General features: G+C 40.6%; 2 protein-coding genes across 13 annotated transcripts in view; one reads left to right on the top strand and one right to left on the bottom strand.

Annotated features, from left to right (window-relative positions):
• Positions 1-80,475, bottom strand: part of LOC149313811 (sodium channel protein type 3 subunit alpha) — a 94,256-nt gene extending 13,781 nt beyond the window's left edge. Inside the window, exons 1-22 of one of the 9 annotated variants that reach the window (XM_089519843.1) lie at positions 80,410-80,475; positions 58,556-58,786; positions 54,890-55,207; positions 52,589-52,706; positions 50,876-50,966; positions 48,486-48,614; positions 47,745-48,028; positions 46,489-46,761; positions 44,292-44,355; positions 41,855-41,996; positions 41,425-41,631; positions 39,946-40,218; positions 34,907-35,257; positions 32,415-32,547; positions 30,318-30,556; positions 28,711-28,884; positions 25,448-25,804; positions 23,214-23,699; positions 10,830-10,950; positions 9,228-9,382; positions 8,713-8,886; positions 1,744-1,866 (exon numbers count right to left, since the gene is read on the bottom strand). In XM_089519843.1, coding sequence (XP_089375969.1) covers positions 1,744-1,866; positions 8,713-8,886; positions 9,228-9,382; positions 10,830-10,950; positions 23,214-23,699; positions 25,448-25,804; positions 28,711-28,884; positions 30,318-30,556; positions 32,415-32,547; positions 34,907-35,257; positions 39,946-40,218; positions 41,425-41,631; positions 41,855-41,996; positions 44,292-44,355; positions 46,489-46,761; positions 47,745-48,028; positions 48,486-48,614; positions 50,876-50,966; positions 52,589-52,706; positions 54,890-55,156 — 4,161 coding nt within the window. In that variant the 5' untranslated portion in view covers positions 55,157-55,207; positions 58,556-58,786; positions 80,410-80,475. Of the gene's footprint in view, positions 1-1,743; positions 1,867-8,712; positions 8,887-9,227; positions 9,383-10,829; positions 10,951-23,213; positions 23,700-25,447; positions 25,805-28,710; positions 28,885-30,317; positions 30,557-32,414; positions 32,548-34,906; positions 35,258-39,945; positions 40,219-41,424; positions 41,632-41,854; positions 41,997-44,291; positions 44,356-46,488; positions 46,762-47,744; positions 48,029-48,485; positions 48,615-50,875; positions 50,967-52,588; positions 52,707-54,889; positions 55,208-55,445; positions 55,474-58,555; positions 58,787-59,578; positions 59,662-80,409 lie in introns of those variants that run through there. The other 8 variants (XM_089519848.1, XM_089519850.1, XM_089519849.1 and 5 more) reach the window with 8 other exon arrangements.
• Positions 80,476-107,610: 27,135 nt separating this feature from the next.
• Positions 107,611-261,415, top strand: SCN2A (sodium voltage-gated channel alpha subunit 2). 4 transcript variants are annotated; one of them, XM_089519840.1, is made up of 28 exons: positions 107,611-107,860; positions 131,484-131,637; positions 175,756-176,077; positions 185,547-185,667; positions 190,086-190,173; positions 191,824-191,952; positions 192,427-192,710; positions 193,665-193,937; positions 196,392-196,455; positions 196,840-196,981; positions 199,784-199,990; positions 201,258-201,551; positions 203,760-204,107; positions 205,965-206,097; positions 210,136-210,374; positions 210,929-211,102; positions 211,660-212,016; positions 212,829-213,308; positions 238,829-238,949; positions 242,403-242,557; positions 245,998-246,171; positions 248,467-248,589; positions 252,254-252,535; positions 254,341-254,394; positions 255,688-255,825; positions 257,752-257,856; positions 258,925-259,195; positions 259,697-261,415. In XM_089519840.1, the coding sequence occupies exons 3-28, from the start codon at positions 175,808-175,810 to the stop codon at positions 260,890-260,892; spliced, it is 6,222 nt and encodes a 2,073-aa protein (XP_089375966.1). In that variant the 5' UTR covers positions 107,611-107,860; positions 131,484-131,637; positions 175,756-175,807; the 3' UTR covers positions 260,893-261,415. The 4 variants fall into 4 exon arrangements, with proteins under 4 accessions (XP_089375966.1, XP_089375967.1, XP_089375968.1 ...); XM_089519841.1 differs by lacking the exon at positions 131,484-131,637 and having other exon boundaries at positions 192,619-192,710; XM_089519842.1 differs by lacking the exon at positions 131,484-131,637 and having other exon boundaries at positions 192,427-192,518.
• The last annotated feature ends 26,943 nt before the right edge of the window (positions 261,416-288,358 follow it).

Raw genomic sequence — 288,358 nt, 5'->3', positions numbered from 1 at the left:
TTGAGAGAGAGAGAGAGAGAGAGATCTTACGACTAACAAAAATTCCTGCTAAAATTATTCTAAAAATGCCTTCTGAAAATAACTTTTCAGAGCAAGTAGAAGCCATCACCTTTTTTCATCAGTAAAGGAGCTTCATTCTTCCTAAGAACAATACTTTTGAAATATAACATTTTCGCTAACAGGTAACTACATTATTTGCTACTTCCAAGTTCTGCCTTTTAATGTTTTTGTGTTATGTGGCTTGACGTATCAGAACCCTGATATGTTTTTGTAGTCAATTTTATTCAGAGGAAGTTTGCCACTCCCTTCCTCCAAGGCTGAGAAAGTGACTTGGCCAAAGTAACTCTGTGAGTTTCCATAGGCGAATGGGGATTTGAACCCTGGTCTCCTGGAGTCCTAGTCTAACTACTACACTATACTGTCTCTCTCCTTTTATTGACTCATCAGGATTTTTTTTTGTTTAGAAAAAAAAGCTGCTAAAGATTAGTTAGATCCTAAAGGTTAAAATTAGAGATTAATCAGTTCTACAAACACGTTTTAATCCCCATATTGTTCATAAACCATAGGGAAATTAGGCAAATCTGAATAGTGGAAACTCAAAGGTCCAATATATATCAGACCTCCATACTACAAATTTCAATAGAACCAAATAACTCTTGTATTTGGATTTTAAGACAAAAATCATCTGAAATTCTGAGGGCCTCAAAGTTAAATTTCTGTCTTTATCATTCATATTTTTGGGTCTCCAGTTTCAAGCTTTCAAGTATTCTGAACAGTACAAACTAAAATATTGTACTGTTCAAAGAACAGTTTGATTTTGGGGTATTTTTTTTAAAAAAATTAGAGACTGATAAAGAAACAGACATGCATAACATCATGGATCTCTGTGATGGCAGTGCCCTAATGCTCCATGGTCTATTGTCACACACACTCACCTTTGCTCCACTGCAAAAACCAGTAGTGAATGATTTCCACTGAGGCCTCTACTATTTTCAGCTGATGTTCATACCGAACATATGCATCATGTAACACTTGTAGCTAAGCCAGAAATATATATACAGGGCTGTGTGTATTTTGTAATTCTGTGGGGGTGCAGAATGTGATGTTTGCTACTGAATTTCTCTGCCTATGAAGATGTTCTTGAAAACACGTGGGTGATGCCTGCCAAAATTTCAGAAATTACACAGGGTGGCCAACCTAAGGTTTCTAATAGGGCTTCTTCTGTGATGCTTCATTGATCTTCCCATGGCTCTCAAAATAAAATAAATTAGGCCAAATGGTAACAAATACAGAACAAAGTAAGCAAAATAAAAAACATGGAAAAATTATTGCATTTCCAAAGTCAGTCTCTCCTGATACAAAATATGGATTGATTGGTCACATGATTTTAATACTTGGGGATACATAGTACACCCAGCCCTGTACACTCTCTCTCTCCCTCTCCCTCTCTCACACACACACTCACACCTAATTTTTGTGCCATGTCTAGATACTACCAGTGTAATCCCCAAACTATGTAAACAGGCCACATGCAAGGGACCAAGATGGATTAAATGCTTTACTGATTGGGAACCATCTACGAAGATCATAGAATTGATTGTCCTTTGCAAATGCTGATGACTGCAGCATGTCGTAGAAAGGCAAACACTGTAACATTTCAGCATGGATTTATCATTCCTTATTCTGCGTGAATAACCTCAAATCATGCACATATCATTTCAGGTTCATTCATTGCTGTCTCACCCTCATGCCTTCAAATCGTGACAGGGCTCTTAAAGGCCTCAGAGCTCTCAATGTTCGGAGGGATTTAATGGCACCAAGTTCAGAATAACCCAGAGCATTGGCTACTAAGCTAACCAATGAAACCTGCAGGAGAAGAGGTACAAGATGTTACCAGCATTTCATAGACATAAAAGGATCTAAGTTTTGCTGTGTGCTGACCTTATTTTGAGTCAGCAGAGTTCAGACCCAGGATATATCTCCCAACTAAGGCTTAGGACAAAGGGCAAACAGAAAGAGAGAGAGAGAAAGGAAAAAAGAAAGAACTTTACACAATTTGTAACCCACCAAATACAAAACATGACTTGTGGCCCTGCTAAGAGCATGACAAGTCTCCCATTGTTAATTTTGTTTAAATACTTTCAGGTCTAGTTAGCAGAGCAGAACTTCTTATCAGATTCTCCGCTCTGACTCACACTGCAACTCCAGCTCATGTTTTCAGCTCAAGTGACTATATGTAAAGACTTTATGTTCAAGTAGTACTTTACACAGCAGTACTTAGAAAATTAATTTCATCAGACCAGTAAACACCATTTAATATTCCCTGCCACAGCAGGCAACAGCTTTCCAGGATCACATACCGGGATCCTTCTCAGCCTTATTTGGAGCCTGAATATGTACCCTACTGGGTAGGAATTGTGTGCTTTGCTATTACTCTTTCTGTTGAGAGAAAACATATATATTCAGGCTTGGTTCCTGATACAGCTATGGATGCAACTCTTTAACAACTCCCAACTGTTGCCTGGCAACTGCTGATCACTACGGTTTCCTATCAATTCCAGGGCATCTGTTGCCAGGAAAGAGACTGAGTAACTGGGGAAGGGGGGGATCTAACTCATTGACTATCATGCCCTCATGGATCTCTACAGGGATTCCTTTTTTCCTCTCCAGGAAAAAAATGCTCACAGGAAAATTCAGCAGAATGAAAAGAGCCTGAAGTGCTTTCCTGAACTAAAACTGAGATGATCAGGAAGGCATAGAGCCATTCAGAAAAGGCGCTGTCAGAATGAACAGTGAAGGTAGAGGTCCAATTCACTCAACACAACTGGCAGCACCTCTGCAGCTAGAGAAATTGGAAGTCTACACATCTCTTTGACTAACAGTAGTTGCAGGTTGAAGATGTGGGGCCTTTTCATATTACAGAATTATAGTTGATTCTTCTCGCTCGGCCATTAAACCCACTGGGTGGCCTTGGGCAAGTCACATGCTCTCAGCCCGAGAGGAAGGCAATGGCAAGCCTCCTTTGAACAAATCTTGCCAAGAAAACTCCATAGGTCGCCATAAGTCAGAAATGACTTGTAGGCACACAACAGCACCAATTCCACTTCAACCGCCATATTTCCCCCATTCTATGGAATTTGTAGTTTGGTCAGAGGCACTGGACTGCTCTTCCTCAGGACACTAAATGCCCCCCTCCTTGACTGTCAACTCCAGGATTCCACAGAATGGAACCATGGCAACGAAGTGGAATAATAGCACTATAATTTGGTAGTGTGAATGCGCCCCGACAGCCAGTTTGTGTTAACTTACAGAAAAGATTTGTTCACCACCAGTGTAATGCAAATCATGCCCACTAGTTACAATGAATTACATTGGTCTTACCTTTATATTTTATTATTCTTCTCTGTTCTTCATAGCCATTTCTCATTCCCTCAAGCATTTATTCTCTCTATCATCTTAATCCTTCCTATTGAAGCTAAAAGGACAGCATCTCTCTCTCTCCCTCTCTCTCTGAGAGAGAGAAAAAGAGAAATGCTGTCCTATTAGCTTAAAGAGGAAGGACTAGAATGGTAAAGGAAGATCTCTGGTTCTAGGGATAGACAAACTAATCTGTTGTGATTTTACTTGTTTCCAGCAGTTTGTTTGGAAACAGGCAGGAGACACCATGTGTGCTAGTTCAGTGCTCTGCCATTATCTCTCCACCCGTTCTACTTCATCTATGAACCAAAGTCCCATAGCAGCAAGAATCAGTTGGAGGGAACTAGTGGTTACAGAAGCAAGCTACCTCACATCCCCATCCATGTACTTATGAAGCCAAGTCCTGGTTAGAAAGCGAGATTCAACTAGACTGTGGTGACATGATTAATGGAGAAATAGCAGGGTATTCTCAAGGGAGAGAAAGAAAGAATTACTCCAGGCTCTTCTAAAACATGCTGACAGGAACCTGGTAATTTCATTGTATGATTTTATGATACACTCTCCAAATTATAGATGTGGTAGTTCTTCCCTGTCTCATAAATTGCACTTGCACTTTCATGCTTGCTCTTTCCAGGCAACAGAGGTGAAACATAAAAAGGAGGAAGTAATGCTGGGGGGAAAGATACAAGGCATTGGAGGCAGATGACCTACCTGCATTTGGTAGCAAACATGTTAACTGACATGCGAGTTACAAGGTACACTCAGAACTATTCATTCTTCTTCCTGTCTTTTTGCACAAAGGGCAGAAAGGAAATGTGTGTTTTCTCATCCTGCTTCGGATAAAGCAGGATGAAAGCTAAGCCTGGCTTCTGAACTTTAATGGTTTCATTGTAGGTAGAAACTTTCATCTGATAAGCAAAAACTGGGACACTGACAGAAGTTAAAGGCTGATTCATCTCAAAATGACAAGCAGATACTATTGTTTAGCTGAACAAATTAATCTAACTAAAAGAAGTTTACTTATTTGTTCAGTCAGCCACCCTGCACTTATCAGGTGAGCAGCAGCGATAGGGGGGGAAATAAATTTTTACTCACAAAAAATAACACTGCCTCAGATAATATACAAGACTTAAGATTATTTTGTGCCATAATCGTTTAAGATGAAAATCCTACAGCCAACTCTTCTGTAATTTGATAAAGTATTATTATTGCTCAGTTTATAGAGTGGATTTAAATGTGTGAAAAATATTTCTATGGTATATAGCTAATACCAGATTATAGGTGTGATTTGTGAAACGTTCCAGTCTAATTCTCTTGGCAAATACTATCAGGAAATTATGAGAAACAGCACAGTTCTTTTGACAAAGAACTTTAAACTGATTAAAAACATTAACAGAGCAATCCTTTACATATCTGCTCAGATGTAAGCCTAATTCCATTTAACAGAACGTATTCCCAAGTACATGAATGTAGAATTGCAGCCTAAAAGGATGATTTCACCAGCAATTTGAAGCATACCTTTCCAACTTTAAAGAGAGAGCTAAACCAAAGGAACTTTCAAGTAGCTGAGTACTCTCCTAGTCTTCAGATAGGGAAAATGTTCCATGGGCACCTGTTTACAGCCTGCAGAGCTTACCTGGGGACCACCTAAAGCAGTAGATCCCCATTAAAAAAAATAGCCTCAGAATATCTGAAAAAAAGTGTTAACTTTTTAAAGAAGCATTCAAACTACCATAAAAATATGAAGGTTTTATTCCCCTCCTCCCACAAATATTCTCTATGCTGCCCCCCAAGCTGTTGAAAATAAAGTACTTGTTGGCCAGTTCCTGGACCTGGACAGGGACGTAGCCAAGATTTTGGGAAGGGGGGGTCCAGACTAAGTGCCACCATTATAATGGGGCTTGGGCGTGGCGGCACAGCCATGCACGCCATTCATTGTATCTAACAGAAGGGGAGGTCCAGACTCCATGGACCCACGCTATTTTCAATGGGGTATGTGCCTGGTGTGCACACCCAGCGCGCACACACAAAAGCACACCCCATTCAAGCCTATGGGGCCGGAATATGCATGAGCCTCTGTTTTCACGTGTGTGTGTGTGTGTGTGTCTGGAACAGATCCCCTGCAATAATAGGGAGCCAACTGTACTTGTATAAGAAGTTTGACTCCCCTCCCCTCCCCTCCCCTCCCCTCCCCTCAAGTAGCTGAAATTTAGGGTTTGGTTTTTTCGTTTGTTTAACATCTGCTTGTGATAATGATGTAGAATATGCCAATGCTGCAGGCCCCTTGCTAAGACTAAACTTTCAAGAACACTCCACAACTCTATAGGCTTAAAATATTATGCCTTGGTCATAAAGGTTCCGTAGCTTCATATTTTAAATCACTTATGCCCATTTTTAAAACTATACCAGGGGGAGGGGGGGGGGGAGAAAATTACTAAAACAATTTACAATTTTTTGGCCTCTAAAGTTCCTCCCAATTTTGTTTCTTTCTCTCAACTGCAAAATAGTTTCAGAAGTATTCTCGAGGTCAATGAAGCCGAGGCACTAGCATGTCTGGAGCTACAAGCCCACAGCCTGTAACTGCAATAACAGCCATCTTGACCACACCTGCATGACTGCTGCTTCTTTCTACACCTTTTCTTGGAAGCAGGTGCCTTATTCTATAAATACTAGTCCTCTGTGGAGTTCCCAGGTGAGGCTGGATCATAAGTAGTCTTATTGACACTAGTCCACATTGCTCTCCATGCAGAATCTACTTTCATATACTCAGCTCCTAGCTATAATTTAGATTCCACACTACTCACAGCAGTCTCCAAGCCACCAAAGGTAACATGGAGAATTATATCTAGACTGCTATATAGCCTTCTGTTTTATAGACATTTGAAAGCCAGGCAAAATTAATGCTAAGAATGTGTATAAGAGTCCTAAAATTGCAAATTGCAAAAGAAGGGTCCCTGTTGAAATGCAAATGGATTTTAAATTTCCCGGACTTTGAAAATCTCCCTATTGCCACATAGCCAGAAGGAGGAGGAGCCTGCCTGCAAAAGATATCCTCCTCAGCATAACATCTTTACTAAGGACTGAAACAACATGCAGGCATCTGACTAACATCTCCAATTGTTTCCTCCCCTCCCTCCTATTTGGTTTGTAACATCTTGTCTGATGAAGAAGCCCATAGAGCTTCGAAAACTTGCAACACGTATATTGTGCATTTCCGTTAGCCAATAAAGGTATCACTGATGGATTTTTGTTTGTAATAATAATAATGTTTAGTGAAATACTACTACTACTACTGCTACTACTACTACTACTACTACTACTAATTTCTTTAAATCTTTGAATTAGCCAGGTGTCTCTCCATCAATCGTGAACGTTCTCGGAATCATCAAAAACTTCTTTCAGTGTGGTAACAAAGGAAGAAAGTATCTAGCCAAAATATTGGCAAAAGAAAGGGAACCATTTACAATAATTTGTATGAAAAAGCCAATGGGCAATATATACATGTAAGGATGAAATTATGATGGAACACACACACACTCCAAATTTATTGGAGAATTCAGTCCCCTACATTCAGATTTTTGGCCCTAATAAATCACCTATGAACAAAATAAGTGAATAAAGGTGACTATGTACACACAATGTACATAGAGCTTAATATACAACTTCTACCATTCCTCAGTTTATTGAAGAAAATTGAAGAAATATCCAAGTATCTATAATAATGGAAGATAATTTTTTTAAAAAAACCTTAAAAGAGGTACTTTTTTGTATAGTTAAGCAAGTTATTACAGACTGGAAATTAAATAAGAGACCAGGACCTGATGGGCTTAAAGCTAAATTTAATCAGATATTTAAGAGAGAACTTGAATCACTACTAACATACATATATTGTAGCTGGAAAATTGAAGAATCTTGGATTTATCATGAAAAGTGGTTCTGTGGCAAGAAAAAAAAATCAGTATTACTACCCCATTGGAAAGAATGACAAAAGTGCTAATTTTACATATAGGGAAAAGCAGAGAAATCTTCTCTTATCCTCTGAACTGCTTAGTATATGTATGAGAGACATGGAGCCGATGATCATAAATCCAGCTGATACTCCCACCTAGACTAGAATCAGTGGGGTTAACATAAGTCGGGTTGACACCGATTAGCACTTGATTCAATTGTTGAATCCATATTCAGATGATGTTTTAATTTAAAATTATATTGTTAGTGTTTTATTATCTGTATTTTTATACTTGTATTTTACTATTTTATTGATGTAATCCCGCCTCAATCCACAGGGAGAGGTGGGAAATATAAATAAAAATTATTATATAAACAACTGGAATTAGGCCAGAAATTTCAATTTCCAGTGATTGCTCTACCTAAACACTACATAGAAATATTAGAAGGTGTTTCTCTTTATGATTCTGCAATGTAAATTCCATATGTCCAGAATTAGGAGATATTAATATTATAGCTGTAGTCACATTTACTGTCTATAGTAGAGATTGAAAAGACTACAGTACTCTGGAATACACAAGGATGCAATACCAACGGTATCTTATCACCTCCCCCCACCTCTCTGTATCACACACAAACACAAAATATATAAATGTGCAGTATTATTCTGGAATCTAAAATTTTGTTTAATTCCAAGACAATCCCCCAAATTAGAATTAGTGCACAACAACACTGTATCCATACCTATTCTTCTGTAATCTTGAAGTGTACGCAGATGACCTTCATCAGATAAAACTGTCCACATATATAAAACACCAATAGTATTATATCCAGAGATTTATTTATCCAACAGCAGTTTCCTATTCTGATTGAAATTATGTAGCCTTATTGTATAACCCTGTTCTCATAACAAAGAGTGTACAGGTTAAGTCTCCCTTACCTGAAATGTTAGGGACCAGAAGTGTTTTGGGTTTTGGATTTTGGGTTCCCCCCTCCCCCAGATTTTGGAATATCTGTGTATGCATAATGAGATAACTTGGAGATGGGGCCCAACTCTAACATGAAATTCATGTATGTTTGTGTACACCTTACACACATAGCCTGAAGGTAACTATACACCATTTTTTAAATAACTGTGTACATTAAACAATATTTGTGTACATTGAACTATCAGAAAGTAAAGTGTCACTATGTCCACCACCCATGTGGACAATTTTGGATTTTGGAGTATTTCAGATGTTGGAAATCTAGTTAAGGGAGACTCAATTTGTATGTAAAATCAACATTTCTTCACTGTATGCAGGAATAAAAGAGGAGCAAAGGAACCCATGGGTTGCAAGTACTTACATCCACAATGAGGAAGTCCAGCCAGCACCAGGCATTAGTGAAATACATCTGGAAGCCATAAGCCACCCACTTTAGAAGCATTTCCAGGATGAAGATGTATGTGAAAACCTTGTCAGCATATTCCAACATGGTCTTGATGGTTTTGCGCTGTTCAATATATATGTCTTCAAAGGCCTATGTGGGGTGAAATCATTGTTTTATCATCCATGAAGGCAAGCCCAGGTTTTAAAAAAATCTGTGCATGTGTGCATAAGAATCTCCTGCCGCATCATTTTTTACTAACACATTATCGAAGAATTAGCAAGTACGAATACAGTTTCATTTCTTTTTATTTTCTTTCAGTGCATTACATATTACAACAACTTCTGTTACAGACTATTATTTATCAAACATTTTCACATCTGAAAATGTAATACATGCTGGCCACTACAAATAGTGCAATATACAACTTAAATTGGGAGAGGGTGGGAGAGAAATATTTTAAAATAAATGATAATGTTATTTCATTTGCTCACCAGAGCACCACTGCTGAGGAGAATCATAAATACAATGAACGTCTCAAACCAGTTGTGTTCTACTATGCTGTAGCAGGTTTTCCTAAAATTCCACCAGATTTTTCCTTTGCCATCTTCTATACTCACTTGACAGCATGGGAACTTCTTGATGCAGCCTGTGTGCAACAACATTACACAGTTAAACACTGAAAAAAATTGTTTTACTTGTGTTCTGATGACTTCTTGACCCCCCAAGCTGTGTTTGTGGACTTACTCCCATTTTCCCTCAAATGCTCCCCCATGTCTCCAGGGGTTGTGGAGAGGAATTCTGCTACATTTGGGGGACCCTCGCAGTTATTTTAGAGATTTTTTTTTTCAAAACCAGAACTATCTTCCTGGTTCATGAGAGGTGTCTGAGGCTCCCAACCCCCAGACATCTGCCCACCTCTGCTGTAAGCCATTTCTCCTGAGATGCCTCTGTGCCAAAGAACTTCTCCTCTCTGTGACCAAATTCATGCATTCAGGAAACATGAAGCCAGCAGCCTTCTCCTGCAGCAGCAGTGATTCCTTCCACAAGCATGACAAAGTGCAACCACATACATAGCACTATGCCAACTAGATTCTGGCCTTTATTCTCATAATAACCTTTTAGGAGGAGAGGATAGCTGTTTTTTGCCATAGTTTTGAAAGCCATATCTACAACTATTGGATGGAGTAGGAAATTTAAGCCCAAAGAATTCTGCTGCAACAGCAAGTAAAGCAGTTTGAAGCAAACTTGTATTCAGCTATGGAAGGAAAATAACTAGTGGCAGCTGTCTTTCATCTGTGCATTTGTCATATGTGATAAGCAGCATGCAGCAAGATGCATGCAATCTCCTGCCAGAAGTGATTCCCATGCAGTACATTTCAGCCAGGATTGAAAGAAATCCATAATTAGTTTCAGACTGAAGGGTTTTGGTACTTGATACTGAGGGGCCTTTCAAAAGCAGCCTGTGACATGACATGGGGTGCTGCTCAAAGGGGGAGGGAGTAGTTCTTTGGATCCGAGTCTTCAACTTGCATGGGGGGCAGCCCTAAGAGACAAATTACATACTTTTACATGCTTCTTTCCTTCAAGTTTTGGGGAATGCCACCACGAGTAGAAGCACAACAAGGAGGAAAGAGGGCAGTTATTTAACATTATCTCTCTATGGCAAATAGCCATCAGGAAAACGCTAGACACTTGTTAGTTTAGAAATGCTAGAAAGAGAAATTGTTATGTAGTCTTTCCTATCCTCCCACATCTTCTACTTTTGTCTATAGCAGTTTCCTAAACTGGATTTCTGTTGTTAGAGCTGTTGCTTTACCATCAAAGTTAGGGAGCGGAGGCATATAACTATATTACCTAAATTAATGCACCCCTCTACATCTAAAAACCCCCCACACAATATATATATACAAGCACTACTGAGAAAGAAGCCCATATAAGCATGATGATAGTGTTTCTAGTCTTCTGAACATAGCACAACATTTATGGGAACCCTGACTAACAAAACCAGGGGAGTTGTTATATCCTGGGAAGCAGGGTTAAGTGAATCTTTGATTCTTCAGCTACAAGTTACTGTTGTTTTCTGCCCCTGTTACCTTCAGTAAAACAGGCTTCAGGTTCAAGAGCTTCTTCAGGTTCAATCTCTGCCTGTTCACCCTCTCCAGGTGGGGCAATATCAACTGTGCTGCCTTCAGATGAGCTGGTTGCATTTATCTTCTGAAAATAAAATCCCATAAAAAAGGTTTTTTCTTCTCACAAGTCTACACCGCACTCTCATGGGGAGACCAATGATACATGTCAGCTTTCTTCAACTTTATATTGGTAACATAGAGCAGTAAGTTGTTTAATGTGAATAAATGTTCACATTAATTAATAACATTAAAATGACCATTGTATTTTTGTTTGCTTTCAAGAAACATGAACATTTCCCTTTAAAAATGCAACAGAAAAACATCTGTGTACAGCAATCCTGAAATATATGGTTAAAGATGCTGGATATACTGTTTCGAAGATCTTTCATTCTATTATGTTACATGTAACAGTATCTATTATTTCAAATTAAAAATGGATACCTTCATAACTGCTAATGATTATAAGGGAATATGGACAGGAAAAATAGTATAGAATTGCTGTTGTCGAAATGTGTCTTATAAATTTCAGGTGATAAAACAGGCAGTTCAGCCAAAGGAAATCAGGTAACCCAATCTGAATTTGACCCTGAGAATTGCATGTGTGTATATGCTGAGGAGAGCTTAGCAGTTACACAGTGCTGCCATGTAGTGATCTATTCGATTAGTCTTAAACTGAGAGGGTCCCATAATGCTTATCACACATGGTCCAAAGTGTCATGGTTTTCTAAAACACTGGCAACTGTAACTTAACAGTTTTATAATCTTTAGGAAGAAGATATTTTGCCATTTGTGAACCGATCCTACCAGTGATTATTCTGGCAAGTGTATATTCCCCCCCCCCCCCCCCCCGGTAAAGCAATATTCATTTTTCAAATTATGAAAGGTGAAAAGTTCTCTTGCAAAGTTTGTAAAGCAGCATATTAAATGCTAAACATTTTACTTATGTTCTGAAACTCTTTCATAAGTAATTCACTTTTCAGTCTTATAAAAGATGTTATATTAAACTTAAAAAGGTAAAAGATAAAGGTAGTCCTGTTATTAAGCTGAAGAGCCAATGCTGTCTGATGACTGCTCTGGTAGCCATGTGGCCAGCATGACTGCACCAAATGCTGTTACCTTCCCACCAAAGTGGTACCTATTTATCACATGCGTTTGCATACTTTAGAACTGCTAGGTTGGCAGAAGCTGGGACTAATGATGGGAGCTCACCCCATCATGCAGCATTTTGGTCTCGAACTGCCAACTTTCCGATTGTTAGAATTGGCATCTTAACCACTAAGCACTGCTCTTACTGCTTACTAAAACAATGTTATGCAAGTCCATGCAAAAAATAAAATTAGTGACTATAATTGCAAGCTGTTCATATTACTTGCCATAAAGTTTGTGTTAGTGCTAGTAACCCTGGCATATATGATAATTAGGCAATATTAGTCAATGAAACAGAGGCTGATATAATGCATTATTTTGGGTAATTATGCTGATGGAGAGAATGATGTATAAATATTTCTGTATGTTATTAACTTTTAACTAGAACCAGAAACCTATACAATCATACCTTTAGTCTCAAACAGCACTTACAGGCTAATGGCCCATCTCCTCTGGTAGCAGAAGAAGAAAGTGTGGTTCTATTCTTTCGTGTGTGTGTGTGTGTGTGTGTGTGTGTGTGTTATAGAAAAACTAATGAAAATCTGAACCTTTGCAAAATTACATCACCTGAGAATTTGAGCTTGACATTTTTACTGACACAGTTGCTGTTAGGCTAATAGAAATAACAGACAGAGCTCTCCAACAGTTAGCTGGCTGCAGTGAATAGATATAAAACATCAGCATTAATAACACAAGGATCATGATGAGGAGTTAAAGATTAAAATGAACATCTGAATGAGCCAATCTGCATGCATGTAGATACCCCAAATGTCTTAAATTCAGGCCTAGGGCTTGGGGATTACAGACCAAAGTCTTTTTCAGGCATCATAGGAAGGAGTGGGAAAAAGAGATTGGCTGCTGGTGCCAGCCTCCAGGGCATTCAGTATAAGCTCTGAAATAATTGGAGTAACAAGAAGATCTTCAGATTGCCATATAATGGGGGTGAGCAACTTTGGCAGGTCTGGGGGCCACCTCTATGCCAACAAACTCCCCCAGAGGCCACATGCACTACTGAAAAATAAAAACAAACCCCACAATGTGCCCAAAAGCCCACTTCTGGTTTTCAGAAAATGGGTGTATTTTGATATTAAACAGTATATGGAAGCCTTGCAAACCATTAAAAACATAAATGGATGCTCCTAGAGTCTTCCATGAGCAACAATTCAACCTCCTTTATGGCCAGGAAAAGGTCAATTGAGGGATTCCGGGGGTGCTGAGAGCCACAAAAATATGATTGAGGGTTTCCTTTGCCCACCACATCTTATATCTTGTGCTGCTGCGCTGAAAATGTGGATCATGGTCATAAATCTTGTATTAAACAATAGGATAAGCAGAATTAAACTTTAGACAATTGAGAATGCATCTTGATGGGATTACATGGACTGGGGGCATTTCATCTATCAGTTTAGTGGCAGACTATTTTCAACAGACTAATATGGAAAGTTTAATGCAAGGCTGCCTTCACACTGCCTTTGGTTACTTTAGTATTAGCACATCACCAGCTGTTTATTTTGATCAAGAGATGGAGAAATGGGCGCTAAAGTTCCCTGCTCCTCCACATTCTAGAATACATCTGATTTCTGTAACTACAATTCCTTGAAAGAAAATCTAAACTAGCAAGAGCATATATGCTTAATTTTAAATACACTAGCATATGTCATAAATTATGTTTCCAACAGCAGTACATCAGTACAATCTTTATAATCTAATATTTTGTAATCAATAAATATTTTGCTGCCATTGATTTACTTTTGGGAGAAAATTTTATTGGCCCAATCCATCCTCTAGCCTCTGCAGGACAGAGATATGGGTGAAAGAAGATATGGCTCAGGACTCAATAGAGACCTAGTTCTTCCTTTCTCCTCCTCAGCCACATAGTACTCCATGCAATTCATATCATTTTAAAGTTAACTGCAGCAGCAACAGCAGGCACTATTTCCTTACAGGTAAAAGAAAGTGGACTTTGACTACAGGTGTACTGATCCTAGTTTTATATAAGTCTTATTTTCTTATTTTGCTGTATTTCTTAACCAGTTAATATATCAAAAATTCCACCTTTTTGGCACTGTAATTCTGAGGAAGATGCTATGTATTTCATTGATCTGGTTAAAGTTTCATCAAATGCCTCCAAAGTCAAATAGATATGTTTATGTACTTCCATGTATTTTGTTTTGTGTGACATAGTTAAGATAAATCAAAATTTAGGACCATGGACTAAGAGCAATATTTACAGCTATTAAAATTGAATCAACAGGCTGAAATTTGCCAGGAAATCAGGATTAGACACTACTCCTTTCTCTCTTTCATGAAATTGCTTCCAATTTTAAATTACAGATCTCAATGGCATGCATACTTTTCCAAAATGTGATTAGTGAGAGTGTTCAAACTGTAGTTAGTGAGAACAAATCATGATATTCTGCTTTGGTCAGGCCCCACCTAGAATATTGTGTCCAGTTCTGGGTGCCACAATTCAGAAAGGACATTGAGAAACTGGAGCGTGTCCAAAGGAGGGCGACAAAAATGGTGAAGGGTCTGGAAACCATGCCCTATGAGGAACGACTTAGGGAGCTGGGGATGTTTAGCCTGGAGAAAAGAAGGTTAAGAGGTGATATGATAGCCCTGTTTAAATATTTGAAAGGATGTCATATTGAGGAGGGAGCAAGCTTGTTTTCTGCTGCTCCAGAGAACAGGACCCGGAACAATGGATGCAAGCTACAGGAAAAGAGATTCCACCTGAACATTAGGAGGAACTTCCTGACAGTAAGGGCTGTTCGACAGTGGAATGCACTTCCTCGGAAGGTGATAGAGTCTCCTTCCTTGGAGGTCTTTAAACAGAGGCTGGATGGCCATCTGTCAGGGATGCTTTGATTTGGATTTCCTGCATGGCAGGGGGTTGGACTGGATGGCCCTAGTGGTCCCTTCCAACTCTACGATTCTATGATTCTATGATTCTATGATCAGCTCTTGCTTTCAGACTCTGGCTTGTTCTAAGACAGCTGAAACAAGCAATGCATGGTTCCTTGAGTTTGTTGCCACTGGAAACTGATTAGTTTAAAATTGGAAAAGGGCACATTTGTTCCCTTCAACAGAGTGAAATAGAAATGTGGGAAATGTGTCAGTATTAAACCTGCTGCCATTCCTTCATATAATGGGAAAAATGATTCTGTTCTATGTCTGACCAGGGCTAATGTGAGTATTGTTTTTTGCCCAAGTGGGTACATCCTTCAGTTAGAATTAGGCTCAAAGTTTCAATGTACAGTACTGAGTTATTCTGACTAATTCTATAATTCTTACTACCTTAAAAAAAATTAAGGCAGGATAATGTGGTTGTTAACAGTTAAATAGAAAGAGAAAACAATTATTTTTAAGCCACAGAATATAACTAGAGTCAACTTTTTTACACTATTTTACATTTAAAAAGTGAATAGTTTAACAAAATTTGTCAGACAATATTTTTGAGATTGTGCACTCATGGAGAGGGAACGTCTGCGAGGAACACACTGGAAAGCATTTGTTGATGATGCAGCATTCCCAAGGCCTGAATCAGCAAAACAACATGCTTGACTAGAGCAGAAGCCTGTGCAATACCAGTGAAATTGCATCAAGAAAAGAAGAAGAAAAGAAACCCAACTTCTTTTTTTAACAAGATGATCTGAAAAAAGAATTTGGATTATAGCCATCAGATAGTAAATTGTTACCTTCTAAATTGGCATAGATGGAAAAGGGACAACAGCTTTAGCAGTCTCTTCTGGATTTTAGCATCTCTTGAATTTTTTTGTCCAGATAATCATAATCAACACAAGCTTTGCCCAACAGCATGTTAATGGGGCCCATTTCCACTATTAAAGCATTCATCTAAGACCTAGTCTTGCTCTCATTTGATTTTTGCCCTTTGTTATTTCAATGGGAGCAGGAGCAGGCCACTTACACAAATGTTAAAGCTTTACCAACCACTTCAAGATTCAGGTGACATTAAAATAAACAAAGGGATTCAGCCATTATAAATTATCAGGAATAAGTCAGCTTCAAATACTGTTTAAGCATTCTCAATTAGTTTATGACATGACAGACTCTTGGATAAACAATCACCATTTTCCTTCCCACTTCATCCACATCTCCAATTTTTGTAAAAAGTTTTAATTATACACAGCAAAACACAAAAATTGTTGTTCACTCCTGTTAAAGCCTTTTGGACTAGCCAAAGCATTTCTCAGTTTTCAGCCTGATGATATTTAGGTTCAAATACAATAGCTCTGACCCCTGAACATACTTAAATAGAAATAGCAGCTAACAATGTGCCTAGAATCTAAATTTCCTAAAGGCATCTAATCTATCTGATCTTAGAAGCTAAGGGGGGTCAGCTCTGGTTAGTAGTTGGATCGGAGACTGCCAATGAATACCAGGTGGTGAGGCTGTATTTCAGAGGCAGGAACAGGCAAAACCACCTCTGAGTACAGTCGGCCCTTCTTATACACTGATTTTTTATACATGGATGTAAGCATCCACAGTTTGAAAATGTTCAAAAAAGTATAAATTTCAAATATCAAACCTTGATTTTCCAATTTTTGTAAGGGGCACCATTTTGTTATGTCATTGTATTTAATGAGACTTGAGCATCCACAAATTTTGTTATCCACGGGGGATCTTGGAACCAAGCCTCAGCGTATAACAAGGGTCCACTGTACTATTTGCCTTAGGAAACCCTATGAAATTCACAGTGTCACTATAAGATGACTGGCAATTTGCACGCAACATAACACACATGCACATACAATGTCTTTCTGAAGTTTGCCAGTTTTGCTTGAAGAACTCTCTATGTATTACATCAATGCAGGCCATGTCTAAGGTGAAATCTTACAACTTGTGCTGTATCATCTATTGTTTCAATGAGGAACCTCATGAACACAATTTCTGAACTGATTTTCTCATTAATGATAGGCTGAAAGAAAGCCACTAAACAATGGTCAACTTAACTGTAGTGGATATAGGTAAGGGATACAGACTGCTGTAGCAAATCGAATATCTAGACCTAAACTGGTAGCCCCAATTAGAGCAGACTTACTGAAACAACTGAAACTACCAATGTGTTCAGTTATCAAGGTGTCCAGATTTAGGACATAGATTAGTACAGATGTTTGAAGCGCAAGACAGACATTATGAATCCTGCTGTATTCTTGCTCAGAATTATTACCAAACTATTTTAAATGTTGGTTTAAATATTTAAACTATTTATATGATGTGGCTGTTTCTGAATAGCATTTAACCATTAGGAAATTTAACTATTCTATTTTGATTAAATATTTTAAATTAGGCATTCTTCACTCCAAGCTATTGGGATGAGACAGGAATAAAATCTGACCCAACCAAGGTTTGTCTTTAGACACGTACTTAGAAAAGCTTGGAGTTGCATAGTACAGTGGACCCTTGCCTTACACAGGAGATCCGTTCCGGACCCCATGCGTAAGGCTAATTCCGCGTATGCTTGAGCCCCATTCATTTGAATAAGCTTGTGCATGCGGCTGAATGGGACAGGCCGCCCCTTGCGCCCTGTGCGCTCCCCGCGACTTGAGCGCGTACATTCAAGTCCGCGTAAAGTGCACTCGCGTTATAACACGGGCGCACTATATCTACTATAAATTATCAGTTACTAGAAATTGCAGCAGCAATTTCCTTACCACAATATTTAGTTCTTTATTGTTAAAAGTTGCAAACAAACAAAAAAAAAACAAACCCCAAAACATTTACCTGTGTGAGAGAAAAATGCATGTAGCTATTTCTTCACTTGCTATTTCTGTAATGATTGGCACTCTCAAAGAGGAACGCTAATTGAAAAAAATATATTGCACAATGTCTCTTTTTTAGCAGTGAAAAAATAAGAGACAACAGCAAATGTCAATCAAGCTGTACCAATATCATTTCTTTAGATAAATGAAAATTGGAATATTTTACATCATAAAATTGACACCAGCATATTTTTTAAAAAAGAACAATTCTTGACTGGAATATGATTGACATTACATTTGTATCCATGCTAAAATCAACTGATTCGTGAGAAATATCTTTTCAGTGTTTTGCTTTGTTTTGAGCACATATATTCAATGAAGTATTCAATTATACTTTTTTAAAAATAACATCTTTCTTTTTGTTGTAATATATATAATCAATTTTCACATGAATGAAAATCTAACACACCCAGTCCTCAGACAAATACTGGAAAAATGTTATCAGTTGACCAGAAACTAGTTGAACAACGAACACCTTGAAAGAACATTCAACAGGTTATAATACCTTCAGAAACAGAGAAACCGAGGAAACAGTTAAAATTTGAAATGACATTCCCTCTAAGTTTTCCCCAGAAAAAGACAATATTAAGAAACAAATGCTACATTTATAAGGGCTGAATCAAAAAGGGGTTGTTTTTATTGTTTTTAAAAATGATGCATGCTCCCTCCCCCCCCCCCCCCCGGTTTTTGAAAAGATCAACATTCTCATCAGTTTATGATCCAACTTACAAAACCTATAGGTCATGCAATAGCTGTTCAAAGTAGCTGATAATCAAATACATCTGTAAAAATCATTAGCAGAATCAAAATATATGTTGAGGGTTGCCAGTCTTGCCTGACCATGCTGTGATGTGTGAGTCACAGGACTCAGCAGAGAGCAGCTGTGCATGTCTGGACTATCTTGCAATGGACAGGGAAGGAAACATAGCTCAGTAGCATGCAGGCCAGTCAAAATTCACCAGAAAGTGATTATATAAGTATAACTTGCTTAGGTAACCTGTGTAAGGGTGGTGATATGTTGAATCTACCTGGTTAAAAAGCACCAGAGCTGCATTCTTGATTGCTCCAGCTTGGTTTTACCCCTGTGAGAAGTAAGAATGGCAGGCAATGAAGTTCATGACATAGTACCTCCAATCTTTTGCTCTTTCCAACACAGTTTCAAAACATTTTCAAGGGGAAAAAAGAGATCGAATTACCAAGCTAGTAAAAAGGGAGAAACACACAGAGGTTTACAGAATTCTACTGACATCCCCATCAACCTTCTAGCCACTCTGTATCCACATAAGATCCATCAGCAAACAATCACTGGGGACATGTTATACAGTAACTTTCATTTTTCCTGTTTACTGATGATAGAATGCCACCAGTTCCCCAAACAGGGTTATGCAGTGATAACTGTGGCAGTGGTAGATGACTACTCCATGTCAGGCTGGTGGTGAAAGTAGCAGTGGTGGTGATCCAAACTTTAAAGAAGTCATCCTATTGCTAAATCAGATCTGGCATCTTGGATGACTCTTTCAAAGTTCATAATAATTCATTACCTCACTGACATGGAAGACTGCCCCATCAATGGATGATGCTCTCCTATCTTCACATCCTCCTCCTGAAGCATGAACCTGAGCCAACTTCACTTAGGCCCCATACAGACTGCCAAAATAAAGCTGCTTCGGGTCACTTTGGAGGTATCCTGTTTAAATGATGCAAACGTCCTAAGAGTCTGGAAGCCATGCCAAAGCCACATTCCATTCCGTAGGACTGGATTGTGGCTTTGGTGCGGCTTTGAGACTCTTAGGACGCATGCAACATTTAAACAGCATACCTCCAAAGTGACCTGAAGCAGCATTATTTTGGCCTGTCTGTATGGGGCCTTAGTATGTTTGGGATCTGCCCCACAACTGGCCTGTAACCCATTCCAACTGGAGTCTCAGCAACAAAAATGACCATTGGATCTGCATATCCTCCATGAAGCTAGTTGTCCTTAAGATTCACTCTGACGCTCCTCTCCTCTGCTGTCACGAAGGTTGAAGAGCCCCAGGATAGCCAGCCCAGTAGCATCAGGAATGACATCAGGGAAGTTTCATTGCAGGGAAGGCTCCCTGGCTCACAATCCTCAGCCCCACCCTAAAAACACACACCAACTCACCCAACAAAAACCACAAATGTTGCTCCCAACACCACCACTAATTACATGTTCCACACATACATTCAGAAATTAATCATACTGACTTAAACGGGATTTACTCCCAGGTAAGCATGCATAAGACTACAGCTATTAAAATGAACCTCTTTATTTTAGAAAAGCATGTGGGCACATCTGGGCACAATTTTCCCATTGTGGGACATAATGGACCCTATAAAGAAACTGAAAGTGGAAAGAAGTCAATTTCTGGTTTTGTAATAAAATCATTTTTGATTAATTATTTCTAAATTATCATTTAAAGTAAATTAATTAGTGCTTAGAGTCTATATTACACAGTGTACAAATGTGGAGAAAAAGTTCAGATGTGTCTTTTTTGGAGGAGAAAATTCTGTTTTAAACAAAAAATTGTATTTCCTTATTAACCCTACATAAACATTGCTACTGAAAAGTGATAGATCAGAAGACAGTTGTTGCAGCTAGGCTTTATTCATGTCCCCATTTCAAGAATATCCCCTCCTGAATTTGTGATAACTCTACGTTAGTCACATCTTTAACCATTCTGAATCATGGAAGAATATCAAAAGACAGATTTTCATATCAACATGACCGATTGAGTACAGTAACACTTAACTCATTAAAATAAATACTTGACAGTAAGTGTGTGCCTCACTGATGAATTTAACATGTAATCACATAATAGCTAAAATAAAATCCATAGGTATTTCACATAACAAAACCAAGAAAATATAATGGCAAATAGATGGGAGGTCTGTATCGCGCCTAAGGCACTGCAGATCAGAATATGGGAACCTGCAGATCAGAATGTGGGCCATATAATCTGCCCTGTACACTCAGTTCTCCTGGGAGATATTTACTTCAACTGTCCAGGATTAGACTGACAATTGTCACCCAGAGGACATTTTCATCGATCACCCATAGTCTGGGGAATGACCTGCCTGGAGACATTTGACAGCTAAACATGCTGTTTGAATTTAAAACAGTATTAAAGACCTATTTCTTTTGACAGACCTACTTAATCAATTTTAAACTATGAATTTTAAATTGGTATATTTTAAATTTTATGTTGGATGATCTGAATGTATCCTCTGTTCATATATTTTAACTTATGCGTTCAAATGATTTTATGTGTTTTAATCTATGTTGTGCCCTGCCTTGAGTCTCGGGGAGAGATAAGTAAAAAAATCATTCATAATAATAATAATAATAATAATAATAATAATAGACTGTCTCAGTTGCAGGGCACCCTAAGACAAGCAGTTGGACCAGGAGTTTATTCAGCTGCCAGTTCTCCATGCCCCTCATGACCAGGAGAGCACCGCAGTCATCACATCCCAGTGTCCTTTTTCAGAAGAAAATACCACCTACAGGTACATGTACACATACACAGAGAGAGACAGAGCTGATCAGACATACTTTCCATTCACAGTCAAAAGGGATTGGAAACTAGCCATTATGTTTCAAATAGTCACTGTCTTGGGTTGTTGTTGTTGTTGTTGTTGTTGTTGTTGTTGTTGTTTTTGGTAAAAACATCCTACATTTCCTTTTTATGTTTCAATTATAGTTCAATCTTTGTCCTTTAGCTGCAGTGCCTATTTGAGGAAAGCAGGGCAGAATGCTCTCTCTCTCTCTCTCTCTCTCTCTCTCTCTATCACGCACACACATTTACTTAAGCATTATTATTTTTTTTTTGGTAGCTGCTTCCAGTCCCTAGAAATTTTAGAATATAGAGGAATGCTCTAAATGGCTCCAATTCCCCTCCTCTCATATCATCCATGCAAAAGAAATTCTTGATCTCATTCACTGCTCACTGCAGCATTGGCATCACTAGAAAGTTGCAAGGATGTCCACTGCACCAGGTGACACCATCAGAGAGGGTGACACTGAAATGACTGTCCAGAAAAATGAAATTTTCAGGGTTCAAGAATTCCTTTGCAACCAATATCAAGGCAGGATCAAAACATCCCTGAGTAACAGAGGGGATGAATGGCAAGTCATGTGCCCAGAGACCATTTGTGCCTCCCTCCTATTCAGCACTATCAAGGCCCTTCCCTTTTGTGGATGGAAAAACAAAAAAGTGCAATGCCATTCCTACCCAGCACAGTGGCTGCCAGTGCAGTAATACAGTTGAATAGAAAGACTGCAATGTAGCTGTCAGAGCCATGAAGGAGATGGAGCCGGAGACCCATGGAAATCTATGGGAGTGACACCATGAGATACTGCACTGGATGACACCAATTCTAGTGATGCCACTACAATGCAGTGTAGTAAAAGTGGCATAGTCAATCCCCAGCCATAAATAATATATATGAAACAAGTCCTTCTACCACCGGGCAAGGTTTTCCACACATCCCAACATGATATTTTACTGCCACTGCATAGCAGAACATAAGGATGGGCTATAAGAGCTGTGTGTTTGGAAAGGAAGATTTTATACCAAGCACCAGTCCTTACACCTATAGTGAGTGTGGTGATAGTAGATCTCTCAGACTTTACACCCATTTCTTTCCCATTTTTTCGTAGATGTAGGAGATTGAATTTGTTTGTAAAGCATGCATTCTACCACTATGTAAATTCTGAACATTCTCACCACACACACCATTGCAAAATACCACAAAGTGAAATACCACAGATTTTTTTTTTAAAAAAAACCATGCTTATTAGAAAGAAACTAATGCAGACCAAAGTAGTGTTACTCCCTTTGGTGTCACATGATGTGGGTGCCCAGAAAGGGTTGCAGGAGAAGGGGACAGCAGACACTGTTCTGCTGACACCTCCTATTTCCTAGGTCGCCTACCCACCGGCTGGATGCCCACTACCCAGCCAGGGGGGTGCCATGGCCTCTGGCGGTCTTGTTCAGAGTCTGGTGCATATGCCATGCCAGACTCTTAAACAGAAAGCACTGCATTCCAAGAGGCAGCCAATGCTGAGGGGTGATGGTGCTCAGGCCTTCGAAGAGACCATTCAGGGTCTGGTGTAGTTGCTGGGTGAGCAAGAAAGGGCATCACATTCCTTTCTCACTCACCCAGCACCCACACTAGTCCCACTGGGTGTTCCACCCCATTGGGTATACATCCTCCTCTGGGGTGTCATCACATGCAGTCCGCACCCTCCACACCCTTCGAAGACCCTTCTGATAAAAACCAGTAAAGGCGCAATAAAAACCAACTGTGTAATTTCCCAGGACCATTACCTGTGCAAAAGCAAAAGAAGACAATGTCAATGTAATACATTAATATATATACAAATATAAAGTCCTACCTCTTTGCTTGCTCCAAGGTCAGATTCACTGCTAAATTCCTCTGTGTTTATATTTTCAAAATCTGATTCTCCAGCTGCAATTGGTACAGTCACAGTAAGGCCCGGATTATTAATAAATGACATATAATCATTTTCATCAATAATATATTTTTCCACACTGCTGCCTGTGCCTACACCACTTGTGGTTCCATTCCCATCTCTCAGATAATGAACATCTTTAGTTATTTCCACCATGGTATGGTTGGAAATGTAGATGTCTTTCTTGTTGTTTAGCTCTTCAAGTGCTTTGATATCCTCAGTGGCTTTCTGCTTTCTAATAACACTTTTCTGAACCACTTCTTGCATTTTTTTCTTAATGTAATCAATTCCTCTCTGAATCCTCCCCACAGCAATCTGGAGATTGTTCATTTCATTATCATCATCTGTAGCAGCAAGGTTGTCTGAACTGAAGGAGCTCAGCAGTAAGGCTAGAAAGAGGTTCAGTACCTAGAACATGGAGAAAGAAAGAAAGAAAAAATGTGGAATATATTTATATAGGAAATTAAAAATAAAATAAAATAAAATAAAATAAGGATCAGGCACATTATAAGAAGAAGCCTGCTATATCTCCAAGCAGCCCATTTCATCCATCAAATGACACACCTTGATCATCAGACCCCACATGCAGCCACGTGAGGTGATAAAATCCTGAAGTGGTAATCTATCATTTTAGATTGCAAATTTTTGAATATGCAGCCATATACACAACAATAATTCCACTGAATAAATGCATAGAGAATAATCTATGATTATGAAGGGCTGGTGGGGATTACAGCTACCTGTTAAACATCAGTATCAGAGACAGTGTGCTAAAAACTACAAACATGAAGGTACTATTGACCTCTTGTCCTGCTTGTGGCCAACTTACAAGGATCTGGCTGGCCACTGTGGAAACACAATGTTGGACTAGATAGGCCTTTGGTTTGACACAGCAGTGTTGTTAACTGCATTTGAGTCTAACTTCACTGCTTATCTTTATTCTTTAGGATCTTGTCTAGTTCTTTCATCACTGCTCTTCATATTCCTAGTCTTTTTCTGATTTCTTGACTACAGAATCCGTTCTGATCTATGTTTGATCCAAGGTATGAGAAATCTTTAACTGTTTTGAATTCCTCATTGTCTAGTTTGAATCTATATAGCTCCTCTGTGGTCATTATTTTTGTTTTCTTTATGTTCAGCAGCAAGCCTGCCTTTGTACTTTCTTCCTTGACCCTTTTTAGCAATTTTCCCAATTGAATCAGCTGGGCTTTCCCCATATATATATGTCTTGTTTTAAAATAAAAGCTTCTCAGTCCCACAACACTGGATAGATCTTATCTAAAATAATATGCAGATTATGTTTTAGCAGGTGCAAACCTGATTTCCAAACAAGCAAGTTTTTTTAAATACTGAATGATGGCTTGCTTGTTAGTAGCAGGCACTGCCTTTTGAGAAAATAATTAAACAGTGCTCTTTCTGCATGTACAGGGACTGCTCCTGTGCCCAGATGACTTATTTGGGTTGCAGGTTATATCTACTAAATAAGAGTTTGCTTACCTAACTCACAAGATGGAGAGAAAAGCTGGGTTGAGGCAGATTTATTGAGGTTGCTGTTAACTGCTCTCAAGTTAACTGACTCACGAAAACCCTGCGAAAGAGGCAGCTCTAAGTCACCCTATCCTCAACCACTCTGCTCAGGTCTTGCAGGTTCAGGCTGGTGACCTCTCAGCTTGAGTCTAATCATATGGCATGTGGCCACCCTCTCTTTCTGCCTTCCACCTTTCTAAGCATTATTGTCCTTTCTAATGAGTTATGTCTTCTCATGATGTGGCCGAAGTATGACAGCCTCAATTTAGTCAAGTGACAGACAAGAGGCTTTTCTCCCAAATAATAAACACATTTATTGTACTTTATAATAATGTCATATAGGCCTCGGGGTGGCACGCCCACACACCCCTCAACCCTATCACATGACAAGGATGTAACAATGGCGGCGCCCTGTATACACTTATGTAACCAGTGCACCAGTGGCACATTTGTTATGCTGCTGTCACGGCATAAAAAGAACCCGCTTTTCGAAGGATTTTTCTGCCAGCAGAAAGCCATGCGGTTTGGTGGCTGCGGCTTCCCTCCGGCAGAAAAACAGGTGCCGGCAGGCCACCATTTTTGGGTGGTCTGTACTGGGCCATAGTTTGAGGAAAAGGCTGATAACATACCACTAAGTTTCCAATCACCATGACCAGCATAAAAACAATAAGGCACATGGTTTGGCCTGCAACCTCCATACAGTCCCACATGGTTTCTATCCATTCTCCACAAAGTACTCGGAACACAATTAAGAAAGAGTGGAAAAAGTCATTCATGTGCCAACGTGGAAGTTCACAGTCTTCTGCAATCTTGCAGACACATTCCTTGTAGCTTTTACCAAACAGCTGCATTCCAACCACGGCAAAAATGAAGACAATGATGGCCAGGACCAAGGTCAGATTTCCCAAAGCACCCACAGAATTGCCAATAATTTTGATCAGCATATTTAGCGTTGGCCAGGATTTTGCTAACTTGAAAACCCGGAGCTGAAAAACAGTTTCAAACAGACAGCATCATAATTAAAATTTATTTTGACTATTGCCATTTTAAAAATGAAAACAAAACACAATCTGTTGAAATTTAGAGGGAGGAAGGTATGGACTACTTTCATATATTTCATTTAAAAGTGTGTACAGGTTGAGCATCTCTCATCCAAAATGCTTGGTTCCAGAAATGTTTTGGATTTTAAAAAATATTTATATATAACTAGTGAGATACCTTGGAGATGAGACCCAAGTCTAAACATGACATTCATTTATGTTTTGTATATATCTTATACACATTGCCTGAAGGTAATTTTGTATACAATATTTTTCATAATTTTGTGCATGAAACAAAGTTTGTGAACCATTAGAAAATAAAGCTGTTACTATCATATTTACATAGCGTATTTCAGATTTTGGAATTCCAGATAAGGGAAACTCAACCTTTTCATTCATTTGTAGTGTAACTACAGTGGTGTAGGTACTATTAATATTAAATCTGGAATATAACAATGTCCTCTGTGTTGTGCTGTACATAAGGATGGTCCAGAAACTCCTGCAGATGCAGAATGCTTTGGCTAAGCTTTAAGGGGGAGCAACTTACTACACCTCTGCTAAAATAAATGCACTGATTACCTATTTGCTACTGGGCCAGGTTCAAGATTTTGTTATTAGTTAACAAAGCCCTAAGCAATACAACTAGGGGTATTGCTACCTGAGGGACTGCATTCTGCCTTATACACCCATTTGGTCTTTGTGGTAATCTGGAAACACCTTTCAGATAGTGCAACATGTTCTGCAGCTGTTTAAAGCTAGACATCTATCCTCGTGACAGCCGCTATATGGAATGCTATTCTCACAGAAACAAGACATGCTCTAATTACTCTAAGCTTTAGATGAATGTTAAATACACAAGTAGTTAAGCAAGCATTTCCTGTTTAGTCTGACCTAATGTCTTTTGCATGGTCCACATAAAAGCTGTAATTTTATTTTGTGTGCTGTTAGTATTTCATGTTTTATTCATGTACCACTTTGAAATTTTCAGATCAAAGGGGTATATAAATATTTGCAAACAAAAATATATTCAGTAGAATGTAGATCAGGAAAATGAATTTATTGAATTCTGGGAGCTACATTTTTATTTACACAAAATCATATAGTGAACATAATTCACATATTATTTCCACTACAATTAATGGTAGTCACCAGACCATATCTATATTGAATATTTTAAAATCACATTTGCAGTAAGGAAGTATATGAAAATAAATTCTCAGAACACTGTGGAAGTACTAATTACTAAGTTAAATTCTCAAGTAACACTTATTAAATTTAAAGCTATGAAAATATTTGTTCTGGATTTCATATATTCTTTATTTAACCACATAGTCATCCACAAATGCTGATTTCATGTTTCTTGTGCCAATTGTTATTCTGACAATGCTGAGCCACTATGAACACAATCTAAGGTCGAAAAATGGGAAATTGATCATGAATGAATTAAATATATTTATTTCAATAACTGTGCCCCAGATTTTCCTTTCCATAATGCTAAGTGCAAGAAGTTTGTTATTTTAGAAATTTTTCTAGGGTATTTCCTAAACAGATGCAGATTTGGCTCAGGAGTACTACACCTCCACCACATAACATCATCATCACATCTCTATGCACCTCTATGCATGCTAGGCATATAAGCCCATTAAAATAGTTTGTTTACTATCTTCAGTTCATTGAGCAATTTAGATTTGCAAAAACTAAAAATATAAATCGACACAAAACCCCCCCACTATTAAGCCATGGTTCCCTAACTTTTTAAACTTGTGACCCTCTTTACATCTTCATGCAGATGTCACATCCCCCTCTTAACATAGTATGCGAATCAAAATATTTTATTTGTTTAGTGTGCGTATTTCATTCACACAGTCATAGATATTCATATTTGAACATTTTATAAAGAAATAACATTGTTCAAATTAGGACAGTTTTACTGAAATAAATTCAGTATGTAACTCATATCAATTTTACATATACTGTCTCACACATACAGCCAGACATATATGCGCCAATTCTCACAGATATGTATGCACCCTGGCGGAATCGGCACTTCCGAAACAATGCAGTTTGATACCACTTTAAAACTGTCATCCTATGGAATCCTGGGATTTGTAGTTTGTTGTGGGACAAGAACTCTCTGTCAGAGAAGGCTGAATAGCTCACAAAATTACAAATCTCAGAATTTCATAGTATTGAGCATTGGCAGTTAAACTGGTGTCAAACTGCATTATTTCTGCAGTGCAGATTTAGCAGATTCACTCTTTCTTTCACTCATATACACACATACTAATTAACTCTCTCACACACAGATTAACACAGAAAACTCAATTTTCAAGGCAGTGATGGGATGGGAGAAGGAAGAAGAAGCAGTGGCTTGGGAAGGGCTCCACCAGAGGCCATGATCCAGTGAACCTCCTTGCTCTCCTCCTCCTTCTCATTCTCTGTCAGGCCGAGTCAGCTGATCCAAGCACCCTCCTTTCTTCCCCTCCAGATCAGAAAAAGTTTGGGAAGGGGGAGAGGAGAAGGAGGAAAGATAAAGGGCTTCACCTCTCATGTCCTCCTTGAGCAATTCTCACTCCCCCACCAGGGGTCTTGCCCCCCCTGTTTTAAGAACCACTGCTATTAAGAATACTATTCTTATTTTATTTTAAATGGTGCTTAAATTAAATTGTTTTTTTTTTACAGTTTTCTTCCATGAACTGCCTTGGTAAGGTTTTTCTTGCAGAGATAAAATATTTTAAATGAATAATAAGTAGTGCTCAAAAGTCCCCCTATAGATCCTCTTGAATACGATGCTGCTGCATTCCACATATGAATCGTGTGAACATAAGTGCTGTATTTATTAAAATATGTACCAATCTGAAGGATCTTAGCACTGATAGGCCTTCCACATTTGCAAGACCCAGCTCCATCAAACTTAAGCTGACAATGATGCCATCAAATATATTCCAGCCTTCTTGGAAATAATAATAAGGATCCATGGCTATGATTTTCAAGACCATTTCTGCAGTGAAGATGCCAGTGAAGACCTAAGGGCAAGTATAATAAAGAAGTTCATTATTTTATTTAAGGTGTCAATGAAAACATGTGTGGAAGGCTGACCCTACTTAGCTTATAAGATCAGATGGAATCTTATAACTTTTGAGTATTTAGGCCCACTCCATCTTGATGAAAATGCAACAATTTAGTCGTACAGTTATTAGCAAACAGAGAACTAAAGACAGGCTGTCCTATCTCAACCCTGTGCATGTGTATTTTATTTTATTTGCCACTGCGGTCTGTTGCACCTCAAATGACAGTATGAGTCAAAATAGGACCCCTAGGTAATCTGAAAAGGGTAATCTGAAAAGTAAGAAAAGTCTATATTCTCTTCATCCTGGACCCAAGAAACACCTCTGTACCTCCATGATTTAGGTTTAGTGTACTTGCCACCTTCCACACTATCTTTGCTTCCATGTACCTAACCAACACTTGTGAAGCTTCTCCTGATGCAAATAGAATTGAGTGATGGAGCATGCTGATGACCTTGTTCCTCAGCAATCTCAATGTCAGATAGTAGCAGTTTCATATACATGCTGAACAGGATAAAAGATAGAATGGAACCCTAACATATTACTATCTTCTATCTGGACTCATCTTTCATATTAAAAGCAGATATGGTAATGTTTTCTAGGAATATAGAAAAAGGTACAAAACAGGCAAGAGTTCTATCTATAGAGACTGGGGTGTCAATGGGGCTTTCAAAGTGATCTGTTGCTATCTATGTTTATTATAATTAATATGGAGTAGCAAAATGGTTGTATTTAACAATTTAAAACCCATTACGTTGATGTTTTAATTAATGTTCGGCAAGTCTGACAATGAAAATATTGTGTTGAACACCATCTTTTTTAAACAAACAAACCAGCATGTTGGTTTTTGAGTAAACTGGAGGAAAGATAATTCAAACCTCAGTTGAGATGATAATGTGGAATTGTAACTTTTTAGTATTACAGACAATTCTGCACGGCAACAAAGAAGGTACTATTAAATCAGCTTCTATACCTTTATATAGGCTAAGCCTGTAAGTGTTGCTCCAAGTGATGACTATTAAGCAGCTTAGCTATATTTAAGATCCTATATTGTTATGAAATAATATCTGTAATTGCATTTCTAATAATGAGAGCTTAAAGAAATGAAGGTTAACTGTAACACTAATGCAACAAAAATTGTCTGTTTAAGAGCTTTGTGCAGTTATTATCCAGAGGTCCTTTATTAAGGAGCTTTACTAAAGAGACTCAACAATGAAACTAGGATTCCAACTGTAGGTTTGCTTTTGTGGAGAAAATGATTCCATCTGAAGTTTTGACTATACTGCTACATTCTCCTTAAGAACATACTTGTACTTTGTCTTAACAATTCCTATTAAAATGATTAATACATTCAATAAAATAGAGAAATTTTCATTTGTCCATATACATACCAGGTTTCCCACCAAAAGCACATGGTTGAAATAGTGAGTCATTGGATAGTGCTCCATGGCCATAAATAGGGTATTCAAAACGATGCAGATGGTAATAGCAAGGTCAACAAATGGGTCCATCACTATCAGATTCACAATGTGCTTTACATTTAACCAAGGACTCCAACAATCCCAGATCAAGAAGGTATTTGCAAATCTATACCAGCATGGTGGGCACTTCTGTCTGGATTCTTCAAGTTCTGTGGAGGGGGGGAGATAGAAGATGTAATGTGCATTATCTTTATTGAAAATTCACAAACCATTAAAAACACTTATACAGTTGTTCTGTAGTGAGTGGGAGAAGTATATACTACATCCTGTGCATAAGTGTATACACCAAATTTAGAAAACCAAGAATTTATACATAAACATATAATGTTCTTCACTGCTGGATATGTTTATTATTTTTCATTATCATAGCTAATAGAAATATCTTTGCTACCTTTATCGAATATGCTGTTCATATAGGATGAAATGCAGTATTTATTCTGTCATGAAAATTTTTTGTCAGAACAGCTGAGCCAGGGCTGACCTACAGTCCAATTGCTCCTACCACCCCCTTTAGTCCTCATGATAGTTTACATTGCTTCCAATATCAACACTTAAGTGTGGCAAGTAAATTCCACTCTAGATCTAACACACTGATCTCATGGACTGTCCCTAATTGCCTGACCTAGACCTATTTATTTTTAATTATGAAACTATATTCAGGTTTTTGAAAATATAGTTTTAACAGAACAATTCCACTTTAGTATAAATAAAATTGGTTCAGTAACATATCTTAAATGGGTTATAGGTCCTCAGCTTAAGGTTTAGCCTAATGTCACATACCTTTTGGTTAGTTCTGTGTCCAGCTGTTCTAGGGCACAGTCATTTTGGGTACCTAGAATTTTTATCTCGTCATACCAGATCATGCATTTATCATCAATGTGAGGATTGCCCAAGACCCTCATTACTACATCACTTACTCCAATGGATGCCTCCTTTGTTTCACTCTCCATTTGGAAATCATCCTGAGCACTTTTGTTAGGACAGCAAGAGCATGTTCCCATTACATTATTTAGGGGTCCTGGTACTGTAACCCACAGAAATGATGTAGAATAATCTGGTCTAGTTAAGACTTCTAATTTATTTGACACTCAGTTTTCTTTGATGTACACAACAACATCACTTCTACTATCCCTTTCTCTGTCCTCTTCATAGTTTGTGTGCAGAGATGACCATACCCAGTGCCTCTCTTCCCTCCACTAGGTTACAGTTACAATTACAATATCTATATTTACTCTCAAAATCAAACTCTCCAACTGCTGACATCTTGAGGAATTAGTATTCAATGTACACACCCATTATGAATTATACTTGTGCCTCCATATTCGTTAGGGTTAGGGGCACAAGACCCCGGGAATATGGAAAAACCGCAAATAACAAAAACACCATGTTTTTATCTGAGAGGACACCTCTCTAGGAATCTCTAGGTCCTCCAGTGCAATTCTGTGGTTAATGTCGGACAGACACTGACCATAGAAGTGCGCTAGAAGTGCTATGAAGGCCTAGTGGAGTATTCTCTCTAGGAATCTCTAGGTCTTTCAGAGAAGCTTTTAGTTAAAGTGGACCACAGAGTTACACTGGAGGACCTAGATATTCCTAGAGAGAACATATTATTCAAATCTGTGAATAATCAAATCCGCAAATATCAAAGCTGCAAATATGGAGGGATGAGCGTAGTTACGTATTTCCCTTGCAGGAAGAAGCATTTTCCCTTAGTACATCTGAAACACCCACTATTCAGTAGGGTCAGGAATGTCATCAGTCACAAAGACCCACAGATTGACCTGAAATCCCTTAACAGCAATGAAAAATTAGACAGTTTTACAAGATTTGGAAATCTTTTACTGGGGATGGTTGTGTGTGTGGAAATTTCAGAAAAAAATAGCAATGCTCAACCACTCCCATAGGTTTCATCAGTATGAGTGCTACTTTCCACTGAAAATAAAATAACCATGTTTTACCTTGTGTGTAATTAAAGTACAGCATGGGGTCAAACTTGTCTTACTGTACCTTCCATAGTATTAGTGAGTATGCTGGCTATACTCATAGCTCTTTGTCTTGCTGCCGATTCTTCCATCAATTCCATAGAAATCTGATAAGAGCTCAATCTCCTTTTCTTTATTTCTGTTTCTGTAGTGGTACCCTGAAAATAGAACCTATGCGAAATCATTCCTGGAAGTCAAGCAAAAACTCCGTACATGAAAACTGAAAGAAAATATTGCAGTGTACAGGTTTCCAGCCATTTCTGCCTAGTTCATTCCAGCTGCTCTACACCCGTGGAAACACAGCCATACACCCACACCACACCAATGATCACTGAGCATTCAGTGGTCACTGAGAATGCTCAGTGATCATGAAATGAACAGTTTACATTTTTCGGCTCCTTTAGAAGTTCCCACCCTAGAATTTATTTGAACAAACACTGGGGCTCCCCCAAACCTGCTAACACATCCCATTTGTGTACCACCAGTGTCCTTTTGGCTACATAAAGATCAGCACTCAGACAATGAGTATGTAGAGAGCTCCTGTAGCACCTTTGAGACTAACTGAAAGAAAGAAGTTGGCAGCATGAGCTTTCATAGACTTAAGTCTATTTCCTTAGAGAGTGAGTTTGCTATTAGCAATGGGAGGGTTTTCTAAGAATCTGTTAATCTTACAGGTAATGAGTTGATGCTTTTGAGTGCCCTTGCAGTTTCAAAGGTAGATTGTTAACTGTAACTTTGTATTTTTTAAGTTTTGTATTTGTAATTTTTTATATTTTTACAATTTTAATTGTTGTGTTTTATGTATGTTAGCTGCCTTGGGTCCCATTTTGGGAGAAAGGCGGGATAAAAATAAAATAAAATAAATGAATGAATAAATAAATAAATAAATAAATACTATTTGAAAAACTACTAGCAGAGTTCTTTGGAACATGGGCAATGACTGTTGGAGAGAAATAAGAGGCAATCCGACAACAGTCTCTTGATAGCAAATCATTCTTCAAAACAGAAAACCTACGAGGACAGTGCTAATTAGCCAAAGTAAGCAAGGGGCATCTGAGCTAGCACTAAGCCAACTGAAGCTGTGCAGAATCTAAACCACTTTGAAGCCTAGCCAGTTGGAAATTATTCATGGCTATCCTTGCCCTGCCCTAATTTTGTCCCAGCGCAGTGGATTTTGCATAATTCAACTGCTCTGACCCCTTGTTTGGGTCTTCTGCTGGCTGGTCTCAGTGGCCACAGCAGTTGTGCCAGCAGATCCCACTCCCAGCTCATCACTGAGATCACCTGGCAGAAGGGGTTAAAGTTCAGCAGAAAAGCATTTTTCTTGTGAAAAATGATCCTGGCACAGGGCTCATAAATGGTTTTGGGGGGCTTTGTGTATCTTACAGTTAAGTTTGCCCACCACTGACATGAAACATGCACACCACCAGAATCTGTAAGCAGCAATAACTTTATGACAAGTGCACATCACAGATTTTGCTATATTGATAATTTTTGCAAAGCATCTTAATTGTAACCCCCAAATGTAAGAAATGTAATGACTTTGCAGCAACAAAATGGGGTGATTTGTTGTTTTAAACATTCTTACTTAAAACAACAGAGGCTAGACCTCAATTATATTTCAAAAGATGGAATGTATTTATTTTTTTTGAAGACACAAATAATGTTCAGAAGGGCACTTCCTAACTGGAAAGGTTTTAGCACTGTGTTACAAAGTTAGATGAAACTACTTGTCTAGATATAGCTAGCTGTAGTCTGCCCTGTTTGTTAAATTTGCTGATCTTAATTTTATTTAATGAGTTTACTGCATTTAAATTACCTGCTTTGCATTGTAAATCATGTTACAAACCTATTTCAGAGCCTCAACAAATGGGTAATAAACACTAGAATAAAATTATGTAAGGTGAATTAGCATGGCTGGCAACTATGTAGCTTAACCACAGGTTGGAAAGCATGATAGAGGAGCCAAAATAGTGTTCAAGACTGGGCAGCCTTGATGCAACTGTACAACCAGTTGGGCATAATAAATATTATTTTTATGTTGTGTCATACTAATGCAGAGAAGGACATTTCTGTGTTAGTAAAACAGCATCTCTCCCCATGCAAAGAACTCCACAAAAACCATCTATAACACTTATGATCACAAGATTGCTTTGATATTTGCATGTATTTGTGCATTTGTGTGTATGCTTTTGTAATATGCAGAACTATATATGTGTATTTATAGGAAGAATCTTGGGAAATCATGAATTAAAAGTTTGCTGATCTAACAATCAGAGCACTTGACCAAAACAGCCATTTTGACTCTGATTTCCCATATACCCCTTGTCCAAAATGCTAGGCCCTTTCTGAGGATTCCCCAGACCTTAATGAAGGATTTTTAGTGGTTCAGAGTTCTGTAGCAAGGCAGAGGATTTAGGACATCTTGTGTGATACTCACACGAATACTACAGTCTTACATTATTATCCATGTCCACCTATAACAGATATGCTAAAATGAAAGAGAGAAGTTATCACCTCAGGCAGAAGCTGTCCAGTAGGTGAGGGAAGTGCTGCAGGTCCACCCACCAAAGAAACCACTCCATTGCAATCCACCGTGCTGTGCATCTTCCCATTTAGTGGAAGTGCTGGCACCATCTTTGATGACAGGCTTGCTAGACTGGTGTTACTGTTGCGCCGTTCACTGTTGTGTCTGTTTGGCACAAAGAGAGAATCTCTTCTACTCTCATTGTCTTCAAGGGTGCTGTGCTCATCATCTGCAAAGTCATTCTCCGATCCTACATCCTTTGCTCTCCCTCGGAAGCTGAAAATACTTGCTCTGCTGTTGCGCCTTGGGGAAAACAGGGAGCCACGAAGGCTCAGCAAAGACTGGAGGTGGGGATGGGGAGATAAAAAACAAAGAGGAACAGTGTCAGTGTTTAGGACTAAAGGAATTATGGCAATGGACTTTGGTTCACGTTATTGAAAATTCTAGGAGGGGTATCTGTGTCAGCAAAAAGCATTAGCCACCAAAACACCAGGTGGTGACTCTGCAGCTCGACAGGAGACATAGGGCAGAGGGTCCACCATCTTCCTTCACCTGTTTCATGTCTTTTTTCATTCCAGAAGCCTGAGCGGTTTGTGCAAGCTTCTGGACAAACAACCAATGACTATGCATGGCAAGGGGGGGTTACTCATGATGGGAAAGAGAATATAGGTTTCCCTGAAGCCTCCCTTGCATATATAAATTAAGCCACTCTGCCACTCCCATTTCAGTATTGTTCCTGTTGCCTTCCCACTCTACACCTGTCTTGGCATTTATTTGTTTCATTTCCTTGTATTTTAGCAAATTTTTGGAGATGTGGCACGAAGACTGGATCCAAGTGTACAGGAAGTACCTTGTGAATCCATGTCTTTTGAGGGTCCCATTAAGGAGCCTTGGGTGGAGTAGTACAGCTGACATCCAGTTTGGGGCCTGAAGTGTATGCCCCACCACTTAATGGCAAGGAACCACACAGAGGCTGCATATCTATGTGGATTCCACAGCGATCACTCCAGTTTTCCTCCAGCAATCAAGCTGGAGGCAGTTGGGTTGTCCAATTCCAGATTCAGACTTCATGCCAAGCAAACACTTTATAGCTGTTTCAAATAAAGTTTATGCCTTGTTATACACAAGAAAAGCACTGTGGTGTGTTTTGTATCTCTGGCTCCCCTCTCTCCATGACAACCTTGGCGCTACAGCTGCAACAAGCGTTTTAAAGACACTGGGGCAAAGCAGATGGGCATGAAGGAGAATTGGCCTGCAATCAGCCAGGGACCACGGTGACCGCACAGCCCACTCTCAAAGCAGGCTGCCACTGTGATCCCAAACAGGCTGCTGGCAAGGAGCAGTTTTTCACCTCTTCTTTTTCTAGTAGCTTTGGACTGCCTTTGGCAACCTCAGAGCAGCTTCAAGCCACTTGATGATGCAGTGGTTAAATGCTAGTACTGCAGCCAGTATTGCAGCCACAAGGTTATGAGTTTGATCCCAGGGCTCCAGTGTTCACTCTGCCTTGCATCCTTCCATAGGTAACTAAAATGAGTACCCAACTTGTTGGGGACAATTAGCTTACATGTTGTCAACTGCTTAGGGACTACTGTGTTCTACATGAAGTGGTATAGAAATGTGACTGCTATTGCTATTGCTAATGCTATTGCTTCGAGGCATGTATCATCTAAATGCCCTGAAGTGGCCGGAAGCTGTTCCTTTTGGCTTGTCTGTTTTGTGCCTATCAAGTTTTAACTGAGTGAAAGCTCTCATGGAGAGCAGCATGCTTTGTGTATCTGATGAAGTGGGATGGAGCCTATGAAACCATCTGCCATATTGTTGCTCTTTCAGGTGAGACTCTATTTACTCAAGCCGTTTTATCCTACACCACCAGTTTTGTAAATCAAATTATGGGTTAGAAATGTTCTACAAGTCTTCTGTACCATTGTGTATAAACTTGTGATATCTTGAATAGCATATTAACTTGGTTTCTGTTACAGACCCAGGCCCACTCTAAGCTGGGAATGAGCCCAAACCCAGTGGTAGAGGCAAAGAACCTTACTGCACAGGGCTCCAGGGACGGCTTGAGAACAGAACGGAAGAGAACAGAACAAGTGGGGGATGCATTTTACCACACAAAAGGAAGTCCCTCACTCACTCTGTTCTCTATTCTGTTCCCAATCCATTCCAGAGGGGGCGATTTTTGAGAACTGTTCTGAACAGTTCTCAAAAATCGCCCCTTCTGGAATGGATTGGGAACGGAAGAGAGGGGAATGGAACAAGTAAAGGACTTTTGTGTGCGGTAAAATGCGTCCCCCGCTCGTTCCACACTCATTCCTGGCCCCTTCCGTTCCATTCTCAGGCCGTACCGCTGAGGTCCTGTGCAGTAAGGTCCCAGGTTTCACATGCAGGTTTTAGGTTCAAACTCCGGCATAACCAGCTAAAAAGATTGGATAGCAGGAAATGGGAAAGACCTTAAACTGAGACTCTGCTTGCAATCACAGTAGATGATACTAAGCCTAAATCCCAGGCATAGTAATACAAGATAGTACTAAGCCTGGCATCATCTGGTGGACAAATATTCTGACTTGATGTATGAGACATTTTCCTTGTGGGCTTAAAATGCTGCTACTAATGACAGCTTCTATTGGGAAAGGAAGGCAGGATAGAAATTGAAGCAATAAATATTATTATCCTGCATGCTCCTTGCTTGAAATTTGACACAGATTCTCACAACCTGGGATGACTCACTTTTCTTTCACTGTCGGGCAATAAATCATCCTTTGACAAATTTCCCTCAACCACTCACATATCTATGACAACTCACTTACATATCCATAGTCATGACCCACCCCGCACTGTCTTCCAGTGAGAAATTCCAAACACAAGCAGATGTTTCCTAAAACGAAATAATGCAAATTAACTAGCCAGCTGTTGCTTATGGTTATGGGGAAAGCCCAATGGCTGGATCCACTTAATTAGAGCTCTACTATTAATCCACCATTGATTAATCATACTGTCTCACCAATTAATAATTTCAGCAATGTTCAGCAGCCACAGGAGACCTGGAGATGGTGACTCTGCCATCAAAAACAGGAAGAATCAATTTTTGCTGGTCGTTCATTTATTAATTGCACTACAAGTAACTCCTTAATGGAATCTCCTGCTCCTTCCTTGCATATCTCATTAGCACTACTCATGAATAAATAAAACCATCACTACTGCTAGCGGGAGAAATCCTTACATGGAGACTTATTATTTCAGCCTTAGGCCTGTTACAGACAGGCCAAAATAAAGCTGCTTCGAGTCACTTTGGAGGTATAGTATTTCAATGATGCATGAGTCCTAAGAGTCTGGAAGCTGCACCAAAGCTGCACTCCAGTCCTTAGGACTGGAGCATGGCTTTGGTGTGGCTTTTGGACACTTAGGATGCATGCATCATTGAAATACTATACCTCCAAAGTGACTCGAAGCAGCTTTATTTTGGCCTGTCTGTAACAGGCCCTAGAATCTGTTTTCTAATCTGGCTACTTTAAATTTCTAATATTCTCTGGACTACTGTAGTTTGAAAAAATACTCTGAAATATATAGTTAAAAATCATAACTTAACTTTGATGCGCTGATAACTTGTTCAATATGGCACATTTGCATTTAACTCTTGAGCACTGTTTTAAAGGAGAATCAGGATATAAACTGCATAGTTAAGTAAATAATGGTTCGTAAGGAGAGGCAGTTTTTATTCTAGTTGTCATTATAACAAATTCTGACAAATTTTTCTAGCAACTGTCTCATAGTCTTCACCTACTCTCATTGCTTTTACGCCTTAATACACTGTTTACACTTTAAATTATTTAGGTAATTATTTAAATGTTAACTTTAAAAAAATCACTGTGATGGAATTTGCAGCTATTAGGCAGTTAGATCCATTTTGACTGTGCTTTGACTTAAGCACATGTCACATCAATGATATTTTATGTACATCTCAAAATTTCTGTGCCACTTACTAAAGATAATTTATTTCAAAATATAATGTTTAATCCATTAAGTAACAAATGGACTCTGTTTCACTGAGGTTAACTCACCATCTTTAATCTTCCTCTGTGGCAAAGTCTTTCTACAATTCTAATATTAGCTTTCTGTTCTTACATTTTTATTATACATTGGGTGTGCCTTTTTGGACTTTATTGTTTTTAATTACGGTATTGTTGTTTTCACCTTAAAAACTGAATTCTTGCAAAAGGCTGCTTCAAATGGCAATTTTGGGGGAAATGGCAGAGCGCAAATAACTGTTACGATTGTGAATTATTATGATGATCATGCTAGTAGGGGGAAATATTTATACAAATAAGGGGCAAAATGAATGCCAGATACCTGTACCCGCAATTCTCTCTCTCTCTCTCTCTCTCTCACCTCATTCTCTCCCCCACCCCTTCTTTTCTTCAAAAATATCAGTAGAAATGCATTTTCTGTTTTCACTAAAGATTCTACCCTCTGAAGATGGGGTATTGTCAAAAGAAAATTGCCCCATCTCTGCAACCCTGGTGTTCCATTTGGAAGAGGTAGTGCTCCCTAAACAGGTCACTGGCTTTGTCTGAAAGTGATTTGACTTCACTACACAGCTGTCTGCAAAAGGTAATACTGTACTAACTTATACAAGAAGGTAAAAATGTACTCAGGAACAGAACTAGAGTAGGGCAGGATATTGATCCCAATATCTGCAAGTTTTGTCTCCTCTCAACTGTACACCAGATTGCATGGTTTTGTGGCTTTTTAGCTTTACCACAAAATTCAATGGCTGTCATTGAGAATAAAACCAGTTTCTATTTGCATACCTCGATGCAGACCAAAAAGGCCATCATTGATTTTCAAAAGAAAATACCTTAATTGAATTGTTCCAGAAGAGAGTTCTACTGATGTTCTGGTGCCACCATAAAAAAGACACTCCTCACAACAAATATTCTTTTCTTAGTAACTTTAGTAATCTGAAATATACCTGGAAAAGCTATCTTGGAAGTGGAATTACATAATTTAAAATGGATTTGACCTGTACCTGGTGAGTTGAAGTCCTCTTTTCATAGGACAAGCGAGCTCCCCTTCTGATGCTATCTTCTGATTCAGATTTGGGAAACTTATCTGCTTCTTCTCTCTCTTCCGCCTCAGCAAGCTCCTTTTGCCTTCTTTTTTTCCGTCTGTTTCTTCTTTCTTTAGCACTCTTTGTGCTTAATTTAGATGCCTCTGAAGAACTTTCTAAGAGTTCCCCCAATCCACCCACGCAGCTGAAGTCTCTTGATGCAACGGATGCTGCTGCCACAGCTGCTGTTGTCTGTTGTGTGATAGTGCCAGGTAAACAGAATTAGTTTCATTATCTCAATAGTCACAATCACAGAGAAATTCACTATTACATCCAAAGTCTCATACCCAGTGCAAAGTATTAAACTCTAATACCAACATCTAGTGCTCTCTTGCACTTGGAGTCAAATTCCTTCCTACAATTTAAGAATCCCTGGCACTATGTTGTATGTTTGCTTCCACACTGGTAGGCCCCATATCATATGGTTAGGTCATATCCAGTGACCTATGACTATGGGAAACCTTGGGACTGCAGAACTGCTCCTGCAACTGCCCAAGAGCCTGTGCTAGACAATGGACTTTATCACAAGTGAGGAATTTCTCTTAATTTGAAATGAAAAGAAAGTGGGGCAGGAATGCGTTACTTATGGTACTTTAAAAAGGTGAATGAATGGTGGCAGGTTCTTCATGCTACGTTTTTAATGGTAGACATGTGAAACTGCTACGTGTTCATGTGTGTCCAGATCTGTTTTATCTGCTATTGTTACCCACTTTCTCTGCTCCCCAAAGGAAAAGGGCAGGCAAGTGAACTGGCAGTTTCAACAGCTGCTTTTCATCCTCGCCTCCTCTCACTCCCTTTTGCCGTTCTTCTTGACCATGGAATAGGGTGGGGTGGAGGGAGAAGGCCAGTGGCAGCAATGGCAAGAAAAGATCAGCATCAGGAAATGTTGGTAGTCAGCAGTCAAGACTCTGCCCTGACCATATGCAAAATGATTGCTTGGTTATTTGGTTGGTTGGTGATTGACAGTGAATGTGGGCTTTGGCAGGTACCCAACAGACCTGATGCTTTCCTTGTCCTTTGTGCTTCATCTACTAGGAGGCCTTACAATAAAATTTGAAAAGATATTATTTATGCCACTAAAATTTGAATGATAATTGGCCAAATTGCAGCATCATGAGATCTGAACTACAACTGGCCACACTGTGTACAGTATTGTGAGATGGAAATGACGACTGCCCACATTGTTGCCTACAGGTTCCTTCATCCTGCCCAGCTCCTGCCACCTTCTACAGAGACCAAAAAAAAAAAAAAAAAAGACTTGAGAGGCTCTGAGTAGATGCAGAAGCAGCACCAAGAAGTATGAAGTGCCAATAAGTAAGGGGCTCTGTTGTGAGTGCTCTCAGTTCTTTTCACTAGACTGAAAGAGTCAATGACGTACATATTCCAAAAGAAATATACCTGAGCTTCTTCTTGTTGCTTTTTCAGCTGCTCAAGCATCTGCTGAAACTCTGCCTCTTTCTGCTCCGCTTCTTCCATTGTGGCTTGATTCTGCTCTTCATAGGCCATGGCAACAACGGCCAGGATCAAGTTGATCAGGTAGAAGGAGCCCAAGAAGATTACCAGAACAAAAAAGATCATGTATGTTTTGCCAGCCGCTCGTAAAGTCTAGATGAGGCGGGGGAAAACAGGTGTCATTGAGACTGCTGCCTTCATCATGACATTCTAAAGTAACAATGACCACATAAATATTGAAATATGTATAACAATGATTTCCTTCATGAGATCGTAGCTGGATTTTTTAAACAATCAGACAGGCAGATGATCCCTCCCTCTTAAAAAAATCCCTCTGCTTTCACACATACTAAGCATGCCTCAAGACAATTCTCACCAATTGATAGAGATTTTCCCAGTAGTCCTGAGTCATCAGCCGAAAGAGTGACAAGAAGGCCCAGCTGAATGTATCGAAACTTGTATAGCCATAGTTGGGGTTTCTACCAGCTTTTACACACATATAACCTTCAGGACATTGACTATGAAAAAAATAAATCACATTGGACATGATTTAATCTTTTTTTCACTTACATTCTGTGGTATTTTCAAAATTGTGTTTTTATTCTAATCTGAAGTGTCTGTTTTGTAAACCAATGTGGGATATTGTTGACCACTGACACCATTTGAGAAGATATTACTGAATGTGAGTAATTTGTTTATGAAGAAAATAAACATAGGTCACCACTGTCGGCCTCTATCCTGCACTATCACATGAAAAGAATAGAACAGGCTTCTGTAGCTATGATAACTAACTAGCATTAGGTAAATCCACATGATCCCAAACACCTCACGCCTATGGTTTTTCAGTTATCCCCACAATTCCATAAGAATAGAATTGACTCCAAAAGCTATCAGAGGAAAAAAAAAACACAGATTTTTCACTAAGGCTGCATCTGCATTGCAGAAATAATTCAGTTTGACACCACTTTAACTGCCATGGCTCAATGCTACAGAATTCTGGGAACTGTAGTTTACAATTAACGTGGTGTCAAACTGGATTATTTCTGCAGTGCAGATGCAGCCTATGTTAAAGAACAAGAACTGTAAAATACTACATGACAATTCTCACCTCCTTATGCTTGAGAACTATAGAGAACTTGGAATTATGAAGAAAAATATGATGATTTTGTCACCCCCAACCCCTGGACTATAAGGGTATATTTGACTCTGCTTGTTCATATAGGGTTAAGTCTTACTGAACCTGGTAAGACCTAGATTTGGTTGATTTGGTCTGGTCACTTTTGAAATGAGATTTTGTATTGACAAATAAAATAGAACTATGCTTTGTAAGGGTATTTTGGCAAATCATTACCTTGCAATGAATAAATACGGGATGCAATCTATCTGATAAAATTAGTTCAGATCTTGGAAGAATTACTAATCTGGGGTGGTAAACCCAAAAAATAACTTCTCTAATCTCTGGATTAGTTCAGTGGTATTTTTTCATCTGATCAGAAAAATATGTAGCTGTCACTGGACAATGCAAACTAAAAATAAACAATAGGGCTCTTGTTAATTTTTAATGCAACAGACTAGCACTGTTATTTATTAATTGCCTTTGGATCAACTCTGATTCATAGCCAACCCTATGAGTGAGAGACTTCCAAGTCCCCTTATCATCAACAGCCCTACTGAGATCTTGCAGACTCAAGGCCATGGCTTCCTTGACTGAATCTATCCGTATGGAATGCTGATTATCCTGTGGCCCTCCACTGAACCTGTTATATATTACTGTGTTTTCTAGTGAGGCATGTCTTCTCATGAAATGACCAAAGTATAACAGTTTCAATTTAGTCATCTTGGCTTCTAGAGATAAGATAGTTCAGGCCTTATTTGTTCCACAGCCCATTTGTTTGTCTTTTTAAGAGTCCATGGCATCCATAGAACTCGTCTCCAGTACCACATTTCATACGAACTGATCTTCTTCTTATCAGTTTTCTTCACTCTTCAGCTTTTACAACCATACATAGAAATGGGAACTATGATGGCACTGTATAGCACTGCTATACGTCTGGTGTAATGAGACATGCACAATTACTTCCAAGGCTAAATATTCACAATTATTAAACATAATGCGAATATCTCTTAGAGAGGAAATCTTGTCTATCTTAGCATAATTATTTTATTATTTCTTGAAATAATTCAATACTTCAAAGAAGTATTTCTTGAAATACATCTTTTAAAAATTATTATTTCAGGAAAGATCTCGCCATAGCAATGGCATTAAAGGATACTGTAATAAGATTCAAATTTTGTAGACATGCTTCTACAATGGACTAATTTGGTGTTTCTGTTCCTCTTTAGTGTTTGCAGTCTATATTCTTAATTACTTGTCTGCACTAGGCATATTTCTAGAATGAGAAAGTCAGAAATATCTTTTTGTCTGGTCAGCAAACAAATAATGATGAAAAGGATGGCATGGAGAAAATGTTGTCAGAATACATCTGAATGCCCTGGGTCTCTACCTGCTACTGTCAGAAGACTGAACTTGTTCAACTAATGAACTGGGAAAATGGAATACAAAATCTTATAACTAAAGCAAAAATCCTTGGGGGGAAGATTCTCAGTAAAGTGTCATTCTAGTGTGTACACTGAATTCTGATGACTACAACTCATGAAGGAGGGATCTCTGTGTTAGGCTTTCAACAGAGACTCCTTCACACTGAAGGTCCTTGTGTCCTGGCTTGTGTTCATAGAGCTCTGGATCAGAGTTTTTGAGTTCTCTAGCTTGAATGCATCTGTAGGGAAGTCAACAGATTGCGTAAAATTCTTACCCGGCATCTGAGCTGTTGCCACAAAGAAGGGCATCTCTTTGTCCTTCCAAAACATAAAAATTACCTAATTGGGAGGAGGAAAAAAGAATAAATAACAATTTTTCTCTTGTTGCTGATAACAAAAGTCTGATCATATACAAGTAGAAGCAAAGTATATGAAGGCAAAAGAAAATATTTGTATAAGTCACACAAACATCACTAAGTTTTGCTTAAAAAGTGCATGGATGAGGATCTGTCAATAGCTAGCGAGGGGGTCCAAAGTGAACACAGGATTCCCAGTGATTGGGCGGCATATAAATAAATCCTATTATTATTATTATTATTATTATTATTATTCTATGTCACATGTGGTTCCTCAAGCCCTTTTTTGTGGCCCACAAGTCCTCTCACCACAATCACATGCCCTTCCACCTTGAAAAAAAGTTCCTTTCCCAAAAAGCTGTTTTGCCATCCCCCCAGAAACAATTTCTATTTTCAGGGTTGGTGGACACAAATCCCACATCTCCAGCACACAAAACTAGATGCCAGAAATAGAATGGAAGCTACTTATTTTGAGGGTTTTTTATTCTTCTCATGGGGGAGGCTGGGTGCTACCTTCAGAGGGCCCTGAAGGTCAAACAATGTTCCCCACCCCAACCTTCCACAGTTGCTCATCCCAGGCTAAAGGTTCTGATAATAATAATAGTAGTAGTAGTAGCTTTATTTGTATCCCACTTCTCTATTACAAAGACAACCGCTTACAATTTAAAATTCAAACAATACACTATATAAACAACTCAATTTTCCCTCCCCCCAATAAAATATATTTATTAGGAATGCCACGTGATTAGAAAACATCTTAAGCAGCAATCTTGTGTCCATTTCTCCAGGAAGTAAGCCCCACTATTTAAGATAGTGGTGTTAGTTCATTAATTTCAAGTGTTCATAGGTAAATTTCCTTAAATTTGAATATGAATGTAAACAACATTTCTGATTAGGAGTAATATGTTTTGTTCTTATCAGATGAATCTAAGTGACCATCTTAGAAGAGGCATTTCCTCCTGTGAAGGAAAGAGGAGGAGGAATAATTGTCTGGTGCCATTTGCTATCCATGGCTTTTGTATGGATTTATAATAATAAAAAATTAAAAGAAGTATGTCACCTGTCTGATTTTAAAAAATAATCAAAAGTTTTAAAATCAATATCAATCTGCAGTTCCTAAACCATTCAATTCCTAAACCACATTAAACACAGACTTGCTCTTCAGATGACACTCATAGGAATGAACTGCAATCTATTACTTGGGTACATCTACACTGTAGAAAAATGGCAGTTTGACACCACTTTAAGTGCTGTAACTCTATCGAATGGAATCCTGACATTTGTAGTGTTACAAGGTCTCACAAAGAGTGGTGCCTCACAAAACTACAAATCCCAGGATTTTGTAGGATGGAGCCAGGGCAGTTAAAGGGGTGTCAAACTGCACTGTTTCAGTGTAGATGCACCCTTGATGAAATGTTGCATCCCTAATTTAGTACCTTAGGGTTTTCGTTAATTCAGTATTTTATTCAATGAAATAAATGATTTTGTTCCATTTCTCTTACAAACAGTATCCTACATCTTGTTGGTGTCATACACATGTGTAACAACTTTTTTGGAAATTGTGCAATTGCTATATTTAGGCTATGGTTGCATAAGCATGAATATGGTTGAGTAACTAATTCATATGAGCCTATGTTGTGACTAAAGTAATACTAAACCGTTTTGATCTACCTACTGTGTCTATTCATGTATAAGTCTAGAAATTTTAGTCAAAAAATTGACCCCAAAAAATCCTGAATCGACTTATCCATGGGTCAATGTAAGTACTGTACTTTAACTTATATTAAAAAATGAGCCATTCCCCAGTGAAAGGCAAAAGTGTAATCTGACCTGGATTACAGATTACTTTTTTTCCTCAATTGCACAGGGTTGTATGCAACTGTCACCCTACCAGGGGAAGGAGAAGACTACAAGGAAAAAGCAAATAATCCAAAATGGCCTCCTTCTTTTTTCCACTGACAGAGGATTTTGCTGTATCTACCAGCAAAGGAACCACCAAATGGATAGAATTCCTAATACACGTGACCTATTATTTTAATCACAATTCAAGTAACTATTATTATCATCATTAAGAACAATACAATCACCACATATTGGTTATCCTCATCATCCTTACTTTCATCCTCAACATATTGCTCCCAGTCAAAAGTGCTCACGGTTGTGTTAATAAAGGTGCCATTTTCTCCCAGTGTGCTGTTGAAATAGGAAGTTATGTTTATTTCAAAGGTAGAGTTGTCTGGTGGCCAGATCAAGCATTTGTGCCTCAAGTTGCCCATGAAGAGCTGCAGCCCTATTAGCGCAAACACACTCAGGCAGAAGACCGTCAGGATCATGACATCTGACAGCTTCTTCACAGACTGAATGAGGGCTCCCACAATGGTCTTCAGGCCTGCAGGCAGAAAAGAATGGAAAGACATATTAAGATATATCACACATTTGTCCATCACATTTATGATGCCGTGCAGAAAAAGCAAACAACGTTGTGTTTGTGAAAAAGTAAAACTTCATAAACAGCACCAGCACTTGTGAAAATGTATGAAGAGCAAAAAGCTGTCTGTTTATGAATGCTCTAGGTACATTTCATAAAAATGTAACCATCTTGTTGCAAATCAAGACATTTTTATCCGTTATGGATTGCTTGCACAAAACAAAAGCATTATATGAAAAAATGCCCCGTTCATACTAGTTTTTCTTCCCTTGAAAGGTAAATTTCCATCATTTCCAATTCTTTCTAAAAATCAGAGTACTACTTTTTTAAAAAGCAACTCTAAAGAAAGAGGGAAGACAGCAATATACCAGGCCATGTTCATCTTGACCTTCATTAATATGCTTTTAAGCATATTAAGCAAAGTCCTTTTTTGTCTATTTAAACTATTATTTTTTTAGAACCCGTCACAATATAATCCTCAAACCTGATGGGCAAAACATTTCTATCCAGATTTATTCCAAAGTAAGTAGTACTGCTTTCAGTGGAGCTTACTTTTTAATAAGTATGTTTAGGACTGCAGCCTGGAACAGTAAGTGCTAAAAAAATGGCACTACAAAAGCTAAAGCATCAGGGTTTTTGAGTGTGGGAGAAATGGAAAAAATTGTCCTCTTTAAAAGCAGCATCAGTAAGAAAAAGGCAACCCCCCAAAACAAAATAAAATGCATAGGTTGTGCATACTGTTGATGTCTCATGCAACTGTTAAACGCAAAGGCAGATTTTGCAAATTAAAATAAATGCTACTTTCAAAAGGACAAGGGATCTTCTGATTCCTGCCTTTTAGTAACATGAGCTGTGATTAATGAAACTTAATGTTAGAAAAAAAAGTGAACTCTACTTAATTGGAACTAAGAATTCAGCCTCTGTGTTTAACCTCTAGCTCTCACCTGGGATGACTGATATTGTTTTCAATGCCCGGAGAACTCTGAATGTTCTCAACGCTGAGACATTGCCCAGGTCCACAAACTCTGTCACATATCTGTAATAGGGGAGTTCACACACAAACACAATGACATCACACAAGAAACAGTTGGAGATACAAGGGGCCTGGTACTTCATCAAGCTGCTCCACTTCTTACCTGGGATTACAGAAATAGTTTTCAAAGCTCTCAATACTCTGAAAGTTCGAAGAGCTGAAACATTGCCTAGGTTTACAAATTCTGTTACATACCTGTAGAATTAAATCACAGTTATTCAGAATTGAGACAGAACGTATAGCTAATTGCTTGGGGTCTTTCAGAAAGACCAAACTGGTCATTCCACCTTTCACAGTCCTATTCCCTTAAAAAATTTACATTTACTAATTGTCATCTGCAGTTATTAAGTTTCTCTGAAAAGAAACTCACGTTTTAGTTCTAAAAAGCTAAGCTACAGTAATTTAAAACAATAGCATGAAACTAAAAGATGATTTCCATTCCAGTGCACATACAGAATACAGGACATGGAATGAGCATTCCTAAAAGGTAAGCAAAGTACAGAATACACTTTATGATATATGCATTTTAATATATAATCAATTGAAAGTATATTAATAAAGCAATTAAACTCTACATGTCTCTTGGATTGGCATAAGCTAACACTCATTTCATGCCCCTTATAAGAGGTTTAAAAATTGTTAAATCACTTACGCCATCAAAATGACGCTGAAATCGAGCCAGTTCCATGGGTCCCGAAGAAAAGTAAAACCTTCTAAACAAAAGCCCCTTGCAAGAATTTTTATGAGGGATTCAAACGTGTAAATTCCAGTGAAAGTGTACCTAAAAGCATGCAAATAAAAAAAATTAAGCAGACCTCTACCTCAGGAGAGTCAGCGCAGTTCTTTCCAACAGATTCCACAATTACATGTATTGCAGTGGTAACTGTTCACACATTATATTGAGTGTCATACTGAATTAACCAACTATCTCTATTGGCAGGACAATCTTCTGTAATGGGTGGCTGATAAAAGCACTAGTTTCAGGCATATCTAACTTCCCCGAGCAAAGCAAACAAAACAACATAAATAAATAAAAACCTCATTAGATCACATTTTCAGTTTTCAAAAAGATCTGACACTTCCTATATATGATCTAATGGACCAGATAAGATGTCGCACTGGCCTCATATAAAAGTGATATGCCAGACATTTATTGGCCTCTGAAATCACCAGGGCAGCATTCAAAGTTGTGCTACATAAAGTACTTTATCATACAGTTGCTACCACAAAAGGTAGATTGTGTTAAGTCAACCTCTCAATAAGTATGCTGGCAGCAAAGTAGATGTGTGTGTTCTTCACAGTCTTCCCACTCCACCCGATTCCTACAGTAATTTATATCCTTGTATAAAAATGATACCTGTGAAACAGCCATCAGTAAATATCTTTCACACATCACAAAATCAATCTCTTTGATGCCCAACCCACACAATATATTCACATAACAAAATCAATGCTGGATTTCTAGTTAGCCAAATCAGAATCTAGTGTTAACCAATGTATGTCTACAAATATGGGAAACAAAATGATGGCCAACAATCTGAAACAATCAATATACGTTCCCATCCACAAAAAAGGAGACACAAAAGACTGCATCAACTATAGTCGATATAGGCCTGATACAGACAGGCCAAAATAAAGCTGCTTCAAGTCACTTTGGAAGTATGCTGTTTAAATGATACATGCGTCCTAAGAGTCCAGAAGCCGCACCAAAGCCACGCTCCAGTCCTAAGGACTGGAGTGCAGCTTTGGTGCAGCTTCCGGACTCTTAGGACGCATGCATCATTGAAACACCATACTTCCAAAGTGACCTGAAGCAGCTTTATTTTGGCTGTCTGTATAGGGCCAGTGTCAATTCCCCAAGAGGAAATGAAGTAGTTATGTAAACATATGCAGTGCTGTGTGTATTCTGTTCCCACATGAACATGTGGGGATGATTGACACAGGGATGACATGCATGTTCACAAACATGCACACCCCCTTCCACAAGAAAGGCTAAAGTGGTGGCACTTAAGTAATCTTCAAAATGACCAAGAACCTTTTCTCTGAGCAAATTGTGTCAGAGAATTAAATGACATGGGACAAAACAAAAGTGAATACTTAACCAAAGGGAAGGAACATCTGAGAGAAACCAATATGAATGCCAGCAAGCTGTACATTATATTACAGAAAGGAAGAAAATCAATCAATCAATCAATTTCAATGACATCAGCGAATCTAATCCTGAAAGATAATGCCCCTGGCCACAAGCCTGTGGAAGATTTCAGTAATGAAACCAATATACTACTCCATTTATTAGGTATGAAGAAACATTTTGGAGTCCTTTAGTTCCTGAGGATTTGGCCTGAACATATATGGTACTGTATAGCAACTTTGCTGAAGCTAAGCAACTCTGATGGCCAAACTAGACAAAACACCACCCACATAATTAGCAGCTGTTATTTGCTAAAAGTAATTTGAAGGTGGAAAGATTGGGATCCAGTCATGGAAAGCCAGTGGTGGTGCGGAGACTTAACCTTTTGTTCTCTGGATTGGGCTCCCTATACCATCTGCAACAGCAAATGGTTTCCATTTGTGCAACAGAGAAGAATAGGATCAGGAGAAAAGGGTCAGTAAGACAGTACAAAGTTAAGGGCTAAACTTCCCCATCAAGTTTATGATTTGCGTTTTAAATCCATTCATGCATTTGCCAATTGATTATTAACTGATAACTAATTAATTAATTACTAATTAGTAAAATAATCTCACCTGTTAATTAGATCATATGAATTATCTTGACTAGTTAGAGCTTTAATCTAGCCAAAACCTAGAAGAATGCTGATGAAACCTAGGTATGTTGCCTAGCTTTCCATGGAAGAAAGCAAAAATGTAATGACAACACGCAAATACTCATGCAATATATGTTTTCATATATGATATTCACTGAAGAGGAGGAGGGGAAAGAGACAGAAAATACACAAACCAGCATTCAAAACAGCTGAACAAAATCCATAACTAAAATAGCATCAGGCTAAAATAGACAATAACTTTTTTAAAATGACTTACTCTACATTCTTTGTCCAATCTGGAGGGTTGCTCATGGTCATAAATACACAGTTGGTCAAAATTGTGCACATAATAAGCATGCTGAATAATGTAAAATTCAGTCAAGGAATGTTAGGCATTGAGTCAGCTACTGTGTTGTAAAACAAACGACAGCACCTATTTTAATAACCACTTTCAGTGAATCCATACAAGTTGAACATAATAACCAAAGGTTAAAATTCCAAAAGAGGAGCCATCTTAATTTGTTGCAAGAAAACAAATGTGTGTGTGTTTATTTTATACGTATAAAATATGTATAAAATAAAAAGACTCATCTATGTTTGCTTGTTTTTAAATCCTCAGATGTAGCTTCAAATACTATGGAAGCTGCCGCAGCGACTGTGTCAGTCCTCAGATCTCTATCTGCCTGCAAACTGGTGACATATGTGAGAGTGAGGACAGTATAGTATACATTATGTTTACATGTCAAATCAACTATAAAATTGTGGCATAAGTTATGTTATCAGAAGTAAATCCAGCATTTATGTTCTCTTACTATATTCTAAATTGAGACTCTTTTATTCAGTGGCTGCAGTAACACTGCAGAATGAATACAGTTTGACACCATTTTAACTGCCATGGTTCCATACTATGGAATTCTGATTTTTTTAGTATTGTGAAATATTTAGCCTTCTCTGTTAGAGAACTCTGGTGCCACAAAAACTGCAAATTCCAGGATTTCATAGGATGGAGCCATGGCAATTAAAGTGGTGTCAAACTGCATTAATTCTGCAATGTGGCAGTGGTTGGTTATCACTCAGTTGGCAACGACAGCCAGTATCTTTAATTGTATATTTTTAAAGCTAATGTTTTAGTCAAAGTTTTACCTTCTGAGATAACACATGTACTCCAGAGAAAATGTTATTCACAAGCTAAACAAAAGTATCTCCCACTAGAAATATTAAGAAGATTGAATGCCCCTTTCTATGCCTCATCAATAACTTCCTTTCCTCAGTTCCTCAAATCCCACTCCTATGTGTATTCAAATATCCCAATGCCACCATTTAGGAAATGTCCAAGTGTGTTTCAGGTTCTTCTGGGATGAAACTTCACTGACTACTGAACCTATGACTTGCAGACAATCTGGATCCAGTCCACAAAAGGTGCGGACACTTCCCACACGTCCCATAGCCCCTTCCCACAAGTTAGGGTCCCCACTATCTCCAGTTGGTTATCCACTTTCCCACCCTCAGACAGTGTACCCAGTAATTTTGAGAGCACTTTGCTCCTTTAACTCTTTCCCAGCTGGGAAAAAGGTACATCTGGTATTTTGTCCAAGAAATTATAACATCACGGAGTTTGCAGAAAGTTGTGGGTGGGCAATTTGTTCCCTCACCAAAGGTTAGTTGCTCAACCCTGATGTAAAAACAGAATTTAATTGCATTGCAGAATGGATGGGAAACTACTGATATTACTGTGGACCTTCTAACATTAAAATCAAAAGGGAGAATAAGAAATTGGCAATGCTGTGAGCTCTTCAGTAGGAACTTTCCCACCAAAACCAGGTTTATTTAGTGGGTGCTTCTGAACTGATAGTGGAGCACTAGATGTGTTTTAAAGCACAAGGAAGCAAATGTACTTGTAAATACGACTGCCATTTGTTTCAACACTGTAAAAAAGTTGCTTCAGATTTTATTTCTTGTACTTAAAGATCAGCTACTTGAAAAGGATATGAATGTACCAAAATTTTAATAGCAATTTTTCTGAGGGGGTTGAAAGGAGTTAAAATGTACAAGGCAGACGTGGCACTAAATCGGAAAATCGCCTTCCCTTTATTCAATACTATGAAGGTCTGGAAAACAAAAACAGCATAGAAATGAAAAATGCATTATTTATTGGTGCTTCCTAAATTTGGTTGTTCTACTGACTTTAATGGAAGATCTCAGTTCCTGATGTTCCACAATATGGCATCTTTAGAAAGCGGGTTCAAACACATTCCACTTGTGTTAATATAGTAACAGCCATATAATAATTACAAGGACTAAAAGAAATAATTGCTGTCAGTGTAATTCAAGCTATGTGAGTATCTCATATTTAAAAAAATCTGACAAAAACCAGAAAGATCAGTGAGAAGTATACATACCTTAGCCATTATCAGATTCAAATGATGGGACATTTTCTCCTCCTGAGCAAAGATATGACTTGGGACATGATGAAGTTTTCAATAAACAAGCTTTCAATAAACAAGCAAATCCATTTTGTGACATGCCACTATATATTTATGAATTAGGTTACTTCTCTACAAGTGACAGAGGCTGTGGCTTCTTATTAGTGTCAGTTCAAATGTCATGTCCTACCAATTCTCAGAGCCTGCCTCAGAATGGCTATCATTGTAGGAGAATGCTGATTCAGTGGGACCCATACCTTTGGCCACAGTGTCAGGGAAAGAATTCCACTGCAGAATGCAGCACCTGCAAGAGCTAGGTGGCACAGAATTTGTGATGTGAACCTTAAAGGTTCCCCCTACTGAAATTTCAATAGCAGCTGTGTGTTAATTGCTTTCTGCTTTTAACCCCCGAACAATGGCAGTAATAATCCCAAGAAAAAGCAAGCATTAGAAACAGAGGGAGTCCACCCTGTGGGGAGGGCAAGGTCTTCCTGTTGTCAGTACTACTTCCAAAGAAAGATTCTTAACAGGTTCAGCAATGCACCACCAAGAAAAGGAGCCCCAGGACCAGGTTAAAGCCCTTCAGTTGATGCCTGCCCTTGCTGGTACAACAGCCATTCTGACCAGCTCCTTAATTCTAGCCTCACACTCTAGCTACCTGGCTGACCTTGTCTTGAAACCTCCTCTTTGGCTGCCTGGACAACTCCCTTGTTTCATTAACAGAGACTGGATCCAAGTTTTGCATAACTTTGGTACTGGAGGAAAGAGTACATCAAAAGAAATCGATCAGATTGCTATGTTAAATATAAATGAGTGTAGAAATGCTAGATGCATGTAACCAAAAGATTTAATTGGTTTCTTGAAACCAAGGCATACATTTTGGCCTAGGGCTGAAGAGCAGGGTATAAATACCATAAATAAATAAATAAATAAATAAATAAATAAATAAATACTTGATCTGTCATCCTTTCCCCATATTCCTCCTCTTCTTCCCTCCATTCTCTTGGACACTCCTCTTGGAAACTTATGTCTTTTCAGCTGCTGTTCCCAGATACTACCAGAACAATACTTCTTTCCCTTACTCCTTCCATCTGCAATGCACCCATGCAGGATCTGCATGGCTCACTCAGTGGCAAGCAAAGATTGCTAAATGAAATTAGCCCAGTCAGTGATAGCCAGCAACCCGTAGGGATGAAAGCAGCTCAACCAATTGCACCAAGAAGTTTTATGATCAGCCAGATCCTCTGTCAAAGCTATGCTACTGAGGCAATCACTGCCAGAGGTATCACCAAAACAAACCACAGATGGCTGGGTGGTCAGATATTACCGTAATAAAGTGCTAGATTCAGGTTTGTGAGGGTCTCTTGGTAAGACACATGCCCTAGCTCTCTATACCTCTGTGGATTTGCCTCTCTTCATGTGTCATCGCTCCTGCCCTCACTCCTACTTGCTGCTGTTGCCAACCAGACTGCCAGGCAGAAACCTGACAGGTGAGTGAGTCAATCTACAACCAGCTCTTCCACCTCACCACTACTAATGACTCACTTTGGAAAGGAAAAATAGTGCAAACTATGAAGCTCTTTGGAGTTGGCACTTTCAGGGAACTGGACTTCAGGAGGTCCCTAGCCTCTTCAGCCATGCATGAACAGACAAGAAGAAGCTCGTGGGTTTGGTTAATAAACGAATGCTGCACAGTGAGATTTCTTTGTGAAATTCCAATTGTTACCACACTGTTTCCAAGTATAAATAGAGACCAGTTTGCTGATACCAATAAACGGTGGGAAGACAACAGAGATTAATGTAATAGTAGACATTTGCAGAAACTAACAGGGACAGCTGAAATCCAGCCAGTCTGATCAAAAACTCACTTTTTTATTGCTATAATAGGGATCGAGGTCCTCCAAAGGTTCAGATACCATTCCTGGAGGAATGTCTCCATATATAAATGGAAGTGATTTTCCTGCTTCCAAGTCACTATTTGGTTTTGGCCCATGTTCATCATCAGCATCTGAATGATCCTGCTTGGGCTTTTTTGCTTTCTCCTCTGCACAACGTTTTTCAATAGCCGCAAGAGATTCTCTAGTAAAATAGCGGAAGCTGTCAGGTCCTGGTGGTACCAGCAGTGCCTGTGCCATTTTTTCATCCTGCACATTTAAATTATGTTTTGCCTATGGCATAAGAAGGACCTGCAGGAAAAAAAGAGGGGGGGGGGTGAGGGAGGAAAGAAAACAAAAGAAAGTCAGGAAAACATTCAGATGCTACTGCATCCATCAATAACAACAAGCCTAAAATATATTTTTAAAAATTAAGTAGGACTTATCATGGGATGGATTTCTTTGCACAAAACAATCAGCTTTCCCTTCTTTAATTGCTACAAAGCAGATGTCTACTTTAGAATCAAGGAAAGTGATTCCCAGAAGTCACCATGGCAATTGTCAAGGTCAACCTCCTCTTTTAAAGGTCCAGCAAGTCAGATGCAGAACAGCCACTGACATCTATGAAGACACCTGAGGTCAGTGATGTATTCAAGTCTTTTGTTTCAAGTCTCAAGTGTAGTCTCAAATCCTGGAAAGATATTTTCAAGTCAAGTCTCATGATGAGTCTCATGTCTAGCAGCCAACTTTTAACAGGGAAAAAAAAGAAAGTGGGGCATGTTTCTCAGAGGGAACAGCAAATGCATTAGGCAATGTGCTTGAGGCGGGGTTGAGGTCTGCTTGGCAGCCTGTCCCACTGCACATCAGAGGAACTTTACAAAACCTTTTCAAAAGCTTTAGAAGGATCCTTCTACCTAAAAGCTAATTGTGTAACACATTTGCTCTTCTCCTCCAAGAAATACGCCCTGCAACAACAACAACAACAACAACAACCAGCTTCATTTATACACCACTTCATACTGAACTAACAGTGTGTAAGTGGTTTACAACTGAAAGCTAATTGCCCCCAACAATCTGGGTACTCATTCTAGCGACCTCAGAAGGATGCAAGCCTGAGTTGAGCTTGAGCCTTTTTGCTGGTATTGAACTTGCAACCTTATGGTTTTGAGTGAGTGGCTGCAGTACTGGCATTTAACCACTGTGCCAGCAGGGCTCCTAGGGGGCAGCCTGGAGGCAGGTCTTGCCTGCTGCTTGAAGTGAATGATGCCAGCCCATTTGTCACTAAAGATATGTAAGTTGTGATTCTATTCAAGTCAATGCATAATTTATTGCCAATTCATGTACAAGTTGAGCCACTGAAGTGACCTGAAGTCTACATCACTGCCTGAAGGTGCGTTCAGACTCAATGAAAAATCTTGAATTTTCTTCCTATTCTTTCCAATTTTATACTGGATTAAAATAAACCAGTCTGGGGAATTGGTATAAAAAGTGTGTGATCATACTGGGAGCTCACAGAAAACATTCCAGGATAAACAAAATGTGTTCGGCACTCCAAAATAAAATTTGAAAGAATAGGAACAAAATCTGGGGCTTTCAGGACTTTTTAATCAGTCTGAATGCACCTTAAGAAGACATATATAAACACCAAGAGTTCTGGAAACCAGAGTGATCCACACATCTCTGAGGGTGTGCCAAGCTTTTACAAAATAATACTCTAATTATGACTATTTGAAATAGAATAGAACCACAGAGTTGGAAGGGGCCTAGTGGGTCGTCAAGTCCAACTCCCTGCTCAAAGCAGTGACATCAGCTGGAGCATCCCCAGAAGGTAGATGTCCAGCATTTATTTGAAGATATCCAGAGAAGGAGACCCCACTACCTCTCTAGGCAACAGGTTCCATTGCTGAACTGCTCTCACTGTGAAGATGTTCCTTAAATCTGAAAGTTGATTTAATGAAAGGATTAGATTGCAAGACTGAAGGGTCTGAAAGATGAAAAAGGAAGATATTCTGGAGTTTATCACACGGCCCCTAAAACGGGCTCAGTGCATTCTAAATGTGAACGCGCGTGGGCGCGTACAGAACAGGATGGGGCCAAGAACCCCATTTTATTACACAATGGAATGCTGCCTTTGCCGCCGGGCATTCCATTTGCGTCCCCGTTCTGTTCCAGAGGGCACCATTTCTGGGGACACTTAGAAACAGTTCCCAGAAATGGTGCTCTCTGGAACGGAACGAGGACACAACTGGAAAGCCCTGCAGCAAAGGTGGCATTCCAGCGTGCGATAAAATGGGGTTCTTGGCCCCATCCCGTTCCCTGCGCGCCTGCACGCGTTCACGTTTAGAACACACTGGGCCCGTTTTAGGGGCTGTGCAATAAACTTCTCTGACTCATGATAAATAGTTTAAAACAGCAAATGGGAAAAATTTGGAAATGTTAATAAGAGGCAAGGAATGGATTTTGAAAAGACAGGGGAGCCATGGATTGGCTGGGTGATGTTTAAATTTAAAATGAAATTGAAAAAAATAATGTTTGGTTATGAGCTAGGATAGGTTATGAAATGGTTACAGATATGAGGCAATGATTGGATTTGGTAATGACTTGGTAACGGTAATGATTTTGAAGGGTCTTGTAATATAAAATGTGACAGAAATACTTGGATTTATACATAATATAAAACAAAAAGGGTTTATACTTTGAAGTAGTGAGGATTAATATCATTTAACAAAGTAAGTACTTCTTAGCATCAAGATTTGAAAATGGAATATTAACTATCACAATGTGACATGATGTAATGATTTATATGTTTGACAAGAATTATAAAAAGATAATTATAGGTATAGTAATGGAAGAAGAAAAGTTTTTCTTTCCTTTTTTCGGCTACTCTTTTATCTTTAACTTTTATGCTTCAACTTTTCTTCTTTCTCCTTTCATGTATTTGTAGAAGTGTTTTGAAAACTATCAATAAAACATTATTTTTAAGAAACTAAGTTCCTCCTAATGTCCAATCAAAATCTACCCTGTTGGAACTTCAGATCAATCTGCAGTCTCCTCTATGTAATCCACCTTGCAGTATCTAAAGAATGCAATCATGTCTTGTCTTCACTCAGTCTTCTCTTCAGCATCCTGAACATTCCCAGCTCTTTCAAACCTTCAACTTTCTTCATATGTTATGTCATCTATACCTCTTACCATCCTTCTTGCCCTTCTCTGAACCCACCTTTGAGTCACACCTAGAGTGCAACTGTGCTTTGGCATAGACAGTCCTGATACTATCACTAAATGTCTAATCCTTAATAGGGCAGCTCAAGGATGTGCTTCCTTTCTCAGGCCACCCTGCTGGAAGTACTTTTGTTGCTCAGGAAAGGCATGGTATGAAGGGTGGGCAGAAGACCCAAATCTGTGCTGAGACTAGTGGGGGGGGGGGATAAGCCAATTAATGGGAAAGAGAACAAAGGTGGAATCTGTGAATAAGTCAGACCAGATGTGAAGTTTAAATGGATGTAAGATGCAAATCCTCTAAAGTACTGCAGCTGGCGGCACCAGGAAATCCAGCAAGGTTTGTGTCAGTGAAAAAAGGAGAACCTGAATACAACTTCACAAAAACGATATTTAGCTGAAGACCAAAGAGTAAAAGTGCAGAGTAAAAATGCATCCTACCTTGTTATTTGGGTAATGTCAGATCTTCAAATAGTTGTGGAATATGAAATATTTTCCTCGTGAGAAAAAAGGAATCCAAGATATCTTATCATGACCACTGGGTGAAACAAGAATGCTTCTGCTGTCAATAGATTCCTCTCATTATGGTACATCCAAAAAAGATTTTAAAAAAAAAGGTTGCTAGAGTGCAGTCACATCACAACATGTTTGTCCAAAATAAGACAGACGAACCTTGAAAACATTAGGATAGAAAGGAGAAGAAGATTGATTTCCACATATGGTATCAAATGCCACAATTGCACAGATTGCTGGAAACTCTCATTAGCTTTGTGACAAACCAGTTTATTGAAATGTTGATGCAAGGATACTTTCATAGTCACAAAACTGTCCCAAGAAAAACATGTTTTGAAAAGATGTCCCCCGTGGTCTCCCTGGCAGGCTTGTTTGACCTCCCTTAACTTGTATTTTGCCCCTTGATCATGAACCTGCTATTTCAGCATTTGATCTGGAGGGTAACGGAATTGCTGTATTTGATCAATCTGTAATTTTTAAACTAATATTTCTACCAGTGATTTTTTTGGACTTTTTAATCACACTTTTACGAATTTTGCTGCTTGTATTTGTTTTATTTATCAAAATGCTTCTATCCCACCCTTCATCACAGGATATTGCAGCAGCACACAATTCAAATAATCTAAAATATTTTCAGATTAAAACCATAATTTGGACAATATAAAAACATATTAAACACAACAACAGTTAAGATCAATTTAAAACCAACAGTTAAAACTAGTTTAAAAACATGTGCACACACACTTTAAAAAAAATTGTCCTTGAAATTTTTAATAAAAAGCCATTTTTTGGCTTGGCACCAAAACAAAACCCGAGTGTTGGCTCCAGTCAGACCTCCAAGAGGAGGGCATTCAACAATCTGGTTGCCACATATAAGAATCTCTCTCCCATGTCCTCCCACTTCATATTTCCCCCACTGGAGGGGCAAAAAGAAAGATATTCCCAGCATACCTCAATTCTTGAGCAGGTATAAAAAGGGAGAGGTGCGCTTCAGATGTCAAGGTCCCAAGCTATTCAGGGCATTAAATGTCATCATGAGCTTCCTGAATTCAGCCTGGAAGTGAATTGGCAGCAAATGCAGTTCCATATTTATTTTTATAGTCACTTGTACATCTTTCAACCATCACTACACTATTTATAGACACTCATATCTTTTCAACAAATTCCCTTTTCCTTAAAATAAATAAATAAATAAATAAATAAATAAATAAATAAATAAATAAATAAATAAAAAAGATATACTGTATATCTTTCCAACATTCCCTTTACTTTCCTCAAAACCAAGCAATTATCTTCTGCTAAATTTTATATATCAAATTTCTTTCTACATATCTAATAAATCATATCTCTACCTCTTTTTGTAACTCTTCTTACTTAAATCTTATTACAGAAGTATTAAGTTTAATTAACTTAATGTTTTCAATCTATTATAATCTTATCACCCCATTTCTCTTTCCAGTATTTTATTAGTGCTTCCCATTTCTTTGTATTTATTTAATCACTGTATTTCATTTATTCATTTGTATCATAGCCAACAATTTAATAAGTCAATCATCAAATATGGGTATAAATTCAGTTTTTTAATTCTTTGCATAGACAAACATTGCCACTATAATCATGCATAATAATATTTTCTTATGTTGCCCTTCCAATGCAGGTCCTTTAATACCTGTGTTACATCTTGTCTGTCTGATAATCCAGTTAACAATCTCATTGCTACATTCTGCTCTAGCTGTAGCTTCTGAGTCATCTTCAAGGACAGCTCCATGTAATCAGAAAGTTGCCAATGCATGGGTAAAGGATTCCTATCCAGGAAAGGCCATAGCTGGCACACCTGACTGAGCTGGCCCCAAGCACTCTGTGCCATGGAGTCCACTTGGACCAATTTGATCTTAAATGTTGTGTTTCATATGTTTTTTATATTATGGTTTGCACCTAACTCTTCGGGGAGTGCAACCCTTTCCAGAGTAGGTTGCTTATCCATTCCTAGACTTGAGAACCTCCAATCCACAAAGCCTTAATCTTATTGGGATTCAGTTTCAGCTTACTGACCTATTTTTCAGAAACTTGGCACACTTGAATCCCTTGGAAGGGACAACTATTCAAGTCTACTATGGTATTTAAAAAGTAACTAGCAATTCATCCCTTTAAAAAAAAAAATGAAAAAATGTTAAGGTGCATAGAATAGATACCCTAAACTTGCAGTGGTTTCCAAACTTTGGTCTTCCAGATTTTTTGGACTTCAGCTCCCAGAATTCCTGACTGTTAGCTAAGCTACTTGGAGCTTCTGGGACTACGTGAAGTCGGGGGGGGGGGGGGGGAAGAGAGAATAGAATACTTTGTAACTATTTTTCTGAAAATGATCAGATTTCATCTCTACAGTTTTGATAAACAGAAAAAAGAATTCAGTGATATAGCCATGTTAGTCTGTAGAATCAGTACATACGAGTGATCTTGTAGCACCTTTGAGACTAACAGAAAGAAAGAAATTTGCAGCATGAGCTTTCATAGACTTCAGTCTACTTCCTCAGATCCATTTGGATCTGAGGAAGTAGACTAAATGCATTTGAGGAAGTAGACTGAAGTCTACAAAAGCTCATGCTGCCAATTTCAGTTAGTCTCAAAGGTGCTACAAGATCTATCTACGTACAGAAAAAAAGGGTTAATTGTCTTTTGTTGATGTCTAATGGCAGATATGGGCAGACAAAATGAACTGAACTTCTAAATTAAGATATGGATTTGGACCTGAGTAGAAACAAGCAGCTCCAAAATTAGTCAAGCTGAACAAACTGTGATTCAAACCAAATCTTGTGAGAGGTGCACGTGCTCTGCCTTTTCAACTCTAGTCACTTCTTTTCATGACGGCCTACTTCTGCCCAATTTAGCTGGGATCTGGAGTTTGTAATCCTCAGCTACTTTTGCAACATTACAGCTGCTTATGGTAGAAAATAGTGTGCTTACTGTATTAATTCATGTATAAGTCTAGAAAATTTTGAAAATTGACCCCAAAAAACTGAGGCTACATATCCATAGGTTAATGTAAGCACTATACTTTAATTCGTATTTAAAAAAGAACCACCCCCTGGTGTAATCTCTCCCAGAACCACTGACCCCTACTCACTCATCCATCCCAGCTTTTAGTGTGAGCACAAACAGTGATGCCTGATGGAATTTTTTGGCATTGCTTTTCTTTGCTTCATTCTTTAGCTCCTTTGTTACATGCCCCTAGGTTTTACCCTCAATGTGTCCACAGGCCCTATCAAAATCCATAATTCTGGCTCCCGAACTTACCCTTATACACGAGGTCACATTATAGTCGAGTATATACAGAGTCGAGTATATTTGTTCATTTTTATAGAAGGTTCACTCTCAGCGCCACAAAATCCTTTAGACCACAGATGGATAACAGGTAGTTCCCTTCCAGGTTTTGCACTCACCCAGATCCTATGGACCCTACTCAACAGCCAGAGAAGGAATGTGTTTTAGGAATAAACATCCTAAAACACCCTCCTCCAGAGCAACTCCCCTCTCAAGCAAAATCCCCAGTCTTTCTTTGCCAAAAAATATGCAGATGTTGCGGCCACTTCTGTTTTGTTGCCCACCTCTTTAATTTTATTTAAATAACGGGGGCCTCATTCCCAATTACAGTACATTTGGTTTCTGATCAGAATTGATGAATCGGTTCAGCAGCAGAGCGTGGTTCACACATTTGCACCGATCAAAGCAGCTCCTTTTCTCCCAGTCAAACCCCGACTCTCCCAGTACAGAGCAAGGGGCCAGGGAAGGGGCAAGAGGCTGCAGTGGCAGAGGTTCCCTCCCTGCGCCTGATCCTTCATGGTGTGGGCGAGACATATGGCTGTGGAAGGCAGGAACACAGCAGCTCGGCAAAGGGGGACCAATGGCATTCTCCTGGAGAGGGAGGCCGGACCATCGGTGCCTCGTCACCACCTGTCCCCTGGGGTTGTTCAGGGGACTCCCCAGTGAGTACAGAGTGGAACCCCTGGGAGGAAGAAATGGGGGTTAGGGAAGCGGTGGCAGCAACAGTGATGGCCATTGCAGCAGCCTCCCAGGAAGCTTGGGAATAGGTTAGGGCTCCCCAGGAAGCTTGGGAAGAGAGGCAAGCCCACCTTCACCTACATCACAGGGAGCAGATTCGACTTGGTTCACACTTGGGCTGAATTTGAGTTATTGCAAAATAAACCAATTAATCAAAAAAGAAGCAGAAAAAATGAGCATCAAAATGGCATGGTTTAAATGGGTCTAGAGCATGGCCCCCTTCTCGGAATTGCTTCAGTGATTCAAATTTAGTGGGAACCAGGGACGTTTGAACCAGTTTGAATCAATTTGAATCCGATTCAATAGATAGTGGGATTGAGGCCATGGAAGAGTGTTTTTTACAGTGATATGGTCTGCAGGAGGTACAGGTGAGGGAGTGAAAACTGATCCCTAGATCTACTGAAGTGGTCTTCCTCCTCCTTAGAGGAGGAAGTTGGAGTATGCCAAGGGATCTTGTAGCAACTTTGAGACTAACTGAAAGAAGAAAGTTGGTAGCAAGAGCTTTCATAGACTTCAGCCTACTTCCTCAGATGTTTGAATTCTAATAAAAATGGTGAGTCTTTTTTTTTAAATGACACCTGCAAGTTAACAATGTATGTTTTGCACAAGGCTTACACCAGGCATGTACCCTAGCCCCTGAGGCTCCCCAACTTGCCCTCCTGGATCCTGAGAGCATACAAAAGTTCCTGCAAAATTTTAGCAGGATGATCTCAACCAAACAACTGTGATGGAAATTTGAAGGCAAACCTCTGCAGGAGCTCACTGGGGGCTTAATGATGGGGAGAAGAGAACAAGGAGCAAGAGGAAAGGTGGGGAAAGCAATGCAGAACAGCCTCCCCATGATACAAGAGACAACAACTACATGCTGCAAAGAAGTGCCAAAATGCCCACCTAGAAAAGATACAGAAACTTCCGACTTATTAAAGACAAAGAGAAGGCTAAGGAAAAATGGAGAAAAAAAACACCTCCCAATTTGCTTCTGTTGAGGGATCTGTACCTTTTCTTGGTGCCAAGAATTGCACCCTGTTTCAGGGGGAACTAAAGCAAGGCTCAACCAGCCACCTGCAGTGGCTAGTCAAGCATGCTTCAGTTTTCTCTGAAGCAGAAAGTTGAATCATGGTGCCATGCTGAGAGAAAAGGCAAAAACCCATTCACTGGAGGACTCAACAACCGTCTAGAAAGGCATGGGAGATATTTTTAGTTTTGAACATTCCAAAAAAGTTTATTAAAAAAGTAAACAATTGAAGGTTTCGTGTGTATGTGGCTTTCTTACACAACTCCTGACAATTGTCCACTTCAGCATCTGACGATTTTCTTAAAACAATATTCAGCTCCCAATGTGCTCTATGAGCTCCAGAAAGATTGATTTAAAATATATGTTTTACGTATCAAATGCCTTGTACAGTAGACATTCTTGCCAACAATTATGGTTAGTGATCAGAGATTCTTTATCTCTACATCCAAGGAAACTCTCAGATAAATATTATTTAAATCATAAAACTGTATTACTTGCTCCATTTAGATAAGAATAATTGGTTGTTGCCAGTGGCACTGGACAGTTCCCACAATGCTTAATTTCCTATGTGAGATTTATTTCTGTTTGTTCTTTCTTTCTTTCTTTCTTTCTTTCTTTCTTTCTTTCTTTCTCCATCCTTATCTTTATTATTTTCTTTCCCATTCCTGCAGATCTAAAACTGAGGCTGCAGATCAGTGTTTCATTTCTGGATAACCTCAGTTTTATTGAACACATGAATCATGTGGTTGTGAAGCTATTAAGACTGTTGGTGCGCTATTTTTTGACAAGACCAAGCAACCTACAAGAAGAAGAACTAAATGGGTAGCAATATGACTCCCTCCAAAGTAATTTCCCCCCCAAGGAATAAAAGAGGAAGGAGGGGGGAGGCAGATATGTTTCAAATTTTGGCATGTAGACAAGGAACTATTACAAGTAAGTATTAAAATAATTATTAACAAAGTGGTTCATGAATAAATATTTGGCTACCTTCTTTTCCCTTTCACATGGAGTGCAGTTGACCTATCCACAGATTCTTTAATCATGGAGTCAAGCATCCATTGCTTGAAAATATTCAAAATATAAATAAATTCCTAAACACAACCTTGATTTTGCCATTTTATAGAAGTGACACTATTTTATTTTGCCATTGCATTTAATGGCACTCAAGCATCCACAGATTTTGGTATCCACAGATTTTGGGGTGTGTGTGTGTGTGTGTGTGTGTGTGTGTGTGAAAATCAAATCTTATCAGATACCAAGAGCCCACTGTATAACAAACTTTACCTCAGATCCCTTAAAGGATTTGAGAGCAGATTTTTGGGGGAAGTTAACCACATAACTATCCATTTCTCCAGGTACCCACCGGGAGGTCAATAACTTGGCATGCTCATACAATTTAATTTAAAAACCAGTTAAACCAGTAGCCAATACTAAACCAAAACTCCAGTGTAAAACTACTTTGGCTTAAACTGAGGAATTTAACTTCCTTTCATAATTTCCAACTGTGTTTTTATTTTCTTTAAAAAAAAATCCTAGAGAAAGGAATGGTGGTGGGTATATACCCTGAAACTTTTACATTTACTGACACTGGCTTGTCAGTGGGTTCAATGAGGCCTGAAATATATGATGCCAAAGTTCAAGTGTTAGGGTTTAACAGTATACTAAGGAGACTCAAGATCAAGTCCATAGCTTGCTGTGAAACCTCAGGGGGCAGCCAAGTTGTTAACTGCTAGGTTGGTAACCAACTTCATCACTATTAGGTTGGTCACTATTTCTCCACACAATTAATCTCACAGAATCATAAGAATAACATGGTAGAAGGAGAGGAAAGAACAATGTACAGTGGGCCCTTGGCAGGGGTTTGGTTCCTGGACCACCTTGGATACTAAAATCGATGAATGCTCAAGTCCCTTTATATACAATGGCATAGTAAAATGCTGTCCCCTTTATATCAACTGGCAAAAATCAAGATTTGCTTTTTGGAATTTACATATTTTTAAAATATTTTCAATCTGTGGATGCTAGAATCTGTGGATAAAGAGGACTGATTGTACACTGCCCAATGTACGCTGCTTTGAATTCCTTGAAGGAAATAAAATAAATAGAATGGCTGTGTATGTACAACCTCATCCCAAAGAAACCACAAGTCCCTGACAGTTAATTATATCCTCATTGGAATCCTTGACTACATATCTGAGATACATATATGCCTAATACAAGAATTTATGAAGAATCTAGCCTGACATTTTAACAGAGTTTTAGTACTAACTGTTCCAGTACTTTGCTCTTCTTCTGGTTAACTGGTAACTGCCTGCAAGGAAATGTAACTCTCTTCACTAAGGTTCTCTCCCTATTAATAATTGCAGCTCAAATCTGATTCAAAACCCACTGAGGAAGAATTGGTTGTTGTTCATTTTGGTAGTAAACCACAGGAATCCTCTCTAGAATAATTTTGGTCCTACCTCATTTAATCCGCTCAACACACAACAGCTGCTGGAACATCATGTATGCAGTTCAAGAAAATGTACATTTGGGAGAATGTGAGGAAAAGAAACCTATGGTTTACTACATGTAACAACTTAAAAGAGAATTATTGGCCCTATACAGACATCCAAAATAAAGCTGCTTCGAGTCACTTTGGAGGTATGCTGTTTCAATGACACATGCGTCCTAAGAGTCCAGAAGCCGCACCAAAGCCACACTCCAGTTCTAAGGACTGGAGTGCAGCTTTGGTGCAGCTTCCAGACTCTTAGGACGGATGCATCATTGAAACACCATGCCTCCAAAGTGACTCGAAGCAGCTTTATTTTGGCTGTCTGTATCAGGCCATTATAAACTATTTTACAGATGGTACATGACTCCAACTAGGCTTGCTAAAATAGCCAAACATGGTAATTCAATATGTTGGAAATGTAAGAAAAAAGGTGGCTCCTTCTACCATCTTTGGTGGCAGTGCAATGTTGTTAAAAAAATTTGGAAACTGATTCATAAGAATATAGTTTGTACCCTAAAGAAAAATATACCCCTGAACCCAGAATTATTCTTGCTGAATATAACTGATGGAATACAGGACAATTTGGTTCAAGACGAATTAAGTACTTTACTATATATGATAACAGCTGCTCGATTGATTTGGGCAAAAAATTGGAAATCCAGCAGAACTCCAACAATAAGGGAATGGTCTTTGAAGCTGAATGAGCTAGCAACTTCGGATATGATATCAATGTCAAAAAATAATGGCCCTATACAGACAGGCCAAAATAAAGCTGCTTCAGGTCACTTTGGAGGTATGGTGTTTCAATGATGCATGTGTCCTAAGAGTCTGGAAGCTGCACCAAAGCTGCACTCCAGTCCTTAGGACTGGACCGTGGTTTTGGTGTGGCTTCTGGACTCTTAGGACGCATGATTCATTGAAACATCATACCTCCAAAGTGACTCAAAGCAGCTTTATTTTGGCCTGTCTGTATCAGGCCAATAGAACCTTGCAACAATATGAAGAGAAATGGGGTAAGATTTCAACATTATGGGAAAACAATTATAACGATGTATGATAGATAGATTCAATTTTTTTTTCTTTCCCTCTCTTAGGTATATTTTACTAAGTGATATTTGTATATATATGTAATACTTTATTTGTCTTATAATAATTAATAAAGGCATATAATACATAAAAAAAGAAAATGAACATTTTTTAAAAAAATGCTTAGTTCCTTTTTCTCATTCTTGCTAGCCTCATACTTAAAAACCCAAAGTTTCAGAGAACTCATCACACTATCAGCAGCCTTTATAACAGCTTATTGCTCTCAAATAATAATAAAATAATAACAGAAATAAGTTTCTATTTTGGATTTCATTTGTCCAGCTTTCTGCTTTAGCTGTCTACTTTTGTTATGTCTTAGCAAATTGCAGCGTCTTTGAATGTAGTGCTTTTATCTAACGTACTGTCACACTGTGGAAGTACAGCAAAGGTACTGACACAAACCATTTCTTCTAATGAGCCTTATTTTGCCAATGAGAAATAGAATGCAATGGTATTCTTGCTATATTTAACCTCTGGATCATTCAACAGCTTTCCCTAGCCTGAGGCCCTTTCACACTTCACAGTTATAGTATTGTGATTCCACTTTAATTGCCATGACTTCATCCTATAGATTCTGGGGTTTATAGTTTGGTCAGAGGCAACAGAGGAACTTCCTCTGGCAAACTGGTGGCGGTGTGTGCTTTCAAGTCATTTCCAACTTATGGCAACCCTAATGCAAATATATCATTGGTTTTTCTTGGCAAGATTTTTTCAGAGGAGGCCCCTCCCTAGCTGAAAATCCGAAGATTCCTTAGGATGTTGGCAAGGCAATTAAAGTGGAATCAGTGTACTGTAACTGTACTGTGTGGAAGGACATCCACAGTTCATCCAGTGACCATGCTTGCCTATAAAGATGGAAATTATACTACAACACATTTAGCAGGCAACAGATTGAGAAAAACGATGTAGGGCATATCATGTAGAGGTCTTTGATCTTTTCACTCTTGAAATGCACTTCTGATTCCATTCCAAAATATGAAACCCACTTCATTACCTTTTATACCTGGTGCCTACTCCCCCCCCCTTCTCTTTCTCCTCCTTATTTTTTCATTTTCTTTGACAATGAGAATGGACAAGCACTCCCACAATATTGTGTTTTTCAAGAAGGTGCCAACTACAACAGAGAGGAAGAACTAGTAGTTCATGTGTCACTTCCAATAGCCATTACCTCTGCTAGGTCCTCTTCTTCCTGAACCTTGCTATCCTACTTCAGTTTCTTTCACTCTTGTCCATCTTTGGGCAATGAAAATGCAACCATCCAATGTCCACCAAGAACACCCCCAAAAATCAACTGTCAGCAGCTAAGTCCTACAACACAATCCGATCTGCTAAGGCTCAATGGACAGAGGCTCACAACTTAAGGATTTGCATCAGGCACTTTTCAAATTACAATATACACAATAGTGAAAAGGGAAAGCAACATGTCCACACTGGTACACATGAATCACTTACTGTACGACCAAATTAGTACAGTAAATGGCCTGACACCACTTGTTATCACCTATTGCTCCCAGCTACAGCCATTCAAATATATAATAAAGTTACAGCCCATACCCTCTTATAGGCCTTTGGTGTTAAAAGTCTGTTGTGTTTCTGTTGCTTACAAATAAACCCAAAGCCTAAAAAACTTAGTCAGGCCTAATAAGCCACACAAGAAGGATCACACCCAGGGTTGCCCAGGTGTCCCTTATTTGAGGGCCAAAAAGCTTGTTCCTTACATGGCTGGCAGGTGGTCCTTATTATAAAGGATGTCCCTTATTTGACGGTTGGGAAGCTTTTCTTTTAATACAAACTGAACAAGAGGCCAAAAACAAACAAACAAACAAAAACCTGTATTGTAATTTGAGGTGTGGGCCCTTCAGGAAAACAGAAATGTACTGTAATTTATGAGTGCAGATAATGTTAATTTTACAGAGAAATACATGGCTAAATTAACTGAAATTAGTGTTTTCCTTTGATATTTAGGTAGAACACAAACTTGTGAACACCTGCTTCCTGGTTGTTAACCCAGCATGTCATGGGTTTTGACAGTCCCTTTTTGCTATTTTGAAAGCCTAGCAATACTAATCAGACATAGGAGATTATCACACGCCAAATCTGTGCTGGAATAGACGTGGGTTATAATTGTCACCAACTGATCTTATCACACTGCCCCGTACCCAGGCAGTAGTCAGCCTATATCAAACCTTGGCTTCACCTGCAACTTTTCATGAATGAGATTTTCCCATTCTTGAAAAGCTGCTGGAGAAGTTCAGGTTGAATACAGGCTGCCTACTGCCTAGGCATAGGGCAGTGCAATAAGATCTGAACAACCCACGTCTTTTCTGGTGTGGATTTGGCATGCGATAAACTCGTAAGTGACAAATCCAGATGACCTATCCTCTGTTCACATATCTACTCTGGCAACATTATTAGTTACCTGGGCCGCCTTTGTATTGCAAAAATACAGTGGACCCTTGTTATACGCTGGGGTTTGGTTCCAAGATCCCCCATGGATAACAATATCCGTGTATGCTCAAGTCCCATTAAATACACTGGCATAGCAAAATGGTGTCTCTTATATAAAATGGGAAAATCAAGGTTTGATACTTGAAATATATACTTTTTTGAACATTTTCAAACCGTGGATGCTTGAATCCGTGTATAAAAAAATCTGTGTATAAGAAGGGCCAACTGTAATACAGTTTGTCACCACTTTACCTGCTATGGCCCAATGCTAAGGAATTATGGAATCTGGAGTTTTGTGAGATATTTAATTTTTTCTGCTCTGGTACCACAACAAACTACAAATCCCAGATTTCATAGCATTGAGCCATGGCAGTTCAAATGGTGTCAAACTGCATTAATTCTGCAGTGCAAATGATGCTCTAGTAATGCAACCTTCCCCAATTTGGTATTGGCCAGATGATTCAAACTTCAGCTCCCATGATCAGTTATGATTGGTCATGTAAGCTGGGGCTGAAATGAATTATATGATGGAATTTTATTCTCTTTCTTTTGCTCCTACACCTCCCAAAAACTAGTTTCCTAGCTAGCAGGAGAAGGTTTTTAGAATCTATGAAGCACTGCAGGAGGAAGGGGATTCTGCTGGTACAGACAAAAGGCAATCTACTGCATTGAGGCCATAAACTTTTAACCTATTCTCCATATTTTGACTCTTCCACACCAAACTGTCCCAAGTAATCTCAATAAAATTCACAACAACACTAACTTTTCCCCAAGGCCAAGCAAGTATGTGCTGAAATGATATGGTGTTTGCATAAATTTAAGATTGCAAACCTAAGCATCCTTTTTTAAAAAAAAGTTAGGTTTCATTAAATTCAATGACAGTGAAGGTCGTGCGAAGCTAGGAGTGCAGAACTGGTGGTAGAATTTCTTCATTCTTCAGCTAAGAAACGACTAAGTGTCTCATCAGCTGACCAACTTGCTTTTCTGAGGTAAGCTTACAGGTTTAGATAATAAGGAAAATCACTGATTGCAAGAATAAAAAATAAATCAATTCTAAATCCCACAGTCACTTCATTTGTTAAGCAGTGTATAATTCCTTTCCCCTGTTTCAACTGAAAAGAAGCAGCAATAATCAGTACATGTGATCAAATTCTGTACCACAGAAGGTGAAATCATTTCGTTAAAATATATAATAGTCATCTTGAGAACTGAGAAGGGAGCAATCAGTAAAACTGGTGTTGAACAGAACCATGGGGGGGGGGGATATTCATTTTAGTCCAGGGGAAAAACGTGTAACTTTCTAGATAAAACTGACTACAGCTCTCATCATCCCTCACGGTCACATATGCTGTGTAGGAGTGATAGGAGTTGTGTCCAGCATCTGGAAGGCCACAAGCTCCTTTGCACACTCAAATTCATAGCCACCATTTGCGACAAACAATTCCAAAAAAGTCAGCTTGAATCTTTTTATACCACTAATGTTAACAACACACTTCCTTCCATGAGCATGGCATAAGCAAGTCTGGATATTTACAATACAAGAGTAAAAGAGCACGTATCGTGCAAAAATCCCACTTCAGACATTACAGGAAAAGAAGGAAAATAGATGTGCAAGAAATTCACATTCCTGTAAGGCTCTGTTCTCTAAAGTATCTGAATAGTGACTCCTAAAGTTGAGAAAGTGAAAAAAAAATCTCTCACATTCCAGTTTTCATCCTATGACCTTGCATTTCCGGATATATATTTACTGCTGATCTGAAGAATAACTCTTTATCTGTTGTCAAGAGATGTGGATTGACTTTAACAATGAACAGTACAAGCAATAATATGTACCCTGGTCCCTGTTAGTAAATTCCTCTGTTTTGATCGTCAAATAATTTTGTTTACTGTTTATTTGTAATATTTTTACAAATTTCTAAGCAGATAATAAAAATATATATAACTACTAAAATTAGATGTGCACCTAATGCACACTTAAGTACATTAGTAGTGTTCAAACTAATGTTTCACTCCTCCTGCATTCTACCTATGCCAGAGGGGGAGAGTGATGGAAAGAGAAAGAAAACTTGCGCATAGAAAAATTAGCACAAAAGAGGATTTCTGATAATTATGACACAGAAAACATGCTTTTTCATTCATGTGACCATAAATGTTTGACTTTCTGAAAAAGCCATACAGGTTACAGCAGCAATCCAAAACAGCAATGCACTTCATGAGAACTCAACTCACTACCAGCAGAGTTAATGTGACTGCCAAGTATTTAATGGGTTGCTCAAGGCATGTCTCAACTGATCTTGGAACTTAAGCATGGTCAGCCCTGGTTAGTAATTGTATAGGAGACCAGATGTTATAAGCTATTTGATTTAATTTCTTTTCATTTATTTATATCTTGCTTACAACTTACAAACTGTTGGATTGCCCTGCCAATCTAAAAGAAGACATGACACAAAGGAGAAGGGGCTGGCAGTGGAAAAAGGGATCAGGTCCAGCAGATACTGCCAGTTCTTCTCTATATTCTCTGTATTTGAGAGGAAGGTACTAGTAAAACCACCTCTCAGTATTCCTTCGCTAACCCCCCCCCCCGCACTGAATTCATGATGTTGCCATAAATTGACAAGTGACTTGAAGGTACATGCGCACACACATTGGGTCTTTACCAGATGGCTATCTCTAGATATTCATAATTATTTTCTCCAAACTGGCATACTGTGTACCTCTCTGAGCATCCTGGTGGAAAGAGGAATATAAATAAGAGAAATAAATTACTCAACAGGCCAGCCTTCAAATGCTGTCTTGACTGTATGTCAATTTGGACAAAAACTGACCATTATCTACATTTTAAGATAATAAATGTGATAAAATCAACATCATAGATAATCCTGCTATGAGCTGCAAATGGAAAAGAAAATGGCATTCTCACAAAGAAGAAAGAATTATACTGGGGTAAACATGGTTAACTAGATACTGAAGCATGACAGAGCTGATTTAAACCATATTCACACCTGTCGCTGAATTCTGGGCTATATCATGATAATGCTCCAGTTTAAGCTAGGCAAGCCAGATGACTTTTTATAATTTACATCAGTTACTAGTGGCCTTTTGCAACTAGAATTTAACACTTTCTAATACAGGGGTAGGCAACCTGCGGCCCGCGGGCCGGATGCGGCCCGGCGAGGCCTTGGGACCGGCCCCAGCCCAGTCCTGCCACCGATTGCCACCAGGGCCTTTGGGGGGGCAATTGTCTATAGAAGCCTCAGAAACATGCATTTATATTAACATTTTTTTAAAAATCAGCAATTTTTTTCGCGTGTCCTCCATTTTTTTTAAAAAAGTGTCTTCCATTTGAAAATTTTGTCCTACATTTGCCCTGGTTTATTTATATATTTAATTTTTTTTTAAAAAAAATATTTAATTATTTATTTTTTGGCTTCGGCCCCCCAGTTGTCTGAGGGACAGCAACCCGGCCCCCGGCTCAAAAAGATTGCCTACCCCTGTTCTAGTACTTTTTCTTACAATGGAATAGACAAGAATCAGAACCTTTAATTTTTTTTATATTTTCCAGCATCATTTTGGTACTCTCATACTGTAGTGGACATAATCGCTGTAACTCTTTATATACTAAGATGGGCAACTTGTGGCCCTCCAGATGTTACTGAACTGGAACTCCTATCAGCCTAAACAACACAATCTAAGGCAAGGGCTGGTGGGAGTAGGGTTGCCATATCCCGGCTGGGGGTGGGACTTTCTCGGTTTGGGGCGTGGCCACACGGTCCCGCCCCAGTTTGGCCCCGCCCCCGGGACCCCCCCCCCCCCACCGACGGCAGGCAGGGAAAAGAGCCTCGCCTCAGCAAGGCTCGTTCCCTGCTTGGCCTCCTCCGCCGGCCAGGGAGGCGGCCTGGGAGGGCCAGGGGAAAGGGTCTCGCCTCGGCAAGGCCCTTTCCCCCTTCCTTGCTGCTTTCCCCGCCGGCCACGTAGGCTTGAAGGCAGGGGCGAAGGGTCTCGCCTCGGGGAGACCCTTTTCTCCCTGCCTTGAAGCTTCCTCCGCCGGCCAGGGAAGCTTGAAGGCAGGGAGGAAGGATCTCTCCGTGAGGGGAGACCCTTTTCTCCCTGCCTTGAAGCTTCCTCCGCCGGCCAGGGAAGCTTGAAGGCAGGGAGGAAGGGTCTCTCCCCGAGGGGAGACCCTTTCCTCTCTGCCTTGAAGCTTCCTCCGCCGGCCAGGGAGGCTTCAAGGCAGGAAAAAGAGCCTTTCTTCTTCTTTCTCCTCCTCCTCTTCTTCTGTCTCCTCTCCTCCTCCTCCTCTTCTTCCTCCTCTTTTTCCTCTTCTTCCTCCTCCTCCTCTTCTTCTCCACCTCATCCTTCCCCTCTTCCTCCCCTTTTTCTTCCTCTTCTTCCTCCTCCTCCTTTACCCCTCCTCCTCCTCCTCTTCCTCTTCCTCCTTTTCTTCTTCTCCGCTTCCTCCTCCTCTGCTTCTTCCACTCTTCCTCCTCCTCTGGTTTTTGGCCAGAAAGGGAAGCACATTTCTGCCATCTGTCTAGGAATAATGCCAAATGTCCTCCATTTTTATCATGCCTAAGAAACATGCATTTATATGAATTTTTTTAAAAAAACCATCAATTTTTGAGCGTCCTCCATTTTTCAAAATGTGTCCTCCATTTGAAAATGTTGTCCTACATTTGTCCTACATTTGTCCCAGTTTGGCGGTCCTGACTTATGGCAACCCTAGGTGGGAGCTGCAATCCAATAGCATCTTGAGGACCCCGTTACACATCCATGCTCAGTACCAGTACAATGAATCAGGGGTAAAAAATACAGACCATACCAGATGTTTTTGGACTTCAACTCCCAGCAGACCAATGCAGCATAACCAATGATGAAAAGTACAGGTATACCACAGTTAACAAAGTAGATGAATTCATGGGCATTACTAATTAAAAAAAAACCTGGCAGAAATAACATTGAAAAAATAGCTGTAAGTTCCTGTACCATAAAGAAGAGGAGGAGGAGGAGTTTAACACCTTTCGGCAAACTTTTTATTCAAAACTAACAATACACACATGTGAAATGAAACAGTCAGGTCTGTGAAGCCTTGCATGGGTAAAAAAAAAACCCAACACATTTTGAACCTTCTAGAGAGGCTACTTGAACGCTTTTTTCCAAAGCACATTCAGGGCTGAGTTTTTCCTTTGGCCAGTCTCCATTTTGCTTCTGATTTCCATACAGATTTTTTAAAATGAGTTTTAACATGATGGGGGGAGCCAACAAGGCAGGCAGATTTGTTTTCCCCCTTTCTCTCTGTTTTACTGCTGATGTATGCACAGTAAGGCATTCTAGAGGCAGCTGCTGTTTACCTTGCCTGTCATGGGCAGGCAGACATGGCTATAATAAAATAGATTAGAATCTAATCTCATTCTTTTCCAGCTTTTATTTTATTGTTTACTGCAGACATTCTGCTGCAACCTGACACAAAATGTCTATGTTTTTCCAACCCTTCTTCACCAACCCCACAATACTGGTGCTGCTGATGGAGAATGAGGAAGAAAATGTGATCCGACATGGCATAAAAATGCCTTTCTTAAAAGAAGCTTCTTTGTCAGAGGCTTTGTTCCCTGAGGTTTGCCTGTACTGGAAGCTAAAGTTCAACAACAGCTACAGAACTGAATAATTGCAACCAATATGTATGGATTAGAGCAATTAAATTCAGCTACACAGATTTCCAATCACACAGCCTATGAGCTCCTCCAAACATGTGTTCCCATCCATTGCACATTCAGTGACAGACTGAAAAGGAAATTCTACACAAAGAGATGGAATCCATGCATCCAGATTCCTCTGTGGAGGATACCTTACAGACTACTACACAGAGTATGGACAGCAGGTGTGGCCAGCTCATCACACAATCAGTAAATAGCACGGTGCTGTGGGAAGAGCTATGATCTATTGACAGTTCCCATTGCTATACTTTATATTTATATATTTATATTTAATTATCATGTTGTGAGCATGAGACATCCAGCAAGAAACACTAAGCCAAATCTGCCATAAATACAAGCCAACCTGATGAAAATCACAGTTCCACTGGTTTTCACACATGCACTCTTGATTCATATGGATAAACGCAAATAGAAAATTAATTACTTGTTAGCAACAGCCCAGAGAGCAAGTACTTCATCTCAAGCTCAGCCTCCCACCTTATGCCAAGAGACATTGTTCTCTGGCAAATATATGGGAAAGATTCAGGGAAACATCTGGTCCTACAAGACACAGCAAATTCTGTCCACAAACACCAAGAGACAGGACTTTTCCATTTAGAAAAAGAAAAATCAAGAAAAGCAGAGCCCGAGAAAAATCACTCTTTCAGCCTAAGAGGAAGGCAATGGCAAACCCACTGTGAAGAAATGTTGCCAAGAAAACACTATGAACTGAGCTGATTTGAAGGTATATCTTAATAACACATTTCAACTATTAAATATGGATGGGTAATAATAACAGCAGAATGATCTGACCAGAACACCATAGCTTTCAACTTGGCTTCCATTTGCAAATTTAATTTTTCAAGGCCATATGCAATCCAGTTAGAGTTACTACCTTGTACAGCTTTGAGAGGCAGGAATTCAACAGGTGGAGACATTCTAACATGGAGATGCAGTACAAGGAAAACCTTCCCCTACTGAATTTCTACTTTAGTCCATTAATGAAAACTACATGCAAACTTTGTAATAGCTGCAGAATTAATCTTTTTCAGTTCAGTGCAAGACATACTACCAGTAGTAATGTCCAGCCCAGTCACCCCTAATTGCCATAGCATCCTTATCACAGGGGAGATGGAGGCAACTAGGCCACACTACAGGGTGTCCTCTTTTCAGAGACTCCACATGGTTGCTGCTGTGTGTGTATAGCCAAGTTGCTGTCAACCCCATTAATTTCATGGGCAAGGAATACTCAGAGATGGTTTTGCCAGTTCCTTCCTCTGAAATATAACCTACAACATCTGGTATTCACTGGTGGTCTCCTAGCCAAGTGCTAACCAGGCTGACCCTGCTTAGCTTCTAAGATCAGACAGGATCTGGTGACTTTAGACCCTATAGTTACTGATACCTTTTTCTAAGCTCTGAACCAACATCAGATGTTGAGGGTCTCCCCAGTTTTATGGCAGCACGGTTGTTCTCTTTTCAGAGCCCAGATAAGGCTTTCACAATCCTGTCTGTACTCTTAATATGGAAAGAAAGTTCTCAGTTTACGTAAAGGCAAAACTCAACAATATGGATTTTAATGGAAAAGCTGCCCATTGTGCCCTGCTCCAATGGGCCACTCTGAGAACAGCTGCAGGAACAAATGAAGAACATCTTCTCTGTACAGACAGCCTCAAGGACTGAGGTTCTGTATTTGACAGACAGGGAGAATAGGATAGGGTAAGGTGTAAGCCCAGCCAGGGTAGAGGAAACTGCATACCTACAGTGTGATACGGGAACAAGTACCACTAGACCCAGTTGGACTTCTTTTGGCACACATGCAAGAGAAGGCATTTTGTCAACCAAAATACTGGTTATGAGCCATTAATCATTTTATCATAACAATATCTCACATGCCTGAGAGTTTGTTTGTGTGCTGATTTGCAAATGTGGGGAGGCTACATTCCCCCCCAAAACTGGAAGTGGGAACAAATGCTGACCTACATATACATACACACACCCAGTCCTTGGTGTGGATAGGCCTTTTCACCCCACCATCTATTTTGAGGGTGCACCCTTTCTTCCCACTGTGCAAACCAATGGAAACACTGATGTTTCCTGTAATCCCTGCCTGCCTAAAATGGCCTCATGCATCCCAAAGGCTCTGCTATCCTGGCCAAATGCCATTAAGGTGAACTGAAATGATGTTTTATTTCATATCTGTGTTTATATCTTATCATCAATTTATTATTAGCCAAATTGAGAAGTGACATGAATTGAAAAGCAAGATCAATTTTTAAATAAACAAACAGTACCTAATATTATGCACAGTTATTAAACTGGCTACTGACCCAATGCCTTTTGAAACAGATGGTTTAGCTTCATGTTAAGCAGTTATAATAATAATAATAATAATAATAATAATAACAACAACAACAACAACTTTATTACGGCCATTTGGCCAGCACAATTACAAAATTCCAGTTTAAAACACAACAGATTAGAGAATATAAACAAATTACAGTCTATAAAAAGTAAGGATAAAAAGCAATGATAGGACAGCATGATCAGGCAAACACACAACAATGAGTGTTAAGCAGTTAAGTCTACAGAAGGTTATCAGGAGAATTTTAACCATTGGACTCCTACCCTAGATTCCTGATTAGATGAAGATGGATGACCAATTCTATGGGCCACATTGCCAGCTATTGCAGATTCCTTGATATCCCATGCAGCTTCTCTGCCTTGGAACCATACAATTCCTAGTTTTGTAGGAACACACTCTTCCCAGACTAGTCCTTCAATTGTGGTCCGTGGCACTCATCACCCTCACATAACACTAACATAAGACTTTCAAAACTATATAAAAAATACATGTTAGGGCCATGCCCTAAGCTGATCATCTAGATAAACCCAAACTACTCTAATTATTCTAGGAGTAATAATCTTCATCCTGGATAAGAAGTTGACAGAGAGCAGACATAGCTAATTGGCAATGGATTCCCATTGGTGATCTATGTTGCTTATGTCACATTATCTCACTTCTGCCCTTGGCTTAAAAAAAAGCCAAGACATTTTGTAATTTAAAAGCAGCTTGTACGGTACATATGTAATGAATATTGACATATAGGCCACAATCTCTTGGCCTCTACTCCATAGTAGTGTGGAGCATAAGTCAGCTGCAGATATTTGTTTGAAGCAAGCAGCTGGATGAAGTGCAAGTATAACCTCAGGTACATTAAAAGAAGGACGAAGCAGCACAAAACAGCATCAGCTTCATAACACACAAGCAAGCTAGAAGGCAGATTGACTGAGGGGAAATAATTTACATTCCTCGGGCAGTGATTCCTCATGCTCCATAAGAAGCAGAGATCCATGTAAAGCAAAATATGCTGAAGTGTCAGCACAAACAGAAGCAGAAATCTGTAAAGACTTTAATTTTTTTAAAAAAATGGTGCCAGATCAAACAATCAAAAATCCTTTATCTGACATGATTTGTTGCAATCAGGAACAATCTGTAGGCTAGAGCTACACATCCTACCCAAGAATTGTCAGATTCTTTCCAAACATAAAATTCATTAATCCTCATGGCCATGTTATCTATGTCAATTAATCTAAGACGCTGCTTCTCAGTACCTACAATCTAGGCCACCATTCCAAAAAACTCCTGTTGCATATCCTGGATGGAGCCCCATTTTGATAGAAGTGTATCACACACAATTTATTCCAAACCTAATAGGAAATAAACTACCGGAGGGGAAAATACAAAATAAAACAAGGCACTGTAATTAGCAAGCTCACAAATTTCAATATCCACAGGCAAAATAGATTTATTAGCATCAGCTACCTGTCTCAAGCCAAACACATCTGAAAACAGTGCTTGGTTACCTAGTTACAACAAACGATTATTAACATGGTCTAAGGATGCACATCAATAGAGCCTCTCACAAACAGCACATTTAAAATACATGTGATGGTCTGCTTTCCTAACAGGCCTTGCACCCAGAGAGAGGGAGTGGGTTGTTGATATTATGGATTGAAATGGGGCCTTCATTCATCATCACTCATCTGGATGCCATGTTCCTCCCCACATGAAACCTGTCTCGGGGTGAAAGGGAGGGATCTCGCACATAATGCTGTAACGTTTACAAAAACATGAGAAACTGGATTTGTCATTTTCAGAGAGCACAGCTGAAAAAGGTATAAACAAGACGCAATACTGTACAAGCATACTCCTTGTGACCCTTGAATGTGAGCCCTTCATAACCACATCTGATTTTAATTCTTAATGCTAAGGCACCAGGTACATATTATTCCTTTTCACTTAGGAGCAAGATTATCTCTACTGGAAATCCAAAGTGCCTCCTATGCCTCCCTGTTGTTAAAAAAAAGACCACATCTTACAATTTGATTCCACAAAGGGGAGAAGGTAATATCTACAGTCCTAGGCCAGGTTTTAAGATCAGAAGCCTATGCATGTCTACTCAAAAGTAAGCCTCCCAAAATGCAATTGGGCTTACTCTCAGGTAAGCATGCACAAAGCAAGTGGAAAGCAGGAGGAGGGAGAAGAAGAGGAAGAGGATGCACCACCAAAGCAGCCACCAGCCCAGCAGCATCCCCACATTTGGACAATTTCTGAACTGAAATGGCTTTCAGTTCCTCCCCCATTTTATCTGTACCCCAAGACCAGAGACTGCAAAAACCAGATCCCCTCTTTCCCAGGGATTTCTGGTTGCTAAGATCCCATCCTCTGCCTGAAGAAATGCTTTGCCAGCTTACCTGATGAGATGGGAGGGAGAAATCACAGCCCAGCATCCAGACAGCAAGATTATGCTTTAAATAATAATAATAAAAAATATCAACCAGCAACAACAAATAAACAGCTTCCTCTGGTAATAATGGTTCAGGTTTCTGACCACAATGCTTTATAGCTACATCTTCCTTTTAATTGCAGTATTCTCAGTGGAAAAGGAGAGGAGAGAGAGAATATATATATATATACCCCCACATAGACCTTTCCAGAATCCTCTTTGCTTCTGCCTCCGCTTCCTGTTCTCTGCCTCACTCTATGGTACCCAACATATATCAGAAAACAGCACATTAGGAGGTGGGGAGAGTGGGGATGGAGAGAGAAAAAGGATGAGGGGGTGGGAGGGAGGCAGCACCTAACCTGGCACTGCCACCTACTGGCACAGAGTGCAAATAAAGGAGAAGTACCACTTTTTGGAGCTGAGGCTTGAATCAACAGCTTTACATCCTAGCTGGGTTCCTCCAGGCACAAAAAAAGCAAACACAGGCACACGCACCAACTGGGTGCAGAGAGGAGATGCTACCCATTGCCAAAGACAAGTGGTTTTCATTTCAGAGATGGCCACATAATTCCCCATCTCCTTTCTTTTTTATATATATTTTTATTTTAAAATTCAAATAATCTTTATTTTAAAAAATCACATGTAAAAACATCTCCAGATGGCCCTCCACATCCACGGATTTTTTTAAACCACGGATTCAACCTTCCACAGTTTGAAAATATTCAAAAACTATATAAATTCTAATAAACAAACCTTGGTTTTTGCAATTTTGTAGAAGAGATAACCATTTTACTATGCCATTGTATTTAACAGGACTTAAACATCCACTGATTTTAGTATCCACAGGGTCAAATATATACAAATATCATCCATCCATCCATCTGTATATAATATCATCCAACTAACATCTACAATGTATCATCAGCATTATCATAATAGGGTGTTTAGATACCACAAATGTCTTCTGGCTATTGAATAAAATACCTATTAACATTAGGATTCGTCCCAGAGTTACCCTGCTCTCTTCACCTTCTTCATCCTTCCTTTCAAGTCATCTCCTTTAATCTTCCACATCTGCATCCTTCCTATATTTTCTCTCACTTCCCCTTCTTCCTTCTTCTTCTTCTCTCTACCCTTTCCCTCTTCACCTCCATCTAAACAAACATCTTCCTACCATCTTCTCACATACTCTCACATACACCTTCAACTTTCTTTTTTTGATGCCTTGTCCAAGACAGGCACCCTGCTTTAGAAACATGCAACAAGTAGGAAAACAGGAAAGCAGGCCACAGTGTTTCAGAACTGCCTCCCTAGGGCTGCATCTGCACTGCAGAATTAATGCATTTTGACACCACATTAACTGCCATGGCTCACTCCTATTGAATTCTGGGATTCATAGTTTTGTGTGCTATTTAGCCTTCTCTGTCAGAGAGCTCTGGTGCCACAACAAACAAACCCCAGGATTCTATAACTGTGGCTCGTCAGAAGCTTTATTTCCATCATCCATTTGTGTTGTTGCTGCTGCTGTTGCTGCTGTGTGCTTTCAAGTCATTTCCAATTTATGGTGACCCTAAGGTGAATCTATCATGGGGGTTTGTTGGCAAGATTTGTCCACAGGGGGTTTGGCATTGCCATCACCTGAGACTGAGAGAGCATGATGCAGTTGGTTTCAAGGCCAAGTGGGTGATTGAACCCTGATCTCCAGAGTCACAGTTCAGCATTGAAACCACTACATCACACTGGCCCTATCACCCATACCCACCCACCAATTATTATTAACTCAATACTCCTCCTACCTGTTCTGTTTATTTGTTTCTTTATTAATATGGATACAAGCAGTTCTGTATTTAGTTCTTTAAATCGTTGCATCCTGTTTCTCTTCACAACTTGAACTCAGAAGTGGCTCACGTGATAAAACATAATTAAAATGTGCTAAACAAATCCAATATAAGATTCGACAAAAATCAAATAACCAGCAACCAGTCACAAAGGCAATGGTGCTGAGATAAAACTGAAATGGTAAGATCTAAGAAAAGTAATCAGCTAAAAGCCCTTCTGGAGCAGCCATGTGTTGGCCAGACGCCTGAAGTAATAAAATGTCAGGGCCTGGCAAATCTCCTCAGGGAGGGTGTTTGGCACCATCCATGGACTGTAAGTAGTAAGATGAGGAAGTTTTTTATGTCCCACTAGCAGCTGAGGAAATATATAAATTCAACCTAGACAGGGAAGTAATTGAAATAGTTAAAGATTTCCTGTGCCTTGGATCAAACATTGATCAGAAGGAGACTGCAGTCAAGAAATCAGAAGAAGACTAGGAATGGGAAGGGCAGCTATAATAGAAGTATATAAGATCCTAAAGGGTAAAGATATACAAATGAACCCTAAAATTAGAATTGTTCAAGCCATTATATTCCCCATCACCATATACAGATGCGAAAGCTGGACAGTGAAGAAAGCGGATGAGAATAGCAACTTATTTGAGATGTGGTGCTGGAGAAGAGTGCTGAGGATACTGTGGACAACCAAAAAGGTAAATGGGTCCTTGAACAGATCAAGCCTGAAATCTCCTTGGAAGCTGAGATGATCAAATGGATGCTGTCCTACTTTGGTCACATCATGAGAAGGAATGACTTTCCTAATGCTAGGAAAGGCAGAGGGTAGTAGAATGAGAGGAATACCACATGTCAGATGGATAGACTCAGTCAGGTCATAGGTTGTTTCCATGGTGTTCATACTTGCACTGAGTGCAGTTTATGGGGAGGCTGCCTCAAAACTTACCCGGTATATTTATTACCAAGGGCTTTTCCATGTCTTTTGAAAAGATGCAGATCACTGCAAATGAGAACGCACTGTCAATTTGATTCAGGCAATTCTGAACCAATTCTTCCAAAACAGGAAGAGAGGGTTATATGCAGAGAAACAAAACATACATATCCCACCTGGTCTTGCCAATAAAGACACCGACTCCATAAAACCAACCAGTTTTTCCACCACTGCCTCCATTTCCCTCAGCTTAGCATCAGAAGGCCTATTTATACATTTATATGCTTTTTGTATTTGGATTTGAACTACCTGTACAACAGAAGCAGAATAACATCAGCAAAAGTGAAAGCAGAAGCAGAATGACAAAAATGTGCATCACTTAATTGACAATTTAAAAAAATGAGAATGATTGAAGGCATTTTAAATTAATATGGTGTCTGTGTGAATGGCAGTAGGGTTGAAATGCCACAGAAAGATTCAATCACAGTAAATGTAGTGGGAACAATGGCGGGATACAGACGGGCAAAAAGGGGTGTATTCATGACGTCATGAAGGTAGAGCCTTCAGACGGGCCTTACCTGAATGCCGCCATGAACACGCCCCCCGCACGCCCCAAGTGGGAAGAGGCGGCATTAAAAAGGTGCTGCTTTTCTCCGCTTCTTTTCCGTTTGATGCGCAGCTGCGCAGCTCCGTCTGTAAGCTGCTGCACCGGTACGTCAGAATTGCTACGCCGCTAATTTAAGTTGCCCATTTAAAAGCTCCGTGTCTGCTGCGTCGCATAATGAGTTGGGGTCCTGGAACATGCGCAGTTTGCAGTCAGGCTTTAATTGCAGCGTCAGCTGCCATGCAGGTGTGGAAGCTGCAGCACAGCTGCAGCGCATTTTAAGACTCGTAACCCTAACCCTAACCCTAACCCTAACCCTAGAGCAACATGTACGCATGCGCTGCTTGGAAAGTTTGGACTTTAAAGTGAGCCCCTACACACATTCCTGTGCCATTTTCACCTAACAATAAAAACCCCTAAAACTGTAAATATTTACATATGTACAAGGGAGGTGATGGGGGATGGCAGGGGGACAGCGGTGGCAGCGGCGACAGCTGTGGCTGTGCATTGCAGATTCAGCAGGAGCGCGGGGACCAAAGGAGAGGAGGCATCCATGATGCTGGTGACACTGGCAAAGTGCAAGCGGGCAAGGATGCCAACACCAGCTGATCACCAGCTGGCAGGAGACCACCATTGTTCTTGGGCAGAGCGGGGGGGAAAGTTTTAAAGGGGCTTGGGCACTTTAAATGTGCCCATAGGCTTTCTGCCGCCGCTGCTTAGCGCTGCAGCTGCGCAGCTGCGCATCCGCCAGCCGGCAAAGGAAAAAAAAAAGCCCCATTTTTGGCCGCCCGTGAGGAAGCTGCCTCTCTCTTTGCAGCGTCCTCCGAGGCGGCGGTTTGGAAACTGCGGGTCAGAAACGGCCCTAGGTGAGGCGTCTTCACTGCCCCCCATGTGGAAGCCCCATCTCCTGAGCCACGCCCCCGGGGCGGGCGGTCTGGAGGCTCCGTATTCAGCAGAATACACCTCCAAGACGTCTTCCCCTGCCCGTCTGTATCCCGCCTTTGATTCAGTATTGCATCACCACAGTGATCCAGATCTCCTCAGTACAAAAACGTAAATGTGAATGAGACCTATGAAAGTCTCCCTAGAGAATGAATTCTGCCTGATGTGAGTTTCTTTTATCAGCAGTAGTACTAATTGTCTTGAGTTATTGCTTTCTTTCTTTCTTTCTTTTTATAATAATAATAATAAAATTTATTTGTATCCCGCCCCTCTGAGAACAATCGGGGCGGCTAACAAAGTTAAAAATATAGAACATATAAAATCCCTGATACCCTCCCCTCCTTAAAAAAAGTATTAAATCCAATGCAGAATTTAGGGGGGGGGGGACAAAAAACCCATACAAGTTAAAAACAAAAAAAGCCACATTTCTTTATATTTTATGGGATGGATTCAAAGTTCCCATAAGGACAACCCTACTAGAATAGGAAAATTTGGAGGGACGTACTTGCCCACCCCTGGTTTGGTAGCAGATATGCATGTGGCCAATTGTCAGAGTTAGCACCCAGAATCCCAGACAATCAACCAGTCAGCTTGATTGATATAATCAACAGCACTTTATTGATAGATCCAGAATCAGACATGTGCCTCACTCAGCTTCTTAGCTGAGACTAACCACACCCCTCCCACAGACAAAGTAACAGAATTCCCAAAAGCCAAGATCCCCTCCCATGCAGAAACCCGCCAAGCGAAGCCCCTCCTGTTTCCCACAGAACTGAAAGCACATTCCCTGCTCAGTGAGCCAGGCCCTCAAGGCCACCCGATAAGACACCTGGCCCTGCTATGCACTAAACATTACTATCTACATTTCTAACTGCAACTAAAGCCCCATCATCCCCAACTACTATACTACAACACTAACCACTATCTGGTAGAATACTAACGGGATTCTAACACCAATCTATTGTGAAAAATTCTAAGCAGTCCTGAGTGTTAAAACCCTCATAATACATGGGGGAAGGTGGGATTTTCATTTGGTGAATCACAAGGTGTATCTGCCTGCTATACACTATTCCATTTTCTGTCTACATCAATGGCAAATCACTCTTAAAATACCCAAATGCCTCCAGGATGAACTATGTGTGAAAGTTTTACATATTTTTGTTTAAGGCTCTAAAACATCTGCAGCTGAATGCAATCTCCCCTAAATTGTGTGAAAAGACCATTTGATCTGGAGGAATATCATTCTGAAGAGTGAGTGGAGTCATATGGTTTAACTGCTCCATTTGTTGTGCCTTCTACCCTGCATTAATTTGTCCATCAGAAAGAAAGAAAAGGAACAGTAGATGCATAAAACAGGGTGGAGGTCCTCCATAGGCTTTGGCAAATGAGTCAGACCAGACTTACAAGTCTTAGGCCTGTTACAGACAGCCAAAATAAAGCTGCTTCGAGTCACAGTGGAGGTATGGTGTTTCAATGATGCCTGCGTCCTAAGAGTCCAGAAGTCGCACCAAAGCCATGCTCCAGACTGGAGCGTGGCTTTGGTGTGGCTTCTGGACTCTTAGGACGCATGCATCATTGAAACACCATACCTCCACTGTGACTCGAAGCAGTTTTATTTTGGCTGTCTGTAACAGGCCCTACTCTCCTTGGTTGGTTATAGTGCCTCGGCTCTCAACCTTGGGTCGTCAGATGTTGTAGTATGGAAAGTCCCAGAAGTTCCAGCCAAGGAGTTAACATTAAATACTACCTGAAATCCCAATGTTGTGTACCACTGTACTGCAACCAACCAACAAGAGCATCTACATAGAATCATAGAGTTGGAAGAGACCACAAGGGCCATTCAGTCCAACCCCCTGCCATGCAGGAAATCTCAATCAAAGCATCCCCAACAGATGGCCAGCCAGCCTCTGTTTAAAGACCTCTAAGGAAGGAGACTCCACTACACTCCGAGGAAGTGTGTTCCACTGTCGAACAGCCCTTACTGTCAGGAAGTTCCTCCTAATGTTGAGGTGGAATCTCTTTTCCTGGAGCTTGCATCCATTGCTCTGGGTCCTAGTCTCTGGAGCAGCAGAAAACAAGATTGCTCCCTCCTCAATATGACATCCCTTCAAATATTTAAACAGGGCTATCATATCACCTCTTAACCTTCTCTTCTCCAGGCTAAACATCCCCAGCAATAGTAAGGGAATCAAGATGTTGTAGTCTAACACCATTTAGGGACTTGCGGATTGGGAACCATTGTTCTGGTGTGTCTACGAAGTAAGGTGCTCTCCACAAAAACATATTTTTATGACTCTGAATGCAGGAAAGTGAGATAAACAGACAGATGAACAGAGTACAACACAGGGAAATATGAAAAGTGGAGAGAAGGCAACAGATAGAGTCCGCAGGTACATTTTATTGTTCTCTCCCCTTCTCTTTCTCTGTTCGTTCCACTCATCTCCTTTACAGTCTGTAGACGTCCCCTTACTGCCTCATGCAAATCTTCTTTAATAATAGCATGTTTGTACTTTTCTTACCATGGAATCCTGTTTACTCTACACAATTCTTCCTCCTGCTATGTTTTCTCCCTTTACTCTTTTTAAGTTTGTCCACATTTTTTTTTAAAAAAAAGATGATGGTGATGATGATGATGATGATGCACCTATCTTAAATCCAAACTATGATCTCACCTTCTCTTTTCCATACCATGATATAGAATTATTGCACTATATACAGTAAAGGCACAAAAAAGCATACAACCACTTCAGAAACATAGAATTTCCCCAGGTTTATTTATTTACCCAGGCGGCTTACCAGTGCTTAGTAGCATATTCAGATACAAAATATACAAGTTGAGCATAAAGGGAGATAGCTTAAACAATTCTGCATACAGCTACTGTTCCAGCATCAGATCTCTGTGGAGAAAACCAGCACTCCATGATGCTGCTAGCTCACAAAACCAAAACAACCAAGCTGTTTTTGTGTCTTAACAGCACTGCATTACTCTTTTCACACTAGGCATCCTGCCCCCATCCCAGGGTCGAAGAGGGTGGGTAAATTTAGAGAATGATGTTTCTTGGGCAATCTGAGCTTCCATGGAGATACATCTACTGAATATTACAGCTGTCAACACTTTTGCCAACACTGTCCAGGTTCTGCCTGACTCCTGAGGGGAACACCTTACTGATAAATCTATTCACAGGGACCTGACAGGAAAGCTATAACAATATCTTATGCTTCAGCTTATGATGAAAATTGGTTCTTTTTAAAGGTGTCACAGTACCACCTTTTCATTCCCTTTTCAGAGGATCAACACAACTATACATCTAAAAATGGAGCAACTGCAAGCAAATAAATAAATTGTAAACTACAACTTCTTATGTAAATAAAACATGTGCTAAACATAGATGTTCGTCTTCTACAATGACGACTCTGAAGATCAGGGTTCAGTTCCCTGCTTGAGCATAAAAACCCACTAGGTGAACTTGGTCAAGGCACACTCACTCAGCCTCAGAAGATGGCAGTTGCAATTTAGCAAATCCCTTCACAAGAAACTTGCCAAAAAAAACCCCCCAAACAACCCTATGATAGGTTTGCCTTAGGGCCACCATAAGTCAAAAATGACTTGGAGGCACACAACAACCACAACAACAATAACCACAATATATAGAATCATCACTGTTATCCACAACTGACACAAATGTGGCTTGTGAAAATAATGATAAAATAAACTACATTTGGTTGTTTATATTTTTTGATATCATTAAAATGCCTTAAGACTGAAACCTGCATGTAGAATGGCCCTATTGCCCCACTAAGCGTTATAGCCAGGTAATGGGGAATCACTGGCCTTTTAGATGTTTTTGGCCTGCAATATCCATTAGCCCTATCCAGCATGACACATGATAAGGGATTATGGGAGGTTTAATCCAAAAACATCTGGAGGGCTAAATGTTCGCCACTCTTGTTCTACTAAACTGCAAAGGAATTTTCTCTACCTCTCAACATATTTTGCAAGCAATTATATAAGAAATTTACCAGAGATTTGCAATTGAAGATAGTCTCCTTCACACATTCATACATCCTTGATCACAGTTTTCTCTGACAATGCATACAATTAATTTGTACAAGATCTCAGTCCTGAGGCAGTGCAACTTCAGTATACGTAGTCACTAATAATAAAATCCCACTGAGCCATCTGTATCAGGAGTAAAAAATGTATGGCCTTTGGCTCCTATGTGGCTTCCTGCTCTTTTTTCTAGGCCCCAGGATTCTCCTGCATCACCTCACAACTGAGGGGCCAAAGCAGAATTGCCACTGTTGTGATTCCCCTTTGGTGTAAGGCACAGACACCATTTGTTGTTGTTGTGTACCTTCAAGTAGTTTCTGACTTATAGTGACCCTATCATGAGGTTTTCTTCGCAAGATTGTTCATAGCAAGTTTGCCCTTGCCTTCCCATAAGGCTGAGAGTGTGTGACTTGCCCAAGGTCACCCCCATTGGGTTTCATGGCTGAGTTGGGAATTGAACCGTGGTCCCTAGAGTCGTAGTCCAACACTCAAACCACAATGCTACGCTGGCCCATACCCTCCATCATTTCACTACTTTTACACTTTGAACACAATTTGCAGTAATGTAAGTAGGATATTTTATGAGGACAAAGGATATTTTAAAAGGAGCTGAAAAGTGGGAAGACAGAGAATTAATCTTATTATCCCTGCCAAATCAGGCCTGACAAAGGATATGAGCCACACACACCCATGCCTTAGTTCAACACCCATCTCTTAGAGCTCTTCTATGAAACCAAATGTGGGCTTTCCAGCCAATTCTAATTTTGTTTGGGGGAGGAGGATGCAGCCTATGGTGGAGAATCAGTGGATCCTGGAACCTTGGAGTTTGCTCATTTCTGGTCTAATCATTTTTGGAAAGCATTTTCTTCTCCACAACCATTAAACAGCCATAGAGTGTAGTTGTGTGCCTCCAAGTCATTTCCAATGTATGGCTCTCCCAAGGCAAACCTATCACAGGGATTTCTTATCACTGGTTCTTACAGAGTGGTACATTGGATCAAATTAAGAAGTAGCTTTTCCAGGACAGATGGCATGACAGTCAAGCAGACTTCAACTTATGAATCTGGGTACTTCCCTTAGGAATTAAACCCTCGGATTTGAACGTAGCTAGAATTACCTTTTCAAACCCCAGTGTGCATTGAAAATTAAGACATTGTTGAGAATGTCTGATGGTTTCTAAAAACATTCAGAATCATTGTGTAAGATCTCTGTATGTTCTACTGTTTGTAGTATGTCTCACTGAGATGTCATACGTCCGGTCAATGTTTCAGCAGTATCTAAACTAAATTTGTTCATCTTTGTTCATCAGTTGAATTGCACACATCTATATATGTTTCCACTGAGTATCCAAAAGCCTTTTGGAGGCACATCTACATACTTTAAAAGATGTCTTGGAATTTAGGTGAGTTTTGTCAGTAACTTGACAAGGAAGATTTCACAGTAATCCCAGTAAATGCCGGGGCGTTTTGTCAGGATTTCATGGCTTGTAACAGTTGCTTCCACCTTGCATCCAGTTTTGTCCTAAATTTACTGTTGTCTTGGCTTTGGTTTGTTGCTGATTGTAGGAGAGTTAAGTACTACCCCTGATTGAAACATTTCTTTTCCAGCACTCTTTTCTCCTCCTTGAGGTGTGGGGGTGGTTCCCCTCCATCCCCTAACATCCCCTCCATAGACTCAACATCAATACATCATGCTCTTCTTCCAGTAATCACATTCCTTGTCACACATTTAAATTTAAAAAATGTTATATCACATTATTGCAACTGCATGAGGGAATCAATTGGAAATGTAATAAGGGTACCAACCTCCATAGCACTTGCAGTGTTGTTGAGCTGGGGCGTGGGCATAGTTTTCACCTGAGTCCCAATTTTGGAAGAAAGTGTAGTTAAAGTAATTGTTTGAAATATTAATTCAGCATCTCCCCCCTCAACTCCTCCAGTATCCACCTTCCTTATTTTACTTGTTTGTTTGTTTGTTTCTTTATTGAAAATATGTTATAGTCACAGTGCTAAAGTGCTACTCCACCATACCACTTTAGCATTATAAGCACCAAACCACTTTAGCAGTATAAATCCAAAAGAAAGAAAGAAAGAAAGAACATTCAGGTTGCTGCCACTCTGCAGAATGAATGTTGTTTGACACTGCTTTAACTGCCATGGCTTAATGCTATGGAGCCCTGGGATTTGTAGTTTGTTGTGACACCAACACTCTCTTACAGAGAAGGCTAAACATCTCACAAAACTAAAAATCTCAGAATCTGTTAAAGCAGTAAACAGAAACATATACAGTAATGAAGTTATGAAGGTCAGCAGAAAAAGTCTGTGGCAAAGGTAATATTCCCATTCCAATGTCATCAGTGGGAGTGCCAAGAAGTACAATAGGAAGAAATGAGACAGTGGATACAGATGTGTAACCTTTACCTCAACCTGTACTGGAAAATCTTGGGACAGAAGAAACCCCATACTCTGCAATGGGTTTACAAAGTTGTTGCTAATACTGAAAATTCATATGAAAAATACCAGGATAAGAATATCAGAACGATATCAGTAAAAATAAGTCTGACAGCTGCAGCAGTAATTCCAACCAAATTCCAAGGCTTTTGGCCAGTCTGGAGGATCCCTGAGATTCATCAAGCCCATGAACAATTTTGAGTAATGGGAACCAATGCTTTATTTAAACAACTTTGCATAATGCCTGCTTACAAAGCACAACAGAGTCATAAAACATAATCCTTCTAAATCTGACATAGGTAGTACATGTCACCTATTCTAAAAAAAATTATCCAGCTTATCACTAGATGTAAATTAATTTGTGTATTCATTAAAGATTGTAGGGGCGGAAGGAGAGAGAGAGAGATTAACAGAACTAAAAATATATAAAAACTGAACACAATGCTTTGACTTCCACTTTCCTCAGATTAAACTGAGCAGCATCTAATGTGGCTGTTTTCAACACTCTTTTTTATCAGCTGAAGAAGGCAGAAGCTTAAATGTTTTGCTTATTTGATTTTTTGTTCTAGTTCTGTTTGCTAAATATACATATTGATTATCTCTATCCCTTTGGGATCCAGGACCACAGTGACCAGATATCCTAACCACAAAGAAGGTCAAGGCACCACAAAATGTCAGACAGTCAAGAAAAATGTAGGGCATTGCAAAATAAAAGCTAGAAACAATACGATAAATGTAAATTTAAGCTATAAACACTACTATAAACATAAATTTATGCTTCTTAGTCATGCTCAAACCAGAGGACATTTTGGAATTCCTCCTGGACATAAAGCTGAAATGTAGGACATGTCCTGGGGGTGAAAGGAGGACCTCTGGTCAACCTGTCCAGGACAAACCTGGAAGAAATGCTCTTTGCTTGCTTTTTGCTCACCTTTGTATATAGTTTATCACCTCCCCTCTGCGTGTGTGAGTGTGTGTGTTTAATTTGCATGAGAGTTTTGAGAGCTAGAATAGAAAGTTGTAGTTCAGGTCAGGACCGAGACTCCAGAAATCTTGTTCAGAGAGCTCCTAGGATTGCTACAGGCTTCAGTGCGAACACTAGAAAATTATGTAGACATCTCTGTGTCCCAGTTTTCAAGTAAGCATGATACTAATGCAGTCACATGGTAGTTTTTGTGGTAGGGAGGTTTTTTTTTCAGAGAGGGGAAATGAGTTGAGGTGTCAGAGCAAAAGAGAAATTGCAGGTTGAGAGGCAGGCCAAGGACAGACACAGTGAACAAAGAAAGATGGGTACAGTAGGTATGTGAAGACCAAAGGTTGTGTTGTAAGGAGTATTACCATAACAGAATGATACACACATTCTGTAAAATGTACAGTGACTTGTTGTTGAGAAAAGGAATTTATAATAAGGGAGGTATATCATAGAGAAAGGAAGTGTTTCGATGGAGAGACGTACATGATGGGAAGGGCTGAGCTGGAAGAGATATGTAAATCTGACAGGCAAGGGATTCCAGGTGCACTGCTAACTTGGTTATCATGGAAACACAGTCATAGAATTGGGAGAAACACCAAGGATGATCTACTCTAGTGACACTGAAAGCTGTGACCACATAGACTGGTGCTGGTCCCAGAACCATTGCCTGCCAATCCCTAGCATCCCTGACATATGGGTATCCATCTCTTGTTTAAAAATCTCCAATGTGCAGAAGTCCACCACCTTCTGATTCCATGACTTAATAATAGTGATTGCATTTCATTATAGGGAACATATAAGTCTGTTATATGTTGTTAAAACAACTCAACTATCTATTCATCCATTTCTGAGCACAGTTCCAAATCCTAATCATCAAACATATTTGTTTTTGTCTTTGATCTGGACTATCTGAAAGAGCTTATGTCCCTGTATGAGACTGCCTGAGTTCTGAGATCTTTGGAGGAGGATTTTCTCTTTGTCCCACTATCGTCCCAGGAGCACATGAAGAGGACATGAGAGAGAGTCTCTTCCATGGCTCCATGGATTTCTAGGCATTTCTGAATGTATTATACAAGCCAGCACAGCAACTTAGATAATTTGCTTTTAAAAAATTCTATAAATGTTGCAGCCACAGAAAAAGAACTGCCTTGTGTCCATAGAACCAATAGATCTTGATATACAAAATCAGGCAAATTGAAAGGCTTGGGCAGGTCTATATCAGTTCAAGTAGTTTTTCAGATAACCTTTTCCCACACAATTTACAATTTTAAAGGACAATACCAGGCAGCCAGTACAAGTGGTACCATATGATCTAACATGTTTTAAATACTAAACCTCAACAGAAGCTGCATTTAGGAGCAGATGAAGTTACAAAGTATCTTTAATTGCAGCCACATGTAAAGTGCATCACAAAACCCTACTTTGGATATAACCTGTGCATGGTAGCTTCAAGGAAGATCTGCTTTTTCTAGATTGTGTTTACCAGCCGAAACTGCTTGAAGTTACCCTGAACCACCACAGATGCTGCCAAGTTCAGGAGGACCTTTAAGCTGCAAAAGTGGTTTTTTGTTTGTTTGTTTTGTTTTGTTTTTAGAATTGGTTGTACAAACTTCCATTGAGATTGTTTGATTTGGCTATTCTCAGAACCTCTGTCTTCAGTTTATACACCCAAATTTGCCTCCATCCTTAATCTTTCAAGTGTCTATTTATGATTTCCACAATTTTCCTGGAGTAGCAGATCCCAGGGAGTTGTAGGTGCACATAATGTGTATATGACATGACTTCTCCTGGTAGTTTCAAGTTAAAGAAAGAAAGCATGGAGAGAGAATAGAAGAGTGATGTTTTAGAGACTGAGTGGTCAGCTCAATGGCATTCCTTCATCAGGTGTCACCCGGTGCTGGGGGAACTTCCAGAAGTGGAACTTCTTGTGAGACAGAGACTTCCGGGGTGGGACTTACCCAGAGACACTTAAAGGCACAGGAGGGCAGGAGAAGAGGAGGAACAGGTGTGCATCTGTTCCTCCTCTTCCCCCATCCTTATGTGACTTTTGTGTACCCTCAGAGACGGCTTTGCGTGCCAGAGAGGGCATGTGTGCCATAGGTTCGTCACCCAATTGGGGTGCTTTGGGATACAATCCCAAAGCACCCCAAAGACCCTTCACTAAAACAGAGGTAGAATAAAAATCCTGCAGCACCGTCTGAGGTCTCTCCCCATAGAACACAGGCACTATAACACAGCAAGGTGGCATGGTTGATATGTGCCTTAGATGGAGCGTAATTACCTTTTTCTTGAGTTGAATTCAAGTTGCTGGTTCTAAATGTCTTAGGAGGCAGGTACGTATCTGAAGCTACACCTATCTAGTAGAACTCAAAAACATAACCTTGTTACTCTGGAAAATCAGTATGCAAAGGGATCTTGTAGCGCCTTTGAGACTTACTGAAAGAATGAGCTTCTGTAGACTTGAGTCTACTTCTGCAGATGCAAAGAATGGAGTGGAGAATCCAGAGACAGATCTATATAAGTTGATTGTGTGTGAGAATATCAATTGAAATTCAAAACCTTGTGGGAATGGAGATGAAGTGACAAGTTCAGTTTTAATGATAGTTGTTTTGGGGAGGGGGGGGGCAAAGGCAGGAGGAAGGATGTTGCCTAAAGCCAAGGAGAGTATAACCATATGAATGAGTAGTGGAATATAGTGCTGGAAACAGAGGGGTGATGTGATGAACTAGTTAAAGATGGCTTCCTGAGGATGAGAGTTAGATAGTGTTGAAATGTGTGCAGTCTGCCTGGACTACATCTATCAGTGAACCAATGCGCCTGAACTCTTAAAACTAGATGAAGGGATTTTGTCCCACCACCAGGGAAATACAACAGGTAGTGGCATGAGATAGGGTTTCCTCTGTGATGTCACTCAAGAAGTATACCAGGTGTCAATTTTACAGATACTTTGGATACTTAGCTATTCTTATCTTCTTGTTGTGTGCCTTCAGATTGTTTCCAACTTATGGTGATCACAAGGTTTTCTGGGGCTGAGAGTGTGTGACTTGCCCAAAGTCACCCAGTGAGTTTCCATGTCTGAGTGGAGAATTGAACCTTGATCTCCATGCCATGCTGGTTCTCACTCTTATCTACTGTTGGTTATTTGTTTTCTCTGATAATGCTGTATTAGTTTTATTAGATGCTTGTTTATTTTACTTTATTTTTCTTAGTATTCTTCTTCTCAATGTAGAATTTTGATGACAGGTTGGTAGAAGTAGAGCTAATTAAACAAACTGAAAGCCCGGGTCACTACAGAAAGTCCCAGTGATCTCCTTGTCTGCCTCAGTCCATTCAGATTGTAAAATTTAATTGGCTGTTTCTCTGTCCTGCCAGGTCACCTGGTGAAGTGTTAACATTCTTCACATTGTGATGGATACACTCCAAAGACTAGAAAGCTGTATCACAACTATTAGGAAATCATTTCCAATCAACAGCTTTATACAAATGTATCAACACACAACTAGTTGGTGGCATTCTCTCCCTCCCTCCATTTTGGCCAAAACTGCCCCTTTATGACATCCAAGACTGTCAAATATGGTCCAAAACACACTGCAGAAATAATCCAGTTTGAGACCGCTTTAACGGTCCTGGTTCAGTGCTAGGGAATCCTGGAAATTGTAGTTTATTGTGTCACCAGAGCTCATAGATAGAGAAGGCTCAATGTCTCACAAAACTACAATTCCCAGAAATCCGTAGCATTGAGCCAGGGCAGTTGAAGCGCTCTCAAACTGGATTATTTCTGCAGTGTGTTTTGGACCTAGGTCTACTTAGCTGTTATATTAAAATTGGCTACAACTTTAATGCTCCAGGTGGTTTGGATTTCATCTTCCAGAATTCCTGACCATTGGCCATGCATGCTGGGTATTCTGAGTGTTAAAAGTCCAAAACGTCTGGAGAATCAAGGAGGACCATTGACTCAGCATATTTTATAACTGCAAGGGTGAAAAGCGTTATTTACCTAAATAAACCTTTATCATGCCATGAGGTGTTGAGAAGTTTTAAAGAAAGAGGGTGATTTACAAAGGTGACTCTCTGAACTGGGTAGTCTTTGCTCATATGGCCAGATTTAAAAAAAAAGAGTTTGCAAATAAACAAATCAATAAGCAGAGGTTTATTTAATAAAACCTCATGTCTGTTCTAATGGATGATTGCAGTTAGCCTGACCAATGAAACCACATAATTCTGTGGCAATAAATGGATGGGTCTGTGAAAAGCATCTTTTTATTTGCATGTCCTGGGAGAGCATTATTAAGTTTTAAAAGCTCTTGGATTCACACTGTAATTGCTGTTGTTGTACTAGTTGACTCATATTTTTGGCGGGGCTGGCCCTATCATTAGGCAAAGTGAGGAGTTTCCCCCCCCCCCCCCAGTAGCCTTATAGCATTGTATGGCTGTAGTAGTATAGCACTCTGATGCTAATGCTAAAATTATTTTTAAAATACCTTTCTAGTAGTCATCACCATTAACCACATTAGCAAAATGGTGGTAAAAGGAACATGAGGGGGTTTGTTTTTCATCATTTAACAATTGATACATTGCAGTGTAGTATTATAAGAATATAGCATGCTAGCCCTCTTTCATTTAAGTGGTATTTCACTATTATTTTAAAGGTGCTTCACCACCACTCTGTTTATAAATAACATAAATTAGTGATGAAAATTAGTGATGCTGGCTGCTGCAAATATTGCACTGCATGTGTGCTGAGCAAAATTAACCAGCTAGCATGGCCAATGGCCATCTAGACCAGAGGATTCTGGGAGCTGTAGGCCAAGACAGTAATATGTATAATCTCTGATACTGTGCTATAATAGGTTCACTTGCCTAATAGACTGCTGCTCATGTCAAAACAACACCTGGAAGAACAGCATCTATGGAAATTGTTACTTGCTGTTGTGTGTTTTCAAGTCATTTCCAATTTATAGTGACCCAAGGGGGGACCTGTTATGGGGTTTTCTTGGCAAGATTTGTTCAGAGGAGGCTTGCCATTGCCTTCCCCTGAGGCTGAGAGAGTGTGACTTGCCCAAGGTCACCTAGTGGGTTTCATGGCCAAGCTGGGAATTGTACCCCAGTCTCCAGAGTCCAACACTTAATCATCTTAAAAGAGAAGAAGAGGAGGAAAGGGAAGCAGGAGGAGAAAGATGGAAGCACTGGGAAAGCACCAAAGGATTGCAATCTGATGATAATGTATAAGATGACAATGATGTGACCAAATGAGCCATGGCTATTCTGCAGTAAATCCTTATCTTGAAGGAGCCTGAATTGCATAGAACAGATAGTGAGCTGGATGCAGGAAACAAAAACCAACCCATTCCAATAAGTGGCCACAGTTGTAGAGAAAACAACCTGCCTGATATTGTCTGATATTGTTGCCTTAGCATGCACCTGTACTGTAGAAATAATGCAGTTTGACACCAGTTTAACTGCTATGGCTCCATCCTACAGAATCCTGGGATCTGAGGCAGGGAAGACTAAACACCTTGTCAAACTACAAATCCTGGGATTCCATAGGATGGAACTACAGCACTTAAAGTGATGTCAAACTGCACCATTTCTGTGGTGTAGATGCATCATTAGGGTTCTGAAAGATATTATCAATTAAATAAAGCAGGGGGGCAGTAATTGGGACTGTCTGTAAAATATAAATTATTCAGAAGCAACACAATAATCAGTCTGTATCAGCAGTAGATGATATATATCTATCTGACAGAGTCCTAGCTTCCAGATTGCAGAACTTAGATACCTGAAATTTGGCATGCATACTAAGAGGACTGCTGGTTGAACACATGGCAATTATTTTTTTAAGCATTATTTAATTTTAGTGTGTCTCTGTGTTTGAAAGGCAAGAGAATACTGTAAAGCATGTATATAAGCAGGAAATAAAAGGAGACAAACTCCATATGCTGTTGGATGATCAACTGTTTATTTTTTATTTTTTTAAAAAAAAGCCCAACATATTTTGGCCTCTGCAAGAAAGGGCCTTCTTCAGGGGCTACAGACTGAACACAGATATTATTCTATTTTATATATTAAAATAGAAGCAGGGTAACATCACTTTAACCATATCTCATTAAAACACTTTCATACCAAAACATGCAAACCATTTAACAGAGATCACTGGAGTTGAAGCAACACTCTCCAAAATGCTGGCCCATAAAGTTTTAGAATGGAGTCTTTTTTGTTATTTATATTTCAGATAGTCATCAAAAGGAAGAACCAGTATGTGCTGATATGTATGTTTTCATATGAAAAATAATGTTATATGTTTTAATGAGATATGGCTAATTTAATGTTGTCCTGTGCCCATTCTTGAATCTCTATGTTAGAGATTCTAGAGACACAATAAACTACAATTCCCAGGATTACCTAGCACTGTGCCTGGGCAGTTAAAGCAGTCTCAAACTGGATTATTCCTCCAGTATGTTTTGGACCAGAGTTAAACACGGAATCCCAGACCTAGAGTAGGCAGGCCTTTGGGGGATCTAAACACCTTGAGGTTCGAGTAGCCATGTCTTCACTCAGACAAGATAGGTACAGCCCCTCATCCCTCCATACTTGACCACACTTATTTTAAAGACTGGGTGCCCATCTCTTTTTACTAACACAAATGAATGGATGCAATACCAGTTAGACCAAAAAGTAAAATAGGAAATTCATACTGTCTGACTCTCTCTCTCATATGCACATATGAACACATCTACACACACACACATACACACACACACAATTTTAGAATTGTTCAAGATGACTCTGATCCTTGTGGTTTCATAAGGACGTGTCCCTGCCCCTGTCGTTCAGGTTTTAGCCCTGAAATCTAAGGGAATGGGAAGCTATAACTACAGCAATCTTGTGCAAAATAATACAAATGCTTCCTTTAAAAAAGTTTTTAAAAATCTGCTGCCATTAATATAATAATATGATCCCTATCATAGCTGCTGGAAGTTTGGTCTTGGGAGCCAGATATTGAGGTTTCTGGCTTCTTTAAGCTGCCATTTTTGAAAGGTCACCTTCTAAAATGTTGCTAAGCAGAGAATCTGCCTAGTCTAGAAATATATGCCTTGCAGAAGTGATGAAGTATCCAAATAATTTGCTAATGTCTGTCTGCATTTTTAGAATTTCTATCCTGCCTGTCTCAGAAAAGATCTCAAGGCAGCCCATAATGTAAATATAAACCACAGTAGCTGAAGTGTTCTATTAAAAAATACAAACAATCATACAGAAGCAAATAACTCCACAAACTGTAAGAGAAAGTGTCTCTTATTCCAACAGTGTAAGGGCCAGAGTCAAAGGTGCTGAACTGTGTTCCCCAAATAGATAAATTACCTTGGATAGTTCCTTTAAAATTTGGACTAAAACTCAGAATGAATTCACCATCCTATTGTCATGGAATCCAGCAGATGCCACAAGGTAAGCTGGTGTGGAATGATTTTCACAGATAATATGTGTTGTAGGTCAGCTTTACATACAGTTCATGTTTGGAAGTGGTCCCTTTTCAGAGTACATTTCTAAGGATGGCTATTTTTCCAATCTCTGTATACCACAGTTTACATTGGTCATGAAGAGTAGTTATTAGAATATTAACCATAGCATTAACAATCTTGGGATATTATGCTTTTCTTAGAAAGCAACCACAACAAATGTTCAAGAAATGGAGAATATTTTAGCAAGTTAATGAAAAATATAGTTTAGTGGTATCACTTTTTTGCAGTTATCACTCCTTACCCTAGATGTTCCAAGTGACTCTGATTTTTAAACCCAAGTGAGATAGGGAGAAGATATAACGTATGTCACACAAAAAATCCATTAAAGGCTTGCTTAATATAAAGACACACTTCATTTAACAAAGGGTATTATTTTACAAAGCTAAAAGGGGGAATTCTAACAGAATAAAAGTGGCTTTGGATGGTACTTATGACATGATGCCGTGTCTGTCCTGCTGCTGCTTTCTGTTCCATTTGTTACTGTTGGGCACCTTTTCATTAATGGGCAAAACCTGTCAATAGGCTTTCTATCTCCATTTCAGCCTTGGTGCGGTAGATCCCTTCCTCTGCAAGTCTGCTTCTCTAGCAGTAACATGGTGTAAATGGGTGTGATTGTGCTCCTTCCCCCTACTCCCTACAATTGTGGCTGCCAGTACCTTCGTGAAACAGCTGCCATTTGCAATTTCACACCGAATTTCACACAAATTCACATGGAAGGTGTTGACAGCCGGGATTGCTTGTCTCACTGCTTCCTTCTGAAGCATGGGGCTGATGTGTAAATTTGCCCACAACAGTGTCAAGCTTTGGGGAACGGGGAGGGGGAGGAGAAGTGGCCCTGGCCACCAATACCTTCCTGATCTCAACCCTGCCATCTTATCTCTATTCCCTCTGCCCCCTCTGCCACCAGATCTCTCTTTCCCCAGCCCCCCATGACTGCCTTATCTCTCTTCCTCCCACCCCTCCTGCTGCCTGATCTCTCTTCCTCTGCCTTCCAGTCTCCCCCCAGTACCAGACCAGTTTGCATGCCCTTACTAGGGCAATAACAGGAAGAAAGCAAAGGTGGAGTAGTGCAGATACTGGTGCACCATACTGGTACTGAAGCAGCATGTGCTTCAAAAATGTGATTACTGCACTGTAAAAGCCTCATGTGTTAATCTCTACCATAGAAGCCTCATGTGTTAATCTCTTTGACATCAAAGCTCAATTTTACAAAGACTTTTTAGACCTGCCTGGGCTCCCTTTCTTCATTTTTCTCTGTCTAGCTGGAAGTTCTTTAAGCAGTAAACAATGTAATTGCCAAATTTTAAACTGGAAAAGAACAGCATTCTGCTCAAGCTGATTCTACTGGATCCATGTATTCCTACCTACAACAGGCAATGTAAATAGCAGCTACCTCCAGAATTTCTTGCTGAGCATGTGTGATGAGAAAAATAGAGGGGAAAAAAGGAAGAGCGAATAAGCCCGCCTGACCAGTTATCATCAGTATGCCATCAAACCTAGAGCAAATTGTTTGGCCACCAAAATGGAAATCATGAGGGACATGTTTTGGGGCCTTTCTAAGCTTCATCCTAGAGGGTATTTTGGAACATTTTGAGGCATAAAATGTTTTGAAATTTTTTGAAGATATTTATTTTGACCCCTGAGGAGTCCAGTAGGGTTCCAAACATGTGGAAATGCCATATATATATATATATAGAGAGAGAGAGAGAGAGAGAGAGAGAGAGAGAGAAAGAGAGAGAGAGAGAGATCAGTGTGGGGATTGTGTATCAATTAAAAAAATAATTTGGTAGGTGTGTGTGTGTGTGTGTGTGTGTGTGTGTGTACACATACACATACACACATATATACATTTGTCCTTTGAGAGGCCCTGAAAAGCCACAACAATGATTTTGGGGAACCACATGCAGTCCTCAGGCTGCACTTTGCCCACCTGTGTTTTAAGTGATTGCTAGAAAATTTCTTTACCTAGTTGAAACATGTGAGAAGTGTCCTTTTTTTCTATAAATCTCCCTTTTCATCCCATTTCAGAGAATAGTGCAGAATTATCTGCATAGCAAATAAAGCTTTCCATTAAATCATTTTAATAGAATTTTACCCAGGAGATGGAGCAAAAGGTCACCCTTGGTTTTAACTGTCCATAACACAAGAAGCTTAAAGACTGGTACTGCTAGTTTCTGTAGCCGGAGGACTTTTGTCTGCAATTGCCCTCGTTCTTGCCTCACATATGTGATAATTTAATCTTCTCAAAACCATGAGTAAACATCACAATTTTGCACTGATCATAGCCTGAAGCAGCCCATGAAATCCCAGCATTGGTTCTCCATAGCACACAATGTACAGTAGTCTGTGTGAGCAATTATTGTGAGGAACAGCTCTAAAGGCAAAACTTGACAGCCATTTTGGGATGCCTTCTTTCTCTTCAAAGATTGGGCTCTGAAAATACTGGGCCCAAACTCTATTGAAATTGTTGGCCTGGAATGTGCTTTATTTTAAATCTTGGGACGAATGGATACTACTTTGTTTCAAGTAAGATAGCCATCAAATTTACTTCTGATCTCTTTTTGGTTGATCTAGGTCAGGAATTCTGAAATTTCCAATCCTCTGGGCCTGAAAAATTGCTTAGATCCACCAGTCACAAAATGGTAATGCAAGGAAAGAGCAAATAACAAAATGGTGAAAGCTGGAGGTTGAGTTTAGTGTTATCAGACAATGAAAGGAATCATCTTGTAATAATACTGTTCAACAGTAGAACAAGCTGCCTTGGAGACTAGTCGAGTCTACTTCTTTGGAGGTTTTTAAGCAGAACCTGTACTTTGTACTTTGATTCTGTGTTCCTGCGTGGCAGGTCTCCTCCAGCTCTATGATTCTATGAAAAAAAAAGTGCAGAAAATATTCTGGGAGCATTCTCAACCAAAAAAGGATTTGTGAAAAATTGTTTTCCATATATATAATCTCTGTAGTTCCTGGAGACCACAAAAATAGGCCTGGGGCACACATGTGGTTCATGGGCTGCTCTCTTTCCACCCCTAATGCAATTTCTGCACTACCCAAAAGCACAAGGAGACAGAGTTTAGAAACCTTTTTAATTGGTTAAAGTGGGCCCTTGGTATCTGCTGAGGTTTAGTTCCAGGACCCTACATGGATACCAAAATCCATGACTGCTCAAGTTCCTTTAAATATAATGACATAGTCAAATAGTATTTCTTATATAAAATGGCAAAATCAAGGTTTACTTTTTTGGAATTTATATTTTCAAAAATATTTCCAGACCTTGGATTAAAAAAATCAGTGGATACAGAGGGCTAACTGTATTTCAGAATTTCTCCACATTTAATCAGAGTTGTTTCCCAATAAGCCTGAACAATAGACATTCCACTGCAAGTGGTAAAAACTATTCAGTCTCACATCTTCTGAGAAGTGTTTTAGTACAGTGAAGCGATTCTAGCCCTATGACATATGGAGGCTTAAACTTTGTAAGAAGACAGGGGCATGCACACAAATCTTTCCTCCAGTAGTCTAAAACATGTAGGCTCTTTTAAAGGCCTTTCCTATAGAGCAGGAAGGCCTGCAAAAGTATATCCTCCAACTTTCCTGATTTGTCAGCTTACTTCCAGTGTTGTAACTGAGTTCAAAGTGTAAAAATAGTTTGTACTCAGATAATTCAGCAGTGGGGAGATCTTGCCCTTTTCTGTAGGCTCACCAGAAGCAAACTGCTGCTGCCTCTCCTAGCTTGTCTGCTCTTTCTCATTAATAACTTTTGCCCTCTGGACCATACCTGTCCCAGTTTTAATCTGTGAAATGTTGGAGGGTATACAGGAGGTGAGAACCAGCATGGCGTTTTGACTTTTGGATCAGAACTCTGGGAGATAATTTTTTGAATCCCAGGTCGGCCATGAAAACCCATCAGATGAACTTGGACAAGTCACACGCTCTCGGCCTTAAAGGAAGACAATGGAAAGACAATGGAAATACCCCTCTGAACCAATTTTGCCAAGGAAACTCCTTGAAGGGTTCACCTTAGGGTCACTATAAATCAGAAATAATTTGAAGGCAAACACCAACTCCAGCAATGCAAGTAGTATCAATTTGCATATACCTGGATGCATTTCAAAGCTTCCATGAAATTGTGAATCTTATCTTATGACTTTTAATGTGCACATGTGCAAAGCAAGCACTTGTACAGGATCTGACTGGAGTGCTCCATCACAGACTCATTATCTTGTACCAAGTTTCAAGCACATTGAAATAGATTGTGATTTATTGTTTATGCCAACCAACCAGATTTCCAGAGCTGCATTCTTGTCCTCTCTTGCAGTACTATTCCTGAAGGCAACTGGTTACTGGGCCGGTTACTGGGCTACAACTACTGGGCCAGTAAGGTAAGTCACTGGACTACTAACATTCTGGCTGAACCCGCCGATCTGCTTTCTGGATAGGTTCCTATGAAAACTGCTGCTCTACCTCAGACTGAGCTGCACTTGTCCCTGCTGATCTCCAAAGAAGACATCACAAAGGAGAAAATGAGAAGAGAGATGACAAGAATTTATTCCAGAAGACAAGGGATGGAGGAAGAAAGGTGCATTTTACAAAGAGAAGTTGGTATTCACTGGAGAAAGCAGTGGGGTGCAGACCATGAAACTAGTCACCAGTGTCTAGTTATTACAGTTCCATTAACTTTGTGATGGGTGCCTGAATATATATGCAATATGGAGCATGTTGACTTTCTCATTGGCTCCATACTTTTCTCACTGACACTATTACTGTCAGTGTTCTCCATTTAGTGCTCTGTTTAAGGGCCAGAATAATTTTTTGAAGTAGGACAGAGACTAAGAAGATCTCCTGAAAGAATGTGACCTTCTTCATATGAACAGAACCTTCCCATATTACTACAGAGGTTAAAAGAGGTGACATCTGGCAAAAACCCTCACGACGCTGATGCTGATGCTGAAAGAAATCCCTCATGTCTTATCAGGAATCAGAACTAAGAGTAGGGATATGCATATGAAGGGGTGAGGTTTTGTCATGTAGTACCCAGACTGTAACATGAGACACAGTCAAGAGGAGGCAAACCCTGAGCCTCATTCTGAACAATTAGGTCACCAGTTCAGAGCTTGGAAAAATTACATTTTGAACTTCAGCTTCCAGAATCCCCACAGTGATGAGTCTGTAGTCAAAAAAATAACTTTCCCAGGCTACGTACAAATACAAGAACAGGTTTAGCTTTCCAATACATAGTTCTTCAGTACTTTCCCCCAAAGCATTCTTTTGGCTTTTACCCAATATAAGGAGAAAACTTTCATTCAACTGGGGAAATGTAAAGAACTTGAAGACAAAGTCAGAGTGAAGTCAAACCACATCCACAATCCCTTACATTAGGTAGACCAACTTCTGCCAATAGAAACCTCATGGGCAGTGCAATATGTCATTACAATGACGGCTATTCCACCAGTCAGTCTAAAATATTGCTTCAAGACAGATGACATTTCAACTCTCATGCAATGGAGCTATTTTCATCTGCCATTAAACTCTGTGTGACACTTTCACAAACATCTAATCCCCTCTGCTGTTTCACACTTTTGAATATTGTATTATCTGTAGTCCACAGGGATTAAATGTTCAGTGCAGTTATGTAAATTGCTCACAGGAATGATCAATTCCACCTGGTGACAACAAATGTCCATGGATAGTTCATGCAACACATGGAGAGAAAGGAATGTGTGGTTTTCCTGTTTTCAAATCCTGGACTGACCCCCCCCCCCCAATAAAGTCCAGAATCAAATGACAAACCTGTTTCTTCATAAGGGTCTTCCTATTGTGAGGCCAATTTATTAATCTTCATTGTATCACATGGGTTGTGGTTTTTCTTTTATTATAACATTGTTTATTACACTCTAGATGGTGTTGCTAAATTTCTTTCAAACATTCTTCACTCCCTTCCCAGTCCTGACAAAAATGTAAGCATTTTCACACATAAGGTTATTTCTGGAACACAAAGAGACTGCCTCAAAGTGTGCTGTGCGATTAGCTGCATCGCTCCGAAAAGTGATGCATGAAACATAAAAGAACAGGGAAATAGATCAAAAAGTATGCAAGCACCAAGGCAATAGATCACAACAGCAGAGCTGTCCTTGGTGCTGATTGCTGATTCCTTCCTAGGAAAAGCATGAATGTTCTAAGGCCAACAAACTTGTACTTCACTGACCTGAACCTCGCCACTCATCCCAAAATAACAACAACAATAACAACAATAGCAATATCATTGATCAGGATGTATTTGGATAAACATTGTTGAGAAATCTCTGAAACGATTCCATTACAGTAATCTAATTATTGGCTAAGAGTTGAAAAGGCCCCATGCATCGTCTTAAATATATTCCCCTAATTTTTATATTTATCCAGAATCTAATTTTCTTTATTTGGTGGACTACACACACACACACACACACACACACAGAGAGAGAGAGAGAGAGAGAGAGAGAGAGAGAGAGAGAGAGAGAGAGAAATGCCAAGCTGGCATTATGTATGAAGTGAGAGGGAAACACCATTAGCTTTTCTAACAATAGCTAGGGAGAGCATATTACATAAAAAAGTCTGAACTTTCAGATAATTTAAGAAGCTCTTTCTTCTTATAAGGCAAAATGCCTTAAGGCCAAACAATTGCAGGTCTTTAATAAAATCACATTGCATTACTCCACATTAGTTAATTCAGGGTAACATGTCACCTGTAGTTCTGAACTTAGATGCTCTCATACAGATTTAAAGGCCTTTCTCACCAGTAACCATGCATTGCAAGTATAAACATTTCCACCTTTTTATTGTTCTGTATATATTATGATTGCAACTTCTAAAGGGAGAAAAAAGGACTTAACAGGTATCCCAAGGAAGTACTCTCAAGTCTACAAAAACTCATGCTACCAACTTCTGCCTTGCAGTTAATCTCAAATGTGATGCAAGATCACACTGCATACTGTCCAGATTAACATGGCTATGTCTTTGAGTATACTCTGCAACCTTGTCTAAGTGATGAAATGTAGAGAACAACCTACAGTATTTACTCCTTGACTTACGAAGCCTGTGCAGTTAGAGGCACAGTGTGTGAATTTCCTGGGAGATTGTCATTATTGTTTTGATGTGATGCTCACCTATTTTCTCATTCCTGCAAGTTGTAAACAACTTTCTGAAGTGGTGGAAAATGTTCTGATCTGTGATGATTCATAACAGACATGGAGAAATGGTAGACCTACATGTTACTGGATTGCAGTTCCCTTCAACGCTAGACATCATAGTGAAAGTGAAAGATGATGGGAATTGCAGTTCATCATCTGGAGAGCCATCTGTTACTTATATAATGAAGTTCCTTTCTTTTGTGAACATTGCAAAAAAAAAAAAAAAACAACCCTTGATGACAAATCCAAAACTGCATGAAGGGGACAGTCATAAATAAATCTTCTCAGAAGTGACCCCACTGAATTCAATAGGATTTCCTCCCAGGTAAGCATCCCAAGATATATTTTACGAGTTATTTTGCTCTCTCTTTTACAGTCCATAAAACATGTTTTAATAATCAGTTCCTTGCTTTTACTTCCTTTAGTAGTTTGTAGAACTCCCCGGTGTGGAGACTTCTAAGGGATCAGATGCCATCCTGAAGTTTTGTAAAGTACCTCTGAAAGGCCTTTGGCAAACAGGGTGAGAAAAAACACCTTAACTTCTTGTCCTTCAAAGAACGGCATTCATTCTGAACATCCCCGTGTACATAGCATCATCCCAGCTTTGCTAAAATGGGGTCTGATCATTTTGGAGCTCACCTTCCCAAATGTTGTAATCAGATGTAACATTTGATGTTTCCCTTCCTTTTTAAGGCTGGTATATTTTTAGCCCCTGGAATGGTTATATGTGACTAACAATGCAGCTCCTGCCATTGGGGTGTAAAAACAAGGCGGGAGGAAACCATTCATTCTTGTTGCCAGTAGATGGGGCTATCCCTTAATTTGCTGCCTCATTTTTATTTAATTATTTATATATAAATCTGTCTCTTTCCCTCCCTCCCTCCCTCCTTTTTTTCTCTTCTTTTTTTTTTTTTATGTTATCCCCCTCACAAGCATTTTTTCCCCCTTACGGATGTTGGGAAACACAGGGAGATTCTCAGAGGAAGACACCAGGAGACAAGATTACTGCAAAAGATTTTGGTTTGGGAGGGGTGCATCATTTTGGCAATGAGGCAAGTGTAAAATGGGAGACTTTGGAAAGCTGCTATCTTGAGGAACCTGCCCAGCTGCATCAGGGAAACCTTTACAGGCAGATCTATGGATAATGGTACTCCTTCTTCCTCTGTAATCTGTCATTCTTCTTTTCAGGTAAGACAATGGGGTTTAAGAGGATCTTTCATCCCTGGTTTTGTACAGTCTTGATCAGGCCATCTTATCGATTGCCCCTGTCTCCTGCTGGCGCACCTAGTTGGCCATGCATTTTAGATGCAACAAGAAGAGCATGAAACACAAAGGGACAATGTGTTGGAGGATCCCATAAGATTTTTCTACTAAGTGGCAAGTTGTTTAATATTTAGCAGATTATTGATTGTGTGCTTTCAGTTATGACTTGCATTTCCTAAATTGCATGGAAGAGCATCCCCCCCCCCCCCTTGCATCCCTGTAGTCCTAAGCGGTTGTTGCTTGGTCCTGCTGGATCAGCTACAAGTGTTAACATTTCTCCACTGAAGCTAACATGGCTATTTTATGAGCAACAAAAATTGGGGAGAAATCATGTAACAGAAATCAAGAAAAACAAGGGGAGGGGGTTATTGAATCAGAAGGCTGCAGGGATCTGCTGCATTCCTGTAACATCTTCAGAGAACAGACTCCTACCTTCGCAGTATCAATTCATCTGCTTGCTTTTGTAGGGGATCTTGTATTTACTGCAGCATTTCTTCCCAGTGAAATAGCCCTTCCTATATATGAGGCATTGTGTGTGTGTGGTGGTGGGGGAGACTACCAGGTGAATCAGCACTGTAGAAGCTATATCTGCTAATGGATTCAAGATAAATGTTACATATAGAAGTCTGAATTCCATATTTTTCTCATTTACTGAGTTCCCACACCACCACCACATTATATATTATTCACATGGTTCAGACTATGAGACATAACAGAGATTCCCATCAGGTAGCAAACTGATGCATCTCCCTGACTTGTCTTCTCTCCCCCAACCACCACCACTGCCTTCCCCCTACACTGTGTGAGTGGGAGGAATCATAGGTAACATGAATTTCATATAGGCTCAGAAATAACAGATCGGCAATATAAGATGATAGAAGAAAATCTCACTCCATCTCCCTGAGCAGTAAACAAGAGAATCAGTATTCTGGTGTCTGTGTCAGTGAGGCTGTCAAAGCAACAGTGTTTTGCCAGTATGATTACATGAGAAGCAGGATCAGCCTTGGCCTCCAGGAGCCTTTGGCACATATGAAATTTAATGAGATTTCACAGCAGCTTTGAATGATGGCAGGACCAGTATTTCCTTGCACCGCAAACCTCTCCCCCACCCCAAGACAAATGTGGATCTGTGTTCGGTTGTTTCCATAGCTGAGTGGTGACAATTTGGTGGGCGCTGTGAGCAACAGCACTGTCATGGCTAGAAGGGAAAATGCGGCTGTCTTCATGAGATGGTAAAGGATCCGCCCTTGCTGGGCAGGAAGTAAGGAGGAGGTGCCAATGTTGTTCCTGGATGATGGGGCCATGGGTGGCTTTTTGTGTATGAGATAGACTGAATGCTAAACTGAAGATGATGCATCTCCCCTGTGCCCCTGCCCTTTTGTACTTTTGGTGGTACATTTGTTCTTCAGCACAAGGAGGTATCCAGGCAGGGAGGATTCTATTTCCATGTGCCAACGGAAGTCATTTCATGAGTCAGTCACTTGTCTTATTCCAGTCAGCTATGTAAAAACTGAATGGGGATTTTGAAAACAAATGGTGTATATATGTGTATGGCCTGGTTGTCTCTCTCTCTCACTCACTCTTAAACATAAAATGTAAGGGAACATGAGAAAGGGGAAAGGCCCCTGGTGATCTATATTTATTTTAGTGAGATTACCTCATTTGGGATTAGTTAAGAGATGGGGGTAGCCATATTGTTCTGTTGCAGAAAAAAGAACATGCCTAGTGCAAAGTTAGCTATATAGTGAAACAAGCTCCTGTGGACCCATGGGATTCTTCCTCCTTTTGCCCAGAGGACCCAACTAGTACCAGCTGATGCTTTTAGAAGACTTGTAAAAGACTTCCTATACACTCCCTCAGGTATTCTGTCAGGTAGCAGGGTCATTCTTTACGGCTAAAGGGAATCTTCAGTTTTTCATACAATTGATCAGAGAGGCAGTTGAACCTAGCCCAGTCACGCAACATATTAAATAACAGGAAACAAATGCCATGAAGTTCAAAGAGTTCATGTGAACTTCTTGCTTCTCTCTTCCCACATAACCATCCCTATATATCTTTTTATTAGTTTCAAAAGGCTCTTCCACATCTCCAAGAGGAGATATACATACTGTCACGTCCTAATACCAGTCAACAAGGGGAGAACTGATAAAGAAACCATTGCACTTCTGAATCTAAAAGGATCATGGAAGCAGGATTAATGAGGTATTTTCCTACCCCATCCATTCCCACCAAGGCACACAGTCCACTCAGGAGCTCATAGGATTCTTCCCTCTTTGTTTGTCCGCTTGTACATACAAGTGTCATAAGGCTCCACCCCATGAGGTGCAGTACCAGAAAGATGCAAAATACATTGTAGCATAAGCTTGCATGTACTTGGCCTACTTCCTCAGCTGCATAGAGAATGCACCTATCTGAGGAAGTAGATTAAATCTATGAAAGCTTAGTCTACAACTTCTTCCACACAGTCTCAAAGATACTACAAGATCCCTTTGCATAGTGATATTCCAGACTAACATGGCTATGTCTCTGAGTACTCAAAAATGTAATGCAGAGTGTGAACATTATCCAGGTCATTAAACATGGGCTCACAGGACATAAGCAGTCTTCTTTTCACTGTATTTCACATCCTCTTTAAACATTTTTTCTGCACTATTAATAATCAATGTATAATAGAATAAAATATCTTTGTTGTCACTGTTATGTGCAGAAGTTCAGGTTCCAACTTCACAGCTGTTGTGAAACTGCTTTTTGAGCTTTCTGTTACATCTGTACTCAGAGTTGTGGTCCTTACATTTAAAACCTTAGATAACTTAGGGCACAGGTATCTGCCTGAATACCCTACACGTGCCAGATCCCATTTGATCTTCGAAGCTAAAAAAAGTCAGCCCTGGTTAATACTTGGATGGGAGACTGCCAATGAATACCAGGTGCTGTAGGCTCTATTTCAGAGGAAGAAACTGGCAAAACCACCCGTATTTCTTGCCTAAGAAAACTCTATGAAATTCATGGGGTTGCCATAAGGCAACAGGCAACTTGAAGGTGTGTGTGCATGCACACACAGAGACACACATACATCTGCTGGACCATCTTTTTCTGTATTAAATCATTATCATAATCTCAATGGCCTACGGGCTAATCAATAAATATTGATTGATTATCATAATCACTCCACCTTTTCCCCAGAACTAAGATTCAGTCTTCCAATTCACTGAGATCTACATGACCTTCCTCAGGTCTCCATCTGCTTATCCAGGCCTATTTGCTTGTCCAAACTTTGGTTAGGTCACACCTGGATTATTGTAATAGCCTTCTGGCTGTTTTGCCTTCTTGCTTTCTTCTCCCTCTGGCCTTAATTTAAAACAGTGTCATCCAGGTTGTTCTAAATCTCCCCAAATATTCACATGTTTCTCCCCCCCCCCACCCGCCGCTGCTGCCACCGCCGATGCCACAGATCTCTTCACTGGCTACCAGTTGAGGCCAGGGCTCATTTCAAACTTTTGGTTCTGGCACTGAGGACTTTAATCTCCTATAGTACCTGGAAGCTTGGCTACATGGTATGCACCATCTAGGAATTTAAGATCTACAAGCAAAGAATTATTGTCTGTTCCATCAACATGCACAGCTCTTATCAATCCTTTCAAGACCTGGCTCTGCATCTGTGGAACGGTCTTCCTTTGGACTTTTGATTGTAGGAGGATCTCACCTGTTTTCATAAGGGGTGGAAAACCTTCCTCTTTGATTCATCAGATTAAGCTGCTGAGTTTTGCATGAGGCTGTTGAACTAGGGCAGTGATTGATAGTACTGGTTGCTGGGATGCAGGTTTTTTATGTATATTTATAATGTTATGTTTTATTTGCTTTGCCTCTGACTGTATATGATGATGCTCATCATCATCAGAGTGAAGGCAGGTGGCAACCAGCCCCTTGCCTATAGAATTATCTCCCTGAAGAGGCTCACCTGGCTCCTTCTTTGTTATCATTTTGGCACCAGATAAAGATATTTTGTTTTGGGATGCTTTAACAAACATCTGTAGCTTTTACATTCTTTTAAGATATTTCCAGCTTTTATTTTGTCCTTTGTAGTAATTATATTTTTAAACTCTTTTGAAAATCACTCTGGAAATATCCATTGTCCACTATAAACTTTAGGGGGAAATGCATAAATGTGACATACTGATATATTTTGAACAAAGAAAGTATACAGTCTTCAATGTAATTCTCTCTCTTCCTCCTCTGTCTGCTAGCATTTGTAACTAATATAGGTTGTTTCCTCTACTGTAAAGCCTTTTGTAAATGTGGATTCAGTCTATTAAGTATTGTTATTATTAAGAGGTTTTAGTTTGAAAAAGTCTTAATAATCTTTGCTTTGTATCCATTCCTGCCATTAGCCATGTGGAAGCAGGTCCCATTGATTTCAGTGATATTTAATAACAACAATTTAAATTTTTCATTTTGCTTTTCAAAGGCTCCCATGACAACTCCTAGATGGCAAATCCCCATAAAATATGAATAAATAGGATTATAAAATAAATAAATAAATGGAATCAGTAAGTAAATGTAAGGTTGCAGTCTCTGCTCACACTTACATGAAAGATCTCTGCAATTCCTATTTTACACCATAGAAATAAAACTAATATATGATGGCATGGCTGTAGTCATGACTTATAGCCTGCATTTGAACCTAAACTTGAGGTCTATGCTTAACTCCTCATCCATTTGACCAAACAATCATAAATCAAAACTGAACATTTTAGAATGCTTTTTGTGGCCAGTCATTGAGGTATTATTTTTCCTGTAATGTACAGTCTACCATCTCTACTTTTAAGCATTATACAATCACAATTCTTGCCTAAGTGCTTGCATTTGGCAGACACTGTAATCAAGGAAACCATGATTCAAAAGAAACCTCAAGAGCATAATATTTTAATTTTTGAATTTATCTTGTAAAGCAAGTTAAATATTTCAAAGAGGGAGAGTAAAGTGAGAGGAAACTACAGGGATGGGAGGCTACACATTTGTTTGTTTGTTTCCAGGATTTATATCCTGCCTTTCTACACAATGGGATTCAATGTGGGTTACACAGAATGGTTTAATTAAAAAAAAAATAAAACTTTTATTTATATACCGCCTTTCCTTCCGATCAAAGCGGTTTACATCATTAAAATTCTATGATCCAAGTTATAGTACAATTATCAAATAATCCATACAATTCTGGAAATACAATCAAAATTTTAAAAAACATATATAACGACAGTTGGGCATTGGATAAGAAACTTCATCCATTAGGGACCAAAATCTACAAATCAAGAGGGTATGCTTTCCGGAGTTATAAGTGATGGTGATGCTGCGATATGTGTGCTAGCATTTCATGGGAAAAGAATGATTTAGCTGACATGTGCTCTTGAGCTGCACAATATGGGTGAACAGACTTGAACTGTATTTATCACAGCACCATGCCCAGGCGAAAGTGCATGACCCACCTCTCAAGTCGCATTTTTCCCTCCTGAAAATTGATCCAGTTTTCTTACTGAAAATTAAAACTACTAAATATCCCCCACCAGAACTAGACCTTGGGAGTTCTTGACATCTTGGTGGAGAAAACATGTATCTGGCATCCCTTCCTCAAATAAGGGTGTTTTGTTTTTGTTTTTTGAGGGGGGGAATACCTGACACACATGATCCTATTGCATGCTGGATCCATGACATGACCCACTCAACCATGGAAGGCATTAAGGTCTGTGCAGACCATGGAGTTGACAAAGGAAGTGAGGCTGGCAGCTGCCAAGGTGACAATGGGTCCTCCATGACCTGGTCAACAAGGCACTAGTTGACCCAGACTTTTAAGAACTTCATTCATTTCTTTATGACACTCCTAGCCATAATCCTTTGACAGATTGCACCATTAATTTATTTCATTCCTTTCTGAGGACAGATCCACTTAGCACACGATCACTCAGCCATTTCTGCTATTTCCACTAAAGGTCTTGAATGTGTGGATGAACTGTCTTATGGATAACACCCATCAGCTCAAATGGTTTCTCAATGGTCTCTGTTAATGCATTCAGCTGTACAATAGGGAAATCAATATGAATCAACCCTAAGGGATGCCTGACAAGCTGTGGAAGGCATGAAAACCACATGAAGATGGTTGCATGTGTTCATTGCAGACAGACTTCCACTAAATCCACATGCTGGGAGCTGACTGCAATTTCCCAGCATGTGTCTTTGGAAATAAATACAAATATGATCTTCACATACATATTTTGTATTTCCTCTCACAGAATTCTAGCTAGGTGAGTTGTTCATTGTAGTATGAAAGGTGCTGTACAAGAAAGAAATGTGTGTAAACTTACCTTATGCACTTGCTTAGACTGCAAACAAAGGCTGTTGGTCTGATCTGTTGGAGCTGGCTAACCATGTGCTTAATATGACTGAGTGACAGACTTGCATTCATAATTTAGTTTGGCAAATTGGAAACTATTGCAACAGGATATCATTGGTTTTGGGTTGGCTTAATGTTATAATTGTTTCTTTTAAAACTTTCTGCTAATTTCTTTTTCATAATTTCTCATTGATTTTGTTATGGAGAGCTTAAAGTGAATGTATCAAGGGGGTTTCTCCGCAAGATTTCTTCAGAGGAGATTTTGCCATTGAGGTTGAGACAGTGTGACTTGCCCAAAGTCTCCCAATGGGCTTCTGTGGTCAAGCAAAGATTCTAAACTCTATCACTAAAATCACTATACCACAATGGATTAATTTCCCCTTGTTGTTGTTGTGTGCCGTCAAGTTGTATCTGACTTATGGCGACCCAAATGCAAACCTATCATGGGGGTTTCTTTACAAGTTTCTTCAGAGGGGGTTTGCCATTGCCATCTTGTGAGGCTGAGAGAGTGTGACTTTGCCCAAGGTCTCCCAGTGTGTCTACATGGCAGAGCAGGGATTTGAACCCTGGTTTCCAGAGTCATAGTCCAACACTCAAACCACCACAACATGCTAGGATTATGTAGATCATATATTGGGGGGGGGGATACACAAACTTGTGCCCCTGTAGTTTTAGAAAAATAAAACTAAGTTAATTCTGAGGTTGATTGTGAAGTACACATTTAGAGACAAAGATTGTTTTCATACATCTAAAATTGGCTTTGGATTGGCCCAACATGGTGCTGTCCCCCAACCAGTTTCATGCTGTGTACATTCAAAAAGCATACAGCAAACAGAGTATTTGTCAAGAGGGTCAGTGAATGCATGAGAGTGATTGTTCCAACTTCTGTAGACCCATCACTTACATCACCTTATTACCATCTCCTTAAATTAATGCTTTATGACATTGGAAATTTCTCCCATGTGTACCAATATGAGCATATCCAAAATATTCATTGATTTCGCATTTAGTCAGATGCAACTCTCAAATCAATAGGGCTAGCCCTTTCCAATTGTCTTTAAAGCTTCAGTTCAAAATTGCATCCTTTAATTTTAGAATGAATTAAGAATTTATTGTTGATGGGATGTAGACTGGAGAGAGCTCTGCCCAGAAACCATTCAGAATGCTGGAGTTCAGCCACAATGTACAGTAAATAATTTATATATGTTTTTTGCCATTGACCAAGATCAAAGTAAATTTAGTGCTCTGCAGAATAATAGCCACAACCAAGCTCCATATAAATGAGATTAGAGACATTGCTTCTCTTCAGTGCATTGGCTTTGAGGCAAATGTCTATGCATCTTGTAAATTCCCTTTCTAGGAAATGTGGACTGGGATTATAGAACATGCCTTCACTCTACATTTTCTGAGTTATGGGATACATCTACACTGTAGAAATAATGCAGTTCAAAATGACTTTAACTGCCATAACTCCACCCTACAGAACCCATTTGTAGTTTTGTGAGGCACCAGCACTCTGGCAAAGAAGGTTAAAGACCTTGTAAAACTACAAATCCTAGGATTCCATAGGATGGAGCTACAGCACTTAAAGTGGTGCCAAATTGCATTATTTCTACAGTGTAGATGCACCCACAATCACCATAGAATCATATAATCATACAGTTGGAAGAGACCACAAGGGCCATCCAATCCAACCCCCTGCCATGCAGGAACTCTCAATCAAAGCATCCCCAACAGATGGCCATCCAGCTTCTGTTTACAGACCTCCAAAGATGAAGACTCCACTACACTCCGTGGGAGTTTGTTCCACTGTCAAACAGCCTTACTGTCAGGAAGTTCCTCCTAAAGTTTAGGTGGAACCTCTTTTCCTGTAGCTTGCATCCATTATTCTGTGTCCTATTTTCTGGAGCAGCAGAAAACAAGCTTGCTCCATCTTCAATATGACATCCTTTCAAATATTTAAACAAGGCTCAATCCAATACAGGGAGAGGATACAAATAAATTATATTATTATTATTATTATTATCATCATCATCATCATCATCATCATTATCATCACCTCTCAAGCTTCCCTTCTCCAGGCTAAACATACCCAGCTCCCTAAATTACATACCCAGCTCCTCATAGGGCATGGTTTCCAGCTCTTTCACAACTTTAGTTGACCTCCTTTGGACATGCTCCAGCTTGTCAACATCATTTTTGAACTGTGGTGCCCGGAACTGGATACAGTATTCCAGGTGAAGCCTGGCCAAAGCAGAATAGAATAGCACTATTACTTCCTCTAATCTAGTTCTATTGATGCAGCCTAGAATTGCATTGGCCTTTTTAGCTGCTGCATCACACTGTTGAGTCATGTTCAACTTGTAGTCTCCCAAGACTCCTAGATCCCTTTCATACATAGTCTCCTTAAGCCAAGTGTCCCCCATATCTATGCATTTCAATTTCAATTTATTTATTTATTTATTGGTCTTAGGGCCGATGCAGACAGGCCAAAATAAAGCTGCTTCGGGTCACTTTGGAGGTATACTGTTTAAATGATGCATGCGTTCTAAGAGGCCAGAAGCTGGGCCAAAGCTGTGCTCCAGTTCATATTATTAATATGAACGGGCTGTTGTTGTTAAGAAAGTGGCAGAGACTATTCTCTCCTGTTGTTGTTGTTGTGTGCCTTCAAGCTGATTCCGATTTATGGTGAACCTATGATAGTGTTTTCTGGGACTGAGAGTGTGTGACTAACCCAAGGTCATTCAGTGGGTTTCCATGGGTGAGCAGGGAATTAAATCCAAATCTCCAGAGTCCTAGTCCTCTGCTTAAACCTAGGGTTGCCATTCATCAGGACCTCCAAACCGGGACAAATGTAGGACAAAATTTTCAAATGTAGGACACATTTTTTTGTGTCCTACATTTGAATAGGAGCCTCGGAGGCTTTTCCTCTCAGCCTGGGCCCCGCCCTCGGTGGGGGCGGAGCCCAAGCGGGGGGGGAATCCTCCCCTTCAGGGAGGCTTTCCCTCTCAGCCTGGGCCCCGCCCTTGGCGGGGGCGGAGCCCAAGCGGGGGGGGGAAATCCTCCCCTTCAGGGAGGCTTTCCCTCTCAGCCTGGGCCCCGCCCTTGGCAGGGACGGAGCCCAAACGGGGAGGGACTCCTCCCCTTCAGGGAGGCTTTCCCTGCAGGCCTTGGCCCAAGCTGCGAGGGAAAGCCTCCCTTAGCTTGCCATATCTCGCCCGCGGGCGGGGGCAATCCCGGGGGCAGCGCCAAACTGGGGCGGGACCGTGTGGACCCGCCCCAAACCGGGAAAGTCCTGCCCCCAGGCGGGAAATGGCAAGCCTACTTAAACCACTACACCATACTGATTCTTTTTTCTTTTCTTCTTTTACAAAAAGTTATATTGATTTTGGTATTGTTGGAACATTTTATCTCTTGACAAAAGATCTGCTAATTTGGGACTTAATAGGTAAATATAGCATTTTCCATGCAAAAGCCTGGTTGGCTAATGTAGAATAAACTTCAGTTGATATAGCATTTTCCATCTTTTCAGCTGCTCTTCTCTAACCACAATGCAGTAGGATGCTATGAAAAATGTTCAACAAGCAATGCCTTTTACCAGCCCAGAATTCATATTACAAGATTGCATACAGTGCAATGTAGGATGAAAGCTGGCAGTCAGAGAAAGGACATTCTCTGATGACCCTTGTGCCTCAGGGAATCATTGGCAGCATAAGACCCACACATGCAAGATTTCCCCCCCAAAGTAGTAGCAGATATGCTGACTGTGCAATGCAGATGCAGAAGTGATCCATTTATCTTTCAAGCAGTCCCCAGGCTGCTGCAATATGGAGGTGGGGGAATAGTGCTAAGTCATCATGTTTTTTTTTCTATAATGATTATTTGTGCAAACATACCCGTGATAAATGGCTATATATTGGCTAGAGTTGTACTTGTATATTATCTGGGATAGTTCATCCAGTCTCTTGTTGATTCACAGCAGACATACACAAACAACTTGTGTTCAACAGATCATTTCCAGAAATTTGTTGTACAGAATTTCAGCAATTTAAGTGGCAATGTGCAGCCAAGAGGAGACAGGGATTTTTAAAAATCATACAGTATCAGGCTTTATTTTATTTTTAAACATGTAAATGGAGCATCATCAATTGAACATTTAAGGAGGGAGAATATTTTTATGTATATTGTTTACTAGGGGGTTCATGAGAAGCAAGTAGTCGAAGTTGGAGGGTGTTTGAATCACAAGTCCCCATATTGCAGGCTGTTAAAAGATAGGCTGGCTTCCAAAACACAGTGCATAAATAATCCACTTTGAGACTGTTTTAACTGCCCTGAATTAATGCTAGGAAATTCTAGAAACTGTAGTTTTGTGAGACATTTAGTCTTTTCTGTCAGAGAGTTCTGGTGCAACAATAAACTACAATTCCCAGGATTCCCTAGGACTGAGCCAGGGCAGTTAAAGCAGTCTCAAACAGGGTTGTTTCTGCACTGATAGACCTCTAGCTAATTTTTAATAGTAAATCAGAGAACCAGTATGGTGTAGTGGTTTGAGCACTGGGCAATGACTCTGGAGACCAGGATTCAGTTCCCTGCTCAGTCATGGATACCCATTGGGTGACCTTGGGTGAGTCACACACTCTCGGCCCCAGAAACCACCATGGTAGGTTTGCTTTAGGGTCACCATAAGTCAGACAACTTGAACACACACAACAAGAACAAATCAGAAAGTTGTCAATAACAAGTGGTTTAAAGGAACTGTGCAAAGTGCTAAACCAACTTAAGGGGAAAGGTTCAGCATCTTCATTAGCTCCCTTAAAGTTTAGGCTAAAATCAGGAGCAGATTCACCCCCTCTGTGATACTAGAGTCATCTGCCTATACTATTCGGTGGGTGGGATTCAGAGCATCATCTTACCCTACTCAGGGATGCTTTCACCATGTGATTATATTACTCCATCTAAATTCTCCTTTAAAGTAATTTCTCAGCCTAAACTTTAAAGGAGCTAAAGAAGATGCTGGTTCAGCACCACGGATAGTTCCTTTAAATCACTTGGCGTTGAAAACTTTCTGACCTGTTGTTGCATGGGAAGGGCTGCTATGAAAGAATCAGGCAACATCCTAAGGGATAAAGACATGCAGCTGAGTACTAAAGTCAGATTCATTCATTGTTCTCCCCTTCACCATGTATGGATGTGAGAGCTGGACAGTGAAGAAAGTGGATAAGGAGAATATCAGCCCATTTGAGATGTGGCGCTGGAGAAGAGCACTAAGGATACCATGGCAGCCAAAATAACAAACAAATGGTTCCTGGAACAGAACAAGCCTGAAACTTCCCTGGAAGGCAGGAGGATCAAACTGAGGCTATCCTACTTTGGCCACATCATGAGAAGGCATGAAAAGATGATAATGCTGGGAAAGGTTAGTAGAAAGAGAAGCAGACCACATGCTAGATAGATAGACTCAATCAGGCAGGTCATGGGAATGAATGTACAAGACCTGAGCAGAGCAGTGGAGGACAGGGAGTCTTGGGAGATGTCTAATCCACAGGCTTGTCATGAGTCAGGCCAAACTAGAATGCAGTTAACAACAACAAACTGGATACCATAAAGAAGAAAACCATAGAATATTTTCAAACCTGAATAAATCTAGCCACCAGTCACAGTTGTTGAAATGTTGGGGAGGGAGGCCAAAGGAGGGTTTGGTAGTTAACTGGTCAGAAATGGACAGTTCTGTTGATGTCCTAGAGGGAGGACTGGTTAGGGATAGGGACAGAAATACAATCAAGTGTAAGATGGAGCAGAGTCCTTGGTTTGGAGGAAGCTGAGAGTATAGTGAAATGTTAAAAGAGTTCAGTGAGAAGTTGTGGCTTTGATGCTGAATTGTTATACAATCCAAATACAGGCATACCTCAGTTAACAAAGCCTCTGACAAAAAGAAGCTCCTTTTTGCAAAGTCTTTTTATGTCACCCAACCCAGACCCTTTCCTTCTCATCCTTTGACTAGCTGGTATCACTTAGCAGCATCAGCATTGGGAGGACAGTGAAGAAGGACTGTAGACAGAGACTTTTGACGTAGGTTTGAAGCAGTGTGTCTGCAGTAAAGAATATAATAAAGCTTGAGTTGGGAGAGAATGGGGTTCTGCTGTAGCCAATTCTGTTGTAAACAATAGCTCCTTCAAAGAATTCCTTACTGAGCATGCAAAAATAGCAAATACAGAGAAAAGAAAAGAAAAATCAGATAAGCCCATCTCACCAGCTGCTTTATGCAAGATTAAAAAACATGCATGGATCTATAAGTTTGGCCATCAAAATGTAAATCATAAGAAAGGTGGAGGCTGGTGGGGGAACAACACATCCCTCAATGCATTTTGGAAGAACCTTGCAAGTGGCCTCCAGAAGATTTACAATGTTTTTGATTAGTTATGCAAGTTTTATGAGAGCTGGTTAGTTCACTTCACAAGTGCTTATTGAAAGTTTGGATAAAAAAATTAGCTGAAATATGTGAATTGTTCTTCTTTTTTTAAGGATATGGGAACCTATCCTATTTCTGTCCATGTTATGTTTGGCTCTGGTACCAAATTTTCTGTTAAAGAAGAGTACTTCTTTATCTAGCAGGCAAAGAAATTTCAAGAACACATGTACTTTGTTAACTGAGGTATACTTGTATATGCCAGATGTTCAACCTATCCATTATTCAATTAACATTTTGTTATTTTTGTTGCTATATATCTCATCTTGGGCATATTTTATTTGAGGATTTGTAAGAACAATAATGCCCGATCAATTAAAAAACAATATAAATCACATTTGCTTGTCCAGTGTTACAGTCATGTTAGAACCCCAGTTACAAAAGGCCAGGAATGGTTTGTAGGTTGTTACATCTGGTGTCTAAGCAAGCAACCTGGAAAGAGGATCTGACACAGTTACATATATTGTGTGCATGGAAGTTATTCCATTGTGCTTATTTCATAGTAAGCCCTTTTGTACCTTGTGGGAATTGCTTCCAAGGAAACACAAGTAGGATCAGTCAGTTTGCTGTATGGCTGCAATATTAAATGATATTAATATATAGCAGTTACAGAATAACTGCAGTCCCTAATTCTCTTAATGAAACTCCTTCACACCCTCCCCTCTGAGTATTTTGCAGTTTAATATAAAACATACCAAGGGCATCACAACTTTTAAAACTGTAATAAAACTTTGCAGTTCTGCCAACTGTTCTTTTTGTGAATTAGCAGAGACAAAGCCTTTGGGGCTCTGAAATCAAGCCAAGGGCAGGTCAGCAGTATCAGTGCCAATGTACGCGAGGCAAAAACCCTGAACAAGTGTAGATATGCTTCGTGATATTGATCCACAGTAATGTGCCAGATAGCTGGGTACAAAATATCTTTCTCCTCAGAAGTAAATTGAAAACTCAAGTAGGCAGCAAGCAGACTTTACCTTTCTAATCATTAATTTCTGTAGCAAATTAAAAAGTAAAAGATCACACATTTATATTGGTTTGAAATTCTAACCTTAATTGGGGTATAGAGGGCAAACAATCAATGCAGTACAGAATGCAAAAGAAACAATATGAGAGATTAAAACATTAGAATATCAAAGCCCAAAGTTCCTTGGGAAAACTGAAATATGCTTACAGCCAGATTGTAAAGACTAGTGTATATATCTAGCATATATATTTAGATTTATCTACTACTACTCAGGGATGTAGCCAAGGGGGGGGTGTTCTTGGGGTCTGGACCCCCCTTCCATTAGAAAAATGAATGGTGTGTGCTGCTGCGCCACCGCACCCAAGCCCCATTATAATGGTGGCACTTAGTCTGGACCACCACCACCCTTCCCAAAATCCTAGCTACGTTTCTGTACTACTGCATATATCTATATCTATCTACTATTACTGCAGCTAAAGGGAAATCTGGTTCACACAACTGGCCACACAATCTTGCATCATCATCATCAGTCTCCACAGTTCAGGCCCAGTACAAGGCCTGAATAATTCCACATTGTGGATAGGTGGATGTGTAGGATCACAGTAATACTGTCTTTAACCAGCATGGCATAGTGGTTTGAGTGTTGGACTGTGACTGTAGGAGTTCAGGGGTCCATTCCTTGTTCAGCCATGGAAACTCAATGGGTGACCTAGTGCAAGTCCTATGCTCTCAGCCTCTGGGGAAAGCAGTGGTAAACCTCTTCTGAACAAATCTGGCCAAGAAAACCCTATGATAGGTTTGCCTTAGGGCCACCATAAGTAGAAAACTCCTTGAAGGTACACCACCACCACCACAATAACCAGTGCTCTACAGAATTAACAGTGCTCCAGCAGTTCAAAATGCCATGGGTTTTTTTTAAATCCACTTTGAAAAAATACTACTCTGCAGAAATGTAACTTCTCCACTTTGTGGCCCAGTAAAAATCAGTGGAGTTTGTTTCAGTTGAAGAAGGTTTCTCAAATGCTGGATGGTCTCATCTAGATCTGGTGAATAAGGTTCAGCTTGGTAAAAATGGGATCAGGCCTCTGCTCAGGTTCAGTCTCAAGGAGTCCAATTAAAACAAACTAAAAAGAATCAGTGTGTCCTGATAAATTTCTTCCTAGATTTCTTGCCTGCCATCCCAGTGACAATAATATCTGTATTAATAGGACAAGGCTGTAATCCCACTAAACAGTGGATTTTACTTGCTGGGCAAGGATGTTTCAGATCAGGCAGCAAGATACATTATTATATTAAAACTTTGCGCAGTCTCAAGCTTATTTTTTAAAATCTGAAGATGTCTGTGATCTATTCCCTCAGCTTGCTTCACTACAGCTTCAGTTCTGGATGTTTACATTTCTAAAGGTCTCAATGCCCTGCTGGATCGCAGAATTTCCACCTCCAGGTGCTAACTCATTTTCCTGTGAGAACAAAAATGTATTTTTCCCTCCCCTAATGTGGCCGCGTAACACTGCCCTTTCTATTCTTTTCTCGATCCTCTGGGACAGCTTGCATCTTAAGGGGTTTTGCCTTTATGAACCCACAATTATTCTATTTGTTTTATGAAATTTAAGCCATCCCAACAAGCAGTGTGCATAGCATGAGGAAGCAAAGCCCAACCAGCTGTTTCAAATGTTTTAAAAGCAGCATTTTTACAAATTGAATTGTGGGCCAATTAGTCAGTCAATTTTCCTTCCTATAAAAAAAATGGCAAACTCAATAAAGAACTGCTTAATGTATCATAATACCACTCTCTATTGTCTAAGCTTTTCATTACTCAGTGTAACAAATATCCCAGCCAGGATGCAGAGATGGAAATGTAAAAGTTCTGCTCCATGAAAAAAGCACAAAGCCCAATATGCTACCGTTTCAGAAATTAGTGGAGGTGTGAGAGCTAGAAGAGCATAAGCAAACCATAAATGAGTAGAAGGGATTTTTCCTGATGTCAAGGAGTAATAAATTCCAAAATTTTCTACCTTGTCTGTCCTGCCTCCCAATGTAAGCTCCCTGCTTACTTTGATGGTTATTTTGAGAGTCTGGAAAGGCTCTTCTTAGTATTCAGATAGAACAGAGAGGTAAGAGACAGATTCATTTTTAAAGTGAGCACAAAATTGCTCCCTCATTTCTATTAGAAATTGGAGGGAATAGGGAATAGCAGTGGAAGATAAAAATGGTTTCTTTCTCTCTCTCTTTTGCGCACGTGCAAACACTCCTCTCTACCTACCCCCCACACATTTGCACAATGTTTGAATGGGGGGGGGGGGTCCCATAGAATGGGCCCTGACCATTGTAACCCTTACAACGTATGGGAAGAGGTTCTGTGTTTTTACTGCTTTATGATCTCAGAGATCTTTCACATGAACTGGAGAGGATCTAGAGTGGTCTAGAATTGCTGGCTTGTACATACTATGCACACCCCTTGCTGTACAAAATCCAACAGAGGTGGGAATTAAGTGGCCTCCAGATATTTTTTGACTCCATGTCCCAGCACTCCTCAATGGCAATAACAATAGCAATAACAATAGCACTTACATTTCTTTACCACTTTATAGTGCTAGGCACTCTCTAAGTGGCTTACAGTGTGTTAGGCAATTGCCCCTAACAAGGTGGGTACACATTTTGCTGACATACAAAAGGATGGAAGACTGAGTCAACCTGGAGCCCTGCAGGATCAAAATCACAACGTTTTGGCTGTAGTACCAGCATTTAACTATTGCGCCACCAGGGCTCCTGGGTGACTATGCTGGGTGAGGCTGTTTGAATTGTGGTTCAACAATGTCTGGAAAGCTGGACAAACTCCATCCCTGATATATAGTATATATGTTCAACATATCAGAGGTAAGTCATTGCTACTGTGTGTTCTGGGATGGGCATGTCTAACCTGTCTGGCCCTGTGTAACCCCTCACACTGAGGTGGTTTTGAAGAAGCATCAGAACCTACCACACTTGTAAAGAAAGTCAGCATGAGATGACCCATACGTGTGCCACAGGAAACTGACTCCCATCATTCCACATTAACTCCTTGAAGAGAAACAAACAACTTTCCCCCAGCTTCTTCTTTGAGAGTGCTTCCTGCTTTGAAATGATTATATATCTTACTTATTTCTTATATTGTTGAGGAGCAGAAAAAGCAGTAGTGAGAGTTGTTCATCTTATTCACTCTTTCTTTTTGCTGTTGTGTGCCTTCAAGTCATTTCTGATTTATGGCCATCCTAAGGCATGCTATCATCAGGTTTTCTTGACAATATTTGTTTGGAGGGGGTTGCCTTTTCCTTTCCTCTGAGGCTGAGAGAGCATGACTTGCCCAAAGCCACCCAGTGGCTTTTCATGTCTGAGTGGGGATTTGAACCCTGGTCTCCCAGAATCCTAGTCCAGTGCTGAAAACACTGCACCAGTGGCTCTTGACTCTTTGTTGTTGTTAGTGGCCTTTGAATCAATCGCAACTCATGGCAACTCTGAATGAGATGACTCTAAGTCCCTCTATCCTTGCACCTACCTGGTCAGATCTTGCAGATTCAGGCCTGTGGTCTCCCTGGTTGAGTCTGGTGGTCTTCTTCTCTTTCTACTTCTCTTCACCTTCCCTGCATCATTATTTTTTCAAATGAGTCCTGTCTTCTCATGATGTGGCTGAAGTATGACAGCCTCAATTTAGTCATCTTGGCTTCCAGGGAGAGTTCTGGCTTGATCTGTTCTAGGACCCATTTATTTGTCTTTTTAGGTGTCCATGGTATCCTTAGCACCCTTCTGCAGCACCACATCTCAAATGAATACATTTGAGGGAATACAATGCCTTGAGTAATTCTAACTTATGTGTCTACCTGTGTATCTTTACACTTTAGGATTTTGTCTAGTTCTTTCATAGCTGCCTTCCCATTCTTAATCTTCTTCTGGTTTTTTGATTGCATTCTCTGTTCTTATAATTTAATAATTTGTTTTATTTATATACCGCTATTCCAAAGATCATAGCGGTGAACAGCAAGTAAGCTAATTAGCAAGCTTATCAATGTTTGATCCAAGGTATGGGAAATCTTTCACCATTTCAATTTCCTCATTATCTAGGTTGACTTTATGTAAATCCTCTGTGGTCATTATTTTTATTTTCTTTAAGTTTAACATTAGGGCTGTCTTTACATTTTCATCTTTGACTTTCTTTAGTGATTGATCTAAGTATGTGATGATTTCTGCTAGTAGTATGATGTCATCTGCATATCTTACGTTGTTGATATTCTTTCCTCCGATCTTCACTCTTCCTCCTGCTGTGTCCAAGCCTGCTGTTCTTATGATATTTTCTGTATACAAATTGAACAGATAGGGTTAAAGGATGCAGCCATGCCTCACTTCTTTGCCATTCTCTTTCTCTGTAGTACAGATTCCTCATCAAGAAGAGCAGATGTAGTGGCACTCACATTTCTTTAAGAGCATTCCATAGCATTTTGTGATGTATGCAATCAAAGGCCTTGCTATAGTCTATAAAGCACATGTTAATTTTCTTCTGGATTTCTTTGGCTTGCTCCATTATCCATCATATGTTTGTGATGTGGTCCCTAGTGCCTATTCCTTTACTGAACCCAGCTTGGACATCTGGTAATCCTTCCTTCATATTAATATTTGATTTTATATTAAATTATGGTCCATGGCTTCTGGAATATATTCAAATACAAAATAAAAACATAATTACATTCAAAACTAATAAATCAGAAAACAGCAATAATACCATCTACAGATTTGGGCAGCACAAAAATTAGGGGACTAAGGCAATAAAATCAATGCTTACTAAAAAAACTCTGAAGGAACACAATTGTTTCAGCTAGTCATAAAAGTGAGAAAAGGAAGACAAAGGGAACAAGCTCCAATGGATCAACAGAGCCTCAGGGCATGTACCAAGGCAGCAAGTTCCAGAGTCTCAGAGCCAACACTTGGAAGGCCCTGTCCTACATGCTTATCATCCAGTCTGACCAGAAAGAATGGGAGATCGGTGGGGACATAGTGCAAAGTCCTTTCCAAGGATCTTAGTCAGCAGGCAGTGTCAGACAGGCAATTCTTCAGTTATCTTGGACCAAAGACATTTGGTGCCTCAAAGCAGCACTTTGAATAGGACTTGAAAATACACCAGGAGGCAAATATACTGGATAAGGATGTGCCCTAAATAGCTGGCCCCAGGTATCACCAAAACAGCACTATTTAGAGCCAATAGTCACTTCCAGATATTCAGAGGCAAGCCTATGCAGAGACTGTTGCACTTGTATAAAGTCTTCAGTAAAACAGGAAGGCTCTGGGATCTTATCTTCAAGTCCTATTTACCATTTTGTAGTACAGGCTATTAAAGAACTTATTTTAATTATCCCACATCTTTAGGGCAAACCTGCACAACCTGGTGACAGACCAAACTGAATGAAACCTACCTGGATGTGTACTGCAGTCTGTCAACTGTTCAGCATCCCGCTTTTCACAGTTTCCCAGGCAGGGTGGTGAGCCACTGTCCTACATGCTCATCAGCCAGTCTGATCTCATAGTATGGGCTTCATTCTACGATTGACTTTGACCCTTGCACAAAACATATCCATGTACATACAAACATAATTCACATCCGATCTATATGTTTTCTTGCTCGAATACGTATCAAAAGGAAGCCAATGCTGGGGTAAATGTAACTACATATTTAGTGTAGATGGGAGAAATGGTCATGTGTCTTCCATTTTATTTTATTCTGTGGAATTGTTTCTTTTTTTGCATTTTAAATTTTATTTTAATTTAAAAAAATATGGTATACATTCACTCTGTTTAAATCAATTTCCTCATTATGTTCACTACAGTATTACCAAATAACAAAGCATACCTTTATATTACATAATATTGTCTAATCAACCTCTTTACTTCCCAAGATCGCCCCAAACCTCTTTTTTCTCCCACTTCTTTTAATCATTTTTCTTTCTTTCTTTCACCTTCTTTCTTAATTAAATATCTTTCTTTCTTAATTTTCTATCTCTTCTGCCCTTCTGCTTCCTTCTTCTATTTCATAGTAGTTTTCATATTATTATTTTTATTTTTGCCCTTTTCCCTTTCTTTCCTATCTTTGTTTTTAATTTATCTGTCTGATCTTATTTTTTCCTTAATATTGTTTTTTCTTCTCATTTAACCCTTATCTGATTGATTTTGGCTTTTCCTTTGATTAACTTCCTTTTCATCAGCCATCATTTATTTTGAATTCCTATTGTTGGTATTTTGCCCCATTTCCCCCTTAAACACAAAATATCCTTTTCCCATTCTTTTATAGTGTCTTCCCTTGTTTCCTCCTTTAGTTTCATAGAAAGTAAATCTAGTTCTATCATCTTGTAAAGTTTTATTACCCATTCATCTATTTGCACTTCCTTATTCTGTTGAATTGTTTCAATTGTTTTGTAATTCAGTTTGTTATTGTTTGTAACCCACTCTCAGATACCCAGACACTGGGTGTGATATAAAGACTTTAACAAATTCTCTTCTTCCTCTTTTCTTCTTTCTTTGTACCAAACTGCAGAGCTGCCTCTTTATTTGAATGGTTAGTCCTCATTTTGAAAGATTAGAGGCAAGAACATCACATCTCCTTAGAACAGACGTTACTTCAGAAAATAAATTTCAGCTGTACAGAACAGACACTACAGCTTCATATTTTTGAAATATTGATTAACCTAGTTGCTCCTGAGAGACTGAAAAGAGGTGCGAGAACATGGCATAATGATTTGGGTATCCAACAGGGAGTCATTTTAACAAAGACCACACCAAAGAAGCATGTTAACCCGGAATGGATCTTCTCATCCAGATTGCTAATAATGTGTCACTAGCCAGGTCATATAAATCCAGTTTTCCATTTTACTCACACACACACAGTCAAATGATTACATATATTGTATTGCCATATACATCACTAAAGTGTTGTCAGAGTTTGGCTACAATGATTCAATATACATTCTTCTGTGAGCAAGCATTGTTGATTTTCTAGACTTATAAATTAGCCATTATCTCTCATATTGCATGTGGCCCCAGGGCTGCACTTTTTCCACTCTTGTCCTGGAAATCCCAGGGAAGAATTCTGAGGGTGAAAATTAAAATCGGAGTGGAGGCCTTAGACTTCAAATGCAGCTTTGTAGGCTACATGAAGTCCATAGGTTGTACATTTACTCCCCTGCTCTAAGCACTATGTAGTGTACACAATGGGAGTAAGAGAGGACTAGTGAAGGCTCATCTTGTCAATACAATGGGTGTTAAGATCAGAAGTGACCATATAGCTAATACAGTACAGTGGACCCTTGTTATACGCTGGGGTTTGGTTCCAAGATCCCCCGTATAACAAAATCCGTGTATGCTCAAGTCCCATTGCATATAATGACATAGCAAAATGGTGTCCCTTATAAAAAATGGAAAATCAAGGTAAATTTATACTTTTTTGGAACATTTTCAAACTGTGTATGCTTGAATCCGTGTATAAAAAATCCATGTATAAGAAGGGCCAACTGTACTCAATTCCATGTGGCTTGGTAACTTGGCACTTGGTATCTCATTCATGATTTTATTTAAAGGAACTGTTATAGAGTAGACCCTTGGTATCCATGGGGGTATGATTCCAGGACCCCACATGGATACTAAAATCCATGCATGTCCACATCCCATTAAATACAATGGCATAGTAAAAAGGTGTCCCTTATATAAAATGGCAAAATCAAGTTTTGCTTTTTGGAGGGTCAACTGTACTACTTTAAAATTTTTGTTTTAAAAAACTGTGAGTGCATTTTAACTTGGCTGCACCAGATACAGGTTGAGTCTCTCTTGTCTACAAAGCTTGGGACCAGAAGTGTTTTGGATTTTGAATTTTGGAATATCTGTAGTTGCATATACATAGATAATTAGATATCCTGGAGATGTGACTTAAGTAGAAGCACAAAATTTATTTATGATTCTTATACTCCTTATACACATAGGCTGAAAGTAATTTTATACAATATTTTAAATAATTTTGTGCAAGAAACAAAGTTTGTGTACACTGAACCACCAGAAAGCACAGGCGTCACTATCACAACCACCCATGAAAAAGTTTTGGGTTTTGGAGTGTTTTGAATTTTGGAATTCCAGATAAGGGAGACTTAGCCTGAAGTATTTTGATTTTATGGTAGTAATTTCATAATGTAATAATAATAATAATAATAATAATAATAATAATAATAAAAGTTTATTTATATTTCCCGCCTCTCCCTATGGATTGAGGTGGGCTTACAATAATAAAAATGGAACACCAATTTCCATATATAAAATACGTCTTAAAATCAAGACAGCACATTAAAATACATATATCAACATATCATTCACTTACTCAGAAAGGGATGTCCCTTCAGTTTTATAAAAGATCAGGGGGATAAGCCCACCAGAAAAGGTCCATTTTAATTGCTTTCTTAAAAGCTTCTAGAGTAATAATCAGTCGGATCTGTACCGGTAAAGAATTCCACAGTTTAGGGGCCATGACAGTAAATACTTTGTGGGAAGTTGACAATAATCTGGTGTTTGGATAATCCAAAAGATTCTTCCCGGATGTTCTGAGAGTGCGGGGCGGATTATGTAGGGAGAGGTGTTCTCCCAAGTAACTGTATGTTTGTATGTAACTGTTTGTTTGTTTTTTCAATAAAGCTTTAAAAAAAAAGTAACTCGGGCCCAAGCCATATAGTACTGTGTACTGTGCCCAGAAGCTGATTGGCAACCAGTGGAGGGATTTTAATACAGGTGTTATATGGTCAGATCTAGGTGTTCCAGTGACCAATCTAGCAGCCGCATTTTGAACCAATTGAAGCTTCCGAACTTGGTACAAAGGTAGCCCCATGTAGAGCGTGTTGCAGAAATCAAGATGAGAGATTGCCAGTGCAAGTACCACTGCTTCAAGGTCCTTTCGGTCCAAGTAGGGACGTAGTTGGCATATCAGCCAAAGCTGATGACAGGCACTTTTGGCCATCGCATCTACCTGAGATGATAACTGTAGAGATGGATCCCAAAGTACCCCCAAACTGTGTACTTCGTCCTTTAGGGGAAGTGTAATCCCGTCCATGACAGGTTGACAAATCTCCGTCAACCTGTCCTGGACGGGATCACACTGCTCTTTAAATTCACTGTGTGTTGCTAATTGTTTCATGATGTTCTTGGACAATGGAAATGTTGGAGAGAGGTCCAGATCAGGGATGTTATGCAGCTCCAAGGCATTCTCTATGACCTCCTGACTACTCCTAGACCTGGTGTGTATGTGTGTGTGTGTGTGTGTGTGTGTGTGTGTGTGTGTGTGTGTGTTGTGTGATTTCTCTCCGAATTCTGATGCACATGGTTTTAAAATGGTTTTATCTTTTAAACCCATTTTAACCTGTTAACTGTATTTAATGTATCTTTTTCTGGATGGGGGTTGTAATCTCTAAAAGGAAGTGCTTGCTTAGGTTGGAAATGGAGTCAAGTCAGTCCAGATTTGGCTTTTACCAGCCTTTTACTAGCATGGACTGATCTGTCAGCTATAACTGCTCTTGAAGAAAGTGAACCTGGGCATGGTGATTTATTAGTTTGGTTCCCTCCTGATTAGAGTACTGTTATAAATTATACCTGAAAGTGCACCAGAGCACAATCTGGAAGCTTCAGCTAGTAAAGAATATGGCTGACAAAACTTTTAACTGGTCCTGTCTTTAATTTATGTTGTCAGGTGGCTTCATAGAACACCAGTAGTATACCACTACTGAAGGAGATTCATTGGCTATCAATTGGCTGTCAACTTCAGTTCAAATCCATCTTCCCAAGACCATCTTCCATCTGTCCTGTTGTTATTTCAACGCTGTAATCCTAAACATACTTAGAAGGTAATAAATAGCATTAAACATGATAAAGAATACTTTTGAGGAAACTTAGATAAGATTGTGCTGCATGCTCAGTTGGCATAGCTCCTATTTTTTCTGTTTACAGTACCTAGCATGCTGTTGGCTCTACAGCAGGGGAGGGAATTGTCTTGAGGCAGGTTGCCAAATTCCCCACTCCTACCCAACCATTTGCTCGTGATCAAAGACATCCCTGTAACCCATTTGAAGTACCTACTGGAGCTTTTTATCTGACACTTTGGCCAAGGACCAGGCTTCTCTCCTTCTCCATCTCTGGTGGAGTAAGAAGACCTGGAGGCATACTTGCATGGGATTGGGCATGGAGGGAAGTGAAAGCTTGTGCCAGTATCCAGTGGCAGCTTGTGTTGTGCATGTATTATTAAATTAGTATTATTTTTTAAATATCCTGCCACATATTTAAGGATTTCAGAGGTGTCTGGAGCTGTGCTTGGGCACCCCTTCTGCACCTAACCAGCATACCAGCTGGCCCCATTGTACCCATTATTTGTGAAACGTTCAGGACCCACATAGCCAAGGAGACCTTTAAATGCATGAGATGAATGTAAAAGTGTTCATGCAACCAGGAATTGCATGAGCTATGTGCTACAACAGGATCTTGGCCTAGGGTTGGGGAGATCCAGACTCAAAGCCCACTTCAGCCACGAAACTCACTGAGGGGCTGTTCATGCAGACCTTAAGGGGTGGTGGGACACTGCCTCTTTCTTAGCTGGATCAGGGCTGTGGCAACTGCACGCTGTGATCCTGATCCAGCCTTTCCAAGGTGTGAAAAGAACCCGCAAAAAGTGGGTCATATTTGCACCTGGAAAGGGTGCCATAGTCGTGTTGCCACAGCTTGGCGGCACTCCTTTGGTGCTGCATCATATGGATGCAGTGCCAGAAGAGCACCATGATGCTGCATGGTGTGTGGAGTGGCGCGAAGTATCATGATGCCCTGGGGGCAGAACTAAGGCATGCATTGTGGAGACACAATGCCCCTACTCCATCCTCCAGCCAGCCTTTCAGGCCGGTCTGAAGAGCCCCTGAGTCACTAACATGACCTCACAGGGCTGTTGTGAGAATAAAATCAGGTATATGACCCTGAATTCATTGGAGAAAAGCTAGAATATAAATAAAATAAATAGTAACAGCAGCAAATACTAAGAAAATGGAAACTAAGCTTTACTTAATAGACATCTCTGAGAATCCACTCAAAAATACAAGCTGATCTCATTAACCCTCATACTGATAAGAAGGATGGTATACCCATTTCACTTAATTTGTGAAAGGTATCACAAAAGTGCTGGAACCTTCTTGCCCAGTAATTTTTACTATAGACAAAATTTGAAGACGTTCAATTTTTAAAAACTCCAAAACCTGGATTGCAATGAGAGCCATTGTTGTAAGGAAGGATGCAAGAATGAGGATGCTAGGACAGAAACAAAATACAGAATTTGCATTCTAGTAATGGATGAGCTAAGGAACCCCAGATGACTTCTGTTTGGGACCATGACTCTTTCCTTCCCATTACTTGGCAATCTGCAGAAGCAAGAAGCAGTCTTTGCCACAGATGGATCACGCTGCTCACAGTATGTCCAAAGCAGGTGAAGAAAGCAAAGAAACATGCCCACTAAATTTGACGTGTTTATCTATGAAGGAGCTCAGTTAATTCCACTCCAAGCAGAATTAACTCTGTGGCAGCTGGGACCACGCTGCTGCAGGGCACTGTCACTAGCAGCTTGACTCCCAAGGGAGAATTTTCATTTAGTATCCATGAAAATGTCATTTGTCCCTGGGTGGGATAATAGTGAGCTCTCCATATGTTTATAGAGCTGCTAACTTTAAAAGCAACTGTCTTGTATGAAATGTAAAGCCTTCTAGCTTGCAATATCTTACACATTCCAGCTTTTGTAGGTCCTCCACTGCCTGACTTCCATAGGAAAAAAATTATGGCCTAAATCCAGTTGTCAGTCCCCATTAGAGTAGCTCCATTAAAGTAGTTATGAATGATAAGTGAACATTTATGCAAGGCCAAATGATTAAATTGATCTATTCGGCTTGGGATTAGTAATTGGATGTAAGCATGTACAGTACACACATAGAATGTACAAAGAGAACTTTGTAAGAGGGTTGCCATAATTTGGAATTGACTTGAAGGCACATAACAAAAATATTGTCCTTGGGAGATACATTAAAGCCCCAAAAACATATTTCATTATCTTCTACACAAAACAGATAACAGAAAGGGAGAATAATTTCCCTACCTTTGGACTGAAGCTACTAGCCACACACTTTTATTTTTAAAACTATATGACATCAACCAATTTTCACTCTCCCAACCCATACCATCTATTTTTATGTTCATATATGTTCAGTTTTATGAGACTAGCAATAGGCAACAAGATTTTAAAATGTTAATGCTACGTAAGACCTGAAACAAAAATTAAGTGAACTGAATGAAAATAGAGACTCCATCCTCATTCCTCTTCCCCTGCCCTCTACTTCCTTTCCTATACATCCTTCATAATGGTTGTTACTAGATCTGGCCTCAGAGCATTTTAATAAAATTTAAATCCCACATGCAGAGGTTTCCATAGGCAGAGAGTTCCACAGATGCAGGCTATTAAAAGAACATTGCCCCCTATTTTAAAATAGTTAAATTTCTGTCAAGCTTGGCAGTTTTAACAGCCAAATTCCTTTCCCTCTGACCACCTCCAAAGAACTTTTGTGTCTACTTTTTCCTCCATGATAAAATAATTTAATTTTTTTCAGAGCATACTTTATTGAGGGTCGTTGTCAGATTCACTAGGTTTTTTATTCTGCCTTATCTTTCACCTTTCACTTTTCCCTCCCTGCCCTGCATCTATTGTATCTTCTACTTTGGCCTGCTTGGCCAAACATCTGAAAACTATCTCACATACAGTTAGCAGGATGCTGCAGAGCAATCCAGCATGACACAACACACACGGTCATGCACACTGTAATGGTGCACAAAACAACTTCTGTCAACTCCAACACAATTTTCAAGACAGGCCAAACCAGACAAACTATTTCTGCTTGTGCCCTGCCAGGTCTGTTTTATCTATTTGTTTCTAATCTGCCCTACATCAGCAGATCTCCAAACCATGATTTGACTGGATTCCATGTATTTTACAAATTAGGAAGTAACATGCCCATATTCTCCACTTAACACTCAAGTAGTGCCAACTGAGTTCTCTTACAATACACAAATTTGCAAGTACCTGTCTGGTGTATCCCCACTCTCCATTTTTAGGTAAACTATACCTGAAAACTAAATGTATGAGGCAGGCCTCATTTCCAATTTCACTTACAGCTCCAACATAATACTTTGTGTGTAATGGATAGTAGCTATCAGAGCTTGGAAATAACTATTAAATTTACCTATCTACTAATTCACATTTTTTTACTCTAACTGTATGTAACCGTTGAATGTTAACTTTTATGCAAATATTACATAGTACAGAAAACATATAAGCTGAAAGACACTCACAAACATCTGGTAAGAAAGCTTTACCCTTGATTCACTGACTGATCTTTGCACTACATATTAGTGCAATTCAATTTCCCCTAACTGGAATGATGGCATTATTCCTTTTTCCAACCTAGACAAACAATTGTCAGTGTTTGAAGGGTTACTGATCAGGGCACATGTTTGCTAGGGTGAGGAGGGGAGAAGTTGAGGACAGTCTCATATCACTGACAGTGCTTAGGTGAATAAGTTATAGATACCATGCTTTAGCAATCCTTTCAGCAGTTCGGAAATTTGCCATTGCAGTTTCCATATATGTTGAATTAGAAACCCAACCATCTCTAGCCATCAGTCAGGCTGTATAGTTTGTAGTCAAAAATAGAAGTACCACTGGGGAATAACAGTGACAATCAAAATACAACAAAATCCAAAATCCACAAAGCAGCAATACCTTTATTTGGCCAACTTCAAAGCATAAAACACATTATACAAGTTCTCAGAGCTTCACTGAGGGAAGTTATTTTTCTGTTGCTAATAGAGTTAAAATTGCATCTTGTTGTGTCTCTTCAAGTTGTTTCCAACTTATGGCAACCCTAAAGTGAATCTGTCCTAGGGTTTTCTTGGCAAGATTTGTTCAGAGGAGGTTTGCCATTGTCTTCCATTGAGGCTGAGTCTCCAGTCTTGGATTGCCCTTTGTTCCTAGTCCTCACATGGCCAAGAAGGGTAGTGGCCTTTTCCTGAATTGAAATCCGTCCAGACCACCTTAACTGACAATTGAGTAATGTTGGCCTTTTTCTCTTCTATGATTTTTGACATCTTTGTCTAATGAAAAAGCCAGTGAAGCTTTGAAAGCTTGTATCATATATTTTATGCATTGGAGCTGGCTGTATAGTTACCGCTGCCTTGATGGATTTTGAATTTTGCTGTGTTTTTCTGATACAGCTACCCCTGAATATTTTTCCAGGGTTTGGAGTGATAATTAAAGATTCCATTCTCTGGAAACCTTTTTTAAAACCCATATACTGTACTTTAAGTGTTAAATTAACAAATAATGAAAAAAATTATATGTCTATCTTCTCAACACTGACAACAATTAATTATTCTCCATCTTTGTAATGATCAGAATTAGTAATAACATTACAAGCTATAATACACATAGAGACAGATAAATGTAAAATCCCTTGGGGCTGAAAAGCAAAGGACAAATGATTTTACAAACCAATAAAATCATGATATCATTGCTAAGAGATATGGCCAAACTAACTTGCTGTATAGTGGACCAAAAATCATTTAAAAGAGCATCAAGATGAGTTATCTCATGTCCTGCCCCATATCCATTACACCTTTTAGACATGTGTGGTCTTTTATGTACAATGGGCCCTTGATATCCATGGAGGTTTGGTTCCAGGAGCCCCCATGGATACCAAAATCCTTGGATGCTCAAGTCCCATTATATAAAATGCTGTAGTAAAATAGAGTTTATTATATAAAATGGCAAAATCAAGATTTGCCTTTTGGATTTTAAAAAATATTTTCAAGCATGAATGGCTGAATCTGTGAATGTGGAAGGATGACTGTATTATCTTTTCATGACTAGTGTCTTTTCATGGCATCCATATACCAGATCTGTGGGCATATAACGGCATGCATATTCAGATACAGATGTCTGGCTTGCCTCTGGGTTGTTCAGCTTTACAAACATAACTGATGGTTATGTGAGATATCTATGTTTCATAGAGGCCAGGACCAGAGAAGCCTTATCCCTCCAGACTTGGGTCTGCAACTTGTCACAGACCATCCAGCTTTAAGGGAGTGTGGGAATTGTAGTCCAAAATATCTAGAGGATCAAACTTCCCTCATATAGTCAGTATGTACTACGTACTATCATGATAGGGGGCAACACATGAGAGACAGCCTATTCATAATTGCGAAGGGTTGACCATGGCAACAAACACAGTATTGGGTTAGAGGGCCAGTGGTCCAATCCAGCAGGGCTTTTTTTATGTCCATAAAATGTCCCATGTTTTAACACTGTACTATTACAGCTGTCTTTGCACTACATCTCATACATGATAACACCCTTGTGAATGGCACATACATATTTAAGTGACCCAGTTTCCTCACAAGAAATACAGTATAGCAGAGACCCAGTCCTTTCTCAACTGCAGCTTCCATATTTATTGGAAAGCTGCAAAACAGCTTGCTCTCCAAATGTCATCATTTTTGCCTTCTTGGTGAGTCACCTTAAATGTTGCTTTTGCACTGAACAAATGGGGGGTAGAATTCAAAGACATAGCTGGGTTAGTCTGCATGCCAAGAATCTTGTAGCATCTTTGAGACTATGAAAGAAGTTGTAACATAAGCTTTCACATACTGGGCCGTGCATCTGGAATAATATCGTTTGACATCGCTTTAACTGCCTTGGCTCCATTCTATGGAATCCTGGGATTTGCAGCTTGTTGTGGCATCACAGCACTCTCACAGAGGAGGTTAGATATCTCACAAAACAAATCCCAAAATTCCATAGGATTGAGCCATGGCAGTTAAAGTCATGTCAGGCTGCATTATATCTATAGCACAAATGCAACCTAGGTCTGTTTACTCAGATACAGAGTAAATGGGTCTGAATGGTAGGCTCGTTTTTTTTGGTAAAGGGAGGCAAACTCCCCTCGGATCAGTGAAGTTAGCAGGACTGTGATGGGGACCCATTGGCCACCCAGCATTTTCAGACTTCAGTCCCCAGAAACACCAGCCAGTGCAGCCAATCGGAAAGAATTGTGGGAGATGTAGTCTAAAAATCTGGAAAGACAGAGTTTTTCCATTCCAGACCTCCAAAATGTGCCAGAACACTGAGACTCCAGCATTAGAGAAAGAAGGCAACCTTCTTTGCGTCTTCCTGGCCACCTATATCAGCTTCTACAGCAGAGTTCAGTGTGTTACTGAAGATTACTGTTGTGGATGCCTTCTGTAACAACTTGAACCCACATCTCACTAACATTCCCACATTGTGTAGCATTGCTGCATTTCACCCGTTTGGTGTTCTGTGCCTCCAAGTCATATTTGACTTACTAAGGCAAACCGATCATAGGGGTTTCTTGGCATGTTTCTTCCAAGGGGATTTTCCATTGCCATCTTCTGAGGTTGTTCTACTCAAGGTCACCCAGTGTGATCTACCCAAGGTCACCTAGTGGGTTTTTATGCTCAAGCGGGGAAAGGAACCCTGATCTCCAGAGTTGTAGTCCGCTCAAACCACTATGCCACGCTGGCTCTATAGCTAATTATATTCCGACCTAAACGTATTTCTCCAGCGGGTTTTTATGATCAAGCAGGGAATCAAACCCTGATCTCCAGATTCCAATGCTTAGACCACTGCACCATGCTGGTTTTGCAAAAGGAATTTGACACCCCCCTCCCCATATTGAATTCCACCTTTTTCGCCACGGTGCAGACTCTGTGACAACCTCTCAGTTGGTGATATAGCTTCCCTTACTGCTTCTGGCTGGATACTTGCAACATTGTGCATGACAAAACATGTTTAATGCTAGGATTGCCTAAAACCCCGTGGTGAAAAGGGAGGACGAATAGTGCCCCACAGTAAAACAGAGCCACCTTCCTGGTGTTCCCCCCATCCTTGCACAATGTTCATCTTGCTGCCAGGTCAAAATTCCCTGCTGCAGCTTCCAGGACCAGTTGCTAGGCAACCCTTCCCCACTCCCTTTGCTGTGCAGCATGACTATAACCGGGCCCTTCTTCACAGAGCAAGCAGAAAACCTCCATGGCAAACACATCCATCCCCCCCCCCCCACACACACACACATTGGTGGTTAATGAACTCTTTTTTGCCTTATCTTTTCATTTCCCTGCCTCCTGACTGACATTCTTTCTTCCATTTGCTATTGGCCTGCTGTCATTTCTGACAGTTAGCAAAAGTCGGTTTTATTTTGCAACTCAGAAGCATCTGTAAAGAAAGAAAAAATGGGGTACTCTTCCTGGGGAGGGGGGGAAAACTGCAACATTGCATCCTACTCAGGTTATTGATACACAGCCTCTGCTTTTGGGATCTCTTGCAGACTTTGCAGTCCTGCTTATTTCCTTGTATGGCTTTCAATGCAGTCGACCCTCCATATCCATTAATTCTTTATCCACGGATTCAACCATCCCATGGCTAGAACATATTTAAAAAATGTATCAGTTCCCAAACCTTGATTTTGCCATTTTATATAAGGGGCACCATTTTACTAAAATTAAAAAATTAAAAATTTTATTTGTATACCGCCCTTCCCATGATCAGGGCGGTGAACAACAGGATAAAACAATACAATATCAACTGCATATCAAAACAACAATGCAAATACAATACAACGATTAAAACCAATATTAAAACCCCTTAAGCCAGCTACCCTTGCTGTCAGTGAGGGGGACTAGCTGAACTTGTATTGGGGAATGCTGATTGGAACAGGAAGCCATTGTATTGGACTTGCGCATCCACAGATTTTGATATCCACAGGGAGTCCCTGGAACCAAATCCCAGTAGGTACCAAGAGTCCACTGTATTATTACTTGGTTTTTTTAAAAGGGTATTTGGTACTTTCTGTCTTACATCTGGATCTAAAACATATAGGGTTTTATAGGCTATGACCAACATTTTGAATTGTGCCCAGAAACAAACTAGTAGTCAGTACACATCTGGTGACTCTTCTCCAAGGATCCAATCTACATCCTCAGGCTACAAAAACTGAAATATATCTAATAATATAGGACAGACTAGTGCCAAGATTACATCCACTGGACCTGTCTGTCAGAATCTGGCAGGTGGATTTTGTTGTGATATTGAATTGGTTGTTGTAGTATTGTAGCTGTTTGAAAGTTATAGGGATAAATAATTTAAGAGTTATATAATTTGTATAGTGGGGAATGAGGGGAGATATCATACAGTGTTGTCTCAATGAGAACTGGTAGTTCAAAGGAGAAATAACTGCCCGGCTCAAGAATGCACAAATGTCTGTGGGAATGTTTTCTCAGGGATATCTCCTGGGAAAAGAGGCATAGAAACAGAAGTGAAAGTATAGGAGGGGGCAAATGAAGCAAATGGGGATGAGGGGCTGGTATGGTTTAATTAATAAGCAAATTAAAGCTCATGAAACTATAGGACAGGGCATTGTTAATGTAATGCCTGTGATTGTGAATGATGGTAGTTCTTTCTGTTTACACTTAACTGTGAACTTCTCCAGCTACTGAAATAGAAGTTTTACAGTCTGACTATGGAATACTGGCTTACAGAACTGCGCGGAGTAGCAGTTCTTGATATTGTCTCAGCTATAGTATCCAAGTCAGAGATGATCTAAGTGATTTTGTCTGCCAAGGGTTTTGAAAATTCATCATAATAGGTTATCAAGTGGTCTTTTCTTCTTGTGGGGCTGAATATAAAAGGCTCCTGACACTCAAGACAGCTGCACTGGACAACACTGTGCAGATGCAATAGTGGTAGAACAGTATAATTTCTTTGTTGCCTCGATTGCCATGGCCTTCCAATGAGCTCTAGCCCATGTTTGATCAGACTCACTCCGAGTCTTCTGCCATCATTGCTCTAGTTTCTGTCCCATTCATTTCATCACTGTGACTCCCTAGTAGCTTGCTTAGCTCCACTTTGTGGGAGGAGATGCTTAGGGGAAATCTTGTCCACCCTCCTGGCTATTCCAGAGTTCAGTCATGACAACAGGAAACTCCCCTAGAACCATCAACAATCCATCTGGATCCATAAGTCTCCTGGGGTGCCCCCATCTTAAGCACCCTCCTAACCCTGCAGAGGCTATATGCCCCAGTAAGTTTAAGCCACATTAGGTAATGATCAGTCCATGACAATGGCACCACAGAAAGTGCTTCCACACCCAGATCACTGCTATCCCTCCTAGAAAAGAAAACCAAGTCCAGCATGTGTCCTGCAGCATGGATAGATCCAGAGATTACCTGGGACAGAACCATGTTGGACATGAAGTCTGAGCTGCTCCTGACAGAGCAGTTTCTGCATGGATATTTAAGTCTCCCAGTACACCAAACCAAGGAGACCCCAACATTGCTGCTGAGACCAATTAAGCCAGCTCAGAAAGGGAGACTGTTGAGCTGCAGGGTAGCCGAAACAACAACAGAATCCCTAATCTATCCCAGTCATTCTTACTCTACATCCAAAATGGCTCCCCCAAAGGGGAGACTCACCCTCTTTGGTGTTGTCTCCTTCTGTAGCAATTCGGCCGGTGGCAAGCACCCAGATTTTCTCCCCTTGAAAAGGGGACAGGTGGTCCTTTGGCTTATTAGCCAATAGCTGGCTGAGTACCAGGGACCTGGTGCTGTAGGAAGTGCAGATGTCTGGAGCAGGCAGCTATTGGCTAATAAGTGAGAGGACCACCTCTCTCCTGATCTGCATCTGGAAATGCATCTCTCTCCCATGTGCTGTTTGGAAATGTTACACAGTGTTGTTGTTGTTGTTGTTGTTATTTTAAAATACACTGTAAGATGTTTTAAAAAAGGGTCCCAAATCCCCCCCCCAAAGCCTCTCTACATATTTTAGAAGTCACAAGTACAGTTGACTCTCCATATCCATGGATTTTTTTGAAAATATTCCAAAAATATAAATTCCATAAAGCACACCTTGATTTTGCCATTTTATCTAAGGGACAACATTTTACTATGCCACTGTATTTAATGGGTCTTGAGAATCCATGGATTTTGATATACAGTGTGGTGTCCTAGACCCCTCACTACGCTAAAAAGAAAAAGCCGACAACATCACAAGTTGCTATTCTGCTTAACAACTGTGCCCTTTTGCCTTCATTACTCACAACATTCCCAGTAGGAGTGCTGCTTATAATACAGTATATCTTTTCTAAACTCTGGATTTTATGGGCAGCCCCATCTAGAAAGACTACTATTTGGGAAACTGCCAATGAATACCAGGTGGTGTAGGCTATATTTCAGAGGAACAAACTGGCAAAACCACCTCTGAGTATTCCTTGCCTAAGTAAACTCTTTGAAACTCATGGGATCACTGTAGGTCGACAGGCGACTTGAAGGCACATACACACACACACAACAAAGATCTCCATTTAACCTTACACAAAAAGCAGAATGGGAAATGTCTGGACTCTGGAGTGAAGGGGGTTTAGATTCAAGGGAAACGTGACAAAAGGAAGTGCTGCTTAGTATATAACTATATTTAGCTAGCTATCTTCACTAATGATCACATTTGGCTTATGAAATTCACAGTCATGAGATGCGGAGCCCTACTATACTTTAGATGCCTTTGTGAATTGGTCTGACAGGTTCATTTATTGAGCATTATTTAGCAGCAATAACTAAATCCAGCCTTCATTTTCTGGGCAATTATTCCTAACCACAAAATGCTGGAGGCAATGGGGTACCGATTATCACTTGGTGGTTAAAAACCTTCCTTATACTTAGGCAGATCAGAATTTTAAAAAAATTACTTTTGGACTGAAAGTGTGAGGATTCTCCAATCATTATGGCCACTGCCTGAACTGACTGGGAATTTCTGAGTGGAACAGTCCAAAAGATAACTTTCTCAAGCTCCATTCCATTAATCTATTTAGTTCAGCCTTGTTTTATACACTAATCACCTGTTTAGCTCAGCCTTGTTTTATACACTAATCATCTATTTAGCTCAGCCTTGTTTTATACACTAACAGTCAATCTCTCATACCCTCAAAGTTTCCCTATTTGGCTAGAACAGTCTTGATTAATCAGGTGTCATCCCACTTTTTCAGCTGCTTTAAAAATGTCACAGGGTTGTTGTTGTTTTTCTACTCCTCCCACTTTCCACTTTTATCCTTGGCTTATATCAGTCACTGCAAACAGACTTCAAAGAAGAAAAGTAGTTTGAACTCAACTGAGCAAGGGGGAGAGGAGGAGGATGGATCTTGTCCTTCCCAGTAGGCTCTGACAAAAGCAATCTCCAGCAGCCTCTCCAAGCTTGTGTGTTATTCTTCATTAAGAATGTTTGCCATAGGGACCTCACTCTAATGTTGCTTGCTATAAGTGTCCCAATTTTCATCTGTGAAATATTGGAGAGTATGATCTCCAATATGTTGCACAATTGATCCTTGGACCTTTTCCGTGCAAAGCTTGTATTCTGCCAAATGGCTACGTCCCTTCCCCTGCTTTCTAAAAGCACCTGACTAATTCTTGTCAGAAAAATAATACAGAGTCAAATCTGACTAAGATCAGAACCAGTGACTTGCACCTGATAGCTTTTCTTTCCTAAGTACTTACCTTTCTCCAACTACAAACCTTGCTAACCCTAAAACTGAACTCCATTCCCAGCTTTATACATGACTGAGGAAGACATAGCTTTGGGATCCTAAATGGCATCTCATGATCAAACACAGCTTTCCCCAATATAATGCTCTCCAGATGTGTTGGACTACCATTCTCATCATATCACCTACTGGCTGAAGATTATGAGAGTTGTAGTCCAACATTCATGAAGGGCACTGGCTGGGGGAAGGTGAGCATAGAAGATTTATAGGTTTTAAAAAAAACATTTCCAAGGAAATGAGATTGAAACGTTAATACACAAGAAAAACAAACAATTACCAGTTATCAAATAGATATTATCAATCCTACCCATCGTCTTCCCCGTACAATATACTATAATAATAAAAAATCAGTTTTCATTTTCTCTCCTCCCCATTGCTCAAATGTTTACAGTAATTGGTGCCCATATAACCACTTAAAGTGTTTGTTTGGGTTAGTGCAGGAGATGGCAGAATGGGGAAATGTATCAGAAACAGGCTGCAAGTTCTGTAGCTGCATTTCTTCTTCCATTTCATTTTCAGCATTTTTCAGCAGTGCTAGGAAACTTAAGATGACCACTGTTAGATAATGAGGATGTATCAGTTCATATTCATGAAAGCATTGAACAGGGCTTCCGTTTGTTTTCAAATAGAGAAGTTCAAGAAGACAACCAAAATTCAGGAGTGCTTCAAAGTTGGCCTCAAACAGGAGGGAATGTGTACTTACCTTGAACGGTATTTTTTGTTACCCACAGAGGGACTCTCACAAAGGAGGCAAGAATGCCCACCCTCCTTGCCATCTTCATCTTCTGGAATTCCAACACCTTTGTTTCTCTGCATCTGTTCGCCTACTTTTCTTTTCTTTTTTAGCAATGCTGGGTGACTAATCCCATCTGTGGTTGTGGTTTAGCATTCTCAAGTGACATAGCAAAAGAACCACCAGGCAGGAATCAATAGCAAGCAATGCCTTTCTTTAAACATAGAGATTTTCAACTCAGTGCTTACAAGTCAATCAAAGAAGAGGGTTGGCAGAAAGGCAGCAGCCTGCCAGGAAAGCTTAGAATTATAGTGTTGAAAGTGCCCTCAGATAGGACCAGGGCTGAGTTTCACAGATACAAGGACACACCTTGCACATGTGCCATCAACATCTGGCTATGCTGGCACCAAGTTCAAACCTCTGCCATACAGGAAGACACAATCAAAGCACCATCCAGCCTCTGTTGCAGAACCTCCAAAGAGACTCTACCATACTCTTGTTTGCAAAACTTTTCCTCCTTTCAGCTTGTTCCACACATAACTCTTGGTCTCACAGCTGCTTAGGTCTCTTTTCATCTGTTTGTGTAAAAGTATTGTAGATCAACCTGCATATGTCCCAGGTCCTTCTAAGCATCACTGAAATTCTAGTGCTTCATTTATTGCCATTGGTGATGCATAACTCTACAAAATTCTGTTTTGTAGACAGCACAGCACATTGGAATTGCCATCCACCAAGATCGGGGGGGAGGGGGGGCTCCCATAGTGGTAACAGCAACGATGTGCTATTATGGTTGAAAGGTCTCAGTTGCTTTCTCACCATTTTTCCCTCACACTTGCCTAGATTGCCAACAGGGCTCTTGGGTCTTTAACAAATGCAAGATAAAAGGGAATTTTGGTGGTTTTGGCTTTATCCAGCATCTTGAGGCAATGATGTGAAAAGTTTGCACCTGTGAAATTGCCAGACTAGAACACAGAATCACTCTATTGGAAAAGTCACACCTGCTGAATTCCTGTACTGAAGGCAGCACATACAAATAGTGGCAAAACTGCCACTCCCCAAAGCAAGGGTTCTTCATATATTTGTAGTCTAGGATTCTGAGACTGAAAACTGGAGCTAGCTCCTTTACCGGTTGTGTAGAAAAAAGTGTTTCATCAGTTGTTTCTTGTCACATACCATAAGTAACAAACAAACACCTGCTGAAATTTCCTCCTCTACACAACCATTAAAGGTACTAGAGCCATTTTCAGTTTTTACTCTGGCAGCCATAATTTCCACTGAGTGCCAAAAGCAGGAGGGATACCAGATAGGGCCGGCGGTGATTGTCACAGATAGAAGGACACACCTGGTATCTTGCTGTCAACATCTGGCTAGGCTGACATCACATCTCTGTTCAACATGGATGACATATTTTTCTTTAGCTTATAGCTGAAAGAGGTGGGACAACAAAGTTTGGCAAAAATGAATTCTGCAATATAGAATTTCAAAGCCCAGCTTCCAACAATTATAGACTTCTGTTTTCAAGGAGGTGGGGGTGGTGCTGATCAAAACCCATGGCCACAAAGAGATAATTTGGGGTCCCCTTTGCACCTTGCTGGTGCTGTTACTCAACAACACAGTGTGGTTAGATACACAAAATACAACTACTACAAAAGTCTGCATGTATTCTTTAATTATTATTTAACCATTGATTTCAGCTAACTAAGTATGCCATTTGACTTTAATAGAATGCAAAAGGAAATATTTTGCAATCTGTGGAAATGATTAACCATCATACTACTTGAAAACATTATTAATGATCACTAATATTAAGACTAGAAATTATCAAACATGTGCAAAATTCACACAAAAATCCCATATTACAATAATGAATGCATCTTTTAACACTCAAACAATACTTGAATAAGTTTTCAAAGAAGTAGCCATGTTAGTCTCTTGCAGCATAATAAGACGGAAAGGAGGAAAGAGGAATGTGTCAGCAACTACTGTAACTGGTTTTTGTTTTAGCATGAGCTTTCATGGATATCAGTCCTGTTCTTTAGGGTGTGTGTGTATTCAGGTTATAAAGCATATGGGAGTGGGCTAGAATGTAATACGATTCGTAAAGATGCAAATCATGACCTTTGTCCTAAATTTTCAAAATACTGAGCAAGGTGACATAGGTCTTTCAGATCTTTACAGTAGTCAGTTAGTGTTGATGTATGAAAGCAATAAATCTGGTTACCAAAAGTCAGTTTCCTTAGGTTCAAAATCTTCTCTGAGAAGATTCCTTTTGTTTTATGTGCAGTAGCAAGGACTATTGTACTAATCCACATAGTGTGCCATGAAGCCATTGTCTTTGTTCATACCTCTGCTTAATAGATTGGGATTTGTGCATATAATTCAATTTAACTGCTTGCTCTTTCTAGTCTTCCTTTGTAATAGCCCTGTTCAAGGAATGTGTTCCTATATGGCAAATCCCTATGTGTCCTGGAAGGCTGAATGGTTCTGCAACTGATGTTTTGATATTGCCATTTCTAATGTCAGATTTGTGTCCATTTATCCTTTTGCATAGAGACTGTCCTTTTTCATATGTATTGTATAATTGCTGGCACAGGGTAACATATATCACATTGGAGGAAAACCAAATAAATGCACATAACATGGATGGTAATACAGGGACAAGACTCTGCCACAAACCTAAATGCCAACTCTGTGTCCAGATCTACCCTGGAAGCAATATTACAGGGACCAATAACATCAGGGGTGCATGTTCTTCCTTACTTGTTTCCACAATTCAAAGTGCTGGTTATGCTTGATGCTGGAACCACAGATGACCTCATTTACTCAAAGTTTTACTAACTTCAGCTGGAACATGATTTGCAGCTGTTATTGAAAAGAAATAGCTTGAGGCAGCAGCAGCAGCAACATGTAACACCTCTGCTGAAACTGCCCTGGCTATTTGCTACTGGTCCAAGTTTTAACATTTTGCTGTTTGTGTGAAAAGTCAACTTGGGGCCTGGTTACCAGCGAGATTGCTTCCCCATTTACAGACTGATTTGGTCCTTGAGAGGCCCTCTTGGTGGTTTGATATGCTTCTGAAATCTAATTTGTAGTCATAAACCAGGATACTTAGTGTGGTGGCACCAACTGTGTGGAATAGCCTTCCTTCTGGTATCCAACATTAGAAAAAAAAAATACTGTAGATACATGCTGATGACTCATGTATTTTTTGTAAGCCTTTCCTATGGAATTAATGAAAATATTGAATGGATTTACATTATGGATAATGTAAATATTTAACAGAGACCCAGCAGAGTGTAGTGGTTTGAGCACTGGACTATGACTCTAGAGACCAGAATTCGATTCCCCACTCTGCCATGGAAATCCACTGGGTGACCTTGAGTAAGTCACACACTCTCAGCCTCAGGAAACGTCATGACAGGGTGACTTTAGGATTGCCATAAGTCGGAAATGACTTGGAAGACAACAACAAAAATATTTAATCTTGATTTTATATGTTGTTTCTCTAGTAAATGGTTTGTTATTTTTGTACAGTTTTGAAATCGTCAGATGTATGTGCTAATAAATAAACAACAGGAGAAAAGATAGGCAGCCAGAAGGATGGACAGTTGTACTTTGGGCTTCCCCTCAGGGCTCTCAGTAGCCAGTTAATTAGGTATCCCTTAGATTTGGTAGCTAGCATCTGCTGTCAACAGAGAAGCAGGGATTTTCATTCTTCCGGTGACACCCCTTTTGTGGCAGAAAGAATCCTAAATGAATGAATGGATGAGTCACGCTGACTCCACCAGCATCCTGTAGTGTGCCCATCCCATCCTGTGTTGCTGCTACTGTAAAAAACAGAAGACTTAACTGGGACGATCACATCAGCCTGCCAACATTGGCTGGCACTGACATTCCTGTGTGTGTCTCGGTGTGTGTGTGTGTTAAATTACACAGAACCTAATGTTTAGAATCCCACCATGGTACATCCTTTCCATGGTGGTGGGACTGCATGTTCCTATGAGACAGGAAGCTATTTCAGTTCATCTTTATTACAGGCAAGAGGCTATGACCTGCTGCTGGTTGGGTCTCCCATGTCAGACAGGCTTTTGCCAAGGAGCCAAACTAAATGTGCCAAATGGCTGTTGGACAGCAGCAGCAGAAGGGAATGAGACACTGGCTGAGGATCTCTCAGAGACAACAGCAGTGGCATCATACCTTTAGATTATTTGTATCACACAGAAGAAAGCTCTGGTAAACTATTTCTTAATATAGTTTACCTATGATGAGATAATCCAAATGTCTGGCATAATCAGCAAAGAAATAAAATGTCATCACAGAACAGGACGTTTATTGCACTGAACAGCATGCCAGAAAAAGATGGACTTTTCTAATACTGGCTACAAGTCTGAGAAAGAAAGACAAGAGACGGGTGGGAGAGAGTGAAGTCACAGCTGAAAGCATCAGGTGAAGGAAAAATGGAGCAGACAAGAACCCTGCCATTACCCCTAGCTACTCACCTCCCCCACTGTAGGAGTCTTTACATTCCAAAAGGGAACACCATTTCAAAGGTTAAAAGACTGTGGAGGTAAATAGAAGGTTCATGCAGGTGCATATCTGAGTTGTCTGATTGCCTGGATTATCATCCATATCAAGATACACATTTGACTGCAACTGATGCAATGTGGATAGGCTGCATCCATACTTACAAAGCTGATTTAGGCTTTGCTGTCTGATCTAGCAAGCCAGAAATCTGCTTACCTGCATGGATCCCTATCAGGTAAGGAAAGATAGGCATAAGAAGCAGGGGGAGTGGGGGGAAAATAGTCTCTTAGCCCTGTCCATCTTCTTTTGAAGTGGGGAGGAAAAAAAACAGGAAAGGAGAGAGAAAAGAAAGAAAACAGAAGCAAAATTCACAGACTGTAAAAGTTTTTCATGAGTCTACATTTGCTCTATTTTCTACAAGCACAAACTGTCCTCTTTCATCTATTCATTCTCCATCCAGATAGTCAGTCATTGCTGTAAATGTTTGCCTGCTTCTCCAGTCACACAGATGAAAGGGAGGAAAGAGACGAAGGAGCATCTCAGGCAAGTATTGGAGGCTCCACATGCCCAGGCAAAAAGATAAAATAAAATAATAATAATTTAAAAAAACATTTCAGTGTCCTAACCTTTTTTCTTTATTCAGCCTACCTAAAAAATAAAAATGGATAATTAATTTAAGAGTTACTCCATATCTCCAGGACAGAATAGTAAGATTACACTGGAGAGAGGGAATGAAACAGATAAAAATGTCAATGCACTAGTAGTGATTTGGAATCTGTGTGTGTGCGCGCGCGCAGTGTACACACTATATAACCTCTATGCATTTTGGAACCTATACACCAACCATTATGAATAAATAATAAATAAATAAAAACTTTATTTATATACCGCCTTTCTTGTAGATCAAAGCGGTTTACAATACAACAGTTATGTGATGCATGTCACAGTACAAGACAGTAAATATTACGTTAAATACAAATCACAATTTCATACAGATTGCATAAAAACCTGAGCCATATATAAACCATTAAAACCATCAGTTATGGGGGGGGGACTTCCTCATCTAAACAGAGTCGGGAGGGAAGGCTGCTTGAAAGAGGTGGGTTTTTCATGCCCTCTTAAAGGCTTCTACTGTGGAACAGTCGGATCTTTTCTGGGAGTGCGTTCCAGAGGGTAGGGGCTGTCGCCGTACAGGCCCTCCGATGGGTAGCTGCTAGTTTTACTTTGGGGCAATCAAGTAAAAGTTTCCCCATTGTTCTGAGGGTGCGGGGCGGATTATGTAGGGAGAGGCGCTCCCTTAAGTAACTCGGGCCCAAGCCATATAGAGCTTTATAGGTGACGACCAACACTTTGTATTGCGCCCGGAAGCTAATAGGTAGCCAGTGGAGAGATTTTAATATAGGTGTTATATGGTCTGATCTTGGGGTACCTGTAATCAATCTGGCTGCAGCATTCTGAACTAGTTGTAGCTTCCAAACCTGGTACAAAGGTAGCCCCATGTAGAGCGCATTACAGAAATCCAAGCGAGAGGTTACCAGTGCATGTACTATAGTTTCTAGGTCCTTTCTGTCCAGACAGGGGCGCAGTTGGCGTATCAGCCACAGCTGGTACCAAGAACTCCTGGCCATCGCATCTACTTGAGATGATAATTGTAGAGATGAGTCCAGGAGTACCCCCAAACTGCGAACTTTATCCTTTAGGGGAAGAGTAACTCCGTCCAGGATAGGGTGGCAAATATCTCTGTCTGGGCTTGGGGTACCTATCACAAATACCTCTGTTATGAAGAGGTATTTTTGGTTTATGACTGGAGAGAGTATACTTAATTTTTTTTTCTTCACTCTTTGGACTGCCAAGGACAGCAATTCAAAAAAGAAAGCTAGAGAAGAATGGAAGCTAGTTTGGGTTGTGAAAAATGTTTCCAATGTGTGATAGAGGTGTTGCAATGGAAAATATGGTAAGAGCCTACTGCAGATTCTTCACAAAAAGAGTGGTATGAACTGGAAGCATAGGGAACAGACGAAAGAAACCATTACAGAAAACAGTATAAGCATTACAAGCTTGAAAGGTCAAAAATCTCCACATGCCCTTTATGAATTAGAAATATGCAGCCAGTCACTTATACATTGAAAGCATGAAAGTGGACTCAGGGAAATAAATCACACTTGATTGCTGTTATAGGTTTATTTTTTATTTATACCCTGCTATATGTTATTATTTAATGTTAATATGTATTAATGTGTATTATATTAAATTATTTTTATGGAATGTATGCCATAGGCAGGCTTATTTTATTTCATTCTATTTTTAACGGATTGTACATAAAGCGCTGTGTAAATACAGTGCTCTATAAATAAAGCTTAATAATAACAATAACAATAACAATAATAATAATAATAATAGCAACAACAGCCTTCCCTAAATTGGTGCCCTTCAGATGTGTTTTACCTGAATTCATATTGTGTCACCATGTTGGAGGATGAGAGCCACTATAGCTGGAAGGTGCTAGGCTGAGGGGGGTTGGCCTTTGAGTCCCCAGCTTTACTGAGTTTGGGGGCTGTACAGACCGGCATCAAAGGCCAGCATGGGGGTGGGGTGGGGGGTGTGGCGTCTGAATGATGCATGCCCCGACTCTGCCCCCATGCCGGCATGACACCACGCACCACACCATATGGTGGGTGGCTTCACAGTGCTCTTCTGGCATTACATCCAGATGACACAGCACCAAAAAAATGCCTAAAAGCCACAGTGCCTGCAGCTATTGCGCCCTTTCCACAGCGCAAAAAGGAGCCACTTTTTGTGGCTCCTTTTTGCCTCATGGAAAGGCCAGATTGGGGCCACAGTGTGCAGTTGCCATAGCCCTGATATGGTGAAGAAAGAGGCGGCTGCAGACCCTCCCATACGGGCAGTCTGTTCAGCCCCTTTGCCTCACCTAAATAGTATAACAGAAGGTCCTAAGACCCTTTCTAGCTCTTTTAATTGGTGTTTTAAGTGGAAATATGCACAACTCTTCACCCTGCCCCCAGCTTATTTGCCAGTCTCTTCCCACTCTTTGCCAAACTTTTGAAGGAGATGGAAGTTTTGGTTATTTTAAAAAATGGAATGACATATTCTTGAAACTAAGAGTACTTAGGTTGGACCCAAGAAGATGGAACCAGTAGCCCTTCATGTATGGAAGAGAGAGTACATTTATTATTATGTACTAGAGAAAATAAATCTTTATCCCCTTCTGCCCACCTTTTCAAGAGATTTGTAGGATTCAGTTTCACCATCATAAGAAAGCGTGGAGTGGGATGGTGGGATTGGTTTACTGTGTTCCAGAGAAAAAGCTGACTTGGAAACTGAGCTGGTTTTGTATTTGTTTTCTGATTTACCAGGTAGCTGGTGCTCAATAAAAGTTAATTGCTAATAATTAATAACATGAAGCAATTGCTAGCATAGCAATGTGGAGGCATTAAGTACGCAGCTGTCCTTCTCTGACTCTTTCCCCAGCTGTGCACATGCTGACTTGAGCATTACCAGAGGTCCCTGCCAGGTGGTTACAGAGGTCAGTGCTAAGGACTTTTTACCCTTTTATATACATTTTAGGTCCATTTGCATCAACCCCTTGAGCTTACGTTACTAAGCGTGCAATGCTAGCTATACCCATTTACCTAGAAGTAAGCTCTCATTGAACTAAGGATTTATTTTTTAATGAAAAATGCACAGGAAGCCACAGATTCTTGGTAGCTGGAAAGGACTGAGCACATACCTTCTTCAGACGATAGGAAATCTTCTTCCTCAAAACAATATAGATCTCCAAGTTGAAGCCATCCAAAATTGGAGAATGCAGTCACTAATTTGTCATCCCAGTAGGCATTGCTAGGTATGAGATGATACCTGCACACCTACCAGTGATTCATTTAGTCTGCCATCTCCATCTTGGGAGACAGAGTTTGGCAGCAGGCCACATGGCCACAAAATATCACATGGTTCCCCCCCCCCCTCCCCCAATTTACTAGTTTTATTGAACCAACTAGCTTAATTAAGCATTCTGTAAAACTCAAATGCTGGTACATTTTTGTGGCATTTTGGTTGATCCCAATAAATGCATTGCTTAATTGTGGATTTTTAACTTACTGGGATCTGTTTGTTGGCCCCTGTTTCCCAAGCACTTCCCCTTGACATCTCCAGCAAGCAGAAGCTGCTAAACAAACCATAGGTCTTCATGATTCATTATATGTGAACTGGAGACTCTGGCTTGTCTCTTCTCAGACAGGCTACAGTCATGAGATGAAAAGAAACAGTAGTCTATGGTTCTGGATTCACTGACAGAAGTAAACCAGAATTTGTGGTCTGGATATAGAATCATAGGACTTTATCACATGTGAGGAATTTCTCTTAATTCCGAATGAAAAGAAAGGGGCCAGAGTGCATTTATGTGAATTCACTAGTTCAGCAAATTTACATGAATGCGAATTGCGTTCGAACTGGTTTCCCTTTGCCCCAAAATAGCATGCCATTGTCCAAATTTGCGTGTGGTATTCTATCACACAATAACGTGAAACCCCATGATTGCGCTTGGACTGACTTCCCATTGCCTGAATTTGCATGTGGTAGTCTATCATGCAATAATGTTAAACCCTATGATTGCGTTCGGATTGCCATTGGATTATACTTCCATTTCCCTTGTCTTATAACGTCCATAGAATCATAGGGTTGGTAGAGACCCTAAGGGCCATCCAGTCCAATCGCCTGCCATGCAGGAATTCACAATCAAAGTATCCCTGACAGATGGCTATCCAGCCTCTTGTTTAAAAACCTCCAAAGGAGACTCCACTACATTCTGAGGCAGTGTGTTCCACTGTTGAACAGCTCTTATTGTCAGGAAGTTCATCCGAATTTTTGCATCCATTGTGCCGGGTCCTGTTCTCTGGAGCAGCAGAAAACAAGCTTGTTCCATCCTCAATATGACACCCCTTCAAATACTTAAACAGCACTAACATATCACTGTCTCTTCTGCAGGCTAAACGTCCCTAGCTCTCTAAGACCCAGTACAGATGAGCAGAAAGTGCCATAAACGGGCTGAAACTAGGGTTTGGGAGTGTGCAGCAACTGCACGCTCCTGAACCCTAGTGGGTGGCGGTGGCAGCATCATGGTGGCCTCTGGTCCACATGAGGAGCCGCCATGATAGCGCAGCATCTTCACATCGCAAACAGGAAGTGGCATCATGGAGGCACCCTTTCCTGTTTGTGGTGCTGCAAAAAAGAAGCCACTGTAGGCAGCTTTTTTTGGGCAGTGTGTTGGTGCTGCAGCATGCATCATCTGCTGCTGCACCGATTCAGGGCAAAGGTGGGCGGCATGGAGCTGCCCGTCTGTCGAGCCCCTAAGTCTAATATCATGGCAAGCAAGGCAGAGATAGAAAGTCCAGTGGCATCACTGGGGGGTGCCGAACACACTGGGTAACACCCCAGAGGAAGGATGACACCCGATGGGGCCCTCCCTCCCCTTTGACACAGGAGGGATGAATGCTCATCCTTCCTGGCTGCTCCATCACTGGGCTTCCTCCTTGGAGATGAAGCCTAATGATGGAAGAGCAGGAGGCATGAACGTACACCCTTCCAGGGTAACAACTTAGCTAGTGATGCTGAGAAAGGCTGTATTTTTCTTAGCTGTTTCCACAGGTATGAAAAGTCAAGTAGGAGCAAATGGGTGGAATGAACTAGAATGTTCCTCCAGTGACCAGGTAGCATCCTCCAGTATTCTTAAAGTGAAACTAAGCTTAAATGTTCGTTTCATTGATTCCATCACCATCACCCCACAACACTCTTATCAAATATGGCTACTTTAGGCTAATGAAAATACTTTTCAGAGATTTATAAAATTGAAAAATTAGCACTTTTTAAAAACTTAACTCAAATTTAAGTCAGATGTTGTTACTAAATCAGATTTCCATTTATTTAGTTCTTGGGGAAAATTTTCTCACCAGTTTTGCATCCTTGATCCATTCTATCTCTGGGATGTCTAGTACTGTATTGGATTGTTCCCATCAACTGCTACTTGATTCTTTATGAAATTGGGGGTTTCACAGCTTAAACCACTGTATGTAAAACATGTGCTCTGTTGCTGTAGATGGTTATAGTGTGCCTTGACTGGTAGCTATTCTAAGGGAATAGCAAAGCGACAACCTACCCGGCACAAACCATACAGCAAGGCCCTGAGGAAAGCACCACTTGAACTGTGATTAGGCAGCTTCCAAGTTTTACTTTGTGCATTCCTCACAGTGAGCCTATAAAGCATGGATTGTCAGAAGGTTCTCTTTTAAATAAATGTGGTAAAGATGCATTTACACATGCACCTTTTCATTTGCATGCTTTAGTTGACCAACCCAGTGTGTGTCTTTGTTTGTAAAGAAGGGTTACCACTCTAGATATTGTTGAACTGTAGCTGCCAATATCTCTTAGAACAGACTATGCAGGCTAAGATTGATGGGCCCTGTAACCCAGCAACATCTGGAAGGCCATAATAAGTTGCCTGCCCTTTCCATGAAACTGAGGCCTGTTACAGACTGCCAAAATAAAGCTGCTTCGGGTCTCTTTGGAGATATGCTATTTAAATGATGCATGGGTCCAGAGGTCGCGCCAAAGCCACACTCCATTCCTAAGCAATGGAGGGCAGCTTTGGTGCAGCTTCCAGATTCTTAGGACCCATGCATCATTTAAATAGCATACCTCCAAAGAGACCCCAAGCAGCTTTATTTTGGCAGTCTGTAACAGGCCATAGACTCCTAACTTGTACCTTCAAACAAACAGGGCGGATGGATCGAAGGAATGGCATATTTTAGGGATCTTAAATACAAATGCACACATATAAAAAACAAACCAACCCTGGAAGCTTTGGACAACAACACCTGGCCTAAATCAGCTGTGAAAAGCCAGAGTGTTTCTCTGGACTGTGCTCTGAGATACATGAATGCTCTTGTTCTTTGATAACCATTTAATGCCTGCCTGGCTGGCTGGCTTTGGACTGCTGATTTGTGCTTGTTGGCAAGAGCAGGAGAGATTATAGCAATCTGCACTGCTGTGAATATCCGTCTTGAAAACAGTGGTCACACAGGGACACACAACTGTCCCCAGGATTGATCCAGCTGTAAATATTCTTGAGCATTTTTCTTCATTTGCATGATGCTCCAAAACAACTGTAGGTTTATGCTCTTGATTATTATGGATTCAAAAAGCAACTGTGAAAATGATTTTACCATCTTCAGATAAGAAGCAGCTCCCCTTCTTTGGTTGTACAATGAAGTACAGTGGACCCTTGGTGTCTCCTGGGGTTTGGTTGCAGGACCTCCATGGATACCAAAATCCATGGATGCTGAAGTCCCATTGTATATAACGTTGTAGCAAAAAGGTGCCCCTTAAAGTGGTAAAGTTAAGGCTTGTTTTTTGAATTTAAATATTTTATAAAATGTTTTCAAGCTGTGAAAGGTTGAATTGGTGGATAAGGAATCTGTGGATATGAAGGGCTGACTGTATACCAGGGTAGTTCATTCTTGAACTGGTAATTCAGCCCTCTTTACCTGCTGCCCAGCTAGTGGGAAACAGCTAGAGTTTGTTTGTTAATGTGGCTGAATGTTTGAACTTGCCTTAAAGATCATAGTATCACAAGGGCCATCCAGTCCAACCCCCTGCCATGCAGGAAATCTAAATCAAAGCATCCTCGACAGATGGCCATCCAGCCTCTGTTTAAAGACCTCTAAGGAAGGAGACTCCACTACACTCCGAGGAAGGAGTGTGTTCCACTGTCAGACTGCCCTTACTGTCAGAATGTTCCGCCTAATGTTGAGGTGGAATCTCTTTTCCTGGAGCATTCAGATGTGGCTATATGGGACTGTAATGATGAGCACCTCTGTTGAAAATAGGCCATGGCATCACAGCTGGATAGGGGTGTATCTTTGGGTCAGGGCAAAATGAAGATATGCCTGCTTCTCCCAAATAAGAATTCAGTCCCAAAATGAAATTCTCCATCAGTCCCAATTTTGAGCATTACAATAATTTAAAACTTCACTTGAGCATATAGAAATAGAGTTTAGGCATACAGAGAAAAGGATCAAGCAAAGTTACCAAGGGAATACAAACACAGAAGTATAAATTCTCCAAAATCAATGTAAAGACCAGGTTTGTTTCACATGCACTTTTAAGGGTTCTTATCCTTGCAAGCTAGGAAGCAGATAGAATAGCAAGAGATGTGACAGGTTTCCTGTGTATAGCAACAAAAAGGGGGCAGGTTTTCTTACCAATTTTTATATGCCCTCTCTTCAGCTTCTGGTTGGTTACAGAATGTAAACTAGCAATCTTGTGTGTCTTTATAACTGTGTGTTCTGTTGCTTTGACAACAAAGCAAGATAGGGTCAGAAGAAGAATGAGAAAAAGGAGGAGGAATGATGGGCATATAATAGAAGAAAAGCAAGTTCAGAAACTAAACCTTACAGATAACTTGGGTGATGGGGGAGGTAAGGCTTTGTACAAAAGGTAGCCTTATTTCGGAAACCCCTGTCTGTTTGAAGAAAGCACTTTCAGGCCTGTCCAATTGGCATTATAAAATACAAAGCTCCTTTTCCCCACGGTGGTTAATTTTCAAGTTACATAAGAAAAGCCGACTGATTATTAATGTATGGACCTGCGTTTCTATGGGAGCTACAACTGAATCTCTTCATGTGTGTTAATTTCTGCATGGATAATCTTGAGTGTCTTAACAACCATGCATTTGCACATAGGCAAGCTCTCTGTTGCTATAAGAGAGGAGAAAGCTGCTTGTCTGCCCTCTCTGCATGAGCAAAACTAGGATTCTGCTTTTAGAGGACTGCTGGGAAAAATGAGATAGAAAATAGTGGCAATCTAAAGCCACATGTCAATAAGGGATAACCCAAGCAGAAAGTGAGTATGGCACTCTAAAAACTAAATATATCTATAGCAGCATATAAGGATGAGGAAATTTCAGGATTGGCTGGTTTAAACCAGGTTGGTTTAACCCATGATTTAAGCCAAATGACTTAAAAACCACAACCCACTCCTGCCTTTTATTCTTCTACCCTCTTACTGGAATAACAATGACTGTTTCAACTTAAGCATTTTAACTTTAACATTTTATTGGCAGCTGTTCATAGGTGGACCAGCATCCAATATCAGTTGCTTCCTTTTAATCACTTTATAGTGCAAGAAATGCAGTTCAGAAACCGTTCAACCAAAACAACCTGCTCTAAAAAGCACCTTTTATTTGAACCAGTGGCTGTAACATCTGAACTTCATTTTGTTACTTAATTTTCTGATTTAATCCTATATTGGTAGTCCTACACATTAATGTTCTTTAAAAAATCAGTTTAAACAAACAAACAAAAAACCCTTTAAAAAAAGCTTTGTTTTTCCACATCTGGGAAAACTTAAATTTCCCATAACCCAAGCTCCAGACAGTGTAGCCAATGTGTTGAGATCCTGGGAGTTAACGTCCAAAACATCTGAGGGGCCAAAAGCTGAGAGTCCAGATACAGTATTCTCTAAGCTGGGTTTGAGGAACATGTGGTCCTGTAGATATTGGGTGAACTTCAGTTGGCCCTTCTTATCCATGGATTATTTACCCATTGATTCAACCATCCATGGCTTGAAAATATTTTTTTAATATATATAAACATTTTAAATATATATATTCCAAAAAGCAAACTTTGATTTTGCCATTTTATATAAGGGATGCCATTTTACTATGCCATTGTACTTAACTGGACTTAAGTATCCACAGATTTTGGTATTCATGGGGGTTCCTGGAACCAAACCCCAATGAATACCAAGGGCCCACTGTACTACTTTCATTATGTCTCACCGCTAACCAGGATGACTAGGGCTGATGAAAATTACAGTCCAAACAAATGTATAGGGTCACAGATTTCCCAACACTTCTCTAACATCTTGTTTTTCTCTCTAGACAAACCTAAGCAGCTATTCAATGTTATTATCCAGTGTCATCAAAATGCCAGTCCCTCCACATAACAGTCAACAAGATGGGCAAGTTTGCCTTCTTTTGCTACAGTGCTGCAGTAGTCTAGCCACCCACTCCTTCCATCATCTATTGTGATGGGCATCCAAAGCCCCAGATGCTGCAGTGCAGGCGTGTTGTTATTCCTGGCTTGTAGAGCCTGATGGTGTGTATTTTCTGCTGCAATTTAGTAGCACTTTTTCAACATTCATAGGAAGCTATACTTTTTAGGTTCCCCGGAACAAAGCATACATGATAAAATCACAGCAATGTAAAATATGTTGTTGATAGAGCAAATATTCTAACTTTTTAAAATTAAATTTTATTTTCTAAAAGAACACGAGCCAATCTTCCCAAAATCCATGTTGTTATATAAATTAACTAGAGGTAAGAAAGATATTTCACAGACAAAGATTGCAAACACTATACTGAAAAGATCTATACCCACGATCTATATGCAAATATGCATAGGCCCCAGGAGAAGACATATGACTAGACAGGCGTTTTAGGAGTGTCAGCATTGTTTGGGAGCAAAGAGCAATAATTTGAAGGGAAGAATTAAAAATAAGATTTTAGGTTAGCCTTCCCCAGCATTGTTCCATCCAGATATACTGGGTTATAACTCCAATGCTATCTGGGGATGACAAGAGTTATACTCCATGTTTAGAAAGCCCTAGGTGGAGATGGTTGCCCTATACCAGTTATGAGATGGAGTCAGATTGTGGTTAATGTGTCAAGGGAACAGTTAGGGCCATGGTGGTAAACCTATGGCATGTGTGCCCTCTCTGACATGCGAAGCCATTTCTGAGGGCATGGACAGGACAGAAGGGCAGGGGAAGAGTAGGAACAGGTGTGCATCTGTACCTTCTCTTTCCCCACCCTCCTGTACCTTTACTGTCTCTGGGGAGGCAACTGAAGACCCGTGAAGATGGGGGAAAGAAGACACACCTGTTCCTCTTCTTCACCCCGCCCTCCCAGGCCTTCAGCTATCTCTGGGTAAGTCCCATCCTGGAAGACCCATCCCTGGAAGGCAGAAGTCCCACCTTCTGGAACTGGGTAACACCTGGTGTGGAAATGCCTTTGAGTTTGGGCACTTGGTCTCTAAAGGTAAGGGAAACTCAGGTCCAGATCCTAGTCAAGAATCTGTCAATGGGTAACTATAGGAGAATTGCTCTATTTCAGCCTTGTCTATTTTGCAGGAATATAGTGGGGGTTGCCATTATAAAGGCAACCAGAGCCACCAGATGGGACATCCTTGATGTACAACAGTAATCAGGTTAGAATCATAGAATCATAGAATCGTAGAGTTGGAAGAGACCACAAGGGCCATCCAGTCCAACCCCCTGCCATGCAGGAAATCCAAATCAAAGCATCTCTGACAGATGGCCATCCAGCCTCTGCTTGAAGACCTCCAAGGAATGAGACTCCACTACACTCCGGGGGAGTTTGTTCCACTGTCGAACAGCCCTTACTGTCAGGAAGTTCCTCCTAATGTTGAGGTGGAATCTCTTTTCCTGCAGTTTGCATCCATTGCTCCGGGTCCTAGTCTCTGGAGCAGCAGAAAACAAGCTTGCTCCCTCCTCAATATGACATCCCTTCAAATATTTAAACAGGACTATCCTATCACCTCTTAACCTTCTCTTCTCCAGGTTAAACATCCCCAGCTCCCTAAGTCGTTCCTCATAGGGCATGGTTTCCACACCTTTCACCATTTTAGTTCCTCTCCTTTGGACACACTCCAGTTTCTCAATGTCCTTTTTTAATTGTGGTGCCCAGAACGGGACACAATATTCCATGTGGGGCCTGACCAGAGCAGAATATAGTGGCACTATGACTTCCCTTGATCTAGACACTATACTTCTATTGATGCAGCCTAAAATCGCATTGGCCTTGTTAGCTGCCGCATCGCATTGTTGACTCATGTTCAACTTATGGTCTACTTGGACTCCTAGATCCCTTTCACACGTAGTTTCATTCAGCCAGGTGTCCTCCATCCTATATCTGTGCTTTTCGTTTTTCTGCCCTATGTGCAATACCTTACATTTCTCCATGTTGAATTTCATTTTGTTAGCTATGGCACAGTTTTCTAGTCTGTTCAGGTTAAAAAGCAAAAAGGTACATGCACTACAACAGCTCCAACACTTCCATGTTTTTGGTTAATTATTATTGTTTTTGTGTGTCGTCTAGTTGTTTCTGACTTATGGCAACCCTAAGGTGAACCTATTATGAAGTTTTCTAGGGTTGAGAATATGTAATTTATCCAAGGTCACCCAGTAGATGTCTAAGGCTGAGTGGGGAATTGAACCCTGATCTCTAGTAATAGTCCAACACTCAAACCACTACACCATACTGGTTCTCACAATGGACAAATAAAATATAATTTCAGCCAACCGCTTTCAATGTGACCTTCTGCTTTCTCAAATGACTGTTTGATTTTTAAGGCTGTCTGTGAATATTTGGCCAGATTAAGAGGGTGAAGGGGAAACTGTAACCCAGGGATAGGGATCATATCTCACTGGATTGACTGCCATTTCAGTGCTACAATGCACAGCCCCTGGTGAGGAGAGCTGCCAGCTGCAGTTCAGGCACCCTAAGATTCCCACATGACCCCACCCCTACTTGAGAAGCAAACTACAGTGGGCCCTTGCTGTCCGCTGGGGTTTGGTTCCAGGACTCCCCATAGATAACCAAATCCCTGGATAGTCAAGTCCCATTAAATACAATGGCACAGTAATATGGTGTCCCCCAATGGCAAATATAAAGGTTTGCTTTTTGGAATTTATATATTTTTAAAATATTTTCAAACCATGGATGCTTGAGTCCATGGATAAATAAATCCATGAATATGGAGGGCTAACTGTATATCCCATTGTCCCTGGCTGAAGGTCCAGCACTGCTACAATGCAGCCTCCCCTTGAGGAAGCTGAACCATGACACATTGCCCACCTCACTCCACTCCACTCTAATTTCTGTGTCATGAGGAGGTATCTTGTGACTCTCCCAATGTTGTTGTGCAACAACACACATCAATCTTCACCACTGGCTATGCTGCTGGCGATGGCGACAGCTGCACTGCAATAAGAGCCACTGCTTACCCATTCAAATGCTTTCCTGAGGTCTTAATCAAGGTGGAAGAGGCATTTTCATGTTTTGTTTTGTTTTATTTGACTCCTACTATGTAAAGCACTGTACAAACTTTATAGGACTCTATAAATAAATGTTAATAATAATAATAATAATAATAATAATAATAATAATAATAATAAATCATATTGTGACATTTCATCTCCAGATGTCTGTAATGCTTCACAAATTAAAAACATGTGGCGCTTAGGAATATGCAGCATCCAATTACATTTAAGCTGCAACCCTATACCAGCATGGAGTAGTGATTTCACTGCTGATCTCAAAAGACCAGGGTTCAAACCCCTGCTCAGTCATGGAAATCCACTGGGTTACCATGGGCAAGTCATACCCTCCCAGCCACAGTTAAAGGCAATGGCAAACTCTCTCTGCATAAAACTTGCCAAGAAAACCATGTGATAGGGTCACTTTAGGATTCCTCTAAGTCAGAAATGATTTGAAGGAACACACAATAACATCAAAAGCTGCACTGGATATTAATGGTGGCCTCCATAGCTGCTGTCACACTGCAGAATTAATGTCATGGCTCCATCCTATGGATTTATAGTTTGTTGTGGCACCAGAGCTCTCTGACAGAGAAGACTAAATATGTCCCAAAACTACAAACCCCAGAATTCCATAGCATTGAGCCAAGGCAGTTAAAGTGGTGTCAAACTGCATTAATTCTGAAGCGCAGCTGCACCCCATGTCAATGGTGTGGTGAACCCACTCTATAGTTTTTAATAAGAACTTTAATGGGGCTGCCCACTGGTGGGACCTGTTTTGGAGGCAGGCTTCAGCACCTTGGACAACCCACTTAAAATTCAGACTAGAATCTAAAACTGATTCAACACACACACACACACACACACACACACACACACAACCGACAAAGAAGCCATCAGCTGCCACTCCTGGATACAGTGGGACTTCCTTCTGAATAAACAGCCATAGGATTGCACTGTTAATGTTCACCCAAAGCAGTGGCATCCCAACATTTACATTGGGCCATCCATATTTGCGGTGGTTAAAGGTGCAGGACCCCTGTGAAAGTGGAAGAATTGCATTCTTAAAAAAAAAAAACACTATTTATTAACCAGAGGGAAGACTTCTCTAGAAATCTCTGGGTCCTCCAGCGCCTATGGTCAACATCCAGCAGAAACTGACCACAGAATCACACTGGAGGATCTAGTCTTTTATCTAGGGATCTCTAGGTCCTCCAGTATGACTTTATGGTCAATTTCTGGCAGATTTGTGCAGGAAGGCCTAGATCCCAGAAAGAAGAAATTAATCAGAGCCGCAAAATGCAAAGCTGCAAATGTGGACAGGCAACTATAAATGCAGGGCCTCATTCCCACTTACAGATAAATCGGTGTGTGATCCGAATCGATGTATCAATTTGGCATTGGATCATGGTTCCCACTACAGTTGCCCCGATCACATTTTCTGTCATTTTCTGGCACCAAAATAACCCACTTGTTGTTCCCATTCACCAATGAATCGATTCAAAATGAATCGGTTCTAGACGGCTGAAGGGGAAATTTGAATCAATTTTGATCTGCTTGTGGTTCACACTTGCCCTGAATCGATTTATCAAACAAAAACTGGAAAAAATCAGCATAAAAAAAATGTGGGTTAAATGGGTCTGGAGCATGGCCCCTCCTCTCGGAATCGCTTCAGCAATTTGGATTAGGTGGGAACCAGTTCAACCCGATTCACGATCCGATTTAAAAAGTAGTGGGAATGAGGCCCTGCAGAAGAAGGATCCTGCTGAATCAGGCCAAAAGGTCAGCCTGGCCCAGCATCCTGTTCTTCATTCAGGACAAGCAACTGCTACTAGAAATTCCAAAAGCAAGGCGTGAAGAAATCAGTTTTCTCCTGTTATCTGCATGTGTGGGTACACACACACACACACACACACACACAGAGCAAGAGAACAGCTGGTATCCAATGGGTAGACTACCATCCACCTGGAGGTTCTGCTTAGCTAGTGAACAGACCCAGATTGACCTACTTCCCATCCTGAATATTTCTCCTGCTCTCTTCCAGCAGCCGAGGGGCCTGGCATCACCACCCCTCGCAACGGCAAATTCCATAAATTAATTATGCTCTCTGCTTTTTAATCTCTTTGATTGGGTGCCGCCAAGTTCTTAATATTTTATGAGACTGATGTGTTTTTTTAAAAACCAAACCTCCTCAGGCTTGCCACTTTGCATCATTCAAAAGCTGGGAGAGCTTTGCACACCTGCTACTTTTCAGATGAGCCTCCATCGATCCCAGGCCACTCCAAACTTCCCCGAAAGAGGCAAGGGGACTGCTTAAATGCAATACAATAAAATAGAATAATCCCATCACCTCGAAGCGACCCTCAGCAGGTCTGTTGTTTTCAAGGCTTTGGCTGTGTGTCTCCACTGCAGAAATAATCCAGTTTGACACCATTTTTAATTGCCATAGCTCAATGCTATGGAATTCTGGGGATTGACTTCTATGGGATATTTAGCATGGCATTGTGGTTTGAGGTTTGCACTAGGAGACCTTGGCTCGATTCCCAGGTCAGCCCACCCAAAACCCACTGGGTGGCCTTGAGCGAGTCACACTCTCTCAGCCTCAAGGGAAGGCAATGACAAACCTCCTGTGAACCAATCTTGCCAGGGCTCGAAGGCACACAGCACAGAGATGTTTAGCCTTCTCCCGGAGAGGTTTAGTACCACAACAAATACAATACCCAGAACTCCACAGCACTGAGCCATAGCAGTGAAAGTGGTCTCAAACTGGATTATTTCTGCAGTGGGGATGCAGCTTTTTGTTTGCAACCCTCCTGCCCTCTAACCAGCAGCATGGCTTCCCCCCTCCTGCCGGTCCCTCCCTGTTTTAGGCTGCTCTGGGTCGAACAGGGCTTGGAAAGAGAGGCATCAAAGCCAGACCCTGACACCCAGAGCCCCAAGGCTTGAGAAAACAACCAACCACCCACCGCCCGAGTCTGCCAGCCTGCAGAGCTCTCCACTCGCCTGACGCACCGCGCGGGCGGGCCTCTGTACGCCAGCGCCACCTGGTGGCAGCCCGACTGCCTGCCTCTCCCAGCAGTCGCCCCGTTGGCACACAGGAAAGGCTGGTTTTACTTCAGGACCCAGGAGCCTTCCTTGGGCAGGAAGTTAGGCGTGGTCTAGATAGATAGATAGATAGATAGATAGATAGATAGATAGATAGATAGATAGATTGTGTGTGTGAGAGAGAGTATACATACATACTGGTGTTTGTGTCCTTGTGTATACACTGTATATGTATGTGTATACACACACACACATATATATATGTCTGAGGAAGAATATATATATATAAACACATATGCACACACCAGGATAGACATAGACACACACACACACACACACCAGGATAGATAGATATCCTGGTGTGTGTGTGTGTCCTTGTGTATATATGTGTGTATATATTGTGTATGTATGTATGTGTATACATATACTGTATATACAGTATAAGTTAGGTGTGGTCCGAGGAAGAAGGCTTTATACAAATATATATATTAAAAAACATATATGTACACACCAGGATAGATAGATATCCTGGTATATATGTGTGTGTGTGTCCTTGTGTTTACATATATGTGTGTATACACGTATATACTGTATATTTGTGTTTGTGTGTATTAGGGGTGGTCTGAGGAAGGCTATATGTGTGTGTGTGTGTATAAAGCACACACATATGCACACACAAAAATGTATGTATGTATGTATGTATGTATATACACACACACACACCAGGATGGATATTTAGAAAGGTAGATAGTTGGATGGATAGAAATCCTGGTGTGTGTGTGTGTAGCTTGGTGTTTACATTGTGTGTGTGTGTGTTAGTTGTGGTCTGATGAAGAAGGCAGCTTAATACACACACACAAATTATAGTTAGCTATAGCTATAGATGATGGATGTGGTGTGTGTATGTATGCACATATGTTAGGTGTGGTCTGATGAAGAAGGTATAAAACACACACAATTAGATATGTGTGCGTGTGTGTGTGTTTATATACACATATGTGTGTATGTAATGTTGCTGTTGTTGTGTGCCTTCAAGTCGTTTCGACTTATGGCTACCCTCAGGGAAAGGTAGGTTTTCTTGGCAAGTTTCTTCAGAGGGTTTGCCATGGCCATCCTCTGAGGCTGAGAGAGTGTGACTTGCCCAGGGTCACCCAGGGGGTTCCCATGGCCCAGGCAGGAAGTGTACACACACACACACACACATTAGATACAATCATATATGCACACGTGGACTCTTAAGTACACTTATATACACACACATGTAGAGTCCTAAATAGTCATACACACAAACACATATATTTATATGTATATATACACATACATGCACACGTTTGTATACATGTCTTTATATACATGCATTTTATGCATCTGTTTATATCCTACATGTCATGCATCTATTTCATGCTCGCACACAGACACATATATTATCATTTTCCATCAGGAGACCACACCTAACTTCTTGCTGAAGGAGGTTTGTGTGTGTGTGTGTGTGTATTATATCCTCCTCCTGCAAGCCCCCTCCCTCTCCCTGAGAAATGGGGCTGAGGGGAAAGGGGGAGGAGGAGGAGGAGGAAGCTGGGATTTGCTGCAATCTTCCTCCAAACCTACTAGCCCACCCTCTGCAACCCTGACCAAAAAAGCCTCCTCTGCATATGTGTGTGTTGTTTACCAAAAGTCCTCCTCCTCCTCCTCCTGCTCCTGCTCCTTGGAGGAGGAAAGAGAAAACCCGCATTTCCCCTTCCCTGCCATTGGTCTGCAAATGCAAAACCTGGCAGGGCTGGTGGTGCCTCCCTTCTGGCTCCAGGAAGAGGAGACCAAAGAAGAAAAGGGGGGAAATAAAAAGGGAGGGGTGTCAGGGTCAGGGAGGGTTCTGGCTGGACTGGAGCAAGGGAGGCAGGCAGCAGGGCAGCCCCAGACTGCTGGACTCTCTCCGCTCGGACTACCGCTCCTCTTCGCATAAGAATCTGCGCACCTGCTGCTGCTGCTGCTGCTGCTGCGAGAAGCAGCAAGGGCTGGGAGCGCGCACCCGCGCCTGGCTGGAGCAGGGCGCGCGCAGGGAGCTAGTGCAGAGACCCAGGAGCGCGCGCGCCTGCGGGAACGCGCCTGTGCTCCCTCTCTCCCCCAACAAAGGAGTTTTCCCTTTTAGGAGGAGGAGGAGAAAGTGTGAAACCCAGAGACTCATTCAAGGGTTCCTATCTGACTATCTATCATCTATCTATCTATCTATCTATCTATCTATCTATCTATCTATCTATATTCCTCCTTCTCTCTCTCTCTCTCTCTCTCTCTATATATATATATATATATATATGTATCCATCAATATGTCTGTGTATCTCTCTATATATACAGTATATCTAGCAATCTTTCTATATGTTTCTCTCTCTCTCTCTCTCTCTATATATATATATAGAGAGAGAGAGAGAGCGAGCAATCTTTATATAGTATATGTGTGTATGTGTGTGTATATATTTATATATATATATATGTTTCTAGCAATCTTTCTATATGTATGTTATCTATCTCTTTCTATCTTTCCATATCTCTCTATGTACCTTGCAATCTTTCTGTATGTATGCATCTATCACTCTATCTCTCTACATCCAGCATTCTTTCTATGTCTATCTATAGCTATGTATCTGTATGTATCTCTATATGTAGATCAATCTAACTATATGTATCTATCTCTTTATCTATCTACAGTATTTATATCTCTATGTATCCATCTATCTGTATGTGTCTATGAATCTATGTACATATCTATCTATCTATCTATCTATCTATCTAGTTTTATCTATCAGTTATCTGTCTGTCTGTCTGTCCGTCCATCCGTCTGTCTGTCTATCTATTATTATCTAGGGGTAGCCATGTTGACCATATACCAAATCCACATCCAAACAATGATGCCTTTATTGGGCCAACAAAAATGCACAATGACATGTTGCAAGATTTCAAAGTCAGACTGGCTTCTTCATGCAAACAGGAGAATGAAATTGAAGATGTTAGCCATAGGCTTGCATTTTCTGTTTCTGGTCTTGGTTCAGATGGTAGGGAGGGCTATCTGCAGGTCCATGACTAACATCTTCAATCTCCTTCTCTTGTTTGCCTGATGAAGAAGCCAGTATGATTTTGAAAGCTTGCAGCATGTAATTGTGCATCTTGGTTGTCACAATAAAGGCATCATTGTTTGGATGTTATCTATTATTGTAATTGTTTCTATCCCACTTTCCTGCAAAACATTGGGACTCAAAGTGTTTTACACCATTTAAAGAACAGCATTTAAAAACATAACCAAAGCAAGCATGAAAACTGGATTTAAAAACGACAGGATTAAAAGACATCATTTGTGCAAAGAATAAAATACACTATGAAAAGATAAAAGTGCTTAAGGAACGGTACAATTGAAAGCTGGGGGGAGAGAGACAGTGTGGTGTAGTGGTTTGAGCTTTGGGCTAGGATTCTGTAACCAGTGTTTGAATCCCAGATTGGTCATGGAAGCCCATTGGGCAAGTCACACTCTCTCTGTTAATGGGAAGCTGGGCAACAGCAGCAGTTTGCGTGTGCACTAACAACGGGATATAGCTGACATTGTTTGACAATCTTCATTTTAATGCTGCTGTTCCACTTTTTATCCCAGTGTGATAATCTCCTTAGCCTCAGAGGACAGCAATGGCAAACCCCTCTCTGAGGAAACCTGCCAAGAAAACCCCATGATAGGTTTACTCTAGGGTGGCTATAAGTCAGCAACAACTTGAAAACACACATAGGCAACAACAACAACAAGCCATGTTGCCCATATAGGAAAGCACAAGAACATCCAAAACCCTACAAAACTGTGATACCTTTATAGGGCCAACCAAAATGCATAAAATACACTCATCCTTCCACATTTGCTGGGGTTAGGGGCACAGGATCCCTATGAATGTGGGAAACTACAAATGATAAAAGCACTATGTTTTTACCTGCGAGAACACCTCTCTAGGAAACTGGGTCCTCCAGTGCAACTCTATGGTCAACATCTGCCAGACACTGACCACAGAATTGCACTGGAGGAGCCACAAATGCCTAGTGGAGTGTTGTCTCTAGAAATCTCTAGGCCCTTCACTGCCAGTTTTGGTTAAAGTTGACCACAGAGTAGCACTGGAGGACCTAGATATTCCTAGAGAGAGCATATTAGTAAAATCTATGAATAATCAAATCAGCAAAAGTCAAAGCCACAAATGTAGAGGGATGAGTGTAGATGTCGCAAGCTTTTGATGCTCCACCGGGTTCTTCGTCAGGTGTTTTGAATGTTAACAACTTTATTATTATTTTTAATACCTTTGCCTGATGACGAAGCCAGTGGAGCTTTAAAAGCTTGCAATATAGATTTCATGCATTTTGGTTGGCCTGATAAAGGTACTACTGTTTTGTGGAATTTGGATGTTATTGTACTTTTCAATTAACACAGCACAACTTCCCAGTCCATTCTTTAAAGACTTCTATATGATTTCTTGAAGGGTGAATGGAAAGGAGACTTTTCAGGCTACAGATTGAGTCTATTCAGTCTGCATTTACTCTTCTTGTTCCATCATCTGCCAATCAAGCTGCTAATCTTTGGTTGGAGGTTACTGTTTAATTGCTTGAATAATGCACCTTATTTTGCTTATCCAGGCTTGTTTTTGGTTTTTTAATTTTTTTAGTTGTGTGTGTGTGTGTGTGTGTGTGGTTAAGGATGTGGCAAAGATTACACTCAGGATTTTTCAGCTTTAAGCATCTATGGCACTGGGGTTTTGAGCTGATATTACGCAGATGCATTGAAAAGATTCCTTTCTCAGTTCTGCATTACATTTTGAAGTAATAGGCTTAAATATAAGAATAATGTTTATTTTATTTTATTTATTGGATTTATATCCCACCTTTCTCCCAAAATGGGTTTCAAGGCAGCTTACAAATAATTTTTAAAAGGGATAAAACTAAAACATGAATGACTAAAGTTTTTTTAAAAAATTAAATACTACTACTGTAATATAAAAATGTGAGCCAGCGGTTGGAGTATTTGAATGAAGCTGGGTGACCTTGGGCAAGTCACACTCTCTCAGCCTCAGAGAATGGCAATGGCAAACCCCCTCTGAAGAAACCTGCCAAGAAACCCCCATGGGCCTTAGGGTTGCCATAAGTCGGAAATGACTTGACGGCACATCACCACCACCACAACAAAAACAAGCAATATGAACACATCAAAAATGCAGCACAGTTAAAACCACTTTGAAAAGTAAAACAAAACAAAACATATGTAAACAAAACAGCACACCACAAAACGTAAGTAAAATTCACTGAACGAAAGCCTGCTGTGGCCTTTGTTCTGTGGCGTTGGCTTTTGTTTTACCCTCAAACCCATAATTGAATAAAAGGTTTATTTGTATTTTTTTAACAGAATATATAAAGCTTTCAAGTTGGAACATGCCAAGTTCAGGTGGCCAAGCTGGGTTCCCTGTTCTGAGGACGTGAGCTGCTTTCTGCCCGTCTCATGTTCCTGCGGGAACAGAAGGAGTGCCACACGCTGATGAATCTCGCAGGCGACATTAACGGCCTCTGGCTTTTTTGACTAATGAGGCCCTCCTGAGGCATTTTGTGGCTCTGGCAGCCATGGCAGCAGCAGCAGCAAGGAGGCAGTGAGGTGAATCCCCTCCCTCCTTCCCTGGCCCCTCTGACAGGATAGAAATCTTATTTCAGTCAGTTGACTCAGCACACTGCAAAACCAGGCTGCAGCCCACATATTAATTGATGTGGGAGCAAAGATGCCCTGTTGACTGGAACAATCTCTCCAGGTTATCACACTGGTCCTTTTCCACAAGCCTTTCCCCCGTCACAAAGCAATCCCCTTGTGGCCTGTAGGTTTATGATAGATAGAAACACGATGACAGGTGGCTTCTTACCCTGAACAAAAATTAGGAATATTTCCCAGGGTGACAACAATGCCACAGGGGCCAGTTTATTGTGCGCATGGCTACAGCAGAGAGGAATGCAAGCTAGGCTACAGATAGGGGTGTAGATGTTGTTAAATGCCTTTGAGTAGACCTTGACTCATGGCAACCCTGTGGATGGGATCTGCAAGGCTCCCTATCCTCTACTGCTCTGCTCAGGTCCTGCAGATTTATGCCCATGACCTCTCTGATTGAGTCTGTCCAACATGGTCCTCCTCTCCTGCCTTTTCTAATGAGTCATACTGCTTTATCACACTGGGGGGGGGGGGGGGGGGGGGACAGGATTTAAACGAGAGTTAAACTAGAGAAAACCAGGAAATGCCTGATGTTTATCACACAACATTTCATGGTTTTCTCTAGTTTAAGTTGTTTAAATCCTGTTTGCCCCCTAGTGTGATAAAGCAGATAATAGAAACATAGGGTTGGAATGAGCACCAGGGCCATCCAGTCCAACTCCCTGCCATGCAGGAACTCCCATGCCTTACTTATGATGTGGCCAAAGTATGACAGCCTCAATTTGGTCATCTTGGCTTCCAGGGAAATTTCCAGCTTAATCTGTTCTAGGACGCATTTCTTTGTGTTTTAGGCTGTCCATGGTTATCTTCAGCACTCTTTTCCAGCACCACATCTCAAATGAGTCAATTTTCTTCTTATCCACTTTTTTCACTGTCCAGCTTTTGCATCTGTACATGGTTATGTGGAATATAATGGCTCAGACAATTCTAATGTCAGTGTTCACGCATATATCTTTGCACCTTGGGATCTTATCTAGTTTTTTCATAGCTGCTCTTCCCATTACTAGTCTTCTTTTGGGGTGAGGTAAAATGAGGACATTGCCCTCCCCACCCTGATAAGAATTCTGCCTCTCCAATAAAATGTTTCTCCAATTTCCAAATTTCTAGCTTAAAATTTTAGAGATAGTTTAGGCGTCCCCAAAAAAAGGAACAGGCCATTTACCAAGAAAACGTGGCTGCATCTACACTGCAGATTTAGTGCAGTTTGAGATTGCTTTAACTGCCCTGGCTCAGTGCTAAGGAATTCTAGTTTTATGAGATATGTAGCCTTCACTGTCAGAGCGCTCTACACAATGAACTACAAATCCCAGGATTCCAGAGCACTGAGCCACCGCAGTTAAAGCGGTGTCAAACTGCACTAATTCTGCAGCGTGGCAGTAGCCTGCAAATACAGCAAATATAACAGTTCTAGATGTGAACGAATTTCAGTGTGTCATCCTGCGATGCTAGAAATTTGGGAGCTGAAGGAAAATTTAATTGGGAGAGAACTCTTATGGAGGGCCAATTTCTTCATTTTGTTGCTGTATATTTGTACTCCTATGGGAGAAAACTATGCTGAAAAGTGGGCTAGTCTACCCCCCCCCCCCCCCCCCCCCATAGTACCTTGTTGCCTTCAGCTGAAGTAGAGGATACTCTCTCATCACCAATGTTGGAGAAAGATTCAATTGCTAATCCAGTCAGTTTCTGAACATGGAATGGGAAGGGCAGTCATCTCATTCATCACATCAGGCAGCAAAATGCCCAATTTAATGAAATTAAGAGACTGTGCTTCTGAGAAAATATTTTTAAATCTGAATATAATTAGCTGTACAGCCAGCATGGCATAGCAGTTAGATTGTTGGACTATGACTCTGGAGACCAGGGATCGATTCTCAGCTTGGGCATGAAACCCACTGGGTGACCATGGGAAAGTCATAGGCTCTCAGCCTCAGGGGAAGGCAATAGCAAACTGCCTCTGAAGAAATCTTGTCAAGAAAACTCCTTGATAGGTTTGCCTCAGGGTTGCCATAAGTCGAACATCACTTGAAAGCACACAACAATATATGAAGCCAACTAGCTAGCCAGCCAGCTGGATGAGTAGCCATTACTGCCTGATAAAGGAATAGTCAATAACTTGGAAGTGATATATGGAAGCCATATCCTCTAATGTAGGAATGGGGAACCTGCTGTGAAGCTCACAACTTCCATTATCCATGATTACTATGCTGGCTGATGGAAGCTGGAGTCCAGCAACCTCTGGAAGAACACAGATCTCCTAATCTTGCTTTGAAACTGGGTGTGTAGGTGCTGCTGGTGGTTCTCTACATAGGCTTAGAGATACTTTCCCCCCATTATTATTTTGCAAATTTTAAGATTCTTCTTTTTATCATTGACAGTGAGTTCTACTGTGCCTTGATTCAGTTCATTAAACAGTGAACGAAAGAAATTCATACTGAAACAAGACACTTGGTATAAAATCATACGTAGTACAATGGAATAAGAAAGGCATAAAGCACACTAGATGTTACTATCTTCAGAATGAATCCAGATTTAATCACATTTACAGTAGACCCATTGAAATCAGTGAGTTATGAAATTACTTAGGACCTTATCACACGTGGGGGGGTTTGCAGCTCAGATCCGCAGTCACTCCTGTTCTAGCAATGCAAAGCGTGATTTTTTTTCACACCAGATCCAGAGTCACTCCTGTCTAGCAATGCGAATTAAGGTTAAAACGTGATGTTTTACCACACCTGGTTGCCTTTCTGCTGTCCTTCCGAACTGAGGGGGAAGCTGAGTCAGTTCTATTCAAAGCAAGTCACGTGATGTGGATTCAAGCAAAGAGGAGTGAGTGCACATTGTATTACCACACCAGAGGGTTCAATGATTCGAATCGGCAACCTTGTGCATGCTCAGTGGGGCTCTGGATGCTGTCCTCCTTCCCTGCTCTCTCCTTAGCTGTCATCCTTAATCAGGGTGAAGAAGCAGTCAGAGGATGATGGGATAGGTCACTGGGGGTTGCTGGGGCCAGGATTGGGATGCAGGAGAAGGCAGAGGATGATGGGAATGATAGGATGGGTTGCAGGGTGGCAGAGGGGGCGAGATGGGGTGAAGGAGGAGGAGGGGGATGACAGAGCAGGACGCAGGGGGCCAAGGGGAGTGACATCGGAGTGGTTTTCCACACCAGACCAATTCACAGTGCAATCGAAGTGAGCCTGGAAGCAAATTCTGTGAAGTCACTTTTTTTCCAGTTTTACCAAAATGAGGGGTCACTTTGGAATCACTGAGGAAGCACCTCGCAAGGAGCTCCCATAGAAAGGAATGGCGTCTGATAACACATTCACGTTACAACGTGAATGCGCATCGTTGAAAGCACAGTCACATCATAACTGACCTGCAAAAGCTCCAAAAATCTCCGTTTGATAAACCTCTTAGTTATGACCAATTTAAGTCACATTGACTTCAGTGGATCTACTCTATGATTAGGTCTGGTTCAAATGCACATCTGTCCTCTTCTTTACATGGTACTGCCCAGATCCATTTACAGTTTAAGAATATTTACTCCTCTGTTATTCCTCCCTTCCTCATTCTTCCCTCCTTTGCTGCCTACCACCCTATTTCTGCCTTCATTGTCTAAATTTAGAGTTTAAGTGCCTTAGGAAATTGACCTGCCATTTGCTTATACAGTGGGCTCTTGGTATCCACTGGGGTTTGGTTCAGGGACCTCCTGTAGATACCAAAATCCATGGATGCTCAAGTCCCATTATGTACAGTGGTTTAGTATAATGATGTCCTTTCTACAAAATGGCAAAATCAAGGTTTGTTTTTTTGAATATACAGTCATCCCTCCATATTTGCGGCTTTGATATTTGCGGCTTTGATTATTCACAGATTTCATTAATATGTTCTCTCTAGGACTGTCTAGGTCCTCCAGTGCAAATCTGTGGTCAACTTTAACTAAAAGTTGCACTGAAAGACCATTTGTAGCTTCGCCAGTGCCATTCTATGGTCAGTATATGTTGGACACTGACCACAGAGTTGCACTGGAGGACCTAGAGATTCCTAGAGAGGTGTCCTCTCAGGTAAAAACAGTGTTTTTGTTATTTGCGTTTTTTCCATATTCACGAGGGTCTTGTTCCCCTAACCCTGGCGAATATGGAGGGACAACTGTATTTTATACATTGCACCCTTCCCTTAAATGGACCCTCCCCCCATGTAAGTAAAATACTGCATATGGTGGAGGCCCATTTAAACAATGGGGCTCATGCCTTTGGTGCATGTGCATGTGTCATAGCCTCGGGTGTGCGGCTTTCAGCATATGCTGAAAGCCGCATATGGTGCACCTGTGTTTGATGCGGGCACATTGTATATCTTTTTAATATATATATATTTTCAAGCTGTGGTTGGTTGAATCTGTGGATAAAGAATCTGTGGATACAAAGGGCTGACTATATGGCTTTGCAAATAATATAATAATGAGAAGAAGAACAATATTCTTCTGGTGTTGGGGGTTGGACTGGATGGCCCTTGTGGTCTCTTCCAACTCTACGATTCTATGGCCTGTTACAGACAGGCCAAAATAAAGCTGCTTCGAGTCACTTTGGAGGAATGGTATTTCAATGATGCATGTGTCCTAAGAGTCCAAAAGCCGCACCAAATCTGCGCTCCAGTCCTTAGAACTGGAGTGTGCCTTTGGTGCGGCTTTTGGACTCTTAGGACGCATGCATCATTGAAATAGCATACCTCCAAAGTGACTCGAAGCAGCTTTATTTTGGCCTGTCTGTAACAGGCCATTGATTCTGCTCAATGTTGCTGAGCATTCATGAAATGACTGCAAGGGAATTGCTTTTCATAAGAAGTAAAAGGATGGGGAGAAGATTTTTGAGAGGTGGGGTAAGGAACCGCCTGTCATCTCTGCTGATTAAAGAGATGTGAGAAAGGGAAGGGAATTGGCTGCAAGGGAAATAAATGCATGCATCAACAGAAAAAAATGCTCTCCCTTTTGTAGCCCAGTCAATAAGCTGCCCAGAAGACAACAATATGCAAGTGTGCTCCTCTTCCCCCCACCCTATATGACACTAATCCTCTTTTATGTTTTTCCCCCTATATTCTAGCACTTTTTTATGCATGGGGCACAACTGTAATTAAGAGGTGCAGGATGAAAAGATGGCACAATCAGTGCTGGTACCACCAGGACCTGACAGCTTCCGTTATTTCACAAAAGAATCGTTGGCAGCTATTGAACAGCGTATTACTGAGGAAAAAGCGAAGAAGTCCAAACAGGAACGCAAAGACGTCGACGATGATGAAAATAAACCAAAACCCAATAGTGACTTGGAGGCTGGCAAATCACTGCCCTTTATATATGGAGACATACCTCCGGGAATGGTGTCTGAACCTTTGGAGGACCTGGACCCATACTACCTTAACAAAAAAGTGAGTGAGTGCTGTGAGTTTAACATACCTAGGAGAGAAAGCTCACATCAGTGGTGGGGTGGTGGTCTTGGCCTACTGTATATCAGGGACTGCGACTTCCATTAGAAGCACCAAATGAGCAGTGGTAGGGGATGGTGGGAGTTGTAGTCCTAAATATGTGAAGGGTCAAAATGAGGAGGAGAAGCATTCTTTAACTAATACTTTGGAGCACAACTTAACATTATCCCTTATCTTACTTTTACACTTTTGAGACGTCACTTAAGAATGGTTTTCTTAACCCTAATAGTAAATGGGAAAGAAGTGTCAGTGTGGTGTGGTATTGGATTAGGACTCTGAGAGATCAGGATTTGAATCCCTTCTCAGCCATGGAAACCCAGGGTGACTTTGGGCAAGCCAAACTCTCTCTGCTTTAGAGGAAGGCAGAGGCAAACTTATGAATAAATCTTCCCAAGGAAACCTTGATGGGCTTGCCTTAGGCTTGCCATAAGTCAGCAATGATTTGAATGCACACAACAACAATACTGTGAATAAAGTAAATGGCAAATCATCATTTTCATTCTTTTTTTTAAAAAAAAAATTGGACCTAGCAGCTGTTCTTGGGCCCATTCCTTCTTTCTTCAGCAACAAGGATATAAACTCTCTATTCTTAGTTATTCCATCATTGACTGGGTTGCTGTGTGCTATTATCAGAAAAAACTAGGGTGAAGCTTACAGGAAGCAGTGTAAAACCATTACTGGGGGTAGTAGATTCCACAATTTCCCTGCTTCAGTTTCCAGCTCTGGGTGTCATTAAACAGACCAATAAACAAACTCTCCAGTACAGTAGTGTGGTATTATTTAGCCTTTCAAAGTCTCCCACAAAAACAGGTAAGGCCAGCACTGTATAGTCCTCTTCAAGCTTTCAGCCTTAACAAGGAAGCTTCAACATGTGACTGTAGGACAACAGTGAGAATCATGCGGTGCTCCAAAATTGTTGGACTACAACTCCTAGCATTCCCCACCACTGGCAATGCTGTCTACGACTGTTGGGACTTGCAGTTCAACAACATCTGGAGGGCTGCATAATTACCACCCAAGGATATAGTTTGTAGGTTCCAACACATACAGGTCCAGCTATATTCCCAGTAACCACCATCCCTGCTACGTTCAGTTCAGACCTTATTATTATTATTATTAACCTTTATTTATAAAGCGCTGTAAATTTACACAGCGCTGTACATACAATCTTTTTAATTAGACGGTTCCCTGCCCTCAGGCTTACAATCTGAAAAGACATGACATAAAAGGAGAAGGGAAAGGTGGTGGGGCTAGTAGGCTAAGGCCTCATTCATACTGGCATAAAAGACCTGGAAGGAACTGGGCTGATTCGGATGCCCCTTCCCCGAATCGCTCCGTTAGCAAGTGCCCACTACAAATTTTAAATCGAATGCATTCTGTGTCTGCTGGCAAGGTGGCCGCTGTCAATCAAGCGATCGTCATGGTGACGTTTTGCAGGGGCATCGGAAAGTGTCCTCCCCTCCTCCCTTTTTTTAAAAAGCCAGGCACAGGATCAATTTTTTATAAACCTGTGGGCATTTGGGTCAGATCTGCCCCTGTTCCAGGCAAAGGATGGAATTGTCATGCATTGTTTTTTTTGCTTTTAAAAGCAACATTTGTAGCTTTCCCTTTGCTTCCCTTGCTGTATCTGCTCAAGAAGACAAATCATGCGCATATTTGCTCAAAAAAAAATTGTTAAAAAATATAACATTGATTGTAAGTGAGGTCTTTTGCAACATTTGTAGCTTCCCCCTCTGCTGTAAGCGAGGAGATCCAAGGATATAAACTGCAAGCCTGGCTCTATCTGCCTCTGGAACACAAACAATGCGCATATTTGCTCAAAAAAAATTGTTTAAAAATGTAACATTGATTGTAAGTGAGGTCTTTTGCAACATTTGTAGCTTCCCCCTCTGCTGTAAGCAAGGAGATCCAAGGATATAAACTGCAAGCCTGGCTCTATCTGCCTCTGGAATACAAACAATGTGCATATTTGCTCAAAAAAAAATTGTTTAAATTTGAAAAGGGGGGGGTTGCCTGATGTGAGCTCCGTTCGTGACTTGAACTTTTTCCACCTGCAAGGGAAGGAATGCCCAGAGACAGAGGCCTGTGGGCAGGGGATGCAGGGAAAAGAGGCTCCTTCGGTAAAGAATGCCTTCCCTTGCTCCCTTCTTCCCAGGGCTCTTTCCTCCTCCCCCTCCCCTCTGATGAGGGGAGGAAATGCCTTGCCCTTTGCCCACCCTCTGACCTAAATCCCTCCCTCAATTTGCCTCGATCAAGATCGGTGCCAAGTTCTCATTCCCAGAACCCGGGGTTTTCCAAAAGAAACGGTATTTGCGCTGATTTCAAAAACACCGCGCTAGGGGCCATTTACCATGGAATGGGTGTGCAAGCCTCGGATTCACTTGTGTGAGATTCGGGGTGAGTATGAACTTCACGTGCAAGAATCGCTTTGAAAACCGGTTTTTTTCATCGTCTGAATGGCCCCTAATACATATAAAGTACATAGCAATACAGGAAATGGTTCGATAAAACCTTCTTTTGTTAAATGCATCTGTCAGAGAGCAAACTCTTCACTTGTTCAGGATGCCCTGTGTTGACCTTTAGGGGTTATGTCACTTAGTTTATTTGTTCTCAATAAAGTTGTTTTGTTTTGGCAACAAAGGGTAGATAACAGTTAGGACTGGAAAAGAATTTCAGTAATTTCACTGAAATTACCCTTTCACACACACTGCTTGGGACACACTGAAAGACAAAGTGCACCTTGCCTCCAAAATTCACAATCTGTCAGGCCTTTGGGCATCTTTTATATCCATGCAGTTATACACACATTTAAAAAATGTAAATGGCTAAACATGTGCTGTTGAAAAATATGTACAAACACCCTTCAGTCAATGGGGAAAATAGGCACACACAAAAATCTGTAAATCAATGCATACATTATGGGAAAAGCTTATGGAAAACATGTATGAATTTCCATGTGGGAAATGAAAAGAAATCTCACAATCTGTTATGAACAAAGGATGGGATGAGAATGCAATTGGATTTCAGGAGTAGAACCAAATAATTTTTTACATCCATAGTTATATCAGAAAGACTGATGAAGTTCCTAGCTACTATCTTCCTAGCCCTCTCTCATAAAGTTGGGGGGGGGGGGATACCTCCCAGCTTAGAGGTTTTTAATTTTGGGTTCATGATGTCATTGATTTGATTAGGCAGCAATGGTGAGATGGTGACCATGCAAAGATGTTCTGGGTTTTAGTGTGAATTTTAGAGGAGCTACCTAAGGTCCTGAATGAAACACTCTTTCACAGAGTGCAAGAGGAAAGAGTTGCACAGTGCAAAGAGACTGGGTCAAAAACAGGCAGGTACCCACCGCTGCAGAAGCAGACACAACTTGAGAAATTACTTTTAGGGGAGAATGTATATAATGATATGTTGGAGCCACACATAACTGAACAGTTGTAGGATAATTCTCTGGAACCTAGGGCATCATCCTACCACTGTTCAGTTATGCATCCACCCATAACCATAATAAAAGTGCTTCAACTCATTTTTCTTAAAAAGCAAGTTTTGATGCTCTGGGGGTGAACTGATTCAGAGAAAGAAGCACACTGAGGACAACTTTCCTAAAGCCCCTCCAAAACCTGGATCTAGCACTGGTGCTTTCTATAAACATTTATGTAAGGTACGGGTGGGAGAATAGGAAACAGATGAAAATTGCAGAACACTAACACTTTCACAGCGTACAAGAGGGAAAGACTCCATGAAGCTTAAGTGCAAACATTCAGCTTCCAGCAATAATCCATACAACAGCTTTGTTATAACATCTTATCCTGAACAGATCCCTGAGAGTTAGGCTGAGCCTGGAATTAATGCCAAAACATATATCGAGTTGCAGAAAGAGAAAAGGGACACAATTGCCATGTGCCTAAGGATTCAGGGAGTGAGGAGAATCAACCATAGCTAATCTTGTATACAAGGTGAAGAACACTCTCTGTTTCATGAGCTGCCCCTGTTTTAGTGGAGCCTGTGTGAAATCAACATGTCTGCCTGATGCCTCCACATGGATATACCATGATGCTGGACTCTCTGGCAGCCAAGAAATACAGATGTTCACATCATGGCTGCCTCGAGAACAGAGGGGAAAGCACTTGTCTCACCTCACCCTGCTTGAGCAGAGGAAAAAGAAGTCACCAAGCATCTCCATTAGGAGCAACAATGAGATTGGCACTCAGAGGTTTTTTTAGTGGCTGAAATAAAAAGGGCAAGGTTTGGCTCAAAGGTTTTCCCCTCCTTTCCAAACAAGAAAGTTTTTTTTAAAAAAATTAAAATGCTAGAGAAATTTGTGAATAAAATAAATGATGTATTTGACCACTGTCATTGGCTAAAAGCTGTGAAAGGATATTCAATTCATTCAAAAGACTGAAATGCAAAGAATACATCTCTAAGCAGCTGGAAAAACCTGGCAGAGGAATGTAATGTGTAGTTTTTGGCAAAACAGCTACTGCAGTTGTACAATTATCTAATCTTTTGTGGGCAAAGCCAAGTATTCCTATAGCAGGGGACAAAAAAGTATATTGTAAAAAAGGCAACAACAAAGAAACTTTCTTGGTCTGCATTTGTGAGGTGTTCAGCTAATCATTCTGTAATGTAATAATATACTGGATGGAAATATCATTGATAGATGCAGTTTACCAATCCATTCCCTTACTTTCTCATAGAAAACGTAGAGTGATCCCATGAATAATTCTAATGAGGATTTAAGGTTTTATGTACAGCCTGAGGTAAATAGGCTAAATAGTAGCATACTAATGAATCAACTAGGACTCTGGAACTGGATCTCAGTTTCAACTCTGAACATATTTATTTATGAGTCAGTAAGCTCACTGAATACAAATGAATTTGCTTCAAGCAGTAACTGGGGTCTTCCAAAGAATCTGCTCTGGTTTTTAGTGATGAACTGTAAAGGAACTATCTGAGGTCCTGAACCTATTTCGTGGATAAGGCTCAACATTTTGGATAGGTTTTTTTTTAAAATCAGACTCAAAACTGGAATGGATTCAGGTGTCTTGTAAATCACCAACTGCTACTGGTTGCTTCTCTGTAAAGTTCTGTACATAGAATTATGATCTGGCGGGCTGCTGAGAAGTTATGCTTGTTTGCAATGCATTAGATTTATAGAAAGCAATGCATTAACAGAGTTCATGAAATCCATGGATGAGAAGCTGCTGTCAGGTCTCAAGGAAGGACTTGGGAAACAAATCCTAGGCAACTTCAGCTGGACTGAATTAATACATTTTGAAATAAAGAAACACACATTATATAAAGATAGAGGCCCCTATGAGCCCACTGAGTCCAAAGTCTAAAATTCCCTAACTTCAAGCTCTGGCTGTAATATTGGACATCGTTTTTTCTCCTCATGTAGTTCTGGCTAAATGCTACATTAGTGCACCTGCATTCATGCCCATTATTCTTAAAAGGACACCCATTATGCTGTCAGCCATGATGACAGATTCTGTTGAATGGCAAAGACAATCAGGGCCAGAGCCACTTTTTAATGCTCTTACACAAAGTTTTCCAGGCCATACCTGGATGCCACTACAGAAGTGAATTTAAGCACTGCTGCCAAATCTCCAGGTAGGGCTCACCCAAGTGCATGGAGCCACACGGTAGCCTGATGCTTTGCATTATCTTCAGGATGAGTACATGATATTTTGCTGCTTGAGGCAGAAAAACACCTCCTCCTCCTGATATATAGGTACAGAGAATCTTAAACCACCCAAGTTATTTTTCTGCATAAAGCAGAAACATAAGCATCTTTCCCCATCCCTAACAGTGAAAATAAAACAGTAGCTAAGAAAATGGCTCCCAGTTGGTTGGCCTTCCATGACACTCTAAATATTCTGCCTGATGCAGCTTCCTCACTCTGTCCCATTGTAGGACTGGTCCTGATTGTCTTTGCCAGGTGCTGAAATGAATAACTGTGTTTCCAAATATGGCCATAAATCTAGGAAAGCAAGGAGATCATAAAACTTCCTTACAGCTTGGCATGGCAAGGAAGAGAACCAGTTTGCCAGGTGGTTTTAATGCATTTGGTATATAATTGATAAGCTATTCATCTTAGATCAAATGCTGAGTTATGATAGAACTTTTCACACCTGTTTGGTAGCTTGATATAGATAACTAGCTTATAAATAGTCAACAGCTAACTCTTGTTCCATTCTTCCTTCTGTGAAGGCTAGCAGCACTTCAAAATTTCATCTTAATAAGGAACACCATTACAGCCCTTCCAGTCATGTGATATCATAAAAGAGAAGTCATCTTCTGTACACAGAAGAATTTGACAAGCACCTAGACCAAGACTGGCAATGCTGTTTGCAATGACACACTCCAGAAGATAGCTCTGCCACAGTTAACAGAAAAAAGTCCCAGTTTGCCTATAAGCACTATTGAGCCTAATGGATGGCATGAAAAAGCAAATCTTCCAGTCCACAAAATGACAGGTTGCTTAGCCATCCAGTTTGACTAGACATCTGGTATATTGAAGCCATCTCAAAGTGATGATTGGTCAATAGACACCTGACAAAATCAAGTGTGAGCATTTCCTTGAAAATACATGAAAAATGTTTGTTGTGCATTCACATGGCAAATCCCCCCCCCCCCCCGCAACACACATATTCAGAGGTTTACTGTGCTATGGTTATACCACATCAGTTACTTCACCAAACTAGCCTCCCAAATTACCATTACTGTGAACCAGTGTATTATATGTCCAACTGGTCCATGAGCATCCTAAACACAATGTGAAGAGCTGCTGCAAGATACAATTCCTTAGTGATTCATCAAAAAGTGACACTGAAACCACAAGAATTGCAGCAAAAAGATGACTGTGAAACACTAATTTACACACAATGCCTTCCTAATGTAAATTTTAATACCTGTACAGGGATCTGAGAGCCAGCGTGCTGCAGTGGTTTGAGTCTTGGACTATGATTCAAGAACAGAATTGAAATCTAACTTAGCCATGTAAACCTACTGGGTGACCTTGGGCAAGCCACACTCTCTCAACCTCAGAGAATGGCCATGGCAAACTCCCTCTGAACAAATCCTGCCAAGACAACCCCAGGATAGGTTTGCCATAGGGTCACCATAAGTTGAAAATGACCTGGGCACACAACAGCAACAAACAGGGATCTGAACAGGCCTGAGTTTGGGAAGTTGATCTGGAGAGAAAAGAACAAGCATTGAAAGTTAACATAATTAGTTACAGCTGTAGTTTTTAGCCCACAGCCGTAGTTCAAAGGCAGTAAGCTATAGTTAATTTTCCTGCAATTTCTCAGAAGTAATGGATAACAGTTGCATTTGGATTTTAAAAAAAAAGAATCTGAATGTTACAAGATGTTACAAGAATTTACAAGTTATGGCTTTTTTTTTTAAAGAAAAAGCCTTCTCTCTTATATACCTTGTTGTTTATTCTTTGCACCCATAAGAGAGCACAGTGTTGAAGAGTTAGCAATTGAATCATGTAATATTCCTCCTCCATCCCTGTCATTATAAAATAGCAAAAGAAGCTACAGTGATGGCACAAATGGAGTGACATTATTTCTGACTGAGTTAACAGTCATAATGTAATATAGTTAAATCTTACTGTAATTGCTGGGGAAAGGAATTAATTACAAGTAAGTAGTCATTTGTAAGACAGCAAGCATGGTGTAATAGTTCAAGTGTTGGACTATGACTTTGGAGACCAAGGTTGGAATACCTACTTAGCCATGGACATTTCTAGGTGGCATTGGGCAGTTCACTTTCTCCTTACCCTCAGAAGGTGGCAAAGACAAACCCTATCTGAATAAGATCCAGTGATAGGTTCACCTTAGGGTCACCATAAGTTGGAAATGACTTTGTAATGAGTCATTTATAGGCTCACATATCTAAATGAATATATATTTTCTAGCCTTTGAACACCATGTCCTTGTAGAAGTGGAAATGTTGGCTTCTGTTTACCTGGCAAGGAAATGCATTAAGATTTTAGTGAGCTAGGCCTGCCTATGGTGTACCTAAATCTGCATAGGATCAGAGTGCTTGGGAAGGAACATTTGAGTGCAACAGGCCTCCTGCTCCATCTCAGTGGGAAGATGGTCAGCACTTGCAGCTGTAGCAGAGAACACCATTCCGGTCTTGAATCCACCTCTCACTATTTAATGGGGAAAGCCCTGTGTAAAAATATACATTGATTTCTGTACATGAATGCTAGTGTATGTTTATTTCTGAGTTGCTTGTGCTTGTCTGGCTCTGAATATGGAGGAATGCTTCAGAAAAAAAGTCCTGACTGGTTGATGAAGCAAGATTCCAGAAACTACCAAATTATGTGAACTCAGATAGGATGGGATTAGGGATGCCATATCCTGGTGGCCGCCGGGAAAATCCCGCTTTTGGGGGTCCTTCCCGGTCCCGGCCCGGTTTGGCCCTCAGCCATGCATTTGGCCCGTTCCTGCGGCCATTGCCGCTGTCACTAATGCAGCTGGCAGCGGCGCCAACCCACCTCCTCCTTCCCTTCCTTGACTGGTGGGCAGCGTCCCCTGCTTTGGCCAGCCAGCCAGCCATTGGCCAGCTGGCCAAAGGGAACGGGCTCCTCAGCGTGCGCCGCCCAGGCCTCAGCAGGGGCCAGTGGCAGCGCGCGCACCTGCCCCACTTCCCTGTGCGTGCAAGCGTGCCCTGCTTTCCTGCATGCTCGCTCGTGCGCGAGCCTAAAGAGGAGGAGGAGGAGGGGGGGGGGAGCAGAAGGAGGAAAGGTGAGTCAGTGGCCATTAGGTCTGCCTTGGGTTTTTTAATTAATTTTTTTAAAATATAAAATACTTATTTTATTTTATTAATGTTATTATTGCTTGTTTTTATTTTATTAATTTTTATTATTGCTTTTTTCATTATTTTTATTATTAAATATATACACCCCTGTCTTGTTTATTATTTATTTTTCATTATTTTTATTATTAAATATATACACCCCTGTCTTTATTTTTATTTTTTTTCATTATTTTTATTATTAAATATATAAATATGGCCAGAAAGGGAAGTCCATTTCTGCCATCTGTCTAGGAATAATGCCAAAATGTCCTCCATTTTGATCATGCCTTAGAAACATGCATTTAGATTAACGTTTTTTAAAAATCATCAAATTTTTTCGCGTGTCCTCCATTTTTTATTAAAAATGTGTCCTACATTTGTCCCGGTTTGGAGGTCCTGGCTTATGGCAACCCTAGATGGGATGGATGACCATAAGTTAGAAATGACTTTGTAATGAGTAATGGTCATATTCTGCTCTCTAGTATGGTTTTTCTCTTTGTATATATGAATCACTGGTCAGTATTACATGCTCTGAATGTCATTTTCTCCCCACAACCCTCTGCCCATTCTGTTTTCCTTTTTCTTCCAGACATTTATAGTATTGAATAGAGGGAAGGCGATCTTCCGATTCAGTGCCACTTCTGCCGTGTACCTGTTAACTCCTTTCAACCCTCTTAGAAAAATAGCTATTAAAATTTTGGTACATTCATATCCTTTTCAAGTGGTTGATTTGCAATGTACAAAAAGTGCTAATTCTGTTTTCAGTAACATTATTATTCTTAGGCACTTGGCCCCAGAGAACAGATGAACTACATGCTTTGCCAGTCTCCTTCTCTCCTGCTTGTTTCCTGTATTTTTCTTCTTTTCCCCCATTTCTGCAGCTCATTGTTGCAGGCTATGGATTTCAAATGACATACTAAACATGCCCCCCATTCCTTCATTTGCTCCTCATTTTTTCTCCCTCCTCCTTTGTTTTGTCATATTTGTATTCCATAATCCCTATTTCTGGTTTTGGCCTTTGGGTTGCTTGGACATTTATGACAGGCTCTGCAAAAAGATGTAAAGCAGCTCAGCTACTATGAGTACCCTACAATCTGCAGCTTCAGGGAAATATGTGGGGTGCTCCCCAGTTCTTATTTTCAGTTTGTATCTGGCAATATTGAGGCCCAGCCAGGATCACAGACATACCTTCTTGATTTGGCAAGGGCAGTCCTGATTAATTGTCTGTTAACTCGTAATTATTCAACTGCTTTTAAAATGCTTAAGTTTCTCTCTCCATCCATTACCCCCATTTTCCTCAACTTATTTAAGTTGCTGCAAACTGAGTTCAATGGGCAAAAGTAGTTTTCTCTCAGTTAACTCAGATGGGGGGAGAGGAAAAGGGAAGTCTTACTTTTTCCAGTAGGCTCAGGCAAAAGCAAACTGCTGCAACCTCTCTTAGCTTGTGTGTTCTTCCTCATTAACAGTTTTCTCCATCTTGACCACACTCTGATATTACTTGGCTCCATGTGTCTGTATTTTCATCTGTGAAGTGTTGCAGTATGCCCCCTAAATAGGGATGTAAAGAATATATACAGATTCTTGTCCATGGTCCAAAACACACTGCAAGAATAATCTAGTTTGAGATTGCTTTAACTGCCCTGGCTCAATGCTAGGGAATTCTGGAAACGGTAGTTTTGTGAGACATTTAGCCTTCTCTGTCAGAGCTCTGGTACCACAAAAAACTACATTTCCCAGAATTCCCTAGCACTGAGCCAGGATGGTTACAGCAGTCTCAATTTGGATTATTTCTGCAGTGTGTTTTGGACCCTTGACAACCTGCTGACACCCCTCATTGGAAAAAAAAGTCAACCACTGGGATATTTTTCACCTCTTGTGAGTGAGAAGAGCAGCCCTTTTTTTCGGCAGCAAAAATGTTAAAAAGGGGACTGCACAAAAATGTAAGTTTTTGCATCAAAAACATTGTACAGCAGCACTGTATTTTGTGCACACTGTACAACAACAATTTGTAAATTTCTGCCAATTCCAAAATGCAAAAGACCACACAAAAACAAAAACCAATGCACAAAAACTCTTGCAATCTCACCCAGCGGCAAAAAGAGTTTTGTAAAAAAAAATTTGGTTCTTTCATGCGAGAACAAAAGGAAAGGTTTATATCCCTGCCACTAGAATATGCAGCTATGCCCTGCATACATTAAAATGTTTTCCCTCCCCCCCTCTTTTTGATATAATAGTTAATGTGTTTTCCAATGCTGACGTAAATTTCAAGCAGATTGGAAACTTGTGATCTTCAACTATAGCTCTCCTCCTATAATGCTGTTAATTATCAGTCTTGAAAACTTGGAGTCAGGGTTGTCAGAGAAAGCACTACAGATTGTTAGCCAGGGAAAAAAAATTAGAGCCTTTGTTATGTGGAGGCTAAACAGTTGAAAAAGATGTCAGGACTTCAGGTACAGATTTATGCTCAGCTATGAAGTTCTTGAGTGTTCTTGAGCACGCCTGGGGATTAGGAATATATATATATATATTCTTTATTTGGTAGAACAGTGAGGCAAACACACTAGGAATGCAAAATTTTACTTTTCAAGAAAAACTGTGTAACAGAGTGGGGAAAAACAGGAGCAAACTACAAATATTAAGGCCAAGTCACTGTTAATTTATTTTGGAATACCAGTTGTGGCTAGCAGTCTGATTTAGTCCATATACACAACCTTAAAATAAAATATGGCTTAGTTTATGGTGCCATCGTGTGGCCATGTAATACCAGTAATGTCTAGCCAGTGGTATATATTTGCATGGTGGTGCAGGGGTGTGTTATACAGTTTCTGAGTGACAGAGAGCAAAGTATCTATTAAGACTGTGCATGACTAGTTCTACTCACTGTTTCTTGAATGGTTTTCAGGTTTAGTCTTGTTGTCCCAGTTTTCCATATGAGAAAGTTTCACCTCCTTGAGGAAATGGCCAAGGTTTCCTTATTTCTCTGGGTTATTCACATTTTGTTGTTTCTGTTCTTAGTTAAGATGATACCTGGATGGTAAATTTTGCAGGCAGGCTCCTCCTCCTTCTGGCCATGTAGGAACTGGGAGTTTAACAAAATCCAGGAAATTTAATGTCTATTTGCATATCAACAGGACTCTTCTCTTGCAATCCAATCTGTCTTCATTCCTGTGAGGCCACAGTCCATCTTAACTAAGGAAAGAAACAACAAAATGCAGGCATCTTACTAACATCTCCATTTCCCCCCTCCTGTTTGGTTTGTAACAGCTTGCCTGATGATTCGAAACCAGTGGAGCTTGGAAAGCTTGCAACAAGTATATTGTGCATTTTGGTTGGCCAATAAAGGTATCACTGTTTGGTGGAGTTTTGTTTTAATTTAACCAGAAGTGGCACAGAAAGGCCTAGAGATTCCTAGAGAGAACACTCCACTAGGCATTTATAGCTCCTCCAGTGCAATTCTATGGTCAATGTCTGGCAGATGTTTACCACGGAGTTGCACTAGAGAACCTAGAGATTCCCAGAGAGGTGTTCTCTCAGATAAAAACATAGTATTTTTTTTAATTTGTGGTTTTCCCACATTCATGGGGGTCCTGCGACCCAACCTCAGCAAATGTGGAGGAACAAGTGTAAAAATAATCCAGAATCCAAAACACTTCTTGTCTCAAGCATTTTGGAGACACCACATGTATACGTATGCCATTTAGCAAGTCATTCAATGGGTGTACTGTAGTTCGGACCAAAATTTGGTTATAAGTGAGAAACAACACAGGGGACTGTGTTATATCAAGTCAGACTGTAGGTCGTGTAATTCAGTACTGTCAGCTACTGACAGGAGATTTCCAGGGTTTCAAGCAGAAAGTGTTCTTCAACCCTGTGTGGAGCTGTCAGGAGCTGAACCTGGGACCTTTTTCATGCAGATGGAGACCTCTGTCTTTGAACTTTAGCTTCTCTGCACTTCATTTCTGCAATCCCTCCCCAACTTATTTTACCATATTTTGATATTACTATGAAACTTACTCCAGATCAATTTAGAATATACGATATTTAGATCTATATTTGAATTTAGTGGCCAGTTGGCATTAATAATTAATTGTTCAGGCTTCTTATTTGTAAATTACAGAACCTTGAGTTAACCCTATTGAATTCAGTGTGACTTCAGCTGTATTTTCCTCTTATTGTCTAATATTATTCTGAAACGTGATTTTGAAGGGTGTATCTGCACTGTAGAAACAATGCAGTTTGGCACCACTTTAACTGTCATGACTCCATCCTACAGAATCATTGCATTTGTAACTTTATAAGGCACCTGCATTCTTTGGCAGAGAAGGCTAAAGACCTTTTAAAACTACAAATCCCAGGATTCCACAGGATGGAGCTACAGCATTTAGAGTGGTGTAAACCTACTTTGTTTCTATAGTGTGGCTGCAATCCAAGCTGTCTACAAGGAACATAAATGCTTATAACTGCTTTTTACCTTTGTTTTTCCAACTTATATTTGCATGCTAGTATCATATTGACTGTTCATCTGTGATTCAAACTAATTGTTTTTACTTCTAAACCTCAATATTAACCTTACTGCATGTTTATTCTTTGTATAATTCTCCTTTATATTTCAGAAAGTCAGTCTGGATGTCTTACCATTCTTTTTTTAGTTATGCATCAGCATATAAGAAAGTTTTGAGATGCTCTTTAAGTCACTATACACAGCAAAGATTAAATAAAGTGGACAGATTATCGCATGGCCATTTTTGTCCTGGCTGTAGATGGGATGGGATCAGGGTGGAACGAGGAAAAACAGATGTTATTACACAGTAGATTGCTGCTACTGTGCTTGACCACCACCCCCATCCCCTGGGCATGCTCTGCTGGCTGATTTTGGTGGTACAGTACAGAAGGCTTCTGTACCACCAAAATTGGCCGGCAGAGCGTGCGTGATAATCAGGCAGCAGTGCAGCAGCAATTTACTGTGTAATAACACCCATTTCCCCCTGTTCTGCCCCAATCCCATCCCATGCGTGACCAGGGCAAAAAAACCCATGCAATAATCTCCTAAATCAGAATTACATTGCTGATGTGACAGTTGTTCTAATGATATGTTCTCAAGTATATGTTCCTTAACAATAATCTACATTATTCAGCATGCTTATTATGTGCACTATTTTAACCAACTGTGTATTTATGACTATGAGTAACCCTCCGGAATGGACAAAGAATGTAGAGTAAGTCTAATTACCATTTACTGTGTTATATAGTGCATGTATCTATATAGTACCTATAGTCACCCCAGTGGCATGTTCTGGTGGCAAGCAACCTACATCCAGAGCTTGGAAAAGTTACCCTTTGGCCTACAACTCCCAGGATCCACTAACCAGCATGGCTAGTGATGGTATGTGCTAGCGGATTCTGGGTGCTGAAGTCCAAAAGAGTATTCTTTCAAAGTTTAGTCTGTAGTGTAAACAAATCTGTGTGCTAATGTTTGGAATGCAAGGCTGGAAGTGCACTTTAAACATCTTAATTTGTATCTAAAAATATAGAGTGCAAATAGGATCTGAGGGCAGCTTAGCTTCCATTCTATATATTTACCAGTGTTCCTGAAGTTCAAGGAATGAACCCATAGTTTCACACCTCCACCACTCGTGATCTCTGCAGTAGAATTAAATGGTTCAGAACCACAGTCTCCCTTATTCCTTTTTTATCCCTATTTCATGCTATAGGGACCACTTAAAATACACTTAAACCCAGGGACCACTTAAAATACAGAAAGATGCAAGAATCTGGTTTCTAATATATTCAGTAGAACTGGTTGGCTTCAGATGTCACATCAGATGCCAACAAGGGAATGCATGAATGAGAACCAGAAATCACATTGTGCTCATCAATGGAGAAGCCTGTGTCTCTTGGCTGGTAGTTCTGAAGGCTTCCCAGAGAAGCAGAGATCAGTCCAAATATGCAGGGAAATAGGAACTTTTCTTTTCCGACCCCATTTCTTTGCCTGTTGTTCTCTCTGTTTCTCCCTCTGCTTGATGATTAATTTCCCAAGGAGCTTGATCAGATCAAAAAATGCCTAGTAGTGCCTCTCTGTTTTCTGTCAACTAAGAGAAGCCCTGTGAACTTCATAAACTTTTTGAATTTACAGGGGGTGTTTATGTTTTGAGATTAGAGAAGGTGAGGTTTTGGTTTGGTTACCTTCCCTGCTCCCAGTAGTTAACACTATCATCTCATCCAATGAACCTGATGTGAGAGTGTGTACAGACACTTCTGACCCACACCATTCTAGAGGCAACATGCAGATGGTATGGCTTTTTAACATTAAGCCTCCCTAACCACATTCCCAGTTTCCCTTTACTCCTCTCTTTCATTTTGAAAGAGCCTACCTGATAAGGAGAGGTGATTATCTCCTGATTATCTCCTTGAGGAGAGACGAGAAATAAAAATTAGCATAATCATCAACAACAACATCTGGTTAAATGCTGGTACTGCAGCCAAAACCTTATGAGTTCGATCCTGCAGGGCTTCAGGTTGACTCAGCCTTCCATCCTCTTGTATGTTGTTAAAATGAGTACCCAGCTTGTTGGGGGCAACTGTTTAACACATGGTAAACTGCTTAGAGAGTGCTAATCACTATAAAGCAGTATAGAAATGTTAGTGCTATTGTTACTATTTATATATAGATCAGCACTGAGTTATGACTGCATTTTCATTTCTGAATTATTATCAGGAGAAGGAGCTCATACTTCCCTTGCCCCTGGTGGGATGTAGTTTTTGCCAGTTTTATGTAAGGCTTCTTTTTAGTAATCAGCTACTGTGGGAATACTCTCTTGAAATCACCCCCCCCCCCCCGCTAACTCGCATATTGATATTTTCCTCAGATACACATTCACTGGAATTTATACCTTTGAATCACTAATAAAAATTCTTGCAAGGGGCTTCTGTTTAGAAGATTTCACTTTCCTCCGGGATCCCTGGAACTGGCTGGACTTTACAGTCATTACGTTTGCGTAAGTATTTTTTTTTAAGTCTTTAATAGGATTTATTAGTCAGAAGTAACCTCAAGTGGAAATTTTATTTACAGGGAGAACCTTGGGGAAGAATTTCCTGTTATAATAATATCTCTCTTTATGAGTAGTTCTATTTATTTTCAGTATCCCAGACCAGTCTTGAACTACAGATCGAGTATAGCTTGCCTGATGTTTGTAATTCTGACATTAATTCTGGCTCACTTAAAAATAGGCTAATTTTCTATCTTGTCTTCTTTCTGTCCACCAGAAGGGAAGCAAGCTCTCGTATTTTTAAATAAATAAAGCAATGTGATCTGCTCACTGACATTTGCAAATTTAATTTGAAGGCCAGAAAAGCATATAAATAAGCACAAGGCCAGTGCAGCAAAAGAGGATGAGATCTTGATGAAAGACCCCAATTAATTAGTAATAAGCTCTGCCTCAATTCTGAATAACTGTGATTTAATTCTACAGGTATGTAACAGAATTTGTAAACCTAGGCAATGTTTCAGCTCTTCGAACTTTCAGAGTATTGAGAGCTTTGAAAACTATTTCTGTAATCCCAGGTAAGAAGTGGAGCAGCTTGATGAAGTACCAGGCCCCTTGTATCTCCAACTGTTTCTTGTGTGCTGTCATTGTGTTTGTGTGTGAACTCCCCTATTACAGATATGTGACAGAGTTTGTGGACCTGGGCAATGTCTCAGCGTTGAGAACATTCAGAGTTCTCCGGGCATTGAAAACAATATCAGTCATTCCAGGTGAGAGCTAGAGGTTAAACACAGAGGCTGACTAATAAAAATTCCATTGAAGATGCAATCACATTTTGTACACCTGAGCCATGTTGCTTGCTGCACAATGTTAAGTAAAAATAAAAAGCAGGAATTGAAAACATTGTTTTCAGTGAGCTGTGATTCCTTGCTTTTTTAAAAAATATATTATAGCTTAATTTTGTTTCCAAATCAGCCTTTGAGTTTAACAAATTCTTGCATGAGACATTTGCAGTAAGTGGCTATATGATTTGCATCTTATGACATCAAGCTTTCTACTTTTAAATAAAAACTTAATATACTGAGGCCTTCATAGTGATGCAAATTTTACCATTTGTTGCAGGCACTTAAAACTGAAACTTGCAATCTGTTGTATGTGTGCGTGTTTTTTATTTTTATTTGAAATTATGCATTAGGATATGTAGAAAATGAAAGATAGCATGGGCTGTGCATGGGGATTTTCTAAAAGATGTCCTTCTTCTCCAGACCTTTGCCTTTTTGATTCAGTAAGTTGCAATATCATAATGTAACATTCCACGTAATATAAACTTATTCATGCTGTTGAACACTTTAAAAACTGACTCTGCTGTAATGGTTTGGGCAAGAAACATCAGCAAAAATAAAGCAATATATTTTCTACATAGGGCTTAGTTCTAGCATGAATAGCAATATCACATTTGTTTGCTTAAGCAGTATTTCTCCAATTATATACTACATATATAGATGGATAACTATTTTTATTTACATACACTGTTTCCGATTGGCATAAACCTAACAGCTTCTCATCCATGTTCACAGGCAATCAGGCTTTTCATAAAACTATCACAAATACAGTCATTTCTGTCATCATTCTGCATGAAGTTTTTAATCTAAAATAAGCACATATTCATGACACCCTAATGTATTCAGAGTGTGATATCGTAACAAATAGCTTTCCACTTGCAGGCCTGAAGACCATTGTGGGAGCCCTCATTCAGTCAGTGAAGAAGCTGTCAGATGTCATGATCCTGACTGTCTTCTGCCTGAGCGTGTTTGCACTAATAGGGCTGCAGCTCTTCATGGGCAACTTGAGGCACAAATGCTTGATCTGGCCACCAGACAACTCTACCTTTGAAATAAACATAACTTCCTACTTCGACAGCACACTGGGAGAAAATGGCACCTTTATTAACACAACAGTGACCACATTTAATTGGGCAGAGTATGTCAGTGATGATAGTAAGTATTGATGACTTACACTACTTCTTAATTCTTTTTTATAAAATGTTCTTCCTCATCACATGGTGTTTTGTCAGCAGGCACTAAGATTATGTGGTGTAGCCTAGGTTTCAGTCCTCAGGCTTGTCAGTTTGGTTGTTCTATTTAACCACAATCTAATGCTTTTGAAATATTAACATCAGGAAAGGTAGAGTAGGACAGGTGTTATGATGCTTCTGTAGCCAAATGTCAATTTAAAAGTGAAGTAATTTTAATGGCTTTTTAGATCCTGGCCCAAAATTGACAGGCCAAAATGTGCAGCTTCCAGCTGCTTCGGAGGCATGGCATGTAGGCGACACATGCCCCTGGTGCAGGCAGAAGCCACTTTGAGGCCATCTAAGGCAGCTGATGCCAGCCATAAAAGGAGTGGCAAAAAGCTGATCCTTGCTGGCGGCCCCTTCAGGCTTCAGGACCACGGCATCTGGTCACTACGGTCCTGGGTTGATCAGGGGCCAACTGGGGCTGGAACAGCCAGAGGCCGCTCCAGTATGCCAGTCTGCTTCACTCCTATGATTCAAGTCCTGAATTCACTTCTGCAAAATGAAGAGTGTCAGAGGCCTTTGGTATCTGCAAACACTCTCTCAGCCCACCATTATTATCTATTGTCACTGAAGTGAAATGGACAGACCAAATGAAGTGGCTTCTGGCCACTTTGAGACATGCTGATTAAATGATGCATGCCTCCAAAGTGGCCAGAAGCTGCACTGAAGCTGCGCTCCTTAGGACCGGAGCAAAAAGGAACCAGGATAATCTCACTCTTGGTGGTGCTGGTTGGCCCCTGCATCTATGGGAGCAGGTCATGTGGACTCCAGGGTTCTGACCCACTTCTGGCTTAATTGGAGTCAGGCCGCTCTTTTGTGCCCATCTGTCCCGGGCCATAGTTAATTTTATTTGTAGCCTGCCTTTTTTCAAGACTGAGACTGAAGGCAGTTTACATATTAAAAAGATTACAATTAAAAACATACAAAATAATCAACATTAATAATTGTATTCCCACCAACCATACCTGTAAAGTTGGTGGGACTGAGCGAAGAGCCTCTCATGTGGATCTCAGTGTCCAGACAAATTCATATCAGGAAATATTATCTGTCAGCCTGAACCTAACCCTTATAGGGCTTTATAGGCCATAACCAACTCTTTAAATTGTTTTGAAGAACAGATTAATAGCAAGCATGTGCCCCAGTGAGTTTAAATACCCAGTCAAAATGCTTAAGCTCACCCATGTGTTTAACCATATGGCTGAGTCTTGTGCCTTCTTATAGGTTGTAGAATTTATGAGAGGGAAGAATCACTGATGCTTCATTTCAAGACCATGAGTGTCATCTGCTGTATTGATACAGTCCACTGTGTTTCTAACCTCTTACAGTGATACTTGAACTATCATGGCTGAAACAAATTTTCTCGCTAATTTCTTTCTTTTTACTTGTGTGACATGTGGTTTGTGTTGCAATATTTAACAGTTGTATAGCACATAGGGAATCAGATCCAGTGTGGCATAGTGGTTTCAGCATTGGACTATGACTGGAGATCAGAGTTCAATTCCCATCTCAGCCATGAAAACCACTGGGGCAAGTCACATGCTCTCAACCTTAGAGGATGGCAATTGCAAATCTCCTCTGAAGAAATCTTGCCATGAAAAACCTGTGATGGGTTCACCTTAGGGTCATTGTAAGTTACAGAAACAACAAGAGCAGCAGCAGTAGGAGATTTTAGGTGATTTATAACAATAACATAACACCATAATCTAAAGCACAGTGGGGAAAGTGCATTCTATCAGGTCTCATTCCGGCTTCTAAAAAGTGCTGGCGGAGCATGGTTGGGACAAGGGGTGAACCTGGGTTGATGGCAGGCGGTGATTAGCCAGCGATTTGGCATGTGATAATCTCCGCTTCCATCCCACATCCTGGCTCCAGCCCAGGAGGCTTGAAACGGTTTTAAAGTCCACATGATAAGCTCCAGATTCTAGTCTTCTGAGGGTATTACTCTCAGCCTCTCTGATACACTCAAGACCCCTCATCACAGTAAGGCGGGCATCCAAGAAAGTGAATGTATTCATTTTGTGATATTACTGTTTACCTTTAGCTCATTATACCAAATAGGAAACTAATTACATTTGATGAAGCAGGCTGTGCTAGCCATCAGAGTTTATACAACAATAAATATATTAACCTTTAAGGAACCATAACACTCATTAGCTATTTTGTTAGTTAGGCCAAACCTTGAAAAAGTGTGGGAAGGGGTTGTATGATAGTTCCCAGAATCACACGGCTAGCATGGCCACCAACCAGGGTGGCTATAGAATTTTGGGAACTATAATCCAAAAAAGTCACATTGCCCAAGCTCTGAGTTATTCGATTCAGTTTAAACACTTGTTTTCAGTGTAATAAAATGTTACCAATTTTTCTTTCCAAACAGATAATTTTTACTTCTTGGAAGGACAAAATGATGCTTTGCTGTGTGGCAATGGCTCAGACGCAGGGTGAGTGAATGGTCCATTACACTTTATTGCATAGATACTGAATGTAGCATCTATGGTTAATGTCAAACAGTTTTTAGTTTTTTCATATCAATTTTGCTTTTCCGTTAAAAGAAGCCTGCTGTTTGAATGTCAGCATCTACATTTATGAGATGGCGGAAAGTGTATTTATCATGTTGTTCTCCAGATAACATTTGTTAGAATAATATTAGCTCCACCGTGGCCCCAATGCCCCATTCTTGTGTATGTTTCAGACTCTCTTTCAATATCTTTCTTGACCAGCATTGGGCAATTTGAAGCCTGTTAGATGTTGCTTGCTCAAGTACCAGCTTCTAGTAAAGTGTACATTGGTTAGGATAACAACGCATTTGATTTTTCCCTCTCTAGTCAATGTCCTGAAGGTTATATGTGTGTAAAGGCTGGTAGAAACCCCAATTATGGCTATACAAGTTTTGATACCTTCAGCTGGGCCTTCTTGTCACTTTTTCGGCTGATGACACAGGACTACTGGGAAAATCTTTACCAATTGGTGAGTACTGTATTCTTATGAAAAGGCATTACCAACTGGTGAGTATTCTTATGAAAAGTGACATTAGCAGTAGTATTAAGGCTGGTGGCATAGCAACCCTTTACATTGAGCATTTGGGCATATTGTTGCTGTGGGCCTTCAAGTAATGTCTGAATTATAGTGACCATAATGCAAACCTACCATGGGTTTTCTTGGCAAGATTTGTTGAGGAGGAGGTTTGTCCTGAGGCTGAGAGCATGTGACTTGCTGAAAGTTACCCAGTGGGTTTCATGGCTGACCTGGGAATTGAACTCTGGTCTTCATAGTTATAATCCAACATTCAAACTATTGTGCCATGCTGGCTGTCATTACAAAGAAAGAAATATTACTATGTCACAGACAGTACATTGGACACTAGAAACATAAAGTTACAAGATGAAGCCAACAAAAGAACACCAAAAAATTTTTTTAAAAAAATATTGCCAAGATCACAGGGTGTGGATGGCCATCTTGACACAAATCACAGAGTTTGTTAAATTCATAAATAGGGGAACACCTGAGTCTGCCTCTGGAATAGAATTGCCTGGCCCATATGAATATCTGACACGAACATATATAGTGCAACAGTTTCTACTTGACTGGTTGTAATTCTCCAAGGTGAACCCTTCTACTAGAGGAAGTGCCAGGCATTGAACCTGAGGACTTCTGTTTGCACAGCATGACCTTTGGCCATTCCTTGACCATGAGATAGCCTTTACTATAGCCCTTTAGATTATAGGTAAAGATCCCCAGGGTGAAAGATTGCCCAGTATACAGTGGCCTATGATAAGAGTATATCTTTCATACATACCTGCCCCAGAAGTAGAGTACCATTGTTACTATATGTACTCATATACGTATAAGTCTAGACAGTTTAGTCAAAAAACTGAACCAAAAAACCTGAATCAACTTATCCACAGGTCAATGTAAGTACTGTACTGTGACTGATAGCATCAGCTCTTCTCTTCAGTGGGCTTGCCATCCACGCATGCATCCCCAGATGGCCCTGCCCCATTCTTGCCAATGGTGGAACATGCAAGTGGCTGTGCCAGTGCGGTCGCATACACATCATGCCTCTGTTGGACACAGTGGGACTTAAGATCCCACAGAATTTGTTATGCATGGCGAGGTGGACTCAGTCCGGAACAGAACCCATGTGGATACGAAGAGTCAACTGTATGAAGAAGAAGAAGAAGAAGAAGAAGAAGAAGAAGAAGAAGAAGAAGCAGCATCCCCTTATGAAAGCCAAGAGTGCAATCTGTCCTGGAAGCACTGACCCCCACCACCCCACTCTATTCTTTCATCCATTCAACCTTTAGTATGAGCACACACAGATATGCCTGCTGGAATTTTGTAAGTTCCCTCATATTATTTTCCTTTGCTTCATCCTTTAGATCCTTTGTTACATGCCCCTAGATTTTACCCTTGGTTTATCCACAGGTCCTATAAAAATTGATAATTTGGGCCCCAAAACCTGCCCTTAACATGAGGTCAACTTATAGTTGAGTGTATGCGCTATATTAGACTCAATTAAATAGAGATCAAATTACCCATTCCTGGAATGCTTAACAGTAAGGAGACAGACATAATGAAACAGAAGGGCTTTAGAAAGAACAAGCATTAGCAGAATAGGTGGAGGTGGCATGGGGGAAGGGGTGAGGGATATTCATAGGCATCCACAATGGTTTTCAAACTGTGGTAGTACTTTCAGTATGTGGTCATCACTCCAGCTTACCACATTAATTATTACACCAATTAGCAGAGAAAACTATGTTACAAAATTTTCCTCCAGAATCATCTATAATGTTTTACAATATGGAAATAGTGATATTAGTTTTAGCCACTAGCAGAGGCTGGGCAAGGTATGAGTGCCATCTTTTAATGTTTTTTCCTGAACTCCTCCAGCTATTTTTGTTTCTGGGGAAATAGATCTATGTATATCACATTTCCTGTCCTTGTTGTCTGAAACTAGCTTGCTGTCAGGTGCTTTTGATGTGTTGATGAAAGATTCAGCTTCCAATGCAGTCAACTTCCAGATATTGAATGGGAGGGGGTGCAATCTTGTTCATTGCCTTAAGAAGCAAACTATCTTGGTATGACCATGGCTGTGGTTTCTCTAAATTAAATTTGTAGTATCATGAAGAATAATTTAGAAGACAATGGCCTCTTACTATGGGTATGTACCAGGTTCAGTTCCTTGGTCATTTCTTACTACTTTGTTTCTTTTTGAGATAAAGTGAAAAGGGGAACATTTCCGTATCTGGTATGTAGGAGAGGCCTAGTCCAATTGTGACAATTGTTTGTTTATGTTATATGCTGCCTATCTCCCAGAAAGGGAACTAAGATGGCTCACAGAAAAAAATGATTTTAAAATGTTACAATATAAATTTAAAAACAATTAAAATCATCATGCTAAACCCATATAAAATCACATAAATCATACAAAAGTGAAAAATACAAATAGAGCACACACTCCATATAAAAACCTCCTTGACAACAATTATATATTAAAAGTCTGTATATACATTAATATGGAGTATAGTGGGAACTACAGTAGTCTCATGTTTACTAATTAGATTATTAGATTAATATTTAGATTCCAGACATGACATATGTAAGCAGGATATGGCAATATACTGTATTAATCTGGAATAAGACAATCACTGCTGTTAAGAATATGGCCTATGCTCATTTTATATAGCACAACAGTATTACAAATAGTGATGTGCTACCTCATTATTTTATAGGAATATGAAATTATTTATTCTTTATTTTCTTTTATAGACTTTGAGAGCGGCTGGCAAAACATACATGATCTTTTTTGTCCTGGTGATCTTCTTGGGCTCTTTCTACCTGATCAACTTGATTCTGGCCGTTGTTGCCATGGCTTATGAAGAGCAGAATCAAGCCACAATGGAAGAAGCGGAGCAGAAAGAGGCAGAGTTTCAGCAGATGCTTGAGCAGCTGAAAAAACAACAAGAAGAAGCTCAGGTAGCTTTATGGTGGAATATAGTCTTATATGGGGTTGTACTCTACTCATTTGGGATGACATGTACTTATGTGCCATATCAAACTAGGGTTCTTTTAGCTGTTAGCATTACACATACTTGAATGTGAAACATTTCCGGATGACTGCTTTGTAGAGGCCATGAACATACACATACCCAGATGGGAGGCAGAGAGGCCAATTTGAGCAGGAAGAAAGTTATCATATATATCATCCTCTCAAGCAAAGGTATCAGGCATAAACAGAGCTGTGTCAAGAGCTCTGTTCCTTCCCTCAGTCAGTCTTTTAGAGCTCCACACAAAATAACCCTCCTGTAATTAAAAATATGTAGTAGAAATAACCAGTCATAAATTGTGCTTTTTTACTTGAACATAATTTGTCTTTAATTATTTAATTTCCTTCCTATTTCACCCCTTCTGCTAAAAAGAACAAGCCATACCTAGTGAACAGGCACTTCACATCCCATACTACTAAATAAGATGTAGCAAGGAGACTCTTTTCCCTTATTCTTCTACAGGTTACATTGAGCCAGTATTCTAACTCTTATGCTGAAAGCCATGTTCTTAGGAAGATTGCATTGCCTAGCAAGAAAGGACAAATACAATTTTGCTGTCTTTTTAATTCTTTGTGGTCAGTCAGTTGCCAAAGAAGGATGGATTAGACATTGACTCCCAATATTCTATGCTTAATAAAGGTTGACTGACTGACTGACTGACTGACTCCCAATACCATGGAGATGACATGGCTTCCTTTCTGTGCTCCAGGAAAAAAGGGAAGTGTTCTGCAAATAAAATTCAACAATTTGAGTATAAACCTGGCCGGGGCTGCAGAGTGGAGTGAACGGCTTCAGGTGGCACCCTAAGGAAGCAGAAAGATTTTTAAAAAGAGGGAAAGAGACATAGAGATGAAAGCAAGATATTGTGCCTCAATGTTGCAGCAAGGCTTTAAAATAAATAAATAAATAAATAAATAAATAAATAAACTTATTCCTAGCAAGGGTGAGGGAGGTCAGTGTTTCAGGCAGCAAATTCCTTGGGTCAGAGCTGAACATGACATCCTGAGGTAAATTTGAATTGAGTCTTTGGATCTTAAACCTTCACAATTGTTTCATACACTCATGTTTCTTCCCTTGGAAAATTGGATTAGTGTAATGAGCATCAGAGTTGTTTCTTTTTTAAAAGAAACTCCAATAATAGTATTAACAGATTAGCACTGTTCATTTTAAATGTATTTAACACTGTCACACAACAGGCAGCTGCTTTAGCCGCAGCAGCAGATGAATCCAGAGAGTTCAGTGACGTCGGTGGTGTAGTAGGATTCTCAGAGAGCTCATCAGCAACATCAAAGCTGAGTTCAAAAAGTGCAAAAGAGAGGAGAAACAGGCGGAAAAAGAGAAAACAGCGAGAACAGTCTGAAGGAGATGAAAAAGATGAGGATGAATTTCACAAATCTGAATCAGAGGACAGCATCCGAAGGAAAGGCTTCCGATTCTCCATTGAAGGAAACAGGCTGACTTATGAAAAAAGGTTCTCTTCCCCACATCAGGTATCAAGATTGAATTCTGTTCTGTTTACATAGCAACAAATATTAGGTTGGCCCTCCAGACATAGTGAGTGCGTATGAAGCAGGTATATTTTATTTCTTTATTTAAAAATGACCCACTAATCTCTTCCACATTTTTGGTACCATGAAGCTCTGGATCACTTCATGCCCAATGAAGGTCCGATGCAATATGAGCAGATCTTGGGGTCACATCCTCTTTTTTGTGATCTCTTTTCTCCCTTCGCTTGACCATATAACTAACACTTAACTCTCTTTGGTATGTTTGTCATACACAGATAGGCGTTCACCAATGTAATATGCCTATTGCTATACAAGATAGTTACTGTAAGGAAAATCATGGTCTGCAAGTAGCATTAATCAGGTACCTCTAACAATAAAAGTAAAGTGTGTGTGTATGTGTAACAATATGAAACAAACACCAATGTTACACACATAGAGACACACAAATAGCCACATTTATTTGTTGGTGCAGGATTGCTGCCCCCCCCCCCCCCCGTCCAAACCATGTGGCTATCTGTAAACTGTGTGAGGTATCTGTGTACAAAATAGCAGTTTACAGAGAATCCCATTACTGTCACACAAAGAACCCAGGTGTATTTCAGTGCAGAATAATTTTTAAAAAACCAAACAAACCACCTTTGGAATGTGTGAATACTTGGTCAAAACTGTGCAATATTCTCCTAACTTTGGGCCCGAACAGACAGACCAAAATAAAGCTGCTTCAGGTCACTTTGGAGGTATGCTGTTTAAATGACACACACATCTTAAGAGGCCACCCCTTTCTGCTCCAGATTGTTGACGCGACAACCGCATGGCTGCGACAATAATTTGCCCCCAAAAGGAGCCCTGAAATGGAGCTCCTTCCAGCGATGCCGCCAAGGCGCCATTAGCGCCCTGTGGCACATATATGACACAAGTGTGGTGCCACAACATGTAGATGCTGTGCCATGCTTGCATCATCATGACGGCCCCCATGTAGACAGGAGGCTGCCATGAAGGCAGCATCTGTATGGACTAAGGTTCCAGAGAATGTGGTTGCTGTGCACTTCAGAACCCTAGAATCGGCACCGGCACACCACTTCCCTCAGGTATGTACCGGGCCAAAGTCAGGAAAAATGAAATGCGCAAATATAGGATAGATGACACCTGTCTTGGCAACAGTACATGGGAAAAGGATCTCGGGGTGTTAGTAGACCACAAGCGTAACATGAGTCAGCAATGTAATGCAGCTGTCAAAAAAAAAACAAACCAACTCAATTCTGGGCTGCATCGACAGGAGTATAGTGTCCAGATCAATGGATGTAATAGCATCACTCTATTTGACTTTGATCAGACCTCACCTGAAATTCTGTGCCCATTTCTGGACACCACAGTTAAAAAAAATAAAAGGATGTTGACAAGCTGTAACATGTTCAGAGGAGGGTGAGCAAAATGATAAGGGGTCTGGAAACCATGGCCTATGAGGGACAGCTTAGGGAAATGGGAATGTTTAGCTTGGAGAAAAGTGAGAGGTGATATGATAGCCTTTTTTCAATATTTTAAGAAATGCCAAATTGAAGATGGAACAGGCTTGTTTTCAGCTGTTCTGGGGACTAGAATTTCAAGAAAGGAGATGCTGCCTAAACAGTGGAAAGAACTTTTTGACTATAAAATCTGTTCCACAGTGGAATAGGCTGCCTGAGGTCTTTAAATTAAAGTTGAATGATTTTCTCTCAGGAGTACTTTAACAATATGTCTGCATTAGCAGAGGTTGGACTAGGTGGCCTTTGTAGTCCCTTTCAGCACTATGATTCTATGATTCTATTGCCTTGAGGTTACTGCAACAGCCTGCCTAATAGCGGCTAGTGCCTCCTTTGCCAATGGATTGGTGAATCCATTCCGTACTTTGATAAGATTTAAAAGAGCTCTACATGCTTGTGGAAAAAAAACTATGCTGGGTAGGGAGGCTGACATTAAGGGACAAGACAGGAATGGTGGCACCATGGGAATGTAAATGGGTGCCATGATGGCAGCAATAAAAGCAGTACATCCCCCTCCCCCCCTTTTTGCCGTGATTGCAGTGGAAAAGGGGCTGTTGTGATAAAGCCCCAAGTTTGGACCTGATTCATAATATTTATTTGCTCCTCCTTTTTTGTGTGTGTGGCTTGCAGATGTTTCTATCTTTTACTACCTTCACTCATTTCCACACAGTCTTTGCTGAGCATTCGCGGCTCCCTGTTTTCACCAAGGCGTAACAGCAAAGCAAGCCTTTTCAGCTTCAGAGGCCGAGCAAAGGATATAGGATCAGAGAATGACTTTGCAGATGATGAACACAGCACCTTTGAAGACAACGAGAGCAGAAGAGACTCCCTCTTTGTTCCTCACAGACATGGCGAGAGGCGCAACAGTAACATCAGCCAGGCCAGTCGATCCTCCAGGATGGTGCCTGTGCTTCCAGCCAATGGGAAAATGCATAGTACCGTGGACTGTAATGGGGTAGTTTCCTTAGTTGGTGGGCCACCAGTCCTTATGTCACCAACAGGTCAACTTTTGCCTGAGGTAATGGATGATGATGATGATGATGATGATGATGATGATGATGATGATGATGATAAAATAGGATATGGGGGTGTTTGTCTCTGCCATAGCTCCAAAACCATAAATCCTGTCTGAAAGGTGCCATGGATGCACCATTGGTGTACCATGGGTTTGTGCATTATTTTGTTTTTTTAAATGGTTTAGTTCATTTTAGTTTGTTAAACTCTTTCTGTAGCCTGCAATACTACTTAAGAGATTAGAACTGTCTCTGCACTGCAGAAATATTGCAGTTTGACACCACTTTAACTGTCGTTGCTTAATGCTATGGAATCCTGAGATTAGTACTTTTCTTCTTTGTTAGAAAGCTCTGGTATCACAACAAATTGTAAATCCCAGGATTCCCTGGCGTTGAGCCATGGAAGTCAAAGTGATGTCAAACTGCATTATCTCTGCAGTGCAGATTCAGTCTACATGCCAGATTTTACCTGGTGTGGTTGCCATTCACACTTATATTGTTCCAGTTTAACTGCTCTGTTTCTGTCTTATGGAATCCTAGAGTTTGTTAGGAAGTACTTAAATGCTCTAGTTAAGAATTCCAAATTCCCTGCCCAAAATGTCAATCCATCCCCATAGGACAGAACCATGGCAGTTAAGGTGGAATAATAGTGTAATAATTCTGTAGTGTGAATGGCCCCAGTCAGGGTGACTTCCTCCTTTTCCAGGACATGCCCTACATGTCAACCTTCTGTCCAGGAGGAATTTCAAAATGTCCTCCATTTTTAGTATGACCAAGAAGCATGGATTTAGATTTGTTTTAGTGTTTTTAAGCTTTATTTGGCTTTATTTTTCCTGAATGTCTTCCATTTTACATTTAGGACATCTGGTCACCCTGGCTTCAGGAGAGAAAAAGCTAATGGAAAATTTATTTCTCCACAGATTTTCTAGACAGGTCTATGTGATGTTTTACTCTGTAGGGCTCCTAAATGCTTGAAACAAGGTTTTTTTTTTTTGGGGGGGGGGGAGAAGATTGAGAGCGAGCGAGAAAGAGATAGAAGAATCCCACCCCACTAGTTAGGGAATTAGTGGAAAGGAGAATGCGCTTCAATCCAGGCAGGATTTAGAAAAAGTCATCTAAGAAACAATACTGAGCTAGAGTCTGAAGGACCTCTAAGTGTATAGGTAGCTTTTCTTGTGTGACTTTTCTGAGAAGCTTTTATATCCTGCCATTAACTTTCTAGCCTTGCAGCATAAATCTAGTGCTGAGAATAATCCTAATTATTTTACTAAAGAGGAAATAAATTATCTAATAGTATCAGCTGAGGGTAACTTTCATCTCCCTTTACAGAAATGAATCAAGTCCTAGTTATGCAGGGACTAGAATGTAGATCTCCCCAGCCCAGGATCAGTAAATGGTTACAGAAAACAGAAGAATGCCAGAATGATGCTGGGTCCAAGTCTGCCTAGTGAGATTTGCCACTGAGTCCTCATCAGTGGTTCATGAAAAGAACCTGCAAATTGTTCAGTTTGTGACAACTGATAGATCAGATTAGGACACTTAGTACATTTTTATGTGGCATATACAATATCAGTGGGATGTTGGGGTGACTGGTATCTTCTCATTTATTTATGAAATTTGAATTCTACTCTGTTTTCGAGGACTTGGGCAGGACTTCATTGTCCATCTTCAGCCCATTCTTATATTGTCCTCTATATTTACATGCATTGGAGATGTGTTGCTGAAACCTATCACTGTAGCCCAGAAGGAGATTTGGTACACAAATCTTCAGTACACAATTTGTGATGCTTCCTGACCCTTTTTAAAAAACTAAAATGAAAGATAATGTGACTATTTTACATTCATAATTAATTTATTTTCAGGGTACCACTACAGAAACAGAATTAAGGAAAAGACGATCAAGTTCTTATCACATGTCCATGGATTTTCTCTCTGATCCTACTGCAAGGCAAAGAGCTATGAGCATAGCCAGCATACTCACCAACACAATGGAAGGTATATAAACTTGAAAACCAAGATGGTGTAGGGTATAGAATGTTAGACTTGGAAAAACTGGATTCTAGTCCCCATTGAGCCAGGAAGCTCATGGGATGAGCCTGGCCCAGTAACTTCATTCCCAGCCTGACTTATCTCATAGGATTGTTGTGAGGATACAACATTTGGGAGGTAGGGGGGAAATCATGTGTGCTGCCTTGAGCTTATTGGAGGAAAAGAGGGGTATAAGTATAACTAAGCTTTAAACAGGACTTCTAGTGTCTGGTGGAGAAATACTAGAATTTTGTCTAGTACTTTTCTTTTTGTCCTTTTTACTTTAGCTTTTCTTTTTTTCCTACTTGTTCTTGTTAGCTTACAGTGCTTAAGTGCACTGATAAGCAGTATAGAAATATACTTGCTATTGCTATATTGTTATTCTGGGTTTGTGAGATGTGAGGGTGGAAATTTGAGTGCATTTTGAAATGCATTTTACTCAATGAATAATTTTTCTTCCTCCACTAACTAAAGTGTGTTTTCCATATTTTTTAGCTGTGCACATTTTAGTTGTTTCCATTCTACTTTTATGCATACCATTCCTCCACAGTACTCTGAGGGAGAGAGTAGGCTGGCCCAGTTCCATCAGGGGCTAGCCTGAAGAAGAAGAGCCCTCCCTCCGGTCCATCTGCCTTGGTCCAGGCCTCAGAGGGAGAGAAGAATGCTAGACCTGATTCCCTCCCTCCCTCACCATTCCCTTCTCCTTTTGTGTCGTGTCTTTTAGATTGTAAGCCTGTGGGCAGAGAACTGTCTGTTATCTCCTCTATTGTAAACCGCTCGGATTCCCAGTGATTGGGCGGTATATAAATAAAACCTATTATTATTATTATTATTACTCTAATTATCACAATGGTGGGCATTCTCTAGGTTGTGTGTATCTTTCTCACAAGTCTCTGAAGGTGTGAAAAAGAGATTTTAATCAAGACTGTTGAACCCAACAAAGTTGTTTTCCATCCCTACCCCAAGCCTTCTCTGAGCAATTTGACCATAACCAATCTGAAGTGGAGCACTACAGAGTCCCATAGATTCCATTAGATATTTAAAATACAGACCAGTGCATGCTTTTTTAGAAATAAATCCCCACTGTCTCAGACAAGGATTAGGGTCAGGTAAAAATGCCTAGGAATGCAGTGAGACAAATGACAAAGTGCTCACTTATGTCCATTTCCTTCATTCCTCAGAAGTCTCAGGTGAGATAGGTTATATTTCCCCATTTCTGGTGCCAGTAGAACCTTTTGGTTCTGGTGAAGCAAACCCTTGATTTAAGTATGTCACTGATGGTGATCAGGCAGGTATCTAAATCAGCAACTTCTTCAACTGTTTCCATCCCCAAAAGCTGCTTTTACAATTTGAGGGAAGTTAAAACAAGGTTGGAGGGAGGTCACTGAGTCACACCTCTGTGTTCTGGCCTGTGGTATTAAGTCATGGTTATATGGTCCTGTCGCATGGCTTTTGTCTCCAAATCCACCATCCGAGTACAGCCTGCCTGCAGCCTGGGTTTCTTACTGTGTTTCAGCTGTCGTTTTTCAAATCCAGAAAGCTCCTCACTTTGAAAAATGGCCACCAAAGCATGTTAAAGCTGGGAGAGGTATTAAAATGTGCAATAATCTCCTTTGTCTGTCAAATTACTAACCTAGACGCCTTTAAAAAAAGTGGTCAAGACGGATCTCTTCCGGCAGGTTTTTCCAGAATAAGTCCTCAGCCACATAATGATTACTCCATATACCATGGATTTTTTGCGTTATGTTATGACTCTGCCTGTGACTGTCTGATTTTTATTAGATTTTAATGTGATTATGTAATTTTAATCTTAATTGTTTAATTCTTTTTTAAGGGGGGATACTGTGTAAATTTTGTATGGTTTTAGATGTTTTTAGCCACTTTGATTGTTCTTACAAAAAGCAGGATATAAATAACAGTTTTATTTTATTGTTGTTGTTGTTGTTGTTGCACTTATGGGAGGCTTCTGAAGGCTTGAAAATAAGGCACAGACTCCACACATACCTTGGTTTAAGAGCAAAGTATGGGTCTTTCCCTGCTGCAGTGCAAATTTGGTGGTGAGGGAAAGGCAAGGGCTGCAAAAATGAGTGGGGGACATAAACAGCACTGTGTGTTGCCTAGCCACTGTCTAAATATAGATAATGTTTTTGATATTCCTGATAAACCCATGAATTGAAAACTGGATTCTTCAGTTATGCTGCATTGGCAAGAAAAAAAATCCATATAACAGAGGCCAAGGAAACAATGGTTGTAGTTTGGTTTATGAATTGTTGAAGGCTTGAAGGCTTAAAAAAGATAATTGTTTTGTCCAAAGTGCAGCATAACCCTAAATCAGGGGTAGGCAACCTTTTTGAGCTGGGGGCCGGATTGCTGTCCCTCAGACAACTGGGGGGCCGAAGCCAAAAAATAAATAATTAAATATATTTTTAAAAAAATTAAATATATAAATAAACCAGGACAAATGTAGGACAAAATTTTCCAATGGAAGACACTTTTTTTTTTAAAAAAAAAAAGGAGGACACGCGAAAAAATTTGCTGATTTTTTAAAAAATGTTAATATAAATGCATGTTTTTGAGGCTTCTATAGACAATTGCCCCCCAAAGGCCCCGGCGGCAATCAGCGGCAGGACCAGGCTGGGGCCGGTCCCAAGGCCTCGCCGGGCTGCATCCGGCCTGCGGGTCGCAGGTTGCCTACCCCTGCCCTAAATCATACATATAGAACTTGCTGCTTTTGACCAGATTTTGATTTGCACTGAGGCAGAGGGCCCAGACACGATGTTATGGGTTAAATGAGATGGCCACAACTTTAATATAAATACAGCAACTACCAGTCAGTTACATTCACCTCTAGCTGAGAATGTATAAGAAAAGTATGACAGAGGAGACACCATGCTCGGTGGTTTTCATAACAATAAATGCTCAAACAGGGCATTAAGCCATGAGTGTCTGTTAAGTACAGCATCTGACAAAGCTTGTCATATCAACCAATCCCTGGGACAAGCCAAAACTGTTAGTTGGAGGTGAGGCAACCTGCACCTGCCCAAACTGCAGGTTCCACCCTCCTTCAACCATCTAGCAGCCCCAGGGCTTTTTTCTCTCAATTCAACTTGTGCCCCATGTCCCCTTTATCCTCCATACCCATTATAGGAAGGGTCCAGTGCAGTTTGGCACCCCCTCCTCCCACCAAAATGTATTGGTGAATCTGATGAGTTCGTACATCTGAATAGAGTTCAGTACCCACTGGGAGAGGTGTACACCACTGCCTTTGTACAAGTAAGCCAAGTCAACACATACGCCTGGGTGGGAGATAGGTGTGTTGCCTATCCAGGCATTGTTATGCATGATATCCAAATCAGCATGGCCCCAAGTTGCATTAAGAACAGTTATTGTGTGCGTCCAGCTACACTTGTCTGGGTAACATATTTGTCCTTAGAATGTGAGCTCCTGTGACCAGACTTTGGATGTTATGGAGGTCTGCCATCACCATGCCAATGTACCTCCAATCCTTAGCCCAGGCAGGCTGTGTGGCAGGAGGGTCTAATGAATGGTGATGAACCACAGCATGACCAGCTTGTGCTGAAGCCTTATTAAAAACGGCTGCCCACCAAGCCTTCAGGCCTTAATGCAGGGCTGCCCAAGCTCCCAGTAAATCCAGTGAGATTTGAAGTCCTGTGAGACTTCTGACAAGATGCAGCACAAAAGGTGTGCTGGATGTCATTCCAAAGTCCTGCAGTGGCATAAAGGGATGCTTGGCATGGCCTGGAATCAACAGTGCCTTCCCCTAAGGGTCTCCTCTGTGAAGGCGTCAGCTATGTTTTCTCATGAACATTTAGTTGTATTTTCTGACCCCATTCGCTTAAGGTGCACTCACAACCTTTGCTTGGAATGATAATAAATCACATACACATTATAGGAAGCAGTTCTCAAAGATAATTATGTTTTGGATAAACTGGATTGTTTTATAAATGCTTTAATGCATTCTCTCTCTCTCTCTCTCTCTTTCAGAACTTGAGGAATCCAGACAGAAATGCCCTCCCTGTTGGTATAAATTTGCTAACATGTGCTTAATCTGGGACTGCTGCACTCCATGGTTAAAAATAAAGCATATTGTTAATCTGGTTGTGATGGATCCCTTTGTCGACCTTGCTATCACTATCTGTATTGTTCTGAACACTTTATTTATGGCCATGGAACATTACCCGATGACTCCGCAGTTTAATAATGTGCTATCTGTTGGAAACTTGGTGAGTCTTCCATTTGCTGTCCTAAGTACCATTATTCATTGAAAAATTACCGAAATTGCTTATTTTCATTTATATATTTTCAAGATTTATATCCCGCCTTTCTCCCACAGTGGAATTCAATGGCTTGAATTTGCCATGCTGAATCCAGATTAAGCTACTCACCTGTTGAAGTCAATGTGAAAACTAGTTATGATTTAACATTATCCCCACTGATTTCAGTAGGAACTAAGTTCAATTAAAACTTCTGTTGAAGTCAACAGAAAATATATCTATGCCATATCAAGACTTAGAGGCCCATTTAGGGGTATAACACAGCTTTCAGTAGATCCACACCCTAGTAGGATCTTTACTCTAGTATTAAACATAAGCTTTAAAATGTTTAATGTACTGCATGCCATGAAAAAGTGGTTACTTCTCAGAATCACAGTCGAGGGGTTCACTTTTGAAGTTATTTTTTAAATAAAACCTCTTTGATGCTACCCTTCTTTTGTCCTTAGTGCACATTTTGATGAATGTGGCAGGGATTGATGACAAATCATACTTTTTGTGTGTAGGTGTTCACTGGCATCTTTACAGCAGAAATGTTCCTTAAGCTAATAGCCATGGATCCTTACTATTATTTTCAAGAAGGCTGGAATATTTTTGATGGCATCATTGTCAGCCTGAGTTTGATGGAACTGGGTCTTGCCAACGTGGAAGGTCTTTCTGTCCTGAGATCCTTCCGACTGGTAAATAATATGAATAAACTGCAGAATTTTCACCTACCTTTTTGATTTCATTACATATAAAGACAATAAAGATTAATATGTTGTACATTTTACTACTTGTGTCTTCATTTTTGGTCTAAAGATAATTGGAAAAGAGTTCCTGCATGGCAGGGGGTTGGACTGGATGGCCCTTGTGGTCTCTTCCAACTCTATGATTCTATGATTCTATGATTCCTGTGAATGAATTGGTAAACAATAGTGCAGTATTCCAAAAGCACAGCCAATGCATGTTTGCTAGGAAGTCAGTTTCATCCAGTTAAACCAGTTTTAGTCCCAAGTAAGCGTGTATAAGATTGCAGCTCAAACCTGTTAACTGTTCAGTATTTATCTGCTTTACGTCACCTTTACGTTACCAGTATTTATCTGCTTTACGTCACCTTTAACTGCCACAGATGTCCAAAGAGAATGAACAAATCTAGTGTCAATGTTCTACTGTAGACTTTAAGATAATTCTTTAGTGAATTAAATGCAAAGTTAACAAACACTGGAATTGAACCCTGTGTACTTTTATCTTTCAGCTTCGAGTTTTCAAATTGGCAAAATCTTGGCCAACATTAAATATGTTGATAAAGATTATTGGCAACTCAGTTGGTGCCTTGGGAAATCTGACCTTGGTTTTGGCCATCATAGTCTTCATTTTTGCTGTGGTTGGAATGCAGTTATTTGGCAAAAGCTACAAGGAATGTGTCTGCAAAATCTCTAATGATTGTGAACTTCCACGCTGGCACATGAATGACTTTTTCCACTCTTTCTTGATTGTCTTTCGAGTACTTTGTGGAGAATGGATAGAGACTATGTGGGACTGTATGGAGGTTGCTGGACAAACAATGTGCCTTACTGTCTTCATGATGGTCATGGTAATTGGCAATCTAGTGGTATGTATCCAAAAAAATCTATATTTTAATTCAAGCACTATATTGCAGCTTGAGTCTAACATTTTATGTCTTTTAATAATTCGCCTATAATAAAAAAAAAGTGACCCCCCCCCCCCAAAAAATGCCTAAGATTAATAGTATATAAATGTAAATTAGAAAATAGAGATTGCATGGTGGCACCATTTCCTTTTCATTATATAGTACTCAGTGTTTTTCTTTTCTTTTCTTAAGATGGACAATAAAGAGTATCTCCAAAGGAGAGATGATAATTCACTATCTCTCCTGGAATATCTGTGCCTTGCCAGATATAGATAAAGGTAAAGGTAGTCCCTTGGCCTGCATTTGCATGCTTTCAAACTGCTAGGTTGGCAGAAGCTGGGACTAGTGATGGGAGCTCATCCCATCATGCAGCACCCAGGCCTCGAACTACCAACCTGTCGATCTTGCAATCAATAGAGTCAGCGTCTTAACCACTTGAGCCACTGCCAGATATACCCCTCTTAAAATAGACATTTAGGCTCTGACCCAAGGCTTGTGTGTACAGTGGCTACCTATTTTCTTTTGAAAGAGCGAACTTGTTTACAGCAGCATTTAGCAAAGTGCAAGTGTGACCCTAAGCCCCATAATACCCATGTTTTTACCATTCAGAATGGCAAAATGGACCTTCAGCTTATAATAAGGAAAAGCATGAAATGAAAGGTGGTTTACCCGAGAATAATTCTTAAATAAAATTATTGTACTGACACAAACAGGTCTTACTGTCATTGTATGTCAAATATGAAAAATCAGTTGTCTTCTTTTTCCACTACTAGGTTTTGAACCTCTTTCTAGCCTTGCTGCTGAGCTCCTTCAGTTCAGACAATCTTGCTGCTACAGATGATGACAATGAAATGAACAATCTCCAGATTGCTGTGGGGAGGATTCAGAGAGGAATTGATTATGTGAAAAGAAAAGCACATGAATTTGTCCAAAAGGCTTTTGTGAGGAAGCAGAAAGCTTTGGATGAAATCAAACCTCTTGAAGAGCTGAACAACAAGAAAGACAGCTGCATCTCTAACCATACCATTGTAGATATTGGCAAAGACTTCAACTACCTGAAAGATGGCAATGGAACAACCAGTGGCATAGGCAGCAGTGTGGAAAAATACATAATTGATGAAAGTGATTACATGTCATTCATAAACAACCCAAGTGTCACTGTGACTGTGCCCATAGCAGTTGGAGAATCAGATTTTGAAAATTTAAACACTGAAGAATTTAGCAGTGAATCAGATTTGGAAGAAAGCAAAGAGGTAGGTTTATTTTAACACACAACACTTCAATTGTTTCAAAATATGTTCTGTTAAAAACATGAACTGCTGTAACAAGACAATTTGTCTTTGAGCTTGCATTTTACTGTTTTATAGCTTCTGGAAATAAGTGACATACCATGTATGCAAAAGTAGATTGTAATGATTGTTATCAGTATCTTTGTTCATTAAGACAGTCTGGATACTTTGGCATTGATGTGAAAATCAATATTAACGTTATATATCCTAGGTTTTTATAAGGAAACAAATGGAGAACAGTTTATAGTTTTATAATTTTACACGTCTTCTATTGACATTGGAGTTTCAGAGTACATTAGTGCAAGATTTTCCACAGTTAATTGGCTGATTTAACAGTCATGTATTGTATGGGAAAGCTTGTAAGACTAGAGAACCATTCAGTTATTTCATTTTCAGAGACTGTCAACAATTGTTCCAGTATGATGTAAATTGATTAATAGCATTACATTTGAAACAAGTTAGTTTTGCAGATGTTAACAGACACTAATTTGTATATTGATGACTTAGGGTTTGTCAGAACATCAGTGTTCTGCATAATCTAATACTAATAGTCATTCAAAAGAGTGAGTGCCTCCTAGGCTTTATCTTTTGGATCCCGCTGGTTTTAATTGAAGAGTTATACATATGCTCAAATCTCACTGAAATAAATGGAATGGAAAAGTTTAGTTGGATTGTGCTCATGGCTTACTGAACTCATCATTAGTTTTTCTCTAGATAAATGACCTTACCATGCCATCCTTTAAAATTCTGAAGTATTGTTTTTAAACATGTTACAATATTAAGAAGAATTTTTACTAGAATATTTCATTTTTATATGTTTAACATGGTCTCCTTTCAAAAGACTTCTCACTATTAAACTCTCAGCTTTAGAAGAATTCTTAAATAAAGTCTTTTCATCAGTCATGTATGATATTCATGAACTATTTATTATGTAATTCCCAGAGTTTTACGGTGATTTAAAAGTTGGTTTAGAAGCAAATACTCCAGCTCTCCACAAATGTCATTTTGTATTAGCTCTTCTCCAGTGAACCTGACTGAACTTTTAATGCTTTTAATACTGCTTTTCGTAACATTATTGTGCAATGACATGTTCCAGTAAAAACACTGTATAAATCTGGTTTTAAAAATAATGACATTGTCCCATAACTCCTGGAAAATGATATTTAATTTAGTATAACAGTTAGTTAGAAGGACATTCTTACCATCGAACATGATAAAGATTTTGTGTAAATTTCTTTGCTTATAACACATCAGTGTGTGGTTTCCAAGAAAGTCACAAGTAAAGTGACAAAATTTTCAAGACCTGTTCTCACAATGGTAAAAGTATGACTTGTAAGCAATTCCTATCATTATATGTTTTCCAGAATATATTGCAATACTGTATTTTTATTTGCAGGGGATTGTTTTTTAAAAGTTGGAGGGCACCTCTACACAATGTGTTGTGATATTAGAGCCCATTAAGATATTTATGTCATAATCCTACTCTCTCTTTGTGGACAGCAGAGTGTGGAAGATTAACATACAGGTAGTAAAAGAGGTGAGAAAGGTTCAAGAAAATAGATGGGAAAGAGGCATGTGTACAGAACTGGCATTTCTGCTTGCCACTTAATGATAATAGCCTCTTTGCTAAGGATCTGTGGCTCACCCACATTCACCTCACAAGCCACAAAGTTTCAGAACAATTTCTTCTCATCACAAGGTATCATCACAGCAAGCAAGATGTGCTTTGTTATACATTCTGCTAACTGCTAACTGCTCACTGCAGGCATAGAGTTGTGAAGGCCTGAAGGGGAAGGAGGAAAATTTAGGGGAAGAAAATTCCCTCCCAGAAATAGTGAGGGAAAACTGTAGGTTTTGGGGATGTGTGTGGTACAGTGGGGCCAGTATGGTACAGTGATTTGAGGGTAACTGTGGAAAGCAGGAGACAAATGGATCTCGTAGCACCTTTGAGACTAACTGAGAGAAAGAAGTTGGTACCATGAGGTTTCGTAGACTTAAGTCTACTTCATCAGATGCATGGAGTGAAGTACCTAGGAACAGATCTTTATAGCTATAAATAGCTAGTTGTATGTGTGACAGCAATAGAAATGCAAAACTTGTGGGTATGGTAATGAAGTGCCAAGTTTGTTTTTAGTGATGATGATCATTGAGGGACAAAGGCAGGAAGAAAGATGTTGCCTAAAGCCAAGGTGAACAGACAATCATATGAATGATGGTGGCAGTTATTGGAATTTAGTGTGATGCTGGCTCGGAACCAGAAAGGAGATATGATAAACTGGCCAAGATAGAACTTATGATGTTGGGGAGATAACTGGAGACCAGGGTTTGAATCCCCACCTGACCATAGAGATCCTCAAGGTGATCTTGGGCAAGTCACACTCTCTCAGCTTCAGAAGAAGACACCCCCCCCCCCCCGAACAAATCTTGCTAAGGAAACCCAGTGATAGATTTGCCTTAGGGTAGCCATAGGTCAGCAATGACTTGAAGACACAACTACAACAACACACATATAGGAAGATGGAGCATCTAAAGATTTATCTGTATGAAAAAAATGGCATTGTGGGAGCCTTAGTTTGTTGTGAGAAGGTATGACAGGAGCTTTCATAGGTCGCTGTCCACATATGAAGTGCACAACTAAGACAGAATCCTATTGCTAATTCCATTCAGAGCAGACACTTTGAATCAATTGTTGAGGGGGGAATCAACATGTACGTCAGCACCGTCAGTGTGCCCCAAGGCCCTGCAGAACCCTCCCCAAAGCCCGCAGAACCCACAAATTCTTCAAGCCATTTATTTTGCTTGAAAACTGCCCCAAAAGCTGACAAACCTATCTGAAAATGTGACAGTTTTCTCCTCCTAATTGCAGAGCCTTCTAAACCCCCCCCCAAAATAAAATTGCCCAAGAATCAGCCATAATGGTGGGTTTGAAGTGATCATAGAATCATAGAATTGGAAGAGACCGCAAGGGCCATCTAGTCCAACCCCCTGCCATGCAGGAAATCCAAATCAAATCATCCCCGACAGATGGCCATCTAGCCTCTGTTTAAAGACCTCCAAGGAAGGAGACTCCACTACACTCCGAGGGTCCACTGTCGAACAGCCTTTACTGTCAGGAAGTTCTTCCTAATGTTGAGGTGGAATCTCTTTTCTTGTAGCTTGCAGCCATTGTTCCGGGTCCTAGTCTCTGGAGCAAGTGAAAACAAGTCAGCTCCCGCCTCTGTATGGCATCCCTTCAAGTATTTAAACAGGGCTATCATATCACCTCTTAACCTTCTCTTCTCCAGGCTAAACATCCCCAGCTCCTTAAGTCGTTCCTCATAGGACATAGTTTCTAGACCTTTCACCATTTTACTTGCCCTCCTTTGGATACGTCCCAGTTTTTCAACATCCTTTTTGAATTGTGGCGCCCAGAACTGGACACAATATTCCAGGTGGGGCCTGACCAAAGCAGAGCACAGTGGCAGTATTACTTCCCTTGATCTAGATACAATACTTTTACTGATGCAGCCTAAAATTGCATTGGCCTTTTTAGCTGCTGCATCACACTATTCACTCATGTTCAGCTTGTGGTCTACTTGGACTCCAAGATCCCTTTCACACGTAGTCTCATTCAGCCATGTGTCTCCCATCCTCTATCAGTGCATTTTATTTTTCCACCCTAAGTGCAGTACCTTGCATTTCTCCCTGTTGAAGTTCATTTTGTTAGCTGTGGCCCAACTTTCTAGTTTATTCAGGTCATCTTGAATGTTGATCCTGTCCTCTGGAGTGTTAGCTACTCCTCCTAATTTTGTGTCATCTGCAAATTTGATAAGAATGCTCCCAATTCTGTCATCCAGGTCATTGATAAAGATGTTGAATAACACTGGGCCCAGGACAGAGCCCTGTGGGACCCCACTGGTCACTTCTCTCCAGGATGAAAAGGAACCATTGTTGAGCACCCTTTGGGTTCGGGCAGTCAACCAATTACAAATCCATGTAACAGTTGCCTTGTCTATCCCACTTTTTATAAGCTTGTTTACAAGAATGTCATGGGGAACCTTGTCAAAAGCCTTACTGAAATCAAGATATACGATATCCACAGCATTCCCTTCATCTATCAAGCTAGTAATTTTATCAAAGAAAGAGATTAGATTTGTCTGGCATGACTTCTTTCTCTGAAACCCGTGTTGACTTTTTGTGATTATGGAATTACCTTCTAGATGTTCACAGACTCTCTTTTTAATGATCTGCTCTAGAATCTTTCCCGGTATTGATGTCAGACTAACTGGACGATAATTGTTTGGATCCTCTCTTTTCCCCTTTTTGAAGATGGGGACAACGTTTGCCCTCCTCCAGTCGGCTGGGACTTCTCCTGTTCTCCAGGAGTTCTCAAAGATTATTGCCAATGGCTCCGATATTACTTTTGCCAGTTCTTTTAATACCCTTGGCTGTAGTTCATCTGGTCCTGGAGATTTATATTCGTTTAGATTAACAAGGTATTCCTGTACTATCTCCTTACTTATTCTGTGCTGAAATTCCCCTATTCTGTCCTCTGCTCCATTATCCTCAGGCTGAGCACCCTTTTCTTTTTCTGAGAAGACTGAGACAAAGAAGGTGTTGAGTAATTCTGCCTTTTCTCTGTGACCTGTTAGCATTTTGCCATCTTCTCCATGTAGTGGTCCTACCATTTCCTTCTTCTTCCTTTTGCTGTGGACATATCCAAAAAAGCCCTTTTTATTGTTCTTAACCTCTCTAGCAAGCCTGAGTTCATTCTGTGCTTTAGCTTTTCTGACTTCACCCCTACACATGCCTGCTATTTGTTTGAATTCCTCTTTGGTGATTTCCCCATTTTTCCATTTCTTATACATGTTCTGTTTAAAACTTAGCTCAGTTGAAAGTTCCTTAGTCATCCATCCTGGTTTCTTGAGACATCTCCCCTTTTTCTTTCTCACTGGAACTGTTTGAAATTGTGCCTTCAGTATCTCTTCTTTGAGAAACTCCCATCCATCCTGAATTCCCTTCTCTTTTACTATTTCTGACTATGGGATCACCTCCAGTATTTCTCTATCCTTTCCCATTGCCCTATTTGTATATTGTAACCAACATTCTTAGTCCATTTTATAATTCAGTCCTTCACTTCTTCCTCCATATCACATTTCAACAAAAGTTTACACATTTTACTAATCACCTATTCATCATTTGTACATAATTGCAGTTCAAACTCTGATTTATTTTGTTCAGAAATGGGGTATTTTTATCCATCTTAAATCTTTCAAATGACTGTAAGAGAAGCACCCAAAGATAAAAGTGCTCTTTCATTTTCATTCTATTTTTGGCAAAGGTGCTCTTTCATTTTCACAGTATTCTTGGCAAATCTCCAACATTTCTTGGTATCTTAACCATTTTTCTTTGCTTACTGTTTTTCTTCTATAGCAAGCTTCTTGTGTTGAGACCCATAAAGGCATTTTTGGGATAAACTGGGATCAGATCCAATCTATATTCTACGGAAGGCACATCTCAGATAATGATTAATGAAATCTACATTCACTTTAGTTTTATCATGCCTTAAATACCCATGCCATCCAAATATCAGATCAAACCACTCTAATTCAAATAGTCTTTTATTTCTCAGCACCATCCATTCCTTTAACCACACTAAGCAGCAGGCAGCAAAATAAAATTTCAAATTAGGTAAACCCAAACTTCATTTCTGCTTTGCATCTTGCAATATTTTAAATTTCACCCTTAGTTTTTTCTTTGCCGTATAAATTCTGCCATTGTTTGAATGGTAAATGATTTGTCACAACCAGTGCTGACTGAAACAGAAACAACATTCTAGGTAACCATGGCCCGAAACAGACAGGGCAAATGATGCAGTTTCTGATCACGTTCAGGTGTAGCGTTTAGATGATGCACAACCCAAAAGTGGGTGGAAACTGTGCTGACGCCATGTCTTCCCAAAAAAAACTGGGCCAAAAAGGAGCAAAAAAAAATCTGCTACTTTCTGGCAGCTGAGTTTGGAATTGCAGCAGCAGGCAGGATCAGGGCTGGGTGCATGTGGTTGCCGCGGTGCAAACAGTGCCACAGCAGTCCCACCGCAATCCTTTTTGCCCATCTGTTTTAGGCCCATATCAATCTTATTTTAGTTCTACACTTTGGATACTTTAAATCTTTGCCCTGAATTTACCTGTGGATATGAAACAATCATATAATTTGTTGGCTGTTGCCTCTCTTGGATAGTTTTGATAAAAAAGAACTTCATGTGACTCAGGATAATTGGATAATTTTCTATATACTGTAAGTACCCAAGCTATGGCTGTTTGAGGTAGGACATAGCTTGGAAAAATTATTCTTTTCTGGACCACAACTGTCCCGATAGTTTGAGGATACTGGAAGTTGTAATACAAATAGAAAATTTCCCAAGCTGTAGGCTGGAAAGGACATACACCTTGATCTACTGCTGACAACCATCTGTGTGGCATGTACTAGTTCCACATTTTAAAATAAAAGATTAGGGAGTAATTTGGTGACTGTTCTCATGTTCAGTGTCTGGCCAACTGGAATTTTTTCAATGGGAATGGAACGTTAGTCCTTACCTGAGATACGTCCCTTTACAGCAGAGAAGGTCCGGTCATCCTGACGTTGGGTAGCTCCGCCTGCAAAGGCTCCTGTAGGCAGGACAAAGAATTCAAAAAACAAAGGCCAGGGGCCTGGCCCCACCATAGTGGGCGGAGCGACCCCCAGCAATCCTCAGTCAATGACAAGCCTCTTGAGCATCTAGTGGCCTCTAGCCAAAAATAGGCAACCAGACTGGGCTGGCTTAGGAGATTTAGAGAAAAGTAACAGTCCAAGTCGTCAGGTCAACACTTCAGTCGTTGGTTCTCAGGCGTCTGTAGGTAGAAGGGTGGGGAGGATGACCGGACCTTCTCTGCTGTAAAGGGACGTATCTCAGGTAAGGACTAACGTTCCATTTACCAGCAGAGAAGGGGGCCGGTCATCCTGACGTTGGGATTTAAAAAAGCGCTGATCCCTCCTAGGGTGGGCCTGCTGACGCCTGGGGTGACCGTGGAACTATATGTTGGAGGACTCTACGACCAAAGGCTGCCTCCGCTGATTGAAAGACGTCCAGCTTGTAGTGTCTAATGAACGTGGACGGAGTCTTCCATGTGGCCGCCCTGCAAATCTCGGCGAGTGGAGCATTAGTGGAAAAAGCTGCCGAGGTGGCTGAGCTTCTGGTGGAATGGGCCGTGATGTCCTTAGGAGGGGATAGGTCCAGGGTCTTGTAGCCTGTGATGATACATTGCTTGATCCACCTGGAGAGTGTCGATACAGAGACCTTCTTGCCTTTGGATCTTGGCTGGAAGGAAACAAAGAGAGCCTCGGTTTTCCTAAAAGCTGCTGTCCTTTTGAGGTAAACCCTAATGGCCCTGCGCACGTCTAGGGTGTGCCAAATCTTCTCCAGATCGTTTGTCGGCTTGGGGCAAAAGGAAGGCAGGACGATGTCCTGCGAAGAATGGAAAGTCGAGTTTACCTTGGGGATGAAGGACGGATCCGGTCTCAGCAGAACTGAGTCGGGCCGCATGACGCACAGTTCTCTTCTGACTGACAGGGCCCCGATTTCCGAGACTCGTCGGGCAGATGTGACTGCTGTTAAAAAGAGCGTCTTGAAAGTAAGAAGTTTAAGGGTAGATTCTCTGATCGGTTCGAAGGGGTGGACTGTCAAGGCTTTGAGAACTGTGTGGAGGTCCCATGAGGGGAAGCGGTGCCTAGTCGGGGCTGATTTGTTGGAGACTCCTTTGAGTAGCCGTCTGACGTGCGGGTGTTGGGAGATCCGAGCAGCTCGGTCGTGTGGAAGTATGGAGGTAATTGCAGCCACCTGTCTTTTTACCGTGTTAGGACGGAGGCCCTGGTTGAATCCATCCTGAAGGAACTGTAGGAGTGTGGAGACCGTGACCCGAATGAAGTCTTTCTTTTTGCGCTTACACCATCTCTTGAACGCTGTGAAGGTGTATTCGTAAATCTTAATGGTCGACTGGCGTCTAGATGCCAGGATCGACTCTATCACCTCGGGAGAATAGCCATACTTGGTTAGCATGTTCCTCTCAATTTCCAGGCGCGAAGCTGAAGCCAGGTCGGGTCCGGATGGCAGACCTGACCCTGCGACAACAGATCCGGTCTGGCTGGGAGAGGAAGGTCTTGTACTGAGAGGTTGAGGAGCTCTGAAAACCACGGACGTCTGGGCCAAGCTGGAGCTATCAGGATGACCACCGCTCCCGTCCTTCGGACTTTGGAGAGGAGTTTTGTCAACAGCGTCACCGGGGGGAAGGCGTAAAGAAGTCCGTCCGGCCAGCGGCACGTCAGTGCGTCGAAGTCCTCCGCCCCCCGAGTCTTGAATCTCGAGAAGAATCTGGGAGTCTTGGCGTTGATGGGTGAGGCGAACAGGTCTATTATCGGTAGCCCGAATACCTCCACTATGGTCTGGAACACCTCTGGGTGAAGGCTCCATTCTCCTTGATCGATGTCTGATCGGCTTAGCCAGTCGGCCTTGGAGTTTAGCTGACCCTGGAGGTGCTCTGCGCGTAGAGACAGCAGGTTGGTCTCTGCCCACGTGAAGAGCAACTGGGCTTCGTTCATCAGTGTTCGTGACCTTGTTCCGCCCTGGCGGTTGACATGTGCCTTGGCGGTAATGTTGTCGGTTCGTATGAGGACTGGTTTGTGACGAACCAGTCCCCTGAAGGATCGGAGGGCCAGTCGTATCGCTCGAAGTTCCAGCCAATTGATGCTGTGGGACTGCTCCTCCAGGGACCAACGTCCCTGGGCCAGTTGGGATCCGCAGTGGGCTCCCCAGCCTCGGAGGCTGGCGTCTGTGGTGATCTGTATCTTTTCTGTCTCCCAGATGGGGCGGCCCCTGGAGACTGCCTGGGATATCCACCATCTGAGGGACTGTCGAACCTGGTCGTGTATCCGTATTTTGCGGTGACTCTTTTGGGCGATGGCCTGTTGGTGTGGGAGAAGAAGCCATTGCAGAGGCCTGGCGTGGAATCTCGCCCAGGGCAGGCATTCGATAGCTGCTATCATCAGCCCCAGCAGGCGAGAGAGTAGCTGTAGGCTGGCTCGGGTGGACTTCAGAACCCTCTGGGCTGTCTTTTGAATGGTTGAGGTCCGCTCCGGAGTCAGGCAGACCGTCCCCGAGTGGGTGTCTATCTGAGATCCTAGGTGTAGGATCCGCTGACTGGGCTGAATCGAGCTCTTGTCCAGGTTGACCAGAAAACCGTGGTCCTCTAAAGATCTGAGGACCCTGGCAGTGTCCCGTATGGCCTGTTGAATAGAGGGGGCTCTGATTAGGAGGTCGTCCAGGTATGGATGAACGTGGATGAGCTGGGTCCTCCAATGAGCGACCAGAGCCACCATGATTTGGTGAAAACCCTGGGAGCGGACGAGAGGCCAAAGGGAAGTGACCTGAATTGGAAATGGCGCTTTCCATATTTGAACCGGAGAAAACGACGGGAAGAAGGATGGATCAAAATATGGAGATAAGCATCCTGGAGGTCTATGGAGGACAGAAAGTCGTTGGGCTGAAGGCTGTCCAGGATAGTCTTGAGGGTCTCCATCCTGAATCTCCTCTTGCGTATGAACTGGTTGAGTGGTCTCAAGTTCAGGATGGCCCTCCAGGTCCCATTCTTCTTGGGCACCAGAAAGAAAGTGGAATAACAACCCCGGCCCCTCTGGTCTATTGGGACCGGCTCTATGGCGTTGAGGGAGACCAGTCGGTCGATGGCTTCCAGTAGGAGGCGGTGTTTTTCGGGATCGCTGGATTTGGGGGAAGGGATGAAGATGTCTCGAGGTGTATGGAGGAACTCCAGTCTGTATCCATCGCGGACGGTGTCGAGGACCCATCTGTCCGTTGTGGAGCCCTCCCAAACTTCTGCGAATCCCTGAAGGCGACCTCCTACTGGAAGGGCCCCGTCACGCCTGTTGGTTTGTTTGATGCTTGGAGCCCCCTCCGCCCTTGGAGGGGAAGGTGGATCGGCCCTGTTTGTTGGACTTAGAGTCACCCCAGCGAGATTTGTTAGGTCTAGACTCCCTGGCTTGAAAGGAGTTGGAGGGAAAGAAGGAGCGTGAAGATCGAAAGGAAGAGGATTTTCTGAACTGCCTTTTATCACCTCTCTTTTTAGTCGAGGGCAGGGCCTTCTTCTTATCCTTTCCCTCCACTAACACAGGGTCAAGGGACTCTCCAAACAGTTTGGTACCCAGGAATGGGGTGAAAGCCAAATTTTGTTTAGACCTGGAGTCTACCTGCCAGTTCTTGAGCCAGAACTGTCGTCTGACCGCCACGGCTGCCGCCTGTGCTCTAGCACATTGCTGAATGGTATCCAAGGTGCCATCGGCCCCCAGGGCCAAGGCTTTAGAAATCTTGTTAATGGTTTGTCTGACCTTGGTGTCTGTGTGTGGGAGGAGTTCAAGTAGGTCTTTGGACCACTGGAGGGAGGCACGCATCACCAAGGAAACAGTGGTCGCTGCCCTAATGGCAATTGAGATTGCTTCGTGGGTTCTTTTGAGTGCTCCCTCTGCCCTCCTATCCTCTGGATTTCTGAGGGTGTCCTCGCCATCTCTAGTGAACACAGCAGAAGAAACCAAAGCCGAGACCGGAGCGTCCACTAGGGGGACCTTGAGGCTATCCATCACACCCTGCTGTAGGATGTAATGCTTTCGAATGGCGCTATGATTGGGCCTAGCTGCTGCTGGTCTGTTCCATTCGTCTCTAATGATTTGCATAATGTTGTAGGGACAGGCCAGCTCCTGGACTGAAGAGGTTGTGACTGGGAAGAGCTCTTCGCCCACCCTGGGAAGGTCTGAGTCAATCTTTGGAGTCTCAGCCGATGGCAGAGAGATGTTAAGAGTCTTAATGGTTTTTTTGATAAGGAGAGGGTAGTCCTCCGGCCTAAGAAGGCGAGAGGACATGGGGGTGTCCCTGGGCTCGTCCCCCTCCTCTTGAGAGAGTTCGCCTTCCTCCGATTCTGAGGCCTCGGACTCTAGGGCCCTGGGGGTCCCCCTGTCCTCCGAAGATGGGGATGGGGACCTCTTTCTTTTGGAAGACTCTCTGGCATATCTGGCTCTCTTAGCTGGCGGTCGATGGGAGTGGTCCGATTCGGAGCCTGAATCGGAGTAATCACCCTGCCTGGATCTAGAGGAAGAGGGACGGTCCAGGGATCGGGAAACAGAGCGGTCCCTAGGGGCAATGTCGTCCCCCTCTCTATGTACGTCCAGTTCAACTGGTGGGCCTTGGGGTTGAGAGCCGCTGGAATAGGAGCGGCTGGCTGAACCTCTGCCTCTAGAATGGGGGAGCCGGCGCCCCTTAGGGTCGCTGCCATCCCGGTCCCCCATGGTGTTCTGTCCCCCGCTGAAACCCGCTGCGCGGTCTCGTGACCCCATATCCAGGCCACGTGGGGCATGGCCGCCGCCCTCCCTGAACTCTGGGGAAAGATGGCCGCCCCCATAGGAGTCCACGTGGCCAAGATGGCCGCCGCCATCGCGGCCCACGTGGTTGGAATGGTGGCCTCCCGCGGCCACCGCACGTTTGTGTGGCCTGGCTCCGCGGGTCGGAGGTGGAGAGCCAGCCCCTCCGGTGGGGGGCCACCCGAGGCTGGGAGCCGCCAGCCAGGGGAATCCCCACTGAGGCCCGTAGAAAGCCTCCCGGCTGGTCGCGCCTGACGGCGGACCTGAGGGGATGGAGGGGGCTTGGAAGAAGGGCCCCGGCCAACCAAGGAAGGGGGGGCAGAACGAGGGCAACAAGGGTCCGTTCCCCCACCCTGGTGTTTCCCTGGGGTCTCCCCCGTCTAGCAGGTCGTCCTGGGAGCCCCTGGGGAATGGGCCTGGGGGGGAGCGGGGCCGGCGAGGCACCCGCCGGTGGCTTACCTCGTCCCCCTCGGATTCGTCCAGCGGCGGTGTAGGCTCACCCTGAGCCAACCCTGACCGGGTCGGATGGGGGCCCCCGGCTCCAGCAGCGGGCCGTGAGGCAGCCGCCTCCGCCCGGTGCGGCCTCGCCTCCACCCCCTGGCCAGCTTCAGTGGCCGCGGTCCCAGGGCAGGCATCCGGCAAAGCCGGGGCAGGCCCGGACTGGGTGGAGGCTAGCTCGCCCTGTGCTCTGGCCTCTTCCCCGCTCGCCATGGGGAAGGGGGGGGGGGGAGGAAAGCAGGAGAAAGGGAGGAGGTGAGAAAAAGAAGTTTTTTTTTTTGTTTTTTTTTGGAAAGAAGAAGAAAAAAGGGGAAAGAAGAGAGAAGTCAAGCCAGGCAAGTCTGGGGGAGCTAATCCAGAGAGAAAAAAAAAAAAAGGTCTTCTGAAGATGAGGAAGCGTCCTACTTGGAGCAAGGCAGGAAGCAGACTGAGGATTGCTGGGGGTCGCTCCGCCCACTATGGTGGGGCCAGGCCCCTGGCCTTTGTTTTTTGAATTCTTTGTCCTGCCTACAGGAGCCTTTGCAGGCGGAGCTACCCAACGTCAGGATGACCGGCCCCCTTCTCTGCTGGTAAAGGACTTTTACCTCAGTTCAGATGAATTAGGGGCCCAGGGAGGTAGGTTACGTATATTACTTATCAGTGAACTCAGCACTTTCTGATGGTTTACAATCTGTAAGCCAGTTGTCCCCAACAAGCTGGGTACTCATTGTACCAATCTACAAAAGAATGGAAGGCTGAGTCAACCTTGGAGCCCTGGAATCTAACTTACAATGTTGTGGGTGCATTACCACCATTTAACCATTGCAACACCAAGGCTCCTTGAGGAGTGGATCTCTGCAGCATGGCATGCTTGCAGTAGCCATCTAGATTTTTTGCTGTGAGCTTAGGTTTGCCCCTGTCATCACCAGTGAGAATCAGCCAATAGTACAGGAGAAAGCTAGACAAGGAAACCAGATATGGAATATAACCCTTGTTGTCTCAGAATCTCCTGGGGTTTCAAAAGAGCCTCCTCTTACTCTGTGTGCAAAAAGTCATGGTTGGACTTGTAAAAGCACCAGGAAGAGGAAGAGGCCTGAATTTTTAAAAGAAGATGCCCTGGTTAGTATAGCAATGGCAAGGTTAAATCTGGAGTCTGGATGAGACCTTAGAACATAAACTTATGCCTATTAAGTTTTGTCAAATCTAATCTGGGAGGGGCAGTGCTCCCCCCCCCCCCCCCAAATAGCTGCACTCCTGTAGTTGCATAAATCACACAGACTCTGCATGGTCTCACATGCAAACCTCTCTTCCTCTGGCTGCCACTGACCTCTGGAGAACTAACACTTAGGGAAGAAGAGATCAGAAGACCCAGCTCTCTGAAGTCAGCCAAACATGGTGATCTTGGGATCTTGTTCTTAGTATATTTTCTGTCTGTGTTGTACTTTCAATGTAATCTGGATCAGTTAGTAGAGCTGGAAGAGAAATGGGAAGTTGACCCTGAGAATAGACAATTCTGGCAGAATTTGTGAGGTGGGTGGGGGAAGCTTTCAAGCATCTGAATTTTTACTGTTGATGAACGATAGGGCTGGTTCCAGGCATAGCCCCTGTTCACAAAAGGTGCCTTCATCTGATTTGGGGAGATTCTTCCTCTTCTCTCAGTCCCTTGCACCACAGTTGACCCCATTCAGCTGGACTCCACATTTCTCTGTGTAGCATTTTTGAGTGTGGAATGGCTGCTTTGAAGAGAGAGTGATTAAACCACTTTTGTCAGCCCTATTGCATGCACTTAAATTTGTATCTAAGACAAAATTTCTTTAGTTCAAGAAGTTAAGGTGGCATTCATTTCTAAGTTTTAATTGTGAAGCTCTTGCATCCTGTCTATATTCAATAGAAACAATAAGGTTGTATCTAAAATGTGTGTATGAATGCCTTGTTCATGATCTCAACATGAATTTCAGGTTTACAGGTTGAAACTCTCGATACAAGAAGTCAGTGCAGCTTCTTCAGGCAACCCCACCTTTTAAAGATTCACCTTCAATTAATCTGTATTTTTGGTAATAAAAATATAAGATAATAGTGCATGCTTATTGAGGGCTAAGCTGGCCATTATTAAATAAGAAAATGAATACATCTTTTCCAGTGCTATCTTAGAGAACATGCATATACTGTATAAGCCAAGTCATACATGAGAATCCAAAATCGAAGCCAGAGGTACTGTATCATAAACTTCATTTCCTACCATTCTTACTTCTCGCAGGATTAAAATCAAGCTGGATCATTCAAGAATGCAGCTCAGGTGCTTTTTTTATCAGACAGAGCAACGAGCAGCACCAATTTTAAACAGGTTACTTAAGCAAGTTCTACCTCTGTATGATCACTGTTTAAATGAATATTGACTGGCCTGCATGCTATTCAGCCATCTTCCTTCCCCATCCATTGCAATATTGTAGAAACCTTCACGGCTGCTCTCAGCAGATTCTGATGACTCGCATCACAGCATGGTCAGGCAGGACTGGCAATCCCAGTGTTTGTAGGATTTCAGGCTCTAATTAATCTGTGTTCCTTACCACTTATTTATAGCAAGACATCAAAATGCATGCTATTATCTATTCAGCTTTGAAAGCTTTTGTTTGGTTAGATATGACTAGGAAACAAAATGCAAAATTGAGTTAAAGGATTCATGGCTTAATCAAATGGAGCTTTATTTTATTCTCTTCAACAATTAATTGTGGGAAGATGTGCATGATTTTTGAGTTTTTAAACAAAAGTAACCAGTCTTGTGTGCTTAAGTGCATAGGTTGCTAACATTCTGTCATCTAATCATCTATTACAAAATTGATAGCATCCCAATAATTTTTAAAAATTGTCAACCCAAATGTATGTAGAGAAAATCAATTTAAAGTTGTAATTCTGCCAAGAGATCTATTAACCCCCATGTCACAATCATGACCCAAAAATCCCCGTTCAAAAACAGTGGAAGTAACATGTGCATATGGATGGCTGAGTTGACAGTTTCTGTAAGTCTCAAGACTGCAAGGATAAAAATTGCCATAGTACCTAGTCCAGCCACTACATAAAGTTTTAAAATATAATGCCAAACAGTAACCTTGATCCTAGGGGTAGGCCCAACTGGAGTAAGCCCATTGAACCAATTTTTGAGCAATGAGTCAACACTTATGTAAATCCTATTGTTTCAATTAGTCCCCTCTTGTTGGTCAACAAATTTAACATAAGAGTTTGTCTTTAAATCATATATCCCAATCAGGGGAATTGCGATTTCTGGAGAAAACGTGCAGAACTGCGCAAGCAGCTCCTCAAGGCATGCTCTGCCAAAGGTGCAATACATGCCATGCTGTAAGCATCATTACTCAATATAGTCTTCCCCCTTCTGTGTATCGGCCTGTTTTGCACCCACTCTAGCAGCGGTAGACAATTGCAATGGATTTGAAGCCAAAGCCCTTCCATTTCCTACCTCCTAGATACCTGCAAGCCATTCTGTCCCACCCCCATTGACAAAACTACAACATCACTTCTGGTTTTCCAGAAATGCTATTTGGGACCTAAACAAAGTATTAGAATTGTGGGAATAGCAGCATTAGTAGGAGAATGGTACTCAGTGAAGACATTTAGAAGTATGATTCTCTATTTTTTTCTAGATTTTTTCAAGGTAATGGGGGACTCTGGTGGTTATCTCACAAAAGGACCCCATGAGTAGCCTATAGACCACACAATCCCCACTCCTGCAGGATAGTTAAATAATATGCAGCGTAATTAAGCAACATGCAGAATTGTTAAGCAATAATAATAATAAAAAAAATTATTTATATACCGCTATTCCAAGGATCCCAGCGGTGCACAGCAAGAGATAAAAACAGTTAAAAACATCACAAACCCCAGTACCCCCAGCAAATAACAATTAACAATAACAACAATAGACAACCAAACAGCTCCCCATACAAATGGCTGTGTAGAATGGAATACAACATAACACTGCCAAGGGAAAGAATGACAGACAAGGCTCATGGGGGAAAAGCCTGGCGGAACAAGAAGGTCTTTAGATCCTTCTTAAAAATATCAAGGGAGGAGGAAGTACGGAGCTCATTGGGGAGGGAGTTCCAGAGCTGTGGGGCTGAAAGAAAAAGCCCTCCGAGTTGATACATAACAAGCATCTGGAACTCTTAATAGATGTCTCTCACCCTATCTGAGTGTGGGGGGCGGATTATATGGGGAGAGGCGGTCCTCCAAGTACCCTGGGCCCAAGCCATTTAGGGCTTTATAGGTAATAACCAACACCTTGTATTTGGCCTGGAAGCAAATAGGCAGCCAATGAAGATCTTTCAAGACTGGCGTTATATGGCTGGCCCTGGAACATCCAGTAACCAGGCTAGCAGCCATATTCTGCACTAATTGAAGCTTCCAGGTTTGGTACAAGGGTTGCCCCATGTAGAGCACATTACAGAAATCTAATCGAGAAGTTACCAGAGCATGTACCACGGTTTCAAGGTCCCCTCGGCCAAGGAAGGGTCGCAGTTGGCGTATCAGCCGAAGCTGATAGCAGGTGCTCCTGACCATCACATCCACCTGAGCAGTAAGGTGAAGCGACGAGTCCAGAAGCACCCCCAAACTGCGAACAGAGTCCTTCACAGGGAGCGTGACCCCATTTAGGACAGGTGGAAAAATTTCCTTACCCGGGCCAGGAGAGCCTATCACCAGTACTTCCATTTTCTCTGGATTCAGGCTGAGTCTGTTTTCCCTCATCCAGCCCATTACCGACTCCAAGCAGGCATTTAGAGGAGAGATGCCATCCTTAGTTACTACATCAGTCAGAGACACAGAGAAAACTATTTGGGTGTCATCAGCGTATTGATAACACTGCGCCCCGTGTCTCCGGATGATCTCTCCCAGTGGCTTCATGTAAATGTTAAATAGCATAGGGGACAAAATCGCTCCCTGAGGGACCCCAGATGTCAGAGCCCTCCTATCGGAGCGACAGTCCCCCAGCTCCACCATCTGGAATCTACCCGAGAGGTAGGAATGGAACCACTGCAAAGCAGAGCCTCCGATACCCAACTCCCTCAGGCGATCCAGAAGGATACCACGGTCAATGGCATCGAAGGCCGCTGAGATGTCCAAGAGCACTAACAGGGACACGCTCCCCCTGTCCATGCCCAGACGGAGATCATCAACTCCATAGCCCGCCCGAAAGCCGGTTTGAAATGGGTCTAGATAATCCATCTCCTCCAAGATCCCTTGAAGCTGAAAGGCAACTGCCCTCTCGATCACCTTCCCTAAAAATGGCAACAGCGAGACAGGCCGATAATTGTTCCGAATTAGGGGGTCAAGGGAGGGCTTTTTTAACAAAGGTTTTACGATGGCTGTCTTCAGAGTAGATGAAAACTGCCCATCCCTGAAGGATGAATTAATAATGAGGTGCAACAAATTTGTTACAACCGCACCCCCTTGAGCTGTCAGCCATGTAGGACAGGGATCGAGAGAGCAAGTCGTCTTCCGAACACTTCGAAGGATCTTGTCCACATCCTCGGTATTAACAGACTCAAAGTGATCCAGAACAACAGGGTCCACGGAAGCTCTGGATACCTCTACTCTAGACTCTGAACTAACACTGGCGTCGAGATCAGCCCTTATCCGAGAGATTTTATCCGCGAAGAAGTTGTTAAACTCGTCACAGCAGGCTTTAGATGGTTCCAAAATAGGGTTCAGGGAAGGAGGGAGTTGAGTAAGCTCCCTCACTACCCTGAACAGCTCTGCTGGACGCGACTCCACGGATGCGATACGCGCAGAAAAGAACGAATTCTTCGCTGCGATTATCGCCACTCCGTAGTCCTTCAAAAGAAAGTCCAGGAGTGTCTTGTCGGCTAAGTCCTGATGTCTCCGCCATTTGCGGTCTAGCCGTCGCAGAACCCGCTTCCTGGCCTGAAGATCTTCCATATACCATGGCCATTGTTTGGAAGCAGGTCTGAGAGGACGCTTGGGAGCAATCCTGTGTATAGCCCTGGAGAGATCAGTATCCCAGATGTTAGTCAGGGCATCAACAGAGTCGCCGTCAGTTCCAACCATAAACCCCTCTAGGGCTTCTTGGAACCTTTCGGGTTCCATCAGCCTTCGATGGTGGACCTTTCGAATAGGTCCGCCACCCCCAGGGGGGATACGGGTAGAAGCCTTGATACTAGCCTCGACCAAGAAACGGTCAGTCCATGACATGGGAGAGACCTTAGTAACCTCTGCCCACAGAATCTCCAGATCCGTACAGAAGATAACATCGAGTTTATTACCAGCCGAATGTGTGGGCCCTGAGACTAATTGGGACAGGCCCATGGCTGTCATGGTAGCCATGAACTCCCGAGCCGCACCTGTTGGACCATGACTGGCCTCGAAGGGGATGTTGAGGTCCCCCAGGACAAGAAGCCTAGGGGACTCCAACACCAGCTCCGAGACCAGTTGTGTCAGCTTGGCCAGGGAGTCTGTTAGTGCACGGGGTGGCCGGTAGACCAACAGAATCCCTAAACTGTCCTTGGCCTTCAGGGTCAGGTGAATACACTCAATGAAATCAGTCTGACGCAAATGGTTCCTGGTCAAGGAGAGAGTGTTCTTATAGATCAAGGCAACACTGCCCCCTCGCCCACCTAACCTGCACTGGTCCTTAACCGAGTACCCGGCAGGGATGGCCTGAGCCCACACTGCTTCACTTTCAGGCCCAAGCCAGGTCTCAGTAATGCATGCCAGGTCACAACATTTCTCCTCCAACAAATCGTACATAATGTGGGACTTGTTCTTTACAGACCTGGCATTGCACAGGAGCAGAGACAGGGTTTGTGGTACAGTTGGACTGACCCACAGATCTCTTTGGTTAGGAGAGTGGATGGAAGAGGGGATAGATATTACGCATCGATCCTGCCTTCCCTTCCGATACAATTCCACTCTCCTACCGCTATATCTCCCCCTGCCCCACTCTACTCTAATAGGAGCTCCGTACACAGTAGAACAAACCCCCATCCCCTCACCCAGCTGTACACCATCCATGGCCCCAAAATCCCCACACAGCAGTGTAACAAAGCAACAGAAGAGGAAGACAGCCCGACACGTCATTCCTCTGCTGTGCACACAAACCACTCGGGACCTGCCCCAACCCTCCAGCGATGGTGCACAGGTACACAGGTGCGCAGCTGCAAAGAGAGTCCGTTGGCTCCAGATTCCTTGGGCAAATGCGCAACTGCGCAGGTCCTTCGCTGCCCAAGGAGCAGCCCGGCAACAGCAGCAACAACGGCATCCCTCAGGGGCCTTAGAGGGGGCTGGACAAGGAGGTCACCAACAGGTTGGCTTTTATGGCGTGCCCCTGCCACGAGCACACCGCTCCCCGCCTTCCCCTCAGGTGTTCCTGGTCCCTCTGAGTCCGGTCGTGATGCTGCATAGAGAGTCCGTTGGCTCCAAATTCCTTGGGCAAATGCGCAGCTGCGCAGGTCCTTCGCTGCCCAAGGAGCAGCCCGGCAACAGCAGCAACAACGGCGTCCCTCAGGGCTGGGGCTCGCAGGTCTTCCCAGGGGCCTTGGGAGTTGGAGTTCTTAAGTCCCTTCTCCCTTGCCACACCCCTTAAAGGCAGAGTCCAGGGCTGGGGCTCGCAGGTCTTCCCAGGGGCCCTGAGAGCTGGAGTTCTTAAGTCCCTTCTCCCTTGCCACACCCCTTGAAGGCAGAGTCCAGGGCTGGGGCTCGCAGAAATGTTTTACTATGTGCCGAATGTCATAGTTGAATAATAGTTTCTCTACTCACTGTAGACAAACAGATTATGACTTAAGAAAGCATTACTTTTACTAGTATATTTTTCCATAGATATATGATTAATAGAAATCATCTTATTCATCTTGTATGAATTGGTCTCTCCCTCTCTGTTCCTTTACTAACTCTCTTCATCAATTCAACTTTGATTATACATCCTGGTAGATTATTAAACCAAAGTTTTAATTTTTAAAAAATGAAATCGATACTGTTGGCATGTTCTGTGTTTAGCTTCTTTTTCTTCTTTTGAATTTTATTTAAATTTCCAAAAGGGATGAAATTTATTTAATGAGTTATTATTTAAAGTTATTAAATTGTTTCCTCTCCTAAAATGATTCCCGGACAACCATGATTGTCTCAGTTTAGCTTCAGTTTTCTAAACTGAAAATCACATCTGATTTATAATACCATACTACCATGTATGAAAACATGATGACAAATTTGACATGAAAATACTTCAAACCTTGCTTTTTATTTGCATCATTTTTTAATATATGAAAAGCAGAAGGCACTGGGAACCAAAACAATATTAAAATGTTACCCCAATGTACTTAATTCTTGGGTTAGTACCTCTGGTGCATCTAAACTGCAAAACAAACAGAACATTAAGGTTTCTACAGTGCCTAAATTCTTTAACCATCTTTTTAAAAACATGTTTTTTTCCCCATACCATATTGTTTGCAAATCTTCCTATGTTGACATGTTTCCTAAAGGATTTTTATAACTAACATTCTATACTGCAAAGCACTTCTAAAAATGTGGAGAGAAAATCCCTCTGCTATTATAGAAGCGCCTGTTGAGCTTTACAAATTTTCACAGTTTTAGCCACTGTTTGCAATCCTGGACTAACTTAGCTGGGATTAAGTTACAGTAGGTTCTGTTAGATGTGTTTAAAAACCTGGGGAAAGTGTTAGTTAACTTGCAAGATTATTTTTATTGTTTATGTTTTGATCTCGTAACCATGTCCAATAAAAGAAAAACATAGAATGCAGTTGTTTATATATGTATTATGTTCCTCACCTACATCTCCCATCAGGTGTAGGCCAGCAGAGCAAATACTAAGGGGGTAATAAGGGTTGCAGTCCAGTCCAGACCCACTCCTCCAATTTGCCCATCACTGCAATAAACCATCGTTTTCCACTCATGTGTGCTCTTGGTATGGAGTTTATCACACGGAGGGTGAATTGGTAAACTCCTGTGCAGAAATGAGATTTTAAAATTCGGGTGATGTTTTTCAGATGTGTTGGCATGAAAGAGAAATAACACGAAAATAATCCAAACAGAAAGCTCCTTTGTACTTCTGGAAAGTAAAAAGGAGCTGGTTTTGACAAGTTTTCATGTTATTTCTCTTTCATGCAAACGTCACCTGAAAAACATCCCGCAAATGTGGGTTGTTTTAAGTTTAAATTTAGTTTCTGCACAGGATTCGTCCTGTGTGATAAACTCCATAGAAATGAATGACTTTCTTAAAATCATGTGCTTAGACAGTGTATACTCAATGATTTATAATTATCTCACGGGATTTCCTTTGTGTTTGAGTTCCAGGCATAATAATCTACAAGGTCTGCTTTTGAATGCAGTTGAATGCAATTTCTGGGACAGGCAGTCAGACCATTTTCACTATTTGACCCAGGAAGTGACATAATAGAGAAGGGAGCTATATCACATGAAGTTAGAGTACAGCTCACAGCTCACAGCACAGGCCCCTTTACAGTGTTTTTAGCTTGATATGTGCCCTTCCCCATGCAAATAAATGCACACTGAGCAAATTAAAAATGAGCACTTCTAGCATACCCTGTGTGCATTCTCCAAATTTATGCTCCAGCCTTCCTCACCTTCGCCTTTTAAAAACTCATCTCCCTCCCATCCTTGGTTCCTGATATTTTTCAGGTAACTCTGGTTCCAATTAAAATCATTGATGAAGAGTGGTAATGTTTGGCCATCTTCTGTTATAATGTTCTATCAGACTCATTTATCAAATATACAGAGTTACAGAGACAGAACTTTCCAGGTTTAATTATAAATATTTCTTAAGTAAGCTGAATATGAAGTTTCTTGCACAGGCCCTAAAACAGGCCTGTTGCATTCCAAAACGGGTGTGCGCACGGAACGGGATGGGGCTAAGAATGGAGTTTACCACACACTGGAACACCGTCACTGCTGCCGCACGTTCCAGTCGCATCCTACATCCGTTCCAGAGGGCACGATTTCTGAGAACACGTGGCAGCAGCGGTGATTGGAATGTGTGGCGGCAGCATTCCAGTGTGCGGTAAACACTGTTCTCAGCCCCATCCCATTCCGTGCATGCCCATGCGCGCCCCCGTTTTTCAATCAATGGGCCTGTTTTTAGGGTCCGTGCGATAAACTTCTATGTCTCAAAAAGCTCTGGGTGCTTTTTACTTAGCTGTTTAGTACTTGTGTAGTATCTAATTCAGATAATGATGCTTATTATTATTATTATTACCATCATCCATCCATCCATCCATTACAAGAACCATATTACTTTTGACTGAGAAAAACTTGAAATATTTAATTTATGATGGATGAAATTTAGACACATCCTCCATCCAACATGAACGTAGATTGGCCTGACAATTTTGTTTGCATGCAATATATCTAACATACTAGTTTGATGAATAAACTGAACATTCTTTCATAAGACAAAAAGCAATACAGGTTGACTCTCTTTTATCCAAAATGTTTGAGACCACAAATATTTTTGATTTTAGGGTGTGTATTTTTATTTCAGAATACCTGTATTTACATATATGTACATAATGAGATATCTTGAAGATGGTACCTAAATATAAACAAACAAATCATTTATGTTGCATATACATCTTATACACATAGTCTAACGATAATTTTAAAGACAATTTTTAAATAATTTTAAGCATGAAAGAAAGTTTGTGTACATTGAACTGTCAGAAAGCAAAGGTTTCACTATCACAGCCACCCATGAAAAAAACTTAGGTTTTTGGAATATTTTGGATTTTTTGAATTCTAGATAAGAGAGATTCAACCTGAACTGTCAAATTTGTATATTTTTTTTATTCTATGACTCAGTAGCAATGCATTTTTTCTTCAAAAAATAAAAACAACCTAAAAATAACTTTATTTTCTGGAAAGCATTTTGTTATTATTAATTTTGGGGGGCGGGGGAACAACTGGTTTTGGCTTTTTGCTTGGCTTTGACAACATTATTAATGCTATAAAAACTGTTTAGGATGGAATGATGCAAGCAAAATATACAATTTCAAACTATAAAAATAGCACTCATTAGTTTACGGTCCTGAATTTATTATAAAACCTTAGATTGCTTACATAAAGAAGCATGATAGGAACATGCATCTCAATCCAGTGGTGCAGAATTGGTGTATGTCTCAGGTTTATGCATGGGAAGTGGCATTAACTTCTTATCACTGTTTGAAATAGGAGTATATGAGTTTCACGTGCATTCCATTACACATATGAACTGTCTCTTTCTATTGGAATTAATGGGGCAGCCAAGTATAATAAACATACATGTGTTCATCTGGTGTATTGGATTATTAAACTTTACTCTGTCTGTATGCTGTTGAGTCCCCTGCAATTTCAGTGTTATACCTGCATAACCTGAGCCCAGACACTTTCACCTGGAAGCTAGCCCTTCACCTACAATCTAGCTTCAGATTAAATACCCCATAGAATGCCATTTATGAAGGGTGCGTACATGTAGGATACATGGCTACTTGTTTTCAAGATGATGCTTAAGCAAAGCCCTTTCTTGTCTACATTTGGAAGGAAACAGTAATTATTTATTTGAATGCGCCCTTCACAAATGGTGCTGAATATCACAAAATCCCGAACACGGCATTTGAAACTTCCCTGAGCAAGCTAGACTTTCCCACAATGAGTTTGCCTCCTGTTTGGATAAAATGCCACCAAATGTTTCTGTAGGGCTTCCATCACGCTATCAAAACATGGCTCCCTTATCAGTCCTACAGAAGATTATTAGTGATAAACGGATACTTTTACCCTGTGTGATATACTTTTTAAAAAGTTAATACAGAGTTATAAGAAAGTACTTTGTAATTTTTTAAAAACTATTGTTTTAACATGTTCAGTGCAGAGGCTTCCATCTGCCACTAGAAATAACACTGTGCAGAAATGTTTGATGTTTTATAATATATATTATGTGGTGCCAACATTTATAACATTAGTTAATATGGGAATAATTGTTCTGCAAATATTAACCTTCTTTGTTACAAATACAAAAATTAACTTTCCTGTGGAGATATAAATTAATATATTTGGATTCCTATAAAAACTAAGAATTTGGATGAGCTAAAAGACAGCCTTGGATCTAGTTCTGTTTTCCCCAATTTAAAATTTGAGGAGGGAGGGTTGATAATCTGATCAAATCAACAAAATCTGTTTGAGCATCAGAGAAACTGATTACACCATTCTGAAATGCCAAACACCCTTCTGAAAGAGATTTAATTATTTTTAAATGTAAGTTAGGCAGACTACCTGAAATAAACTGAAATGGTGGTTCTGGTTCTGAATTGGTAGATATAGCTTGGCTTTTTTTTTCTTTGTAAAGTTGAAAATGGTAACCAAATCTTTCTGCTATTTAAAAAAAATAATTCTCAAACTGGAACAGAATAAAACTGGTAAAGTACATTTTTCATCAAACCAATACTTTCGGCTGGTTAGAGTTCTTTAGCAATAAAAAAGCTTGATTCCAATGAATAATGCCAATGGATTTGTTTGGAATGTTACATAAAGAATGATCTTTTATAACTAAACATTGACACAGGTATGTGTTATTCACCATCTGCTTACATCATTCCCCACGTAAAGATAGCTACTTACCAATGCAGCCATTTTAATAATGTTATACATGGTAATAACATTGTACAAGGCTACCAAATGCAATGACCAACACTACTTTTATTCAATATGGTACTCATATTCGTCAGCAGTTATTCATGCAGTATTCCATTAATGTCCCTTAAGAGTGTCAGGAAATGAGTTGGAAGTTTCAATGGCATCTTTTTCATTGCTGCCACAATGCCTTTAACTGCAAAATAGGTTTTTATTTTGTTTTATTGCCAGGATAAAAATATGTGAATTTCACTGTCCTGAGAGGATATATATGTGTACCATTTAAGAATAAAAAGTAGTTTTAAAATGCACAGTTGGTTGTGCAAGTGCATTGGCAAAAGAGAATGCAAAACAATGGCTCTCACTCTGGAATTAATATGCTGCTTTCCTTTTTGAAACTAGAGAAACTCAGAAGTACTTACACACTGATAATTTGTGTTTTCATGTCAATGGGAAATAAAAGGTTAAATATAGTTTGCTGCATATGCATATTCTACCATCTTTAGACATGAAAATACATCCTTTAGTTTTCAGTTGATTTGGTCTTGATTTGGGGGGGGGGAGTGCTGCAATTCATGATGCTCTCTATATTACACTATTTTAATAACCAGTTGGCTTGATTAAAATTTTCAGAATTTTTAGTCCTGTATGTGGCTCACCTGACTAGCAAAACTGGTTCAAAATTGTGGTTCCTTCTTTCAAAATACTGAGATGTTTGACATCATAAGGAAAACACACGTGATTTCTAGTTTTTCTGACCTCACATAGAGAAAGCAGACTGGCATTACGTATATATGTAAGGAGTCCTGCCTTTCATTTCACATGGAGAGCATTTTGGAATGCATTCAGTATAAACAACCCTATAGCAACAGATGAGTCATTAATCGTTTTGTATGGGGCTTTATTTGCAGAAACTAAATGCATCTAGCTCATCTGAAGGCAGCACAGTTGATGTTGGAGTTCCCCAAGTAGGAGAACAACCTGAAGCTGAGCCTGAAGAATCTCTTGAACCAGAAGCCTGTTTTACTGAAGGTGAGTAAAATAAAATACTAGGAATGTTTTGGTTTTGCTTGTCCAAATAGAGTTTATCAGACTTCAGCTTTGTAGGATCTTTGTTGCTTTGGTGCCAAGACAAAGAAGTTAGGTACCATGTTATGGGTTAAGAGGAGTGGCCACAACTTTAATACAATATACACCAGTTGTATAGATTCACATACAACTCCCCTTTGGGTACAATGTGCAGGAAAGTTAAAAGGAGACATTGGCTTCTATGGTTTCCAGACCATTATGCAACAGGTGTCTGGTAAGCATCTATCAAAACTTGCCATAATTTCCAATCTCTGGGGCACGCAAAAAGAGTCCTCCCCTCCCCACCTTCAGCAACTGTCCCACACTCCAGGGCTTACCTCCTCTCCCAACTTCACTCATACTGTATGTTCCCTTTTCCCTCTCATCTCTGAAAGTTGTGACAAGAAAATGATCAACAGGTGGCAGACAAATATTTTTAAACATATTTTTATTGATTTTATACAATATTAATATCACAATCCAATTTCCACATTTTCGTACATTTATTCCATTTCAGCACTTGCTTCATATTTTTCTGCAGTTGATAACCAGTTATTTTATTTCTCTGCTACCTTTTTCAGTTCGAATCATCCTTCTCACAGTGACATAACTAATCATAAATTGTCTATTAAACTTTCATCATATATTTTTTCCAAATTCTAATTTCCCCTGTGATGGCATTTAGTCCACTCTTCTTCCCCTATATTCATTTCTTTCTGTATTTCCCAAAGAACCTTTTACTCCTCATATAAAATCACTGCATAGCTCCTTTTTATCTTTCATATATGTAGTCAAAGGTTCCCATGTTCTACAAAGTTCTTCTTTTGATTTCCCTCTTAAATTCAATGTCAAATTATCCATCTCCATATATTCATAAAGTTTAAATAACCATTGGTCCAAAGTCAGAATTTCTACAGTTTTCCATCAGCTCGCATATAGTACCCTAGCAGCACAAACCATGTAAAATATCAACTTCCCATGTTTTCTTTCAATTAGTTCTTGTTCTACCATACTTAATAAAAATAACTTGGGATCTTTACACAAATTTTCTTGCAGTATCTCTATCATAGTAGAGTGAATATCTGACCAGAACTCTTTAGCTTTTTTACATTTCCACGAACAGTGGTAGTATGTACCCATTTCAACACCACATTTCCAACATAGATTCTTAGACTTTTTATCTAATTTTAATTGTACCCCTCAAAGGCCCACGTGAAGTGGGGAAAACCCCAAGGAAAGCAAACAAACAAACAAACCCAACAACCGAACACATGCCCTAATAACATGGAAAAATTATTTCCCAGCCCTCAAAGGTGATCAGCTGCAGCCTGGAGATTTGCAAAGAAACATGATGGTACAAATGGTGAGTAGGCTGCACTGTGGGTTCAGGCAGTAATGACCAACCACCAAGCATGCAGGCCAATGTATAGAGGTCATGGACTGCTGGTGGTCACGGACACTCACACAAGATTTGAAGGCTCACAAGAATTTGAATGAGATCTAGTGCATAATTCACACAAGATCTCATGCCTAAATCTTGTAATGGTATAGTCATCATGAGACTTAATCCCAGGCCTATGCTGAGCAGTGCATCAGACAGACCTACGGGCCATAACGCTGGTTGGTAGAATTACAGAATCATAGAGTGGGAAGAGACTCTAAGGAGTTTATCACACTACTTACCTCCTGCTCTGCTCCCATCAATCTACATGGGAGCGTCCTGGTGGGATCGCGGATGGCGCTATTAAAGGGAACGCTTCCGTTTTCGTCATGGAAACGTTACCGTAATTGTTTTAAAAAGGACCCTTTTTAAATAATGGATTAAATCATTATTTAAAAAGGGCCCTTTTTCTAACAATTACAATAACGCTTCCATGTCGAAAACGGAAGCGTTCCCCTTTAATAGCACCATCCGCGATCCCACCAGGAGACTCCCATGCAGATCGATGATGCTGGGGCGACGGGAGCAGAGCAGGAGCTCCTAAGAGTCATCCAAGCCAACTCCCTGCCATGCAAGAAGACACAATCAAAGTACTCCTGACAGATGGCCATCCAGCCTCTGTTTAAAAACCTCCAAAGAAGGAGACTTTATCACCCTCTGAGACAGCATGTTCCACTGTTGAACAGCTCTTACCATCAGGCAATTATTCCTAATATGCAGGCAGAATCTTCTTTCCTATAGCTCTGAGGGGCTCACTGGAACCTGTTCCCTCTGCAAAGTTATCAGGGGGTAAGCCTTGTTTATTTATAAAAACAATCTTGAGATCTACTATCCAGAGCCTGGTGCAAAAGACTCAAACTTAATAGTAAACATTTCTGGGCTTACAAATATGTTTTCAGTGCCAGAACAGAATGCAATGGTGCACAATTCAGCAGTGTAATTTAGAACACTATGTTGCTGGTATTGCTAAAGGACTGGAAGTTGGTAATTCATGGCACTCTTCTATTAAATCCAAGTTTATCATGTGCCTACCTCTGAACTATATCAGTACTGATACAAGTTGTGATGGCCTGCATTGCTAGATGAAGAATTTGTTTCCATAATAAAAACTGTTAGCCATTAATCCTTTAACACCTTTGAAACACATAAGTGAGAAAAAGAAACTCCTAATATGAGTTTTTGTGGACATCAGTCCACTCCATTTCAACAAATGCCACAACTATATCCTCCAACATTGCAGAGAGAAAATCAAGACATGTATGGACAAGCAATATCAAGAGTGTGGGCAGGATTGCAAAAGTTATTAATGAGGAAGAATAGACAAGCCAGGAGAGGCTGGGAAGAGCAAGATTCTACCCTCTCCTGTCCACTCTCCTCTGCTGAGTTAACTGAGTACAAGCTACTTTTTCACTTTGAACGTAGGGACGAAGCAGATTGCTCCTTTGCGCCAGCTTGAGGATAGTGTCTGAGCATGGCGTTTAGACACTACATGCTCTGACACCAGCTCCATGCCACCGGGAAACCGCATGGCTAACTGCATGTGTGCCGGCTTCACGGCGTTTCAGTCGCGCAGCGTTTACACATGCCATGCTGCAGAAACACTGAAAAGCTGCCACTGCAGTGAAAAGGATGGATTTTTCTGCTCCTATTTGGGGCAGAAGCTGACCAGATTGGGGCTTCAGCATGCGGTTGCCATGGCGCCCACCCAGCTCTTTCAGAGGCAGCATCACACCGCCCCCTTGGGCTGGCTTGTTTCAACCCTTAGTTTGCATAAGCTGAAGTAAACTGGGGAGAAAGTGGGCAAGTGGGAAGAACAGAGAAAAAATAGAACATTTTAAAAACAGCCAAAAAGTGGGACAAAGAGGAATAACCAGGACTGTGCCTGCATATACAGGGACTATTGCATGTGTAATTTGTTAGTTCTTGTTGCAGAATAACTTTCTACTTTCATCTATTACACTCACATCTTTTGCCAGGCTGCATGCGGAGGTTCGAATGTTGTCGAGTCAGCGTAGAAGATGGGAAAGGAAAAATATGGTGGAATCTTCGGAAGACCTGTTACAAAATAGTTGAACATAATTGGTTTGAGACTTTTATTGTCTTCATGATTCTCCTCAGCAGTGGTGCTCTGGTAATTCAGAACATTTGAAAACTATTCTTTGTCATGGAGATGGGATAAAGCATCAATTTGGATGTGTTGTTGCAAAATGTTGAAATATGTGCATGGTAGAGGGTCACGTTTGGCCCTGCTATGGGTCAGAGCTGACCCTAGAATCATCCAGGTTTTTTGGTGAAGCTTTCCATGTGGCATGTCATTTTATGTTCCTGTGGTGTTCTATGCCCATCTCACCCTGAACTGTGCATATATATTGTGGATCTGAGAACTCCACTAAAATAAGTATTGGGTCAGTTATACCCCCATTAGGGTGAGTGGGGGGAAATGGTATTAGGTCCCAACATGTAATTTCACATTTACTTATACAGTAGCAATTTTGTTTCAAATCAGACAGGGAGTTTCTACCATTCAATATAGCTTTTAAAAATTCACATTTCCTGAATATTTTGCATTAGAAATACAAAATACATGAGTGACATCTCAGAGATCAATGGGACTCCATAATTCCACATGGGAATTTATCTGCTAATATCTGTACTCCAAACAATAATTATTTAAAAAGTCTGGAAATTTTTAATGTTAAATTTCTAAATCAATCTTGCTGTTTTTGTTTTTATTTTTGTTTTGTCTCCTATAGTTCGGTGTATAAGCCATCATAGTAATAATGAGTATAGTATAAGGAACAAACTAATGATTGTAGAGCTGTCTAACTGAAAACTAGAAAGTACTCTTGTATCTTTAGTAGTTGTGTAGAAGAGGGCATTTCAGCAGCTATTGCTTTTCACACAAACAGGTAAATAGCAATACTAGCTTAAATTCCCTCTTCTTCATACCCATTAAAGGTACATGATAACTCTCCAGTTTTTACTCTGGCAACACTAAATGATTGAGCCAGCTTCCTTCAGTGAGGCAGGATCTTCCATATGATAAACTCTTTCTTAGTTTATTTTATCTGGACCATATGGGAGTACTTTCATAAGATCTGTATAGTCAGATCAGACCTATGCTGCTCATTTAAAGATGGGCAGGCTGGAATGTATAACAAGAAAGCAAAATGGGTGAGGGTAAATTGAGGAACATGATAGAGGAAATGCCTATAACTCTTAGAAACAGTTCACCTAAAATGAAAAGTCACTGATTTAGGAGCAAGTAAGGGGTATGTAGGAACAATGGATTCCCAAAGATTTTTCTGTGCCATTTTGAATTGAGGTAGTTGTAACAGACTTGAAATACAGTGAGCCTGCTTTATTGGCAGTCTAGCCATCTGTGGATTGAATCTCCTGTGGATCGTACCACCCCATATTAACCAATGGCTAACACAGGCTAATGTACATCACCACCCATTGACTAATAAGGCCTTGTGTTTCCATGTTTTCCCCCCCATCTCCGGGGGGCCCTGGAGCCAAAACACCATGGATGGGAAGGACCCACTACACTATTCTGGCTACATTTGGGCTTCACACTTTGAGAAGCATGTAGAGGTGAAGACAAACTGGAAAAGGTTTAGGAGAGGGTAATGAAAATAGTTATGGTATGGAAAACATGCCCTATGAGGAAAGATAACACATGTACACGTCTTATAATTTTCTGTGAATTATCATGATACAGTCTATGGGGGCTAAGCCTTTGGAAAGCCTTTGGAAACTTCAGGTGACCCAGAATGCTTTGGTCAGGGCCAGTAACATGGAGCTCTCAAGTTGCTTGTTGTAGCACCTTAATGGGCTACCAGTCCATTTTTAAGCAGAATTCAAAGTGCTGATTATGATTTATAAACAGTATACATCTTTGGTCCATGTTATCTGAAGGACTGGATTTCCTTCTCTGAACCTGCCTGGTTTAAGCATTATTAGGGAAGGCTATTCTCAGACTCACCACCTTCAGAGGAATATTAGGTGAGGATACAAGAGAGGGCAAATGTTTTATTTGAAGTAAGCATGTGTGGATTTTAGCCCACTTCTCCAGAGGCATGGAGTTTAGCCTCAGTTGCTAGATATTTATAGTCATGCTGGTATATAGCAGAGGGGGCAAAAATTCAAATGTACCAGTAAATGATTTTCATAACCAAGGCACATTTAACAAACAAAGGCCTGAAACAGATGGTCTTAAAAAGCCAGTTTCCTCACAGCTAGAAAATGAAAACCTAAAAGAACCCTAAATCCCGGCTAGAACCCAAGCTCAGTCGGCTGATTTGCAAAGCCAGAAAGCTCCCGACTTTGCAAATCAGCCAGCTGAGCGAGGCTGGGAGCCAGGTTTTAGGTAGGAGGTGGCATTGGCGGCAAAATGCATATGATAATATCCAGCTGCATCCCGGAAGAGGATTCACACTGGGCAAGATAAGGTGGATTATTTAGCTGTGCGCTAAACTCCTAAATTAGATACAAGTAAAGACACACAGAGCACATGTGTCAATCTTGATTTGTTTTTAATCATGTTCTGAGCCACCTTGGTTCCCAGTACTGGGAGAATTAAATAAGAAGCTGAAGGTATATATAATCTGCAGATGAGAAGGCATGACAGCATTTTCTAAGGACAAAAGTTCTTTATCTACTGCCACAGCGGCAGGACTATTCTAAGAAGTTGAAGCAACTGGAAGAGAGATATCACTTGAACACTAGGTGAAATGTCTAAAAACAGTTACAGAATAAAATAAGTGGTTGTGTACAATCCTTAAGCGGGGATCTTCAAGCAGAAACTGAACAGCTATCTGTTTTGGAAGTTCCTTTAGCTCTAAATGTCTTCCACTGAGTGGGGTTTTACACTAGGTGGTTTATTAAAACACTATGATTACTACTGATGAAAACGTATTTTTCTGTAATGCAGAATGAAACAAAGAAGCATGGGAGAGAGTTTTCAGATCACCTGTCCAATTAACCCAGTAATGTTTACCTTTAACTGGTAGGAGCTCATCAGAATCTCACAAAGAAGTCCTTCCTATCCCTTGCTACTTAATCCTTTGAACTGGAGAAGCCAGGGATTGGTCCTGGATCCTTATACATATCCCTCACTACTGAGCAATGATCTCTTTCCATGATGAACAGGCGCCATAATTGTCAAAACTATTGCATATTTTTATCAAATTCTGATTTGACAAATCAAGTATTAATTGAAATATAGTAGTTAAACCTAGCAATATCTATGTTTTGGCATTTTCTAAAGATCTGACCCCACCCCCACCCTGAGACCTGTTGGAAAAACTATATTGAGAGGGTAAATCCATACCCCCAGAAGCTTCTGAGCTGTGATTTGCCATTTTGGGAACTAAATGTTTTTGGAGGGGCTGGAAGAGGCCATCTTGGGAAATTTGCCTGTAGCATGTGAGCCATACTTTGATCACCCCATTATATAGGGCGAGGATGAGTTTTTTAGTTATAGAAAGGAAAATGTTTCAATTTTAGTATATCCCAAAATAAGTCATACCAAAACTCAAGGGGAAAAATCTACCTCTTTGTTCACAGGCTTTTGAAGATATATATATTGAACAGCGGAAGACCATCAAAACCATGTTGGAATATGCAGATAAGGTCTTCACATACATCTTCATCCTGGAAATGCTTCTGAAGTGGGTGGCTTATGGCTTTCAGATGTATTTCACTAATGCCTGGTGCTGGCTGGACTTCCTCATTGTGGATGTATGTATGCTGTGTTTCATCGTTAAATTGTTAACCCATTGCTTTCAGAAAAGTGACACGTTTGCAAAAGTCAGGAGTAATTTAGTATGCAGTCCACCCTTTTTGCAGAGCCCACTGAGGCACAAACTGCTGCACTACACATGCTGCTCAGCCATCACAGAAGAGTCTAATTGGTGGGACAGCAGCTTCTGCTTTAGGAATCTTTCAGAAAGCTCTGCAGGCACAGAACTGCCCCTGATGCTGTCCCTACTGATGATGGCAGCCAAAATGGAATGTTCCAGGAACAGCTTTAAATCCTAACTATGTGAATCCCCTTTGTTGCCCTGACATGACATGACAACAGATCCAACACAGAGACTATACCAACTTGTAGCTTATGTAGTTATTCTCACTTCTGTTGGTGTCATTAAAAGGGAAATATTAAGAACTAAAACAAACACTGAGATAGAGGCACATCCTGCCTCCTGCCCCAGCAGCATCAAGAGGCAATGTTTCCTCCAAGAAAGGACGAATTAAAGCCCTTCTCGTGTGTGTGTGTGTGTGTGTCCGCCGCCAACCATTTAGGACAGTTGTGCTAAATCCAGGATTTCATAAAAGGGTGTTATGATACAAACAAAAGTAGAGCAGTTCTTGTATAATGCCAAGCGGCAACTAATTCCAGGAAATACATATATTGGTCTCCAGTAGAGTGGTTATCTGGTCAGGATGATAATTTTTATATTGAGGTACAAAATAGATTATTCATTTATCACAAGTTTCCTCTGATGAGAATAAAATTTGTCACCTAAGTGTGCCAAAATTATTGATAAGGCACCCCCCCTCAGAGATAATGAAAAAATAGAATAAAAAGAACCCACTCTCAGAAATAGTGGCCTTTGTATCTACCTTTGATGGCATGTATTGCCATTGCGGTGGGATGTGCAGGCAGGCTCAAGTACTGTGCTTTGGAATCTGTGGTGGTTGCTGTAGTAGAGAGGGTCTCCCAGATTATGTAGAACTAAGGGTTCAGAAGCTCCTTAGATGCTGCTAGTTGTGTGTAATGAATCTGAGGCACCTAGAAACTATAGGAGATGATATATCCTTCCTGGATATATTGGATTCCATTTAATTCAGGAATGCTGTAGGTAGTTTCAAGAACTGCACAATCATGGAAAATACACAATGTCTATATGTAGCAGCATTTGAGGCCTGAAGGTTTCCTGGAGTAGATGAAAGCCACCCAGCCACTCTTGCATTAGCAAACAAAAAGGTGCAAGTGTGGCAAGGGCAGTCCCATCTAGCCCAAAAGGGCATTACAGCTCTTGTCACATTAATTAATTAATTTTAATTTTATGTGTCTTCTGCGTTTCTCCTGGCATGGAGAAATAGCTTTTGATAATGTCAGTCAGAGTCCTACAAATCCTGATATTTAATTCATTCCCTCAAAAAATGTAATTCACAGCACCAGACCAATCTGTATATTTAATAGGTTTATAGAGGACTGACTACAAATTGGATATAGGGGTGGTTCACCCCACCACAAATTCCTGGTTCTAATTTAATATAAAGTGGCTTACCAGCTAACCAACTGTGTTCTGTATTTTGAACTTCTTTTGCCATTTCACATTCCATAACAATAGCACTTTACATTTGTTTACCGCTTCATAGTTAACTAAGCACTCTCTAAGCAGTTTACAATGTGTTAGCCAATTGACCCCAACAAGCTGGGTACTCATTTTACCTACCTACAAAAAGATGGAAGGCTGAGTCATCCTGGAGTCATGCTAGATCGAACTCACAACATTGTGTACTGGCATTTACACACTGTGCCACCAGGGCTATAACAAAATATGATCGGCTGGCCCAAGTCACCCTAGTCCTATCTTTAAATAACATTAACTTTCTTCAGTCCAAAAATTATTTTCGTCAAGGAAGCAATTTGTCTTCAACTGAAAGTTGTTGTTTTGTTTTACAAAAGTAAAATATGAATGCCTTCTTCAGCCTTGTTCAAGAGAAGGCAGCAATTAATATCTTATATGAATTTATTGCAGATAGTCTTGTATGAAGTCACTAGCTAGGCCTACACTGCTCCTAGTGAAATTCTTTTTCAAACACTTTTGTAATGGGAATCAGGCATTTCCCTTTGTGTCACTCTGATTTTATCAAAAGGTGCCCTTTTAACATGTGTTTATTCTTCTACTGTAATGGACCAGAAAGATATCTGCAAAGTTATAGCAAAGATTTCTTGAGAATGGTAGTACATATTCATCCAGTGAATTAATTTCCTTTCTTTCTCTCTTTCTTTTTCATGTGTAGGTCTCTTTAATTAGCTTAACAGCAAACGCCTTGGGCTACTCTGAACTTGGTGCAATTAAATCGCTTAGGACTTTAAGAGCTTTGAGACCTCTGCGAGCCTTGTCACGGTTTGAAGGAATGAGGGTAAGGGGGGGAATACATGAAAGAGCTTGAAATAACGTATGCATAAAGCAGAACCATATAGTTAATCTTCTTGAAGATGTACAAAGAACGTGAGCTGCAGAGTATCCAGTTTAAATCTCATTGGCAGCATGCCATTTACTCTCTCAGACTCTCTGAAACTGGGAAGAACAATACAAATTTACCGGGACAGTGCACTGAAAACTGAGCTAATGTTTAAACATTTGAAATATACTGTACAAGTACAAGCATGTTTGAGGTTGTTTGTGTTTGTGTCATATGCCTTCAAATCATTTCTGACTTAAGGTGACTCTAAGGTGAAACAGTCAAAGGGTTTCCTTGACAAAATTTGTTCAAAGAGGGTTTGCCTTTGCCATCCTCTGAGGCTGAGAGAGTGTGACTTGCCCATGGTCATCCAGTGGGTTTCCATGGCCAAGTCTGTATTCAAACCCTGATCCCCAATGTCCTAATCCAACATTCAGACCACTACACCATGCTGGCTCTTGTTTACCACCATCTTAATTAAAATGATCTTAAATCATTTTTTTAAAAAACACACAAGAACTTTAAGCATCCTCTTACATAAATTTACTAGTCAGACATACATACATACATACACACACACCACCACCACCACACACTATTTCCCACCAGTTAGTTAAAGTTTGGTTTTAATTATCTGTCATTTTTACTGGGAGATTTGTAAATGCAAAACACAAGGCTGTGGTTTAGAAGCACATGTTTTACAACATGCACACGTATGTGGGATTGAATCCAAAAATTATAATTAGAAAGAACACAGCTACTAATGTTGTTCTGCAGATGCTTGCGTAAGGGTTTTCCAGATTTTATTAGACTGCAGCTCCCATGATCGTTTGCCATTGGCAGTGCTGGTTAGGGCTGATGGAATTGGCAGTTCAATATTTGTCACTTGTAGGGTAGGAGAATTATAGCAGTTCTTACTCTTCTAATAAGTGTTTGTGTACACTCTAGTATGAGTAGAAGAAAATTTTGGTCTTAATTTCACTTCTCGTGCAGTTTGTCAGTGAGAGGTGTGTGCTCTCACTGCTGTGTGCATCTTTATAAATTTTACACATGGAATCAGTCTGAACAGTGACTCAGGAGCCAGGTTTACAGGCAGGACCAAAACATTATGGATGGCAGAACAGCAATAGCTCTTATTAAGGAAGAAGGATTCCTCCATGCAGTTTTCATTTTATACTAGAATCTTTAACTTTCTGTCAAAGGAGAATGAGGCAATGATTATTCCTTAATATCCAAAATACTGGGACAGGGGAAGGGAACCAACCAAAATCTGTCTGTCTGCTATTCTAAAAAAATACAAACAGTGTGCATTCTACCCAGTGTCTCCTAAATTTAAAATCTCTCTCATACATTCTGCCCACCTGTACACAATATGCCATGTTGGTGGCCATTAATATGTATGTAGCACTTCACATTTTGAGTTTTATCAAAGGATTCATACTGAACAGGGAAAATGTAGGTCAGGGCAGTGGAGGGAGTAACACATGGCTGATCATGTAGCTAGTACAAAGGCCAAAATCCTTCAGCCTTGGCACTGCCTATGCCTTGAAGCTATTTATCTACTACACTGTTTGTTTCCATTTATATACATGATATCTCTCAAGATGAAAAACCCATTTGTTTTCAGAAGATAGAAAAACTATAAAAATGTTGTTAAATAGTATTGCATTTAATCCTGTGGGGTGCATCTCCTTTTAATAACAACAACAACAACAACAATAACAACCAATTTCCAGATTTAGATTGATTTTTCAAAGACAATTCCACAGTTCTAGCCGATTCCAAAACTGATGCCAAAATCCCAGTTCTGTGTGCCTTGTTCTGTGTACCATCTGTAATGTGTGCAGGAAGTAACTTCATGATTCACTCAGAGCATGTGGTTCAGAGTCCACAGTTCCATCTGGCACTCTTGGCACCAGGGTGATCTGGATGACCCATGTGGCTTCCTCATGCACATAGTTCTTTGCAAGTTATCTATGTAGTATAAGTTATTAGAGCTCCAAATAGTTTTTCTCACTAATTATGTTGTCAAGGCAACATATTAATCAGGCTAGAAAAATATTCTTCATGTGCCTCTGAAACTCATCTATAGCCCAATCAATGACTATCCTTCTCAATTGACTACAGATAGTGCTGTGAAATATATGGAGGAGGTGATTTATTCAAATATGAAGTGCCAAATCTAGGAAAATATTTATTTTCTGGAAGTACTTGATGCTAATACTTCTCTGGAATCCACTCCCTGTCATCTATAAGTTGTGTCTCCAGATGTGCATAGGAAAAAATTGAGAAAGAAATGTACAGTAATTTACGCATGCTTAGAGGAGCCTACATTGTTGCTATATTATTTCTTCTTAGGCTGAGCTCAGTCCTGAACATATAGCCTAAACAGAAGACAGCCATGTACCTGGTTAGATTATTTTCAGGACTACTTTCCCAAGCAGAGAAATATATTTCCTATCACTTGCTGTTTGAGATTCTCTTAGCTAGAGAGCATAGGGATTGAACCAGAGAACATGTGGCTATACAACTTAACTATATCCTATCCCCTTCAGGGATCTGAAGCTGATTCCTAGCAAGTCCTGGCTCAATCTGAAACAAGAATTTGGAGCTCTCTGGGTCAAAATTAATATAGATCTGTGCTCAAAAGTATTCAGGAAACACTGTATTTTCAAAATACTTTTATTCATAATAATGTGTATTTTGAAAGTGTATTATTGCCTTAAAGAGAAATTAGAAACTAATTATGAATCAGGAATGTTGTGATGCAAACACTTCCTCAGCGATGAGTTTACAACCCACTCTCAGTTGGCCTTACTTGCCTCCCTCCTTCAATAGGATGGCAATTTGTTTCATAATTGACTGATAGAATAATTGAGATTACATATGTGAAGTGATTTAAAACATGATTTAAAGCATGATCTCTTATTAATTTGCATTGTTTTACAAAGATTCACCACTTTAATCATGCTGTATCATTCAGTCCTTAAGTATGCAATCAGTAACAGTCAGCTATTAACAATACAGTCATTAAGTGAACTTCCATGTCCTTAGCAGTAGCTGCGTTCCCACTTACTCCAGTGAAATCCATAGCTTCTCTCTCTCTCTCTCTCTCTCTCTCTCACACACACACACACACACACACAGAGAGAGAGAGAGAGAGAGAGACCCCTAAAGATTCAGACCTAAAGAGACATCCAAGTCATTGAAGTATACCCTCCCACATTTCATAGATGAAAACTGGGACATATATGGCCAAGCAACATTACAGTGTGCTCAAGATGGCAAAAGGTATTATGAAAGAAGAACACACAAGCTAGAAGAGGAGGCAATAGTTTTGCCAGAGGCTACTGGGAGGGGCAGGACAGTAAAAATTGCAGAACATGCAGCAAGGACACAGAGAAGGAATCTAATGTCTCCTCTAAGGTTGGAGCTGCATCTTCAACCTCAGAGGAAATAATTGGTTTCATCCAATGGCCTCCTGATATCCCAGGACAATAGGGTCAGAATCACAATGCCTTACAAATGTTTCTTTTGCTTTATAATACTTTCATAAAGTATCCAGTGTTTCTTTTGCATAAACAGTCACACTTTCCCCCATATCCTTTCATTTGTTTTATAGGTGGTGGTGAACGCCCTCTTGGGAGCAATTCCTTCCATCATGAATGTGCTCCTCGTATGTCTTATATTCTGGCTGATCTTCAGCATTATGGGAGTGAACCTCTTTGCTGGCAAGTTCTACCACTGTATTAATACCACAACAGGTGAAATGTTCAGCATTGATGAAGTTGACAATCAGACTCAGTGTGAAGAGCTCATAGAAAGGAATGAAACAGCCCGATGGAAAAATGTGAAAGTCAACTTTGATAATGTGGGACTTGGTTACCTCTCATTGCTTCAAGTAGTGAGTAGCCTATACTTCTTAAAATTAAATTCTTTAATATTTTAACAAAAAAAACTTATCCTGTGCTTTCTTTTGACAAAGCTATCCGTCACTACAAAAATGCTGTTCACCAATGGTAGGGTGGTGCAGTCACTCACTTTTAAAGTGCAGTCACTCACCATGTCAGTTTCCACAGCCATGCCCGCAAGAAAACACACACACATATATATTGCTGACAGCTGTGTTGATCCATGCCAGCAAACTAATGCTGGCACTTCCTATCACCTCTTTTGTAAAGATTCTGGATCTTAATTGCCCATTAAAAACTGCTCAGAAATCCTTTGGACTACAAGAAAGATAGGTGAGAAAATCCAGCCCTACCAGCCACTGTGAGGATCTAGTTTTAGATGATACTGTGGAGTGACAAATGGTACCACTGCTGTTAAGATGAAGCAGGCAGACAAACTACTTCAACTACCTGGGTCCAGAAGGCATACCCTTTGCAAGTTAGCTGAATTATCCAAATGTAGTATCTTCACAGTGCTGGCCTCCATTCCTGTAAACACATGCTCATGCACATGCCAGCACAAAAATGAATCATATTCTCATATATATATATATATATATATATATATATATATATATATAGTGCTTGCTCAAGTGAAAGATGTCAGTTTGTGGTAGTATGTGTTATATTCCTTTGTTATATAGTATAATACTAGCATTAGGGACAATAAGTCTTATTGGTTTCATCCAGGCTCTAACATGTTATTGTTGGTCTGCCTGAAACTATGGTTAAATATTCTTCCATAAATATGTATGCATGCAAGCAGACCAGGAATCTGGAGACCAGGGTTAGAATCCCTGCTCAGCCATAGAAACCCATTGGGTGACTTGAGCAAGCCACACTTTCACAGCCTCAGACAACAGCAAATGCAAACCACCTCTGAACAAATGTTGCCAAGATAACCCCATGATTTTGAAGCCTTAGGGTTGGCATAAGTCAGAAACAACAACAGTGCAAACAGGCAGATATATTGCATGCTTACAAATGTATCCTTGGGATGCCAGTAGATTTTAGCCAAGTCTGGCTCAGATTCAAACCCAAAGAAGCCAAGAAAGCCAAGACTACAGCCAAGATTTGACCCTTCTGACCCATGAACATCCTCTTCTGAATCCTGACAATATGAGTAGGCAAGAGAGGATGTCCTACCCTACTATCTGCCTTCCTCCCATGCACCTAAAGTCATCTCCCAGGCCCCCACAACAACAAAATGGACTCCCTACCTTCCTTTCCTCCCATTACAGTGAGAGCAGGGGTAGCAGACATGAGATGAATATGCTTTTTCTCTTTTCCCTCCCCAGTCTTTCTTTGCCCTCCATCACTGCCCCAAGGAATGTGTGATGCATCCTGGAAATTATACACTGTAGTTTAAAATTACATTACTCTGGACAATGATGAGGGACAGAAAGGAGAGAGAGTGAGAAGAGAAACTCTCTTTGCCACTCATCTTGTTGTCACTACATTTGATTTGCTCATAGAGTGAGGAGGTAAGAAAGGAGATGGGAGAGAGACAGTCATGGAAGGGAAGTCAGTACAAGACAGAAAGGGTGAAGTGATACTTCCCATCAGTTCAGAAATTTGGTTCAGAAATTTTATCTAATTTATGTGGCAAGAACTGGGGGAGGAAATTGAACCAAACCATGGAGAGCCTTAGTGGACACACATACACATATATACCACAAATACTTTTGCTTTTCATTTTGAAAACAGTTGCCATTCCTGTTTATGAAGTGCAGGAGTTACCCCTGTGTTCTCTTTGCAGGCCACTTTCAAAGGCTGGATGGATATTATGTACGCAGCTGTGGATTCACGGAATGTAAGTATATTACTCACATAAACAACTGTTATATTAACCACTAGCTGATTGTTTTGGAAGGGATTTATTCTTTTTCAGTTTATTTCAAAGTCACATAGAACCAAGTATAAATTGAGAAGCTTACCATACAGTTTGCTCCTGAGTGAATGAGTTGTTTTTCACAAATAGCTAAAGTGGGACCATCTGGATTGGGACTGTGATGGAGGGCAGAGATTTCCCTTCCTTGTGGTTTTGACTCCTGCTTCATAGTGGGATTTCACTCCCTGGTATCTGAAGTTAATTGAAGCTAATGGGAACATTTTTCCTGTGTTAATTTCAGATGCGGGCCTCTGATCTCAAGTAGGAAAGCAGTGGTGGGCAAATAGTTGAAAATTATCTCCTACTACAGAATCCTGATCCAGATCAGATCATCTACACTGGCATTTGTTGAATGAAAATCTACATTGAAAATCAAACCACATGTAGTTGTGGTATGGTTAAAGTGTTAGACTGAGACTTGGGAGTTCAAGGTTCCAGTTCCTGCTGAGCCATTAAATTCACTGGGTGATCTTGGGCCACTCACTAACCTACCTCACAGGTTTGCAGTGAGGACAAAATAGGATACAAGTGTAAATAATGTCTCCAGAATCAATGCAAACAGAAAGAAATTAGCTGTATGTTGTTCAAAATGAGAACCCCTAGCCTGTAGCTTTCACAGGCTGTTGGACCTGTTCCTTCTACCTGTTTTCATTCGGTAAACAACTCACTATTCTTTACTCTGACCTGATAGACCCCTCTATGATCCTTACCCTTTCCCAAGTCTCAGAGGGTCTCATTAGAGTTAATAGGAGGATATAGTAGCAAATTTATCTTGCTGAAGAACTGTGAATGGACTACGTGACCTTGTACTGATTACTATCTGTGCAAGGTCACCTCCGAGAAACAGAAATTGTGTAGCTGCATTTTCTACCTAACAGCATAGATTTAGAATGCCTTTTAATTACAATTTCAGCTTGAAAAATGAAAATATTTGCAGGACATTGCTTGTTTTATTATTATCAATTAAAAGAATCTATTCCATAGCATTGTCTGGGATTGAGCTAGGGACACTATCTAATGTTAATTTTTAGCATGTTTAGGAATAAATGCTACTAAATTTAGACTATTTGCCCATACCTCCAAAGGGAAACATGGCTGAATATAGAGGGTGCTGGCCTTAGCATGCACAAACAATCAAAATATTATATATTATTGGTAATATTTTCTCTCTGCCTCCCAATATTTTTTGCTAAAAAAAATCTGCTTATGTTGTAGGTGGAAAAACAACCTCATTATGAAGATAATCTGTATATGTATCTCTACTTTGTTATCTTTATCATCTTTGGATCCTTCTTCACATTGAATTTATTTATTGGTGTTATCATAGACAATTTCAATCAGCAGAAAAAGAAGATAAGTATTCTGTCACTGTGTTCTAAACACATCATCAGGAGTTTAATGGTCATGATTCAGGAGCTGTTTTGCTGTGTTTATCATCAGTATTTACCAACAATCCCCCTGCACTTTAAAAAAGCGTGATTCATGAGGCAAATAATACAAATAAATAAATAAATGCACATGCTATAGCAGAACTGCATGTGCTTACTAATTTTGGATGGCCAAAGGATGGCCAAGTGTTGTAAGTCAAATCATAATAGCAGCTGCAGCGGCAGCATTTCTGTCCAAAATAACAGAAGGGCAATTGTTCTTCAAGAATGATAGATAAATTATTAATTGATAAAATGATATATTAAATAAATTTGCAGATAGCATGGATCAACTATAAAAATGTATTTGGTTCATTATCACACACATGCATTGAAAAGTTTCTTGAAATTTTAGGAATCAGCAAAAACATCAGTAAAAAAAACCTACTCTTAACTGTAATGACAAAATGTAACACTGTGGTAATAGTAAATGGACAAAAACTTAGTAGAGTCAATATTAGGCATGGAATTTTAAAGGAATTTTTTTAATTCCCTATCTCCTTTATTATTTGCTATTGAAATTATACCATTTTCAGTTATACTGAAGGAAACAAGGTATATCAAAACAAGATCGAAAAATATTTATTCTATATGGATGGTTTAAAATTATATGGGAAGCTGCCAACTGAAATTGAATCCTTATGGAATACTTTAAAAATATTTAATCAAGACATTTCAGTGAAGTTTGGAATTGACAAATGCAGTATGCTGTCAATAAACAGAAACTGAATTTCTGCATCAGAAAAAAATAAAGCTCTTTGATGGAAATACAGTTTGAAGCCCCAGCCACAATGGAAGTCATAAATACTAGGGATTATTACAAACTGTTCAATATAAAATAGTGAAAGAGACTATTAGTACCAAGTATATAAAAGAAGGTGCAAAGTTTTAAAATCAAAACTTAATAGTAGAAATGTAATTCATGCCACAAATTCCTGAGCCCACATATCTAATACTTGTAATGTTGAAATGGTTGGCTAGACGCAAGCAGAATTACATGTACTAGATAGAAAAGAAAGAAAAACCAAAATTGTGATAGCAAACCATGCTTTACTTTGGAGATTATCACACCTGAAACTCCCATCAGGATAAATGTGGGACTGAAAAGTCAAAACCAGGTGTTATCACATGCAGCCACGGCCAGGCGAGAGCAACCCGTATGCAGCCCGGACTTCAGCTGTGCTTATCCAGCAGCTTTTCAAAAACAGGAGCTTGCTGTTTTTGAAAAGCCGCTGGATAAGCACAGCTGGGGTTTGAGCTTCATACGGGTTGCATTTTCCCACCCGCAGCCATGTGCGATAACACCTGGTTTTGACTTTTCAATCCTGTGTCTATCCCAGTGGGATTTCTGGGTGCAATAGTCTCTTTAGAAGGTCTTTGAAGTAAGATGCAACAGTTGTCCTTTCCCAGAAACCTACTGCTTCCTAACATGTACAAAAGAGTTATTGTACACAGCTGCTCACCAAAGATCATGACCCAGTAGGAGACTGTATGCCAGTCTAGTCCTGTATGGCTGAAGTAAATATCCCCCCAGAGGACCTGATTTTATGGTGTGGATTAGAATGGGACAGAATTGTAGTGAGCAGTGCTACTTTGGGGTTACATAGGTGAGTTCCTACACCTATAAGAAATTAAAACTGGGATGAGGAATATACATCATCTACCTAGATACATATATGTCTGAAAGCAACAGCCTTGCCTTGTTAAGGTGAGCCTCAATTTTTTATCCTATGAGATGGCTCAGGCAAAAGGCCAAGTAAAAGAAGTTACCAATTAAATTAGAATAAATATGAAAATGTTTGTTTTAAGAAGACATAGCTGGTTGTAACCAGTTTTGGTTTCATCCTTTTACTTTGGAGGTCAAGACATCTTTATGACAGAAGAACAGAAGAAATATTACAATGCGATGAAGAAACTGGGATCCAAGAAACCACAAAAGCCTATACCGAGGCCAGCAGTAAGCTCATGATTTACTCCCTCACTATTTACTTATTGCTCTTTTTAAATGTACAGTTGGTCCTCTCTATCCACAGATTCTTTGTCCACAAATTCAAGCACCCACAGCTTGAATATATATATATATATATATATATATATATATATATATATATATATTCAAATCTTGATTTTGTCATTTTATATAAGGGACAACATTTTACTATGCCACTGTATTTAGTGGAACCCAGCAGATAACAAGGACCCACTGTATGTTGTTGTTGGAATGCAATTGAGGGAGGATTTATACTCTGTTGAAATTATAACCTGAAAGGAACTTCTATAAATTATTTTCTGGTGACCTTCTTCAGGCTTCTTAATCACAAGAAATAGTAAGATACTCTGTGATAACAAATCAAAACTCAGCTGGCATCGGAATGGTTATATTCTTGCTGTCATTCAGTTAATAAAAATACCACACAGGAGATCCGCTGATGAATTTCTTCATTGTACCAACGTTTGTCCAAGGATGATAGCTGCACCAAAATGTGAGAGATAGTAGTGGATCTCTCCAGCAAAGAAATCAAATTAGCAAGGCAGAAGGTGAAGAACATCTAGTCCCATGTTGCCCCCACCCCCATCCCACAAAGTCTAACAGAGAAAAGAAATAAGCTTAATCTTCTTGGTGAAGCATATAAGTTAGCTTTACTCAAATACATGGTCTACTGGAGGAGAGGAGAGAAGAGAAGGCTGAAGGTTAGGGTGATGCAGGAAGAGAGTGGTTGTAGAAAAGGCGTCAGAAAGTTTGCAAACATGCACACTAGTGATTATCAAGTATAGGCACGCAAAGGTTGCTAACTAACAGTAGTCCTGTTTTTCCTCCCATGTGGTCTTGTTACATTATCAAAATGGAGGATGAAAAAGTGAAGTGTTTCCACTTTACTAAGGAATGAATCCTGATCCCCCTAGCTTTGATGGTATTTAAGTTGTGAATATATGTGGAAAAAATGATAAATATTAACAAAATCTCCTAGTAGTCTGTGTAAATCATGCAATATATGAATAATATGTTGTTTTCTTCCATCTACAGAACAAATTCCAAGGCATGGTCTTTGACTTTGTAACAAAGCAAGCCTTTGACATCAGCATCATGATTCTTATCTGCCTTAACATGGTCACCATGATGGTGGAAACAGATGACCAGACTGATGCAATGGAAACTAATTTATACCGAATTAATCTGATTTTCATAGTTCTTTTCACTGGAGAGTGTGTTTTGAAACTGATTTCACTCCGCTATTATTATTTCACCATTGGCTGGAACATTTTTGATTTTGTGGTTGTCATTTTATCCATAGTTGGTAAGAAAAAATCCATTTCAGTAGCAGATTAACATGATCATACATGAAAATCATAGAAAGTTAATGTAAATCTATCAATTAACATTTTGAGCAAGGCTTTAATAAACCTCTACCTTATTAATTAAGGTTTCTGTTAACCCCTAAATGTAATTTTCTATAACTCAGCCTCCATTTTAAAGGTGAAATCTGGTAGTTTGCAATTTTGCAGATTACATGTGCAGATATTCACTTGAACACATGTGAACCTAAAACTGAGGGTGGGGATGGTATGTAAGTCCTGCCCAAAATATCCCCAAGCACTTGAAACTAAATTTGACCTTCATATCTTGAGCACAGAAGTATGATAGAAGCTGTGCCTCTGTGTTCAACTGAACGTGGTTATTTCTGGGCACTTGGAAACATTGGGAGTGTCACTTACAGTTGAAGCCATATGCATGTTCAACCAAATGCCTTAATAGTGTTTGTATAATCTTAACTAATCTGCGTAAAATTTATTTCTAGGTATGTTCCTGGCGGAGATCATTGAGAAATACTTTGTGTCCCCCACCTTGTTCCGAGTGATCCGACTTGCCAGGATAGGCCGGATCCTGCGTCTAATCAAGGGTGCTAAAGGGATCCGCACTCTGCTTTTTGCCTTGATGATGTCTCTTCCTGCCTTGTTTAACATTGGCCTCCTCCTTTTCCTCGTCATGTTCATCTACGCTATATTTGGAATGTCCAACTTTGCCTACGTGAAGAGAGAAGTTGGAATCGATGACATGTTCAACTTTGAAACATTTGGCAACAGCATGCTGTGCCTCTTTCAAATTACCACCTCTGCAGGCTGGGATGGCTTGCTGGCACCTATTCTCAACAGCGGGCCTCCGGACTGTGACCCCGAGATAGACCATCCGGGAAGCTCAGTCAAGGGAGACTGTGGCAATCCTTCTGTTGGGATTTTCTTCTTTGTCAGTTACATCATCATATCTTTCTTAGTGGTCGTAAACATGTATATTGCTGTCATTCTGGAGAACTTCAGTGTTGCTACAGAAGAAAGTGCTGAACCTTTGAGTGAGGATGATTTTGAGATGTTCTATGAGGTCTGGGAGAAATTTGATCCAGATGCAACCCAATTCATTGAGTTTTGTAAACTCTCTGATTTTGCTGCTTCGCTGGATCCTCCCCTTCTTATAGCAAAACCAAATAAAGTTCAGCTTATTGCAATGGATCTGCCCATGGTAAGTGGAGACAGGATTCATTGCCTCGACATCTTGTTCGCTTTCACAAAACGTGTTTTGGGTGAAAGTGATGAAATGGATGCCCTCCGTGTTCAAATGGAAGATCGGTTTATGGCTGCCAATCCTTCTAAAGCCTCCTATGAACCAATCACCACTACACTGAAAAGAAAGCAAGAAGAAGTATCTGCTGTCATTATTCAGCGAGCCTTCAGGCGCTTCCTCTTAAAGCAAAAAGTTAAAAAGGTTTCCTGCATTTTTAATAAAGATCGAATCAAAAGTGGAGATGACACTCATATCAAAGAAGACATGATTATTGACAAGCTCAATGAGAATTCTACTCCTGAAAAAAATGACATGACCCCTTCCACAACCTCCCCCCCTTCATATGATAGTGTTACAAAGCCTGATAAAGAGAAATATGAAAAGGACAAATCAGAAAAAGAACATAAAGGTAAAGATAGCAGGGACAGTAAAAAATGAGCAAAGCAGAAGGTTCTCTTTGTGGCAAATTGTTTACAGCTTGAGAAAGTAAAGTATTATTTTAAAAGGACTCCCATAGGAGGTTTATGCCAAACTGTTTTTGCACACACACAAAAACACACAGAGACACACACACACAAATATCTATAAATATATATACAAATGCTAGATATATACTTAAGGTCAGTGCCTATTAACAAGATAGTGACCCCTCGTCGATCCAAATGCGGCTCTGTAAAACAGGGTGGCAAGCTTGACAGGAGGTTACTGTTTTCATTACCAGCTGACACTGCTGAAGAGGAGGGGGAAATGGCTACCCAGACTGTAGGGACCAGAGGTGCAAACTGAGAGGTTAAGTGTGTTTAATGTGAAACACTCAAGTACAATAATTGTATCCACTGTTTGCATTCCAACTGCCACATTTTTGCCATATTTTTACAGAAATCGGTGTTGGTGAGGTCATTTTTTTAATTCACAGGTTGTTTACTATTATATGTGACTATTTTTGTAAATGGGTTTTATGTTTGAGGGGTGGGTGGGTCCAGGGTCTTGGGGAAATATGAGGACCAGCTGTTCTGTCTGATTCTCTTGTAATGTACAGGCAGAAGTGATTTGCATGAAGGCATGCTGCACTTATAGAACATGCATGGAAACAAATAAGACTTCTTTGCACAAGAGTTTTAAATACTTCCATGTTTCAGGATGGCTCCAGATTCTGAGGTGCTTAATAACAGTGTACATCTTTGTGTCTCATCCTGACAATTCTCAATGTGCCTGTAACTCTCATAAAATCAACAGTTATTCAACAGAGGTGCCCTCTCCCCCTTCCCTCCACACATACAAAACATACCATTCAGTCATCACAGCTGATATGAACGTCATTGGCAATGTAATCCTGTACATATTTACTCACCCATTGAGTTCATTGGGACTCACTCTTTGGTAAGTAGGTATAGGCTTGCAACCAAAATAGAAAACTTGGCTGGGGATATGGGGTGGGGGTGTTCTTTAGTATGCTATACAAGAAACAAAATGCATTCACTTTATCTTGATTTTGGGATGCCAAACTGGCCAGAAGAAAGGGGGAGAAATATGAGACATTTATATGTTTTGTTTGTCTGTTTTTAATTTCTCCTGCAGTATTGTTTAGCCATCTTCCACTCTCAGCAAGTTTGACATGGTATGTGTCAATGAGATAATGCTGTCTATGTAAATAGTTAGTTTAATCTTGTGGTGCATGTTTGAGCAAAGGAATCAATGTCCTGTGCACAACATTTATTGCATCAAATATGTACCACAATATGTGTAGATCGCAAGCCTTGAGCAGGAAAATACGATGTATTCTGTACCATTATAAGTAGTTTGGAGGCTCTCACAGATGCATGTTGTTTATCTCGCCTTCGCTGCTGTATTTTCCCCCCCTTGGGTTTGTTCAGAGATTTAATATGGGAAGCCATATGTCAGTGGTAAAAGTGAAACAATTTGTTCAACCAGACATCGTTCCTCATTTCATCAAGCAATAGTTTGCATCTGTTTGGGTGGGGGACAGAGGGAGGGGGAGGGAGGGGGAAGCTTCTTGCTCTGCCCTTACTGATTTTATTCTCTTGAATTTTAAGTGAGTATTATTGTACAGTGTGTAGCCAGCTGTACACATCATATTGCAAAGCCGCTTAATCTGTTCAAGATACATGGTTAGCGTTTTTCTAAGGGGAAAGAAATATATATATAAATAGTGTACAAAACTCATTTGATTTTATTTTTCAGCATTTTGTACATAAATGACGAAACAAAACTGATCTTCAGGTTGATGTCACAGGCAGTTGTTACGTTCTGTCCATTGCACTTTTTAATTGAAGACCATCACAAAGTAGGGAATAATAATAACAATAATAATGAAGGAGAGAATGGGGACAATGGTAGGTTCCTGGGTTGCTTTTTTAATTAGTACTGTATTTTTGCACACATCTTATTGTGATTTTTTTTCAGACTGAGTCCAAAATGCACTTGCTTCCAAATAGCTATAACTTGTAATTGAAATGTGGTGGGAAAGGTTTGTTCAATATCCTAGCACTGCCTGCATCAGCAGTTAGTCTTATTAATTCATAAAATCCTTGATCTTTTCCAGTGTTTGTTTACATAGACTATTCTTATTCTTGTTGATTCATGCTGCACTAGAAGTCTTCTAATTATTATACGCAGTTCCACAATTATAATTTCCCCCTCCACAAGATCGAAGTAACGAACTTGTATATTTGATCACACCAGGACATTTTTAATTTTTTTTTATTCCATTCACAAGCAAAAATTAAATGTTAATTCCTCCTTTTACTGAAACTGTTGACTTTGTGTGTTGGTGAACTGCATGCAGGAAAATGCTATTACCATAAAGAACGGTAAGCCACATTACAGTTGAGCCAAAAGAATAAAAACTTCATTTTTTATTGTATTTGGTGTTTCTGTCTTTATTTTTTCAGTGGTTTTAAAACTTCAAAATGCCTTTTGTGACTGGCATTCTGATCTTAAAAATACACTCATGAATAAAATGTACTTGATGTTTCTGCCTTTAACACATGAATACATTTGCCATAGGAATAATGCTGCAAATGGATCCCCATCCCAGTCATAACACAGAGGAAGACTTAGGGCAGCCTTCTCCAACTCAATTCCAACCAGGTATCGTTTACAGAAATAACTAGAGCTGAACTGTAATCTTCATATCAAGACAGCATCAGCAGGGAAAGCGCTCAGGGCAGAACAATGGTCAGCAACTGTGGAAGATCAAAAGGCTGCATTAGTCCCCCGCAAGGCCTTGAAGGGCCACACAGTCATGCATACACAAAATTCAGTATTTTTCCCCAAATGCCTCCTAGGGAACATGGAGGACATTTTTATTATGTTCTGAGGCATTTCTGGGCCATTTTAGGTCCAGGAAAGACCTCTTTAAAACAAATGCAACTGAGTGGAAGTGAGTACCTGTTTAATTCTTATTTCAAAAAAGGTTGGATGTTCAAGTCTCATTAAATACAATGGCATAAAATAGTGTCCCTTATATAAAACAGCAAACTCACATTTTGCTTTTTGGAATGTATGTATTTTAAAAAAAAACATTTTCAAGTGGACACAGAGAGCTGAGTGTATTTTGAAAAAAATGCAAAGATTTATGATGTCTGGGGGCCTAGGAAGTTTCCAAACATAGTAGAAATGGCCACCACACCCTCCAGAGGGCATCTTGGTGGCAAAAAGATGGCAAAAATATTTTTGAACTCTGGGGGCCCCTGAGGGACACATGCAGCCATGGGCAGCACTTTACCCACCCCTGGTGTAGATGGTTCGGCTGTTCATAATTGCAAATACAGACCAATGAGTTGGATCAGGCATATCTCACCAAAATGAAGATACATATTTACATTTTTAAAAACTTCATGTAAACATTTAGAAAATTTAGAAATATGAATATAGTAAGTTGACGTCTTAGCATAGTTGTTAAAGACTGTGACTCAGTGATTTGTGTGCCTGCTCAATCTGTTTTCAGCTGTTGACTGCTGAAAGGAAACTGTAAGTCCCTCTTTATGGTATATGCCTTGAACTAATCAGACCTTTATTTGGAGGATTGTCATCTGAAAATTAGAACAGATTGCCTCCCTAGGTCTGAATAAATAAGCCAGGAAGGTATGTCACATGGTGGACTTCAAGCTCCATATCAAGACTTGCTTCAGAAAGAACAGGTTGCATACATGTTACTGTACTACAAGTTACATATCTGTAACTACTACCATGAGTGGTCATCTGTGAACTCTGGCATTGTGATTTTCTTGTGCCTGTACAGAATATTTAGAATATTTTAGAGCTAAGTCAGTCCTTTGGAAGTAGTTCTACCCTCTCACTACACATAACTAGGTTTTATCCACTTAGTTCCCTAGTTCCTCTGAATTCATTACAATTCTGTAAGGTTCACTCTTCTGCAAAGATCTTGTCTTTGCTGTCTCTGAACAGACAAGCCAAAATAAAGCTGCTTCAGATCACTTTGGAGGTATGCTGTTTAAATGACATGCACATCTTAAGACGCCAGAAGTTGTGCCAAAGCTGCACTCCAGTCCTTAGGAGCGTGGCTTTGGTGCAGCTTCTGGCCTCTTAGGATGCATACATCATTTAAACAGCATACCTCCAAAGTGACCGGAAGCAGCTTTATTTTGGCTTGTCTGTTTGGGCCCTCAGTAACACACACATATCAGAGAGTGTAGCGCTCCCATAGAAATAGAAGATAATGGCACAACACTGATCTGCCAACAGACACATCCTGCTGGGATATGGTGTCAAGTCTATACTAGACTGTGCTCCTGTAACCACCTTACTAGGAGGTAAGTAGCTGATGTGACAGAGACACTTTCATAAGATGGTAGCAGCGATTAGTACGTAGTACAACCTGTCTTCATGATAGGATGACCTTTTTAAAGAACTAATGCAACACTGAAATAGATGTAGAAACTTGCAAAAAGCAGCACTCCATTCAGCAGATAGAAGTGACAGGAAAAGTTATCCAAGGCTACCTCTAGATAGATTTTTAAAACCCTAGAGATCCCAGATTTTCCATTTTACTTTGGCGATCCACATACACTTACATTACCCCAAAGTACTTCCTAGGAGCTCCCAGCATTACCGAGGGCTTTTCATTCCCATTTCACAAGGCAGTTGAAATTAACCAAATATTTTGCAGAATAATTATACATGCACTTGGCTGTGTGTTTGTACTCTCTCAGAGCTAGCTAAGTCGGTTGCCATCAGGAAACACAGCTATAACTTGTAGGACATGGATTGAGCAGAGAGTAAACAAGGCAAAGGGGAATGATAGCACTAAAACAAAATGATCCTAATATTTAACTAGTGTGATATTGCTAAAGCACTTTAGCACATTGGATATAACTCCTGAATGATAATACAAAGGTGCAGTAGAAATTGGTGACAAATCAGTTTCTGAAATGTTGCATGAGACTGGATGTGACAATGATCAGTGGGAGTGGTGGGGGAGGTAAGTCTGGAACATTTCCTGAAAAACACTGAATGCAACTTGTGAAATAGTATAATCAAGACAAAAAGAACTGGAAATGCCAGATGGATGGATTCAATCAGAGAGGACACAAGATTGAGTTTTCAGGACCTGAGCAGAGCAGTGAAGGGTAGGGGAACTTGGAGATGTCTCATCCACAGAGTCGTCATGAGTCGGTATCCATGCAAGGGGAGTTAGCCCCAGCAGCAGCAGCAAGAGCAACAATAACAACAACATGGTTGCTAAGAGTGGTACTGCTTTGATGGGAACAATAGTAGGTCATGGAGGGAGATAATAGGTTTGTGAGGCACTGCTCTTTGGCTCATAACATATCCTGATCTAGTTTATCATTTGTCTTAAGAACTCACAATGCCTTCTTCATCAAAGGGCAATAAATCAGATGTCAGGTGATAGACCTGGAGGCTACAGCCATACATTCTATCAGAGGACCACTGTTCCAGTTAAAATCTTTGTTTTTCAGTCAGAAAAGTGTTGTATAATATTGCCATGTTGACCAGGTAAGCAACCATCTTCAGTTGCTTCCAGTTGCTCGGTAAATGGTTCTGAAAAAGCACAACATTCTCCTGCAGTTCTTGTTGCTTTCTAATTAGTCATGCAGGCCTTTTAGTCTGAAGTGCAAATTTCAGGAATGTGGTGAGTGTTCCCAGGTCTAAGATCTTGATCAGGATGTTTGGTACTGTTGTAGCCTTCTGTTCCAGCAGTGTGTCTCACTGGAGATCTAGAAAAGTACTGAGGTATTGACACACAGTATCAGAAGTTGTGCTGTCTATTCTAGGAGTGTGCCATTTTACATAGGAGATTATTGAGAAATCCCCTCTAACTTCTTATCAGTCTCCCCTTTTAAGCGGGAAGCTATGTACCACTCCAGAAGAGATCTAGGTACATATGCTCTAGCGTCAGTATTAGATATCTGAGTGTTTGGATTGATTAACTTTTGTACAGAGGGGCTAATATTTGATATTGGAAGCTGTTATGAATTCCACACAGAGACAAAAGAGATCTGAATTTTAAGATTGGTGGCTGCAGCAAGGGAGACGCTGAACGTCTGTTCAAAGGATTTTCTTCTTCTTTCTTTCTTTCCCCTAAAAATCCTCATCTGTATCAAGAATGATTGCTTCATTTTTAGTTTAGGTTTCAAGTCATTGGATGATGTAGCTGTCACTAGAATGGACTCTACTCTATTTATTATGCCTACAATCTTTTGTCTGAAGGAATATAACTTTCCTCAGTAGTGTGCCAGCATGGATGATTAATACCAAGTCTGCTCCAGTTTTCAATACTGAGGCTAACTGTCTAGAAGCATTACCCACAGTGGATGTATCCAGCATCAATAACTCAGTTGAAGGCAGAAGATAGCAACTGTTTCCCAAAGCCTTGGCATAGGCAAAAAATAAAATAAAATAAATAAATTTTGAAGGGAATACCAAGTCCTCCCAATACAGAGCATGAAAATGGACCAATGTGTGTTTGTGTTTTTCTAAAAAAGAAGGTTAAAAATCTGAGAGTTTGGTAGCCTCTATGCTGCCCATATTTGCTAAGCAGAATAGACAATGAGAGTGACCATCTGCATGACGAGACACTAGCTTAGCAGGAGACACATTTCCTAAATTAATTTCTTCAGGCCCTAAAACCTGAGACATGTAAATGAATGTAATTCATGGACACACTCCTACCAACAATCTACCCAAAATTAAGAGAAACAAAAATCAAGATCGGAAGAACTGTTTCCAGGAAAACTGAAGAAGAGATGGACTCAGATAGGCAGCAAAGACAGGGAGTGTTCCAGGATGCTGCTGACCCACATACAAATAGGGAAGTGGAAGGAAAAGCACTGATGTGCACCATGAAGGATGGGGCAAGATCCCACCAAAAAGACCCTCAGCTCTAGAGTGACCCAAGCATTCTGCTCACACTCAGGAAAATTCAATGTTCATGTAAGAAACAGAGTATACAAGAAAAACAAATGCCTTCCCATGGTCTTGCCCTATCATTAGGTAAAATGATGGTCTCAGGTAGCAGATGCTGAGGGACAGTACTGTAGCCTCCTCCCTATTCCTCCTCAACTCCCTAAGTTTTCTCCACTGTTGAAATGCTGATTTGTGCCACGTAGCTTGTCCTGGGCCTCCAAAATTAGTGTGGCATGTCTGTTGTGACATGGGACATTGTCCTATTGCAAACACTTCATTTGTCAGCAGTGTTGCCAATTTCGGGGGAATTCCCCGGTTTCCGAGTAATAAAAAGCCTTTCCATTTATTTACCAGGTATTAAATATTTATGGAGAATTTCTGAGGAATCAGCCCTTCCGCCCCCCAAAAAATGGCTGAAAATACCTTCCCCCTCCCAAAAAATAGCCGACATACTTCCCATCCTGGAAGTCCCCACCCCTTTTGCCTTCCCATAGTTCCTTGCGGCAACTCTGATCCAGAAGTCCCGCCCCGATTCAGAGGTCCTGTGCATTTCTGGGGAATTTGGAGGCATTCCGGGGAGACAATCAGCGGATTCCCTTCAAAGGTGATTGGCAACACTGTTTGTCAGTATCACCTGTCAGTTCAACCATGGCCTAGTTCTCACTTTTGCTCATTAGCCCTCCCATTCAAACTTTGCTGAGTTAGGTTAAAAACAATTGCTGTGATGCTACAATACCACACAATATGTTAACTATATAGCAAGGAAATAAGAATGAGCCAGTATAAAATCAGAATGCCGTAACTCAGTTCTAAAATGCAACATCCTCAGTTTTGTGATAATATTGTTACCAGTATGCCACCAGCCAGCTAGGAGATTACTGCACTGCATTCTCAGAACGTTCCGTGTCGTAACGTGATGAGAATGTTCCTGGAACAGATATTACCGCATTAGCAAACTAGAACGTGATCAGAACGTGATGAGAACGCATTTTACCGCACAGCGATTCCTTTTTCTTGAAACCGTTCCCAGAACATATTCCACCAAGGCCGAGAGAAATCCATTCTCTCATTCCTCTGTCTCCTGATTGGCTGAAAGAATGACAGGCAGGGAGGCAGGCGGGCGAGCGACTGCAGTGAGGGAAGGTGTGTGTGTGAGAGAGAGAGAGAGGGGGGAAAGAAGGAGGGAGGGAAGGGAGGGAAGAAGGAGGAGCTCCATGCAGGTCTCTTCAAGCCAAAGGAAAGCAAGTTGCCAGGGAGGGGACTGGGCCAAGGGCAGAGCCCCGGCAGCCATAGCAGCTCTTTAAACCGGTTAGAAAAGAAGAGTCCTCTGCTGTCATCCCAATTCCCCTTTTGGGCAGCTTGTCACCCTTTTGCCTCCTGTGTGTGTGCGCATGTAATGTGTGCCTTCATAGAATCATAGAATCATAGAGTTGGAAGAGACTGCAAGGGCCATCCAGTCCAACCCCCTGCCATGCAGGAAATCACAATCAAAGCATTCCCGACAGATGGCCATCCAGCCTCCGTTTGAAGACCTCCAAGGAAGGAGACTCCACTACACTCCGGAGGAGTTTGTTCCACTGTTGAACAGCCTTTACTGTCAGGAAGTTCCTCCTAATGTTGAGGTGCAATCTCTTTTCCTGGAGCTTGCATCCATTGCTCCGGATTCTAGTCTCTGGAGCAGCAGAAAACAAGATTGCTCCCTCCTCAATATGACATCCCTTCAAATATTTAAACAGGGCTATCATATCACCTCTTAATCTTCTCTTCTCCAGGCTAAACATCCCCAGCTCCCTAAGTCGTTCCTCGTAGGGCATGGTTTCCAGACCTTTCACCATTTTAGTCGCCCTCCTTTGGACACGCTCCAGTTTCTCAATGTCCTTTTTGAATTGTGGTGCCCAGAACTGGACACAGTATTCCAGGTGGGGCCTGTGAGCTTCCCTCCCCACTTTAATTCTTGTCTGGCTCTTTGCAATGGAATTCTGGGAGTTGTTTGCTTGCTTTTGTGTGGTGCTCCAAACAAAGGAGCTTTTGTGGGTTCCTTCCTGGAGGGAAGGAGGAGAAGGTCCTGGGCATCCCTGCCATCCCTGCCTCCTGCAGGCTGCCAGCACAGGAGCCCCGCTGGACATGACACCAGAGCCCCCCCCCCCCCCCCCCCGCAGAAGCAGCCAGACCCTCTCCCTCTTGCTCTCTGCCCTGGTCCCCTGTTTCCCTCTCTCTTTCTCTCTCTTTCCTTCCTTTCCTCTTCTCTCCCTTGTCCCAACTTTCCTCCCTTCCCTCCCTCCTTCTTTCCCCACTCACTCACACACACACACACACACACCTTCCCTCACTGCAGTCGCTCGCCTGCCTGCCTCCCTGCCTCCCTGCCTGTCATTCTTTCAGCCAATCAGGAGACGGAGGAATGAGAGAACGGATTTGAGAACGGATAAAAATACCGCACAGACCTCTGTTGGAACGTTCTCATCACGTTACAGCTCGCTGGGAACACATTCAATCCGTACCCTCCTGGAACACATGTAGAACACATTTAGAACGTTCTCAGAACCCAATTGGAACAAATACGTGCGGTATTCTTAAATGTGTTCCATTCTCATCACGTTCTCAGAACGTGATGAGAACGCAGTGCAATAATCTCCCTAATTTCTTGGGGTTTTGGCTGAAGCTGCATCTAGCCTGCAGAATTAATACAATTTGACACTGTTTTAATCGCCATGGCTCCATCCTTTGGAATCCTGGGATGTGTAGTTTGTTGTGGCACCAGAGCTTTTGACAGAGAAGGTTAAATATCTCACAAAACTATAAATGCCAGGATTCCATAGGTTGGAGCCATAGCAGTTAAAGTGGTGTCAAACTGCATTATTTCTGCAGTGTGGCAGCAGCCTGAAAAAACTTAGTAAGGGCAGCAGTAGTATTACTGAGTTCATTAGATGTTGGCTTGATCAGTGCTTGTGTGGGACTAATTGAAAGTTTATTTCACTTCTTTAAGGAAGAATGGAGGTAAACGTATAATCATCGTGTCATTAGATAAATAGGGAGATTACTTTCCTTGACTCTCACAAGCAAAAAATCTAGGGCCCTAGGTTCTAACAGCAATTGGTGTGGTCCCTCTGTTAATCAGAGGAGTTCCAGGATTCTTGTGCTAGGGGTGCTTCTTTGCTTTGTTTTGATTATTTACTATCCCTCAGATCTGAAATTGGTAGGGGATTTATTTTATTTTATTCTGCTTTCCTCTACTCTGTCATTGTAGCTTTTTCTTCCCAAATTTTACAATACTAACCAGTTGTCCCTCAGGGATGTTTTGAACATGGAGGCCAGACCTTCCTGGGCCTGGTGTTTCCTAATTGGTGGTAGTCTCAGACATATATGTAGCAGAAAATATGTCAGGGACCAGCTTTTCTTGACTATTCATGTGCAGCTGGAAGAAAGAAAGAATAAGAAAGAAAAACAGTGATCCCAATGTGATGGCATTGCCAAAGCTAAACAAGTTTGGACATGAACATTTCTCTTTGGATGGTGGGTTACTGCCAGTCCCATGTAACTGCCAGATATAAACATAGTAAAACATTCTTTAAAATAAAGAAATGTTATATTGTTTTCACCACAGGTAACTCAAGGTCCGCACTTCAGGGTTTGCACTGATCACTTTGACACAGGCAGAATACTGAAATGCTCCGACAAACAATTGCCTCTGTACTTTACTGCCATTTATCCATACTGACTTAAACTGCAATTTGTTGCATGTACTCTAACACATTACAGATGTGTACAGATGCCTTAGTCAGCTGCTTCCCACGGAGGTCTCAGGCCCCTCTTTTCCAATCTGTCAATTAATAAATCTGGGTTGTTCACAAAGGCTTTCAGTACCAAATCCAATTCTATTAACTTGTCTATGTTTAGAGCTTGAAGTAGTTGTAATCCTGGTACTGCCCAAAACTTTGTTTGGTACTAAAAAGTAATAACACATTATGACTACAAGGATTATTAGTGGTAAATGATGCAGCAGGTGGTCTACAGCTGAGGAACATCATAACCCTTTTTCTGAAAGGATCCAGCATCCTCTAGTGGTGGAATGGAGAATGTGGTGGAACTGAGCCCTAAACAGGGAGGGAACCTTGCTTGTGGGAGTCCGTTGGGAGAAAGATGTCCATTCATCAAGCAGTCCTAGTCAAGCGTTCAAGGGTCAAAAGAGCCAGGAAATCCATGCTATAGCAATAGAAATAGCAATAGCAAGTACATTTCTATACCATTTAATAGTGAACTCAGCATTCTTTAAGCAGTTTACAATCTGTAAGCCAATTGCCCCCAACAAGCTAGGTACTCATTTTACCAACATACAAAAGGATAGTAGGCTGAGTGGACCCTGGAAGCCCTGCCTGGGAACGTACCCACAACCTTGTGGCTGTGAGTTGCTGCAGTACTGGCATTTAACCACTGCATCACCAGGGCTCGGAAACAGGCATCAGGGACAGGAATGCTGGCCAAGAAACAGACCAGTTGCTTCCAGCACTAGCCTTAGGCAAACTCAGCTCTTAAAAGGCCTGGCATCAGCTGGTCCTAATCAGAGCTTCCCTGTTGCTGCTTGGCCCACAGCCTGGCTAAGTGTCTTTGTTGTATCCTTTTGTCCCTTCTCCTCAACTGTGGGCTTAGGACCCCAGCTGTGTCCTCAGCTTCATCAACAGGTGACTCTTACCTTTGTCCTGCTGACTGAGGCTACACTTGAACAAGATGAGCTGGCTGAGGCTCTTCAGCAGGGAGAGCTGGCTGCAACAGGGACAGCTGCACACTGTTCTCTGTCTGGAACATGTCCCTTCTCCAGCCTCCTCATGAGACTCTTTCTCTAGATCTCAGTCCTGCAGTTCCCAGGCAATGACAGGCAGGCAGGGGACCTCAGGGGCAGCAGTGGCGCTGTCCCATCTCCTCTTTCCTTCCTCAGCCATATCTATGGGGGACTTAGAGGTATTCATGGTTTTTCCACTTTTGTAGGATTCCTGTGCCCTTAACCCCTGCAAATATGGAGGGCTGACTGTAATTCTACCCAGCCTATCCAATTCCCAGCACTCCACTCCACTGTGGCTGGCTAAGCAGGAATCCTGGGCTGGGATGCACCCTCCTTCCCGCAGGTAAGGGCCAGTGAAATATGCAGGTTTCAACTTTTCTAGACCTTTGAAACATTTTATAGTTCAGAGACAACAAAGGAAAGCGAAGGGTACAGGCATGACCCATCTCCCCTTCCAGTAGCTCTGAAGAGAATACAAGCAGGTGGGTAGCAGCACACCCTCCAACTGTCCTTCCTGATTTGGCAGGAACCATCCTGACTAACCTTCTATTTCTCACTTTTTCAGCTCCTTTTAAAATGACCCAGGGGTGAAACAGATGGTCAAAATAAGCAGGTTTCCGGCTTCAAGGCGCGACATTTAGATGATGCATGCCTTGAAGCTGGCCAGAAAGTGCACCCAAGCCACACTACAGGGATGAAAGCGGGATTAAAATGGAGCTGGATTTTTCCACTTCTTCCCAGAAAGTGCACACCTTAAAATTTATGTATAAATGCCCTGGTGCCAGGGAAGCTCTAAAGGGGCACTCTTTCCAAACCCTAACCCTAATTGTGCATATAAACACCCCTTCACAGGAGTGCATTTAAAAGGGACAGAGCTGCCATACTCAAGCGGTGAGGGGGTAATGCCCAAAAGAGAAACCGTGACACCTCTCATGGAGATGAGTATAACATACACAAAACAGACAGTCAAAGAGGGGGGATGGGGTGAAGGGGGGCATGATTGTACCTTGCTGGCATCTGCATGGACACACCTCTGTTCCAATGCCCTGTCCTAGTGAAGTGCAGCACGTGCAAATGTGTGCAGGTTCACGGGGTGGGATGGCAGTCGCTGGCAGTTCATTTCTGTGAAGGTGCATAGGGATACTTTGTTTTTACATGCCCAAAATTATCTGTGTTGACAGCCAAATCTTGAGTTGGGCCAGAACATTGGCATTTTCTACACACTTGATGCTTGTTGCTGCTCCTCAGCGGAGAGCCCTTGGAACAGTCCGTACATTTTTTTTAACATATTACTTCTCCAGGTCAAGGTGGGAAATTTTTCAAAATATTTTTTGCTCCCAAATGTGCCTTGCACAGGATCATTTTAGTTCAGAAATTTAAGCTTCAGTGGTGAACCAGAAAACATGATTCAGAAAGCAAAGATGCATCCAGCAGATGTATGTTGTTAGGATTAAGAAGTAAGCATTAACACAACATAATTAAAGCATAATATAATTTGAATTTTTGAGCACGTTGACACACCATTCACCCACTTCATATCCCCCAGGCTGAGACAGAATGATTGGCCTTAGATCACTCAGTGAATTTCATGGCTTAATGGTGTCTTCAAATGTGATCACCCAAATGTTACACTAACCACCATACTATACTGATTCTCACCACCTTCTGAGGATCTCACAAAAATGTCTGCTGTGTTATTTACTTTGGACTTGTCGACAGTATAGCTTATTCTTGGTATGCCTCATTATCTGCTGTCAAATTATGAGACATCCTTTTCGATACTGCGTTTTTCTAAGGATCCTGTATGCCAGAAAGGCTTTCTCTAGGTTTATTAGTGTAGTATTTAATTTTCATGTCATCCTAGGCTGCATCCACACTGCAGAAATAATTCATTATGATGCCACTTTAACTCAGTACTATAGAATTCTGAGAACTGTAGTATGTTGTGGCACCAGAGCTCTATGCCAGAGAAGGCTAAATGTCTCACAAAACTATACATCCCAGAATTCTATACTATCGAGCTACAGCAGTTAAAGCGGTGTCAAACTGGATTATTTCTGCAATGTAGATGCAGCCGGATTGAAGATTATTTTATTGCAGCTAACAAAATCAAAATCATATTTAAATTGGAGGAGGGGGAAGCCACTGCATTTACCACCGAGATTTGCCATTTTTAAATTCTGTCCCCCAGCCCACAGACAGTGCTTTCGGCAAAGCTTTTTTGATAGGAGAAATTCAGGCGAGGAATGATTATTCTAGCAAAAACATCCCATTGTGCTGTTAGGATACCATGGCTGACTTTTTGCAGTTTCTATGGCAACTGGGATGTTTGATCTGCAAAAAAAGGGGGGCTATGTACAATCATTTTTCCTCGCAACAGAAAAAAAATGTGTTGATCAAAGGAAATGAGGAAGGACACCACATTTTTTAAACTATTAACCACAAGTATTGTAACTGCAGGATCAAAGCATGCATATGACTGTCTTAATTCCATCCTCCCAAAGCAGGCAACCTCCCTTTAATTATTCAGTTAGTACAAAGAACTAGTGGCAAATATATTCATGCACTACTACTACCAAATATTAATAGATGTATTCAGTTTTCCAAGAGAAGCTAAAATAATATGATATGTAAGAGCACTGACTAGAAGTACCATAAAAGAGACTGTGAAGCCATCCATAGTGCAGAAATAACCCAGTCTGATACCACTTTTAACTGCCATGGCTCAATCATATGGATTTTGTTTTTTGTTTTTTGGCCTGGGTCCCTTCTGGACGGAAGGCAGTATACAAATTAATTAATTAATTAATGGGATTTGTACTTTGTTGTGACACCAGAGAAATGTAGGACATTACAAAATAAAAGCTAAAAACACTCATATATATGTGGAGAGATCTTGTAGCACCTTTGAGACTAACTGAAAGAAAGAAATTAGCAGCATTAGCTTTCCTCAAATGCATTTGGTGGAGTGGAAGCCAGCCACAGCCACAGCCACAGACACACACACACACACACACACATATATATATGCGCCATTGGTATGTGAGGATGTCAATTCAAATTACAGTGTGCCCTTTTTATATGTGGGGGATCCGTTCTGGACCCCCACACACATAAAAAACCCACGTATGCTCAAGACCCATTGAAAGCAATGGGGCTTGTGCATGGTGTGGTGGCACACATGCACCATGGGCAAGCACCCCATTAAGCCTAATGGGATGCACTGCTGCTTGCACCCCACACGCTCCCGCAGGCTCCCTCGCTGCTTTCAGTGTATGCTGAAAGCCACATATAGTGTGTCCACTTATGGCACTGTACAAATCCTTTGTGTATGGAAATGAAGTTGCCTGGCTTCCACTCCACCAAAACGAGTACCCAGCTTGTACTTACAGACTGTAAACTGCTTAGAGAGTGCTGAGTTCCCTGATAAGCAGTATAGAAATGTACATACTGTTACTACCATTTCTCTCTTCATCCTATCTCTTTCCTTTAAACCTCCTTTCTCAGCTTTTTTCTTCTCACTACCTCTCTCTTCTATCTAGTCTATCCTTCCGTTACTCACTTACTCCTATCTTCTACCTACATACATATACTCTCTACCTTCTGTCTATTTACTTTACCTTCCTCCTAACCTTTGAATTTACTATTCCTTAGTATTCTTTTTTCAGTAGTGCTATAAAAGGATGGAATGTTGAGTCAACCTTGGAGCCCTGGGATCAAACTCACAGCCTTGTGGCTGCAGTACCAGCATTTAACCACTGCACCACCAGGGCTTCATGGTGTGTAATGTGCCATGTTTTGTTTGTAATTTCGTTGATTTATAATTGTTCAATAATTTTTAAATATATGATTTCTGATTGTCTGGGAATGGGGATGGCTGGGGGAGACCAGTGGGGAAAGAGGAGCAATCTGGGGGGACAGCCCACAGCACTTTTTGAAATTTGAAGTGCATCCATGTGCCCCAAAATATAAGGGACTTCTTGTCTACCATGTGATCCTTTGGCTGGCCTCAGCAATGTCAGTGTAAATAAAAAAATATTTTTCTAATTCCAGGCATATTCTGGAATATACTTGGACATGATTTTCTCCACACACAAAAGAAACCATAAGAATTCAGTAAGAAACAAGGCCAGTGCTTTCTTTCTTGCTCCAAAAAAATTGATGAAGACTTGTATCAGTAGCCCAACAGAATAATGTTTTTCTTATGAACTACATGCTTAATGAAAGGTAGGATGAAAATATTACATAATAATAATAATAATAATAATAATAATAATAACTGAAGAATCTGTTGATATTCTTGCTTTTTGGTTGTTCTTCTAGATCCTTTTCTGGAACTGTTATTTATTATCCCATTATATATGTTATCTCACTTGCTTGTTAGTTTTCATTGGCCTGTTACAGACTGCCAAAATAAAGTTGTTTCGGGTCTCTTTGGAGGTATGCTATTTAAATGATGCATGGGTCCTAAGAATCTGGAGGTCGCACCAAAGCCACACTCCATTCCTAAGCACCAGAGTGCAGCTTTTGGTGCAGCTTCTGGATTCCTAGGATGCACGCATCATTTAAATAGCATGCCTCCAAAGAGACCCGAAGCAGCTTTATTTTGGCAGTCTGTAACAGGCCATTGTGACGCATTTATAGAACTATGTAAGCATTTGTGGCTGTGATTTTTATTCATCAGTTATCTCCAATGTGTATTTTTCCTCTAATAAGATGCTGCCATCTGAATAATTAATCTCATCATACCAAACTACATAGACCCAGTGTGATGTAGTAGTTTGCATACTGAGCCTTGGAGGCCAAGGTTCAAATCCTGGCTCAGCCATAGAAACCCACTGGGTGACCTTAGGCAAGTCAGCCTCAGAGAGAGGCAAAGGCAAACCTTCTCTAAACAAACCTTGCCAAGAAGACCCTGTGATAGGTTCACTTTAGGGTCACCCTAAGTCAGAAATGGTTTGAAGGCACACAATAACAACTATACTATACTACTTTTGAAAGTGTTTGTGGGGGGAAACTACCCCTAGGGGTGAGAATACTTCAGTTTTATGGAAATTTATTATATACTAATAGAGTTACTTTAAAGGTCTATAAAACTTAACAGAGAATTAAATATTTATAATGAGTTTGGTTAATTATTCTTTCAGAATTCTGCAACAGGATCTTAATTTCTTGTTTATTACTAAACTGTTTTATTTTAATTCATACATTGTTGTAAAGCTGGTGTGTCTGTGTTTGCTTTTGCTGTTGAAATCTCATCACAATAATGTACCATTCTGTTGCTGAAAAGATTCCCCTGAGGCTTAGTGGGTCAAAGTAAGAGTTTATTTAGACAGATGCAACCTCAAGCATAGTCTGGTATTCAAGTCCAATCAAAAAAACAGACAGTTAAACCAGGTTTATATAGCATTCTTAAAAAACAATAAAGTACCAAGCATGTAACTACTAAAAGACAATTGCCAGAATCTTCAATTGGCTACTCCAAAAACAACACAAGTAGCTTGTAGTTCAAAACAAAAATTTACTAAAGGCTTTAATCCATATATACTTAAACGCTATATCGTAATCTAGCTAGTGAATTGTCCAGGTTAAGAAGAAATATTTATCTCACCATCTTTCCAAAGAAAGTTGGGAGAGGAGGAAGATGGAATATAAACAGTTCTGTTGAAAATCTTTGAAAGAGAATGCCTGTTAATCCCAAGGGTTAGTTTGAATGAGAGAGAGAGAGAGGGAGAGATTTGCATGCAGGAAAGAGGGGGAAAGAGAATGCAAAAATCTTCCAACACCTCTCCTTTCTCCTCCCACTGGGTCTCACCTCACTCACATCATCTCTTTAGTGTTTTAAAGGGAATCAGGCAAACATCACAGCCCATTTATGCCAAAAGATAAACATTTGGAAAGCAGTGGTGTCACCCCATTCTCGGGTGTCACCTGGTGCATTCCCCACACCCCACCATCCTCAGTGACACCACTGGACACACACACCTTCCTCCCTGAAAAAGCAAGCAAACCTGCTCTGTAATACATGGATTACATGGTTCAGTCATTTCCTAAATGGATCACTAGAGGTCACCCTCTGATTATGTCAGATCTGATGCCTAGCTAGAAATGCAAGTAGAGAGATCTTGTAGCACCTTTGAAACTGGCTAAAAGAAAGAAGTTGACAGCATGAGCTTTCGTAGACTTCAGTCTACTTCCTCTGATGCATTTGGTCAGGAACTAGACTGAAATCTACGAAAGCTCATGCTGCCAACTTCTTTCAGTTAGTCTTAAAGGTGCTACAAGATCTCTCTACATACTGATTCTACAGACTCACATGGCTATATCTTTGAATTCTAGAAATGCAAGTATTTGTCCTGACTAGAGAAGACTTACTTGAATCAATATAAGCAACCTGGAAGAGCAATATTCATGCTATTGCTTCAGCAGATCTACACTACTTGGGACTACTAATTTACATTTGTGCTATGCTTAATAATGTTTCTGAAATAATGATTTAAAGAGGGCATTTCTCCACTGGTAGATTTTTTAATGACAGGATGGATTGCAGTGATATATGCAGATATTTGAGTACAGCAAGTTTTGAGCCATTTGTAACACTATGGGACTGTACATACAGCCCTGAAGGGGCGGCATGCAGTCACCCCTTCTTCAGCCAGATTGGGGCCACAGCAACCTCATGCCACAGCCCTAATCTGGCCTCTGTAGGGTGCCATAGCCATGGCAGCACAGCTGTATGTCTGGAGCGGTGGGTGGCATCATGGTGTCCTGGGGGGTCAGAGTTGGGCATGCATCATCAAGACGCTGCCCCCTGACTCTGCCCCCATGCCGGCCTTTTAGGCTGGTCTGGATAGGCCCTGAGTGTGAAGAGAGAAGCTAGGCAAGCCTGGTTAGATCCAGCCAATCACTGCTACAGGAAAAATAGACAAATACTAGAGGCTTGTCTGTTAAAGGGGGAGATAGGGGAAAGATGAAATAGAGTTAGGGCAAGGTCAGTGAAACATTCAAGTCTCCATGACTCAAGTCTAGTCTCTACTTTCTAGTCTCAAGTCCTTGCAAGATACTTTTAATTCAAGTCTCAAGTTGAGCCTCATGTCTGAAAGCCAACTTTAACAGATAAAAGAGGTGGTGTGTGTGTGGGGGGGGGGGGGGGTGGAGTTTCAAAACTAGAAAATAAATAAGATGAGCACAAAGTTAGGTAAAAACAGTTAGGAACCATGTTAGGCAACAGGCTGGAGGTGCAGAAGCTTCAGAAGGCTTCTCTGATGTGCAGCATGGACAGGCTGTTGAATAGACCTCAGCTTCCTGAGTAGACCTAAATCTCCACCTAATGGACTTGCTGTTTCTGGATGAAATTCGGCCAGCAAGTCGGTTGCTAAAAATATACAAGTCACAAATGAAGTCAAGTTGAGTCAGATCAGCACTTCATTAATTCCAGTTATTGAAGCAGCTTGAATCTGAGTCAGTTGACTTAAGTCTTGATCACTGGAAAAGGTGAAGATCTGATTAGAGTTTTTGCAGCTGGCTATGCATAAAAAGTTCAGAGAGTTTATTGTTTAACTTATTTATTATATGATAAATTTTTACTCGTTTTATTTCCTACAAATGTGCTTGACTGCTTTCATTTAAGAGTCGATAAGGAAAACTGGTCACACTTTCCCATTCTGAACCCACTGATCAACACAGCCACTTGTCCACAATAATAATCACCTTGAGACCCAAGTACCAGAATTAGGGAGTGATCTTGGCTCACATGTATCTGTATAACTATCATTGTAATTGTCTCAGTTTCCATTTGTCTCCTCTCATTTGACCTAAAGGTTGTACAGAATTTTTTTCTTCAGCCCTGATCATATTTTTCTCCTGCATAATGATTATTTGCTGCATTATAATTATAATAATTATTAGGTTTTCTAAAGTATCCATCCATCCCACAAGCCTCCTTTGCCAGACTTCCAAGACTAGATTCAGCAATGAGTCAAATTTTGGAAAGGCTGCAAAAGAAAATGCTACTTACATCTTATAGATCTTTGACTTTTCAGTTGTGCCCGTTCAGGGTTTACTTAGAGTGATTGTACATCCACAAGGAATTCACTTTGGATATCCTTTTATGTTATCCACTGAACATGTCACTCTATGTCAACACTAAATTGTAATGTTAGCACAAGTGATGCTCCTTGTTCCTCACTGACTGTTTTAGATTGATTAAACCCGATGATTTGAGAATAATTCATATTGCTATATTCAAAGGCCGATGGGGAGGAGGTGATACAGATAATTAAATAACATTTAGTTTAGTTTCAGAGGCAAGAAGAGCCCCAGCATAAATACAAAAATAGAAGCAAAATCTTCAAGACATGGAAGAAATACCATGCAAGATGGAAGGCAGCATGAGTCCAGTAAAAGTCCCCAATTCATCTGAAACCCATTTTCATTTAACAAGGAGAAGTGGTAGATTGAGGCAGCAATTTTGCATGTACACAGCTGGAACAATGGAGAATACTTTACTTCTGAGTGGTTACATATGGTGTGAGTCTGTTAGTTTAGGAAAGTATTTGAAATAGAATTAAACCAGAGGTTATCCCTCATACTGGAAATGTACATCAATATTTACTAGGAAAAGAGAAGAACACAACTAACACTGGTAGTTCAGAAGGTGATTTGGAGAAAGAACTCAATAAAGATTCTCTGGGATCAGAATTAAAGGGCCTAATAAACCCACCTCTTTGTTGGTTACTTTGGAGATGGAGGTAACAGAGCTCAAGAGGTGCCCTTTTAAAATTAGTTACAGTTATACCTCTGAGGCTACAGCATAGTTAGTTTATACTTACAGATGTTGCCTTTAGAAAAAGTAACACTTCTGTTTTCCCTGTTTCTCAAAATGAATTAAATTTATTGCTTTTGGGATGTGACAAACTGTAGTCCACTGGAACAAAACATATTCCTGTCCTGTCTGCATTATTGTTACCTCAGCACCTACAACAGAGCATGAGGAAACAGAACAAGGTACAGAATGAGTCAGCATTTAACCATGTGATCAATCATTTAGTGACACCATGCTCTGTGGCTATAAAAACAACTCAGATGTTACCAGAGTGAATACTGTTATTAAGTTACAGAATCATAGGCGGGATACATACCGCCATTTAGTACGTCTTCTATACGTACTAGGGTTAGGAAGGGGCGGTGCTTCCGCACCCCCCTAACCCTAGTACGTATAGAATACGTACAAGATGGCGGCGCCCCTTCCACATGGGCGCCGCCATCTTGACGTACTGGACGCACAGCGTCCAGACGTGTCGCGCCGCTTGTGACGTAGCGAGCGCGCCCCTGGCGCCTCGCTACGTCGCAAACGCGACGAAAAAAGAAGCTCCATTTTGGAGCTTCTTTTTCGGTCCGCGCGGGAGTCGGGCCGTGTGAAGGCTCCGGCTCCCCCGCGGACCTACTGGCGGCGGCGGCAGAGCGGCGCAAAGTGGCGGTATGTACCCCGCCATAGATTCATAGAGTTGGAAGAGACCACAAGGGCCATCCAGTCCAACCCCATTGTGCCATGCAGGAACCAAGAATTAAAGCACCCCGTCAGATGTCCATCCAGTCTCTGCTTAAAAACTTGCAAAGAAGGAGACTCCACCACACTTCAAGTAAGTTTCACCTAATGTTTAGGTGGAATCTCTTTTCCTGTAGTTTGAATCCAGCAGAAAACAAACTGGTTCCATCCTCAGTATGACACCGTTTCAAATACTTAAACATGGCTATCATATCATCTCTTAACCTTCTCTTCTCCAAGCTAAACATCCTCAGTTCCATAAGGCCTGGTTTCCTCATAAGACTTGGTTTCCTAACCTCCTATGGACACATTCCAGGTTGTTATCCTTCTTGAAAGCTGGCACCCATAACTGGACACCGTATTCCAGATGAGGTCCGACAAAAGCACAGTAGAGTGATACTATTATTTCCCTCCATCCAGACCAGTGGTCCCCAAACTGTGTTCTTTAAGGGCTTTTGAACTTCAGCTCCCAGAATCCCACACTATTGGCCAACATGGCTGAGGCTTCTGGGAGCTGTAGTCCAAAATCTCTTAAAGGGCACAGTTTGAGGACCACTGAGCTAGACACTATATTAATGCCTAGAATCACATTGTCTTTTTTTTAGCTGCCGCATCACACTATTGACTCATGTTCAGCTTGTGGTCTATTAAGACTCACATATCCCTTTCTTGTGTACAGTTGTCAAGCCAGGTGTCACAAATCCTATATCTTTGCATTTCATATTTTTCTGCCTACATTTCTCCTTGTTGAAATTCATTTTGTTGGTTTTTGGCCTAGCTCTCTAATCTGTTAATTAATTGCCTTCGTTTCTGCAAAAAGGAATTCATGTCATGGTGGGTGCTTCTAGATGGAGAGTGCCTCACACTAGGAATTGGAAAGCATTGTACAGAGATTCCATATTTTCTCCCAAACAGATTTTCTGTAACATCCAAAATCTACAGAACAGTTAAACTTTTATTTTCCATACTAAGAGAAAAGAAGCAGTAGTGGGGGGGGGGGGGGGACAGAGGAGGGTTATGAGTGGAAGACAATGATATGCACAGTTCCTGTAAAATTCAGTGAATGAGACAAGGTGATGGCATGATAAAAGCTTCCTCTGCAACTACTCAGTAAGGTTTTCATAGGATATGTAAAGATACTTATAACTGCAACAATATGAAATTATCTACTTAATTTCATATTTTTAAAAAATTGCAACCAGTTGGACAGCTCCTGGAACTAATAAACAAAAGACTTTGTGCAACTATTTACTATTTCACTAAAGGACTTACTAGAACAAAAGGAAATATGGGGAAAGCTAGGGGGATTACCAATGGAAGATGACATCCTATGGATCCCTTAATGAATGTGGCAAGACAATTGCACAACAGAAGCTTTATTTGGACACAATTGGAGTTTCAGCATTAACTGATTTCCTAGAAATATTATAGGATCATCTAGCTATTTTCAAGTTGTACTCCTCCTTGGCTGGGCAAATGCATCCCAGATGCAGGCTTTTCAAGCACAGGATTTTCCTGTTCTTGAAAAGGTGTGGGATAAGCCTGGCTGGCATCCAGGCTGTAAACGGGATGCATTCACTCACCCATGGGAGAATGCTATAAAGTCTGTTTTAAAAATAAATGCACCTTTAATCCATTGGAGATAAGGCATGTTAAAAAGGAGTGTGCTAATCTCCTAGCTTACCTTTACAGCTCTCTTTATTTGTGGCACATGTGCAACTAGCCAGCAATATGCAGTGCATTTCAGCTTCCCATGCTGCCTTTCCACTTAAGCATATATATCCCAAGTATGCACAAAATATGCCACATTAGTTTAGATTAACTCAGTTACTAAAATATAGTTCATTATAATAATTTAATAAGAAATGACATATAGTAACAAATGTTTCTGATAGATAGATGGGGAAAGATGGCAGTATTGGGCTTATGGAATTATTATACACCCAATTATAAGTATACATATTTAGCATGAATAGAGTCTGTAGGTATAAGCTATAGGAGATGAGGAGATCAGAGAAAATAGATGAGATGGTGTTTGACAAAAGTATAGACTGTAAAAAATAGTCAATAAAAATAAGAAACAGACATATATTGGTAGGAGAAAGGAGATATGAAAGAAAAGAGGTATGAAAGATGAAAGATGAAATAAATTGGAGAAGGTATGGTTTGGTGTAAGAAAGTGTGTGTAGGTGATAAAAGGAAAGGAAGAATGAGAGGAAGAAGGAATTATAGGTGAAGGAAGAGGAGGAAAGCAAACAAGAGAGTGGATGTGGAAGTAGAATGTACTGTATGTGGGAGTATATGGATGGAGAGAGAGGAAGGAAGGAAGGGAAAAGGGGGTGAGAACAGGATGGATAAAGTGTTTAGGGGATAGGAAGGAAGGATGGTATCTTATGATATCTTATGTTAAATGCTATGTAATATGCATTATGTGGTGTGTGTATGTTTGTATGTATGTAGGTATGTCTAATGATATATTATTATATTAAATATTTTTTCTAAAAAATTAATATAATTTTTAATTTAATATACACAAAAGAGCATCTAGTTTTTATGTAGTCAAAGGTGGAAAATGTACTGCCTTAATATTTGTGGACCCTTCAGAGTTAATTACATTGTGTTTGCACTGTGTACTTCTTGTTGTGGCTGAGTGGTGATTCAAACCCTGGTATCCCCATAGTCAAAACACGACACCACACTGGCTTTTCTGGGGGAAATTGTTGTTGTTGTTGTTATGTGCCCTCAAATCATTTCTGACTTATGGCGACTCTAAGGTGACCCTATCACAAGGTTCTCCCACACAAGATTTGTTCAAGCATACTCTCAAGTGTACAGTAGGTCTTTAGTATCTGCTGGGGTTTGGTTCCAGGACCCCCTGTTAATACCAAGCTCTGTGGATGCTCAAATCCCATTAAATATATTGGTGTAGTAAAATGGTGTCCCATATATAAAATGAAATGGGACAAAGTTTGCTTTTTGGAATTTAATTTTTTTTAAAATATTTTCAAACTGTAGATGGTTGAATCTGTGGATAAATAATCCATGGATATGGAGGACCAACTGTATTAAGGACTGTAGTCTAACTGGAGAATTAGGAGAAGGGTTATGCAGATACCATGGACTACAATAAGACAAATGAATGGGTCTTAGAGCACATCAAGCCTGAACTTTCATTAGAAGTAAAGGTTAAACTGAGGCTGTCATAATTTGGACACATCATGTGATGATGTGATTCATTGGAAAAGATTATAATGCTGGCAGTAAGAAAAGAGGAATGAGAGGCAGTAAGAAAAGAGGAAGACCTCATTACAGGTGGATTGGTTCAATCTAGGAAGCCACTACCTTGAGTTTTCAAGACCTGAACAGGGCATTTGATGACTTGGGTTCTTGAAAGTCTCTCATTCATTGGGTCATCATATGTCAAAGTCATCTTGATGGCAAACAACAATAGCAGCAATAACAAAGCCTAGATGAACTGTATCACCTGGTTTATTTTAATTCTCCTAAAAATTCCTAACTACTGTCAGTGCTGTAGGCTATATTTCAGAGGAAAATATTAGCAAAACCACCTCTGAATATTCTTTGCCTTAGAAATACCTATGAAAAATTCATGAGGTTGCCATAAGGCGATTTGAAGTCACATGCACACTGACAACCCAAATCATTTCAAGGGGAGTATGGTTGGCCATCAGTATGTGTACATGTGTGTTTTCATATTGGTCTACACAGTTTGTTTTAGATTTAGACAGGTATGATTTTATTTTGCTTCAAATTGCATTTTTAATGCTTTCAATCCACATTGGCTAAAGCACTTATTCAGTGGAGGGGTGATTCAGAAAGACATTAAAGAAAGAAAGAAAGAAATGTGAACTGTAGATATGAGATATATGTAGAACCATCACATGGTTTAACAATCATGATCCCATGATGTTTAACAGGGAGGTATTATGAATCCCAATACAGATAAAACACATTGGCAGGCATTGTGCTTCAGACATACGTGTACACAAAGCTGAGTCAAAGAGTTTTGCAACATCCATATTCACCCAGGGGCTGCCGTGACATTTCAATGTACATGGGCCTATTGCTCAATGATGGAGTGACTGATGCTCCATGGCCTGATCCGCAGTGGCACCAATGAATATCAGGTACTCCATTGTGCACATCCAGAAACTGGCTAGGAGTCCCAGAACACAACAGGAGTGCTTGATTTGTACCAGAAGTGCCTGATGCACATTGGATCACTCTTGCCAGTCCCTGGGTGTGTATCTTCACAGTTCAGTGATGTGGTGCTTCTTCTGCAATGTAAAGCCAGCATGGAGCAATAGTTTGAGTGTTGGACTCTGGAGACCAAGACTCAATTTCCCACTCAGCCATGAAACCCAGTAGGTAACCTTTGGCAAGTCACATGCTCTATGCTGACAAGAAGACAATGAAAAACCTCCTCTGAACAAATCTTGCCAAGGAAGCACCATAATAGGTTTGCCTTAGGGTCAGCATAAAACAGAAATGACTTGAAGGGAGACAACAATAACAACAAAGTTATGAATTTCCAAACATAGGCTATGGTGTAAAATCTTGGAGTGGAAGAAAGATAGAAGGAAAATGAAAGAAGAAAGAAGAAAGAAGAAAGCAGTATGAATGTATTGTGATAAATTGTATTGGAAGGTAAATGTTTGTGTTTGAGCCTTTTAACCAATAAACTTTAGAAAAAAAAATTAAAAAAAAAATAAAATAAAATCTTGGCCGATATTTTCACAAGAATTCATTTTAAACCACCTACATATAAATACCTGAACTATGTCATTATAGGGGCCCCTGTTGCTGTTCATCCTAGAACCATACAACAATAGCCTGAATGGGAATGATTTAGATTCCAAAGTGTTCCTCAAGCAGGGATGGGAACTGTGTGGCCCTCCAGAACTTGGTGAAACAATTGCTCCTCACTTTTAGGGCTGTTGGGAGTTGCAGCCCAACAACATCTGGACAGTGGTTCAATTCCAACATTTGTTCTCAATCACTAGGCAGGAAATACTTATATAATATTACAGGCAAAACTGTAGGCATGTCCCTTCATTTGGCAAGATGTTATATAAAGCAGATCTGAGGAAAAGAGGAGGTGGGAGAAACCTGACTTGAGATTCAAGTCATAAAATAAGTATGATCAGGATCTTAAGATGGAGCAGAGGAGGAGGAGGCATACATTTAGATGGATTAGGGTGCACTGGCTTGATTGCTATTACTTGAAATCAAACCAATTAATCAACATTTTCTACCACAAGAAAATGAAGTCAAATGTACATCTTGTCAAAATTCCACATGTACTGGCTAGAATCCAGTTAGCATCTTACATATGAGTAAGTTCCCCTATGGAAGTAGTTGGATATTTTTGTCCAGTGTTTGCATCATCTGCAATAGTTCAAGGTCATGGAAGTGGAGTTGAATATGGGGTGGTATTATGCATGCAATTGAACACTCATTGACAGTGCGTACGTGTCTGTGCTGCTCAAACAGGCAGTAGTTTTCATTTGCTTGTGCCGTCTGGTTGGTCCTCTGGTTCTGCATATGGTTATGCAACCTTGCCATTCAACACAAGAATTGAATAGCACAATGAATACATAACTTTGCATCTAGAGATTAATGCTATGCAGTTTTGATGTATAATCTTTGTAATTATATGTTAAGAGGGAAGAGACCTCTGATACTACACCTTGTTTGTGGAACTCCTTCCTAACAGAGGTGTAAGTGGCACTTACTTGACGGCACCAATTTAAAATGTTTTACTTTGTCCAGGCATTTTTTGCCTTTTTACATTACAATATTACCTTGTTCTGTAATTAATCTATTTTGTTGTATTTTTATTGCATTTTAGAGCTCTATGGCCATTTTGAAATCTTCTCTTGCACAGTGCTCTGAAATCTCTATGAATGGTGGTTTTAGAGTCTTTAACTAAGCGCTTGTATTTATGCAGAACTACTAATAATTCCCAATACCATTGAAGGGCCTTTAAAAATAAACAACATCAACAAGAAGAGAAAAAGAGGAAGAGGCACTTTTATTTTTTTTAAATTGATTTCAATTGCATTTGCCTTGATAAAGAGGCAGGGAGAAAAACAGAAACCACAAGGCAGAAACATGCAATCAGTGGCTTGAGGAAATGGATATCAGAG

The sequence above is a fragment of the Sceloporus occidentalis genome, unplaced genomic scaffold (genome assembly GCF_023333645.1).
Source record: "Sceloporus occidentalis isolate IW3139 unplaced genomic scaffold, rSceOcc1.0.p SCAF_4, whole genome shotgun sequence".
In the NCBI taxonomy this organism is placed as follows: domain Eukaryota; kingdom Metazoa; phylum Chordata; class Lepidosauria; order Squamata; family Phrynosomatidae; genus Sceloporus; species Sceloporus occidentalis.
Note: the sequence above shows the minus strand (reverse complement) of the source record. Positions and strands in the feature narration are given on the sequence as shown.

Bases quoted from the DNA above. Each gene is read 5' to 3' on its own strand.
- SCN2A (XM_089519839.1), top strand. From the start codon at position 175,808: ATGGCACAATCAGTGCTGGTACCACCAGGACCTGACAGCTTCCGTTAT. The intron at 252,536-254,340 runs GTGAGTAGCCTA...TTCTCTTTGCAG, and splicing joins ACCTCTCATTGCTTCAAGTA to GCCACTTTCAAAGGCTGGAT. The intron at 254,395-255,687 runs GTAAGTATATTA...CTTATGTTGTAG, and splicing joins CAGCTGTGGATTCACGGAAT to GTGGAAAAACAACCTCATTA.